At 41.2% G+C, this 279,683-nt stretch overlaps 2 protein-coding genes across 3 annotated transcripts in view; both read right to left on the reverse strand.

Moving 5' to 3' along the window:
• Positions 1 to 38,929: 38,929 nt before the first annotated feature.
• TPH2 (tryptophan hydroxylase 2) lies at positions 38,930 to 242,548 on the reverse strand. The gene is made up of 11 exons (XM_075274369.1): positions 242,384 to 242,548; positions 232,818 to 232,958; positions 215,064 to 215,247; positions 213,396 to 213,496; positions 177,034 to 177,101; positions 174,820 to 175,016; positions 171,884 to 172,019; positions 149,346 to 149,472; positions 53,409 to 53,504; positions 39,228 to 39,361; positions 38,930 to 39,117 (listed from the first exon to the last, which is right to left on the reverse strand). The coding sequence occupies exons 1-11, from the start codon at positions 242,480 to 242,482 to the stop codon at positions 38,943 to 38,945; spliced, it is 1,458 nt and encodes a 485-aa protein (XP_075130470.1). The 5' UTR covers positions 242,483 to 242,548; the 3' UTR covers positions 38,930 to 38,942.
• An 18,564-nt stretch (positions 242,549 to 261,112) lies between these two features.
• Positions 261,113 to 279,683, reverse strand: part of TBC1D15 (TBC1 domain family member 15) — a 58,687-nt gene continuing 40,116 nt past the window's right edge. For both annotated transcript variants that reach the window (XM_075274346.1, XM_075274347.1), the window contains 6 exons: positions 272,322 to 272,422; positions 272,028 to 272,127; positions 267,470 to 267,567; positions 267,025 to 267,141; positions 264,489 to 264,575; positions 261,113 to 261,461 (listed from right to left, as the gene is read on the reverse strand). In XM_075274346.1, coding sequence (XP_075130447.1) covers positions 261,249 to 261,461; positions 264,489 to 264,575; positions 267,025 to 267,141; positions 267,470 to 267,567; positions 272,028 to 272,127; positions 272,322 to 272,422 — 716 coding nt within the window. In that variant the 3' untranslated portion in view covers positions 261,113 to 261,248. The remainder of the gene's footprint in view (positions 261,462 to 264,488; positions 264,576 to 267,024; positions 267,142 to 267,469; positions 267,568 to 272,027; positions 272,128 to 272,321; positions 272,423 to 279,683) is intronic.

Genomic DNA, 279,683 nt, shown 5'->3' on the forward strand with positions numbered 1-279,683 from the left:
GCCTTATGATTGGCATAGCAACAGTAGCTGTCATATTTCCTTACCTTTTATAATATTTAGAAACTAAGTTGCTGGACTTGTTTCTAGAATTTGATCACTTACTTCGCAATACTTTTACATTAACTCAGCTCAACTACTTTGGCTACAGCAACATTTTCCAGGTGACTGACCATTATTTGGTGCATGTATAGCATGAAGGTTCTGAGATCTATGCCAGGTCCTCTAAGATCATATTTGTACCCATAGATGTTATTCATAGCCTGGTACTTTTATGTAGCATAAATGACTGCTAAAGTTTTGTGATGAATCAATAGTACAGGCAGTTGTAAGAAACTTTGTAATATACCCTCTTTCTATAAAACTTCATTCTCCAATCAGGCTGTTTCACTGCTCCCATTCCCTTCTGCTACAAGACTGAACATTCTGCTATATTTGTCTCAGGATGGACTACAGGTCAAAAGACTAAGATTACACATGTCTAATAAAGTCTATGGAGAAGGGAAGGGGAAGGGTGAGCAAAAATAGAGACAGAGAGCCATGGAAAATGCCAACGTGCAATGCCAAAGCTAAATAGGAGCTTTCTATCACAACCAAAGTACTTTACCCTATGCTATATATATCCTGCATGGCCATGAGTGAAGAAATTACGGCGAAGATTCTCCTCTACTTACTGAGAACAGTGTATGGTGATGAGTTTCCAGAGAAAAACACTAATTATAATTCAGTGCATAGAGAAAAACTGATAAAGATTGCAAACCATAATGGCCAGAATTAGTTTTATTCCCAATACATACACTGCACTATTCCTTTACACAAAGCTTGTTTAAGTCCCATTTAATATGTTTTCTCATAATGGTGCTGGTTTGTTATTTCGTGCTTAAATTTGTCTTTCAGACCACAAAACTCTCACTATTTTGTTTTAAAAATCTTAATAGATATTGAATTCTACAGGACACATGTAAAGTATCATATTTTGGTGAATATACAGTATGGTATATGTGATTAAAGACAATTTTTATAAATCTTTAATTTTTTTCTCTATTTTATTCTAGTCTCTATTTTTTTCTATTGTTTTCTTGGCTGGACATATACTATATATCACAAATGAAACAGATTTTCTAAAAACAATATTATTTGTAATAAATTAACACAAAGCGATATGTTGAGTATCCTTTTGCCATTGTGCAGCCAATGGGTATGTGTTTCTGGGGTGGGTGGGATTGCAGACTTTTAAAAGGAGTCTGTCAGCATAAACCTAATAGTTATAAACCTAATCGCATTACCTCAGATATATAATCTAAGGTACATAAACCTAAGGCACATCATCAAAACACTTTTCCAACATTTGCGTATGCATAAAACAGAATTATATTAAAATGGGTCTTTAATAGAGATGAGCGAGTACTGTTCGGATCAGCCGATCCGAACAGCACGCACGCATTGAAATGAATGGACGTAGCCGGCACGCGGGGGGTTAAGCGGCCGGCCGGCGTCAAAGCAGAAGTACCAGGTGCATCCATTCATTTCAATGCGTGCGTGCTGTTCGGATCGGCTGATCCGAACAGTACTCGCTCATCTCTAGTCTTTAACACTGTATAACAGGGGCATATTTGGAAACTGTAGATTTACCTCTACAAGGCGCTGTGATTAAGCTCATAAAAAATCTACTCCCGGCAGACTACCTTTAAGGCTTTTGCAAGCATGACAAGATATTGAGTTGAATAGAATTCATGAGTAATTGAAGCCCTTAATCAACCTGATGATCAAATACATCTGTACTCTTAAGACAAGAGATTGAGCGGTAGCTACAGCTTGATAATTGTGATGGTAAATGCTTACTTTGTGATCGATTCAACTTGCTTAGAAAATGACAGTCTGCTATCAGTCTCAAGAGTATGGCTCTAATTTCTGTTCTCATTTGCAAAAGTGGCAGCTGCAGCAGTTACCTTAAAATAAAGTCATCCAATGGATACCCTTTTCCTTTTAGGCCAGAGCCCCACATTGCAAAAATGCATAGTTTTGGCTGCGGCGGAAATTATGAGGCAAATACCTGCAAAGTGGATTGAATTCTGACTAATCCCATTCACACATTGCAGAAAATAATCCGCAGTGGAAATGCTGCAATTTCAAAAATGCTTGCGTTTTTTGGCTACAGCTTGCTATGTGGGGCTTTAGTGTCCTGATACACATTTTTGGGTGATTAGTCCACAACTACAGTTACTGTGTTATTTTTATTATTATACACATTCACCCAAAAAGTTAGAGAATAGTATTATTATTAGAGATGAGCGAACAGTGTTCTATCGAACTCATGTTCGATCAGATATTAGGCTGTTCGGCATGTTCGAATCGAATCGAACACCGCGTGGTAAAGTGCGCCATTACTCGATTCCCCTCCCACCTTCCCTGGCGCCTTTTTTGCTCCAATAACAGCGCAGGGTAGGTGGGACAGGAACTACGACACCGGTGACGTTGAGAAAAGTAGGCAAAACCCATTGGCTGCCGAAAACATGTGACCTTTAATTTAAAAGAACAGCGCCGCCCAGGTTCGCGTCATTCTGAGCTTGCAATTCACCGAGGACGGAGGTTTCCGTCCAGCTAGCTAGGGCTTAGATTCTGGGTAGGCAGGGACAGGCTAGGATAGGAAGGAGAAGACAACCACAACAGCTCTTGTAAGAGCTAAATTCCAGGGAGAAGCTTGTCAGTGTAACGTGGCACTGACGGGCTCAATCGCCGCAACCCAGCTTTCCCAGGATCCTGAATGGAATACACTGTCAGTGTATTCCCGTATACCCGATATATACCCCGATACCCGTTCCAACGGTGTGCCCCCCCACCTTCACCCCAGAAATACCCTGCAAGTCCCCTAGCAATAGAATTGGGGCTATATACACCCACAATTTTTACTACTGGTATACAGTGCCATTGTCTGACTGGGAATTCAAAGAATATATTGGGAATACAAATACCCTCATTTCTTGCTACTGCCATATAGTGCCAGTGTCTGACTGGGAATTCAAAGAATATATTGGGGTTACGTGCACCCACAATTTTTACTACTGGTATACAGTGCCATTGTCTGACTGGGAATTCAAAGAATATATTGGGGTTATAAATACCCTCATTTCTTGCTACTGCCATATAGTGCCAGTTTCTGACTGGTAATTCAAAGAATATATTGGGGTTACGTGCACCCACAATTTTTACTACTGGTATACAGTGCCATTGTCTGACTGGGAATTCAAAGAATATATTGGGAATACAAATACCCTCATTTCTTGCTACTGCCATATAGTGCCAGTGTCTGACTGGGAATTCAAAGAATATATTGGGGTTACGTGCACCCACAATTTTTACTACTGGTATACAGTGCCATTGTCTGACTGGGAATTCAAAGAATATATTGGGAATACAAATACCTTCATTTCTTGCTACTGCCATATAGTGCCAGTGTCTGACTGGGAATTCAAAGAATATATTGGGGTTACGTGCACCCACAATTTTTACTACTGGTATACAGTGCCATTGTCTGACTGGGAATTCAAAGAATATATTGGGAATACAAATACCCTCATTTCTTGCTACTGCCATATAGTGCCAGTGTCTGACTGGTAATTCAAAGAATATATTGGGGTTACGTGCACCCACAATTTTTACTACTGGTATACAGTGCCATTGTCTGACTGGGAATTCAAAGAATATATTGGGAATACAAATACCCTCATTTCTTGCTACTGCCATATAGTGCCAGTGTCTGACTGGGAATTCAAAGAATATATTGGGGTTACGTGCACCCACAATTTTTACTACTGGTATACAGTGCCATTGTCTGACTGGGAATTCAAAGAATATATTGGGAATACAAATACCCTCATTTCTTGCTACTGCCATATAGTGCCAGTGTCTGACTGGTAATTCAAAGAATATATTGGGGTTACGTGCACCCACAATTTTTACTACTGGTATACAGTGCCATTGTCTGACTGGGAATTCAAAGAATATATTGGGAATACAAATACCCTCATTTCTTGCTACTGCCATATAGTGCCAGTGTCTGACTGGGAATTCAAAGAATATATTGGGGTTACGTGCACCCACAATTTTTACTACTGGTATACAGTGCCATTGTCTGACTGGGAATTCAAAGAATATATTGGGAATACAAATACCCTCATTTCTTGCTACTGCCATATAGTGCCAGTGTCTGACTGGGAATTCAAAGAATATATTGGGGTTACGTGCACCCACAATTTTTACTACTGGTATACAGTGCCATTGTCTGACTGGGAATTCAAAGAATATATTGGGAATACAAATACCCTCATTTCTTGCTACTGCCATATAGTGCCAGTGTCTGACTGGTAATTCAAAGAATATATTGGGGTTACGTGCACCCACAATTTTTACTACTGGTATACAGTGCCATTGTCTGACTGGGAATTCAAAGAGTATATTGGGAATACAAATACCCTCATTTCTTGCTACTGCCATATAGTACCAGTGTCTGACTGGGAATTCAAAGAATATATTGGGGTTACGTGCACCCACAATTTTTACTACTGGTATACAGTGCCATTGTCTGACTGGGAATTCAAAGAATATATTGGGAATACAAATACCCTCATTTCTTGCTACTGCCATATAGTGCCAGTTTCTGACTGGTAATTCAAAGAATATATTGGGGTTACGTGCACCCACAATTTTTACTACTGGTATACAGTGCCATTGTCTGACTGGGAATTCAAAGAATATATTGGGAATACAAATACCCTCATTTCTTGCTACTGCCATATAGTGCCAGTTTCTGACTGGTAATTCAAAGAATATATTGGGGTTACGTGCACCCACAATTTTTACTACTGGTATACAGTGCCATTGTCTGACTGGGAATTCAAAGAATATATTGGGAATACAAATACCCTCATTTCTTGCTACTGCCATATAGTGCCAGTGTCTGACTGGGAATTCAAAGAATATATTGGGGTTACGTGCACCCACAATTTTTACTACTGGTATACAGTGCCATTGTCTGACTGGGAATTCAAAGAATATATTGGGAATACAAATACCCTCATTTCTTGCTACTGCCATATAGTGCCAGTGTCTGACTGGTAATTCAAAGAATATATTGGGGTTACGTGCACCCACAATTTTTACTACTGGTATACAGTGCCATTGTCTGACTGGGAATTCAAAGAGTATATTGGGAATACAAATACCCTCATTTCTTGCTACTGCCATATAGTGCCAGTGTCTGACTGGGAATTCAAAGAATATATTGGGGTTACGTGCACCCACAATTTTTACTACTGGTATACAGTGCCATTGTCTGACTGGGAATTCAAAGAATATATTGGGGTTATAAATACCCTCATTTCTTGCTACTGCCATATAGTACCAGTTTCTGACTGGTAATTCAAAGAATATATTGGGGTTACGTGCACCCACAATTTTTACTACTGGTATACAGTGCCATTGTCTGACTGGGAATTCAAAGAGTATATTGGGAATACAAATACCCTCATTTCTTGCTACTGCCATATAGTGCCAGTGTCTGACTGGGAATTCAAAGAATATATTGGGGTTACGTGCACCCACAATTTTTACTACTGGTATACAGTGCCATTGTCTGACTGGGAATTCAAAGAATATATTGGGAATACAAATACCCTCATTTCTTGCTACTGCCATATAGTGCCAGTGTCTGACTGGGAATTCAAAGAATATATTGGGGTTACGTGCACCCACAATTTTTACTACTGGTATACAGTGCCATTGTCTGACTGGGAATTCAAAGAATATATTGGGAATACAAATACCCTCATTTCTTGCTACTGCCATATAGTGCCAGTGTCTGACTGGGAATTCAAAGAATATATTGGGGTTACGTGCACCCACAATTTTTACTACTGGTATACAGTGCCATTGTCTGACTGGGAATTCAAAGAATATATTGGGAATACAAATACCCTCATTTCTTGCTACTGCCATATAGTGCCAGTTTCTGACTGGTAATTCAAAGAATATATTGGGGTTACGTGCACCCACAATTTTTACTACTGGTATACAGTGCCATTGTCTGACTGGGAATTCAAAGAGTATATTGGGAATACAAATACCCTCATTTCTTGCTACTGCCATATAGTGCCAGTGTCTGACTGGGAATTCAAAGAATATATTGGGGTTACGTGCACCCACAATTTTTACTACTGGTATACAGTGCCATTGTCTGACTGGGAATTCAAAGAATATATTGGGGTTATAAATACCCTCATTTCTTGCTACTGCCATATAGTGCCAGTTTCTGACTGGTAATTCAAAGAATATATTGGGGTTACGTGCACCCACAATTTTTACTACTGGTATACAGTGCCATTGTCTGACTGGGAATTCAAAGAATATATTGGGAATACAAATACTCTCATTTCTTGCTACTGCCATATAGTGCCAGTGTCTGACTGGGAATTCAAAGAATATATTGGGAATACAAATACCCTCATTTCTTGCTACTGCCATATAGTGCCAGTTTCTGACTGGTAATTCAAAGAATATATTGGGGTTACGTGCACCCACAATTTTTACTACTGGTATACAGTGCCAATTTCTAACTAGGAATTCAAAATGCGCAAGGCTCCCGGAAAGGGACGTGGACGAGGCCGTGGGCGAGGTCGGGGGAATGGTTCTGGGGAGCAAGGTAGCAGTGAAGCCACAGGGCGTCCCGTGCCTACTCCTGTGGGGCAGCAAGCATTGCGCCACTCCACAGTGCCAGGGTTGCTTGCCACATTAACTAAACTGCAGGGTACAAACCTTAGTAGGCCCGAGAACCAGGAACAGGTCTTGCAATGGCTGTCAGAGAACGCTTACAGCACATTGTCCAGCAGCCAGTCAGACTCTGCCTCCTCTCCTCCTATTACCCAACAGTCTTGTCTTCCTTCCTCCCAAAATTCCGAAGCTTTACAGAACAATAACCCAAACTGTCCCTGCTCCCCAGAGCTGTTCTCCGCTCCTTTCATTGTCCCTCAACCTGCCTCTCCACGTCACGATTCCACGAACCTAACAGAGGAGCATCTGTGTCCAGATGCTCAAACACTAGAGTCTCCTCCATCTCCGTTCGATTTGGTGGTGGATGACCAGCAACCCACCCTCATCGACGATGATGTGACGCAGTTGCCGTCAGGGCATCCAGTTGACCGGCGCATTGTGCGGGAGGAGGAGATGAGACAGGAGTTGGAAGAGGAAGTGGTGGATGATGAGGACACTGACCCGACCTGGACAGGGGGGATGTCAAGCGGGGAAAGTAGTGTGGATGTTGAGGCAGGTGCAGCACCAAAAAGGGTAGCTAGAGGCAGAGGCAGAGGTCAGCAGCTTAGGCGAAGCCAGGCCACACCCGGAATCTCCCAAGATGTTCCAGTTCGTACCCAGCCCCGAAAAACTCCCACCTCGAGGGCACGTTTCTCGAAGGTGTGGAGTTTTTTCAAGGAATGCGCCGAGGACAGATATAGTGTTGTCTGCACAATTTGCCTCTCGAAATTGATTAGGGGCTCTGAGAAGAGCAACCTGTCCACCACTTCAATGCGCCGTCATTTGGAATCCAAGCACTGGAATCAGTGGAAGGCAGCAACGGCAGGACAAAGGCCGCCTGCCGTTCACGCCACTGCCACTGCCTCTGCCACTGCCTCTGCCTCTGCCACTGCCACTGCTGACTGTGCTGGCGATGCACTCCAGAGGACGAGCCAGGACACCACTTCATCTGCCTCCGCCACTTTGTTGACTTCTACCTCATCCTCCCCTGGTCCTGTCTTATCTCCTTCTCCTGCACCATCAAAGGCACCATCAGGCGTTTCTTTACAACAACCCACCATCTCTCAGACATTGGAGCGGCGGCAGAAATACACTGCTAACCACCCACACGCGCAAGCCTTGAACGCCAACATCGCTAAACTGCTGGCCCAGGAGATGTTGGCGTTCCGGCTTGTTGAAACTCCCGCCTTCCTGGACCTGATGGCAACTGCGGCACCTCGCTATGCCGTCCCTAGCCGTCACTACTTCTCCCGGTGTGCCGTCCCCGCCTTGCACCAGCACGTGTCACTCAACATCAGGCGGGCCCTTAGTTCCGCGCTTTGCACAAAGGTCCACTTGACCACCGACGCGTGGACAAGTGCATGCGGACAGGGACGCTACATTTCACTGACGGCACACTGGGTGAATGTAGTTGAGGCTGGGACTGCTTCCCAAACTGGCCCGGTGTACCTCGTCTCCCCGCCTAACATTCCTGGCAGGGACACGAGAAGAACACCCCCCTCCTCCTCCTCCTCTACCGCCTCCTCCTCCGCCACCGCCTCCTCCTCCGCCACCGCCTCCTCCTCCGCTGTTAGATTGACCCCAGCTACGAGTTGGAAACATTGCAGCACTGGCGTTGGTAGACGTCAGCAGGCTGTGCTGAAGCTGATCAGCTTGGGGGACAGACAGCACACTGCCTCCGAGGTGAGGGATGCCCTCCTCGATGAGACGGCAATATGGTTTGAGCCGCTGCACCTGGGCCCAGGCATGGTCGTTTGTGATAACGGCCGGAACCTGGTAGCAGCTCTGGAGCTTGCCGGACTCCAACATGTTCCATGCCTGGCCCACGTCTTCAACCTAGTGGTGCAACGTTTCCTAAAGAGCTACCCCAATGTTCCAGAGCTACTGGTGAAAGTGCGGCGCATGTGCGCCCACTTTCGCAAGTCGACAGTAGCCGCTGCTAGCTTAAAATCTCTCCAGCAACGCCTGCATGTGCCACAACACCGGCTTTTGTGCGACGTCCCCACACGCTGGAACTCAACGTTTCAGATGTTGAATAGAGTGGTTGAGCAGCAGAGACCTTTGATGGAATACCAGCTACAAAACCCTAGGGTGCCACAAAGTCAGCTGCCTCAGTTTCACATCCATGAGTGGCCATGGATGAGAGACCTTTGTGACATCCTACGGGTCTTTGAGGAGTCCACAAGGAGGGTGAGCTCTGAGGATGCGATGGTGAGCCTTACAATCCCGCTCTTGTGTGTTCTGAGAGAATCCCTGATTGACATCAGGGATAACTCAGATCACACAGAGGAGTTAGGGATAGCATCCGATCCGTCACAGCTGGAGAGTAGGTCCACACATCTGTCCGCTTCACTGCGTTTAATGGAGGAGGAGGAGGAGGAGGAGGAGGAGGAGGAGGAGGAGGAGGAGGAGGAGGAGGAGGAGGAAGAAGAGTTGTCCGATGATGTGATGGTGATACAGGAGGCTTCCGGGCAACTTCGAATCGTCCCATTGTTGCAGCGCGGATGGGTAGACATGGAGGATGAGGAGGAAATGGAGATTGAACTTTCCGGTGGGGCCAGAGGAGTCATGCCAACTAACACTGTGGCAGACATGGCTGAGTTCATGTTGGGGTGCTTTACAACCGACAAGCGTATTGTCAAAATCATGGAGGACAACCAGTACTGGATCTTTGCTATCCTTGACCCCCGGTATAAAAACAACATCTCGTCTTTTATTCCGGTAGAGGGGAGGGCCAATCGCATCAATGCTTGCCACAGGCAATTGGTGCAGAATATGATGGAGATGTTTCCAGCATGTGACGTTGGCGGCAGGGAGGGCAGTTCCTCCAGTAGGCAACCAAGTTCTCACCGGTCCACACAAACGAGGGGCACACTGTCTAAGGTCTGGGACACCTTGATGGCACCCCCTCGCCAAAGTGCCGCCACGGAGGGTCCTAGTGTCACCAGGCGTGAGAAGTATAGGCGCATGTTGCGGGAATACCTTTCCGACCACAGCCCTGTCCTCTCCGACCCCTCTGCGCCCTACACGTATTGGGTGTCGAAGTTGGACCTGTGGCTTGAACTTGCCCTATATGCCTTGGAGGTGCTGTCCTGTCCTGCCGCCAGCGTCCTATCTGAGAGGGTGTTCAGTGCAGCCGGTGGCATCATCACTGACAAGCGCACCCGTCTGTCAGCTGAGAGTGCCGACTGGCTCACTTTGATAAAAATGAACCACCACTGGGTAGAGCCGTCATTTTTGTGCCCACCTGTGTAAAGCAACCCAACATGAAACTCCATGTCTGTACTCAACCTCTCCAATTCCTCCGCATCCTCATACTCATCCACCATAAGCGTTGCACAATTCTGCTAATACTAGGCTCCCTCCACCCTGATTTCCCCCAACTCTGCTGGTTAGAGGCTCCCTCCACCCTGATTTCCACCAACTCTGCTGGTTAGAGGCTCCCTCCACCATGAATTGGTCCAAACTGGGCTGTTTAGCGGCTCCCTCCACCATGAATTGGTCCAAACTGGGGTTTTTAGAGGCTCCCTCCACCATGAATTGGTCCAAACTGGGGTTTTTAGAGGCTCCCTCCACCATGAATTGGTCCAAACTGGGGGTTTTTAGAGGCTCCCTCCACCATGAATTTGCCCAAACTGGGCTGTTTAGAGGCTCCCTCCACCATGAATTGGTCCAAACTGGGCTGGTTAGAGGCTCCCTCCACCATGAATTGGTCCAAACTGGGTTTTTTAGAGGCTCCCTCCACCATGAATTGGTCCAAACTTGGCTGTTTAGAGGCTCCCTCCACCATTAATTGGTCCAAACTGGGCTGGTTAGAGGCTCTCTCCACCATGAATTGGTCCAAACTGGGTTTTTTAGAGGCTCCCTCCACCATGAATTTGCCCAAACTGGGCTGGTTAGAGGCTCCCTCCACCATGAATTGGTCCAAACTGGGGTTTTTAGAGGCTCCCTCCACCATGAATTGGTCCAAACTTGGCTGTTTAGAGGCTCCCTCCACCATTAATTGGTCCAAACTGGGCTGGTTAGAGGCTCCCTCCACCATGAATTGGTCCAAACTGGGTTTTTTAGAGGCTCCCTCCACCATGAATTTGCCCAAACTGGGCTGTTTAGAGGCTCCCTCCACCATGAATTGGTCCAAACTGGGCTGTTTAGAGGCTCCCTCCACCATGAATTTGCCCAAACTGGGCTGTTTAGAGGCTCCCTCCACCATGAATTGGTCCAAACTGGGTTTTTTAGAGGCTCCCTCCACCATGAATTGGTCCAAACTGGGCTGTTTAGAGGCTCCCTCCACCATGAATTTGCCCAAACTGGGCTGTTTAGCGGCTCCCTCCACCATTAATTGGTCCAAACTGGGCTGGTTAGAGGCTCCCTCCACCATGAATTTGCCCAAACTGGGCTGTTTAGAGGCTCCCTCCACCATGAATTTGCCCAAACTGGGCTGGTTAGAGGCTCCCTCCACCATGAATTGGTCCAAACTGGGGTTTTTAGAGGCTCCCTCCACCATGAATTGGTCCAAACTTGGCTGTTTAGAGGCTCCCTCCACCATGAATTGGTCCAAACTGGGGTGGTTAGAGGCTCCCTCCACCATTAATTGGTCCAAACTGGGCTGGTTAGAGGCTCCCTCCACCATTAATTGGTCCAAACTGGGCTGGTTAGAGGCTCCCTCCACCATGAATTGGTCCAAACTGGGTTTTTTAGAGGCTCCCTCCACCATGAATTGGTCCAAACTGGGGTTTTTAGAGGCTCCCTCCACCATGAATTGGTCCAAACTGGGCTGTTTAGCGGCTCCCTCCACCATTAATTGGTCCAAACTGGGCTGGTTAGAGGCTCCCTCCACCATGAATTTGCCCAAACTGGGCTGTTTAGAGGCTCCCTCCACCATGAATTTGCCCAAACTGGGCTGGTTAGAGGCTCCCTCCACCATGAATTGGTCCAAACTGGGGTTTTTAGAGGCTCCCTCCACCATGAATTGGTCCAAACTTGGCTGTTTAGAGGCTCCCTCCACCATTAATTGGTCCAAACTGGGCTGGTTAGAGGCTCCCTCCACCATGAATTGGTCCAAACTGGGTTTTTTAGAGGCTCCCTCCACCATGAATTTGCCCAAACTGGGCTGTTTAGAGGCTCCCTCCACCATGAATTGGTCCAAACTGGGCTGGTTAGAGGCTCCCTCCACCATGAATTTCCCAAAACTTGGCTGTTTAGAGGCTCCCTCCACCATTAATTGGTCCAAACTGGGCTGGTTAGAGGCTCCCTCCACCATGAATTTGCCCAAACTGGGCTGTTTAGAGGCTCCCTCCACCATGAATTGGTCCAAACTGGGTTTTTTAGAGGCTCCCTCCACCATGAATTGGTCCAAACTGGGCTGTTTAGAGGCTCCCTCCACCATGAATTTGCCCAAACTGGGCTGTTTAGCGGCTCCCTCCACCATTAATTGGTCCAAACTGGGCTGGTTAGAGGCTCCCTCCACCATGAATTTGCCCAAACTGGGCTGTTTAGAGGCTCCCTCCACCATGAATTTGCCCAAACTGGGCTGGTTAGAGGCTCCCTCCACCATGAATTGGTCCAAACTGGGGTTTTTAGAGGCTCCCTCCACCATGAATTGGTCCAAACTTGGCTGTTTAGAGGCTCCCTCCACCATGAATTGGTCCAAACTGGGGTGGTTAGAGGCTCCCTCCACCATTAATTGGTCCAAACTGGGCTGGTTAGAGGCTCCCTCCACCATTAATTGGTCCAAACTGGGCTGGTTAGAGGCTCCCTCCACCATTAATTGGTCCAAACTGGGCTGGTTAGAGGCTCCCTCCACCATTAATTGGTCCAAACTGGGCTGGTTAGAGGCTCCCTCCACCATGAATTTGCCCAAACTGGGCTGGTTAGAGGCTCCCTCCACCATGAATTGGTCCAAACTGGGTTTTTTAGAGGCTCCCTCCACCATGAATTTGCCCAAACTGGGCTGGTTAGAGGCTCCCTCCACCATGAATTTGCCCAAACTGGGCTGGTTAGAGGCTCCCTCCACCATGAATTGGTCCAAACTGGGTTTTTTAGAGGCTCCCTCCACCATGAATTTGCCCACACTGGGCTGGTTAGAGGCTCCCTCCACCATGAATTGGTCCAAACTGGGGTTTTTAGAGGCTCCCTCCACCATGAATTTGCCCAAACTGGGGTGTTTAGAGGCTCCCTCCACCATGAATTTGCCCAAACTCTGCTGGTTAGAGGCTCAATCCACCCTGATTTTCAAAACAAATGTTGGTGCCAACCTCAACTTACTACAAGGGCCAAATTCACTGCTGGTGACAAGCTCTCCTCACTGCAAGTGCCAAATACACATGTTTCAAGGTGTTTTCCTACTGTCAGAGATGTGGTATTGAGTGTGTAAAGTGTGTAGTTGTTAGGCTGTGATGTTGGGGTAATAGAGGGTCTTTGGTGTGTTAGATGCCCCCAGACATGCTTCCCCTGCTGTCCCAGTGTCATTCCAGAGGTGTTGGCATCATTTCCTGGGGTGTCATAGTGGACTTGGTGACCCTCCAGACACGGATTTGGGTTTCCCCCTTAACGAGTATCTGTTCCCCATAGACTATAATGGGGTTCGAAACCCATTCGAACACACGAACATTGAGCGGCTGTTCGAATCGAATTTCGAACCTCGAACATTTTAGTGTTCGCTCATCTCTAATTATTATTATTATTATTATTATTATTATTATTATTATTATTATTGGCAATAGTAATATTCATAATAGTATATTTTCAAACACTGCATTTTAATTTATGTTTTATATATTTTTGTACATAGCAGTCCTTGTTATAGTTAATATCTATACTTAGGCTAGATCAGAGTTTCCTAACCTTGTGGGGCACCCTATCAAATAATTTAGACAAAAAAAAACACATTCTGATACAGTTTTCAGCACAGAATTTGAATTTACAGCTAAAACACGTTAAACAAATTTGTTTCCCAGACACTTTATAATGCTCCCTAGTAGCCCACACACACTCTATAATGTTTTCCCTAGTGATCCACATAGTATAATGGTCCCCAGTATCCCCCACTCAGCAGTTATGGCATGTAAAAAATTTTAAAAAAGCTTTACTTGCCCACCCCCGTTCCATGAAATTTGTCTACAGATTCATGTATCAGGCCTGCACAGAGCTGCAGACACCATTAGTAGCAGCCTGCCTCATAAATGCATTCAAATGTATCTGCATCCTAAGAATGCTGATAGAGTTGAATGACTACATGCAGCCATCTTCCCAACGAAATGTCACAGCACCCCTGGTGGATGGGTGCCATGACATTCCATTTGGGATTTACTGACCTTTTATTGATGAATGTATTTCTTGTTATTGTTGAGTTTTTAGCTTCATGTCTATCTTGAACAATGTCTTTTCCTGATGCTGTATTTTGTTACTGTGTTGTTGCTTCTTTGTATTATTGTCCTCTAGACACTTTTGGATCGTTACCATTTTTCTTGTGTTTAGCTATATAATTTGGGGCTTTACCAATTATGTAGTTACTTTATTGGCTGGTATATTATGGGTTTTTTCCGTTTTATTTTTATTTTTGAGTATTACAAAAACAACAAGAAGGGAAACAAAAATATAATAACATTTGTATACTCCTTTTTCAGTCACCACCAGCCAAACAAGTGCTACAAGTATGACTTTTTTTATCTGATTGTGGGGATAACGTCACTCCTTAGGGAGAGACCACCTCTTTTTTTATCTGGCAACTTAAGTTTAAAAGAACGGACACCCGACGGCTTTTCCATCTCAGTCCATTTATTATAAGCTGGGAGAGCTGTCCAAGTCGCTATTTGATGGAAAAGCATAATGTGATGATAGTTGATGTTACCTGCCAGAGCCAGACCTCCCCTCACGGTGTTAGCTATCAAAACTGACTTAGGGATTCTGTGTTGGTTATTTGGTCAAATGAAACTAAAAAAAAAAAAAAATTGGATCGCCTTCAGCAGAGGAAGCGGGAGGGTCTCAAATAGATTTAGCGGTGTTATTCTTATATCCTGAGACAAAACCATATCAATCAAAGGTGGCATGGAGATTAGAGAGAAAATAAAGACATTTTGAAGAGTTTGCCTCTAACTTTTATAACTAGAATATCAGGACTATTCCTAATATTGATCACTAAGGGTTTGATGCTAAATGCACAATTCAGAGATTGCCCTTTTTTAATAGAGTAAAATGGATTGAGCATGTGGATGCTTCACTGAGGCCTGATGGAGAAAGTAGTGGCTGCACACTGAAAAAGGGGTCCTTGAAGGCTTCAGTACCTGAAAACATAAATGACGATTTAAGTCTATAAAAGGTGTTTTCTTCATCTAATCGTAAACCTCCCCCCAAAAAAAATTTATTGGCAACACCATTCAAGTCCATGGCCTGTCTTCTATTATTCCCAACTTGGTAAAAACTAACAAAGCCTTCCTGATCATTAGTTAGTTAGCAATTAGTAATTGGCTACAATTTTAGTTGAAAACTTTAAAATCAGATTACAGTAAGCTAATTGGTCGTTAATTAATAAGTCAGCAATCTGAAGGATCTTTGATTAGTTTGGGAATAACAGTAATAAAGGATCGCAACATACTTCCATAGGAGGTGGGAGTAGCATCACCATGGAGAAATTTGTTAAACAGGGTTTTCATATGAGAGAAGAGAATATCTTTGGCAGTGTTGTAGTAAAAGTAATTCAGTCCACAAGGGCCTGGAGTTTGGAACCAGGAAAGGTAAATGTCACCTTAGTCATTTCTTCGGATGTGATATCCTGATGAACATAGGAGAGGGCTTCAGGACAAATTTGTTTAGCTCAAACTGGAAGTGCTATTATTATACTATGGCAGTGATGGCGAACCTATGGCATGGGTGCCAGAGGTAGCACTCAGAGCCCTCTCTGTGGGCACAGATCATACTGTGTGGAGGCAACTGTGGAGCAAAATGTACTGTGTGGAGGCAACTGTGGAGCAAAATGTACTGTGTGAAGGCCACTGTGGAGCAGATTGTACTGTCTGTGGTCCACTGTGAAGCAGATTGGACCGTGTGGTGGTCACTGTGGGGCAGATTGTACTGAGTGTACTATTTATATCAAACAGTATTGGTTTTATAGCAGACATACAGTGATATTATTATAGGTCATAATAACATTTCATGGTCACTATAAAACAGATCTGTGTGATGTAAATAGTGAATATTAATTGTTCAAAATTATACCAAATGCCATACAAAATTGTTTCTATAATTGAAAGCGATGTAAATCCCCATTCAGAAGACTGTACTTCGCGGGTCTGTAATTGTCTGCACTTTTGGATCCGCACAGTACTAAGGGTAAATTGATGTGTTTGAACTTTGCAATAATTTAGTTGGTTTTGGGTTTCAGTTTGGGTACTCGGTCTCTAAATGGTTTGCCATCACTGTACTATGGGATCACCTCAGACTCTAGAGTATAAGTAGAGGCCCAAGGGAGGTAAGTAAAAATAACAAATGTTTATACTCACCTTGCTTCACCTCTCCTCACCCTTGTTGCATCTAGCAATTTCCTAGCCTCTTCTTCAAGCCTCTTTTGGCCTCTGAATGACATAATGCACCTCTGGGTCACCTCTGAGGCCTGTGATTGGGCTTCAGTGGTCTTGTTGAGAGTGCCGATGTCTGCCATGCCACTATGACCCAGTATCATGACATTGGCTTGCCTCAAGAGGCCTGAAAAGGATACCGAGGGACCACTGGACGCTGCAAGGATGAGGAGAGTTGAGGCAAAGTGAGTATAACTGTATGTTATTTTTACTCACCAAACTGGGCCTCCACTTATTATACTCCAAGGTCTGAGGAGACCCCAAAGTATAATAGTGTTTCATATTTCGTTTGAATCAGATTCGATCTGAATCAGTTTGCTTATCCTTTAGCCAGGACCATGTGACTTAATTGTACTGTCCATAACAGGTTAATATTAAGTGTTGGTAGATATTCTGTAAGAAATTACATTCAACTGTTCACCCACCATGCATTTATGTAGTCATACCATCCTGATTCAATTGCAGCTGTTCCCAGAAAAAGGACAAATTCTAAGCTAGGTTAATTGCCTTGGACAAATTACATTAGCGAAGTAACAAATTTTACATTGATTTCAGGTGCTATATTCTTGTGAATGATCCCTGCTGTCTACAAAATACTTTTTTAATATGTTGCGCATGACTTAAAAATAACCATAATGAGTCTCAGGTGCACAGCCTAATTACTCACATTTAGGATATTATGACCACTTTGTCCAGTAAAGATTTGGCATCCGCCTTGATTTGTTCACCACAGTGCATACATTTCAAGATGTAGAATCCAGAGCACATAATCTTTAGTACTAGAGGTATTATACTCCCAATTTCACAAGTGAAACATAATTTAATACAATAGAATTTTTATAAAGAACAGTAATTTTATTGTTAAAGGTGGTTTAAGACTCTTTAAGAGTCCCCTCTCTAAGATTCATACCCATTGCTGTAATAGAAACAAGTTTTAACCATGTGTAGCATGCAATGTCTGGACCAATTTTATGACTATCTTAAAAGGCCTCCATATAACTAGTAATTGATGAAATATAGCTAGGATATCCCATGTGATTGGTGCAGGTGAGATGGATGTATGCTAAAATACTAAAAACGGTACATAGATTAAATTGGTGCAGTAGCTGATAAAATCTCAAGAAGTTGTAACACTACGATAAGTGCTCAAACCCCTTTGTTCTCACTATTGGCAATAGGCCCAATAATGAAGTTCAAACCAATCACATATTCATGCATATCCTAGCAATATGCCATTTTATGACGTATATAACCACTTCAAAGTGATCTGATAATAGTTGCATATGAGCATATTTAGTGGCATAGCTAAAGTCTTGTGGACCCCGATAGAAACGTTTGTCCAGGCCCCCTATATCCCCTCCCTACAGCAAATTCTTGATAGCAACAGAGGCCCCACACAGTATAATATGCTCCACAGTAGCCCCCCACACACAGTATAATATGCTCCACAGTGGCAGAACATACAGTGTTAGGACTGTGAAGCAGGTGCGGCCAAGGTACCAGGGTCCCAGCCTGTTCTGCTGTAACTGCTCAGTCCGGCATGCATGGGGTTAATTCCCTTGCAGCCAATGGGCATGGTGTCAGCCTATTGGCACCTGGGCTGGCTGATCAGGCCCGCCTTCCCTTCATTTAAGGAGGCAGGTTTGGGCCATCCGGTGCTCTAGTCTCAAATGTCATATGCTGCTGCGGCTCTGTGTGTGGTTCAGCACTGATCTATGTTTTTGTCTTTGCCTTATGTGTTTGTGGAAGTGGGTCTCCCTTCCCCAATTTATCTTTAATCAGTATAGTGGGGAATTCTAGTTTAGTTAGTCTGTTACTTGTGGTGCTGCAACTGCAGGTGGCTGTAGTGGCTGTGGTGGGTGCGGCCCAGAAAGCTACTGGGAGCACACGGTCAGAGCTTTCTCTGAGAAGCTATCAGTGAAATCCTCAACTTTTTGTGTAGCCCGGCAGTGACGTTAACTGTCAGGCCTTGTTCACACCAGGGTGCTCTGCGGTTCAGAACCCAGTTGGGCTCCGCAGGCTTTTGTTTATTCTATTTTTTTTATGTTCCTTTACCCTTCCGGGGCCTCTGATCATTATACTTGGTAGTTACGTCCCTGGCTACAACACACCAACAGAAGAGAAGGAGATTACAGCACTATAGGAACTTCTTAGTGATAAAATAATGTGTTTATAGTGATAAAATAACTGTATTTATTCTAGAAGGTACAGTCATAAAGAGCAATATTTTGGCAAGTATAAAAAAAGGAGATATTTTCTACTGTTCTACTGAAACATTGCATTTTGTGGATATACCTGATTGAATAAATACAGCAATATTTTATCTATAGAAGTAGAAGTCCCTGTGGTGCTGTGATTTTCTCTTCCATTGGGCCTTGGGATTGTCATCCTATTGATCATAAGAATAGAACGACTAGGCACAGCGCTGACTCTCCCCTTGGCTATTGTCCCTAAACATACCAAATCATCATTTATATTAAACAGTTTTGTTCAGCAAAAAAATTCACTAAACACACATATATATATATATATATATATATATATATATATATATATATATATATATATATATTCACAAGTTTATACTGTCACTTGATTTTAAAAAAAAAAATAAAAGAAAAAATATATTTTTTTCACCAAGGTAAGATTGACAATTCTGGAAACATACATTTCCCTGAAGTTCTCATTCATTCTTGACAGCTATCTTCAAAATATAGTGAGTCTGCCTCACTGTATTCATGATGATGAAAACAACTGCTCAAGGCTGGAGAATTGAATAATGTATGTGAGGTTACACTGCATATTGTAGCTGTTGAGTGCATTCGAATCATCATGCAATTTGTCAACTTGTGTCATTGTTTCAAACACTTTTCTCAGATACCGTCAATGAATTTCTATGCAACTGTAGAAGCCATACAACTGTATATGTTACAGTGACTATACAAAGACCGTATTATACACAGGGGAAACTATAAAATTCTAGCAATTTTAAAAATAAATGTGGCAGACAAGTTGGGCCTGGAAGGAACACTGGAAACAAACTTTAATTCAAGAGCATAAAAGACATAGTGAAGTAGTAGAGCCATATGATTTAGGCTGAAGTCCCGTGGAAACAAATTTTTTTGGTTGCAGAATTTGTTGTGGTCTAAGCCAGGAATGTCTACAAGGGAAAAATATAGGAAGCACATTTCCTTCTACCTTCAACTCCATCCACTCCTGGCTCAAAAAACTGCAGCAAAATCTTCAACAGAAAAAGCTGTTTCCGCAACGTGGGGCCTCAGCCTTAAGGTGCCTTTACAGAGGTAGATAAATTGCCCATAGCAATGATATAGTATGCGTACTTGAAGTTAGGCCCGGTTAACATCTGCATTCGGACAACCTATATGCATAGAAAGCGGTTACCTGGGAAAACAAGCGGACCCCATAGACTATAATGGGGACTGTGTGGTTTCCGCTCAATTTCCACATGAATCATGCAGAGAGAGAGAAGTCCTGCAAGTGAACTCCTCATACCCAGATGTGAACTGGGCCTTAGCTGTTCCAATAATTGTTAAATTTTTTCATAATTTTAATCATTCATTTCCCCCTCTATTCTCATACAATTTTCAATACAAACAACTGATCAAAGGCGATTTTTTATTTATTTATTTATTTATTTTTTAAAGGTTAGCCTAAAAGATACAATTAACGACAAACAAGTAAAATGAATCACTCTTTGCTCGCTGGAGAGGCTTACACTGGACAAAGATGTGAACATTCATATGAATAACCTTTTGACAATTGTGTTAAAGGCTCTTTAGTCATGAAGCAAGCTTTATTAGAAGGATTAGCTATTACTGTTCAATTGTGCGCTTGTCAAAAAAACATAAAGTAAAATAAAAAGAGAGGTCTGATTCAGCAATGAAATGAGAAAATTCACTTGAAGGTAGAAAGAACTATAGCTCTATGTTTAGCAAGATATTAAATTCACTATTGAGATGCATCTTGAAACTTGAAAATGGACATGGTGTACTTGTGACAAGTTGTATTGTGGGCCATTGTGTGCTCCCAGATTGAAGCATCAACCACACCATGTTCATCTTCAGATCATTACTAAAAACCTTCATTGCTGCTGACATCAGAGGGTAAAGGAAAGACAAAACAAATATACACATCTTATATAAGTCAGAAAACTTTGCAAGAAATCCTCTATGCTAAGAAAAATTTACTTGCTGTGGGCAAGCACATGAACATGGTACGATTCAGAAACAAGGAGCCTCATGTACCTTATCAGTTCAAGCAACAGACACTAGCCATTTGTCATGCTCTATGATGCTCAATGTGTTTTCAGAATCTGTATTGGGTACTTCAATACAATGTATGTCAGCATGTTAGTGGTTGATTCTCAAACAATATTGCTGAAACAGGTCAACCTTACATGGCTGCATTTGACTAGAATGGAAATACTTTTATTCACACGTCTTGAAAAAGCATTGGCACAAAACGCGCCTTGAGGTGCAGGGACACGCAGTCTATGGATATGTTATATTCTTTTATTTGTGTGTGGTTGAGAAGTAGTATAGTTAGTGATATATGCTGGATAGAGTCAACATTGTTAGTGACGCTGTTGGTGTATTTAACCCATTAGAGTGCTGGTAGAGATGAGCGAGTACTGTTCGGATCAGCCGATCCGAACAGCACGCTCGCATAGAAATGAATGGACGTAGCCGGCACGCGAGGGGTTAAGCGGCCGGCCGCCGTCAAAGCTGAAGTACCAGGTGCATCCATTCATTTCTATGGAGCGTGCTGTTCGGATCGGCTGATCCGAACAGTACTCGCTCATCTCTAAGTGCTGGGCATGTACTATGGGAATTAAGTAACGACTGGATTATGACGAGTTGTATTGTAGGTCCCTACAAAATTTCCTTCTTTTTTGCGTTATTACTTTGTATTATGAATATTATATTATATTTACCATAGACTATAAAAAAATTGCAACAAATTGTGTTATATACCATTTAGTGAAGATGAAAATATGTAGTGGATTAATAAACTATATGTTTATTGGTTTTATGAAATTTGTATAAAATAGAAAACAGAACAAGTATCAAAGTAAATAACACTAAATGGACAGTTGAAGCAAAGAGCATAAAACATTAACATTAATGACGGATGGAAAGGGAGTGGCATCTAACAAGGGAATCAATGGTTGGCTATAGTACAAAATCAATCCTACGCTGTCCATATCTCCAGAAATCTATGAGTGGAATCATGGGAGCGAGCCGTCATAAATTCCATATTGCGTAAATCTTTCATCCAGAAAGATTCAAGTGAGTTGTAGCAGTCCTAATCCAAAATTAGGACAATAAGACATATTGTAGCAGTCAGTTAATAGAGAAATAGCCTGGTAGCCACCCTATACATAGTTTGATGGGAGCGGTTAGGGAGATAATAAATTGGATCCAGTGGGATATACCAAAACCAGACAGTCCCAAGAGACAAAGGCATACAAACCATGTGGGGCAGGTTAGCACCTAGGAGTACACTAGTTATAAATGCACAAGATCTGTTGGTAACCATGGGTAATGTTTGGGGAAGGGTGAAGCTTGGGGAATGGGAGAAAGCATCATGTAAAGATGTCAGCTAAGGGCTCGTTCACATCTGCGCCCGGTCTCCGTTCTGCAGGTTTCTGTTTCCTGCACAAAACAGAGGCAGGAGACGGAAACCTGCAGGAATCTTTCAAACCCATTCATTTGAATGGGTTTGAAAGATGTCCGGCCGTGAGCGGCGGTGAGCGTTTTATGCTCTCCGCAGCGAAACTGTTTTTTTTAAACCGGACACAAAGTCAGACATACAGTACTCTGTGTCCGATTTAAAAAAAAAAAAAAAATGGTTTCAGCGGAGCATAAAATGCTCACAGTCAGACCCGATCTGACAGGTTTCAGTCTTCTGCATGCAGAAGATGGAAACCACAGAACGGAGACCGAACGCTAGTGTGACCCTAGCGTAAGCCTCTCAGGTGAAAGAGTCATGGTTTAGAAATTTCTGCTGTCTTACTGTCCAGAAGATGTGGAGTAAATAGGAAAGGCATAAGGGGGAAGTCAGTTGTGGAGAGATGGAAGCAAACTTTATACTTGTACCATAAGTCTCAGGAGAATGTAATAGGACCTTGTAAAGTCATGCATCCAATTTCTTCTGGAGGGCCCAAATGAAAGAGTCAGGTTTACAGGATGGTCACTGCAAAGTGATGACGTTGAGGGGGAGGGCCTCCATTTAGGAGAGTTGATTTTGTAGCCTGAAAGTTGGCTATAGACCAAGAGGGTGTTCTGCAAATTAGGGAGGGACACCAAAAGGTTTGTTAGTCAACAGGACATTATCCACAAACAAGGAGATTTTAAAAACCTCAATCTCAAATTGCAATTCTAATATCAGGGTTTGCTTGGATATGTGCAACTAAAGGTTCTTTCTAGGAATCTTAGTGTGCAGCACTGCTCGCTGCTGTTGCCTTAAGGCTTTTATGCCAACATAAAAAGCATTCTGCAGCTATCCGGACTCAGTTAAGTGAATGGGTATGAAAGCTGACTGACGGGTTTCTGTGTCCTGTACAGTTTCGTGGAACAGAAGACAGAAACCAGCTGAATTGGCTAAACCAATGTGGCTGCAGATGTGAACCCGCCCTTAGACATATGCAGCTGACCAGACCCAAATTACAGACCCACCATAAAGGGCTATTATACCTTACATCGTATTAGCCAGAGATGGGATCAAAAAGGATGCCTATCAAAGTTTGAATGTTATAGAAGGAAATTAATGTACCGTATATACTCGAGTATAAGCTGAATTTTTCAGCCTAATTTTTTAATTTTTTTTTTTAAGGGGGGGGTCTATGACCAGCCACAATATTAATGTATAGAATCTCCCATAAAATAGTGCAAAAAAAAAAGATTTTTTAAAAAATTAAAAAATAAAAGTTCTAAATCCCTCCTTTTTTCCCTAGAGTATATACAAAAGTAGAAAATGACTGTGAAACACATACACATTAGGTATCTCTGTGTCTGACAGTGCCCGGTCTACTGAATATAGGGGATCTGCAGTGCTCCTGTTCTGTCGGGAAGGGGTTAATAGGAGCACTGCAGATACTCTATATTCGGCCAGACTGAATTCCAAGTGGAGGAAGAAAAAAACAGTCCTCAAGCTCAGGGAAGGGGCAGACAGACAACCAAAACACACACACCCCCCTTTCCTAGCACCCAGCAACTACTGCACCCAAAAACTCCGACCATTTTAATTTTTGAAATTTTCCAGTAGCTGCTGCATTTCCCCCCTAGGCTTATACTCGGGTCAATAAATTTTCCCAGTTTTTGTGGTAAAATTAGGGGCCTCGGCTTATATTCGGGTCGGCTTATACTCGAGTATATACGGTACATTATAATGTAATATACAGCGGGGGCTCCCCATTTCATTATGGAGGACAACTACCCTTTTTCTGTAATGACTATAATTGCAGCTAAATATTATCTCTCTTTTTTTTTTTTTTTAACTAAAAACCTTGTATTTTATTATATTCTAGTGCGACTATGTTCTTTAACCTTCTCAAAATGAACCTATTACAAAAATCTGTTTACAGCCTATAGTGACTATTGCAATATAGAACTGTGATTTTCGACAGTAGCCTATGTTTGCCAAGTTAGATGTTTTTTAACACTAAATTTAAATTAATAAAATGTTACCTTTTACAAATTCCAAATTGAATACAAACTTTCTTTTTATCTACAAAAAAAGCACTTAAAATGTAACACAACTTTATTTCTGGTGAATGTCACATTACACCTTTTTCTATTATACAATATCTATTTTCGATGACAGTAAAGCAAGGTGATAGTAACCTACTTTGTTTCAGATACAACTTTTCCATTACCCATTTCTTGCGGCTTTTAATGTTGCCCTATTCTAGCCTAATAAACAGCACATTAGCTAATACGTATCTGTCAGGATATTGGGATGTACATATGACAGTATTTCAAAAGTGATTTTAATATTTATGTAATTTGTCCTGATCTTCCTCATCTCTCATTGTGGAACCTCTGTGTAATTAAAAATACTAATTTACATAAATATTTAGAGTGTGTGGTGACATTCCTACATGAATATTTGTTGATTCATTACTTCTCGTACCTTTATTTATTCAACCCTATTCTGGAATATATTAATTTGTACATTCATTTGCATAGGTAATCACCAAGCTGCACTGATTACATCTACATCTTAATGGTATGAGAATGGAGACATTATATTTGGGGCATGACAGCACATCTGTAAAGAAACTGAAAGGTGGAAATAATTTTCATGCATCTGCAAAATCTGTGAGCAAAAGAAAGCAAATGCATGCACATAATGTCTAGTTATTGCAAATTCTGGCAAAATTTACATGTATATATGGCAATCAAAAGCTTTAAAGTAATTAATGTCAGCCGGTGATTTATAGCAAAAATATGGATGTTTATGCCCTGTCTTAGGCTTGAACACATAAAAGCTAATGGAATCCCTCAGTCCTTTTCAAATTGTAATTTGAATATTATATTGGATTTTGTATGTCAACACTTTCAAGCTGTCACAATTGCTTGAAAGGCAGGTGTGTCCCGATAGTCAATATACAGATGTAGCAACGTTTAGCTTGACACTCAACGTGTTAACAGCACTGTGACATGTTACCTCTTTGAATGGGTTTTCAAAGATAACATTTTGTCAGAATTCCTATAGATAATCACTGGAAAAGAAGAAAGTAAATACTGACAGCGCTCTCTGGTCAGGGTAAGGGCTCGTTCACATCTGCGCCGGCACTCCGTACTTCAGGTTTCCGTTTCCTGCCTAAAACAGAGGCAGGAGACGGAAACCTGCAGGAGTCTTTCTCACCCATTCATTTGAATGGGTGAGAAAGTTGTCCGGCCGTGAGCGGCGGTGAGCGTTTTGCACTCTCCGCCGCGAAACCGGGTTTTATAATCCGGACACAGAGTCGGACATGCAGTACTCTGTGTCCGGATAAAAAAATCCGGTTTTGCGGCGGAGAACATAAAACGCTCACCGCCGCTCATGGCCGGACCCGGTCTGTGCTTTCCGTCTTCTGGCATGCAGAAGACGGAAAGCACAGAACGGAAACCAGAACGCAGGTGTGAACCTAGCGTAAGGTACTTTTATTGGAGAATAATAGGCACAACGCTAATAAAATCACTGCGTTTCGGGCTCCACTTGGCCCTTCCTCAAGTGCATCAACTGCTCTGGAGGTTCAGTCTGGACAGGTCAGCTCAGTCAGGTGGCACCACACTGACTGAGCTGACCTTTCCAGACTTAACCTCCAGAGCAGTTGATGCACTGTGTGAATGGGTCACTACGGGACATAATACTGTGTGCAAGGGCCACTATGGGGCATAATAATGTGTGCAGGAATGCAGGTGGGGGGGGGGGGGTCGGTTGGGTTCTTTAGGGGGAAATCGGTCAGGGGGAGGGGGGATTGGTCAGTGGGAGAGGGGCCATGTCAAATGTTCACCTTGGGGCCCCACCATTCCTAGTTACACCACTGCAGGGTATATTGTACAGGCATTACATCATATGACATCATATGTGTGAGGACAGTGAGATAATACAGCAAAGTTATAAACACAGCTTTGCTGCAGTGTCTCACAGTCCAAAAATGTGATGCTATAGCCATTAGTAATAGTAACAACACTACAATGTGTACCATATACAGTCCTATGAAAAAGTTTGGGCACCCCTATTAATCTTAATCATTTTTTGTTCTAAATATTTTGGTGTTTGCAACAGCCATTTCAGTTTGATATATCTAATAACTGATGGACACAGTAATATTTCAGGATTGAAATGAGGTTTATTATACTAACAGAAAATGTGCAATATGCATTAAACCAAAATTTGACTGGTGCAAAAGTATGGGCACCCTTATCATTTTATTGATTTGAATTCCCCTAACTACTTTTTACTGACTTACTGAAGCACAAAATTGGTTTTGTAACCTCAGTGAGCTTTGAACTTCATAGCCAGATGTATCCAATCATAAGAAAAGGTATTTAAGGTGGCCAATTGCAAGTTGATCTCCTATTTGAATCTCCTCTGAAGAGTGGCATCATGGGCTACTCAAAACAACTCTCAAATGATCTGAAAACAAAGATTGTTCAACATAGTTGTTCAGGGGAAGGATACAAAAAGTTGTCTCAGAGATTTAACCTGTCAGTTTCCACTGTGAGGAACATAGTAAGGAAATGGAAGACCACAGGGACAGTTCTTGTTAAGCCCAGAAGTGGCAGGCCAAGAAAAATATCAGAAAGGCAGAGAAGAAGAATGGTGAGAACAGTCAAGGACAATCCACAGACCACCTCCAAAGAGCTGCAGCATCATCTTGCTGCAGATGGTGTCACTGTGCATCGGTCAACTATACAGCGCACTTTGCACAAATAGAAGCTGTATGGGAGAGTGATGAGAAAGAAGCCGTTTCTGCACGTACGCCACAAATAGAGTTGCCTGAGGTATGAAAAAGCACATTTGGACAAGGCAGCTTCATTTTGGAAACAAAAATTGAGTTGTTTGGTTATAAAAAAAGGCGTTATGCATGGCGTCCAAAAAGAAACAGCATTCCAAGAAAAACACATGCTACCCACTGTAAAATTTGGTGGAGGTTCCATCATGCTTTGGGGCTGTGTGGCCAATGCCGGCATCGGGAATCTTGTTAAAGTTGAGGGCCGCATGGATTCCACTCAGTATCAGCAGATTCTTGAGAATAATGTTCAAGAATCAGTGACGAAGTTGAAGTTACGCCGGGAATGGATATTTCAGCAAGACAATGATCCAAAACACCACTCCAAATCCTCAGGCATTCATGTAGAGGAACAATTACAATGTTCTGGAATGGCCATCCCAGTCCCCAGACCTGAATATCATTGAACATCTGTGGGATGATTTGAAGCGGGCTGTCCATGCTCGGCGACCATCTAACTTAACTGAACTTGAATTGTTTGTCCAAAATACCTTCATCCAGGATCCAGGAACTGATTAAAAGCTACAGGAAGCGACTAGAGGCTGTTATCTTTGCAAAAGGAGGATCTACTAAATATTAATGTCACTTTTCTGTTGAGGTGCCCATACTTTTGCACCGGTCAAATTTTGGTTTAATGCATATTGCGCATTTTCTGTTAGTACAATAAACCTCATTTCAATCCTGAAATATTACTGTGTCCATCAGTTATTAGATATATCAAACTGAAATGGCTGCTGCGAACACCAAAATATTTAGAACTAAAAATGATTAAGATTAATAGGGGTGCCCAAACTTTTTCATAGGACTGTATGTGCCTTTATACAGGCTGATAATCCAGCAACTGCTAGTACAAATGTATGATGTGGAAACATGAAAACAAATTTCCGTCTTGTACGCTAACTTACAATATCTAATAGTTGCATATCTGATAAATTTTTATTTATAAATTCACATAATATAGACATAACTTGAAAGTTGCATACCATTTTTCGACAATATTTGTGTTCCTGGAAACAACAATGTGATAGATTAGGAAAAGGTCAGATGAAACTATACTTAATGTTGGTTATGAAAATAATGTTTTGAAAATGCACAGTGCATTGCAGTTGCATAGTTACAGGCTAGTGTGCTGAGTCCACATGCTGATCCATCAACAGCCATAAGTGCCAGCTAGGTACATGTGAGAATCAGAAGTAAGCCATGAAGTAATGAAAAGGTGGCTCGGTCTAATAAGTAACATTTTCTTATACATCATGTCAAGTGCAGTTCTGCCACTTAGAAATCTAGTAATATCTTAAAGACGAGGGCTTTCTTCATGATAGAACAGCTGAAGGCTAATGCCTGGTTCACATCTGCGTTTTGTAATCTGTTCTGGGAGTCCACATGGGGACCCCCTTCCCGAACGGAATACCGAATGCATTGGCAAAGTGGAGAGCTTATGAGAGCACACGGACCCCATAGTCTATAATAGGGTCTGTGTGCTTTCTGTGCAGTGTCTGCGTGGAACATGTGGACAGAACAGTACTTCGTGATCTACTTTCATGTCCATGTGACTCGTGCGGGCAGTGCGGGGAAAGCACAAGGACCCCATTATAGTCTATGGGGTCATCTGCTTTCACTGCACACCACTTGTCAATGCATTCAGTATTCCGTTCAGGGGGTCCCCATGTGGACTCCCAGAATGGATTACCAAACGCAGATGTGAACCATAGGTAAGGCACCACCTTGTGGAAACGCAGCTTTTTTTGTTATAGATTTTGCTGCGTTCTTTTGAGCCAAAGTAAGGAATGGATTTCACAGAAAGGAAATATCTAAAAGGTTCCTTTATATTTTCTATTCCTTTTGAAACCACTTCTGAGTTTGGCTAAAAAAAAAAACGCAGCAGAATCTACAACAGATTTCCGCACTGTGGGGCCTTAGCCTAAGTCAAATACAATTGTTAAGGTAGAAAATAGCTATCACTGGCTTGTCATTTTTCTACACCTTTATCATTTTTCAGTTGAGTCCTATATATCTTTCTCATTGCCTTTCTGTGTTACTAAACATATTTGTGAAGTAGTGAATTGCTTTACTTTGTGTTAAAGGCTAAGGACACGCGTTGCAGAAACATTGTGGGAAAAAAAATTGTAGAAACAATAAGGAGGCATAAATCAACAGAAAACACAGGCTTAAATCACACTAAAAGGTAAGAATATACAGAACTGAAAGTGTTTACTCATTTTAGTCTATGAGGTTTTAAAGGGGTTTTGTTTGCATGCTTTTGACTTTCCCTATCCTGGAACCCTGCTGATCAGCTGTTTAAAAAGGTAACTTGTGAGTGCTGTGGCGTCTTTGCTATGTAAAAGAGGTTAGATTCATCAGTCACATGGCACAGCAGCAACTAAGTCCCATTTAAGAGAATTCAGCTGAACTGCATTGCCAAGCACAGCCCTGCAATATGTTCAAATATGTTCAGCACTATGCTTGGTATTCAGGGAAGAGATTCTACCAAATGGTGTGGCTCCTTCAACCGGCTGATCGGCAGAGGTCACAGGAGTTGGACTCCCACTGCTCACATATTGAAGAGCAATCCTAAGATTAGATCATCAATATATAAGTTCTGGAAAATTCCTATAACATGTAGATCAGAAAACAGAAAGCAGATTTTTTGCATACAAGACATGTGGATGAGTATAAATGAAATCTCATTTAAACACACAGTTTTTGGAACTAGGCCTTATGCTCTTCTACAACATTTAGGGTGCATTCACACTATGTAACGCCAGCGTGTATCAGAGCCGTACACGCCGGCGTTACAGCAGGGCTGTCGGACACTTCCCATTCATTTCTATGGGAGCCGGCATGCGAGCGCTCCCCATAGAAATGAATGGAAAAAGCAGTCCATTCATTTCTATGGGGAGCGCTCGCATGCCGGCTCCCATAGAAATGAATGGGAAGTGTCCGACAGCCCTGCTGTAACGCCGGCGTGTACGGCTCTGATACACGCCGGCGTTATGTAGTGTGCACGCACCCTTAGGGTGCATTCACACTACATTTACGGCAGCTTATTCTGAACATAAAACACGTTCAGAATAAGCGGCGTATAAAGCAGCTCCATTCATTTCTATGGGAGCCGGCATACGAGCGCTCCCCATAGAAATGAATGGGCTGCTTCTTTCACTGCGAGCAGTCCCATTGAAGTGAATGGGAAGTGCTGGCGTATACGGCAAGCTCTGCTCATGCCGAGCCGTACACGCCGGCACTTCCCATTCACTTCAATGGGACTGCTTGCAGTGAAAGAAGCAACCCATTCATTTCTATGGGGAGCGCTCGTATGCCGGCTCCCATAGAAATGAATGGAGCTGCTTTATACGCCGCTTATTCTGAACGTGTTTTACGTTCAGAATAAGCTGCCGTAAACGTAGTGTGAATGCACCCTAAGGCTTCGACGGGAAGGTGGTGCATTGGTCGGCTTGGGGCTTCGCCATTCCTAGTTACACCACTGATTGAGGGGCAATGTTTTGCTACAGTATAGTGGAAAACGCAGTAGCCTTACACTGGTTTTCTGTTTGTAATGGTTTCTGCTTGTGGTACATGTGTTTGCCTGGTCTAGTAAAACCTAAGTGTGAATACTTCTTGTTCTTGACTTTTCTCATCATCCTTACTACCTAATACTCTGTTTATTCTGCACTTTCTGGTCTGTGGATGTAACATAACATGTATTCTGATGTGTTTTGCTGCACACAGTATGGACATTTTCTTACAAAAATGAATAACTTAAACTCCTTTGCATTTGTTTTAATCGACCAAGATCCAATAGTACTTTAGAACTGTCCATGCTTGACAATCTTGTCTTCTCGAATTTATAAAACTGTACACCAAACACCTAAGAACTGAAATGAGGAGACAAATAGTCTGGAGGGTGTTTTTTCTTTTAATGAAGAACGTAGAATCCTAAAGTCAGAGGTTCTGCAGCAAGAACACATCATTAACAGACAAATAAGATGAAGTCAACACTTATTACCTTCATTCATACATGGAACTCAGTTTGGGAAAGACATTTAAAAAAACATTTGCTCTATTCAATGTATGAATAATTTATAACATACAGTACACAGAACATGATTTTGGGAATTGGCAACACTACTTAATAATCTTTGGCTTAAGACGGTGAATGTTTCTTTATTTATGATCAATATAGCCGTTCTAACATTACAATACACATTTTCTTCTATAAATGTCAGCATATAAGTGAATGACTTCATTAAAAGGCACATTAAATCCTGAAGGGAGAATCGGCACAAATATGAAGCACTAGCGCTCTAATTATGTTATCATATACTCTAAGACAATACAAAATGATAACAATTACTTTCTACAACTAAAGAGTAAGCTTGCGATGTTGGTCTTAGGGGGTAAATGGTGTATATGTACCAATGCATTAGGGCTGAGTTTGTCACTTGGTGTAATTTATTGTAACCTCACAATATGTTATATACATAGGAATTCAGGCAGTGACATCATTTTAGTTGTTACTAGAGATGAGCGAGTAGTATTCGATTGAGTAGGTATTCGATCAAATACTATGGTATTCGAAATACTCGTACTCGATCGAGTACCACTCGCTATTCGAAGGTAAAAGTTCGATGCAGAGCCAGCATTGATTGGCCGAATGCTATACAGTCGGCCAATCAACGCTGGTTCTTCTCCTACCTTTAGAAGTCTTCTCCGTGCAGCTTCCCCGCGGTGTCTTCCGGCTCTTCATTCACTCTGCCAGGCATCGGGCCTGGGCAGAGCCGACTGCGCATGTCCGCTTGTAGTGTGGGCATGTGCAGTCGGCTCTGCCCAGGTCCGATGCCTGGCAGAGTGAATTAAGAGCCGGAAGATGCCGCAGGGACGCTGCACGGAGAAGACTTCTCGGAGGATCCAGCCCGACCCTCACTTGTGGACTTGGTAAGTATAATTTGATCGAACGTTGCCTACCCCTGAAACGAGCATTTTCCCCCCATAGACTATATTAGGGTTCGATATTCGATTCGAGTAGTCGAATATTGAGGGGCTACTCGAAACGAATATCGAACCTCGAACATTTTACTGTTCGCTCATCTCTAGTTGTTACGCTTGATGTGTTCCCAACCGACCACAACTTTTCAGCTCCATCATTCATTTGGCAAAATACAAAAGTAGTAGGACAATAGGGTAACGTGTAATGACTTCCTTCTATTGATAAAAGCAGATTACAAAGACACATCACAAATTGTAGAACACCTAGTAATCATCTTATCATCCACAGATTTTCTAGTGATGAGGTATGTCTAAAGCAAACAACACCTTTAATAAGATCATCGACAATTACACTTACACGTTAGTCTGTAGGATGTTCCTCTTTAATATCTTAAATCAAGACATTGGTTCTATTGCAGAATAAATAAAGTACATTTTTACATAGTATGCTTAGTGTTGTAAGATTGTACACTGTCAAGACAGGGCAAACAGGTACCCTCACAAAGGGCAGCATTTTTAGGTGACAGACCTGTTATGAGGGACGTTCACCACCTCCAGTTCTTAATATCTGTTAATAGGAGCTTCCCTACAGATTCCAGAATAGTTAGAATGTTTCTCATGCCCCCACACTTCCTGAGCTATCAAAAGAGTTAAAAACTTAGCCTCCAAATTCACTTTCTGTTTTAATCTGAGAATATACCTATGTCATGGGTTAGAAACGAGGCTCTGTGGTTAACATCTTGGTACCAAATACCGCAGGACAGCTTCAGAGGTGATTTACAATGTATGACATGTCTGATCTGCCAGTTATCCCCTATCCTATGGATAAAGAATAATTTGCTCTCCTGGGAAAACCCCAATAAGGCAGATATGTGTATATTGAAGGAAATACGCTAACACAAGTCTGTAGGATGTTTCACTTTAAAGCTAAGGCCTCTGTAGCAGGCCACAGCAAAAAAGTGCTGTCGGAAAAACTACAATGGAAACACATCATGGTTCTTCCCATGACAGAAAGTCCGCAAAGGTTTCCCCTGCATTTTTTTTGCTATCATTATACCTGTAGGGAAACCACCAGCATTTCTGTAGGAATAATTGACATGCTATGATTTCCAAAACAGAAACAGTTTTGGAAATCACAACGTGTCCACTGTGCGTATTTTTCCTGCAATGTATGGAAGGGATTCACTAGACTCCCATCCACTTTGCAGGGATTGTAAAGTACTGTGGTTTTTGCCGTGGTGTTTCCTAACAGGGTTTTCGAGAAGTTGAAAATTGTTGATTAGCTATCCTTAGAGTAGGTCATCAAGAGCTGATGTGTGGGATGTGGCACCTGGAACCCCCACAGATCAGCTGTTTGCAGTAGCAATCTGGTGAGTGCTGTTACCACTTCACGGGCACTTCGCTATAGGTACTTGATCACAGTTTGCAGTTCTATCTCATTCAAGTGAATGAGGTTGAGCTGTAAAACCAACAACTCCTATGCAATTTAATGCACTGTGGTTAATATTCTCAAGAGTCTATATTGCAATGTAATGCAGGCACTGTATCATTTAACATTGTACACCTTTTTTGATGAACTTTTTGTTTTTCTTGTTTCTGAAAACTCAATAAACACTTATATTTTGAGAAAAAAATATTCTGAGGAGTCCACTAAAAAATTTGATCTGTAGGGGTCCTGGGTGTTGGACCCCACAGATCAGTCAGGTCATTAATATTCAACTTCCAGAAAATACTTTAAATGAGACAAGCTGTTCTATTCCAACCTGAATAAAGTAAACTTTCAAACACAACTTAGTGTTGTAAGATCTTACACTGTCAGGACAAAGCTAATCACTTATATCTGTACAGATATCGAACAACTAGATCAGCACTTCACATTGACTTACTTATTTAAGCAATTAGACAACTATATTGCTCTTGTATTTCATGAGGTTTCAAGCTGAAAAACAAGTGTTTTGCTTGGACTCCTGATATTAGCTCCAATGCAGAGACATCTTGGCTAATGTGATGGCAAATAGAAATACGGCTAAGCATTTATTTAAATTGCTTTTCCAGCTGTTTTCACTCACAGTCTGATTGAGAGAGATGGATAAGACTAGAAGTACAGCTTTGATTTTTACTGCCGAACTAAATAATGATATAAAAGAAATGTTACACAGAAGGTAAATGTATTAAACTACTTACACTTTATCATTAGGCTCGCCACACTGCCATGTGAAAGAAAAAAATGGTTCACTCATAGTATGGATATACTGGGCGTATTAACAGGTAATTCAACCCCAAATTGAAATGACAGTTTTCAGTGGATTACATTAGCTAAGAGAGAGATTCATACACTAAGTCTATAAACTATATACACTTTCCAGCACTTTATTAATGCATTTCATGTACTTTAACAAATAGAAGATTTAGACTTTCTTAACAGTTTTCTATTGTTTAGCTTGGAATAAGTACAATGCATGCAGCCCAATTCTGTTCTGTTCAAATCAGTTTGCAGCCTCTCTTTAATCTCTCTTGAAACTAATCTAACCTAAAAAATAAATAAATGTAAATTAAAGGGGTATTCCCATCTCATCTATACTACTAGTTTATGTAAATTCAAGAATTTTCCTAAACAGATTGCTTTAGCAATGCTGCTCTGTTTGCCTGCTATGTGAAATTATTCCTCCTATTGTTTAAACATTGTTTCCATGGAGCTGAACCTGTATTATAAAACTGGACAAATTACATCAGTCACTGTTCTCTTGGGGGCTAAATTGCAGTTTGCTGATAAACACAGACTGAGTCCATTCTCTAGAAGCATTTTAAGTGTTCTATATAAACATGTTTAATGTAATGTTGTTATTATTATTATTTATTTCTATAAGCACCATTAGTTCATGGTGCTGTACATTTGAGGGTTTACATATGATACACAAAATATACAAACAAATATAATACTAACAGTGACCGACTAGCACAGTGGGATAGAGGGCAATGCCCACAAGGGCTTACAATCTATGAATGTTCATATACTAAGCAAATTAATCTACATTTATATTCGATCTCCAGTAATGAAAATAAATGTGGCTGTTTATGTGAAAAGGGCCCACACTGTCGATATGGAGTTCTTGGTATCATTGTAACGGTTATGGTGTAACATTGTCCGAAACAGCAAAAAAAATTTTATTGAAAGCACAATTGACATATTTTTAAATAAAATTTTTGCATAAAACAAAATTGTGATTTATTTACCCAAATATGTTTTGGACTATTTTCTCTATAATTAGTATCGACGATCTGGGCCCTTTTCACGTAAACAGCCACAAATAATCTCTCGTGGTAAAGGCAAAGTCTATATTGTGATACTTTGTAGTGTCATATTCATCAAATAGTCAAAGCCGCCTCCCCCCAGCTTGCTGAATAATACAGGGAGTGAGAAGAAGAGACAACAGGCAAAACTGTTGAGAGACAGAGATGGGAAAACCTTTTCAGGGGCCCCATGTGGAAAAAAAATGCTGCATTTTAAACTACCTGCAAAGTGTATGGGATTCTGGCTAATCTCAACCACACATTGCAAAATAAAATCTGCATCTTGAGAATTTTTGTAAATTGCAGCATGTCAATTATACCTACGGAAACACGGGTGTTTTCCAGATAGGTATAATAGAGGCTGAAAGTCCGGAGAGGAAAACTCCAAGGACTTTCTATGAAAAACAGTGCAAAAAAATGTGATGCGTTTCCTCAAGGATTTTTTGCAGTGATTCGCTGCGTGGGGTCTTAGCCTTAAATAGAGAGGGGCTGCAGACCAAGCCATCAGAAAGCTTGTATGACAGAATAAGGACAGAATTTGGACTAAAGAGCCTGAATAATATTTTATTACATGGTGAACAACACAAGTTCTAAACTAAAAAAATATTAACCTATTTCAATTTTACATGAAATACAAAAGTTATTTTTAAAAGTGTCCATAGCCTTTTGAAATTGTGGGATCGTCCATTCACATGGAGTAAACGCGCGCTCATTTTGGCAAAATACACGTGTAAAAGATACATGTATAAAAATAAGACTCCCATTGACTTCAATGACATTTTTTTACACGTGTAAAAAAAAAAAGTCAAAATACACATGTAAAAAAATGTCATTGAAGTCAATGGGAGTTTTATTTTTATACATGTATTTTTTACACGTGTATCTTGCCAAAATGAGCGCGCGTTTACTCCGTGTGAATGGATCCTCACACTCAAAGATGTCTAGGCTGACAATTTGGTCGTTTGATGTGACTTGGGACAATAATGGGCTCATTTGTGTTTTCTGACCTTTTAAATGACTCTTTGGAAAGAATCGGTTGTCAACATAGATAATCTAGGAATTTACTTGTCATTTTTGAGAACCACTTTCCAAGGCCTGATATGGAACAAGTTTAAAATAACTTGAAAAGTTCTGGGGTTCATATGCACAATAGTGATTTATGTATGGAATGACATAGTTTTATTCATATTATTAATGGGAGTAAGACAGATTTTAGTTCATAGGTGGAAATGGATGCCGTACTCTACCTACTTATGTATAACACTACATGACCACTACATAACTATAATAAATCTTATTTTCTGCCTAATTATTCAGCCTAAACACTATATTTCTATATTCTATTTCTAGTTAAATTTTGTAACATTACAGCACATCCCCAGTCAAACCCAAACCCCATTTCTGCTACAATTCCCTCAAGTCGTCCACAGAACTAGGAAGAAACATGTTGGATATTACATGCCGTTCCTCTCTTTCTAAGCCGCTTATACAGACAGAGAGGTAGTCACTGGTGAATATGTTTTCTGAAAAACAAAAATTGCAGCTTTCCACACTAAATAAAAAAGATAATTTTCACTTGTTGGTCCTTTACAACCATTACATTATATGTCAGCGAAATAACTCAGTGGTGATCACATATGAAGGTATTGAAAGAGATTGTGCTGCAGCAAAAATACTGTTTATTGCTTATAGTAGGAAATATGTATTATATATTATATAAATATAATGTACTATATATTAAATCTGCTTTTTCCATGCTATTTCTGAGCCCTATCCTGGTCCACTTTGTTTATTTTCACATAGTGATGATGGCTGCATGGACCATACACTTTACACCATATGGGCTGTCCCTTTTGATCACACATTGGGCCACCTGACCTGCTTTCTAACCCCATCTATAAAACATGCTTATGATTTATACCTTTTCTTTAGCATCTTCTGTTAATAGTTCTGCTGCAATTTCAGGTTCAGTGAGCCTGACTGGTGAACCAATATGGAGGCCGTTCACTGATGTGGTAGTGTTCTGTCATTCCAACCCCTCTCCACATAAGACATGAGCATCAAGCATCCACCAATGGTAAGCACATTGCTCTCTGACCGATGCTGGACACAAGACATCCATCACTTGTACAGCGATGTTATTCACCCGCTGTTCCCCCTAAGGATCTGGTCTTTGGAGAGAGTTTTGTTGACGTGAAAGGGACGGGGAGTTTGAAGATGTGAAATAAGTTCACTTGCATATGTATAATAATTAGACACCTTATTCTTAAATAATAAGTAGGCTTTTTTATCTACTATACTGCTTGTAAAAATCCCTTTGTGAACTGTGCAGCCCTGCATGTAAACATGTGAATGACCCCTGAGTCTGTAGCGGTGTAGCATAGCATGCTGCACCAAATCTGTAGGATCATATACAGATTTCATTGCCCTGCATTGGTAGGAGGATGCTGATATTTCCCACAAAATGCATTATGGGAAATATTATTTAGTACTTTATCATACATTAAAGAACATTATTTTCTAAGCGTTAAAATAATAGTAATAGTGCTGCATTTACGTATTGCAGTATTATGGGCACAAACTGAGACCACACGGAGGGTTTTCTCTAACAGTCTATTGCTATGGACGAGCACTGTCAGGAGGGGAGGGGACGTTCCTCCCTGCTATCAGAGTACAGCGCTATAGGCACTACTGTGAGGAAGGCCATTCCTGACTGATTGTCAGAAACGCCCTTCTGACAGTGAAGAGCTACGGCCCCGGCACCGATAGCTCTTCACCTGGGCATAGAACATGAAAGCCGATAGTGCACTGAATTCAGCCCACTGTCGGCTTTATAGCAGTATATAAAACCACATGTGCCCCAATTGTTGAAAGGTCCTCTTTAAAGGAGTTGTCCAGGAAATACTGAGGCAGGCAGCTGGGACAGTGAAATGTTAATAAAATATATATTCACTTGTCCAGGCTGGTCACCTGGACCAGGCAGCAGAAGGGGATACTGGAATGCCAAGGGGCTTGTTTTAGCGGAAGTTCTCACTGCACATCATTGCTATGGCTAGTCAGTGGCTTTTCAGGAAAGGATCTGGGACATCACCGGTGATGTACATAAGTGATGTCCCTGGTCCTTTCCTGTGACCACTGAGGCCACTGATTGACTTCAGCGGTCATGTGCAGTAATGGACTTCCACTAGAACAAGCCCATGGGTGCCACTGATCCGGACAGTGATAGGGAACACTGCAGCATCGGGGACAGGGGAGTATTTTTTTTTTCTATTTTTCGCTTACCCCAGACTCTTGCTCCAGTTCTGAGTTTCCTGAACAACCACTTTAACTCCAACTTCAATCTATCAATGCAGGAATACAGCATGGTGGTTACAGTCTCCCACAGTCTTACCATTCATGGTTGAAGACATAAATCCCAAAACACCCTTTACATATGTACTTATATTGGCTTCATCTACTGCTACTTTAACTCACCTATATCATGGGGCCACTTTTTGATTTCTAGGGCCATTATAAGTTCTCAACTTGCCTTGGAGGAGGAAAAAACTCTGTAGCTATGATAGAACAAAAATGGAAGTGCAGCTGTCAGGACCAAGAGAGAGGGTTTGAAAAAGAAGAAACTATGCAGATTTAATAAAGTATATTAGTAAGTTGTTTTTTTTTTAATTCACAAACAATAGGCAGATTTTTTTTTTGCTGCAGGACAATCCCTTTAAACTTAAAGAGGCCAATGCCATTTTTTTCTGTCTAGAGAATATTACATTTCCTTCTCATATTCCCAAATATTTATTCATTTTTGCTAAAGCATCACAGACAGTGTTCAGGTCGCTTCTTAAGTCTTGTACCACATTTTCAATGCTCCGGGTATCCTTAAGGATTTCAATACTCTGGGTGTAAGGATTGAAGTACACCGAGAAGGGACGGTTGATTGACTTTGCAAACTCTCTATAGGATTTAAAGAAAGAGAAAAATGAATTAGAATCCTATCGGTAGTGATGAAATGTTTTCTAAAATGTCTTTTTTTTCTTGTCTTTTTTCCTAATAACTGAATGTACCTCATCTTTTCCTTGGCTTCATCAAAGCTTTCTGACACAAAGTACAAATCCTGAAAGGCAGTGATAATACATTCTTGCAAGCAAGTTGTCTTTGGATCAAACGTTTTCACAATAGCTTTGTCAGACAAGGCATGCTGCAAAAAGAGAAACCAAACACACCTTTTAGAATAGCGCTTAAGGAAATGAGGACAAACAAATCACACGAGTTACCTGCTCTAGAATTAAGAACATTTTACAAGCAGATCAGACTATTTTAGCCATTTTCCAAGATGTTATACTGAATAGTTAAGTGTCTCTTATCATTAATAAACAGTTGTGCATGGTCAATATATAGCTGCTGTACAGTGGCATAACTAGGAATGGCGGGGCCCCGTGGTGAACTTTTGACATAGGCCCCCTCCCAACCGACGGTGACAACCTCGACCGACCCCCTCCTCCGCATTCCTGCGCGCTCTATTATGTCCCTAGTGGCCCCTGCACACAGTATTATGTCCCTTAGTCGCCTCTGTACACAGTATTATTTCCCTTAGTCAGCCCTGCACACACTATTATGCCCCTTAGTGGCCCCTGCACACAGTATTATCCCCCATAGCGGCCCCTGCACACAGTATTATGTCCCTTAGTCGTCCCTGCACACACTATTATGCCCGTTAGTGGCCTCTGCACACACTATTATGCCCCTTATTGGCCCCTGCGCACACTATTATGCCCCTTAGTGGGCCCCTGCACACACTATTATGTCACTTAGTGGCCCCTGCACACAGTACTATGTTCCTTAGTGGCCCCTGTACACAGTATTATGTCCCATAGTGGCCTCTGCACACAGTATTATGTCCCTTAGTGGCCCCTGCACACAGCATTATGTCCCTTAGTGGCCCATGCACACAGTATTATGTCCCTTAGTGGCCCCTGCACACAGTATTACCCCCCATAGTGGCCCCTACACACACTATTATGTCCCACTGTGGACACCCATACACAATTATTATACTCTGGGGTCTTTTCAGACCCCAGAGTATAATAATCGGAGACCCGGGGGAATAAAAACATAAAAAACTACTGTTTCTTACCTGTCCCCTGGCTCCTACGCTGTCGGCCTCCGCTGCCGTCGTTCTTCAATGACGTCGGACGTTACATGACCCAGGACGCAGGCCGGGTTCATGTGACGTCAGAGACGTCAGACAACTAGGAAGGAGGCCTGGCAGGATCGTGGAGAGGTAAGTAACAGTGTTTTTTATATTTCTTACCTCTCCCGGGCCTCCGATCATTATACTCGGGGGTCTTTGCAGACCCCCGAGTATAATGATAGTGTTTGTGGGGCCCGCGGTGTCACTTACCAATCCCGGGCCCAGCCATAATCGGTAAGTAAATAGGGCCCGTAATGGCCTATTAAAAAAAAAACAAAAAACGTAGCGGTAGCGGCTGTCACCGGGCCCCCTAATGTCCCAGGCCCTGTGGCAGCTGCCTCTGCTGCTATGGCGGTAGTTATGCCACTGCTGCTGTAGCTGGGAATAGAGATTTTCTCATATTACATAATATAAGTTTTAAAGATGATCAAAATGTTATATCTTTGTATTTACACTCCTCAATATTGAAATTTACAACCCACAAAGGAAGACATGTTGGTGATCTGCAAATACTAGAAAATGGAAACAAAATATTCAATATATTTTGATTTATTCAGTATTGAGTACAAGCATCATGCGTAGAAATATATGCACTTACTGTAAGGATTGGAGTCAGGGTCAGGCAGTGCAAAGTGACACAGATGGGAAAGTAACACTGTGCAACTAATGACAAAAGGGGGCGTAGGCCCTGCAGCTATAACTATGCTGTAATATCTGAGATGAGGCAGACCCATGCACTTCCTAATTGAAGTGCGCCTACCAAGGCTCCTGAAACTTCTATCCGGCGGCTAGGATAAGGGGAGAGGAGTCCCTGAAAGTCCTAGGGACTGGAGTCACGGGGTCACACCTAAACAGAAAGCACAGTGTAACTGCAATGCAAAACAAAAGACTAAAACAGCATGGAACCAGGGAGGACCACAAGTCCCAGCAAGACACAGAAGAGAAGGCGAGGTCAGACGAGCAAGAGGTCGAGCCAGGAGATATAATAAAGGTACCAAATCAAAAGACAAGGGATAGTCAAAAATACAAGCCGGGCAGATTAACCAAGAAAACAGACCGAATATTAACAGACAGGGAATCAGACTGAGCAGGGGGACCAGGAACCACAAAGTGAATGGCTGGCAAGGATCCATGCCTGGGTGGAGTTTAAATAGCAGCAGAGAACACACCTGATGGCTAACGGCATGGAGACTGAAGGTAAGGAAAAGATTAACCCTTAATGACCTAAGCACACCCAATAGAACTCCTAACACGTCTCCCAGGGAGACGCCGCGCAGCAAGGAGACCGTGGCGACTCCGTATCCTGACACTTACATTCTTTTACATGCTATCAATGAGGTTATTATTGTTATTAATGGTTGTCTGAGGAATTTTACGCCCTGCTGAATTTCAGATGGACATGCAAATCATCAAGTTTAGTCACTAAAAGCTGCCATTGCAATTGCCTACTAATAGCATACCAGATGTGCTCAATGGAAGGCACGTCAATGGGTTGCATGTTTGATCCACGCATGCTATTCACAGTAGCACAAGTTAGCGGCATCTTAGCATTGACCTACTGAACAAAAAGAGGCTCCTGAGACACTTTGGAAAACATTGGCATATCACTGATTCCATGACCAAATCAGTGTAACACAGCTGTTGGTGTACCTGAAATGACAACTAGACAGGTGTGGCTACTAGATATTATGTCACTCTGTACCATAATCCCAGGAGCAGGACTGGTGTGTTATTGTGAAGACAAAAGCAAGATTCAACGCTGAAGAGCACAGACCTCCATTTTAGTCTCCATTACCATGATAACCTTTCAGAGCACCTGTGTGAATCCAGTGGAACACCTATAGCTGGACATCTGTCTTGTAGCCCAATACCTTCTGATGGTTTCTGTCAATGCTGTTTGCTACCCTAGGCTTGGGATGTGACATCCAATTTCACTTGCAGTACAGAATGGATCACTGAACGGCATTCTTCCACTCAGATAAGGCATCTACGTAGAGTTCCACTTCTGCATACCCTTTGTTGTAATTCATGTTCTTCAATGTTCTCCCAAACCCAGGGACACACAACATTGAACAGTGCTGACATCTCAGCCTAGGGGGGTGTATAGATCTCCTCGAGTGATAAAACAAAGCATCTCCATTCAAGTATTCTGTCCTATTCAGTCTGTGACAATAACTGAAATGTTGACTAAGATGAGGCATCGGACAATCATCCCAAACCACTTGATCAAATGTTTGAGGTTTCATGTGACTAAAAATCTTAGCTTTCCATCTGGATTTTATGTCCCTCCCACATACCACAGATCGGAGCTAGGTGCTTGAAAATTTGCATATCTCAAAGAAACCAAATACTTCCTCTATTTAATAACTTGACTTCTTGTACTTCTGATGCAATTTCAAAGTTGAAGAGTGTGTGTACAGATTGATCTTTCTAGCCTAGGCTCACTACAAGAGAACATTTCTACCAAAAAATATATATTTTTCCGCTCAGGGTGGAGCATCCACCTCTATAGCCCTACAACTAGCAAGCTATGGAAATATATGGTTGAGTATCTTGAAGCGCTTTCACTGCCCATTGGGTTCATACTTCCCCTGAGGATTGACCCTCCATTTTTTGGGACATGAAACGCGTTGGAATAAAGGACATAAGGGAAACATCTAATTTGATAGGGACCTACAGGGAGAGCTCTGGGGACTGTTCTCGTTAGGACAGGAGTCATTGTGGGACATAGAGATAGGGTATAATTACACCAGCCCTTAATCTGCAAGTCCCATTGAGTCCCCAACATCTCTCAGTAGGTCCAGGTAAGACTGTTCCTCTTTTTGTCTAGTGCATGGCTTGTTTAGTGCACTTAAATTGGTGATGTTCTTTGACTGTCTTAAATATTTATTAGAATTTATATTAAAAGTTAAGTTTTATAGTTCTTTGAGTCCTTTGCTTGTGAAAAATTACCTTAAAGCACAAACTGCAAGACTCCTGAACCCTAAAACATCACTATTATAACTTTAAAGGAGTTGTAAAAGAATAGAAACATATATCAATATATCTACTTTCTTTCACAAACTGTGCTACACCTGTCACGGGCAGTGACTGGTGTTGCAGCTTGGTGTTACGGTTCTGTGTATATATATAAAAATAATAATGAACACAACCCGAACCGCTAAGCTGCAGAGCGCTGCAGCGAGGTCCACAAGCCCAGATGGGCAGCTGTATGTCTGAATATGAACCACCAGTTAAATTGCACTGGCAGTGATGTTGTGCGGCACCAATGTGAACAGGCTGCAACAGACTCTCTCCAGTTAACTTCACTGGGAGAGCGTACCTATGTATAGCAGTTGAGTGAAGTCAAATGAAGCCTTGTAAGAAGCACCTGCTAATTACAGCAGGGGAACCAGGCCCTAGCATATGCTTCACTCTGCTGCACAAACAAGACTGCCAGGGGTTAACTTTACTCCTGGTCAGTCACACAATAAACTCCTTAACCTGCGAGGAGCTACACAGCAGTTAGACAAGGAATAGGCTTACTGATTCCCAATGGCAGAGCCAAGGAATTCTAACTTGGTCCCTACTCAGCTCCTGCAATTGACTGGAACCTGGCCCTAACCTCCTGTCTCAAAGTATTTCTAGTCAAAGTGTGAGCACCGGGCGGGCGTCGGCTCACACTATATATAAAGGCTAGTCTCCGCCCAACATTGGCGGTGGCATGATGTCACTGATCATGCTCAGTATGGCAAAAATGGGACTTAGCCTCTGAGCGGCCCCAAAATGTCTGAGCATACTCAGTGGGGCGAAAGCTGGACTTAGACTCCAGACACCTCACTGCACAACGCCGAGGGCGAGGTTTGGATTGGCCCGCAGGTGGCGCTATGCGCTGGACTGGAAGCCTGCGGAACCCAATCCTAACACTTGGTTTCAATGATGCAAACAGGATTGTGTTGCAATACTTCATAACCTGTGGATTGGTGCTGTACTGTTATTTAAAGGAGGCAGCCATATTGTTTTTCTCATCCTTACAACCCTTGTAATGTCCACCCTGAATGCATCTAAAGATTATGTAATATACACTGTGGGCTCTTAACCTAGAGATGTCTGCAGGCCAACAAGCAGAAGGAGAGGTGACTGGAGAAATGTAATCTTCCTGCTCTCCCTGCTTAACTCTTAGGAGCTGATGTTGATAAAGATGTTGAGCAAGAAACCCTGCAGGCTATCTCAGACAAAATAGCCTTCCAAAAAAAAGACTGAGATTGACTTCATACAATCCTACACATCTATATGAAGTGACAAGTTCCATTTGTCAGAGAAACGGTTCCTTTCATCCAAAACAGAATTTGTTGCTCCACATATTTCAATGCCACCAACTCTTGGATGATAACTCAAATAAATTTAAGAGTAAAGAAACACAAAATACTTTTTCTTACAAGTATGTCAACTTTCTGTGAAAATGCATTACACCTGTGACACCGGACTCAATTGTCATTAATAGTTCAGGTCAGGAAAGAGTTAAGCTTTTCAAATATGTATAAGGCCTCATTTACACATCCACATCTGCGGAAATGTGAGGTCCATGCTATTCACAGACAGAACCCTCACACTGCTGTCCATGGTTGATCTGCTTTGTACATCTGTGATAAGATCATTTTTTTTTGTTTTATTTTATACTTTGTATGCCTCTGTGTCTGTGAAAAATGTGTCATTCATGTGTCATTCATGTGTCATTCATTTTTTATCATGGACCCATAGTCTTTCATTAATGTGATGCATCACTAGCACATCAGCATCAGCGGAAAAAAAGATGTTTTTGCTGGGTTTTTTTTTTTTTGCAGACCTACAGTCCGCATATAAACACAGACGTCAAATTAAATACATTGAAATAAATTAGTACACATAACGTTCATATAAAAATTGTTGATGTGTGAATATGACCTAAGACCTCCAAACGTTAACCTCTCAAGGACCAAGCCAATTTCTATTTTTGAGTTTCCGTTTTTGCCACCCCACATTCCAAGAGCCAGAGATGTTATCATTTCCATATGAAGGCTTACTTCTGGCGAGCAAATTGTACCAAATTGTGCAAAGAACCATTTAAGATTGTAATATTCTGCAACGGACCACAAAGATGAGGGAAAAAATAAGGATGGGGGAATTTGAAAAAAACAAAGCTCAATTGTGCCATTTTTTTAAATAAGTTTTTATGGCATTCACTGTGCTATAAACATGAGTCATTAACTTTATTCTGCTTGTCAGTACCATTACAATGATTCCAAATTTATATCATTTATTTATTTTTTTGCATTTTTTATACCTTTTAAAGCTCAGGCCTTACATTGCGGAAAAGCTGCATTTTTGTTTCAGATTTTGCTGCAGTCTTTTGACCCAAACTCATGAGTGGCTTAAAAAGAAATGAGAACTATAAGGCTGCATTCACACGGAGTAAACGCTGGCGTTTTTTGTGTGTTTTTTGCACATAGCGCCGCGTTTACGCCGCGTAGCGTCGCGTTAACGCCGCGTATACGCCGCGTTAACGCCGCGCTATTTAGCGGTGGCGTTGCCCGGCGTTAACGCGACGCTACGCGGCGTAAACGCGGCGCTATGTGCAAAAAACACACAAAAAACGCCAGCGTTTACTCCGTGTGAATGCAGCCTAAGAGACACATTTAGACTTTTCCTTTGTGCTAAATCCACTCCTATGAGGTCTAATCACCCTTAGGCCGGGGCCCCATGTGGTGCAAATGCCATGTTTTGCCCGCGGTGGAAAGGTTATGGAAAAAAACACAGCGTTTTATAGTCACTATATAGTGGATGGGATTCACACAATGAATGTGGAATCCAAAGGGTTAACAACCCTTTGAAGATATTAGTGTTGCAGTCTTCTATGTTATGGAATTGTCACCCACTTTATATGGAGAGGAGTCAGCTCCTGAGACCTTTCTATACTCCCCACCCACCATGGGGTAAACCCAAATAAACGTGGATAAGTACTGATAATGTTCGAAAACAATTATAGGGTTCAAGTTAGTTCACCATAACTAAATGTTTATTTCCTTAGTTAGGACTTGTCTATCTCTATATCTAGATCTCTAGATATATTGCAATTCACATCACAGCCACCGAGTGGCTTCACAAAGACGTGTATAAAATAAATAGCATATTACATTGTTATATCATAGACAAAAAGCTGCTCATCTCTTCTAAAACACATACAGTCCTATGAAAAAGTTTGGGCACCCCTATTAATCTTAATCATTTTTAGTTCTAAATATTTTGGTGTTTGCAACAGCCATTTCAGTTTGATATATCTAATAACTGATGGACACAGTAATATTTCAGGATTGAAATTAGGTTTATTGTACTAACAGAAAATGTGCAATATGCATTAAACCAAAATTTGACCGGTGCAAAAGTATGGGCACCTCAACAGAAAAGTGACATTAATATTTAGTAGATCCTCCTTTTGCAAAGATAACAGCCTCTAGTCGCTTCCTGTAGCTTTTAATCAGTTCCTGGATCCTGGATAAAGGTATTTTGGACAAACAATTCAAGTTCAGTTAAGTTAGATGGTCGCCGAGCATGGACAGCCCGCTTCAAATCATCCCACAGATGTTCAATGATATTCAGGTCTGGGGACTGGGATGGCCATTCCAGAACATTGTAATTGTTCCTCTGCATGAATGCCTGAGTTGATTTGGAGCGGTGTTTTGGATCATTGTCTTGCTGAAATATCCATCCCCGGCGTAACTTCAACTTCGTCACTGATTCTTGAACATTATTCTCAAGAATCTGCTGATACTGAGTGGAATCCATGCGACCCTCAACTTTAACAAGATTCCCAGTGCCGGCATTGGCCACACAGACCCAAAGCATGATGGAACCTCCACCAAATTTTACAGTGGGTAGCAAGTGTTTTTCTTGGAATGCTGTTTCTTTTTGGATGCCATGCATAACGCCTTTTTTTATAACCAAACAACTCAATCTTTGTTTCCAAAATGAAGCTGGCTTGTCCAAATGTGCTTTTGCATACCTCAGGCGACTCTGTTTGTGGTGTGCTTGCAGAAACGGCTTCTTTCTCATCACTCTCCCTGACAGCTTCTCCTTGTGCAAAGTGCGCTGTATTGCTGACTGATGCACAGTGACACCATCTGCAGCAAGATGATGCTGCAGCTCTTTGGAGGTGGTCTGTGGATTGTCCTTGACTGTTCTCACCATTCTTCTTCTCTGCCTTTCTGATATTTTTCTTGGCCTGCCACTTCTGGGCTTAACAAGAACTGTCCCTGTGGTCTTCCATTTCCTTACTATGTTCCTCACAGTGGAAACTGATAGGTTAAATCTCTGAGACAATGTTTTGTATCCTTCCCCTGAACAACTATGTTGAACAATCTTTGTTTTCAGATCATTTGAGAGCGGGCTGTCCATGTTCGGCGACCATCTAACTTAACTGAACTTGAATTGTTTTGTAGAAAGAAATGGTCCAAAATACCTTCATCAAGGATCCAGGAACTGATTAAAAGCTACAGGAAGCAACTAGAGGCTGTTATCTTTGCAAAAGGAGGATGTACTAAATATTAATGTCACTTTTCTGTTGAGGTGCCCATATTTTTGCACCGGTCAAATTTTGGTTTAATGCATATTGCGCATTTTCTGTTAGTACAATAAACCTCATTTCAATCCTGAAATATTACTGTGTCCATCAGTTATTAGATAGATCAAACTGAAATGGCTGTTGCAAACACCAAAATATTTAGAACTAAAAATGTTTAAGATTAATAGGGGTGCCCAAACTTTTTCATAGGACTGTATCTGTAGGCAAAGACTAGTCAAAAGGAGTGCAGGTGAGTGGTCCTCAGCACCGTATACTGACTACTTTAACCAGATAGCACAGCTTTACAACGGGTTTATGTATATAAGAAAAATAGTATTGAAATGGTTAACTCACCATGCGGCTTTGGAATGCTTCGGAGTGTGAGACCCTGGCTTTGGGACTTGCAAAGCTCAATAAATCATGAAAAAAGAGAAAGGTAGGTATCTTCTACATCCGATTTCCATAAGACTTAACTTTTATTCCATTTGTCGATTAAAAATTATAAATTACAGTGCAAAAAAGACAGAAAATACATTGTGGGATAGTCAATAAAAATCGCAGCTCAAAACTGACGCGTTTCGGGTTGCATATGAACCCTTAATCATAGCATGGCTACAAGAAAATATGCTCTGAGCATATTTTCTTGTAGCCATGCTATGATTAAGGGTTCATATGCAACCCGAAACGCGTCAGTTTTGAGCTGCGATTTTTATTGATTATCCCACGATATATTTTCTGTCTTTTTTGCAATGTAATTTATAATTTTTAATCGACAAATGGAATAAAAGTTAAGTCTTATGGAAATCGGATGTAGAAGATACCTACCTTTCTCTTTTTTCAGGGTTTATGTACACTCACCGGCCACTTTATTAGGTACACCTGTCCAACTGCTCGTTAACACTTAATTTCTAATCAGCCAATCACATGGTGGCAACTCAGTGCATTTAGGCATGTAGACATGGTCAAGACAATCTCCTGCAGTTCAAACCGAGCATCAGTATGGGGAAGAAAGGTGATTTGAGTGCCTTTGAACGTGTCATGGTTGTTGGTGCCAGAAGGGCTGGTCTGAGTATTTCAGAAACTGCTGATCTACTGGGATTTTCACGCACAACCATCTCTAGGGTTTACAGAGAATGGTCCGAAAAAGAAAAAACATCCAGTGAGCGGCAGTTCTGTGGGCGGAAATGCGTTGTTGATGCCAGAGGTCAGAGGAGAATGGCCAGACTGGTTCGAGCTGATAGAAAGGCAACAGTGACTCAAATAGCCACCCGTTACAACCAAGGCAGCCAGAAGAGCATCTCTGAACGCACAGTACGTCGAACTTTGAGGCAGATGGGCTACAGCAGCAGGAGACCACACCGGGTGCCACTCCTTTCAGCTAAGAACAGGAAACTGAGGCTACAATTTGCACAAGCTCATCGAAATTGGACAATTGAAGATTGGAAAAACGTTGCCTGGTCTGATGAGTCTCGATTTCTGCTGCGACATTCGGATGGTAGGGTCAGAATTTGGCGTCAACAACATGAAAGCATGGATCCATCCTGCCTTGTATCAACGGTTCAGGCTGGTGGTGGTGGTGTCATGGTGTGGGGAATATTTTCTTGGCACTCTTTGGGCCCCTTGGTACCAATTGAGCATCGTTGCAATGCCAAAGCCTACCTGAGTATTGTTGCTGACCATGTCCATCCCTTTATGACCACAATGTACCCAACATCTGATGGCTACTTTCAGCAGGATAATGCGCCATGTCATAAAGCTGGAATCATCTCAGACTGGTTTCTTGAACATGACAATGAGTTCACTGTACTCCAATGGCCTCCACAGTCACCAGATCTCAATCCAATAGAGCATCTTTGGGATGTGGTGGAACGGGAGATTCACATCATGGATGTGCAGCCGACAAATCTGCAGCAACTGTGTGATGCCATCATGTCAATATGGACCAAAATCTCTGAGGAACGCTTCCAGCACCTTGTTGAATCTATGCCACGAAGAATTGAGGCAGTTCTGAAGGCAAAAGGGGGTCCAACCCGTTACTAGCATGGTGTACCTAATAAAGTGGCCGGTGAGTGTATATGTCGAAGGGAAATGATGAAACTAGGGATTTGATCAAATCCTGGAAGATGTTAAAATAACAACTCTGTGGGGTCATTTCCCTAAAGAAAGTCAGTGATTTTATCAAATCCCTGAACTGTTTCAGTAAAATTATGAAATAATATTGTTTTAGATGTGAAAAGTATTTACCGTATATACTCGAGTATAAGCCGACCCGAAAATAAGCCGAGGACCCTAATTTTACCACAAAAAACTGGGAAAACTTATTGACTCGAGTATAAGTCGAGGGGGGAAATTCAGCAGCTACTGGAAAATTTCAAAAATTAAAATGACCAGAATTTTTGGGTGCAGTAGATGCTGGGTGCTGGGAAAGGGAAGGGGTGATTTGGTTGTCTGTCTACCCCTTCCCTGAGCTTGAGGACTGGGGTTTTTCCCCCTACTTGGAACTCAGCCTGGCTGAATATAGGGTATCTGCAGTGCTCCTATTAACCCGTTCCTGACGGAATAGGAGCACTGCAGATACCCTATATTCAGTAGACCAGGCACTTTCAGATACAGGGATACCTAATGTGTATGTTTCACAGTAATTTTCTACTTTGAAGACAGGTTCACACCAGCGCCCGATCTCCGTTATACAGGTTTCCAGGGATTCCAGGATTCATGCGAATCCCATGCCCACTTTGCATTTAAAACCGCAGCACGGACACGCTTCGATTTCCAATACCAGCACGGTTTTGGAAATCACAGAATGTAAATTCTATCTACAGCGGCTTTCCTGTAGATATAATGGTAACAGAAAGTTTGTGGAAGAAAACTCCAAGAACTTTCTGTTCAGTGCTTCGGAAAGAACCACGATGCGTTGCCGCCACAGTTTTTCCTGCAGCACTTTGGCGTTTCATCCCGTGGGGCCTTAGCCTTAGGCTGGCTCCCCACATTGCGAAAGCACAGCATTTTTGCTGCAGCAAAAAAGGTGCATTTTACATTCACTGCAAAGTGGATGGGTTTCTGGCTAATCCCGTTCACACATTGCAGAAACAAAATTTGCTGTGATTTAAAAAAATGCTTGTGTTTTTCATATAGGTACAATAGAGGCAATAAGAAGGCAAAGGAAAACTCTATGGACTTTGTGTTTACTCCACAGTCTTTTCCACAGATTTTTTTTGCAGCGATTTGACACATGGGGCCTTAGTCTCAAGATCACCAGGCATAATGCTAAGGGTAGGTTTTCACACTGGGTTTTTTGGTCCGGAACCTGAGGCGGAGGCCACCTCAGGTTCCGGACCAAAATACGGGTAGCTGCGACTGGATGCTGGTGCAGTGCACTGGCATCCAATTGTGCACTCTGCTCCAGATTAGGCCCAAATGAATGGGCCTAGTCGGGAGGGAGTGCCTTCAGGTGAATCTGCCTGAAAGAATGAGCATGTCACTTTTTTTTTCTGGAAGCCGTTTGTTCCAGCTCCCAGAAAAAAGAACTGACCATCCCCCATTGATTTCAATGGGAGCCGTCTTTTTCATTGTAAAATGCTGATTTTAATGTATAATTTTATATAATGTAGAGTTTTGGCTAAACATCCTTCTTTCCATTAAGGAGTAATGTTTTTGCTACAGTATAATAGGGCACTTTAGAAATTGAATGCTTCCAAATGTGTTGCAACAACTTGAGGAAGACGTGCTCTTATAACTTTGCTCCTGTGTACAAAAAAAAGCTCATAAAGACATGGATCAAAACATCTCCAATGGACTGGAAACCACTTGTGAGCCAGAAATTGACGTTAAACACCAGTTCCTAACTTCACAAACTTCACAGAGAGATCCCCTTTTGACTGAGTAGGCTCAAATACCCACAAGTACATTCCAAAATCTCCCAGAAGACTTTGTTGGTTCTCCAAAATAAGAAAGAAACAATATGAACAAGACTAAGGAGATTTGTATAGAGTTCAAAATGTCTGTAGAAATTCTTTCAAATACAGTAAACTGTTAATTGTCACTTTCGATATTGATACAAAGTCTTAAAGCGTGACTGAGCTGTATCAATTTACATTTCTGACTTATATTTCTGAACCAGCATACAACTCACCGTAAAACATCAATCACAGAAAATATATGCAACTATCTCCCGTCACTGATCGCCTATGCAGATGGTTTCATCTCCTCTCCATTTATACTATTTATGGAATATAAACACAACCCTCACGGCTGGATACAACATTAAAGGATAAAAGTAGAAAGTGCAGGTTTACGTGTCCTGCACATACAAATAAATCACTGCAAATGCTATGACAATAAAGAAAAGGGTAGCAAAGAATAGGATAAAACCTATTTTATAACCAGAATCTTGCTAAACTTAGACTATATCTGCAGACTCCCAAGTTAAGTAATACCTTCAAGGCACCGGGAATTGTTGTTAGAACGATTCTTTAATTCAGTATTATAGAGAACCTGTAGCTAAACCTCTGTCACTAAAAAGTGATATGTGCCATATTGTTCCTTGGATAATGGGCCGTGTTGCCTTGTAAAATGGTGATTATGCTTTATGAACTATATATCTCTAATATTACTGACCACTGGAAAGGTACTGTCTACTTTGTAATGATCAAGTACCACAATCTACAATTTATGAGTGTATTTCCTGGGGTAATGCACCAGGTTTACTATTTTTTCTACAGTGTTTCAAAATGATTTCAGATTGCACTGGCACAAGGTTTTTCAATCCGTACTTCAATTCTGACTATGCCCTTAAGACAGTACCTGCAACATAACAAAAGATTTCAACATAACGGTATATTTATTGTATGCCTTGGGAGAAAGTGCTACAGCTTTGTCGCTCAAAATATCTATATATTGTTAATATTTTTATTTTAGAAATTGTTTTGGACTCAGAAAGGGTTTTTGCTTCTTTGTTTATCTTTGTATTTGTTGCTTTTTACAGGGAACAAGTTTTAATGCAAACATATTTGTAAGAATGTTCTGAGATGTTATACATGTCCCGTGTCAATATCAATTTTTTAATAATAAAAAAAATCCTAAAATCTTGTAGTTTTCACTCTGGCCACTAGGACAGTCTCTGGCTATCACCAAGAGTCCCAAAGAATTGAATATAATAATAGTGCATCTGCAGGATCACCGAACCACTCAGGACCCCCATTTCCTTGTGCAGATACATATTAGCTATATTATGGATAGGCAATACGTTGATAACGTGGAAAAACCCATATAAGACTAAGGCCCCATGCCAGAGCGAAAAATCACTGTAAGAAAAAAAGAGCGTGGAAATGCATAGTGTTATCTCCTGAAGCATTTTTCACAGAAAAGCTGCAGTATTCCACAGAGACTATAAAACGCATCCAAACCACTGCGTTTCCGCAATGTGGGTGCCCCAAAGCAAATATTTTATATGCTGTGTATCCCAGTCTACTGTCTTACCTTTAACTCTCCAATAGATGACAGCAGTCCTGCACCATATGCTCGCAGCTGCCCATCTTGTTTGCAAAGGCCAAATTCAATTGTAAAAAAGTAGCACTGAAAAAATAAATAAGATTAAGTAGTCATTTTTATGTTACACTTTTCTTTAAATCATTGACTAATAATCCTAAATGTAAATATAATAATATATACCAATACTTTAGAGGGTTATCTCATATATGACAAGTCTTTCTCTAAATATGCAATCGGCAAATCGTGATAGGTCCAGTTGCTGAAACTCATTTCATTTGGCCATATAATTCCACAAAAAAAATATAAAAAAACAATGTCTGGACAAGACAGGATAACTTTAAATATTGGATGATTTATTGAAAACAAGATAAAAACAGCGCAGCTGTATATAGTAGTATATAAAATAGTAATACAAAAAGGGAGAATCAATATAACCCATGAATGAAACACACAACCAGGTGGTAGGAGGCACTAGTATAATGATGAGGCAAAGATATCAGTGTGATAAAGCAAGGTATAGTGCAACACTTCAATAATAAAACACAAAAAGTGTTTTAACATGTGACTGATGAATATAGAATCATAGTGAAACAATGTATATAAACAACACATGTGAAAAATGGATACAAAAGTGTAAAAGACCAAGCAATAAAATATAAGTGCAAAGTATATAATAGTAGCCAATGCCTACCTATACCACCTGGAGACCCGACGCGCGTTTCACCTTGCTAAGGCTTCGTCAGGGGATACATTTTGACCCTGCATCTAAGATTTATATAGAGGTCTACTAATTTTTAATGGTCAGCACCCTGTTCTCATAAGTAAACCCTGCGGTAATTGTGTCGCTTGTTCTAACATTGACACTTGTAATACGTTTTGGAACTTTGATAAGACCAAAACGTATTCCATTAGGTTTCCACTTGATTGTCACTCCTCAGGAGTTATCTATTTTCTTCAGTGCCCCTGTAATCTTATTTATATAGGACTTACCTCCAGAGAGCTTAGACGACGTGTCCGGGAACACGTTTTGGGCGTTGAAAATGCTCGATCTTGCAATGATGTTCATACTTTAAAAACGATACCGAGACATTTTAAGTCTCACCATAATTGTGATTCAGCACTACTTCGGGTACGAGCTATTGACCAGATACAGGTCAACACGCGTTCAGGTAACTGGCGCCAAATTTTAGCTCAAAAAGAGTGTAAGTGGATATTCCAACTCGACACTGTACATCCTAGGGGCTTAAATGAGTCAATGAGCTTTGCTTCATTTATTTGATGCTTTTTTTCTATTGTTATATCAACGTATTGGTTCTCTGGTCAGCATATTTATATATACACATTGATATATGTATACGTCATGCATTTTTTACCCTGTGTCTAATCATCCATTTTTTATTTTCCCACAGTGACTTCATTTTCTATATTATTGGATTGTATTCCATATATATTATTTATTATTTTTACTTGTATTATTTTCTTCACTTTATGCACTACGCAGCGGCACTTTGTGTTTTCACTTTATTATTTATTCATCATTCTTCATCATTTTGTGTGTTTTATGTTTCATGTATTATTACAGTCTTGTCTGTTTCTATTTTTTAACATATTTTGGATATTGGCCTTTTGGTCTCTATTCACATTATGTGTCTTTACATGTGCGGTTTTTATGTGGGTTAGTGGTTGTTCATGTATGTGGTCTCTATTTGTCACTGCATAGTAATTTGTATTCAGTGACAATATGTTTTCATTCAAGGGTATTTCCAGACCTTCAGACATGTTGTCACCTTATTTGTATTTTATTGTCATCCCGTTCTCTATGTTGGTCTGCTAGAGGTGGCATTTTGCTGCGGACTGGTGTGTATCGCGTGGTCTCGCGATCTATGTTGTTGCGCATGCGCGTTGGTATCCGTGGTGTTCATTATACGAGCTTTCGGCATTACGGCCGGCTCTAAGGATCTCGTGATGTTTTTCCAAGCATCGCACATGCGCATCTCTTCCGGCTTCCGGTGTACGGCATTCACTGCCACCAATGACTTATGAGAACAGGGTGCTGACCATTAAAAATTAGTAGACCTCTATATAAATCTTAGATGCAGGGTCAAAATGTATCCCCTGATGAAGCCTTAGCAAGGCGAAACGCGCGTCGGGTCTCCAGGTGGTATAGGTAGGCATTGGCTACTATTATATACTTTGCACTTATATTTTATTGCTTGGTCTTTTACACTTTTGTATCCATTTTTCACATGTGTTGTTTATATACATTGTTTCACTATGATTCTATATTCATCAGTCACATGTTAAAACACTTTTTGTGTTTTATTATTGAAGTGTTGCACTATACCTTGCTTTATCACACTGATATCTTTGCCTCATCATTATACTAGTGCCTCCTACCACCTGGTTGTGTGTTTCATTCATGGGTTATATTGATTCTCCCTTTTTGTATTACTATTTTATATACTATTATATACAGCTGCGCTGTTTTTATCTTGTTTTCAATAAGTCATCCAATATTTAAAGTTATCCTGTCTTGTCCAGACATTGTTTTTTTATATTATTTTAGGATTTTACTTTCTAATTTGCCTTTGCATTTGTGTCCATATAATTCCACAGCAATGAATTCTAATATAGTACTTGTCTGGGCCAGGTACACCATAGAGTTAGTTGATCTCAGTAGTTCTTCATTCTAGTTTATAAGGGGCACTGAGCAGTTTCTTTATGGCAGATAACAATGTAGTTACATGTTTTATTTTAGCTGAGAAAATACATTGTAGCTATAAGTAATATTGAAATAATGAAATTCATCAACAATATATGTCAATAGAATAATCATAGTCAAATGGTAGAATTTTCATGCTAATTTTGTTGCACATTCCATGTCTCAAATCCACGTCAAATTACCTTGCAATTGTTTCCAATTTAAAATTTACATTAAGAGCAAAAATTAATTGCTACAGTCCTATGAAAAAGTTTGGGCACCCCTATTAATCTTAATCATTTTTAGTTCTAAATATTTTGGTATTTGCAACAGCCATTTCAGTTTGATATATCTAATAACTGATAGACACAGTAATATTTCAGGATTGAAATGAGGTTTATTGTACTAACAGAAAATGCGCAATATGCATTAAACCAAAATTTGACCGGTGCAAAAGTGTGGGCACCTCAACAGAAAAGTGACATTAATATTTAGTAGATCCTCCTTTTGCAAAGATAACAGCCTCTAGTCGCTTCCTGTAGCTTTTAATCAGTTCCTGGATCCTGGATAAAGGTATTTTGGACAAACAATTCAAGTTCAGTTAAGTTAGATGGTCGCCGAGCATGGACAGCCCGCTTCAAATCATCCCACAGATGTTCAATGATATTCAGGTCTGGGGACTGGGATGGCCATTCCAGAACATTGTAATTGTTCCTCTGCATGAATGCCTGAGTTGATTTGGAGCGGTGTTTTGGATCATTGTCTTGCTGAAATATCCATCCCCGGCGTAACTTCAACTTCGTCACTGATTCTTGAACATTATTCTCAAGAATCTGCTGATACTGAGTGGAATCCATGCGACCCTCAACTTTAACAAGATTCCCGGTGCCGGCATTGGCCACACAGCCCCAAAGCATGATGGAACCTCCATCAAATTTTACAGTGGGTAGCAAGTGTTTTTCTTGGAATGCTGTTTCTTTTTGGACGCCATGCATAACGCCTTTTTTTTATAACCAAACAACTCAATCTTTGTTTCCAAAATGAAGTTGGCTTCTCCAAATGTGCTTTTGCATACCTCAGGCAACTCTATTTGTGGCGTACGTGCAGAAACGGCTTCTTTCTCATCACTCTCCCATACAGCTTCTCCTTGTGCAAAGTGCGCTGTATTGCTGACTGATGCACAGTGACACCATCTGCAGCAAGATGATGCTGCAGCTCTTTGGAGGTGGTCTGTGGATTGCCCTTGACTGTTCTCACCATTCTTCTTCTCTGCCTTTCTGATATTTTTCTTGGCCTGCCACTTCTGGGCTTAACAAGAACTGTCCCTGTGGTCTTCCATTTCCTTACTATGTTCCTCACAGTGGAAACTGACAGGTTAAATCTCTGAGACAACATTTTGTATCCTTCCCCTGAACAACTATGTTGAACAATCTTTGTTTTCAGATCATTTGAGAGCGGGCTGTCCATGTTCGGCGACCATCAAACTTAACGGAACTTGAATTGTTTTGTAGAAAGAAATGGTCCAAAATACCTTCATCCAAGATCCAGGAACTGATTAAAAGCTACAGGAAGCGACTAGAGGCTGTTATCTTTGCAAAAGGAGGATGTACTAAATATTAATGTCACTTTTCTGTTGAGGTGCCCTTATTTTTGCACCGGTCAAATTTTGGTTTAATGCATATTGCGCATTTTCTGTTAGTACAATAAACCTCATTTCAATCCTGAAATATTACTGTGTCCATCAGTTATTAGATATATCAAACTGAAATGGCTGTTGCAAACACCAAAATATTTAGAACTAAAAATGATTAAGATTAATAGGGGTGCCCAAACTTTTTCATAGGACTGTATATGAATTCTGTCCATAGATTTTGGCCAAACACAGAGGATATAGGACTAAATTGGTACACAGAACAGTGGAATATCATACTGCTGAGCCACAGGCCGGGTTCACATGGGGGTTTTTGGTCCGGAACCCGAGGCAGAGTCCGCCTCAGGTCCCAGTCCAAAATACGAGTAGCTGCAACTGAATGCCAGTGCAGTGCACGGCATCCAGTCACGCAATCCGCTCCGGATTAGGCCCAAATGAATGGGCCTAGTCAGAAGGAGGGAGCGTCTTCAGGCGGATTCGAGAGATGACACCGCCTGAAGAATGAGCATGTACGCTCTTTTTTCCGGAAGCCGGAACAAACCGGCTCCCAATAAAAAGAACTTACCGGCTCCCATTGATTTCAATGGAAGCCGTCTTTTTCGTCAGGATTTTGAGGTGGATACAGCCTCAAAATCCTGAACAAAAAAAAGAAAAAACCCTGTGTGAACTCAGCCTAAGGGTCATCCTCAGGTTTCTTCGGCAGATTCCACAATGAATTCTTCCTAATAAAAATCTACCATATGGTCATGCCTTCTACTTGTCAGCTTCCCTATACCACTTAATACTTAGTTCATAAAGCAGTTTCTTTGTTATATCAAAACTTAATGTCAGAACTGAGGCTGGTGATTTAATTATACCAGAAATCTCCAGATGCCTCTGCTTTAGCTAATAACTCATCCATTGCTTGTGAAATGTACAAAGTTAATGATGGAAAAGATCTGTAATACCGCCTGACTAGGGAAAAGTCAGCTATTCATACTGCCCTGTGCATAAAGGGAAAAGAAAACTAGCACAAGCATCTGCTTGGCATGCTAAGGATTTCCTTTATGTAACAGACCTATTTGTTACACTGTGTCATAACTGTGTGATGCTTTCCATCAGATTTTCTCTCTCTCTCTCTCCTGCTTTGGTCATTGTCTACATTGTCTATATTTTTATTATTAGTTTTAGAGTTACTTTGCATCCTTTCTACGTCCTATTGTATTTCCTTTTTTTGTTAACATGCACAATAATTCAGATCAAAACTGGGGGCAAATGTACTAATTCAATCCAAGCTGTCTGACAAAGCGGTTATATAAGTGATTTATCAGTATTGTAATTCTGTAAAAGATGTTCAAAATAACATAACTGTAAAGAAGCTGAAATAAGTCATTTGTAAGTGCGTCTTCACTAAGCAGTGGCAGTAAGAAGGAAGAAAGCTCTTGTATGCTGGATTAAAGACTCCTACTGAATGTAAGAAGTCTGAAAGAAGTGCTTCACAGAAAGGCAACACTGTCCAAAATATATATCAGATATACCAGCATTTGAATATGGTTTACAACTATGTCTATATACTGATAATGATTGGATGCAAACTTTAACCCCTTAACACTGCATGTTTTATCCCTTAAAGGGGCTCTATCAGCAAAATCATGCTGATAGAGCCCCACATATGCGTGCATAGCCTTTAAAAAGGCTATTCAGGCATCGGTAATGTTATATTACACTACCCCCCCCGTTTTAAAAAAAATTACCTAAAAAAGAATGTAATCTACTTACGGATCGTGCACGCTGGGTGGGCATTCAGGGTGTGTCTTCTTCTTCCCTGCCTCTTCTTCCTCCGGTCCCGTCTTCTTCCAGCGCTCGCTCGCGGTCACTGATATGAAAAACCGGCCTGGGCGCATGCGCAGTAGCATGCGGCTTCTACTACGGCTATTGCGCATGCGCCCCGGCTATCACTGGCCGTTCGCGAGCGCTGGAGGAAGACGGGACCGGAGGACATCGGAGGAAGAAGAGGCGGGGATGAAGATGAAGACACACCCTGAATGCCCGCCCAGGGTGCACGTTCGGTAAGTAGAGCGTATTTTTTTTTAGGTTATTATTTTAAAACGGGGGTGGGGGGTAGTTTAATATAACTTTTACGATGCCTGAATAGCCTTTTTAAAGGCTATGCACACATATGTGGGGCTCTAGCAGCATGATTTTGCTGATAGAGCCCCTTTAATGACCAAGCCAATCTGATTTTACCCTTTTACTTATGCTGGTTGAATTTTTGGGGGGGATTAAGAAAATGTGACTTAGGCTAAGACTAAAGTGCTGCGGGAAGGACCGCTGCGTGAATGCATTGCGGTTCTTTCCGCAGCGCTTTTAAGAGAAAGTTCACAGAGTTTTCCTCTGCCGACTTTCTCTTAACATTATATCTATGGGAAAGACGCTGACGTTTCTGTAGATATAATTGACATGCTGTGATTTGCAAAGCTGCAACGGCTTTGCAAATCTCAGCGTGTCCGTGCTGCAATCTTTTTTGCAAAGTGGGATGGGATTTGCATGAATCCCATCCACTTTGCCTGCACTGTACAACGTCGCGATTTTTCCTGCAGTCTCCTCTGAAGGCAAATCGCGGCGTTTCCGGTCCGTGGGGCCCTGGCCTAAAGATAGGAAATGTTTTGGGTTTTTATATGAGTGAACAGACATAACTGAGCATCTTTATGTATGTTTGAACCATTTTTACCATTTTCCTATTTTCAGGCTCATTCAATACTTCCTTGTTGTCAGTGATTTTTCAGGCAGCTCCTCCCATCATGCACCCTTTGCACCTCCTTGCAGTTTTTAATTCAAGTATGTTAGATATTCATACAGCTATAGACACCTTGGAGAACCTAAAGCAGTTTAAGGCCGGGGCCCCACGGCCCGGAAACGCCGTGATTTGCCTGCAGCGGAAACGCTGCGGGAAAAATCGTGGCGTTGTACAGTGCAGGCAAAGTGGATGGGATTCATGCCGTTGCGGCTTTGCAAATTGCAGCATGTCAATTATTTCTACGGAAATACCGGCGGCTTTCACATAGATATAATATTAAGAGAAAGTCCGTAGAGGAAAACTCTGTGAACTTTCTCTTAAAAGTGCTGCGGAAAGAACCACAATGCGTTCACGCAACGGTTCTTCCTGCAGCGCTTTAGTGCTGCGGATACAGCCCGTGGGGCCTTAGCCTAAAACAGTCTAGTTTTACTTTGCCCTGTCTAAAAGTTTGAGGGTATTAGTTTATCTGCCCCACAGTGCTTATTGAGCTCTGACATCCTGAAGTTGCATGATACAGCTATTACACTATAGTACCCCAAAAGAGGACAGAGCTTCTTAACTATTTTTTGATAAAAACATGACCAGTTAATTGTTAATGGGATAAGTTATAAGACAAGACACAGACAAGGAATACAATGGGTCAAACTATTTCCAGATTTCCATGCTCTTTGTATCTGTTAATAAATTCTTCATGTTCTAAATCTAGAAAAAAATGTCAACTGAGCTAAGAAATGGCTATGATTAACATACATGAGTTTTTGAAAATGCAACCTTTCCACAGCTTTTCTCTGCAATGTGTGGGTGAGAGTAACTATAATCTCAATCACGTTGCTGGTACTGGAAAGCAGAGCAGGTTTTTGTTTGCTGCTTTCCTGCATTCGCCAAATATGCAGCGTTTCCACAACTTGGGGCCTTAGCCAAACTCTGTATTTGAAGGTGGAATCTATTTCATTCAGATACTTAAAGATGCCGAAACAAAGACCAAGATTTACTTTTGTGGTTATAAGTAGAGATGAGCGAGTAGTATTCGATCGAATACGACTATTCGATCGAATACTCGTATTGGTCGAATACCTCGCGGGAAACATCCATTGAATTCAATGCAAAAACCTCCTCGTGCTCCTCATCCTGCTACTTCCGAAACTTGGAGGATCCAATGTGTCGAACTTTGGTTTCCATGGAAACCGGAACAACATTCCCGTTTTTTTCCCATAGACTATAATAGGATTCGATATTCGAACGAATACTACTCGCTCATCTCTAGTTATAAGTAGACATTGACATAAACATTGCACATCTTTGGAGAAATGTGACGCATCTAGTTTGAGCTAATTTTTTTTTTGTTTTATTATATTATATATGTCTTCTTATGCCTACTCTTTCTCTGTATACTAACTGTTATCACCCCACCCCTGCCCCACCACTACTTACGTAACTTTGCCCTTGTTCCATGTCTACACTGTCTTTCACTCTACATCTGTTTTTACCCTCCCCCCAGTCCCTAGTTTATACACTCATCCAACCCTCTATCCATCTTCCTCCTCAGGACAGCTGCATCCCCCCCCCCCCCCTACCCGCCGTTCAAGTGCGGTCCATCTCTACCATAGAACCTCTAGCCCAATGCAAAGTCAACTCAGTTCTCCAAGAACCCAAACCCCTCCTTCATACACGTGTGGCCCCAGTTAAAAGTAGTTTTTCTGAAAAAAAAAACCTTAGAGGTCTTTGCCTTCAGCTTTCGTCCTAGATTCCTGAAATAATTTTTAAGGACCTTCCTCCTACTTCTAATTTTGTCATTTGTGCCAATGTGCACCGTGACACCTGGGTCCACACCAGTCCTATCTAGTATTATATCAACCTGATCTGCGATGTGTCAAGCACGAGCTCCAGGAAGACAACACACTGTTCGATAATCCCACTTTTGTGACAGATTGCCCTATCTGTTCCCCTAATAATGCAATCCTTTACTACCAGCACCTTTATGGTCTGCTAAGTATTCCTATCCCCCTTCTTACTTGAGCAGACATTCCTCCGGTTGTCAGATGAAGTGTCTTGCAGCAACAGTGTTACCCCTGTACTAACATCCCCCTAATCTTAGTAAACTTGTTGGGGGGTTCCAGTTCATGACTAACCTCCCTGACAATCTTCCTTCCACCCCGCTGCTTTATAACTGTCACCCAGCTATCTACCTCTTGTTCCCACTCCTTTATGCTACCATCCCCCACTGCACTTAACCCACTGAGTTCCCTGTGAACAACAACCTGCTTTCAAAATAATCAATGGATCTCAGTCTTGTAATTTTTTTTTTTTTTTTTTTTTTTTGATCCAGGATCTGGGCTTCCAAATGTACAATTTGCTTACATCTTGCTCAGCAGTATACCCCCTCAAGCGGCTGCTCAAGCAGAGCAAATCATGGTGTAAAATGTACCCTGATAGCTTAAACACAATTTTCCTCATAATATAAACAATACTGGCTCAGATATATAGCTCAGCATACAACACGGAAAAAGCACAAGCCAATAACAATCACAACATATCTATAAAAAGTATCAAAATATTTTATTGTATCAGGTAAACAAAAATACCATAAAAACAAATAATGCAGCAGGGCAGATGAAAATAGCCAAAAAAGGACGACACAAATAGTGACACAAAAGACTAGAAAATATAAGACATATAGCTAGATGGTCAAAAAAGTCATTCAATAGTATTAACCATTACAGGTAACATATCTTCCTATTATATATCAGGCTCAGTACTCCTAATGATGAGGAAGCCAGTGGTTTGGCGAAACGCGTAGGGGTGGTCCTACCTTGTCAGTAATCTAATTGGGCATCTGGCTGATGGTCTCTTTATTTGCCACTATGACTACAGGTAATTTATGACACTAATGTAATTAGTTGGCTCTGTGTAGTACCATGGTTACCCTATGACCTATGTATTATACTATTTAAATGGGGATTAACTTCCATGGTTACTCTTTATCTTCTATGTCACTCTTTGAGTAGTCCCTGTGTGTTCTTATTATTGCCATTGCAGCATGATTACTAGCTTATATGTACTAGTTCACACTTGTGGGATTTTTTTCATCTAAGGTTATTTAGAAGTGCATGTTATATATTGTAGCATAGCACTCTCTTTCATTCATCATTAGGAGTACTGAGCCTGATATATAATAGGAAGATATGTTACCTGTAATGGTTAATACTATTGAATGACTTTTTTGACCATCTAGCTATATGTCTTATATTTTCTAGTCTTTTGTGTCACTATTTGTGTCGTCCTTTTTTGGCTATTTTCATCTGCCCTGCTGCATTATTTGTTTTTATGGTATTTTTGTTTACCTGATACAATAAAATATTTTGATACTTTTTATAGATATGTTGTGATTGTTATTGGCTTGTGCTTTTTCCGTGTTGCAAAATGTACCCTGGACAGGGGATAAGTTACCATAGTGGCACAACCCCTTTAAGTCACACTTAAAGAGGACCTTTCATCAGATTGGGCACATGCAGTTTTATATACTGCTGGAAAGCTGACAATGCGCTGAATTCAGCGCACTGTCGGCTTTCCCGATCTGTGCCCCGGGTAAAGCGCTATTGGTCCTGATACCGTAGCGCTTTACAGTCAGAAGGGTATTTCTGACACTTAGCCAGGGACGCCCTTCTGCCCAGCAGCGCCTATCACGCTGTTCTGTGGAGTGGGGAGGAACGCCCCCTCCCTCTCCTGATAATACTCATCTATGGACGAGCTGTATGAGCAGAGGGAGGGGGCGTTCCTCCCCGCTCCACAGTACAGCGCGATAGGCGCTGCTGGGCAGAAGGGTAACTGTCAGAAATACCCTTCTGACTGTAAAGCGCTACGGTATCAGGACCGATAGCGCTTTACCCGGGGCACAGATCGGGAAAGCCGACAGTGCGCTGAATCCAGCACACTGTCAGCTTTCCAGCAGTATATAGAACTGCCTGTGCCCAATCTGATGAAAGGTCCTCTTTAAAACACACACACTTGCAAGCTCAGTCACTTGTGTGATCAGTTAGCTTTTAATGCTGCTCTCAGATGCACTGACTGCTGCAAATGATTCCCCTGGTTGCAAAAGTAACCTGTAAAACCATGTGGCGAATATTGATAAAAAGCCGCTTTTGCTTACTGAAGTGAAAGCAATGACAGCCCCAGCATTTTCTGCAACTGTGCTGCAGCCAGAAAAGTGTGTGGCAGCAGTCTGAGCAGTGAGATCTCAATGAAATAAGTCACATTGTATGGTTTATGTCCTGCCACACAATTCCGTAACCAGTTCCAGACTGCAGATCATTTTATTCAGTATATTTGTACACGTATTCAAGGAAGAAATGCAAAGTAATAATGAACATCTGAAAGACAATTGTAGGTAACAGGCCTGCATCCCTGAAGGTTGTCATTTAAGGTTTTGTGAGACAATTAAATGGGAAATTGAGCCAGAACCGCAGGAACAGTAAAACTCCATATGCCTTGGTCTCAGTTGCAATGTATACTTGCCAATAGTACTTTATGGAGCAGTCAAAGACCCCAAGTTGGTTTTTATATAACATTTTACTATGCAGTTTGCATTGTTAAGAGCAGTGACTGGACCAAGTTGACTAGTAAAGCTTTGAAAAGCCAACAGCGCTCTGCAAAAAGGAGAAGTTAAACTGTTGTATGTAACTAACAAGCACATTGTAAGTAATGATCAATTATTGATGCCTAATAAAAGATAATTAAAGTAGATAAACTATATATATAACACAAAATAGCATGAGACCTTCACACACACTGTGTTTTAAGTGTTTTTAGTGCTTGTAAAAAAAAGCCTTAAGAAAGGCTATTTGTCTCCTACCTTTAGATGTGGTCTCTGTTTCTTAGAAATACAGGTACTTACCGGTATGCTAATGAAGTCTCGGCAGCAATGAGGGCGTCCTTCTTCTTCTTCTGCCTCCTCCCCTTGTCTTTCGTCTTATTTCTTCATCATGTCTGATGACTGCACAGTCGGCTCTGACAGCGAGACCCTGTTAGAGCTGACTGCACATACCGGCCGGCGGCCATATTTCCAAGGCTGCAATTGCGCGCATGTGCAGTACGCTCCTCACATCTTTGCCGAACAGAGTGTCCAGGCGTCGGAGGGCTGTACGGACCTTACTGAGCATGTGCAGTACAGTCTGTTCGGCGAAGATGTGAGGAGCGTACTGCGCATGCGCGCAATTGCAGCCTTGGAAATATGGCCGCCGGCCGGCATGCGTAGTCGGCTTTAACAGGGTCTCGCTGTCAGAGCCGACTGTGCAGGCATCAGACACAGGGCCGCCATCAGGAATTTTGGGGCCCCATACAGCCTAAGTGTCTGCCCCCCCCCCCCGGCATTTTAAAACTACCTTATTTTGCGTCATACCAATTATGTATTACATTTCCCTTTATTTAGCAGCATTACAAGGCTTAATCAGATTCTATTTGCAGGTAAAATCTACTACGTGTGACAGCGCCTATAGAGAGCCAACACCATTTATAAGAGCCCTCTTAATGAATCCTCAGGGCTTATTCACATTGCGTTTTTGGCCTCAATTGCCGGGATACGTTGGTAACCAGTCAGAATCAGCTGTCAACTTATCCCTGCATGAAGAACTGGCCATTAAAAAAAAAGGGGGCCTGCAGTTCTCCGTGCAGGGATAAGTGGGGAGCTGATTGTGACTGGTTACCAACGTATCCCGGCAAGGGAGGCCAAAAACGCAATGTGAACACTCCTTTAAAGTCAAAGTCCCACCCCCAAACAGGCTGCTATGCTAGTAATATAGCAGCCTACATCATTATTATTCTCCAGCTAAAAACTTATATATTATTGCCCCAGTTCCCTCTCCGCAGTGCCGCACACCTGATGTCCCAACAATCCCCCCCCCCCCCCCGTCCACCCTCTAACATCTTTCCATTGCCCCCTGTACCCATACCTCCCAACTTTTGAAGAACCAAAAGAGGGACAAAATGTGCGGTGTGCTTTGCGCGCCGCGGGAAATTTGACCCCACCCACTGTTATGTTGACTCCGCCCACTCATTCATTTTTCATGTGCCCGCACACTGTATAATCCTCCTACAGTCATCCGTAAATTATATGTCCCCCCTCCGTCTCTCCTCCAGCTTCATATACACCCTTTATCTGCCCCCAGATTCATGTCCCCTCCATTTCTGCCCACAGATTCATATCCCCACATCTCTGCCCCCAGATTCATATCCCCCCATCTCTGCCCCCAGATTAATGTCCCCTCCATCTCTGCCCCCAGATTAATGTCCCCTCCATCTCTGCCCCCAGATTCATGTCCCCTCCATCTCTGCCCCCAGTGTCATGCTGTACCCCCCATCTCTGCCCCCAGATTCATGTCCCCTCCATCTCTGCCCCCAGATTCATGTCCCCTCCATCTCTGCCCCCAGATTCATGTCCCCCCATCTCTGCCCCCAGATTCATGTCCCCCCATCTCTGCCCCCAGATTAATGTCCCCCCATCTCTGCCCCCAGATTCATGTCCCCCCATCTCTGCCCCCAGATTCATGTCCCCACATCTTTGCCCCTAGATTCATGTCCCCTCCATCTCTGCCCCCAGTGTCATGTCCCTCCATCTCTGCCCCCAGTGTCATGCCATTCTCTCCATCTCTGCCCCCAGATTCATGTCCCTCCATCTCTACCCCCAGTGTCATGCCGTCCTCTCCATCTCTGCCCCCAGATTCATGTCCCTCCATCTCTGCCCCCAGTGTCATGCCGTCCTCTCCTTCATCTGCCCCCAGTTTCACGTTCCACATTACACTTACCTTCTCCTTCGTTCCTCTGGACACAGATCTGAGTTGAAACAAGCAGGACATACAATGACTGCTGCCGGCGCCAGGGGGCCCGGGCCCCCCCCCATTTTTAAATTTGGCTGGGCCCCTGACGCCAGTAGCAGTAGTACTGGCCTATCGGCGGCCCTGGTCAGACATGACGAAGAAAGAAGACGACAGACAGACAAGGGGAGGAGGCAGATGAAGAAGAAGGATGCCCTCATTGCTGCCGAGACCTCATTTGCATACCAGTAAGTACTGGTATTTCTAAGGAACGGCGCAACGGAGACCACATCTAAAGGTAGGAGTTGAATAGCCTTTCTTAAGGCTATTCTGACATGGTAATTAGAAAAAAAGTTGCTTTAATGGTAGAATCCTTTTAAGGCACAGACCAGTGTAGGGAATCATACAGGACCTATGATAGCAGATGGAATACTTTTTTATCTGGATTGCGATTCAGTATATGTGGACTGTAAATCCCCTATGGATGTATGTGGGAGGCCTAAAAGAAACAAACACTGCAAGCACTGAAGATGCCACAAAAAGTCATGCAAACTGTGTATGTATACTTTTATAGAATTTTCTATTAGCCTTTATAAGATATCCAGACATAACATTTCTAAACAAAATAAAACTAAAAATAGACAATAAAAACATTGGGAAATATGTTGGAAAATATTCTTGGGTAAATTTATTATCCCATCTATTATCACACCTTTCTGTGCTTTGTTCATGACTTTCCATGAATGTGGATATGTGAATGTGTGAATAAGGCCTTAAAGGGATGTCCAGGATAACCACTTCATTTAAATGAGGCTGGAGAAGGTGAAAACAATAAAATAAAAGCATACTCACCTGCCCAGTATTGCGGTGTCTCCCAGTGCGGTCCAGTCCTGCTGCTCAGGTGGTTTTTGTCTGGCAGAAGTCCCCGCCACACATGACTGCTGAGGCCTCAGCAAAGAACACCGGGCATCACTTGCAGTGACGGGTAAGGACTAGGGTTGAGCGATCGTGTTCGGAAAAAATCGGATTCCGATCGGCGATAAAGAAAATTTCACGATCGCGATCGGAATTCCGAACACAATCTTTTTAGGTGGGATTGAGATCGGTAGTATTTCTCACAATGCCTTCACACTGAGTATATAGTGTATACTCAGTGTGAAGGCTCCGCTGCGGTTCCATAGGAATGAATGGAAGCAGCCGGCACACAGCCTTAACCCCCTGCGCGCCGGCTGCCTCCATTCATTCTAATGGGAGACTAAAGTAACATCTCTAGTAGCTACTTACCTCCAGAGATGACTGCTCCGCTGCTCTTCGCCTCGCTGCCGCTCCAGCTGCAGTCTTCTTCGCCTCGCTGCCCCCTCCCTGCCAGGTTAGGACAGTGTGGGTGGGTAGGAGAGTGTGGGTGGGTACAGGGCGGGGAGACGTGACGTCTCCCCTCCCAGTACCCTCCCACACTCCCCTAACCCGCCCATACTCTCCTAACCTGGCAGGGAGGGGGCAGCAAAGGGAGACTGCAGCTAAGAAACACATTTGAAGGCTAATAAGGTACCCAATTTTCCCAAGAAGCCATATGATACTTGGTACTTTAGCTGCCACCCGACCTCAGCAAGTAAGGGAGTCGCTATTGCCAATCGCAGATCTACTCCCTTTACTTGTTTACAGCAGTACATAGATGCGGAGGGGAGAGCGATATTCTTAAGAGGTACACTTGCCTCTAGACCGCTGACCATAGCAAACATTTATGCTCCGAATATTGATCAAGGGCAATGGCTGGCTTCAGTACTTCAAGACCTACGGCAGTTTGCCGTAGGAGACATAATCTTAGGAGGCGACTTAAATGCCACCTTGAACCCTTTATTAGATTCCTCATCAGGGAAGTCGTTCCTTTCTCAGAAAACTATAAGCTACATAAACAGATCCTTGCAAGACATGGGTCTAACAGACATTTGGAGATTTCTACATGCAAATACTAAAGATTATTCTCATTTCTCACAACAGTTCAACTCTCATCATAGGTTAGATTACCTTTTTTGTACCTCGTCTCTTTTGCAACATATATCCACAGCTAAGATTTCGTGTGCAACTATCTCTGACCATGCCCCGGTTTCAGCAACACTGGTTATTCCTGAACTCACACCTAGTGTGTGGACATGGAAATTGAACGAAGGCCTACTCAATGACGACAAACTGGTAGAAGAAGTAAGGAAAGACCTAACTGAATTCTTTCAGAATAATACCACAAGCGAGGTGTCGAGAGGTGTCATTTGGGAGGCACACAAATCTTTTGTTCGAGGTGTATTAATCTCAAAAGCTACTAGAGCCAAGAAAAATAAACAGAAAGAAGTAGACATGCTTCTCGCTCAAATCTCAGCTATTGAGAGAGCACATAAATTATCTAGACTTTCTACTCAATTGGAGGAATTGATAATATTGAGAGAGAAGCTTAAGAGAATTTTCCATAAACAGACCTCCAAGCATCGCCTCTTTCATAAGTTGCGCCTTTATGAACACGGCGATAAGGGAGGCAGGGTTATGACAAATTATATAAAAAAGCTGAAGGATAAATCTTTCATTAAATCAATCCGCAGTGAAACAGGAGAAGAGTTGACCGATACAGAGGATATAGCAAATTCTTTCCACTCCTTTTATGAAAAATTGTATAACATTAATGTTGAGGAAACCCCTCCAGAGATTGTAAAGAGAGAACAGGAGATAAAAAAGTTCTTAGGCTCGCTAACATTGCCAACATTACAACCTGATATCTCATCCAAACTGTTAGAACCTGTTTCTCCCCAAGAGGTCAAAACTGTTCTTAATACTTTCTCTCCAGGAAAAAGTCCTGGGCCTGATGGTCTTACTTTAGCGTACTACAAAAAGTTTAGTGACTTACTATTGCCACAGTTAACTCTCTTATGTAATGATCTATTGACTGGAGGAAAGCTTACTAAACAAACACAGGAGGCCTTTGTAACATTGATTGCTAAGGATGGGAAAGACCCCTCTTTGTGCAGGAGCTACCGCCCCATTTCTTTATTAAACTTAGACTTAAAAATTTGGGCCAAACTCCTCTCACTGCGGATTCAACCCCTCCTCCCTTCTCTACTTAACGAAGAGCAGGCAGGATTTGTCAAATCCCGAGAAGGGAAAGACAGTACCCACAAACTTCTCCATGCAATAGCGCTCTCCCGTAGACAAAAGAAATCGTTAGTCCTTCTCGGAGTCGACGCCGAGAAGGCTTTCGATAGAGTCGACTGGAGGTTTATTAGAGCATCCTTGAAAAAGTTTGGCTTCCCTCTCCCATTTATAGAGGCCATTTTCTCCCTATACTCCGAACCAAGTGCTAGACTTAAAGTCAATAATATCCCGTCCCCTTACTTTAATATAAAAAACGGCACAAGGCAAGGTTGCCCCCTATCCCCATCCATATTTATACTGACCTTAGAAACATTGCTCCAGAAAGTGCATCAGGACACCCAAGTCCTAGGTCTCACCTTTGGTACTCATGTCCTACAATCAGTAGCATTCGCTGATGATATCTTGTTCCTTGTAACAAACCCTGAGGTTGGACTTCCAGTTTTGACAGATATCTTGAAGGAATATAGCTATTTATCAAGCTATAAGCCAAATCTGGCTAAATCGGAGGTCCTGGTGATATCCCTCCCGTTACAAACTCAGCAAAGGGTACAGAACAACTCCCCTTATAAATGGAAACGGGACTTTATTAAATATTTAGGAATAAAGCTCACAAGAGACCTAGATGATCTATATAAGGAGAACTTCCTCTCCCTCCTTGACGATATTAAAACCTCTCTACAGTCCTATGATCTGCCCCTTCTCTCTTGGCTAGGCCGAAAAAATTTACTCCAAACTTATATTGTTCCAAAAATTTTGTATAGATTCCAAATGCTACCTATTGCTCTACCCTCCACATTCCTTAAATCAATACGCTCACTCTTCAATAGATTTTTGTGGAGAAACAAACCTCCTAGACTCCCATATGGCCTTCTGGCACGCCGAAAAGAGAAAGGTGGAATCAATTTACCAGATATGCAGGCGTATTATAAAGCCACTATGCTCTCTACATGGTTGTCGTTGAGTGCACCTCCTCCAAACTCGTTGATACATGAATTGGTGTTAGCAGAACATGGAACAAATTTGACACAAATATTGTGGTCTGCCTCTTCCAAATCTCTAAAGTCAAAGGATTTTGACTTCCTCCTAAAAGGACCATGTGAGGTCTGGCTAACCATGAGACATCAACTGGCCCCTCCTCCCTCAAGGGTATATCCAGCTGAAACATTACCTTATCTGTTAAGTAAAGAGATTAGTAGCCCACAGGATTTTTGGAGTAAGATGAGAGGCTTATACTTAGACAACCTTTTTGAAAATGGCAAACCCTTAACTAACGAGAAATTGCAGGCTCTTTTTCCCAATTTCAAGCTCTCGTCCTTGCACTATGAGCATTTTAAATGGTGTGCGTCCCAACTACCCAACATACCTGCCCTTAGGAGACCTCTAACCAACTTCGAAAAATTGATAGTTGCACGAAATCCAGCGTTAAGAAAGATTTCGAAGTGTAAGTCAGTTTTGACGGAAAATGTCAGTAACTACAAACCAGTATACCTTCACTCCTGGGAGAGGGACTTAAATTTAACTTTGACTGATGATGAGGTTAAAACAATTTTAAAGAACTCCCATGGTTTTTCGATCTGTACAAAGTTACAGGAAATGCACTTTAAGGTAATTTCTCGTTGGCACCGCTCCCCCTCTTGGATGCTAGCGAGAGGCCTATCTAACACTGACACATGCTGGAGGTGCGCCTCCCCTGGAGGGTCATTATACCATCTTTGGTGGTCATGTCCCAAAATTAAAGATTACTGGTCTCAGGTTTTTGACACAATCAAGGACATCACATCTAAACGAATTCACCCAACCCCATCTATGGTCCTGCTATCCCTTCCACAGCCTAATTTTACTCCAAAAAGAGGTGATATGACTACCCTATTAATTGAAATGGCGAAAGCCCTTATCCCTAGATACTGGCTTCAACCTGACCCTCCCCCACTCTCTCTATGGCTAGAATCTATGCACCAACTAGCTAGATTCGAAGAACTTCTTTCCTGGTCTAAAGGAAAGCATAGCGACTTCCGAAAGAATTGGAAACAATGGTTTAAATATAGCAACACAAACCTTCCATCTGATGACTAACTTTTATTGAAATAAAGGACAGCCTTCATTTTTTTTTTTTTTTTCTCTGAGCCTACTCCATTTTTGAACTAATCTATCTCATGAATATTCCTTACACGTCCCCCCCTTATCCGCCCTTATACCTCTTATCCTCCCTTCCCTCTCACTCCCTTTTTTGAGATTTGTAATTTATCTCTGTATCAATACTTAGTATCCAAATTGGACTTTAGTATCTGGACTCTCCTACAAATTGTATCTTCTCTTTAATAGATGTTTTTTGTAACATTAGGATGTCTTAACACTTCAACAGTATTTCCTTTGCTTTAATGATTGTTTGTAATATTTGCAAAAAGTTAAATAAAGACTTATAAAAAAAAAAAAAAGAAAGAAGAAGACTGCAGCTGAAGCGGCAGCAAGGCAAAGAACAGCGGAGCAGAGAAGCAGCCATCTCTGGAGGTAAGTGGACACCAGGGGGGACTAAATAGCCAGAGGATTAAAAAAAAATCCTCTGGCTACTTAGTAACTCACTACACAGCGTGGATTCTAACAATTAAAGCGTTCAATTGTTAGATTCCATGCTGTATAGTGAATAGGATTGCTTTTAAAATCCGATCTCCGATTAATAAAAAAATCCCATTGACTTGCATTGGGATCGGAATTGGGATCGAGATCGGGTTCGAATGAAAAATTATCGGAAATCGGATTTTAAAATCGATCCTGAAAAGTCAGGATCAGCTCAACCCTAGTAAGGACTGGTATTGCTCCTTTTTTTTTTCCAATCCACTCTTGGTTTTGGCTTTCAACACTGTATGAAAAAACTGCTGGTACAAATGCACCCTAAAGTCAGGACCCATGTAGCATAAATGCTGAGATTTCAAAAATGCTGGCGCATCATGTCAATCATACCTACAGAAACGCTGACCTTTTCCATATAGGTATAATAGGGACAGTAAGTCCACAAAGGAAAACTCTGTTAATTTTCTGTGAAAAGATCTGTGGAAAAAAACGCAATGCATTTCCATGGCGGCCTTTGCACAGTGCTTTTTCGCTGCAGCTTGCTACATGGACCCTTAGCCTCAAGGCCTTATTCATACATCTACATTTTGCAAATCTTTTAGGTCCATTGTAATCACAGACCTCTTTGTGGACCCCTTTGGTCCGTGTAAAGAGAGCAGATGCATGCTCGATTTTGTTCCATTTTGCAGCCCACGAAGCCCCATTAATGTCTATGGGTCGGTGAAAATCACAGACTGCAGGCTTGTGCTGTTTGCTTTTCAAACATCCAGAGAAAAGTATATGGAAATATTTTTTTAAAAGTTGATCTGTCATCCACAGATGGATCAACCGTGGACAGTATACTACCTCCAAATTAGCAAGGTGGGGTGCTGTCTATGAATATCATGGACCTCAATTGTCCATAGATTGTGGTTATGTGAATGATTTTCAGTGCAGTTGGGTGCAGTTTTGAAGTTGCTATAGCCCAGGGCCCCAGGTTCCGAAAATGCTGCTTTTCAGCCGTCGTGGAAACACCGTGGCACTGCATTTTGTAGTACCTGCAAAGTGGATGGGATTTTGGCTAATCCTTTCCACACATTGCAGAAAAAAATCTGCAGTGGAAAATCTGCGTTTTCAAAAATATTTGCGTTTTTGAAAATCACAGTGTCAGTTATACCTATGGAAACAATGGTATTTTCGATATATGAATAGTAAGGCTCAAAATAAGTAAAACTCTGCGGACTTTCTGTGAAATCGTTGCATAAAAAAAAAGTTATTTCGCTGCGGCTTGCTATGCCTTAGCATAATAATGTCTTATGCTTTAAGACAGGAAAATGACCCCTTTATGGCTAAACCTATAGATAAAATGAAGGCAATGAATCACATAATACACCTTTGTATATTTATATATAGCTATATAGGTATGCACTTGGGTATACTGTAAACTCTAAAATCAACTGCATTGCAAAAATAAACCGGGAAAGGCAAAAAGCTGCTTTATTATACAGAATCTCATAGCTGGGGAGTGGTCAGACACAGGGATGATCCCTTCACTCACCCACCCCATAAAAAATAGCAACCTCTATCCTTTGCATGGCTGATAAACTTCTACTTCTGTTGTAACCCACACAAATTTTCTGATGCTCGAACTTATAGATTTGGAAGTGTACTGTTAGTTTCACCACCACATTACCCAGATCAGGTATGGTTGTTCATGAATTGTCTTCCTTCCCATCCTTTGTAAACAACATGAACACACGAGAATCTGCAGCACAGTGTTACATTCATAACCTAGGTTTACTCCTGCGCCTGGGTTTCCATTCTTCTGGTCCAAATGGGGGACTTTTCTCTCTGCATTTTTTAAGTGGGTTCAGAGGCAGAAACCCTGAACAGAATGCAGGTTCAGTTGTGAACCAAACAAAAGTCACTATGGCATCACCATCAAAACAGCCCTTCAGATTCCTGCCCAGTCGCAACCTATGGCGAGAGGCCGCAAGCAGTGTCCTAACGATCACAGTTGCAGGGGGTGCAATTGTGACTGGGCCCAGTAAATATGGGTTCCACGGCCAGCTGGAAATGGCTCTCGTGAGCATATTATACTGTATGATGGCTCTTGGTAACATATAATACTGTGTGGGAGCCACTTTGGAGCATATTATATTGTATGGGGGCCACTATGGAGCATATAATACTGTGTGAGGCTACTGTGGAGCATATTATACTCTGTGGAATCCACTGTGAAGCATATAATACTGTCCAAGTATTGTTTACCACCTGGGCACTGTGCTGCTCACTCACCATTTTCTTGATAACTGCAGATGTGGGTACTAAAGCTGTATTCCTTTCAAGTATCTGGGATATCGCTACAGTACCCATATCAGTCACTATCAAGAATTTTCTTTATGGAGGGAGTAACCTTAGTTACGCCGCTGGCTGCAAGTAAAAAGCCCATTCATTGGCTGATACATGGGAAGTCACTGTAGGGGCTGCTATCTACCTCTTCTGCTCAGCATTCAGTCTGATGCATAGAAATGCATGAGGCTGATTTTAAAGTATGAAAATGCCGCTACATTTTAGGGATGGGGGCCCAGGGCAATTGCCCAGTTTGCTCCCCTCCACCCCCAATTTTGACCCTTCCTCAGCCTTACGGTGTGCCCGCACATTCTTTCTGCTCATTTTATTCTAAGGCTCTACACTGAAGAAATGCTTCTGCAAAAAAGCAGAGGAAAATCTGCATTTAATATATATATATTTTAGCTGCAGAATAGCGCACATTTTTCTTTTATATTTAACAGGGGGAAAACACTAGAGAGAGATATGCATCAAAAACTTACCCCCGGAGGAGGAGGCGGAGCTGAGGGGGCGGGGATGCCGGACAAAAAGGGGGGGGGGCGAACGGAAAGGGGGCGGGGCCGAGCGGAGCGAGCGGCGTTCGCAGGCAGGGAGAGGACCTGCTCTCTGCCTGAGTGTGAGGTGTGGCCGCTGGAGCAGCGCTGCGTCCAGCAGGGCCGCCCCAATACACCGCTCGCTTCCCATGTCGGGCTGCAGACACGGTGACGCTAAGCCAGTCCAGGACAGCTTGTCCTGGACTGGCTTAGGTCAGCAAAAATGCCGCCCTCCCGAGGCCCTGGCATAGCGCCGCCTGAAGTGGTCGGCGCGGCGCTGGCCTTAGCCATGGTGCAGATACTGGATGATAGAAAAAAAAACCATGCAGTAAACGTTGACATTTTTTTTTGTTAAATCACGGCACAATTTTCTGAATTAAAATTCCACATTGTGCAGTTTTCATGCATACATAGATCAGAATCTGTGGCTAGATGCCGCAAGCTCAATAGTCATGCTGAATGGGGCTAAGCATTGCGAGGATCTGCAGCAGAGTATCTTAAAAATCAAAGCAGAATTTCAAGGGTCATGCTTGGATTTCTACCATGGATTTCCCTGCATTGGATTGCATTGGATTTTCCTGGCATGATAATCTTGTGTACTCTTACTTTTCTAATGCTACAGGTTAAGTTTGTTTTGTGACCCCCACTGTGACACAGATAAGTAAAAAGCCCCATATCACAGCCCAAGTGCTAATGACTATTTTTCAGAAGCCTTTTAATATTTCGGTGTGTAATTTCATTTGTGTAGCCGAGGAATGCTAAACAGTATTCATTAATAACGCATTGCCGGTTCTCATTTAATCATCTATGGCAGGGGTTTGATTGTAGCAATGACGGAAGGCAGAAGTCCCTATTATTGTTAATTAATAGAACGCCAGCGCACATCACTATAGATCCATTTGATTGGTGCAGATCATAGCTCTGATTTATTACAGCCGGCTGAAATGATGTTATACTTATTGATATTTCACGCTGAAGACACCATAGATGAGGCACAAGTAAACTGAAGTGAGGCACGCACGTTAGGGAAACGTAAAAACTGTTATTTGGAGAGAGCAAATATATGTATTCAGAAACAAAATGTTTTCTGGCTAGAATGTTGTTATTATACCGATGCAGCGATTGTCAATACGTGACCTAAATTATTATTTTAACACAAGAGGCGCTCCTTCAGTTCTGTGCAGTCTGTCCATAACATACGCACACAGGTAGTACTTGAAATGTCATGGTGAGGACATACTGGGATAATACCTGGCTATTTACTATATTATATAGTAGTGGAATTAGCACTTGTGGCCAGAGCCTCTTTACATCTTGTTTTGAAAGTCTGACTTTGCAGACGAATTACGTACAGCTCTTTGCTCCTGGGAACAAAAAGGAGAACATTGGCCGGAGAACAGTCAAATTTGCAGGAAAAAAAAAAAAAACGCTTGCAAGTGATTAGCCTATTTTACAGATTGCTGGATTTATAGCATCAAATCAATGTCATTATTTTAGTGTAGCAAAAATGCTTATATAAATAGCAAGATTTTCTAAATATCTGGGAACAGAAAAAACAAAGATCAAGGCAGCCCGACCTGTTTTGCAGATACTGGTTTTACTGAATAATTACCTATTTTACATATTCCCAGCAAATCACTGTGAAATGTCTGACTCTGGGTGTCAGACATTAACTTTTGTTCTAATTCGGTGGGAAGGTTCTGTGAATCCCTCATCACACAAGTACAAATTAGCATAAGTTTATTTTTATGTCTCTTTTATAGATTAAGGTGAGAATTTTTTGCTTATAAACTGAAGTATAATAAAAAACCAATACAGGCCGCTAGCTTGTATTTTTATTGTATACGTAAACCTGATCAGTTCTTGATTCTTGACTATTGGGAAATACAATACTTGAGATATAAAAATCAGTATTGACCTATAGATCTCAATGAGGGGCTATGAGGAAAATGTGGAGGATGCAGCGGTAGACCCAATCCCAACTCCCCAGTTCCATTTTTTATATATGAAATCAAATATATATTATATATTAGCTCACTCACTTAACTGAACTCGAGCCTAAGGCCTCGTTGACATCTATGTTGGTAATCCATTCGGGGGAGTCCGCATGTGGACCCCCCGAATGGAATACCAAACACATTTGCAAGCGGTGTGCAGAGAAAGCACACAGATCCCCATAGGCTATAATGGGGTCCGTGTGCTTGCCACAAGATCTCCGCAGAGAACATGCGGAGAAGAAAGTACTTCACAATCTACTTTCCTGTCCGCATTATTCATGCGGAGATCTCGCAGCAAGCACATGGACCCCATTATAGTCTATGTGTTCCATGTGCTTTCACTGCACACTGCTTGCAAATGCATTCGGTAGTCCATTCAGGGGGTCCCCATGCGGACTCCCTGAACGGATTACCAAACACAGATGTGAACCAAGGGTCAGGCATCTTACACATCGCAGTGCAGTATTTCGTGGACATAATGTTCACGTGGCAGTGAATAATGGCCATTTTTTAAATGCGTGTCACATGACCATTACAGAACCCATAAATATCAATGGGTCTACTCACATGGCACTATCTAGATCTACACATTTAATTCAACGTGGTGTCAAAATGGCTGTTGTTCATGGCTGTGTGAATAAATCCTTACAGTGAAATAAAAACCAGGAGCAATAACACATGGATAATAGACCACTGTCTAAAAATGGAAATAGACTGATGGATATACGGTAGGAATACATAAATTATCTCAACCGGTAGAATCCAATCTCTGAGCATAAGCTCTTAAGATTTATCTCTGGATGTTGAGGGAGGGTTTGGTTACTGCCATACGTAATAAATTGGCATCTGATCTTGCCATTTATCTAATGTATATGGTCTGTTCTACAGTCCAGTCAAGCACTAACTCTTCTTACAGTATGTGCAAGGTGGAAAAAGGTTGAAGTAGGGATGAACATAACATTTCTGTAACCTTCATAGCTGTACTGGGGTCAGGTAAGTAAGGGGCACACTGTCAAGCTCAAGCACCTTTCTTTCTATTAAAACTGCATGGGCCTGGACTAATTAATTTTTACCGGAGCTCACACTTACTGGTAACTTTTAGGAGTACTTTATGATAAGCTATTCGATGGCAGGGAACCTGGGGTACTGGGGTACTCTTCTATACGAGTCCACCCTTGGGTTGAAATATGCCTATCTCTGCTAGGTTTCAGGAGCTTGCACACTGACAAACATGGTTTTTTCTTTATTTTTTTCCTTTTTTAATTTTTTTTATCATGCTCATTATTTTTTAGTGTCCATGAATAGACTATATTGCAGAATTGCAGAAGAATTATATACAGAATACAGATATCGCCTTACTGTACATATTCACTAGCTGTCCGCGCATATACACTAAGTATAAGATGTTACATAAATTGCGGTGGAAGGGGATCTACATGGCTCATAATGTAACACATATAAAACATGTCAGACTTTCCTTAGTAGGCATAACTGGAGAGAAAATGTGCTACTGTGTAAAAGTAAGATTGGTGAAGGAGAGAAGAATTTTAGGGTGCTAAGCGTCAAGGGAGATAGCATTGCAAACCTGTGCTTTATTATACTACTAATCTGTAACACAATGTGGGTTACTTTACTGTGGTATGGATGTATATCTACAATGAAGTTGTGGAAAATTGCCAATTATTTGCTTTGTAATAGAAGACTCAGGTCTAACCTCGTCATGGGTTGCTAGGTGATAAGTTGGTATCTTTAAATCAGTTTTGCTGACACTGTAGCTGCATAGATTCAGGCTGCCGATTATCTATCATCACGAGCTTTTAATTACTGTAATGAAGGTGGAAATTAATGGGCGTCTGTGGATGACAGGCATGTGACGCATCAGATGAAGCCCAATTATAATACCTAGTGCAATAAAACAGGTGTCTTTTCTATAGCACAGTAGGCTTTCTTTTTACTGCCATAGAATAGTGAAACAATGCATTTACATGGAATAAGAATAGGGTAGACCACCTGATCACAAATAGAAAGAGAGAAGCTTTAGTCGATCACTAATTCTTCTGACATACCATATATTATGGCCGTAATAGCATATTATTTATAGCAAATGGGACTCTATATTTATAGCAAACTAGTAGCAAAGAACTACAATAAAACCTTAGATTGGTAACAGAATGCAAAGGAAATGTCTTTTTTTCCCTCTAATCTATGGACCAGTTCTAGGGATAGTAGCGCAGGGATATGCTAGATGTAGGTGTTGAAAGATCCCTCATGCTTACAGGGCTAATAGCTAACCTGCCAAATAAGAGGATATAAGTACTATAAGGGTGAGTTCACATGAAGGATCTTGCACCATGCAAAACCTACCGCAGATTTCTTTCTGGCAGTGACAGAACAATTTTCTATTCCCATTCAGGGATGAACTTACCATTTTTGCTACCTTAAGCGACAAGTAGAATGATGTCCGACACGTTCTCTCAGGGAATATTAATAAATAACTAAAAATCCTTAAAATTGGAGAGAGAAATCAGAGACATCCACAGCATACATCACGTTACACTAAATGAACACGTCAAATCACCACTATATAACACTTCAACAGTTTTACAGTATATATATATATATATATATATATATATATATATATATATATATGTATATGAACATTTTCCTTGACATTTTGAGTTGATTTTAAGGTGAATTCCACCAAATTCTGTCGGAATGCACCTTCCAATGGGATACAACAATGGACCCTTCTTTTTTCAGTAGGTTGATTAAAGAAGCATTCTGTTCAAACTTCCCACAGATTCTGCAGCTACTTCGGCCACTGGCTCAGGCTGATTAGCCCCTGATCAGCTTTAAAACCCATTCATTTGAATGAGTTTTTAAAGCTGACCACAAGTGTCCATATGTAGCCTCTCCACCTGGAAACCTGTCTTTTTTCACTGATACAAAGTTCAAAGTTCAAGCCGTCCCCTGTCCAGTTTCCCTGGGGTTTACGACTGAAAACCGGCGGATTGACATAAGGTGAATAGTGATGGTAGTGTGAACCCAGCTTAACAAAATACCTGAATCATTAAAAATGTGTATTTATCCTATACAGTGAATGCCGTAGTAGAAAAAAAATCTAAATCTGCAAATTGCTGAGTTTTGGTTACTTTTTCTTCCACAAAAAAATGACTAAAAAGTCATATGTACCACATAATAGTGCAAATAAATATGATGACTCATATCTAAAAATAGAAAAAAGCTCTTACACAGCTCTGTAGAAGGATATCTTAAAAAGTTATGGAGGTCAGAATGTGGCGATATTAAAAAAAAATTGTTTAAGGCAAAAAAGTGCTGTAGGAAAAACTGTGGCAGCAACGCATCATGGTTTGTCCTATATAACGTTGTTCATAGAAAGTTTCTCCTTCCAACAACAGCGCAAGGGGCAGCGTGATGGAGAATTTATACCAGAAGAAGCAGTTCTTCTACCTACCGATCAGTGGTGGAGAGCTCAGATAGCAGCTTTTAGCTGCAGCGTTGCCCGCTCAGAGGTGCTACAGAACTTCTTTATTTCTCTGTCTACATAGCCGTCCGATGACTTATTATTTGTATAAGAAGTTGTACCTTTATTTGGCACTACTTTTGTGGCGCCTTAGGCATCAAGCTAAGTTCACCTCATGGTTGTTGGAGTTCTGCTCCAAATCACTTGAAAGTGAGGTTCTGACTAAATCTGCCTGTAGATCGGGTAGGGTGTTTCTTTTTCCACTAGATGATTTTTTCAAGAAAAGAAGCATCTGCTTCCGACTGAAAAGGTGGTGGGATGGAGGTTTTTGCACAGATATATTTAAAGGATTTGTCTAGGATTTATCTTTTTATGGCCTATCCTTATGAGAAACCACAAATTTTTGATTCATGGAGGCGAAGAGTACGGAACTGTAAGCAGTTGGCTGCAGCATACCGTTACTGCAGATCAGCTCCCATTGACTTTAATGGGATAGGCCATAAAAAAAACAAATCCTCCACAACCAACCTCTTTAATACTGTACATTATCTTAGCCGTCATGGGAGAAATTAGTGAAAGACAAGACAGTGAACACATAATAGCTGGCATACTGTATTAGTCAAGCATGACATTATGCTTCTGCAGTGTAAGCTGTCTGCATGTCATATGCATACCTTGGTATAACAATGGATAAATTGTATAATAAATATACTTGTTTTATGAATATGGAGACTTTATAGTCATTTATACTACCGTTCAAAAAGTTTAGGGTCACTTAAAAATTTCCTTATTTTTGAAAGAAAAGCACAGTTTTTTTCAATGAAGATAACATTAAATGAATCAGAAATACACTCTATACATTGTTAATGTGTTAAATTACTATCTGCTAATGCCTGGGTTTTAATGCAATATCTACATAGGTGTAGTAATAATAATAATAATAATAATAATAATAATAATAATACATTTTATTTATATAGCGCCAACATATTCTGCAGCACTGTACAATTTGTAGGGTTCAAATACAGACAGATACATAACAAAGAACGTCATTTCACACAATGGGACTGAGGGCCCTGCTCACAGGAGCTTACAATCTATGAGGTAGAGGGGGTGACACAAGAGGCCCATATAGAGGTGTATAGAGACCCATTTCCAGCAACCATCACTTCAGTGTTCTAATGGTACATTGTGTTTGCTAACTGTGTAAGAAGGCTAATGGATATTTAGAAAACTCTTGAAAACCCTTGTGCAAGTATGTTAGCACAGCTGAAAACAGTTTTGCTGGTTAGAGAAGCGATAAAACTGACCTTCCTTTGAACTAATTGAGAATCCGGAGCATTACATTTGTTGGTTCGATTAAACTCTCAAAATGGCCAAAAAAGAGAACTTTCATATGAAACTCGACAGTCTATTCTTGTTCTTAGAAATGAAGGCTATTCCATGCGAGAAATTGCCAAGAAACTGAAGATTTCCTACAATGGTATGTACTACTCCCTTCAGAGGACAGCACAAACAGGCTCTAACCAGAGTAGAAAGAGAAGTGGGAGGCCCCGCTGCACAACTGAGCAACAAGACAAGTACAATAGAGTCTCTAGTTTCAGAAATCGACGCCTCAACTGGCAGCTTCATTAAATAGTACCCGCAAAACGCCAGTGTCAACGTCTACAGTGAAGAGGCAACTCAGGGATGCTGGCCTTCAGGGCAGAGTGGTAAAGAAAAAGCCATATCTGAGACTGGCTTATAAAAGAAAAAAATGAATATGGCCAAAAGCATGCAGACATTGGACAAAGGAAGATTGGAAAAAAGTGTTACGGACAGACAAATCGAAGTTTGAGGTGTTTGTATCACACAGAAGAACATTTTTGAGACGCAGAACAACTGAAAACATGCAGGAAAAGTGCCTGACGCCATCTGTAAAGCATGGTGGAGGTAATGTGATGGTCTGGGGTTGCTTTGGTACTCGAAAAGTGGAATATTTGTACAAGGTAAAAGGGATTTTGAATAAGGAATGTTATCACTCCATTTTGCAATGCCATGCCATACCCTGTGGACAGCGCTTGATTGGAGCCAATTTCATCCTATAACAGGACAATGACCCAAAGCCCCCTCCAAATTATGTAAGAACTATTTAGGGAAGAAGCAGGCAGCTGGTATTCTATCTGTAATGGAGTGACCAGCGCAGTCACAAGATCTCAACCCCATTGAGCTGTTGTGGGAGCAGCTTGACCGTATGGTACGATAAAGTGCCCATCAAGCCAATCCAACTTGTGGGAGGGGCTTCTGGAAGTATGGGGTGAAATGTCTCCAGATTACCTAAGAAAATTAACAGCTAGAATGCCAAAGGTCTGCAATTCTGTAAGTGCTGCAAATGGAGCATTCTTTGACGAAAGCAAAGTTTGAAGGAGAAAATTATTATTTCAAATAAAAATCATTATTTCTAACCTTGTCGATGTCTTGACTATATTTTCTATTCATTTTGCAACATACAGTCCTATGAAAAAGTTTGGGCACCCCTATTAATCTTAATCATTTTTATTTCTAAATATTTTGGTATTTGCAACAGCCATTTCAGTTTGATATATCTAATAACTGATGGACACAGTAATATTTCAGGATTGAAATGAGGTTTATTGTACTAACAGAAAATGTGCAATATGCATTAAACCAAAATTTGACCGGTGCAAAAGTATGGGCACCTCAACAGAAAAGTGACATTAATATTTAGTAGATCCTCCTTTTGCAAAGATAACAGCCTCTAGTCGCTTCCTGTAGCTTTTAATCAGTTCCTGGATAAAGGTATTTTGGACAAACAATTCAAGTTCAGTTAAGTTAGATGGTCGCCGAGCATGGACAGCCCGCTTCAAATCATCCCACAGATGTTCAATGATATTCAGGTCTGGGGACTGGGATGGCCATTCCAGAACATTGTAATTGTTCCTCTGCATGAATGCCTGAGGATTTGGAGCGGTGTTTTGGATCATTGTCTTGCTGAAATATCCATCCCCGGCGTAACTTCAACTTCGTCACTGATTCTTGAACATTATTCTCAAGAATCTGCTGATACTGAGTGGAATCCATGCGACTCTCAACTTTAACAAGATTCCCGATGCCGGCATTGGCCACACAGCCCCAAAGCATGATGGAACCTCCACCAAATTTTACAGTGGGTAGCATGTGTTTTTCTTGGAATGCTGTTTTTTTTTGGACGCCATGCATAACGCCTTTTTTTTATAACCAAACAACTCAATTTTTGTTTCCAAAATGAAGCTGCCTTGTCCAAATGTGCTTTTTCATACCTCAGGCAACTCTATTTGTGGTGTACGTGCAGAAACGGCTTCTTTCTCATCACTCTTCCATACAGCTTCTATTTGCGCAAAGTGCGCTGTATAGTTGACCGATGCACAGTGACACCATCTGCAGCAAGATGATGCTGCAGCTCTTTGGAGGTGGTCTGTGGATTGTCCTTGACTGTTCTCACCATTCTTCTTCTCTGCCTTTCTGATATTTTTCTTGGCCTGCCACTTCTGGGCTTAACAAGAACTGTCCCTGTGGTCTTCCATTTCCTTACTATGTTCCTCACAGTGGAAACTGACAGGTTAAATCTCTGAGACAACTTTTTGTATCCTTCCCCTGAACAACTATGTTGAACAATCTTTGTTTTCAGATCATTTGAGAGCGGGCTGTCCATGTTCGGCGACCATCAAACTTAACTGAACTTGAATTGTTTTGTAGAAAGAAATGGTCCAAAATACCTTTATCCAGGATCCAGGAACTGATTAAAAGCTACAGGAAGCGACTAGAGGCTGTTATCTTTGCAAAAGGAGGATGTACTAAATGTTAATGTCACTTTTCTGTTGAGGTGCCCATATTTTTGCACCGGTCAAATTTTGGTTTAAAGCATATTGCGCATTTTCTGTTAGTACAATAAACCTCATTTCAATCCTGAAATATTACTGTGTCCATCAGTTATTAGATATATCAAACTGAAATGGCTGTTGCAAACACCAAAATATTTAGAACTAAAAATGATTAAGATTAATAGGGGTGCCCAAACTTTTTCATAGGACTGTATTTGATAACTAAAAGTGTGAGTTTTCATGGAAAACACAAAATTGTCTGGGTGACCCCACACTTTTGAACGGTAGTGTACACATCCATATCCAAGCCCAACTTTTCTGGCATGTGGACTTTTATTTTATTTTTCCTCCATGGGAAAGTAAGAAAGCTCATGACTAGAGATGAGCGAACAGTGAAATATTTGAGATTCGTTTCAAGTAGAGCCTCAATATTCAACTACTCGATTGAATTTCGGATCCCATTATAGTCTATGGGAAAAAATGCTGGTTTCAGGGGAAACCACTATTCGACTAAAGGAGAGTCAACCAGTACACGAGTAGCAGGAGGAGAGTGTTTAGGAAGAGCGCTGTGCAGTTAAAGCACACGGACCCCATTATAGTCTATGGGGTCCGTGCGCTTTAACTGCACAGCGCTTGCAGCTGTGCTGATAAAAAGGAAACTCCCTCGTAACCGCAAGCTACAAGCTCTCCCAACTAGTAAAGACGAGCCTGCGGCAAATCAACGCTGGTTCTGCAGCAGGCTCGTCCTTGCTAGTCGGAAGAGAGCTTGCTGTTACGAGCGAGCTTACTTTTTCTCATAGGAATGTATTGACCAGCGTTGATTGGCCAGTGTACAGCATTCGGCCAATCAACGCTGGTTCTGCCGGAGGCTCGTCTGTGAGGAGGCAGAGTCTAAGATTGGACCACAATGGAGACTGCTGTGGTCCGATCTTAGACTCTGCCTCCTCACAGTCAAGCCTCCGGCAGAACCAGCATTGATTGGCCGAATGCTGTACACTGGCCAATCAATGCTGGTCAATGTATTCCTGTGAGAAAAAGTCAGCTCCCTCATAACAGCAAGCTCTCTTCTGACTAGCAAGGACGAGCCTGCTGCAGAACCAGCGTTGATTTTCCAAATGCTATACACTGTAGAGCATTCCGCCAATCAACGCTGGTTCTGAATCGAATATTTACTCCGATTAGCGAGTAGTATTCGATCGAGTATGAATATTTAGAATACCGTAGCATTCGATTGAATACCTACTCGATCGAATACTACTCGCTCATCTCTACATATGACTGTAAATAACAACCTTTCACAATAATTTTGGCACATTATTTTTTGCTAATCAATTTTTTAGATTAAATTAATAGGGCTTAGTTTTTCTGAAAATGCAAATAAATAATAACATATAAATAATATAATAATAAATAATAATATAATAAATAAATAATAAATAATAAAATTTTAGCTTTCTCACTACTAGGGAGAGCCTGGTTATGTTTTTACTGTCCCACACAGTACATGGGATAAGGCCTGGTTGACATCTGTGTTCGGTATTCCATTCGGGGAGTCCGCTTGGGGAAGCATTGACAAGTGGTGAGCTTATGAAAGCACATGGACCCCATAGACTATAATGGGGTCCATGTGTTTTCCACGTGGTGTCCGCATGAGTCATGCAGAGAGAAAAGTAGTTCATGAAGTCTATGGGGTCTGTGTGCTTTCATAAGCTCACCGCTTGTCAATGTGTTCGGTATTCTGTTCGCGGGGTCCCCAAGCAGACTCCCCGAATGGAATACCGAACACAGATGTGAACCAAGTCTTACATATACTGCAGTACATTATATATTTGGCTATGTGTAAGCTAACACCTAAAACACATCTATACATACCAGCAAGGAAGCTGTTAATTAACCCCCTGGCAATCATGAAACCCCTCAGAACCCCCCGGTATCTCACCAGGGGAGGGGGAAGATGTGTTCATTGCTATTGATCATGGCATCTCAAGGTTTAATCTGACAGACCCTGAGTATTTTCCAACTCCTGGATCCTAGAACCTGGACATTCTGAAATTTTCCCATGGTGGGACTATTAAAGGATTATCTTATCTTATCATGTAGCATGCACAGATCTGTACTATTACGGTGCTATGTATTAACTAAACACTGTAACTGTACATGACAGAGGGGGAAGGGGATAACATGCTGAGTATAGTATGCATTTAATAAAAGATTGTAAATTAAAAATGTGCCAGTTGTACAAAAGATGGAAACCAAACTAACTGACCCTATTATAGAGAATTAGGTCTTTGCTTTCTATAAAATGACGGATCTGACACTGCTGTTATTTTCATTATTCTACTTCTATAATAGAGCAGAAAAATGGAATGGTGTGAACCTAGATTTAGGTCCATTTAGAGGGTGGTTAGAGGACCTCCTTCTTCACCCAGAAATGACTTGCTTTTATGTTTGTTCTTCTATGGCCAATTCCTTACATCCTTTCTTGCCAACAATGTCCAACTGTTTTTATTTACCGCTATGTAGCAAAACTAAAGGAACAACCAAGATGAGGCCCTTCCTTCCAAAGGTTCAAGAGCCCTTCACGATCAGCCTGCATTGTATACACAAACTTGACAAACAACCTATATACTAGAAGTAGCTTTTGGACTCACATTTCAGTAAGAATACAGAAATATTCGCTGCTACATTGCTGCATCTACCTCTTACTTACGTTTTGTATGACTCTCTAGCTTAGCATTTTCCCATTAATTAAACTTCATAATAAAACACCATTTATCTCTCTGCAGTTCAATCCTTCATTCTCAATACCTTTCATCGCCCTCCTGTTCCCCTTTTTCTCTCCTACACGCCACTTAATTTCACAGTGAACAAAAACAGCTGAATCACTAGCCTTGTCTATTGTTACACCATTCTTTTACTATGAAAAATGTAATAAATGGATAACATGAGGACCTATAGTACGGCCCTTTAAATTGACAGTGGAAAATTGAAAAATTAATACTGAACCTAAGAGCATACATTTAGAAAAAAAGAAAAAAACACGCTTTCATGTACGGTGCTTGTAGAAAACATTTTGTTCACAGTGTTTAAATGAAACCAATTTAAATAAATTACAATACAAATGATGATCCAGTATTAAAGCATAATGCTTATTATATAACTAAATGAACGATTCCCTTCTGCACTAATTTATGGCTGCGCTGTGCATAACAAACCCCTTGAAATGAAAACTTGATGATGGAATACATTTATTCTTCATTGTGGTTTTGTCAGTTTGTTTGCTATGTTTCTTGCACATGGGCACAATAATCACCCAATACTGCCACCTGCAGGGCATTCGACTCAACAGAAATTTTAGAGATTGGAACCTCGTCGTACAGATATTACAGAGCTTTTATTATATGGTATAATTTGATAATAAATTATGTGTCAATGTTTCTTCTACGAGACTGTAGATAAACTCAACTATTATAGGTCAATAAGGTATTAAAATTACAGTACAATATTATAACTCAAAAATTCTTAAAGGGAATGCACCATTGTTTTATGTATTAAAACTATATATATCAATATTTTTTTTTATTCTATTTTCTATAGATGATTATAGGGGCAGCTATTTTTCCTGGGGTTCAGCTCTTTTAAGAGCAATTTAGTGATATGCCTTACGACAGTTTCTTTGCCATAGGCAGGAATATCATTGATGTCTGCTGAGAGGGTTATCTAGGCATGCTTTGTGTAGGGAGGTGCATGCATCATCAGTAAAGGATGCTTTAATGAGACAGTAATGTGATCTGTAGAGGTGTTGTCTTCTACTGTAATCAGAGGTGTAACTTGAGGATTTGGGAATTTTGCAAAATTTGTAATGGGACCCCTATGTACCTTGTGCTGTTTATAATAATGTAATATTTTATGCGACAGACCCTTTGTGTTCCCTTTAGGGTTCAGGGTCTGGTAGCGACTGCTACCACTGCACTCCCTCTCATTGTAATCCATAGTAGTTTGTGATGTAAATGAGGTGATTTCTATAAAGTAAACTTCTATAGAATTGAAAAGTGTCAGTCTAACATTAGGCTGAGTAGTCATAGTGAAAAATTGCAATCCAGAATGGGATTTTATATGCACCTTGAACTGCTGCATATTAACATCAAATTCCCAACTATTTGTTAAAGCAACGGCTTTGCCAATCGCAGCATGTCAATTATATCTATGGAAATGCCAGTGGCTTTCCCGTAGATATAATGGGAAGAGAAAGTCCGCAGAGGAAAACTCTGTGAACTTTATTTTCAAAGTGCTGTGGAAAGAACCGCAATGCGATCACGCAGCGGTTCTTTCCGCAGCGTTCTAGCGCTGCGATTACGGCCCTTGGGGACTTAGCCCCCTTAACTGTTTTTTTATACAGTTTAATAAATTTGCTCCAATATTTTTTTCTTGTTTGTTACCATGGAGACACATACATTTGTATAGCAGCTGCAAACATAAAAAGTTTAGAAATCTTTAATGATGTTTACTCCCTTTTTTATTTCAAAACTGTTGAAAAATAAATAAAAACAGTTGCAATGGTGGACATAGCCTTTAACGCTAAGGCCCCTCTCAGCAAATTTCTTCAGAAAAACACTTCAGAAAAGGCAGCAGTGCAAATCCATTGAGTTTTTTACGCAGCATTTTCACATAAAGTCCACAGAGTTTTCCTCTGCGGACTTTCTGCCCCTTCTGCCATCATTTCCATTGGTATAATTGACGTGTTACAGCTTTTCCACTGTAGTTTTTTTTTCTGCAATGGGTGGATAGGATTAGCCAAATTCCCATCCACTTTGCAGGTACCGTAAAACACTGGAGCCTTAGGCTAAGGCTCCATGTGGCTTCCTGCAGCAAAAAAAAGTGATACGGGAAAAACTGCGGCGGCAATGCATCGCGGTTCTTCCCCCAGCGCTTTAGACAGAAAATTCGCAGAGGTTTCCTCTGGGGACTTTGTTTCAATTATACCTATGGGGAAACCGCTGGCATTTCCGTAGGTATCATTATTTCTAAAACCGAGTCGGTTTTGGAAATCGTGGTATGTCCACAGTGCGGCTTTTTCCTGCCAAGTGGGCATGGAATTTGCTAGAATCCCATCCACTTTGTACTGACTGCGGGAAAATCATGGTGATTATGCCATGTGGGGCCCCAGCCTTAAATGGTTTCCCATGCAAAACTCAAAGTTAGGGTGCATTCACACTACGGAACGCCAGCGTGTATCACAGCCGTACACGCCGGTGCTACAGCAGGGCTGCCGAAGTCTTCCCATTCATTTCTATGGGAGCCGCCATGCGAGCGCTCCCCATAGAAATGAATGGGCTGCTTCTTTCACTGCAAGCAGACCCATTGAAGTGAATGGGAAGTGCCGGCGTGTACGGCTCGGCATGAGCAGAGCTTGCCGTATACGCCGGCACTTCCCATTCACTTCAATGGGACTGCTCACAGTGAAAGAAGCAGCCCATTCATTTCTATGGGGAGCGCTCGCATGCCGGCTCCCATAGAAATGAATGGGAAGTGTTCGGCAGCCCTGCTGTAGCACCGGCGTGTACGGCTGTGATACACGCTCGCGTTCCGTAGTGTGAATGCACCCTTAAACATTTTTTCAAAAGTGAGTAAATTTGTTCAAGAGTAGTGTAGCCATGACAGTCTTTTGTTGTGATCAGTTGCCAATGGATACAATCATGCTGGAGCATTTTATGGTTGTATCCACTGGCAACCAATCAAGACAAAAGATTGTCACTAAAGTGGCCATATATATATATATATATATATATATATATATATATATATATATATATATATATATATATATATATATATATAAATTTAGAGAGACCAAGCCAAAAACCCTGATAAATCCAACCCTGATAAAACGACTTCCTCATGAAATTCTATTTTCTATTCTTTTGGAGTCTCCATCATCAGAGACTCTTGTAGTACCACAAGAAGTCATTTTTTTCTATCAAATATGAGAAAATAAAATCATCACATTAAGATGGATGAGGGTCTCTTTGATTCCTCTTCCAGTGTTTTTCCCTTAGCCTACCCCTTATGGGATGACTATCTATGACGGCCTCCTGTTAGGATAATTCAGTCTAAAATGATGACATGATTCACCATACATTGGCATCGTCCAGGCAGGACCCATACAGTCATATTATTATGAATATTAATCATCTAGAAAATTGTGGCCAAGAACTTGCAGACATGGCTCAACATGCCGTATGTCTCAATGGTAATTTTAAGTGAATATGAATGAAGTGAACTTATTTTAGTTCCATGAAATTAAAACAGAATTTTATGTAAGAGTAAATTATTTCCAAGGGGGAATGCTGAACAGATTCCAGATGGTATCGCAGTGCAGAAGACCCAAGAGCTGGAAAACAAATAAAATCACGCAATGTGTGCTAATTTTGTAAATTATAATGCTAAAAAATATAGTCCTATATGAATTGATGCAGGAACAATATGGGATAGTTGATTTAAAATAAAACCCAGATAACCTCATCCAGCAACTAGAGAGAAAATATTGGCTTGTTTACTTGCAATGTAGATTCTTGTTTTATACATAATGATACAGTGAAGAAGACCTGTCGTGTAACTTGTGGAAAAGAACTACATGGCAATGAACCCTGAGCAGACACTGTATGATTTATACATAACCTGATGAATGATATAAACCAACAATGAAAATGGTTATAGAATGGAAAATGGTCTCTTATACATATTAGTAAACAACAGAGTACTAACCTCTTAAGGACACAGGGAAGTTTGGGTATTAATGCACATTGCTTTTTAGTATTTTCCATCTCCACTTTCCAAAACTGATGACATAATTTTTCCATCAGCATAGCCCTGGGAGGGTTTATTCTTCGCATGATGCCTTGTTCTTTCAGTTGTTACCATTTTGGAGTACATCTAATGTTTCCATTAGCTTGTATTAATGTAATTGGGGAGGGGTCACCCTATTATAATGTCTGTAACAGAGCTATGTGAGTACAATGTTTTTTGCAAGGCAAGTTGTAGTTTTTAATTGCTAGTAGTATGTACAACTTTTTGATCACTTTTTACTGCTATTTTTAAGGGAAACAAAGTGAGCAAAAATTAATTTGCATATTGTGGCATTTTTTTATATTTATTTTTTCAGTTTTCACTGTACCCGATAAATAATGTTATTTTTGGATAGTGAGAACTTATTTGACCATGGGGATACCTAGTATGGTTGTTTACTTTATATTTTTTACATTCAGTATTTTTAAATTCTAAAGGGTTTTTAAATATGCATTTAAGTATTTTTAATGTTATTTTAAAAGTTTTATACTTTTTGATATTTATATTTTTTACCGTTGATCAAGGGGACTTGACCCCAGGATGTCTTAATCCGCATTCCAAAACACAAAAGTATTATAGTACTTTACAGAAAGAATATCCACCTACAGATGGGGCAACATGGTGGCTAAGTGGTTAGCACTACTGCCTTGCAGTGCTGGAGTCCTGGGTTCGAATCCGGCCAAGGACAACTTCTACAAGGAGTTTGTATGTTCTCCCTGTGTTTATGTGGATTTCCTCCCATACTCCAAAGACATACTGATAGGGAAAATATATACATTGTACAATCTACAGTTGAAGAAAAAAAAAGCCCTACCTGTTAATTGGTTAATCCCTACACGCAATCTAACCTGAAAAGGGGGCAATCTCATCCCCTAACTTCCCAGATGCCATGATCACTATTGACTGTGGAATCTGTGGGGTTAAGCCTCTGGAGTCCCAGGTCCCAGCTGTAGCACCATAGTATTACAGTGCTGAGCATTATTTATGGGCTTAGTGCAGCATAATATTACTGACATCAGCAAACTTAAATCTAATTCATGAAACTAAAAGCAAATAAATGAGGGGATTCTCTCCTTGGTCATGGCCGGCCTATTCATACTCTGCACTAGGCATAGCACAGTTTTGTCTGGAATGATTCCTTCCACTGGACCTTGTTATCTTAAATAGATACATTATACTCTTTACAGATCCATATATTTACATCAGTGTTAAAAATCACAATTTATACCTTTTTCATATTCCATTAGCAAATAAATAGAAAAGACATTTATAAAAGCCAGGCTCTTGCTTTACCTTATTCAGTTCAAGGCAAAGTTTTGGGTAATTATACCACCAAAGCGATGACAGACAAAGTGATGCATCTATCTAAATGAAAGTAAACTTAGTAATTATAGTGCATCTATGTAACAGAACTGCCAGGAATACAAGCTGTCAAGGCAAGTACAGCTAAACAGTACAAGAGGAGCCAACCACATATAATAAGTAGGCTAGAATAAAACCGTCTGAGCCGTGTAGTGAAAAATGCTTACGTTTGTTAAGTATAGGCTGTTTCCCATAGACATTGCAGAATTGAAAATATTTTATTATGTGCTGCATTGTTTGTACTTCATAACTCTCTATTAATGAAAATATAATAGATTCATTGGCAGGCCAATGCAAAAGTCCGGACGTCACAAATTTAAAGAGTGTTGTATTTCTACTGGATATTTTCTAAGTCATAAAAATATAGTTTAAATAAGTTTGGTGGAAATATTTCTATTTTTTAAAAGAGTATTCCCATGTCAGCATTTATGGCTGATAGTAATGGGGAAAGTAATGGGGGAATGGAGACAGCAAATTAATAAATTCAAGCCATGTACTCATAAACTGCATACAACAAATATGTTCCACTATCAGATTGTGGTGGTCAAAACCCAATTCTCAGAATGATCAGTTCTGTGTTGTGGCTGCAGTACACAAGTTTATTAAAGGGATTCTACCATTAAAAACTTTGACATGTCAGAATAGTCTTAAGAAAGGCTAAGCTCCTGTAGTTCAACGAAGTACAGAGCGTACTGCGCATGCTCACATAAGCGGCCACAAAAACATGGCCGCCGGCATGTACATTAGGCTCTGCCTGTGGCCCAATGGCAGAGCCGACTGCGCAGGCGTACAAGTGTGACCCCAGCGCCGGAAGAAGACGAATGATGAGGACGTTCCAGAAGAAGATGGAGGCGGTGCTGGAAAGTTCTCTCGCAGCATTGGGGATGCCCCCAGTGCTGTTGGAGCGCTGAGGACCGCCCCCAGTGCTGTGAGAGAACTCATTTGCATGCCGACAAAAAACGGAATTTTAACTGAACGGTGGGGTGAAGAAGACATCTAAAGGAAGGAGAAGAAAAGCCTTTCTTAAGGCTATTCCGATCTGTAAACAAGGAAAAAAAGTTTTTAATGGTAGAATCCCTTTAACAGGCTAGTGGCATCACATCCATTGGTCACATGGCCCTGTTCAATCCATTCAAAGGAATTGGTGCAGTAATAAGCATAAGCACTTTAATATGTGCTTTGTATGCAGTAAAGAGGCTGCAGTGCTTGTCCAAAACCTGTAGTCTTTTCAAACAGCTGTGCATGGGAGTGCCAGGGGTCAGATGCCCAGAAATATGATATGGATGACCTATTCTAAGGCTAAGTTACTAATACCATAGTCCGGTAAAACCCCATTTTATAAGCATAAAATCACATAACCAAATGTTATAATGCTAATTTCTAGACACACAGTAAATGCCACTGAGCTGATAAATGACCTGAGGTCACCTCTGAAGTCAGTCATTGGCTAATTGGTCATTTTTTGTGCGTCCAGAGAAACCAGTAAGTAGAAACCAGTGGGAGAGCATTAGACTAGGAGCAGTAGAGGACTGATAAGGTAAGTATTGCTTCTTTTTTTTGTAAATAACATTTTGCTGAATTTTCAAAATGACACCAATGAACATATATCATTGAAAACAATAAGTGTGGCAATGCAAATGCACTCACAAATAAAACATCCAATAGTGCTAGTAAATAACCACAAAAAGAGCAATGAAAGACACAATGGGAGTTGTAACGTGGTGGGGAGAAGACAATGAATACTGGGAATAAAACTCCAAGGGTCTCAAACAGTATCATAATTAACCAGGGGGTTCCCAGAGGTGAACACAGGTAGGATCATTAGAGAAAGTATACCATGGCACTCACATAGAACTGAACTTCTGGTGAGTGTAAAGTCCAAAGTAGAAGAGTTCCTCCATATGGGCTACTTGAGAGACTTTCCGTAGAAAGTGAGAGGAGGGGATTCGGATGCTGGGTATAAGGGGATCAAAGTCTTAGCCATAGACCAAAGTTGAAGGCAGAGTTGTTGTGAGACCTAGGGGGCAGGGTGGGCTACAAATTCAAAAATATGCCTTCAGCGGTCAGAGGTTCAGAAAGTCCACAAACCTGGTTCAGAACCTGCTGAATGAGCGACCAGAAAGATATATTTTCACATTCCCTCCAAACATGCAGATAGGAGCCAGGGGTCACCAACACAAAGGGGAAGCCTCAGGGTAGAACTTATGAATTACAATGGACGTTTTATACCATGTGGTGAGCAATTGAAAGCTTAACATTTGCAAGTGTACACATCTAGAAGGGCCCATGAAGAGCTTGAGGATAGAGGATATTTCTCCGGGGGTGAGGGAAATTTGAAGTTCTGCCTCCGATATTTTTTTTTAATAGGAGAAAAGCTCTGTGCCCTGTTTGCACAGAAGGTTGGAGTAAAGAGTAGGGAGAGGTCTTGGCATACTTTGCTTCCGGAGTAAGCATAAGTCATAGACCGCTGATGTTAATAAATAAGGAGTGAGGACTTGCTTAGCCGTTTGGCGAGGGAGACATAATATTGCTGTAAGGTGGAAGTCTATAGCGGCTTCCTCCACTGGCACCTGCAGCTTCAGATTCTCCCTCTGGAACCAGTCTAGGGTCCTCACAAGCTGTGCTGCATGGTAATATGTTTTAATATCTGGTAGTCCCATACCACCCAACTTCCTAAGTCTGGTAAGAGTTTGTAACACCACTCTTGGGTGTGAGTTACGGCAGACATACTTCCCAAAATAGTCTGCGTAAGGAGAAGAAGAAAGCTAGGGGAAGGGAGAGGGATAGGGAGAGCATGAAATAGGTACAACATCTTAGGCAGGACCATCATTTTCAGTAAATCATTTCTAAGTATTGATTCTATTTTATATTGGACGCACAACTCTTTTAAGCACTTTGGCTTCTTCACTGATTTTCTGCTGTCTATCAACAATTCAGAGACATTCAGCAAACCTCCATTTAAGTGCTCTCCATTCAAGGGCTTCCATTGTTACACAGAAATAGCTTTAGAAGTGGCCAAAAACTAGTTTAGTAGTGGGTTCACAATTTGCTGCCAATTGCCTGCAATGTTCGATTCCTACTATTTTCTTGAGATACGTTTCTGAGAAACTGGTTACTTGGTCCTTTAAAAAAACATTTAGGAATAAGCTTATTACATAGCTATTTCTAAATAAAATTGAGAAAATATAATGTAAACTCCTTAGAACTAGATCCTATTATGGCAGATGTGGGGCATTTAAATATGGCTGACTGAGGCTCTATTTTCCTGGCGGCGCATGGGCATCACCATTTTGGGAAGGATTGCTGGTCTCTGGAATGAGATCTGACGGAGATCCTCTGCCATGACATCTTCAAAATGCTCCCGGGCTTTTCTGGCATTCCTTTGTACTACTGGCTACTCTATACAGCCTGTAATAGAAACACACTCAATTTGCAATGCATTAGGACTGTAATGCGTTGCAATATTGGTCAGACCCTCTGGAGTTCAGGACCCTTGGGTACTCTAATAATTACAGTAAAGAAAAAAAAATCAAATTAGCCTCCCATCATACGGATTGTCTAAAAGAATAGACTTTAGACCTAAGATGAACAATTTGTTAATAAACTGTAATTCTGTACAGGGGGTTTTACTGTTAGTAAAAATGTTAATGGTGGTAAAACATTTTGAATGCTAATTTTATACCATCAATAAGTCTATGTTACTGAGCTGTGCGAATTATACCATTACTATGGTTGAACAAATCTCAGCTCACCACCTTGTTTTCAATATCATGACTTTAGGATGATCCATAACTTGAGAGCTCTAAATGAAAGTAAAATGGATGAAATCCAGTCAAATGTTTCCAGTCATTTTCTATTCTCCCTTTGATCTGCTTATTTCCTGAAGTGTATTAAATGTTCTTTTAGGTGATTGTATTGGAAAAAAAAATCACAAAATAGCGTGCATGAATAGCACATATCACATAGAACATAAAAGAGAGAATAAAACGAAAAATTAACATCATTTTTTCACAGCACATTAATTCATTACTAAAATAAGGAGAATATTTATGATAATGAACAATTAATCAGTAGATTGTATATATCCAATTTGATTAGATGTTAGCTATGTGCCCTTGATTCTTTTTTTGATTCATAATAATTATAAGAACAAGTTCACATATTGTGGATTCTGTATACCTTTAAGTAAGTAACGACTCTGAACATATTTCAGATTTAAAAATTTTGGCATAAATTAAAATGTGTTTTTGAAACAACAACATTTCATCTACTGAACAAGCTTTGAGATATGTAAAGATAGATGAATATTTGACTGAAGCTTACTGTAAAAAATGAAGACATATGGAAATATAATCATACTTAATCATTTATTTATAGAAATATTTTAAAAATATGTATTTTTGAAGGTCGGGCTTCTACTCCTTTATTAGTCTCTTTGTCTGTTTCTTATTTTATCATTTAATAAGGATTTCTTCTTTACAAAATTACATAATACTGCTGCCTTTGTTACAATCTCCTGTCACTATTGCTTATATTTCGATGTCTGATAAATGATTGGAAGATGTTTTCTTTTTCCATTCTTAATAATTTTGCTGTCAGTTCTGGTTCTTGAAAATAATACATTGTTACAACCTTTAGGATGTCGTACTTTCCATTATAAAGTGCTGCAGCGAGGTCTGCTTGACAGCATTGTGATTTCTTTAACTTTCTATTGAATTATATGATCTTCTACATACACTAAAGTACAAATTCATTGTTATTGCATATTTTGTTATCCATGCAAATAGTCAAGCGTTATAAAATATTACGGATATATCGCCGTGTAATTTCTATGTTTTTCTATGCAAAGTGAATCTTTGAAAATTACATTCACAAAATACAAATTTAAAATGACATTGTATTCTTCACTTGTCATATTCTTTGCCACTTAACTGCATATAACTACAATGAGGCTGATCTGCTATCTTACAAAAATGTGAAGTACAAGTTATTTTTTATTTAATTATCATCTGCCACCTTGAAAACCAGAAAAATCGGTGCTGCCAAGGCTATATTCAACCACATTCATGTGTTCAAATGTTAGCAGGCGAATTGTACTGTATAATGCCAAACATGTCCATAGCCTTTAATGTGCCTTTGTGCCTACCCTCAGGTGGTATATGTCAGTATATTATTTTTCCAATGTCATTAAAAAGGTAGTTAGCAATTGTCAGGGTCTGGGGTTGCTAGGTGGGGTGGCATAGACACAAAAGTCCAGTTTCTTTTAGTCCAAAACAAAGGTAGAGTTTATTTTCACTCAAAAAGGTAGTGCAGCAACAAAAGGAAACAATACAAAAATAAATACCTGCCCGGCTAGGCTCTAACTGAACATAGAATAGGTTACCTCACCTAGGAAAACAGAAATCAAAAGCCAGTAGAGTCACTCTGGACACAGCTCCAAAAATAGGACCTCTTTCTTTGGCTCACCAGCCAAGCTCTGCCAAAGTCTGCTGCTGGAGCTGGCTTCTTAAGCCTCCTTGATGAGGAGACTCTCAACAGCTGAGTCGCTGCTGGATCACCAAAGTGTGAACTGGAGGGGGGTGGAATGACATTTCCCACTACCAACCTACCTGCCCTTCCGAAAATTCCAGCCCAACCGGAACTTTGAAATAACACTCAGCAGACAGAATTATCTGCTGAGAAACATTCTTTCTGGAGTTTTCTCATCTCACCCACCTTAGTAGTCTGGGTGAGATGTTCACCCCCTCCATTACCTGGACAGCCATCGGCTTACATATCCCCCTCTTCTCCAGACCGGAGGGCTGGGCATTTGTGGCCATCATACAATGGACCCTTGACAGGGCATCAGCATTTCCCAATAATTTCCCAGGTCTATGCCCCACACTGAAAGAAAATTTTTGCAAGGATAGGAACCATCTGGTAACCCTAGCATTTCTGTCCTTATTCATTTTCATCCATGTAAAGGGAGCATGGTCAGTTATTAACTTAAATTTTCTGCCCAGGAGGTAGTACGTCAGAGCATCCAGTGCCCACTTAATGGCCAGAATTTGCTGCCAGAACATCCCCAAAGTGTGGAAGGAGGGGGGTGGAATGACAGGTCCCACTACCAACCTACCTGCCATTCCTAAAAATCCAGCCTAGTAACCGGAACTTTGAAATAACACTCAGCAGACAGAATTATCTGCTGAGAAATATTCTTTCTGGAGTTTTCTCATCTCACCCACCTTAGTAGTCTGGGTGAGATGTACACCCCCTCCATTACCTGGCCGGTCATCAGCTTACACAATGTTTTCTAATTCAAAAAGTATACAGTCAGTGGTGTAACCCCGCGCCCCCTCACTAGTTAATATGCCAAAAAAAGAAATAATCAATAAATTTAACTTTTTGAGGCCCGAGGCCACCTAAGGTGTGGGGTTCCGGGCAGTGGAGAGCCTGACTTTGGGGGAGGGGCGGAGACATCTTGCAGGAAGAAGATAATGCCAGGTGATAGAGTGAGCAGCTGAGTGAGTGCAGACTGGTGAGTTTAACCCATTTGTGCAGGGCAGGCTGTTAGCACACAGTACTGTGCTGGCAGCTGCCTGGGGATGAAGGGGTGATTACAGTACATAATACTGTGCTACAGGTGCCACTATAGGGCATAATACTGTGTGACGGGGCCACTATGGGGCATAATACTGTGTGAAGGGGCCACTATGGGGTATAATACTATGTGCAGGGGCCACTATGGGGCATAATACTGTGTGTAGGGCCACTACGGGACATAACACTGTGTGCAGGGACCACTATGGGGCATAATACTGTGTACAGGGGCTACTATAGGGTATAATACTGTATACAGGAGCCACTATAGGGTATAATACTGTATACAGGAGCCACTATAGGGTACACTACTGTATACAGGAGCCACTATAGGGTATAATACTGTGTACAGGGGCCACTATGGGGCATAATAGTGCTTGCAGACTCACGTCTCCCCGCCCACACTCTCCAGCCACACCAAGCCCTGCCTACTCCCTGCATCTCTGCAATACTAGTCTAGGGAGGCGGGGGGGCGCAGGGTGCTCTGAAGACTTGTGAAGGACATAGGACCAGACCGGACCAAGAAGAACTGGGAGTTGCAGCTGTGCAGGTAAGCGGACACCGGGGAGGGGGTTAATCACTACACAGCGTGGGGTCCAAAAATTGAAGCAATTTTTGGACTCCATGCTGTGTAGTGAATAGGATCGTTTTTAAAATCCGATCTCCGATTATTTAAAAAATCCCATTGACTTGCATTGGGATCAGGATCGGGTTCGAATGGAAAATGATCGGAAATCAGATTTTAAAAACGATCCTGAAATTTCAAGATCGGCTCAACCCTACTTTCTATATTACTCACTGTATGTTGTATTTGACTACCATAAGTGCCTACTACATGTGCTGGACCTTCATGTGCATTAATGCACTTGGCTTTCTGGTGACTTTTGGATAGAATTTTATGTGGTTTATATAGGTACCTTTTATTATTATATTTAGTAAAAGTTACGTTTTCTCCACTTTGCTGTAGCATTGACTTCTATATATTACAAATCTACATGTATTGAGATGCAGATTGAAGAGATTTTTTTTTTTTTTTTTTTTTAACAATTGCTTTTATTGGTTAGTTTTCCAATATGTTTGGAACCTCCCTGACAAGTTCCTTAATAAAAATGTGTACAAGTGTATCTAGAAGAATTGATGCTGTTTTAAAGGCAAAGAATGATCACACCAAATATTAATTTCAATTAGATTTATCTTTCCTTTATTCTCTTAATATTGCTATTTGACTAAAATAAACTATTAACACTTTTATTTTTAAAGCATTCTCACTTCGCTGCAAAAACATAAAAGGAAAAAATAAAAGGGAAAAGTCAAGGGAAGTTTTAAGAAAAGACTTTAGAAATATGGAAAATATGTAAAGTTCAAGAAGAAATTATATCTGAAAATAGACGTCTAGAACAACGGATAACTGGAAGAAATAGTGTAAAAAAATATCATTTCTAGCAATGATGATAGAAGCCAAACATGCGAATAAGAGTGAGTAATAGATGTATAATAATAGTAACATATACTGTTATTGCCCTTGTTTGATTAATTTTCATAGAATTCATATTAATTAACATTGATTTTCAAAGAACAACTAGTTATAATTGGTAACAATTCACCCTCACGACTGCAGTATAGCAGAGAGAGCTTGGTTTAAAAATGCAATAATAACTAAATTTTTTCCAAATCTCAGCTATGCAAATATTCTAAATTCCTGAAATAAAGCTGATTCAACAAATCTAAGCCTCAGTTCTGAAGCCAACACACTGGCTTACTGTGCATTCTGAAAGAATGCTTCAGGATGTTTCATTCTGTATCTTTCTCTCCCATGTAACATTTCCAACCGCTAAATTTGGGGAGAATAATAGTAGTAATTTAATATACCACTGTATACACATACACACGTCTGTAAAATACTGATTCAAAGGTCTATTTAGGAATTTACAAGCATGCAAAAGGTGATGTATAATAGAGTAGTGACAGTACCACCAAACTTGCAGAGGGCATTGATTTCCTATGTCACCAGAGCCCTGGAAAGACAAAAGCAAAGGTTGCCTTGTCTGAGGGAATAGAGGGCGGAGCCACAGAAGCCTTAAACATCAAGAGACCAGGGGTGTAACTACCAGGGTAGCAGCGGTAGCGGCTGCCACAGGGCCCGGGACATTAGGGGGCTTTGGTTTTTTTAATAGGCCGTTACTCCAGCTGGTAACGGGCCCCACTTACTTACCGACCCAGTGACGCCGCGGGCCCCTCAAGCATTATTATACTCGGGGAGGGGGGGGTTCAGACCACCGAGTATAATGATCAGAGGCCCAGGAGAGGTAAGCGACCATAAAGAACGGTGTCACTTACCTCTCCGGGCAGGCTTCGGGCCTACTTACATGACGTCTCTGATGTCACATGACTGGGACCTGCATCCATATGAAGATGGCTGACAGTGGCGGAGTGTGCAGTGGAACCAGGGATAGGTAAGTAACAGGGTTTTTTTATGTTTTTATCCCCCCTGGGTATCCACAGTGGAGAATATTACTTTGTGCAGTGCAGCCACTATGGGGCATAATAGTGTGCGTAGAAATACAGGGGGAAGGGGTCAGTTGGTTGAGGTCTTTGGTGTCGATCAGGAGGGCCCCATGTCAAAAGTTCGCCACGGGGCCCTGCCATTCCTAGTTACGCCACTGCAAGAGACTATAAGCAAAGAGTCTCAAGCTATACCTGGAGCATTAGCAAAAATAATACTACCAGACAGAGTATTTTAGGTGTAGATAACAGAGCCCCAGTGCAACATGGCACAATGCTACAGCTAGAAAAATAACTGGAGAGGGAAGGAGGCAATGAAACAGAGAGACAGAGGGAGAGAGAGAGAGAGAGAGAGCTACCTGGACATGCTAAATGAGCACCACTACGACATTCCTCTTCCAAGCCTACTGCTTCAATAGCATTAAACCAGGAAATCAGTAAAGACATTATCACTGGAACCGGGTCCTCTAAGATCCTAAGACTCCAGACAGTGAACACCAAGTAGTTTGCATCAGTATTTAAGACCTGAACCCATTACATCAGTACTTTTCTCTGTGATCACACACATTAAATATAATTAAGATCTTGTTGCAGTTGTTGCAAAAGACTTAGTATAGTCTTATAACGCTTTGGGGCACTGCAGGGCCCTGAATGTATCAACAGGACAACTACGGCAGCTGGCACATGGGAGGTGAAGGAGTTCTCCTTACAACAGATGTGCCTTCAAACAGTTTTGGAATTTGTTGCATGTATGTGTAGTTGTCTGAGCTGTTTGTCATAATAATCTGTTTTCAGATTTGCACATCATTACAATAGCACTTAATTTCCTACAGTCATTTGGATTCTCAGGTATTATAGTTTGTGCTACTAAAAGACTATGTTGTGCTTCTTATTGGTTTTTATTGCTTGGTTCTTTAATAGCGTCTTCATATTTTGCCATAATGTATCTACATGTGCCTGCTTATGCCATTGAAATTGATGAGATAAAAACATGTTATGTTTAGAGATGAGCGAACAGTAAAATATTCGATATTCGTTACTCGTTCCAAATAGCCGCTCAATATTCAACTATTCGATCGAATGTCAAACCCCATTATAGTCTATGGGGAAAAATGTTTCTTTTCAGGGGAATCCACCATTCGACTCAGGAGGGTCACTAAGTCCACTATGACACCTCAGCAAATGATGACAACACCTCTGGAATGCAACTGGAACAGCAGGGAAAGCATGCCTGGGGGCATCTAACATGCCCAAGTCACAGTTTTACCCCACCATCACAGCCTATCAACTACACACTTTCTACACTCAAAAAAAACTCTATCAAAGTGGGAAAATACCTGGAAACCTTCTTTCTTCCCCAAATGAATGGACACAAACCCCAATTTAAGCTAAAGAAACATTAACAAGCACCTCTTTAAATCACGTTATTCATGACAACCACAGATGGAATAGGCAATGGGAAATCCAAAATCCCCCACCCTTAACTGTCATTGTGGATGTGTGTGTGTGTGTGTGTGTGTGTGTGTGTGTGTGAGATGTGGTAAGACCTTCCAAAATTAACTTTTCTGGCCCTTAACGTGAGCACTTCCAAATTACATTAGAGGCCCTTAAGCTGAGCTACCAACAGAGATTAAGGCCCTTTAGGTGACTTCAGCCTCTTACCAGCAGAGTTTTAGGCCCTTTAACTTAGTTCAGCCTTGCACCAGCAGAGTTTTTTGCCCTTTGGGTGAGTTGAGCCTTGCACCAGCAGAGTGTTAGCCCCTTTATAATTCTTAGCCCCTAAAACAGTGGTTCCAGAACCATCACTCTCATTGTGTTGGATTGATGCAATGGATTGGACTGAGGACCCAGACATTGACCTTGATTGGGAAATTGATAACATTTTGGCATCAAGTCCTGGGGGTAACTTTTATTTAGAGGACCGCAAAGGTAGAGAATTGGCTGCAACTACTACTACCAGTAATGGTCCTCTAATATTGGACTCTACATTACCTCTACAGGGTTCTGATCAGGTGTTAATAGTCCAAACAACATGCTCCAGTACTTTAGATGTAGATCAGAAACCACTTTCCCTTCTGACACCAGATTTAACCAAGCTTCAACATCATCATCCTGCTGAGATGGAGCCACTAAAGGAAACCTGCGGAGACGTCAGCAGGCTGTGCTGAAGTTCATCAGCTTGGGGGAGAGACAGCACAGTGCCTCTGAGGTCAGGGATGCCATCCTGGATGAGATGGCAATGTTTTTTGCCCCGCTGCACCTGGGACGGCACCTGGTAGCAGATTTGGAGCTTACCAGACTCAAACGCGGTCCACACATAGCCTACGTTTTCAAATTATTGGTGAAATGGTTTCTAACAACTTACCCCAATTTACACAAGCTACTGGTTAAAGTGCGGCGCTTGTGCTCCCACTTTGGCAAGTCTACAGTACCTGGTGCTAGCCTCAATACACTCCAGCAATGCCTACATCTGCCTGAAACACCGGCTTTTGTGCAAGGTCACCACACGCTGAAACCCTAGATGCCGTATGTTGAGCAGGGTGTGTGAGCAGCTGAGACCTTTGATGTAGTTCCATCTACAAAACCCAAGGGTTCATCAAAGTAAGCTCCCTCAGTTTCTGCACCATGAGTTTCCATAGGTGGCAGACTTATGTGAAATCCTATCCCATCCTTTCCACTGGACAAGAAACATTAGCATGCGCTCATCACAATTCCTGATATGACAGCTGCATTAAGCAGGGTACAATGCAGATCAGGCTTGAGCACCAGAAACAGGTGTTACAATGGCTAGCAGATAATGCTTTTCCAGCAGCCAGTCAGACACTACCTGCAGTCGTGTTCATACCCAAGAGTCTGCCCCTCCTTCCTCCCAACATGTCCAATCTTCCCAACAGTCATCCCACCCTTGCCCCCTCCCAGGATCTCTTTTAGGGTCCTTTTAATGTCTCTCCCTCTGTTGAACCACTTCCTGAATCCCAGGAGCTACCAGATGACTTTGTGTGTACTGATGCTCAAACACTGGAGCATCCGCCATCACCTGGCAATTTTGTAGTTGTGGACCCGCAACCAGCATTTTCCGTCCTTAGTAATGATGATGAGACACAGTTGCCATCAGGGCATGCTGTTGTCATGTGCAGTTTGCAGTAAGAGGAGAGTGAGCAATTGGAAGAGGAGCTGGTGGATGACGAGACCACTGACTCTAAATGGACAGGGGTGATGTATAGCGGGGAAAGCAGTGTAGATGTGGAGACAAGCTAAGCAGGAAAAAGGTGGCTACAGGGAGAAGCATGGACTGGGGTGATGTCTAGGGGTGAAAGCAGTGTAGATGTGGATACAAGTGCAGCAGCAAAAAAAGGTGGCTAGAGGCAGAGGCATGTCCAGAGGCAGCCAACGGCTGTCTTCCACTTAGCTTCAGGGGGTAGACCCTTAAAAATTGGATTGACCATACATGGCCTGACTGTATGAATGGCTGTCTTCCACTTAGCTTTGGGGGTAGACCCTTAAAAATTGGATTGAGCTGATATAGCCTGATTGAATTGCTGTGTTTCCCACTTAGTTTTGGGGGGTAGGCCCTTAAAAATTGGATTCAGCGTGCATAGCCTGACTAAATTTCTGTGTCTCCCAGGTAGGTTTTGGGTTACACACCGTGAAAAACTGGATTGAGCATACATAGCCTGACAGAATTTCGGTGTCTCCCACCTAGGTTTTGGGGGTACACACCCTGGATATCTGGATTGAGCGTACATAGCCTGACTGAATTTCGGTGTCTCCCACCTAGGTTTTGGGGGTACACACCCTGGATATCTGGATTGAGCGTACATGGCCGGACCTAATTGCTCTGTATCCCTGTTTTGGGGTTACACACTGCCTGAAAAGCCAGTTTGCACGTGTATATAGCAAAAAGCAACTGCTGTGGATTCCTGCTATTTTGTGGGGGACACCCCTAATAAAAGCTGGTTTGCATGTATATAGCAGGAGGTAATTGCTCTTTATTCCTGCAAATTTGTGGGGGGGGGGGTGAGACAACCCCAAGGAAAAGCTTGTTTGCATGTATATAGCAATAAGTAACTGATGTGGATTCCTGCTATTTTGTGGGGGGGGGGACACCCTAAAGAAAAGCTTGTTTGCATGTATATAGCAAGAAGTAACTGCTGTGGATTCCTGCTATTTTGTGGGAGACACCACTAATAAAATCTGGTTTGCACGTATATAGCAAGAAGTAACTGCTGTGGATTCCTGCTATTTTGTGGGGGATACTCCTAATAAAAGCTGGTTTGCACGTATATAGCAGGAAGTAACTGCTCTGTATTCCTGCAATTTGTGGGGGGGGGACACCCCAAAGAAAAGCTGGTTTGCACGTATATAGCAAGAAGTAACTGCTGTGGATTCCTGCTATTTTGTGGGGGGGACACCCTAAAGAAAAGCTGGTTTTCACGTATATAGCAGGAGGTAACTGCTCTGTATTCCTGCAAATTTTTGGGGAGGGGGGACACCCCAAAGAAAAGCTGGTTTGCACGTATGTAGCAAGAAGTAATTGCTGTGGATTCCTGCTATTTTGTGGGGGACACCCCTAATAAAAGCTGCTTTGCACGTATATAGCATTAGGTAACTGTTCTGTATCCCTGTTTTCCACCGTCCATGGAAAGCTGGACTCCTGTCCCTGCAGTGTATAGCTCTGAGAAGAGCTGTTGTTGTTCTTCGGTTTTTCCCTGCCTATCTCAAGCTAATGCCTATCTAGCCCTCAGAAGATATGTCTCTCTCCGCGAAATGACACAAATATGACGGTGGCCGTTCATATGAATGGGAGGTCACATGTTTTCGGCAGCCAAAGGGTTTTTTCAATTTTTTTCACTGTCTTCATTGTTGTAGTTCCTGTCCCACCTCCCCTGCACAGTTATTGGTGCAAAAAATGCGCCAGGGAAGGTGGGAGGGGATACGAATTTTTACTGCGTATGCCGCGTGGTATTCTATTGGGAACTAATACATCGAACGGCCTGATATTCGATCGAACGGTGTTCGCTCATCTCTAGTTATGTTCTATTGCATGCTCTAAAAGACTGGAATCTCTCATAGGTTTTTTTTTTTTTTCATTTTTATTGTGAAATTATGTGCTCTCTTCTGAAGCACTCTCTGCCTCTCTGCTCTTCAAGAGCACAGCATTTCTTGTATGAGCAAGAGGTCAAGTCTTTTAGACTATTAGAGATTCGACCTAACTCCCTTAAATCTGCCTTGAGTTTGACCTTCTACTCAAACTATGTCAGAAGAGCAAAAAGGAAGTTAATCCACTGAGGTAGGAAATAACTTTACAATAAAGATGTCTGACGGTTATTCAATAAATTTAAGCTACACAAAGTTTTTTGTTTTTTGTTTTTTTTTAAAAAGGGAATTTTTTTCTTATTTTTTACTGGAGTGTTTTTTTAGGCATGCGTATCTAGGCCGACCACAGAAATTTAAAATTTTACAAATTATTCTTGATCCCAGTGACAAACATAAAGATGTTGATTCCTGATTTACAATGATTCTTTGTCTCTAAAGTAGTTCAGCACCCACATTTACAAATAGTTACACTGTGTACACTCACCAGGCAGTCTGTATAGGCATCAGTCTCTGATGCTGCATGATATAGGGTTTGTGAGCCCTATATGGGACAGTAACTGTCAATGTCTGTAAAGCGCTGCGGAATATGATGGCGCTATAATAATACTATAATAATAACACTTCTAAAAAATACAATCTTTATTATCATAAATCGAAAACATAATGATCCTAACCAACCACGTATTACTAAAAGCTATCTATAGCTAAACCACACGACTTTTCTTATTTAGCCATGATCATATGTCCATTAAATTTAAAAAAAAAATATTAAAATCTATATTACTGCTTTACTTTAAAAAAAATTTGGATGTTTCTCCTAGTGGTAGATCTGTAAGGAAAATCTTATTAAACTTGAATGTTGTATTGATTATCATTCTTTAGAAGCTAAAGAGAATAAAAAGCATGGAAATATGCAAAGATAACAACCGCAGTAATTGAATATGTTTGGAACCCATTTGCAGATATTGTAATAGGAGAACATTACAAGCTTCTGTAACAGGTCAACACCTCATACCCAGCCCTTTCCTTGTGCTCACAACATTGTATCGACACATGCATTTCTAATAAACAGTGAAATTAATCGAAAAGGCCTTGATATGTGTCTGTCATCGTAATGACACATTAAGTACCAATGTTGCATCATGGCAAAACAAGCGAGAAAAATGAACTGGAAACAATCAAAATGTTGAACAAGCACATTTAATGCAGAGACTACTCAGCCTCAGAGGATGAAAGTCAATAAGCTTTCCTGAACACTTGAGCATGAAAAGAATAAATGACTCCTCCATGTAACAACATTTAATGAGAAATGAACTTATAGCAAAGCGCATCGCAAAATACACACTTCAGTACAAAATGAATATAAGAAACTATCCCATGTAACACACTTATTGGAATAAGGGCTAGTCACTTAAGCCGCAAAAGGGATACGGTGTGCTAAGACTGTGGTTATAAAAATATCTTAATGACAAAGAAAAATGGAACTGTGCTAAAAATGTCTGGAGTCTTCTTCAAGAACTATCGCTCCATGAAACTCCCATTAGTAGACTGTTTAAAGAAAAGGCAATGATAAATACATATGTGCAGCCATCGAGTGTCTTACACCTTACAGGAAACATAGCTTATTCTTATCACCTGGTATAGCAGATGGAATAAGAACTATGACACACTTAGCCATATTTTCTGTAGTACTCATGCCAGGAATTACTTGTCTAACCCTTAACCTTCCCAGCAATGTAATAATGTCTGGACATTTAGCTTATGAGCTTCAATATTTGGATGAAAGTGAATACTCCATTAAGGCATTTTGGTTCATGCTGTCAAGTAGGTATCATTTCATTTCAGGACTATGGAGCGCCACAACACAGTGTTCCAAAGAAACATATTGCCATCTACTCTCTCTTAGCAGGTGGCAATGTGTTAATACAACATAATGCCAACGTATAATACATTGTTGGAGTGCTACCAGCATAAAAAGCAGTTACCAGCTGACAACCTCATACTTGCTGCATCTGCTTAAGTTTACCCTCACTGTTGGATATGGAGTCAAAACCTGCAAGTTTTGAACCTAACACGACTATACTTCAGCATCTGCTAAAAAGATATTGATCAGTATCTCTGAACTTATTTCTATATGTCCCATCCTTTTATCTTTCTTGTTTTTGTTCTGTATCTTTCTTGTAATGAAGGTACATTGACTAGATATTGTTTGTGGTGTGTTTAGGTCACTGCTGTGTTTTACTACAATGGCCAGATGTTACTTTAAATTGAATGGGATTTTCAAAAGTAGTGTTCAAATAATACAGCTGCAAACTCTGGAGTTTTTAGAACATGCCCCAATCCTGCTGTTTGGTCTCAATTTTATGACATGACTTTAATGAAATGCACTTTTCAATGTAAGTAGGTCACAAATATGCAACCGCACCAGTATTGTTAAAAGTTCTCAGCAACCTCAAGACTCACAATTTATTAGACAAACTAAAAGTAAGGGCCTGTACATCTTGTAATAAAGCTAGTAACAGGGCAATAATACATACAATAAGCACATTTCATAAAAGGAATTATTACACACACAATGCCGTCCAGCCTTGGGAGTCTAAATACTTTATCATTTTCCTTAAAGTGATCCAGTGCTTGATAAATATGGTTAATGAATTAAAACCATACAAGTTTGTATTATATTTAGAGGGTTTTTTTCTTGATGCTTCTAAAAGGAGTATATTAGGGGAGAATAGTAGAGGAAAAGTACAATGTAGTTGTCCATATCAACAGTCTGGTTGCAGTTCTTTTGGACAACTACAATACTATGGTTCATTAGTAGAGATGAGCGAGTAGTGTTCGATCGAGTAGGTGTTCGATCGAATACTACGGTATTCGAAATACTCGAACACTACTAGCTGTTCGAAGTTTAAGGTTCGATGCAGAACCAGCGTTGATGGGCAGAATGCTATACATTTTGCCAATCAACGTTGGTTCTTCTCTTACCTTTCCGAAGTCTTCTCCGCGCTGCGTCCCCGTGTCTTCTTCCGGGTGGAATTCACTCTGCCTAGGCATACAGCCTAGGCAGAGCCGACTGCGCATGCGCAGGCATACACGCGCATGCGCAGTCAGCTCTGCTCAGGCGTCGGGCCTGGGTAGAGCTGACTGCGCATGTGCGTGCATGCCCGCGCATGCGCAGTCGGCTCTGCCTAGGCCGGATGCCTAGGCAGAGTGAATTCCACCCGGAAGAAGATGCGAGGACACTGCGCCGGGAGAAGACTTCAAACAGAATCCAGCCCGAACGTCACTCGTGGACTTGGTAAGTATGATTTTATCGAATTTTGCGTACCCCTGAAACGAGCATTTCCCCCCATACACTATAATGGGGTTCGAAATCCGTTCGAACAGTCGAACAGTGTGCGGCTGTTCGAATCGGATTTCGAACCTCGGACATTTTAGTGTTCGCTCATCTCTATTCATTAGCTATACTTTATATTTTAAAGGAAATGGCCAAATCAGAGGAAACAATGGCCAAATCAAATGGCCAAATCAAAGAAACCCTTAACAGTTTCAGAATCTATAAAATATAACTTTTAATACATATATCTGAAATGCAAAATGCACAGTCAACAAAATGATACGAAATTTAAAAACAGAACCCTCTAACCATATGATAGGTCAAAGTGGTATGGTGAGTCTCAACTAGGAATCTCGGGGTCCAACAAAGAGGGAAGACTGTGTATAACCCTATTATTGTCCTTAACTCCCCGATCCAAGACTCCCTCCATGACAACGGCAGTCCCACAACTCCCACTGAACAAATCTTATTAATTATCCATCCCTATGCACTTCAACCCTATAAGAGGGTACGCATTGGGGATCTATAAAAGAATCAATAGGGGGAGGGTTATTTATCTCATTATAGCACACTAAAACCACCAATGTATGCAAATGTGGGGTGCAATACAAAATAAACATCCACTGCACCCCAAACAATAATCCACCTAGACTGAGTTATAAATTTCATTCATTGTAGTATATATGAAAAACCTGTGAATGAGTAGCAATGTTCAATGGTAAAACCAATATGCTACAAGGGTAATCAAATATATTATAAGGAAACCCAAATTACTGCCAAGGTAAACCCAATATAATGCCAATGTTAGACTAAAAAAGTTACAATGCACAGGTTAAAACTCACCTATTTATGGAGTGTAAAGCAGACAAACCAAAACCGCTTGACTCCAAGGCTCTACCCCGACATGCAATGGAGCCAAAGGAGGTCTAGCAGTGCCAAGACCCAACATTTAACATTTTAAATATATTTATTAAAAGTTATATTTTAGAGATATATTTTAGATAGGATTCTCATCAGTATTTCTATTTTTAGTGTACTGAACTTTAAGCCTTATGTGTAGTTGTAGCAAAGTTCAACATTACATTTACTGAGTGAAATAAACAGTTGCAGCAGACTTTAACTTGTTCCTTGTGAATAGCTTTTGTTGGGAGATATCATGTGCAGTTTAAAGATGGTTACACCTTCCTATAGGTCCTAATTATGCTACATATGGGACACAAAGCAAAAATATAAGTATGTAGAGATGCAGAAAACATTAACATGAAATTTTTATGTCAGCTACTGACTTTTATTGTAAAAAGCATGCCTTAATGTATAATTCATTTACAGCATTAAAAAGCATGGCGGACTATACTTTTCAATACTGTCAAGAAACAGTATCCAGATGATATACTGTCAAACTTGTATCAAAATAGTGTCCTCTTGGTATAAGTTTGACAGGGTAACATCTGGATATGTTACAGTATATGCTAGAATACACTTTTCCCACTCAACCATAATATTCAGACATATGAACATATGAATATAGTTTAAGTTACTTATATTTAGTTCCATTTGAGCTGCGGTATGTCTGTATATAACTTTTTCTAAATGTTTCACAGAATCTAATAAATATCAGCACTTAACAGTAACCACTGTCAAGAAGCTGCTGCAAAGGTGTAGGGTATAGAAAAAGAGAAATAATAACCAGGGATGCCAATATAATAATATCCCCCTATATATCTTTTGCAAGATCATAGGATTCACATCTGTGTCAAATTTTCTCAAAAGGGCATTGGAGAACCTAAGATGTGGCAATAAGATTATTATTCAGGATGGAAGATAATTGTTCAGCTTGGAAAAGAAAGACACCTTAGCAGTGATCTGGTTTACTGTACATGTGTAGACAGAGGTGCTGTCATAGAAAGAACTTGTACATCATGTATTCCTTCACAGAAGCAGAAGGACCAGGGGGCATTATCAACAAGCAAAGGAAAGGCTTCAATACAGAAAAGGGTTCTTTACCTCTAGAGAACTCAAACTATAGGATGCCCTACCCTATAAGGAAGGATGCTCACACGTTTTCAGCATGTGAGCTACTTTATAAACTGACCAAAGGATAAGATCTACTACCCACTTCTTGTGGGCAGGCCAGGGCAGGGCCTGTGGGCAGGCCAGGGCAGGGCCTGTGGGCGGGCGGAGCGTGAGAGCAGGAGACAGCTCTCCGGTGTCTGCTTGTTCACAGCGCAGGCTGAGAATCATTTCTGGACACTGGCAGGCCGGGGTCTTGCACTCGTTTGCAGTAAGGGCTGCGGCAGCCCCACCTGCCAGTGTCCAGAGATGACTCTCAGCCTGCGCTGTGAACAAGCAGCATCCCGGCTCCCTTTATCCCTAAGAGTGGGGAGCGCGTCATCCCCCGGAGCTGTTGCTGCCCGGCCTGCAAGTGTCTGGAGTGCTTGTTCACAGCGCAGGCTGAGAGTCATCTCCGGACACTTGCAGGCGGGGCCTGCAGACATCGGGGATCTCTGGATGCATCCTGCGATTGACCCATACGTCCTTCACGAACGACCGGTAGATCGCGATCGACATATTGGGCACCCCTGCTATAAGGTATCAATGGCAGATACCATTTTAAAAAGGAGTACATGGTTATCTATATCTAATGACAAATGGGGTTATAGTTAATCTATTGTAACTTCAAATTATAGGACTTAGATTTTTGGAAATGAGAGGCATGTATTCTGACACTCAGATTTGGAGTCCAGAAGAAATCTTTCCCCTAATATGGGGTAATTGGCATCCACCTAATAGGGGGTTTTGTCTTCAATGTTAAATTGGTTAAGTTATATAAGTTGGATGTGATGGACCTGCATCTAGTTTTGTCCTTAATGACTAAGTAATTTCCAACAAATTGTAAATTGGGAGAAATTCCCTATTACAGGATATCATTATAAGTAACATATTTTACATTTCAATGAAACAAATTATTTAAAAAAAATAGTAAATCCACTACTAATAATTTAGCTGCCTCCGTTTAGAAAAAAGGCACATTTTTTTCCATAAAAAGTACTACTATTATTTATGCTTTATGGGTCAAAATGTTTCTCTTGTATATGTTGTAGGAAAAAAATTTTTTTGGGGGGGATATCATAAAACCAGAAATGATGCTGTCATTTCCTTTACTTTTTGCTAATTTCATGTCTATTTTGGATTCATGGATAGTGTAACTCTGCACCTCTTCTATATAAGGAACAAGGTACAAGTGAGTGTGTGCTGACCTTTGCTTCTCTTGAACTATTCTTTTCCATTGACTGTACGAGTATTTTGTAATGTAGAGTACCTCAACTGCTACTTTTACAGTTTCTGGAAACGATCTAGAACAGGGGTGCCCAATACGTCAATCGCGATCTACCGGTCGATCGCAAAGGACGTATGGGTCGATCGCGGGATGCAGCCAGGGATCCCTGGTGTCTGCTTGTTCACAGTGCAGGCTGAGAGTTGACTCTCAGCCTGCGCTGTGAACAAGCACTCCGGACACTTGCAGGCCGGGCAGCAGCAGCAGCTCCGGGGATGACACGCTCCCCACTCTTAGGGATGGAGGGAGCCGGGGTGCTGCTTGTTCACAGCACAGGCTGAGAGTCATCTCCAGACACTGGCAGGCGGGGCTGCCACAGCCCCAGCCTGCCAGTGTCCAGAGATAACTCTCAGCCTGCGCTGTGAACAAGCAGACACCGGGGATCACCGGGCGGCCACAGAACGCTGCTGTCTCCTGCTCTCATGCTCCGCCCGACCCCACCCACATGCTCGGCCTCGACCACAGACACGCTGCGGCCCCACCTACAGGCCCACCCCGGCCCCACCCACAGGCCCGGCCAGGCCCCACCCACAAGAAGTGGGTAGTAGATCTTTTGCCTTGCTCAGTTTATAAAGTAGCTCACATGCTGAAAAAGTTTGAGCACCCCTGATCTAGAACTTTTTTTTACTAATCCTGTACAGCATCTCTAAATTCCCACCAGTTTACCCCAAGATTGATTTATGGAAGTCCTAAACCTGTGCCCATAGTTCAAAGCTATGATGGTAACCATATTGATTAAGAAAATATATTGTCGTATATATGATGTTGTTATAAGTATTCTGTATGTTCTTTGCTGCTTACTCATTTAGCTTTGTCTGCTTAGCAACAATGAGATAGTCAGGGAGGAGGAGCTGAGGTAGGAGGAGGAGATGTTGGACAAGGAGCCTTGGAGGAAGCATGGAATAAAGAGTTCTGATCCATAAAAGTCATTATCACATAGCAGACTTATTCCAGGTGACCTGCATCCTCACTACAACACTACAGTATATAGAAATTTATTATTTTGAAACATAATGATATATGTATATTTTTTAAATAAAAAGGCAATTTAGGGTCTTACACTTAATGGTTATTTTATTTGTATATGGTTGATAGTGAAAAGATGTAGGAATGTAATCCAGAGGTATCTAATAGCCAGCACACAATTTCTATACATCAAAAGTAATTTTCCATAAAAAAGAAAGTGAAGATTTCTCAAGTCTAATAGGCTGTAAGGACAGAACAGATGGTATTACAAAACACATCACCAACTAGTTTAAAAGTCACAAATCTGACAAGAACTGTATAGCTTAAAATATGTATTTCAATTAACTAGTAACTCAATGAATGCAATAAAATTAATGAATTCAACTGGTAATTAAATGTTTAGCTAAATGCCAGAAATTGGTAGAAATTATGAATGTAATTTTGTGCTGTGCAATCCTGAAAGGACACTTAAACTGAAATGAAATCACATGAAATTCAACGAACAATAAAAAAGTCACCAAAAAATAAAAAGGAATCAAATAGTCTCATACACTTGTAATTTTCAAATTTTTGCTTGTTAATTTCTTTATATCGCATTACCATTCTGTAATTGCAAACTGTAAATGAATTTTAAAAAAAAGTTGATATACAGTGCGAGAGAAGGAAAAGAAACCAATTAATAAGTAGTAAAAATGTACAATAATACACAGATGTGTACTGTATTTGGACTTTCTTTATTCAACTATATAGATGATTTTACATGTGTTTATTAATTTTTAAGCATTCAGTATTAAGATAAAAAAAAATGTCATGCAAGTCGTAAAAAAGTCACCAGGAAAAACTTAATCTAAGCACCAAGTTCCCTTAGAAATGGTGATAGCAGTGCAATACCTCTCTTGTTCACCGATTCATGTCTCAACTTAAAGGGGTTCTATCATTGGGAAAAGTCATTTTTAACTAAACATATACTTGCATAGCCTTTAGAAAGGCTATTCCACACCTAACTTTTGTATGTAAATTGCCTCAGTAGTTTTTGAATGAGACTGATTTTATTCATATGCTAATTAGCTTCCAGCCAGCACAGGAAGTTGTCAGCCAGCTCTCCTCTCCTGTGTGCTGTGTGAGAGCAGGGAGGAGGAGTCAGCAGCAGCAACTGCTTGTGCTGTATATACAGAGACTTCCGGGGTGCACGCTAGAGACAAATTAGAATATGAATAAAAACGGGCATCCCTAAAATGGTGATTTTTTATTTAATTTTTTTTTTTTTTTTAAATTGAATAATAAAGTGATGAAACCATCAGACCTTCCCCCAAAGGGTATCAATAAAAATGTCATTTTGTCTCGCATAAAAAGACACCTTACCCGGTTCCATACATGTAAGTGTGAAAAAGTTATAGGTGTCAGAACATGGCCACACAAATTTTTTTTTTTTGCAAAGTTTTACATCTTTAGAAGGTATAAAAACTAATACTATATAAATTTAGCATTGCTGAGATCATACTGACCCACAGAATACAGGTAACATGTCACTTTTATCATACACTATAAAAATGAAACCCATATGAAATTGGCGTTTTTTTCCAATTCCACCTCATTCTGAATTTTTTTTCCAGCTTCCCAGAACATTGTACAGAATATTGAATGTAGCCATTACAAATATAATTTGTCCGGCAAACAATAAGCCATCATTTGACCACCAATGTGGACTGGAAAAAAATGGCTCTTGGAAGGTGGGGAGGAAAAAAAAATACAAAAAAATGAAAATTGTTTCACTCTTTAAGGGGTTAATACATTTCCCACCACCACTACCATTATATTTCGAAAAATCTATTTTTACTTTGTCTCCATAAACAAAGAAAGCAATGCTATGTAATAAAATAAAAAATGATGGAACCTGAACCTGCCTACTAGGTTTCCTTAATGGCCTCTATTTCTTACACAGTACTAGATTTTATTAACTTATGTAGAGTACACTTCAGGTCTGATAAGTTATTGCACATATGCAGAAGCTATTAATCACATACTTTAATCTCCGCAGACATTATATTCATTTATCTGCCATGACTGCTGAGATTCTGGGTGCCCTATAAAAATGTAACCATGCTTACTTTATTCTACGTATCTAGGTGCCTGAAGGGAACGTGTTATCTATCTTCAAACACCACTTCAAATTCACATGAAATCTACTTCACACTAAATCAGCAACAAAGAGGTAAAGTATAGTACTAATTCTTCTATTAGGAATCTACCATATCTCTCTACATTACACTACATTAGGAACACTTTGATATAATCACTCCAGTACAGCACATTTATGGGAAAACCAACCTTGATTCCAGCTTCTTCTAGTGTAATTCTCAGATTATATTGCCCTGTCACTTATAATATAGCTAGACATTTTTGATTACCCTCCTAAAAATATTTGGAAGTGACAAAGGAACTGGTATAAAGTAATGTAATATACTCCATTAGTTTTGTGCCTGATCACTGCACTTAGGGGGCAGTTGACAGATCACGTAACATTCATTATTTTGTTATACTGCACTTGTCAGGTGGTGAGATTAGAGTATTAGGTAGCAAGTTCACTAGTAAGTAAGCAGGAAAATAGGATAATAAAAAAAAATTAAATTAGGCTGTGGAAGATGAAATTCTATACATTTACCTGTCCCTGGATTCTCCGGTGTTCCCTAGATTTGTCTTAGAAAAACAAACCCAATCCATGCAGGGCCCCAACACACAACTTATAGGTACGTTGTTATCATCTTTGTAGCAGACACTGCAGGGCACTTTCATAGATCTTATGCAGTCCACGTCTTGACAGACAAGATTTTGGCAAGACAATGGGGATCTCCACAATATTATAGTTTAATTGGTTATAATGTTATGACTTATGACTACCAATATACCTCCATGTTTTTGAGATGCATGTCTATTATATACTAGGCAAAAGCATGCTTTGTTGTCAACGTGTAAAAAAAAAAAAGCTGAAATATAAAGTTTGCCATAAATAAAAACTAAATATACAGACATACAGTATCTACAGGCTCTACCTGCTCAGGAGGCTGAGGGCCTTCAGAGTCCAGGGGCCACTTCTTAGGGCCTTTTTTAACTTTGTGGTTGCTTCAGCCATCTTTTTCGGTGTGGCCTGCTGGGGGAGCAGTATATCAACCAGGGACAGAAATAGACTTGACAGGCTGATCAGGAGGGCCAGCTCTGTTCTGGGGAGTCCCCTGGACTCAGTACAGGTGGTGGGTGACAGAAGGATACTGTTTGTGGTGACCTCCACAAACAAATCCCACCCCATGTATGGGACCTTCATGGAACTTGGCAGCACTGTAAGTGACCGTCTGCTTCACCCCAAGTGTGAGAAGGAGCGCTATCACAAGTCCTTCCTTCCAACCGCGACCAGGCTGTATAATCTACATCAGACCAAGCGAAGATCACGCCGCACAGACAACTAATGATTATGACTATGAAGTCTTACTTCTTTCTCTTCTGTTCCTTTGCTGCTATGGACTCCTAGTATAGCTTCTCTTCTCAGCATATGTGTGTCTACGTCTGTAATATATTACTGTGCATTATCCTGTATCTGTATTACTATGCTGCTGTAACATACTGAAATTTCCCCACTGTGGGACTATTAAAGGATTATTTTATCTTATCTTATACAGTACCTACACATATATAATGTTCCTGTATATAAAAAAAAAAAAAAAAAAAAAAAGGTTTTGTTGATTGAATGAAGGGACCACAGGACCCCAAAGTGCTCTACCCTCTGGCAATGATTAGGATAGTGCTTACATTAATTTATAGATTTCTGCATACACCATAGTCATCATGGGTCATATAGAACTGATATAGGCTTTGTATCTAGCACACTATTTGCATTAATTTTGAACACCTAAGACTAAAGTTAAAGATGTCAATATTACTGCAGGGCCTGGTAAAAATCTTATCTTGATGTGTAAGGCTAATTACACGTACAATATAATGAATGAATATTAAATTGCAAAGATGAAATGAAAAGTTCATGTTTGACTGGAAATCTGGCAGAGCTGAGACATGTATAACAATCCCATATGACAGAATGTACGTACTATAATGACCGAGTGCAGTCAAGCTCAAAGTACTCGGAGCAGGCATTTTTCAAAGCCTCTGGTACAGCATAAAATCAGTCCAATCATCAGAACAATGTTATTTAAGCAAAGGGCAGGGTATTACAAGAAAAAATCTAAGAATAGTACTTAGTAATTCTCTAGGTTTGATTTTCCACTTCACAGCAGAGGAAATGACCTATTAATTCCAGTCATGTTGCAAGAGCGTGTTCATGATCGGGATTAATTAGAAAACAATATAACTGCTAGTTGTTTGCAAAGCAATATATTTAAGAATATCAAGAGCAATATTCAATAAACATTTCACCTAGCTCTGAGCTCCAATGACTTCTTACACTGCATTAAATCAATATCACTTTCCACATTTATTTCTATGCATTTAACAGTTTAACCTAACGTTTTGTTCATTTTTGTTAGAACTTATTTGGGTTATCGGAGACTAAAAAAGGAGCTTTTTTTATTTTCATAAACAGCACCAGTCTTGTCTATGAGTTGTGTCCGGTATTGGAGCTCAGCCTTAGAGAAATGAGTAGGGAAATGGTATTGACAGCAAATAAATAAATAACTAAATGAAAAATACTGCAGGTTTCTGTCAACATTGGACCTAGATATATATTTTAGATAGGCTGAGATTTCTTAGACTTACTCTACAGGGGGACAGAGTAGAAGAGGGGCTCTCCAGGACATGCTAATTCTGGAGCACCAATTTTTGTCATGTTTTCGTAGTCCTCCAGGAAATAGAAGAATACAATATATTGGCAAGTACCATCCATACCATACCAATGGCAATAGGGTATATCTAAAAACCTGATACTATCATTACCAACTGGATAGTGTCTGACTGTATAAGGACACACTACATTGAACAGAATAAGCTGAAAGAAGAGCTTTTAGGTTCACTTTAGATATAGACACTGGCCAAATGTATGTAGACGCTCCTAAGTGTAAGCTTTAGCCACCTTCATTACATGTAGGTTCATACAACCACATACACAACCATGCAGTCTCCAGAGACAAACACTGGTAGTAGTATTATTGGTTGTGCTGAGAACATCTCACTGACTTTAAACAAGGCATTAACATAGACTTTCACCTACAGTACGTCACAAGTCAGTTCATGAATTTCAGTTCTGCTAAATCTACCTTGGTAAATACAGAGTAAGGTTAGTGAGGTGTATTTATAAAGTTGCTTTAGCTTTTTTTTTTTAGCATAAATTGCACCTTTTTGTGGACTTTTTCTGCCCTGTGGTTTATTTATTAAGTATTTGTACCTTGTTTTTTCCATGTTATGCTGTTGCCCACAAGTCTAAGCTCACCAAGTGCAATACCAAGTTTCAAATACAGTGATGCATGATGCCAATGATCTCTGGTGCAGCGGAAATATGCTGTGTGCCGGCTGCTTTCATTCATTCCTATGGAACTGCAGCGGAGCCTTCATACTGAGTATACAGCGTATACTCAGTGTGAAGACTAAGCAAAGCATTGTGGGAAAAGATCACCGATCTCGATTCCACATAAAAAGATTGTGTTCGGAATTCCGATTGCTATCGTGAAATTTTCTCGATCGCCGATCGGAATCCGATCTTTTCTGAACACGATTGCTCAACCCTAATGCCCAGAGAACGTACCTACTATACAATTAGGTATACCAGCAATGTTTTATGGCTGCCTTTATGCTTTGTACCTAGGCTAATTCTTTCCAGTGAAGGGTAATGTTACTACAGGACACAAGAGATCTTACATACACTGCTTCCCAAATGTTTTACTTCATTGCCCAAAACAGCTTATTATAAAGTCCTATTTAGCCAATGCAAGTAAAATAAACTGCTTTTGATCATGTTATTTATGATATCAGAAAAAAAAAACATTATATTTTAGCACACATGGAAATATTTGAGTCAATTTAAATGTCCTTGTTGTGACTGGATAATAATTGTTTGATGTGTTGTTAAATAAAGAGAAAGCACTTTGAGGCCCACGTTGCAAACCCCCCCCCCCCCAAAAAAAAATAAAAAAAAAAAATGCTGCATTTTACATTACCTGGCTAATCCTATTCACCCATCATGATTCTGCAACCGGATATGTAACATGCTGCTACTAAGGCTGTGATGATCAGGTGTCCACATACTTTGGCCATATTATTTAGCGGACCCTGGCACTACCTCTTCAGCTAGCTTATTTCATTGAATGTTGAGACAACTGTAACTTACCATGGCTTTAGAATTCTTGAAACCCATTCCTTATATAGTTATTGCACACAATGACCCATAATCTTAACGTGGAACGATCGTCTACAAAAGGTATTCTCATTCTGCACTGATCTCATTACACAGGCCGATGCAGAGGACATAGAGAGAAGGATCGCTAAAGTTCTGCGGCATATACTTTCATCCATTGGCAACAGAGCCTTCATTAGACAGGGTGATGTGCTGCCAACAATTATTTTTTTGTCTTGCTGAAGTCAGCAGGTCACCTGATGAACGAGCGTTTGCAATTGTCGGCTGTACCAGACATGCCAAATAATGGGAACGAATACCTGTACGAGTGTTTGTTCCTGACATTTGCCATGTTCAATAGGGCCTGTAGGCAACTTAAAAATGTGTCAGATTTATCACAGTGTCTATGCTGGATGATAAATCTGGTGCACTTATTAGTTGGCTTATTTAGTGCCAGATTTTACAGAAATATATTGGCTCAATGGTGGCGCATATTGTCACCTCTTAAGCTATGCCCCCTTTTCATCTAAACCACACCCACCTATATATCGCAGGTCTAAAACTAGATGTGACATCGTGCATGTAAAATGTGTCTGGCATATGTCTATTTTCATGTGCCACGTACTGTATATACATACATGAGATATATATATATATATATATATATATATATACATACAGTCCTATGAAAAAGTTTGGGCACCCCTATTAATCTTAATCATTTTTAGTTCTAAATATTTTGGTGTTTGCAGCAGCCATTTCAGTTTGATATATCTAATAACTGATGGACACAGTAATATTTCAGGATTGAAATGAGGTTTATTGTACTAACAGAAAATGTGCAATATGCATTAAACCAAAATTTCACCGATGCAAAAGTATGGGCACCTCAACAGAAAAGTGACATTAATATTTAGTAGATCCTCCTTTTGCAAAGATAACAGCCTCTAGTCACTTCCTGTAGCTTTTCATCAGTTCCTGGATCCTGGATGAAGGTATTTTGGACCATTCCGCTTTACAAAACAATTCAAGTTCAGTTAAGTTTGATGGTCGCCGAGCATGGACAGCCTGCTCTCAAATGATCTGAAAACAAAGATTGTTCAACATAGTTGTTCAGGGAAAGGATACAAAAAGTTGTCTCAGAGATTTAACCTGTCAGTTTCCACTGTGAGGAACATAGTAAGGAAATGGAAGACCACAGGGACAGTTCTTGTTAAGCCCAGAAGTGGCAGGCCAAGAAAAATATCAGAAAGGCAGAGAAGAAGAATGGTGAGAACAGTCAAGGGCAATCCACAGACCACCTCCAAAGAGCTGCAGCATCATCTTGCTGCAGATGGTGTCACTGTGCATCGGTCAACAATACAGCGTACTTTGCACAGGGAGAAACTGTATGGGAGAGTGATGATAAAGAAGCCGTTTGTGCACGTACGCCACAAACAGAGTCGCCTGAGGTATGCAAAAGCACATTTGGACAAGCCAGCTTCATTTTGGAAGAAGGTCCTGTGGACTGATGAAACAAAGATTGAGTTGTTTGGTCATACAAAAAGGCGTTATGCATGGCGTCCAAAAAAAAACAGCATTCCAAGAAAAACACTTGCTACCCACTGTAAAATTTGGTGGAGGTTCCATCATGCTTTGGGGCTGTGTGGCCAATGCCGGCACCGGGAATCTTGTTAAAGTTGAGGGTCGCATGGATTCCACTCAGTATCAGCAGATTCTTGAGAATAATGTTCAAGAATCAGTGACGAAGTTGAAGTTACGCCGTGGATGGATATTTCAGCAAGACAAGGATCCAAAACACCGCTCCAAATCGACTCAGGCATTCATGCAGAGGAACAATTACAATGTTCTGGAATGGCCATCCCAGTCCCCAGACCTGAATATTATTGAACATCTGTGGGATGATTTGAGAGCAGGCTGTCCAAGTTCGGCGACCATCAAACTGAACTGAACGTGAATTGTTTTTTAAAGAGGAATGGTCCAAAATACCTTCATCCAGGATCCAGGAACTGATGAAAAGCTACAGGAAGCGACTAGAGGCTGTTATCTTTGCAAAAGGAGGATCTACTAAATATTAATGTCACTTTTCTGTTGAGGTGCCCATACTTTTGCACCGGTCAAATTTTGGTTTAATGCATATTGCACATTTTCTGTTAGTACAATAAACCTCATTTCAATCCTGAAATATTACTGTGTCCATCAGTTATTAGATATATCAAACTGAAATGGCTGCTGCAAACACCAAAATATTTAGAACTAAAAATGATTAAAATTAATAGGGGTGCCCAAACTTTTTCATAGGACTGTATATATAGTGATTACATGTTTTGTACAGTAGTAGCGCATTGATAGAGTTTATGACATATGATTTTATTTCTTATATTTCTTTATATTTCTTATATTTCTTGCCCATTTACTATAATTACCACATATTTTACCCAGATTTTTTGGGGGGTTGAACCATTACGAACAGATTTTTTATATTTATTAAAGAAAAACAAAACAACACAGACAAGTCTAATCTATAATCCATAACAGCTAGAATTTAATATGAACCACATTTACAATTATATAGTGCATTCCTATATAAATGAACTTCAGACAGCAAGAATATCTTTCAGCCGGTGCCAATGAGCATTGTCTCTATTGATTTGGAATGATTAGTGATGTAGCTAAGCAAAAAGCTATTTCCACAGTTTGTTGCAAATAAATAGGATTATCTATTATGTGTCATAAATTTGCAATACAAAGGAAGATCATCAACAGGGAAAACTGAGCAACATCAACAATATAATATGTTAGTGCACTACAAAATGTATAGAGCTTATTATATGGCAATAACAATATTTAGCATTAAGACTCTGTCCATACATTCGGTGTGTAACTATGATTGCCATTGCACCAGCCAAATGCAACTTTTCACCACAGTTTGGGGTACCGGAATGAAGAAGGTCATTGACGTAATTGAGGACCATGGCACCACTGCCTGCCCTTATCATCATTGATTTTAATATGAATAGATAGATAAAAGATAGATAGATAGATAGATAGATAGATAGATAGATAGATAGATAGATAGATAATACACAGAAGAGGGCAGCAGTCATAGCGCTATTGGCCCAGACTGGGAAAGTAGGGAAAGTTGAGCAGAGTTAATTAAGGCTATATTCACATGACAGTAAAAACTGACTGTATGACATCCTTTTTTTCAATGGACGTTACATGGCAGCATTAATTTCACTGTCAGTGAATGAGGGCTATTCTCATGAATGTTATTTGGACAGTCCATTGTCACGGACTGTCAAAATATAGGTCATATCCTATTTACAGACAATTTCATGGATCCACCTATACACTGAAATGTATGGGGGATCCATAAAAACAGGTGCTGCTCAGGTGCAAGATGGCTATGAAAAATGAATATATTTCATAGCCATTTTTTTCTCAATCAAAAGGGCGCTTGAAATCCAACTGTCCGTCCCCATCTCCCCCAATATCTGCCATGGGGAGAGAGTCAAGAAGACCCCATACAAGTTAGATAGTCATCCAAACCTAGCAATTTCCAATGTGTATGGGCTGCTTTAATAGTACAGATTGCAACCAGTGTTTTGTTGCCTGTCAACCTGCACCTGATAGGTAGGTAGAGAGATGGATGGATGAACAGATGGATGGATGGATGGATGGATGGATGGATAGAAAGATAGATAGATAGATAGATAGATAGATAGATAGATAGATAGATAGATAGATAGATAGATAGATAGATAGATAATGTTTCCCACAAGTAATGCATAAAACAGCTAGGTCATTTGTACAGTCTATTCAAAATTTACAGGTTAAATAAAAAAAACTTCTGAAATGAAGAGTTCCATAATAGTTATACTTTGCTATGTATAAAAATAAAACCCCATCAAGCCACATTGCTAAAACTCCTGTGTAACAGGGATCTCATTTCTCCAACACAGGCACTATGTAAACTGCATGCGTGGTTAATCTGCAGGTCCAGGCACAGGACATCAATAATGACTCTGACCTTTTAAGTGCCAGTGCAATCCAAACTTAATAATTTGCTCTACAATTTGAGGGCTAGGAATGAAAATATCACACAATAAAGGTCGAAAAGTTCAAGCTAAGATATGAACCATATAAAATTGATAACAGGCTGCAAAGTACCCAGCAAACCTCTAATGGCACTATTTTGTCATTGTGAATTAATCACTAACGCTTCAAACCACTTGGGGAAAAAGTGAACAGCTTTGTGATTGAACGCGAGCTGTGGTTATAGGTGAACTAATTCAATAGGCTGAGAAGTTTCCTGTACTAGTACCTACTTAGGGATGCAGCATTTCATCTATCGTAAAATTCAGCGATGTTAAAGAGCTCCCTCATTCCTGAGCACAGAAACATACCTTTCATTACCTGGCTGACAGCCCACTACCATCTGTCAGCTATTTCAGCCTTTGCATCTTTCTTCATTGTACCGCCAGTAAGTCAAGAAATGCAACGTCTATGTCATCCATTTATCAGAATTCCACCTATAAATCATTTTTCTTTACCCAGTATCAGGGCCAAAAAAAAAAGATGTCAGGAGAAGGCAGAAAATAAGTAGAGAATTTGGCAATTTATTCCAAAAGACAGACATTAAAGCTTCTCTAAGTACTAGCTTACCCGTGCCAATGAAATATTCATTATTTGCAATAATTACTGTGGACCTTTAAAGTACAAGCTTTGCAGCTTCATAGAAGAAGGAAAGGAGCTGTAAACAGCTAAACATAGAATCCATATTACATTAGAGTGAAGTCATCTATGAATCTAACAGGAACACATGTATAAATAGATAGTTCTCTGTTTTTTGTAGGCCTAAAGAAGTTTCTCAATACCTGTAAACCTAGGTTAAAACATATTCTATAAAGTTATGGAATATGTTTATTAGAATTCTATTATAATATAGATCTATTATAATACAAAGTAGCGAAGGCCGTATAATAACTGCCATTTGTGACAATTTTGTCGATTATGTCATTGAAAAAGATGCAACCCCCTGGTTCCCTCTCTTTAGCATGAGAATACTGACGTAACTTGTTAATAAGTTACCTTGCCCTTTATGGTAAATCTCTTCATTCTAAGGGGCTGTTCACATGGCAGAAAATGAAAAAGAAATGAGGCGAACATTGGATGGGAGAAAGATCTGTGCTCCATCCATACATAGCTAAATTTATTGCTAAGCCTGGTACTGTGTAACATCCTGCAACTTTCTGAAAGCAGTGTTAGATCATAAGAAGATATTAGTCTGAAACATATCTTATATTAGATACATGTGATGTCTTGTTTTAAAGTGCTAAAGTTTTATGTACAATGATTGACCAATCACTTTGAAGGGATTGATCCATCTCAAGGATCCTATCTATACTGGTAGCTTATATATATATATTGAAGACTTTTCCTAAATATATTGCTTAAGAAATGCTGCTTTGTTTGCCTGCTATGTGAACTTATTCCTTCCATTGTTTACACAGCGTTACCATAACCACGGACCTATGGACAAGTGATGTCACTTGTCTGCCAGCAGGACAATTAGCTCAGCTAATTGCACTTTGCTGATAAAGCTGAGTCTGTTATTTCCCCTTCTCTACAAGAATCTGCATTTTATCTGATCTGCTTAAGTATTATGATACTTCTCAGGCCCATTCAGCAGGAGGAGGTGGGTAAGAAATCCAGGAAGTGAGAAAAAGGACCTGCATCAGATTGCTGAAACACTGAGATGGGAAAACCTCTTTAAACATCAGCATCACTGTGATGTCTGTAAGGGCCCGTTTGTGCTATGGAAAATGAAGTGGAATTTGAGGAAGATATCCATTTACTCTTCATTTCCTACCTGCAACAGAATACTGAAGCTGAGCATTAGCATTTTGCTGCAGATTTCCACTGCTGATAAGTCCCAGATGATCAGGTGAAGTCTCAAACCGCGGGCACTGTAGCTAAATCAGCCTGAGAATCTATGGCAATATCAAGGATACTTATTTTTTGTGGTGTCCTGCTGAGATCTCTTCCTACCATTGAATACAATAGGAGGCAGAAACAGATAGGAATCTGCCACTAGTTTTAAGGCAGAATCTGCCTAGTAATCAGTGGCATATTCCGCTGTGTGAATGGGCCCTTAGAGTATTTCACAAACTGCAGATTTGAAACAGATAGTCTTGGAAATTTCCAATTCATCAGTATGAGAATTTCAATAAACTATGTATGATACTAAAACAACCCCATAAAAGAGTCTTCCAAATTCTCTTCCGACAAACCATGATGAGAGAGATAAGTATTCACCTGCCCAACCTTTTGTTCTCTGGGAGGTAAGTCACTGCTGAGTTAAATGGCACATAGCAGATTTCTCACCTCTCCCGTTTAGAACATGTGAACACTTGAGTGATTCAAGTGTACATGTATATGGTTAAATTGGTCGAAACTGAACTTATGGCTGGCAGCTATCTAATGTGCAAGGCCAGCTTACTGTGTTCAAGCACTGGGTGGGAAAGAGTAGTGTATACAATAGTTTGACTGCATATATGGCCAGGACCTCAGGTAAAAATGACATTTGGGATTAGCATTCTAGAAGCAATAGGAAATACATATTAGTAGAACTGCATGACCTGGCTATTAGAGTACAAGACATACCCAACTGCCAATATATCGAATTCTTTCTTTCTCCTTTATTACATTAGTACACATAATGTACTTGGTTTCATCTGTGACTTAGTGTGGATAAAGCTTCGATGAAATTCTAAGCGAATATACAGTAAGTAGAATCAAAAGAAAGATGAAATTAAAAATATGCAAATATCTCTTCTAAAAAATAGTAAGCTTCCCTTTTGCTAAATCTTAATATCTAATGTTAGCTTGAGTCAAAATATTTCATTTAGCATTTGAATAATTACTTAATGGTCACTAACTTTTCATCAAACTTTATATAAATCAATAATACAACTACCTAAATATATCTGGGAGAAAAATTATTCTTTCTGCTCTTATAAGGCTGTTTGCTTATTCTTTCTCACCTCTGCTAAACTGACTTTCACTCTGGTAATTCTGCTATATCTATCTCAAGATGACTGAAGGTTCCAGGTTACACAAGTCTATTAGAACTTTATGGAGAAGAAATGGGGAGGATTAACCCGATAGGAATAGAGATAGCTGATCAACAACTGGTTTACTGTGATGCTGGAGCTAAGCAGGAGCATTCAGTAACAACCCAAGTACTTTATTCACATCATTATATGTCAGTAGTTCTCTTTATATGACCTACATGGCTATTTCTGATTGAGAGAAAGACCATTATGGAGCAGATTCTCCACTATAGGCTGCTCAACTCCACCGAAACTGCAAACTACAGAGTCCTAGAGGGGAAAACTGCTACAAATTACAGAATTCAGTCATGCCCAGTGCCTATCAGGGCTTTATTAAGAGTATCGTATGAAATACCAGTCTTTACAAATAAGTCCCACTGAGCTACTGATTTATGCAAAGGTTGCATATAGGTTAAATATGCTTTAAGATGTATTGGGCCACGTTTTAAAGGGGTTGTCTCATGAAAAGCATACTATCTATACTGATAGTTTATGTGAATTTAAGACTTTTCCTAAATACATTGCTTTATCAGAACTGCTTTGTTTGGCCGCTATCTTAATTTATTCACTTCATTGTTGACACTGCGTTTCTGTGGCCACTGGGCTTATCTGCTCATTTTCCAAGTGACGTAGCTGCCTGCTCTCAGGATGGGGGGAGGGAGGGGCTGACAAGCAACGGAGCTCCTCAGATAGGGGAGGGGAGAGGTGAGAGATCCGGGATTACTGTGCTGTCTATCTTCAGCTTTTCCACTTGTCAGCTGGTTTAATTGAATTTGGCTGATAAGGGCTGAGATAAGGAGTCCGTTACCTCTGTATGTAATGCAAGCTGACTCAAATCCAGCTCCGCTACATCATTTTCCACATCAGCTTTATACTGTGGTAATGAATTTACAACCAATCCCTCATTACTGACTGCAAACATAGCAGATAGCAGAGCAAGTGAAACCCCACCCACCAATGTGCTGAGAAATCCAGGAAGTGAAGAGAGCACAGAGCCTGGAGGCTGCAGAACAAGAGTTATGGGAATACTCCTTTAAGGTGCATGTGCCATAGTTCTGACATAAGGTGCACCTTCTTTTTTTCCCAAATCAATTTTTGACATATTTACAACTGATTTATGGCAAAAGAATTGATGCTTGCATCTTGCTAGACACGTTTTGAAGTGTCTAGACAAGAGGCTTAGTTTTGTAGAGACTCATGGTACAATGTAATAGTTGCAATGACTCTGAAATGGCTTAAAGGGAATGTGTCGCCAGAAAGTGACCTATTTTTTAAATCAAGTTTATGTAAAATTTAACATTTTTAATTTTTTTTTTTTTTTTTTTTTTAAATGTCCATGTTATTATTATTATTTTTATTTTTTTTTAATTCTAAAAATCCTGAAGTTCCAAGTCTGGCCACCTTGCCAAATAATATGTTGACACTTTATTTTTTCTGTAGGAGATATATTTGCAGCAACTGCCTTACTTATCAGCGCATCTTAGCTTTTATGTATAGGCAGAGGTAAGACACAGAATACACCTATCACAACAGGTAATTCCACTGTTTATCTATTCCAATCTCTGTCAAATGACCACTGTATAGATCACAGCGTATGCCTAGAAAAGTCCCCTATAGATGACAATAGGGTCTGCTCCAGACCATTAAGGGGCCATGGTCCATCTCCAGGAGACAAGAAGTGACATTTAATGGTAAGAGTTGGAATCACAAGATTTTCCAGATTTATTTTTTTTTTTTAAGGAAAATGGAAAAACAACACCAAAAATTCTTTAAAAATATGCATAACAGAAAAAGTATTATGTAAACACAATAGGTAATTTTCTACCAACACATTCATCAATGCTCAATGCATAGGTACCAATCCATTTCTTGTGACTGCCTGGCCTAGGTTTATGATATCTAACTATTGGGCATGTGGTCAAAATGGAAAATGGCTACTGTCCACTATTTTATGTATCCTAATATTCCATTATACCTGCAGTTACCATTCTCCATAGACTCTGCATTGCTCAGTTTAATCATTTATTTTAATTAAGTTATGGGTTTTCTCAATGTGGAAAAATACGTGCAGCATTTCAATTATACCTAAGGAAATGCCAGTGGTCTCCCTATAGGTATAATTGAAGCAGAAAGTCCAGAGAGGAAACCTCTGCTGACTTTCTGTCAATAGTGCGGCTGTAAAAACCATGATGCGTTGCCACCGCAGTTTTTCCCACAGTGCTTTTTTTTGCCTTAGTCTAAAAACAGATTGTCATATAATAATTTGGAATGTACTTGTTAACTTGGTGATTATAGAACTTTATACTGTGAGAAGTTAACAAGCAGAGTGCTGGAGTCCAGATATATCAGCCCCAGGTTTCTGACATATGTGTGGTCCAGGGAAGATCTGGAGTAGGCCTCAGCCCAGGTGTAGATCCTGGGCTCATTACTGGGCCAGTAAAAAGCTGCAGCCCCTGCATTGTGTGAAGTTCTATGAGGTGAAAGGAGGTGTGTGGTTCTGTCCTGTAACCCCATGAGACTAGGTTAGGTTATCCGTTCTGTTTAGCTAGTGGCTCAGACGAGCAGGATTTTATTTTCTTTTTGCCTGAAGTTAAGACTGTATTTTGTTTTTTTTATTTTGTGCCTGAAGTCAAGGTTTATTTATTTTCCTGTTTTGTTTTTTTTTAAACTAAACCAGTTTACTGCATATTTAGTGTCTTGACTGTTTGGGTCTGCACCACTGCTTCTACTGAGCTAACTTCCCACTAATACTCAGATATATATCTCAAGCAAGTCACATGATCAATAGAAATATTATTTTACTGAAAAAAAGAAGTCCAAGAACAATAGGAACTTCTGGCTGAAAAATGTTCAGGCTCAATGCAACCAGCAGATTTGGTTCTGATGAAGAATAGCCCTGCTCGATAGGCTGTTACAACGAGTCGCAAACAGCTTTGTTATATATATCCAATATATCTCTTCACAAATAGATATGACCTTTATTGAAGCAAAACCAGTTAAAATTTATTTCACAACACTAAAATATTATAGGAAAAATGTACAAATTAAGCTTCATGAAAGTAAAGTTTTAAGTACCTGACATCCAACCCTCTTTTATCATTTATACAAAGCCGCAGAAAATATTTCACCCATGTGTTTATTTATCATATGCAGCCCACAGCATTCTCTGCTTTACATTTTGTGCCGCTGACTGATTTAGCGATAAAGTTATATAAATTATTTAGACAAGGCCACATTTTTTATCTATTATTTTTCGCATTTTCCAAGGGCACCGGAGCACTGGCCCTGGTTCGCTAATAAATATTAACTGGATTTTGGACAAGCACATTATCAGTATGGACATAGTGTTACTTTGAAATGCTACTGCTGTCCTTGTATCTACAGCCTTTTACCATACTCATCATTTATATTTAGATTTGAACTGCCAGATGGGACTTTAAAGCTGTGCAACACTTCTAAGATCTTTATCAACCCTGAATATGTATTCACATTAATGTGAGTGTCAAATCCATAATATTAAGTCATATTTCTGGTGCACTATTCATTGGCTGTTCTTCTGCAGTGCAGCCATGTAGCTATCTTAGCAAGCCAGCAGAGAGAAGGCAGTAAAAGTTACACGCACATTCTTCATATATTTGTCTAATAACTGTCCGGTAGAATCCGAAAGAGTAACTACAGCATCAGCAATATTAAGGAAATACAATCTCCTAGATATTACCCTTATAGTATGTAATCTGTTATTTAACGCAAATGTAAGATCATAAACATCCCACAATGCAACAGCAGGTTTATACAGTATGAGGTTTGAATCGGCACTGTTTTATGTCACTTTTGAAATCTACTTTGAAATTTGAAGTTGCTATAACTTCTTTTGACACATTGAAATGTACTGGAATAAGATGTTAATTTCATATTGTTACATTTCAAAATATAAGGTTCTGTTCACACCACCATTAGAAGCTTTGAACCACAGCAAAATCTGAAATAAAAGAAGCTGCTTTTCCGCAACATGGGGCCTTAAGCCTAATACTGCATCGTACAGAATATTAAATGATACCAGTGCAAAGTAAAATTTGCCCTACAAAAATGAAGCCCTCATACGGCAATGAATGAAATAATAAAAAAAAGTTATGGCTTGGGAGCCAGAGAGTTAAAAACAAAAATTGAAAAATGCCTGTGATAGGAAGGAGTTGAGACACCTGAGTTATTGGCCAAACATCTACTTGTTCCATGAATTAAAAGTCTACAATAAAAAAGTGACATTTTCAGGAGTGTTTTTACTATTTAATGTGACTGTTAGAGCGTTAATCTTTTAGACTAACATATTTTACTACATGAGATTACAGTATGTTATCAAACCTCTCTATACTGCCATCAATAAAAGGACATGTAACCAGGGATATGCTGTATAGAACAAGTATTGTGTTTTTTGTCACAGGTATTGAAAACAATACAGATGGTCATGAAGTATATCATCATCCTAATATAGATCACATTAACTGTACAGTAATTGTACTGTACAAAACACTCCAGTACATGTGGCCCAGAAATAACTATTGTCACTCCAGATCTGAGAATGCTAGTGTTACAAATGTCCTTGAACATCATAGAATACCACATATTTTCTATATTTTCAGAAAAACTGAATGGTGATACAGCATTCACATTCATATTGTATAAGTAACGTATAATAACTGTAGAATGGAAAGTCATTTAACTAAATGTCCTGTTTTCAGTCCTCATTTGAGTCTGAGGTCTAGGCTAGTAATTTTTTCCTACTGGACAACCCTTTTAAATAAGGGCAGGTTCACACCTCTGCCCGGGCTCCACTTTAGCCAATCCATCTTCAGCCATTTCTATCTGCTGCTCCGAGAAACTGGACAGAGGACGAAAACCCGCCAGTCAGTTTTCAAACCCATTTACTTGAATGGGTTTGTAAAATGAGCACCCGTGTGCTTCTTCTGCCTCTCTGCGGAGAAACCATTTCTTTCAACTGGACACCAAGTCCTGCAGGTCCAACTTTGTGTCCGACTAAAAAAAGGTTTCGCCGCGGAGAGGCAGACGATGCTCACGGGCGGTCACTTTGCAAACCCATTCAAGTGAATGGGTTTGAAAACTGACTCCCGGGTTTCCGTCCTCTGTCCAGTTTCTCGGGCAGAAGAAGGAAACCTGTCGGATTGGCTAAAGCGGAGACCGGGTGCAAGTGTGAACCTGCCCTTAGACTCTGTTCACATTTGCACTGGAGTCTCTTCTGCTCAAAATTCTATCAGATTTGATGGGAGGAATAGCACTGTATTTGGTGCATATAGTAACACGACAAATCCAAAGTAACACCATTGCAAGTCAATGGGGTTTGCTTCATGCTCTTGATATCTATCATACAGCAGGGTATTGAGGTTATAAATGGAAGTCATAAGAATATGTAAACAGTACTTCTAAAAGTGAAGTCAAATGTAGTAATTGTGTATCAAAAAATCTTCATACCTACTGTATAATAGCTCGAATAACACCAGATACACTTGCAGTGTGAAATCTATTCATTGGTAGAGGTGTATACAGTAGATAGGTTCATTGCAATATAAATCAATCAATATGGAGATAGTTTTTATATTAGTCAGGCGACACAAGACATAATGAATGTGAATCTGATTCTCCAGCAACAGATCCATATAATCTATCACAATGAATGTATAATCAGGCTGGCAAACCTTACTAACAATAATTATATTCCTTAATTATGATTTGTGACTATTGATTCCACATATGTTCTACATACATACTTCATAGCCCATCTATGAAAGTAAGCTTCCTCTAATAGCAAAATAAAAAAAGCAAAGAAGACGACATGCTGGGAGGAATTCATCAATGTATATACAACAGTTTTATGGCATAGATGTGTGATAAAGAGCTGCATCTTAGGTGATAGGCTCTTTTTTGCGCCAAAGATGCCCCACATTCCCCATTCTGTGCCTCAATCGCCACTTTACACAAATGTGGGAAGAGCAGGTTGGTCCTGTGTAGGTTGCCTTGGTCTATCATATTTATTAGAACTCAAAACAGTTTTCTGGCATGAGCTATACTGGAATTTTACGCTAGTTCCTGCTTTGCACAGACTTTGACTCTGATGCTTGGGCATGTGCCTAATTTATTAAATGGATTCTATCATTAGAATCCCTTTTTTAGCTAATGCCATATAGGAATAGCCTTAAGAAAGGTTATTCTTCCCCTACCTTTAGAATTCTCCGCACCACCATTCTGTAGATATCCCATATTTTCTCAGTATGCTAATGAGTTCCCCTGTGCTCAAAAAGCACTGAAGGTGTCCCCTGTTCTGCTTGAAAACTCTCCAGAGTCACCTCCATCTTCCACAACTGCACCTCTTCACCACGTCCTCTGCCGTGTCCTCATCCAGTGCATGTGAAGTCAGTTCTGTCTTCAGGCTCTGTCATTTTATTGTGGCTGCTTACAGGAACAGTACTTTCAAATAGCCAGAGACTCTTCACAATTTAGGCACTCCTTGCACCAGACAGTGGTGATATTTAGAGATGAGCGAGTAGTATTAGATCAAGTAGGTATTAGATTGAATACTACGGTATTCGAAATATTCATACTTGATTGAACATTACTAGCTATTCGCAGTAAATATTCGATTCAGAACCAGCATTGAGTGGCCGAATGCTGTACGCTGGCCAATTCATTCCTATGAGAAAAAGTCAGATCCCTCATAACAGCAAGCTGACAGCTCTCCTGACTAGCAAGGACGAGCCTGCAGCAAATCAATGCTGGTTCTGCAGCAGGTTCGTCCTTGCTAGTCAGGAGAGCTGGCAGCTTGCTATTACGAGGGAGCTGACTTTTTCTCATAGGAATGAATTGACCAGCATTGATTGGCCAGCGTACAGCATTCGGCCAATCAACGCTGGTTCTGCCGGAGCCTCGTCTGTGAGGAGGCGGAGTCTAAGATCGAACCACAGCAGTCTCCATTGTGGTCCGATCGTAGACTCCGCCTCCTCATTGACGAGCCTCCAGCAGAACCAGCGTTGATTGGCCGAATGCTGTACACTGGTCAATCAACGCTGGTCAATTCATTCCTATGAGAAAAAGTAAGCTCTAGTAAGAACTGTTTGTACAACTAGCAACTTCAGCACACTAATAGTTGTACAAGCAAAAGATTGTACAAATGGATTCCCTTTCTATAAAAAAAAAAAAAAAAAAGAAACAGCTTTCAGTTTTTGCCTTTACTGTCACATTTCCTAACTAGTGTTCTATTACAAAGTTTCCCTTTTATTACTATTCTGTATGAATGAATATTAGAGAAAGGCTACATCTTGACTCCCCATACATGGAGAGACAGGGGGTCAGTGCCCTCTCTACCTACATAGTTTATAGACAGGAGGATGTACTATAGCTTCCCCTTGCAAAATCCAATTTTGCTAAATTTTGAACTAGTAACTGAAAATACATTTCATTTCATGGAATCATAATCCTCTGATACTGCAACCATAAAGAACCACAGAAATTGCACAACAAAATAATTTTTTAAAGTATCTATTGTCTCCAAACATGAAATGTGAAAAATGAATAAAACAAATAGAAAATTGTGTGGTGATAAAATGCAATTGATTTACATTGCTTCTGAAAGCCTTCATCCAGTGCCACCATATAATGTATAATATCGTAGTGGCAGAAAATCATTTTGTTATGCTGCATATGACAAACCACCAAATAGCAAAATCTGTAAAATGTATATATGCAGCATGTTTACAGTTCTGCTGTGAAATCAAATACCGTTTATAGATTGTGAAGGTGACACGGGCAGGATTTATGAAGACTGGTACGTTTTCATGAACTATTATATGTAATCAATAAAGTACATTTAACTCCTTAAGGGCAAAACTTATTCCGGTCTGCAGGATACAGTATATGTTTTTATTTTTTTATCTGCATTCCAAAAGCCATAACTTTTTAATTTATATATTGACATTACTGTGTAAGGGCTTATATTTCTGCACTTAGCGTATTTCTTCATTTAGAATTTTCCCATACATATAACAGTATTTTTTTGCATGATATTTTTTAAACGAATGCAAAAAAAAAATCTATTCAATCATTCTATCATTTAACCTCTTGAACTTGTTCCTCCTTAAATCAAGCTCAGTTTTAATGTGTCACAGAAAATATTCTCTATAGCCCATCACTAACACCATCATCCTGATCTGCTGACACAAGGCAGAATGTATCAGTAATGATTTATCATACTGAGCAGGGTTTGTTCAATAATTATAATCAGCTCTCTGTGATGGCGAGCCTGTGCTCATACTCGTAGTTTGTCAGGAGCAGAACCATATGGTGTATCTGTAGCTTAAAGGGAGTCTATTCACACTAGCACCCATGTGTGCCCTGTGCAGTCCGTGGACATGGGCAGACATGGGTGCAAGTGTGAATACCCCCTATGACTGTCCCTAGTTACTTTAAACTGCTCCTATAGTGCTATAAATGCTATTAGCAGAATAAAACCATACCTTTCTCATGTTTCAGAGCTCCATAGATGGGGAGAACAAGCACTTTTATTTTTTATTCACATGAGGATCTTGGCGCACAGGGGGAGTTTTCTTCTATTTCTGAGCACGGCTGCATCATCACTTATCACCCCAAGCTCCTCCCCCTAAACAGTGTGATTTGATCCTCCCAGTGTTAGTTGAACCTCACACTGCCCAGGGAGAGGAGTTGAATGCAGGAGGGGCGTTTTTAGTGATGATGTAGCAGTGCTCAGTAACAGAAGAAAACTCCCCTGTGCTCCAAGGACCTAATTTGAATAATGAATAAAAGTGCTTTTTTCACACACCCCTGAGGCCCTGAAACTTAAGAAAGGTATGGTTTTTATTCTGCTAATGGCATCTAAAGCAATATAGGAGCCGTTTAAAGTAGCTGGGCACAGTGAGAGACTCTCTTTAATAGAGTAGCATCTTTATGTACACTACAATAGTAGCATATGTTTATATTTATTTAAGATACATAGAAAAGGGTGTGGAGCAGAGTAAAAGCATATTCAGTTTGCCAAAGCATCATGATTCATGTCACAGAGTTCACAATATCTTCTATTCTTCTAAGTACAATGTGTTCAACTTTTTCTTATCATTTATTTTGCAATACCATCTAATGGTGGAAAACACTAGTACCATATATAGATTTTTGAATCTCAATTAAATGTCCTCCATTTCAGGGAACATTGTCTCTGTAGACATTTTCCGAAAAAAAGAAGTCGTAGTTTATTATGTGTGGAGCATATGTCTCTTGAGATGATGATGCATGCCGCGACCATGATAGCTGAGTGAACCTTCTAAAGTCTTTTCTATTGTTCAGCAGCAACTACAGGCGCCTGAAGGAATGACCACAAACCATTAACTTTATCACAGTCCAAGCAAACAGGAAAATTTAGGAAATCTACCAGATAACCATTACCAGAATAGTCACCGATGCTTAGACTTTTCACGAGCACATTAGAACAATATTTACATTTGCATGTTACTCAAGTGAATTGCAAAGCACAGGTGGCATCACTTGATAATAACCATGGCCGTGAAAGATTTGCCGTTGCCGAAGAAAGTATCAGAGCACCCATGCTTGTAGAAAAGAAATCCTCAATTTTGTGTTTATGAAGTCTTCCGATAAAGCAAATGTGCTTTCAACACCTTTTACAATGCACATCCCGCTTCCTAAGGGAATCATTTCTATTCTGAAACCATTTGTATTTCTTTCCATTTAACATGTGAGCTTTCAAAGACTTCTAATAATGAATTCGTGCTTAGAGAAAAATCTTTCAGGCTCATTAATATGCATGTTATCTGTCAGTTCATTTGTCCCAGTATTTACTCTGAAGTTGCCTATTCGGCATCTTTATCTTTCTTTTGTCTAACACCGTTGCCTTTTTTATTTCATCATCTGGCCTGTTTTTATATGTTTTACCAAAAGGAGGTAGCACAAAAGGGTGTTACATTAAAGCTAATCTAATTCTAGGTAGGACTACAGCAATGAAACAATGCTTCATATGCCTTTTATGTGATAAGACTGCATATCAGCTTTGTATTGGATTTGTACATAATTTGTCTTTTTCTGGTGGAACCAAAAAAAAAAATTAACAGCATCTGTCATTCTTATGCCAAAAGGAAAAAAGGTAAAGCAAATTGGACATTATAAATAACTGAATTGTGGAAAACACAACACATTATGTTGTATATTTAAAGGGGTTGTTGCATCTCAAGGATCCTATCTATACGGTAGCTTACGTAAATTGAAGACTTTTCCTAAATAGATTGCTTTACGAATGCTGCTTTGTTTGCCATACATCGGTGCCAAGGGGCAGTGGCAGGGTCTGCACCAGCGGGTCTCAGAATTTCACTTTAGAGTGTCAGGCTTTTTCCCCAGAATAATTGCCTCTGATGAGACTACTGTCATTAGGGTCAGACAGTTGTTGAAATGCGTCAGGAGTTCAGTACTCAGCTATGTTCCCCTGTACTCAGGGCTTTGTGCTCACTTGTGTAAGGACTCAGTGAGTGGTAATGCAGGCAGGTTCAGCAATTACCCACTGCCCTCTGAGTAACATCCTATGATAATTATAGGGAGGTTCAGTCATTATGCCTTGCCCTCTGAGTGCCATCCTATACAAATTTTAGGGGTGGTTAGAACCCCCTGTGTTTGTGTCCATGAGGGTCTAACATGTTACTGGCAAGTTGTGTACTCTATAGTGATTTTGAACTAGTCACTTAGGTTATAGTTATACTTTCCAGGACCCATTCTAGTCTGTTACCTAGTGTGGCCATGTCCCAAATTTTATACTCTACTTTTTAATGATAACAATAAAGTTCTGATGTTTATACATCCTTTTGATTAGGAGTAACTCACTGAACCCTTGTTTATTGTTTGCTAGCATTTAGAGATGAGCGAGTACTGTTTGGATCAGCCGATCTGAACAGCACGCTCCATAGAAATGAATGGATGCACCTGGTACTTCCGCTTTGACGGCGGCCGGCCGCTTAACCCCTCGCGTGCCAGCTACGTCCATTCATTTCTATGCGAGCGTGCTGCTCGGATCGGCTGATCCGAACAGTACTCGCTCATCTCTACTAGCATTACCTGTGACTTCATCCGCGGCGCCCTCACTCCCTGCACGACTCACCTCCTAAACGGCCCCACCCTCCCCCGCGCACCCATCCTCCTTCGCCCCACATGCGCGGCAACACCAAGCCTGTTTCACCACCGTGCCACACCCAAGGCTGCCACTCCTGTCCATGCACAGCAGCTGGACCCGTCCACGGCACGTAACAACATCCCTCCCGCCAGTGCTATACATACAAACTCCCCTGGGGAGCCCCATTACCTATTCCCTCCCTATGTTTCCTTCCTGGCCAATATGTAGGTCTGTGTGAAATTTCCCAAGAATCCATTCAGCCGTTTGGCTGTGATTGAGGAACAAACATCCAAACACACAAACTTTCATTAGTAAGGATTCTATTAGGTACATACTATTTTTCATCTTTAGAATTTCTGTTGTTGCCTAGTTTCCTACCCCAATCCACCCTAGCCCATTTTTAAAAGTGTCAGCATGTGTCCTCTGCATCCCAGCATATGAAGAACTAGACTTAGACCAAGTAAGTTTACACGTGCATTCTTAGGAGTAGGGCCGGAGCTTCCACAATGCTGTGCGGAGGATGCCGGCCCTCTCCTCTCTACGCTCCTGAGTCCCTTGCCTCCGGATCTTGGGAGGCAGACCGGAACCTCTGCAGTGATGTGCGGTAGGTTGCTGATCTCCTCCTGAGCTGGAAGAGGGACTTTTTTTTTGGCCTAGCAGTGGGCCAGAGCTTATTTAAGGATGGCTCTGGCTCCAGATCACTGCTGGTTATTCAGTGTTTCCTCCATCTTCCTGATAGTAAGCATTTCTCTTGTTCTGATTGCCTGTGTTCTGACCTCTGCTTCCTGAACCCGTTTTTTACTGCTCTGCCACTCGTGTTACCGACTCAGCCTGTCTGACCTTCCCTTTGGATTACCCACTGTACTACACTGCCCTCTTGTTGACGACTTGGATTGAACGACTACGCTTTGGCTTTCTGCTGCCATCTGATGATCTCCACCTGCCTTCTGGTTTCTAGGCCCTACATTGCCCCACAGTGTGTCTAGTACTGGTTCTCACTATTGGCTCAGAACTGCATCTGCTATCCTAACCTGCATTACGGCTAAGGCTCCATGTAGCAAAATGCATTAAAAAAAAAAACACTGAGGAAAAAAATATGGAAGCAACACATCACTTTTTTTTTGGCAGCATTATTCATTGCATTTTCGCAGAGTTTTCCTATATAGACTTTCTGCTTTAGTATACTGATACGAAAAACGCCAGTGTTTCCATAGGTATAATTAACATGCGGCGATCTTCAAAAACATTGGAGTTTTTGAAAATGAAGCTTCTCCACTGCAGATTTTTTTTCTTTTTTAAATGTAGATTGTGAGCCCCACATAGAGCTCACAATGTACATTTTTTTCCCTATCAGTATGTCTTTGGAATATGGGATGGAAATCCATGCAAACACGGGGAGAACATACAAACTCCTTGCAGATGGTTTTTTTGCCCTTGGTGGGATTTGAACACCAGGACTCCAGCGCTGCAAGGCAGCAGTGCTAACCACTGAGCCACCGTGTGGCCCCCACTGCAGATTTTTTTCTGTAATGTGTGAATGGAAATGGCTACAATCCCATTCCCTTTGCAGGTACTGTAGTTTTTTTAAACGGCGTTTCCATCAAAATCTCTTGGAGAAACTTCTTTAGACCGTGACCCCACGATTTGCGGCGTTTACAGTACTTACAAAGTGGATGGGATTCATGCGAATCCCATCTCCACTTTGCAGAAAAAATCGCAGTGCAGACACATTGTGATTTCCAAAACCATTGCGGTTTTGAAAATTGCAGCATGTGAATTATTTCTACGAAAACGCTGGCGGGTTCCCCATAGATATAACTGTAACAGAAAGTCGCGGAGGAAAACTCTCTGAACTTTCTGTTCAAAGTGCTGCAGAAAGAACCAAAATGTGCTCACGCCGCAGTTGTTCCCACAGAACTTTAGTGCTGTGTTTCCGGCCTGTGGGGCCTTAGCCTCAGACTGAGACCCCACATTGGGGAAATAGCTATTTTTGTTGCAGTTTTTTTGAGCCAAAGCCATTAATGTCTACAAAAGGAACGGGGAAATATGTAGGAAGTTCTTATACTTCTCCCTTTTGCTCAATGGACTCCTGGCTTCGGCTCAAAAAAACCGCAACAAAATCTGCAACAAAAAAAGTTGTGTTTCTGTGGGGCTTTAGTCTTAATTGTCACAATTGGACTCTATTAGTTTCTGTGCATGCTATATAAAGTCCGAGTAAAACACAGAATTTATAATGCAGTAAAAAAAAAAAAAACTTTTACCTCTAGAAGTTTATTTGATGGATCTAAACAAAAATAAAATGGCAGGAAGAATATAACTTTATATTAAATAAAGATTATAAAAGATTAGATAAAGTTTCTAAAAAGATTACATCAGCTCAATGATAAACACATTCAATTCACTAGCTATTACCTTGCTGTTATTGACAGTATTTTATGGCAAAAACAATGAAACCCTAAGGGAAATGCACAAATACAGAAACTAAATTATTTTTACAAAACATATTAAAAATCAATACATAAAAATAATAAAATAGTAACTATGTTACAGCCTTAAAAGAGAATTTCAAATTAGGAGCGATTCACAGGGAAAGGATGTAAGTTTCATGTTGCATAGCTTTCCATAGAAATATTGATTTCACACAAATAATGTATTATCTGAAAACTGCAGTAGCAGAAGCATAGGCAGAAAAAGCAATCAGTCTGGGAGCCGCTGAAATCTAGGGTTAAATATCTGCAAGCAAGATTATAAATAAGCTCCGCTTGAGACCTTGGGGCATCGGTTGCATTACCAGAGAAATGTCATGGAAACAGCAAAAAATGGCCATTTTTATAAGAGAAGAATAAGCAATCAGGCTCAGGCTAGGGAAAGCAGGTGCTGTTCTCATGGAGGTCATGCCGCTGGAAGAAATTATGGAAGAATTAATAAATCAATTTGCTTGAAACCATTGTCCTTTCCAGGAGTGTCCTAATCCTTCAAAGATGTGTATTACAATTACATGATACAAAGCAGCACCACTTTACCGGAAGGTGCCCTTACTGTGGATTCAATTATGACAAGATTGTTTCTTGAAATTTTACCCACTCCTGTCTTATCTGGAAGCAGAAGAAGGATAACGCTGTCCAGGTGAATGCAGATAGAGTGTTACTGAAATGTTTATTTAAAGGTCGAGTAGTTACATTTGTATATTTTATACATGATAGAACTGCAAATTCTAAGCAAGCTGCAATAAACTATAGGAAACATATAGTCATCTATATCACTGCTGAAGTAGTAATTTCCTAACATTTCAGGTCTGCAATTTACAAAAGGCCGAGGCCACAGACAAGACATTTGTTTTTCGGTGCAGGCGGGTGAGATGACATCACAGTATCACGCCGCCCGTACTGAGACACAGACATCCTATACATGGTCATGTCACCCTGTAGAGGCGCCGGTGGCTCCATTAATCACGGGAACACAGACAGGTGAGTATACCTTTTATTTTCTCCCTTTTGTAGGGAAGTTGTGGGCCTTTTAACAGTATAAGGGGCATTACAAACACAAGGAGGATCATTTATATAAGGGTTCATTAGGAGGCATTAAGAATATGCGATAGAATTGGACATCATTTATAAAACATTCATCAGGAGCAGTATTTATGTAAGGGGTATAATATAAGGGGGCAATTATTTACAGCGCTGAGGAATATGTTGGCGCTATATAAATAAAATGTATTATTAATTTATTATTTAATTAAGATGGCACTTAGGCTTTATTAAAGGGGTTTTCCAGCTCATGTTTATTGATGATGCATCCTCAGGATACATTCCTTGGTGATACATTCCCTTTAAGTTTAATATTACATGATCTAACTCAAAACATGTTTGCTTTTGTATTTTACATTAAGGAATAATGTTTGGAATAATTTAACAATATCTTCAGATATGGAGTTTCAACAATGTGGAATGAACCCCTATATGAGGCTCAGAATCTACATTAAAAAAAAGGGAAACAGCATTGGCATTAGTGTTTTTGCATTAGTTGCATGCAAGATGCCATGAAGTGCAGAGTTGTCCAAATTTCGAGAAAGTTGTAATTGTGGGGTACCGAAGAAATTGTCGATCCTTAAGGGACATAGCAAGCAAACTGAATTACCCAAAATCAACAGTGACCTATGTGATTACGAAGTGGAAGGTGAACAGTGATTGTTGGAATGTGCCCCGAGTCGGCAGACCTCCGAAACTGGGAGATAGGGACTAGAGATGAGCGAGTACTGTTCGGATCAGCCAATCCGAACAGCACGCTCGCATAGAAATGAATGGACGTAGCCGGCACGCGGGGGGTTAAGCGGCCGGCCGCCGTCAAAGCGGAAGTACCAGGTGCATCCATTCATTTCTATGGAGCGTGCTGTTCAGATCGGCTGATCCGAACAGTACTCGCTCATCTCTAATAGAGACTGATGAGTGCTGGCCAGAGAAACCGCACCAAATCGATGGCTCACATACACCAGGAGTTTCAACAGGTATCCGGGAGTATTGTGTCGATCAATACCATCCGTAAGGAAGTATCTGCTGGGGTCTACCAACTATTGAATATGAAGAAATGTTGTTTTTCTATTCTACCACAGGCGTCCAAATACTTATTGGTAGACAGTGTATAAATAAACACTCTGAGAGAAGATATGACTGAAGTTTTGAAGGAGCCTAATAAATGGAAAAAGAAACAGATTTCTTTAATTTTACAAAGTTTCGCATTCACACCTGCTATTCATTCAAGTTGTTTTATAATTGAAGGTAATCTGTAAAGGCTGTCCAGCTGAGCACTAATCCTAAACTTACATTAGTCTAATGCTCCTCCAGGTATATCTTACTTTGTGATAGAAATAATGAACATTCTCTTGACATCTTTTTTTTCCTCTAACCTATTTGTACCTCATATATCTTCTATAAAAGTATTCTTGAAAAATATGCAAAGTATCAACATTATTTAAGGCCCCATGCACATGACTAAGTGCGTAGGATAAGGCTTTTCCAAAGGGGGCTCTGTTCCTATGATTATAGGTCAGGTCCTATTCTGGTCCATGACATCAGAATGGAATGGAAGCCTCCATTTACTTCAGAGTGTCACCCAAATACATTCCACTATAAAGTGACTCTCCCTTGGTCTGTACACAAATGCATGTAGCCAGGGGCGTAACTTGAGAGGGTGCAGTCCCACCAGGGCCCAGTAGCCTTAGGGGGCCCATAAGCACTGGTATCAGTATTGAGATTGCAGCTTCCATCTGGTCCATAAGCCAAGGAGACCCACAGATTACCCTAGCCACACTAAGGATGATTAAACCCCTTATCACCAGTAACCATCACTATCAAGAATTCACTGTAAGGATGAAGTAGGGGGCCCTGGACAAAGGATTGCACCAGGTCACACAAGTCTTTAGTCATGCCACTACGTGTAGCCTTACAGAATACCTTGACATCAACCATTTCAGGAACAATAATATAACTCCTACGTACCATACATATGCATCATGTACTAACAGGTTACATTTTGTCCATTTCACAACAATAAAATATGCATTTTTAGTATGGTAGATGTATCCAGTTCTTGGTTATAATAGTCAGAGCAATTCTGGACACCTGTAATCTCATAGAGCCAAGCTGTATTATCAGAATAGTTTCTACACCCACAGCTGCTGCTATATCACAGTCACTTCTTGCCAATAACCTATAATTTGCTGACTTCTGATATTTCAATGATATTTGAGTACTATACTACAAAGACATCATTAATATACGTGTACATACATATGTTATTCTGTTGGCAAACATATGTAAAAAGTGATATTTCGAAAGACCAAGGTGGATCTTGTATCTCCAATTACTTCCATTCTGGAAAAGCTTTTCAGCCACAGGACAATATGCACAGGGACAGAGCTGACAGCAGATCTACTATCATAGAGTCTATTTCCTATTATGGATAAATATGAAATGCCATATAAACAAATCTGTCATGTCCTAGAAAGACCAAACATTCACATTATAAAGAGTGAATCAACCATTACAAAATCATACAATCCTGTGCAATGGGAATTGGAAATAGTCAGATTATACAGCACAACATTCCAGCAGTGCTGTTCCATTGGCCGTGGGCCTGGCAAGTGCAGATTGATAAAAGGTTTTATTACCGCTTTAGCATAAAAAAAACCTGTTGCTCGTATACATGCTTATGCTTTTCCAATCTGTTGTTGTGTGACATTCATTTAGATTTTTCTCAACTTAATTATTCTAAAAGAGTTTTCAAGGGTTCCAAACAGGTTAGAGGCTGAGCGGCTTCCTAAATGTGCGCCATTAACTGTGCTCCCATCATAATATATTTTCTCCATTATACCAGAGAACAAAATCATAAACTGCAAACACAATGAGGAAAATGCATTTCCCAATTTTTAAACTGTAAGAAATCCAGATAAATAAATAGTCAGTAGGCAAGTTCATGTCTGCTATCGGCTTATCTAATAACACAGGGATTGCTGCCGCTAGAATGCTAATATTGTGATGCAACGAAAGTTATGTCCTAGAAACTACCTGAAATTCAACATGCCGTGCCCTTTCTACAATTGCCACAAATTGCTAAATCCATGTGTGACATAGCTCAATGTTTCCATAAGTAAACAGCAATTCTCTATAATGCTCGCTGCAAAATTGGTTGTATTCTCTCTAGAAAGAGTCCAATTTCCATAAGTTATTTCCCTCCAGCAGGAAAACACTATGAGGGGACTAAAAGTCATGGGTTTGTTTTTTCTCTTAGTAATAGAGGGTCGAGGGACCAGCTCATCAATCTCTCCAAAAGGTGAAAAACGTGTTGTTTCACACACACAAAATATATCACATAATCAGAAAACTCAATCTGAACCTAATGGAAACAGATGGTAATATACATTTCTATTTAGAGACAGAACACTGTAGCGCTCGGGCTCAGACAGACATCTACGCTATAACATGCCAGTCATTTTTCAAGATCTGAGTATATACTGAAATAGATCTGGGGGATTTTATACAATACTCTGCCCTCTGGGCTTACATATACCCTTGATAGGCTCCGAAAAATAATATATCATAACTATTTCATGCACAGTCGAATGTGGTTATTTATCAAGAAATTAGTTATTCAATTTTTTATGCTTACTGTCAATAAGGAGCCAAGAATCGTCTAGTAAATATCTCATGTCAGTCTCCTTGTTTCTTTATACGATCATTAACTTTTTAACAAACTTTGAATAAATTGTTTCTATTATTTCAGAAAAATACCATTTTTCCCCCCAACTGAACTAAACTTACTAAATTAAAGACCATTATGAAATCACTTTTCAATACATCTTGATCTCCCAAGATGAACTACCGGCTCACTGAAGACTGAAATTTCATGTGAAATTCCATAAGGTCGTTGGAGTTCATGTTAAAATCTATATGGTCTTTGGAGCAGAGACGCAAAGGAGAGAGGAATAGCCAAGTGAGACAAAAGTAGAGGCATAAACACAGGCTGCTGAAGATAACAACACATTTTCTATCTCATCTCAAGTTCTTTATTTGCATAAATACTGTTCAGCACTTCTCTGTAATGTCCTATATGGTGATTTTGAGACAGTGAGTGAGAAAGACTAAAGGAGAATCTACAGTTTTCTCCATGTTGTGGGAAATATCATAGCAGCTAGTCTCCACCTACCTCCTAAGAGAAAACAGTATAATATGCTGCACAGTGACCCCCAAAACAGTATAATATGCTTCCCCATAGCCCCCACATAGTATAATATGCTCTACAATTGTGCTACACAGTATAATCTGCTGTGGTCCCACAGTGGCCCCACAGATTATAATATACTGCATAGTGGCCCTAACACAGTATAATAATATTCCACAATGACCCCACACAGTATAATATGCTCCACAGTGGCCCCCATGCCATACAATATATCCTACAGTGGACCTCACAAAGTATAATGTGAGCCACAGTGGCCCCCACAGAGTATAAAGTGTTCCAGAGTGGGCCCCACATAATATAGTGTGCTCCACATTGACCCCATACAGTATAATATGATCTCCACATATCAAACAGTATAAAATGCTCCCAATAGTCCTTCTTAAGCCACTTCAGGTGAACATCATGAAATTTGATGAATATTCATGAGGATCGGCACACTGGTTAGTTTTAGTGCTATTATTATACACTGGAGTCACCTCAGACCCCAGTGGCGTCTGGGGCGCAAGGCCTTATTCACAGGCTGGAAGAGACCTAAATAAGATCCTTGGAGCTGTTGGAGTCTCAGGAGAGGTGTGTATAAGTATTTGTTACATTTAATCACCTCCCCTGGTTGGTTACTTTTAGAAAGAGGCCCAGCATGTACAGACATCACAAAATGCCAGGACCCTTTCCATTAACAATATATATAGCAGTCGGGGAACCAGACTTTCCTCGATCGCTATCATGGTGCTGTGGGATCCCGGCTATCTCCAGACAGCCCCATACCACTCCAATCGCGGTCACACCACCTGAAACTGTGACCATTACACCACCCATTACCAGACCTCTACTGCCTATTAAAAAAAGCAGTAAGAGTCCAGTAGGGTCCACTAAAGGCACAGGGGCCCACCAAGCCTGGATATGTATGTGGTTTTAATTTTATTTTTTTTCTGTTATTTTCTTTTTTCATTTTTTTTACACATCGTTCTAATTATAGACATTGGGGGGTATTCATCATTCCCTCTATGCCAGTTTTTGGTGTAGAAGGATGATATTAAGGCTCACATTTGGCACAAGGCGCTTTCTTGTGCACTACAAGCTCCAATCTGTGCCTTGCCCATCACATTGTGTGTCATAGATTTATTATAACTCAGGTCAGTTTTCTGGCATGAGCTAGAATGGAAATCTACACCAGTTCCTAGCTGGCATAGATTTTCATTCCATGCAGTGACATCCAACAAATTTATTAAGAGGTCAGTCACTTACAGCACCTCCCAGTGCATGATCACATGCGACTGCCAACTCTGCAAGGACATATCAGTAGCCCATGCAGAGTTAACTTCCATCCACCAAGCTGTATATAGTCAATGAGAAGTCAGAAAGCAGATAATGGAGTTTATTTCTTTGGAATTGGCAGAGATATCCAAGTACAGACCAACAAAACTGAGTAAAAAAGTGGCCACACAGTCAACAAAACACTCTCTTCTCTCAGACTTCAGCGATCAGACACAGCAGGTATCCAATGGATTGGGGATAAGTTTTGTTAATGGGAAGCCTCCTTTAGCAAACACATAGATTACAAACACAAAGTTTTGAGATGCACAGTTTGGGAACTCTACATAGCTGAATATGCCAAAAATAAAAACTTACCCTGTACATTCTATGTCCAAACAATTATCATTGAAAGACAAGTTCTTGTCAACTTACAGTTGCTAGTTTTTGGACATCGTCATCAGATGCTCCTAGTGAGGCAAGACCAATTTCTTGGGAAAACTCTGCAAATTTTGGATCTGCAAGTAATGGAACATGTCCGAGCAGCTCATGACAGGTATCCCTGGTAAAGATGAATAAACAGACAAATAGTTGGTAAGCAATATTACAAACATTGCATACTGTTTGTAGGTAAAATGTGTTGTGTCACTGTAAAATGTATAATTTAAAACAACACAACTATTAAAAATGCAGGTAGTATAAATTTGTACCTTACACTAAATTGTTGTCGCTCTAAACCCCATGGACAAATTGTAGCATATCATAAATGCTTAAATTCAGGAATATTCTAGTGCAATATGGCATACTGGTATCCAAGCAATTATTGTAACAGATTCAACTAACCATCTCGTGTATGGGAGGGGAAAAAAGGTTCGGAAAGATGGACTTCAACTCCCAGATCCTTCTGTTCTCAGGCAGATAAGTCTCTGTTAGATGAGTCTGGCTCTGGTTTTCTCCTCTCTAATTGCTTAGCACACATGGACTAAGCTGAGCTGAGCAGGCATGTGTGTGGGGATGTCAGACAAAATAGCTGTTGGCTGAACAGCAAGTTGTATGTAACTCTTATGCTGGAGAAGATATTGAATGAAAATCCATTCTTTGTAAACAAGGGCTCATTAGAGCCTTAGAGGATACCAGGCTGGAGCCTACCACCACCTTAAGACACAGTAGTCTGCAGATCACAGCAGATACCAGAACCATTTTTAGATGAAACTGTCCAAAAAAATCAGACAATGTCATTAAAGAGGTGGTCTAAGACTAATGGTGTATCCTTAGGACAGGTCACCAATATGAGATCAGTGGGGATGTGACATTGATCCCATTAGACAACAGCACATTGTGACTCAGCAGGCTATATAGACGTTATCCATATTTATGGGAATCAAGCTTATTCACTGTATAAAGAAAAGTTACGCACACTGGCAGCAAGCAGAACTCTCGAAAATGGTGACGGATTAAAACACAAAGTCTATAAGAAGGACACAAAATTACTCATTAAATAATGGTTAAACCTAATTTGCACAGAGCTTTATACCTTTTAGCAAGCCACAGACAGTAGCTTTTTATCAGTAGATCCTAACAATTTTATTGAGATAACATTATATTGAAATGTCTACACATTCAGGCAAAGCTCGCAGTAGTGGAATATATCATGTATCAGAAGGTAAAAATATTACTCTCACTCTGCCGGAGATAAAAAGATCAGAGATCTCTAGCAGTAACACAATAACACACTCCCCCAATCTTCTGAACTAAAATAAAGATTTTGTGACTGCTACACAGAATTTTCATACTATAGAACTCCAAAGCAAGGGCTCATGCATACTGCTGTATTAGGCTGGAGCACCATGTTGCGCAAATGCCATGATTTGTCTTCAGTATCTGCACAGTGGACGGGATTGCAGAAACATTTCCGCAGCGGACAGGTTACAATTTCAAAAGCCTCAGCGTTTTTGTATATTGCAACAGGACATTTTCTCAATAGGTATAATAGAGGCAGAAAGTCTACAGAGGAAAACTCTGCAGACTTTTTTCTTTCCCCTATCACTATGTCTTTGTAGTATGGGAGGAAATCCATGCAAATACGGGGAAAAAATACAAACTCCTTGCAGATGTTGTTCTTGGTGGGATTCGAACCCAGGACTCTAGTGCTAAAAGGCTACAGTGCTATCCACTGAGCCACCACATTGCCCAAAAAACTCTACAAAAGACTTTCTGTGTTTTCTGCAGCAATTTTTGGCTGGGACCTTAGTCTTAAATGGTTATTCCCATCTCAGCAAACCACTTTCTATACAGGAAGAACCACTCCTAAGTCCCGACCATAGAGTGTGACTACAGAAACAGCAGAGAAGTGACGCTCTAAGATATTCCCGTAACTCCCATAGAGATAAATAGGATTTGGGGAAACAGTATAGCACATTTAGTTATGCTGTTTCCATAGCTTTCATTAACCTCTAGGGTTCAAAGCAGTTATTACTATCTCAGCAAGGAACTTACCAAGATGGGACTCCCTTTACAAGTCTTAAATAAATTTCAAGAGATGTAAGACCTTTGTTTTATCGTCGTATGACTCTTATGCTAGGTTCACACCTGCATTTGGGTTTATGTTCATGGGGTCTGCTTGGGGACCCCACAAACGGAAACCTAATCCACTTAAAAAAGCAGTTACCTGTGGAAACCTACGGACTCATAAACTATAATGGGGTCTGTCAGGTTTCCACCTGATTTGCGTCCAAAAAATGCTGAAAAAAAGCGGAGAAAAAATTCCTGCTTGCAGAATGGGGAACGGAATCCCCAGGCAGAGATCAGGCACAGGTATGAAGTTAGCCTTACCACACAATAAGGTTACAGAGCTTTTTCCTGTTGGATTCTATACAAAATCCAAAAGGAAAAAAATTGTCATACTCCACTAGACTCCATATACCCAGAATAATTCTCTCCTTGATGCATTGAAGAATATATTTGGACATATGGAATCCAATGGAACTTGTATGGCAGAGTCTACCAAACTAAAATAAGCAGTCGTGCAGCCTATGTGTACTGTCATCCAGGATCCTTGCTTGGGCTCGGCTGAATCTACAGAATACCTTTCAGTTCTCATCACATGTCTAATGCTGAGACTTAAAACTCAACAAAAATTCTACCAATACATCTTATTATTTTAAACAAAAACAAAAATAAGGACAAAAATGAAAAAGGGGAGACATCAGGATAAACCACAAGTAAGAGACATCCAAAATGGCATAAGAGGTAAGTAAAGCATGGTATATAACTCAGAACTACAACCCTACAATAAATACTTGAATAATATTACTAGCCTGCTTGTTAGTAGTTTCTTGACTCCTCACTTGTCTGTTTCACGAAATAATTATATTCATAAAATATAACAATTTCTCTGTATTATGTTGTTCTTCATCTATTCATACTAGAAATCTATGAATAAAATGACAACTAAGGGGATATTCACGCGAAAGAATTGTGCCTTGGATTTGGGGGCAGATTTCGCCACCAATCCATGACAGATTCCCTCCGAAAATCTGTCTCCCATTGTTTTCAATGGGAAGCAGAGACTGCAGCAGGATGCGTAAAAAAGAAGCATCTTGCTCAATCTTGCTGCGGATTCCATGGTTGAATCAACCATGGAGTCGGCGGATTGAGACAGGTTGCCGGTACACTGCTTCAGCATCCTGTTGTGGCTAGACCATGGGCAAAAATAAAGGAAAGAATTCCTCTTCATTTTCCTCCATGTGAATGGACGCTAAGCAGGTAGGGGTGTGTTCCAGTACACACTCAAACTGATCAACCATCCCTGACATTGTCAGACTATCAGAGGAATGTCAATGTCTACTTGTCAATTCATTTATACATTTCTAGGGAAATAACTGGGGAAATTTTCAATAAAAGACACTCCAAGAATGTTTTGGGTTTTTCCATCGGGAATGCAATTATTTACTAAAGCAGATATGTTAGGAGTGGTCACAGGTCATCTTTAAGCTGATCATAGGGGTCCTCACTACCAGCTTCCCTGAACTACCACTGTGCAGGCAGATTCTCTCATCTATGGCAAACAGATAAAAGGAATCTTTCCTCTAAATCCTTAACATGATCTTGGAGCATTCACAAGATACTAGCCATTTCCCAACTTCCCCTTTAAATTCTGTTTCTACATAGGTCTAACTCAAGGATGATGCAGTTGCTTATTAAAGGCAAGCACGCATAATAGAGATGTTTTATTTTGCACAAAGCTATGTTCCTCTTATTTTTGTCACTAAAGTTATTGAAAAATACCAGCTGCTTATCAGATTTGTGATCAAATGAAGCAGATACATTATGAGATACCTGCCTTGTACTTGGAACATTAAACTGCAGCTGTCTGGGATTCCAAATGAGGATATTATCGTCTCTTAGAAAAGTGCTTCCACACACTAGACACTGGCTATATTTAGATGCCAGAAATATCCTATATGCTTATTTAGTTACTATGTTCGGCATGTCGGTATCGTTTGTTATATAGAACCCAATGCTCTGGGGAAATCACATATACAGTATAATATATAGAGATATGTCATATCACTTAACCACAAATATATAGGCTCTTTGGATTTCACTTTCAGCCATCCAATTAAATTTAGAAACGCAATTTAGGCATAAAAGGCTTTTGTTAATCAAAGACTCTGAACAGATATACGAACGGCGACATAAAGGCAGCAAATAGCAATATATGCACAGCAAAAACGAAGCTGCAATTATTCTGAGATATTCTACAGCAATTCACTGGATGTTCCTATACAATGTTGATTAACTAATTGCATCCCTGGCTGTAAAATTTGCATTCTGTAATTTAAAGCCAAAAATAAACAACAGTGGTTAGAATGCTAGTTAGCCCTGGAATTTACATTAGGACCTTAAATTGAGTTTCATTAGAACTTGTTATTCATCTTTTTATTGTTGGGGCACAAATATATTTCTGAGCAAATATAATTGCATCCCTTACTACCTAGGAAGTAAATTACATTTCAGAAACAGTGTTGTAAAGCTTGTCTTGCTTTCACAAAAGCTACTGTGTATGCGTAACCACCCAAGGTGCTGATTATGTAGATTATACATACACATGCAGAAAACGTCTAGGCCCCCACAAGTTCCCTGCTCAGAAAAAGAATCACACTAATTCCGGGTGTTATGAGCAAATAATAAGATTATTTAATACAATTATTTGCCTTGCACACAACCCATAGCAACCAATGGTTTCTGTCTTTCCATAGTTCTCTTCAGAACAGAGTTCAGAATATAGGTATATATAAGTACTGTGTAATGGATTTCTACAGCTGGGTATACTTACCTGTGAACTTCTTAGGGTAAGTTCACATGAAGTTTTCTGGTCAGGATTTTGAGGCCGAATTTGCCTCAAAATCCTGACCAAAAAGACGGCTCCCATTGAAATCAATGAGAGCCGGTCAGGTCTTTTTTCTGGAAGCAGTTTGTTCCGGCTCCCGGAAAAAAGAACGGACATGCTCATTCTTCAGGCCAAGTCACCTCGCGATTCGGCCTGAAGACATTCCCTCCTCCTGACTAAGCCCATTCATTTGGCCTAATCCGGAGCAGAATGAGCAGCTGGATGCTGGTGTAGTGCACCAGCATTCAGTCACGGCTACCCATTTTTTGGTCCGGAACCTGTGGTGGCCTCTGCCTCAGGTTCCAGACCAAAAAACCCTGTGTGAACTTACCCTTATATATTCCCCTTTCCATTTGTAGCTATTCTTGACTTTGGCTCAAAAAATGCAAACAAATCTGCTCCAAAAAAAAGCTGCATTTCTTCAATGTGGAGCCTTAGGGAGCCTTCATAAAGAGTAAATACTCCGCTCATTCTAAACGTAAACTCGTTCAGAGTGAGCGGCGTTAAAACAGATTCCATTGATTTCTATGGGTGCCGGCATACGCGCTCCCCATTGAAATCAATGGGAGACTTTTTTACCTATTGCTTTCAATGTGATACACGCGTATCACATTGAAAGCAATAGGTAAAAAAGCCTCCCACTGATTTCAATGGGGAGCGCGCGTATGCCGGCACCCATTCAAGTCAATGGGATCTGTTTTAATGAAGCTCACTCTGAACAAGTTTTGAGCGAGCGTTTACTCCGTGTGAAGGTTCCCTAAGGCTGAAGACCTCGCGTTGCAAAAACGCAGCATTTTTGCTGCTGTGGAAACGCTGCAGCAAAAAAGCACTGCATCTTACTGTATCTGCAAAGTGAATGGGGTTCTGGCTAATCCCATCCACACACTGTAGAATAAAAATTGGCTGCATTTTTTTTTTAAATTGCAGCATGTCAACTATACCTACAGAAACTCTGAAGTTTTCTGTATAGGTATAATAAGGGCAGACAATCCGCAGAGGAAAACACTGAAAAAAATGCAATGAAATATGCAGCAGAAAAAAATTGCAAAGCGTTTCTGTTGCCATTTTTTTCTGAGAATTTTTTTTAAGCATTTACTTGGGACTTAGCCTTAGACCACATGTTGGCTGCTATAAAATTATATTGTAGTGCCATGTTAGCCAGAAACAAATATGCAATATTAAATACTTTTGTTTTAAGCAAACAAAAGTATTTGCCATTACCTGTAAAAACATAAAACATTTACCTCCATTGTTTAGACTAGTCACTGTTTACAGGCCTGGTGGGAGCCCTAAAGTAACAAGATAGGCCTCAAAAAATTGTCTATTCCCTATTTATTAAATCTCTCATACATTAAAGGGCAAGTTCACCTGCAATACAAAGGATAAAGCCGAATGAGCCACGAGAGAATCACGGCTGAGTGTCACAATGAAATTCAGCCAATTTCAGCTGGTTTTTGCCACAGGCAGGTTGGCTGCAGGATCTCCTTTGTGGCCTTAGTCCACTAAGTCCTTATGGGAAAAATTGTTCAGAAGCACCACATAAAAGATGAAGTACTACTATTAAATGTCAGTGTAGCAATTTGTCCCCATTTTCAGGATATAGGTTTACTTTTAGTGAATAGTAACATTCTTGTTTACATCCAGAGACATAAAATCTGCACAGACCTATTCATGCTCTCAGTTTAGCGGTGTATAGAATGATCCCATCGAGACAAGGCTGCATAAATCTTCTCTATTTTGATAGTTTGCACTATTGCATCTGTATAGGTAAAATGTATCGGACTAAGTAAAAAATGTATGTATTACCTAGAATAAGTACTATGGTAGCAAACCCTTAATTGGGGGGGTTTAGACCATTTTAGCTTCTAGATGTTAACCATTATGTCTCACGTGAAGCCATAGACAACTTGTGGTATTGTATTCCTGGAATGGAGATGTTTAGTAGAGAAAACCTAATGTTGCTTTTAGCCATTTGCTAACATTGTGGTTGATCTATAGTGGTCCAGTATGTTCAGCCTGTTGGGAGCCATTACATCAGAGGAATGCTTCTAAGCTGGCTTTGTAGAGAATAGGAGAGACCTAACAAGACTATTGTGTTGTAAGAAAATTCTCATCTTTTATATCATTTCATTAAAATCTGATCTTATAGCAATTTTTATCAGGCGTTGCAAACATGTCCAAACTGAAGATATTTCTAGGAAATCTGTAACCTATCCAACAGTCATAATAATAATAAAAAAATTTATTTATGTAGCGCCAACCTATTCCGCAGTGCTGTACAATTTGTAGGGTTCAAGTACAGAAAGAAAGATACATTACAAAGAAATAGTCACTTTACACAATGGGACTGAAGGAGCTTACAATCTATGAGGTAGAGGGGGTGACACAAGAGGTAGCAGGGGCGGCATCAGAGGTAGCATGGCTCATACAATGGTCAGACGTAAGTCTGTAAAATATGTAACTCTCTTGTAATCTCTGATTTAAATAGATGGATACATATTACATATATAGACATGTACACATTAGATGTAGGTTATGTCCACTAAAATGCAGGGCTCCTAATGGAAACCAATACACCCAGTTATAGACTGGTTATGTCTGTTATGAAACAGACCCCATTATAGTCCACTTGTCTCTGCTATTATATGGATTCTGATATTTGTTTTGTTCTGCTCCAATAAGAGGCCTCTTATTGGAGCAGAACAACAGAACAATGGAAATTCTAGTATATATGGGAACCCATTCTGGGATAGCCAGTTAAGGAAATAGATGACAGATAGATAGATAGATAGATAGATAGATAGATAGATAGATAGATAGATAGATAGATAGATAGATTTGACTTTCTGATAGAATGCATTTTCTTGTGCTGTTACAAGCATATTTTTGGCCGATATGCAGTTATTAAAACCCTCCGCCATCACCATCCCATTCATATGAATTTGATTTTCACAGAAGAGAGACTTTAGCACCCTCGCCATCAATCTAAATAAGACTCAGTGAAGCAGGAGAGAAAATATGTCAAATGTAACAGTAACGCCATTTTCATACCAGTATTATTTTGTGATATACTGGATCTGAATTAAGATGTAAATAGAGATGAGCGAACAGTGTTCTATCGAACTCATGTTCGATCGGATATTAGGCTGTTCGGCATGTTCGAATCGAATCGAACACCGCGTGGTAAAGTGCGCCATTACTCGATTCCCCTCCCACCTTCCCTGGCGCCTTTTTTGCTCCAATAACAGCGCAGGGTAGGTGGGACAGGAACTACGACACCGGTGACGTTGAAAAAAGTAGGCAAAACCCATTGGCTGCCGAAAACATGTGACCTCTAATTTAAAAGAACAGCGCCGCCCAGCTTCGCGTCATTCTGAGCTTGCAATTCACCGAGGACGGAGGTTTCCGTCCAGCTAGCTAGGGCTTAGATTCTGGGTAGGCAGGGACAGGCTAGGATAGGAAGGAGAAGACAACCAACAGCTCTTATAAGAGCTAAATTCCAGGGAGAAGCTTGTCAGTGTAACGTGGCACTGACGGGCTCAATCGCCGCAACCCAGCTTTCCCAGGATCCTGAATGGAATACACTGTCAGTGTATTCCCGTATACCCGATATATACCCCCGATACCCGTTCCAACGGTGTGCCCCCCCACCTTCACCCCAGAAATACCCTGCAAGTCCCCTAGCAATAGAATTGGGGCTATATACACCCACTATTTTTGCTACTGCCATATAGTGCCATTGTCTCACTGGGAATTCAAAGAATATATTGGGCTTACATATAACTTCAATTCCAGGGAGAAGCTTGTCAGTGTAACGTGGCACTGACGGGCTCAATCGCCGCAACCCAGCTTTCCCAGGATCCTGAATGGAACACACTGACAGTGTATTCCCGTATACCCCATATATACACCCCGAATCCCCGTTCCAACGGTGTGCCCCCCCACCTTCACCTCAAAAATACCCTGCAAGTCCCCTAGCAATAGAATTGGGGCTATATACACCCACAATTTTTGCTACTGGTATACAGTGCCATTGTCTCACTGGGAATTCAAAGAATATATGGGGGTTATGTGCACCCACAATTTTTAATACTGCTATACAGTGCCATTGTCTGACTGGGAATTCAAAGAATATATGGGGGTTATGTGCACCCACAATTTTTAATACTGGTATATAGTGCCATTGTCTGACTGGGAATTCAAAGAATATATGGGGGTTACGTGCACCCACAATTTTTAATACTGGTATACAGTGCCATTGTCTGACTGGGAATTCAAAGAATATATGGGGGTGACGTGCACCCACAATTTTTAATACTGCTATACAGTTCCTTTGTCTCACTGGGAATTCAAAGAATATATGGGGGTTATGTGCACCCACAATTTTTAATACTGGTATACAGTGCCATTGTCTGACTGGGAATTCAAAGAATATATGGGGGTTACGTGCACCCACAATTTTTAATACTGCTATACAGTTCCTTTGTCTCACTGGGAATTCAAAGAATATATGGGGGTTATGTGCACCCACAATTTTTAATACTGGTATACAGTGCCATTGTCTGACTGGGAATTCAAAGAATATATGGGGGTTATGTGCACCCACAATTTTTAATACTGGTATACAGTGCCATTGTCTGACTGGGAATTCAAAGAATATATGGGGGTTATGTGCACCCACAATTTTTACTACTGGTATACAGTGCCATTGTCTGACTGGGAATTCAAAGAATATATGGGGGTTACGTGCACCCACAATTTTTAATACTGGTATACAGTGCCATTGTCTGACTGGGAATTCAAAGAATATATGGGGGTTATGTGCACCCACAATTTTTAATACTGGTATATAGTGCCATTGTCTGACTGGGAATTCAAAGAATATATGGGGGTTACGTGCACCCACAATTTTTAATACTGCTATACAGTGCCATTGTCTGACTGGGAATTCAAAGAATATATGGGGGTTATGTGCACCCACAATTTTTAATACTGGTATACAGTGCCATTGTCTGACTGGGAATTCAAAGAATATATGGGGGTTATGTGCACCCACAATTTTTACTACTGGTATACAGTGCCATTGTCTGACTGGGAATTCAAAGAATATATGGGGGTTACGTGCACCCACAATTTTTAATACTGGTATACAGTGCCATTGTCTGACTGGGAATTCAAAGAATATATGGGGGTTATGTGCACCCACAATTTTTAATACTGGTATACAGTGCCATTGTCTGACTGGGAATTCAAAGAATATATGGGGTTATGTGCACCCACAATTTTTACTACTGGTATACAGTGCCATTGTCTGACTGGGAATTCAAAGAATATATGGGGGTTACGTGCACCCACAATTTTTAATACTGGTATACAGTGCCATTGTCTGACTGGGAATTCAAAGAATATATGGGGGTTATGTGCACCCACAATTTTTAATACTGGTATATAGTGCCATTGTCTGACTGGGAATTCAAAGAATATATGGGGGTTACATGCACCCACAATTTTTAATACTGCTATACAGTGCCATTGTCTGACTGGGAATTCAAAGAATATATGGGGGTTATGTGCACCCACAATTTTTAATACTGGTATACAGTGCCATTGTCTGACTGGGAATTCAAAGAATATATGGGGGTTACGTGCACCCACAATTTTTAACACTGCTATACAGTTCCTTTGTCTCACTGGGAATTCAAAGAATATATGGGGGTTATGTGCACCCACAATTTTTAATACTGGTATACAGTGCCATTGTCTGACTGGGAATTCAAAGAATATATGGGGGTTACGTGCACCCACAATTTTTAATACTGCTATACAGTTCCTTTGTCTCACTGGGAATTCAAAGAATATATGGGGGTTATGTGCACCCACAATTTTTAATACTGCTATACAGTTCCTTTGTCTCACTGGGAATTCAAAGAATATATGGGGGTTATGTGCACCCACAATTTTTAATACTGGTATACAGTGCCATTGTCTGACTGGGAATTCAAAGAATATATGGGGGTTATGTGCACCCACAATTTTTAATACTGGTATACAGTGCCATTGTCTGACTGGGAATTCAAAGAATATATGGGGGTTATGTGCACCCACAATTTTTACTACTGGTATACAGTGCCATTGTCTGACTGGGAATTCAAAGAATATATGGGGGTTATGTGCACCCACAATTTTTAATACTGGTATATAGTGCCATTGTCTGACTGGGAATTCAAAGAATATATGGGGGTTACGTGCACCCACAATTTTTAATACTGCTATACAGTGCCATTGTCTGACTGGGAATTCAAAGAATATATGGGGGTTATGTGCACCCACAATTTTTAATACTGGTATACAGTGCCATTGTCTGACTGGGAATTCAAAGAATATATGGGGGTTACGTGCACCCACAATTTTTAATACTGCTATACAGTTCCTTTGTCTCACTGGGAATTCAAAGAATATATGGGGGTTATGTGCACCCACAATTTTTAATACTGGTATACAGTGCCATTGTCTGACTGGGAATTCAAAGAATATATGGGGGTTACGTGCACCCACAATTTTTAATACTGCTATACAGTTCCTTTGTCTCACTGGGAATTCAAAGAATATATGGGGGTTATGTGCACCCACAATTTTTAATACTGCTATACAGTTCCTTTGTCTCACTGGGAATTCAAAGAATATATGGGGGTTATGTGCACCCACAATTTTTAATACTGCTATACAGTGCCATTGTCTGACTGGGAATTCAAAGAATATATGGGGGTTATGTGCACCCACAATTTTTAATACTGGTATACAGTGCCATTGTCTGACTGGGAATTCAAAGAATATATGGGGGTTACGTGCACCCACAATTTTTAATACTGGTATACAGTGCCATTGTCTGACTGGGAATTCAAAGAATATATGGGGGTTACGTGCACCCACAATTTTTAATACTGCTATAAAGTGCCATTGTCTGACTGGGAATTCAAAGAATATATGGGGGTTATGTGCACCCACAATTTTTAATACTGGTATACAGTGCCATTGTCTCACTGGGAATTCCACAAATAATTTGGGGATTCATTCACCCTACATCTCAGGCTCTTGCCATATTCACCCAGGTTGTCAGTGCTGCACCAGCTCGTTCCCAGACAGCTCGGCCCGAAAAACGCGTTACCTATATAGAGGATTTGGACAATGAAGACAACATGTTCTAAATCTAATGTCTGCACCTTCTCCAGAATTAAAATAAAGGCAGCGTTTAACTTTCAAATAGCACTGCACAAAGGAAGAGCTTATCAGCTTGTCTCATGACATGCTACTGAAAAGTTTCATTTGTGTATCTTAATGTAAATATAGTTGTATAAGCTTTTTGGGTTTTAGGCACTGCCAAGTTATTTATTACCACCCACTCCCTTATAATGATGATGACGCCAAAGTCACTGTGGGTGTTCAGAGCTCACAGCTTTGGGTGACATTTGTCTTGCTCTCTGTCGGTACCAGCTGTCTTTTTGGATACCGTAAAGTTATGTTGACTTTATTAACAGCTATAGAAGCTTTAGCCAGGTTGTGACGGTGTGTAACCCTAACAACACTAAGTGGGATACACATTAATAGTCAGTCTATGTACGCTAAACGTATCACTGAAGTAATTTTTTTTCCCTCTCCCCTAATATAAGAAAGGAACAGACATTAGACCTAGACCGGGGTTCGAGGCTTGAAAAAATCCAGTATTATTTGTTCTTCATGATGTGAAATATGTGTTGAAAAGCAACCCAAGATGAAGTCAGCCATGTGTGCCAGTGTGTTACTTGGCATGCCTTTGCTGGCCCCAACTGTAAGGGTCACTCTCCATTTCCTCCATTTTCCACTCCCCTTCACACCATTTGTGGTGAAGCAATGGGATGCACTGAAGTGCACCCTCTAGCCTCGTGTGGGATAGGGACATCAGATGCCACTCCAACCCCCTCGTCTTCCTCCGCCAGCCAACGGTGCGAAGATGAGAGGAGTGTGCTCTGAATGTTTTCTGCCTAGCAGAGGCTAGTTCTCACTTACGAAAATGGCCCCACTTTGACCTGTATATCAGGCACAATGGTGTAGGTTTCAAAGAAACATGGCACCAACAAGTTGGAAAACGTGGGCCATGCGTGGACCGTGTTTGAGTCTGGCAAGCTCCAGATCTGCTACCAGGTTCCAGCCATTATCACAGGCGCAAAAATGCCAGGCCCCAGGTGTAGCAGGGAAAAAAAAATGCCATCTCAGCCAGGATGGCATCCCTGACCTCGGAGGCACTGTGCTGTCTGTCCCCCAAGCTGATCAGTTTCAGCACGGCCTACTGACATCTCCCCATGCCAGTGTTACAGTGTTTTCCGCTAGTAGCTGGGGTGGAGGTTGCAGCTTCGTAGGGTTTCAGTCTACTCCTGCCATGGCCTGGGAGAGGAGATAGGCCACCCCAGTTTGCACCTGGGGAACAGACTCCACCACATTCACCCTGCCTGTCATTAAAGATAAGCACTGCAGCATCCCTGACCACAGGCGCTTGTCCATGTGTCGGTGGTCAAGTGGACCTTGCAGCAAAGCGCAGAGCTCTGGGCCCGACTGATGTTATGGGACACATGCAGGCGCAAGGCAGAGACAGCACACCAAGAGAAGTAGTAACGGCTAGGCCCAGCATAGGGAGGTGCCCCAGCTGCCATCTGCTGACGGAAGGCCTGGGTCTCCAGAAGCATAAACAAACACCAACATCTCCAGGGCCAGCAGTTTATCGATGAGGCTGTTACAGGCTTGGGCATGGGGGTGGGTTGTATTGTACTTCTGCCTGCAATGAAAAGCTTGGGAAATGTGGAGTGGCTGGGAAGAGGCGCATGATGGTGCAGGCCAAAAGGGCGCATGAGGGTGAACTCCCCAATGTGTCAGAGATAGGTGTGTAGGTGTCCTTGCATCATATACTTGCACCATATTTGGCTTTGGAAGTTAATTTTGTGCCAAAAAGTGGTTAAGACAGCGATCCCTCAGCTACTCCCGTTACACTGTCTATTGAAGTTACCATCTGTGGAAGTGGACCACCATTTCTAAGATCCCAAAGGAAGCAGGCAAGAGATGTGCAGTTCAGAAAAAAAGATGAGAAAATAAGTTTAGGCTGTAGAGCACAGAGGGATCGGAGAGGACAGAGCTGGTGTCGGCCAGGTATTCCCACAACATGCGCCTATACTTGTCCCTCCTGGTGACACTAGGCCCCTGAGTGGCAGTAATTTGTCCAGGGGGGCCATTAACGTGTTCCAGACCTAGGAATAAGTCTTCCAACAGGGTAGAGTTTTGCATGCCTTTGCTTCTACCCACTGTTTTTGCTGCTTAGCTTCCCTCCACATCTACTCTGCTTTCACCCCTAAACATCACCCCAGTTTATGCCTTTGCTTCTACCCAGGTTTTTTGTTGATTTAGCTTCCCTCTACATCTACACTGCTTTAGCCCCTAGACATCACCCCTGTCCATGTGGGGTCGGTGGCCTCGTCATCCACCAACTCCTCTTCCAATTGCGCACTGCCCCCTTACTGCAAACCGCACATGACCACAGCTTGCCTTGATGGCAACTGTGTCTCATGATCCCCACTTAGGTCCAGACAAGTCGGTGGCGGGTCCAAAACCCCAAAATTGGAAGGAAATGGCAGATGCTGCAGTATTTCTAACACCTGTTCCTGGTGCTCGGGCCTGGTCTGTGTTGTACCCTGCACCCTGCTTAACGCATCTGCCATATCCGAAGTTGTGCTGAGCGCATGCTAATGTTTCGTGTCCAGTGCAATGGATGGGATGGGATTTCACATAAGTCTGCCACCCATGGCCACTCATGGTTGAGCAACTGAGGGAGTTGACTTTGACGAACCCGAGGGTTTTGGAGTTGGAACTACATCAAAGGTCTGTGCTGCTCACACACTCTGCTCAACACATGATATGTTTAGTGCCAGCAGTGTGGAGACGTCGCACAACAGCCGTTGTTCCAGCAGGTACAGGCGTTGTAGGAGTGCATAGAGGCTAGCAGCGGCAACTATACACTTTAAAAACTATCCGCACAAGCGCCACACTTTCACCAGTAGCTCAGGAACATTGGGGTACCTTTTTCAAAAGATTAGCAGCAATGAGTTAAAAACGTGGCCCAGGCATGGAATATGTTGCAGGCTGCCAAGCTACAGAGCCAATCCCAGGTTACGGCCATTATCACACATGACAACATGCCTGGGCCCAGGTGCAGTGGCAAAAACCACATTGCCGTCTCATCGAGGATGGCATGACTCACTTTGTAGGCAGTGTGCTGTCTGGCCCCCAAGCTGATGAGCTTCAGCACGGCCCGCTGACGTCTCCCCACACCAGTGTTGCAGCGTTTCCAGCTCGTAGCTGGGGTCAATTTAACAGCGGAGGAGGGTGGTGTTTCAGCCCTCCTCCCAGGAATGTTGTGTGGGGAGACAAGTCAGGCCACCACATTTTGCGACCCGGTCCACGCCTCAACTACATTCAACCACTGTGCCCAAATTGAAAGGTAGCGTCCCTGTCCGCATGCACTTGTCCATTCGTAACTGGTCACATGGAACTTTAGGGCTAAGCGCTGAATTTAGGGACCGCCTCATGTTTGGGGGAAAGTGCTGGTGTGGACGGCACAGTGCGGTGGCGCAGTAGACACTCTGCCCAAAAAGGGCAGAGTGTCCCCCAGCCGGGATTCCAACATCTCCTGGGCCAGATTTCTTGAGATGAGGCCGTTGAAGCCTTGGGCATGTGGGTGGGTTGCGCTGTACTTTAGCATGAAATGAAAGGCTTGGGAGATGGGGAGTTGCTGGGAAGAGGCGCATGATGGCGCGGGCAAAAGGAGAAATGGCAGGAAAAGGTGAGGATAAGGGTGAACTCCCCAAAGTGTCAGAGGCAGATGTGGAGGTGTCCTGGCTCCTGGTCTGGACTGCAGCGCCAGCCCTGTCAACAGTGGAAGAGGCAGTGGCCGCCAGGCCAAACGACGATTATCCTGCGCTTGCTCTCACCCCAGCCCAGGGCTTGCCTTCCAAATGATGGCACCCGCAAGAGGTGGTGAGATTCCTCTCCGCAGATCTCCAAACCATCTTGGACTTGCAAATTGCACTAAATTTGTCATGTAACTGACATGTATATGATGAGTCTATCCATTGTCTGTTCATTTTGGTGAAAGTCAGCCTGTCAGCTGACAGACAGCTGTGCTTGTCAGTGATGATGTCACCGGCTGCTTGTACCCCCAGTTTTTGCTGCTTAGCTTGCCTCCACATCCACACTGCTTTTGCCCCTACACATCACCCCTATCCATGCCTGTGCCTCTAGCCATAAGTCTGCCACCCATGGAAACTCATGGTGCAGAAAGTGAGGGAGCTGACTCTGAGGAACCCTTGGGTTTTGTAGCTGGTACTCCATCAAAGGTCTCTGCTGCTCACACACCCTGCTGAACATACGGTATCTAGGGTTAGAGCGTGTGGTGACCTCGCACAACAGTAGGTGCTTCAGGCAGATGTAGGCCTTGCTGGAGTGTATTGCGGCTAGCTCCAGGTACTGTAGACTTGGGAAAGTGGGTGTCCAAGTGCCGCACTTTCACCCTTAGCTCAGCTAATTTGGGGTATGTTTTTAAAAATCATTGCACCACTACATTGAACATGTGGGCCAGGCATGGAACGTGTTGGAGGCTGGCAAGCTCCAGAGCCCTCCAACAAGCTAAAAAACCTGGCCCCAGGGGCAGCGGGGATAAACAAATTGCCATCTCATCCAGGATGGCATCCCTGACCTCAGAGGCAGTGTGCTGTCCGTCTCCCAAGCTGATGAGCTTCAGCCCAGCCTGCTGACGTCTCCCCACACCAGTGTTGCAGCGTTTTCAGCTCGTAGCTGGGGTAAATCTAACAGCGGAGGAGGAGGAGGGTGGTGTTTCAGCCCTCCTCCCAGGAATGTTTTGTGGGGAAACAAGTCAGGAAAATTCTTGAAACGGGAGAGTTTTGCATCTTTGCCCTTGCTGCCTATGGACATCCCTTTGCCTCTAGCCACCATTTTCCCTGCTTTGCTTGCCTCCACATCCACACTGCTTTTGCCCCTAGACATCACCCCAGTCCATGCCTTAGCTTGTACCCCCAGTTTTTCCTGCTTAGCTTGCCTCCACATCCACACTGCTTTTGCCCCTAGACATCACCCCAGTCCATGCCTTAGCTTGTACCCCCAGTTTTTCCTGCTTAGCTTGCCTCCACATCCACACTGCTTTTGCCCCTAGACATCACCCCAGTCCATGCCTTAGCTTGTACCCCCAGTTTTTCCTGCTTAGCTTGCCTCCACATCCACACTGCTTTTGCCCCTAGACATCACCCCAGTCCATGCCTTAGCTTGTATCCCCAGTTTTTCCTGCTTAGCTTGCCTCCACATCCACACTGCTTTTGCCCCTAGACATCACCCCAGTCCATGCCTTAGCTTGTACCCCCAGTTTTTCCTGCTTAGCTTGCCTCCACATCCACACTGCTTTTGCCCCTAGACATCATCCCTATCCATGCCTCTTCCCCTAGCCATAACTCTGCCACCCCTGGAAACTCATGGTGCAGAAACTTTGGTTGCTGACTTTGAGGAACCCTTGGGTTTTGTAGATGGAACTCCATCAAAGGTCTGTGCAGCTCACACACCCTGCTCAAGATATGGTATTGTAGGGTTTCAGCGTGTGTGAATGACGGACAACAGCCTGTGTTTGGACAGATGTAGGCCTTGCTAGAGTGTTTTTAGGCTAGCAGCGACTCCTGTGCACTTGCAAAAGTGGGCGCACAAGCGCCGCATTTTCAACAGTAGCTTCGGTACATTTGGGTATGTTTTTAAAAAACTTTGCACCACTAGGTTAGACGTGGGCCAAACATGGAACGTGTTGGAGGCTGGCAAGCTCCAGAGCCGCTACCAGGTTCCAGCCATTATCACAGGCGTAAAAATGCCAGGCCCCAGGTGTAGCAGGGAAAAAAAAATGCCATCTCAGCCAGGATGGCATCCCTGACCTCGGAGGCACTGTGCTGTCTGTCCCCCAAGCTGATGAGCTTCAGCACCGCCTGCTGACGTCTCCCCACACCAGTGTTTTAGCGTTTGCCGCTAGTAGCTGTGGTGGAGGTTGCAGCGTCGTAGGGTTTCAGTCTACTCCTGCCATGAATTTTGGCCTGGGAGAGGAGATAGGCCACCCCAGTTTGCACCCGAGGAACAGACTCCACCACATTCACCCTGCCTGTCATTAAAGATAAGCACTGCAGCATCCCTGACCACAGGCGCTTGTCCAAGTGTCGGTGGTCAAGTGGACCTTGCAGCAAAGCGCGGAACTAAGGGCCCACCTGATGTTGAGTGACACGTGCTGGTGCAAGGCGGGGACGCCACACCGGGAGAAGTTGAGACGGCTAGGGACGGCATAGTGAGGTGCCACAGTTGCCATCAGGTCCGGGAAGGCGGGAGTTTCAACAAGCCGGAACGCCAACCTCTCCTGGGCCAGCAGTTTAGCGATGTTGGCGTTCTAGGCTTGCGTGGGTGGGTGGTTAGCGGTGTATTTCTGCCGGCGCTCCAATGTCTGAGAGATGGTGGGTTGTTGTAAAGAAGCGCCTGATGGTGCCTTTGATGGTGCAGGAGAAGGAGATAAGACAGAAACAGGGGAGGATGAGGGAGAAGTCAACAAAGTGGCGGAGGCAGATGAAGTGATGTCCTGGCTCGTCCTCTGGAGTGCATCGCCAGCACTGTGAGCAGAGGCAGTGGCATGAACGGCGGGCGACGTTTGTCCTGCCGTTGCTGCCTGCCACTGATTCCATTGCTTGGATTCCAAATGACGGTGCATTGAAGTGGTGGACAGGTTGCTCTTCTCAGGGCCCCTACTCGATTTCGAGAGGCAAATTGTGTAGACGACACTATATCTGTCCTCGGCGCATTCCTTGAAAAAACTCTACACCTTCAAGAAACGTGCCCTCGATGGGGGAGTTTTTCTGGGCTGGGTACAAAAGGGAACATCTTCGGACATTCCGGGTCTGGCCTGGCTTCGGCAAAGCAGCTGACCTCTGCCTCTGGACATGTCTCTGCCTCTAGCTACCCTTTTTGGTGCTGCACCTGCCTCAACATCCACACTACTTTCCCAGCTTGACATCTGCCTTGTCCAGGTGGGGTCGGTGTCCTCGTCGTCCACCACCTCCTCTTCCAACTCCTGTCTCGCCTCCTCCTCCTGCACAATGCGCATGTCAACTGGCTGCCCTGACAGCAACTGCGTCTCATCGTCGTCGATGAGGGTGGGTTGCTGGTCATCCGCCACCAAATCGACCGGAGATGGAATGGAGGAGACTCTAGTGTTTGAGCATCTGGACACAGATACTCGTCTGTTAGGTCCGTGGAATCGCGAAATGGAGGGGCAGGTTGCGGTACAGTCAAAGGAAGGGAGAACAGCTCTGGGGAGCAGGGACAGTTGGGGTTATTGTTCTGAGAAGATTGGGAATTTTGGGTGGAAGGAGGACAAGACTGTTGGGTAAGAGGAGGTAGAGGCTGACTGGCTGGTGGACAATGTGCTTTAAGCGTTATCCGACAGCCATTGCAAGACCTGTTCCTGGTTCTCGGGCCTACTAATCTTTGTACCATTCAGCCTAGTTAATGTGGAACTTTTGTGCAAAGCGCAGAACTTAGGGCCCGCCTGATGTTAAGGGACACACGCTGGTACAAGGCTCAACTCACCCTAAGTGCCAAAAACACTGCTGGTGCAAGGCTCTACTCATGCCAAGGGCCTCAATCTCTGCTGGTAGCTCAGCTTAAGGTCATGTAACTTTGTTTGGAAGGGCTCATGTTAAGGGCTAGAAAAGTGAATTTTGGAAGGTCTTACCACATCACACACACACACACACACACACACACACACACTCAAAATGACAGTTAAGGGTGAGGGCTTTTGGAATTCCCATTGCCTATTCCATTTGTGGTTGTCATGGGGAACGTGATTTAAAGGGGTGGTTGTTACTGTTTGTTGAGCTTAAATTGGGGTTTGTGTCCATCCATTTGGGGAGTAAAGAAGGTTTCCAGGTATTTTCCCACTTTGATAGAGGTTTTTTTGAATGTGGAAAGTGTGTAGTTGTTAGGCAGTGATGTTGGGGTAATAGAGGGTCTTTGGTGTGTTAGATGCCCCCAGGCATGCTTCCCCTGCTGTCCCAGTGTCATTCCAGAGGTGTTGGCATCATTTCCTGGGGTGTCATAGTGGACTTGGTGACCCTCCAGACACGGATTTGGGTTTCCCCCTTAACGAGTATCTGTTCCCCATAGACTATAATGGGGTTCGAAACCCGTTCGAACACACGAACATTGAGCGGCTGTTCGAATCGAATTTCGAACCTCGAACATTTTAGTGTTCGCTCATCTCTAGATGTAAACTATTATTACTGCAGTCTAGGTGGTGTCAGCAGGTATAGTAGAAGACATAAGCACTGGATGTATGCAGTTCACACTTGCTGACATAAAGCTAAAGACTGAATTCAACTGCAGAGTTAGCAGTTAGTGAATAAGTTTTACAGAGTCTCTTTAGAACAGTATTAAACTAAATTATTAAACTAAATTATTGCAAGATGGTTCATCATATCGATGCCCTAAATCTCCACCAACTATTATCTCAACAACTTCTACTGACTAATGTGTGGATGTCATCATGAAATGAAAGGCTTCACAGAGCTCTCAGCAATGTTTGCAACTCAATAATATCATGTCCTGGGACCACAAGCTTAGAAGGTGACTATCCAGCATGACTGTGGAGTTCCGTATACCCAGGAGAGAGGTTAGCGTGGCTTCTCATCCAGAGATGTTGTGTACTGGCATAGTCTTGAATGTGGCTCTAGCTACAAGATTGAGAGGAATCTGCTCCAAAATGTCTTTGCTTGGTTATCAGCCTTGGTGTTGTGTTTCCTGGCAGGTTAAAATATCCGTAGGACAACTTAAGGCTAAGGTCTCACCAAAAAAAACACAGCAGAAAAAAAACCTCAGCAGTCTCCTGTTCTCTTGATCACTGGTGGACCCCTGTGATGGAACATTTATCCCCTGTCCCCTGACTGCAAAACCCCTTTAACTCCCAAAGAAACAAATCAGTTCAAGTAGCAAATGGTAGGGAGTGACAAGAACAGTGCACCAGGGAGCTGAAGGCCTGCCCTCCATGCACCAACTACCTCAATTGCATAAAACCTCAAAGTAATACAGTGGTGGCAGCTAGGTTATGTGCTTGGGTGAGGAGGTAGACTCCCTTTAATAATATTGTCTAGGAATTCCTGTTGTCAGGCTATTCCTGCATTGGAGTGGAGCTCTAGCTCTGTCAAGATTGATCCAAGTCTGATATAGCAATGTTTCCTCGTGTTTTACAAGTACAAATCTATGTACCGACTGTTGTCTAGCTTGGTCAAAAGTCTAGTAGAAAGCATTACAATCAGCTTACTCCTGTAACAAATGGGTCATAGAGCTTACAGGGGGATATTTCATTGATTTACTGGTCTACTTTATTATTTTACATGGCTTGTTACAGTCACAGCACAGTAATCAGACATCTACCTGGTAACAAGCTGTGACCTGCGTGTCCATCACATGACCATGGACCGTATATCATATCAAAATGGACTGTATATCACATGACAATGGACTGATTTTTATTTACTAGGACTACACAACAAATCCCAGCAACCAGAGATATAGAAAACCCCGAGGAATTGGTATCAGGAGTATTTTGGAAAATTGTATAACTTTTTATTCTACGTACAATAACATTGATTTGCTGAAATTGGACAATCCCTTTAAGTGTTATAGCATCGTTTAAATTTGCTTCTATTATCTGTGTATTCTCTTTTACAGAAAAGCAAACACCTTCACCAAAGAAAATACAGACAACTATCATACAACATCACTTAACATAAAAATGTTAAAGTTACTGCTAGGTGTCCCATGAACATGGTATATATCACAGTACACCGTCCATGCATAGGTTCTTCTATCTCACTTTCATGGTGTATGACCCATTACTACATCAGCACTGTTAATACCCCACTGTAACATTCCCATCATTTCAGTGTATGCGGTATATCCTATCTTCTTGCACTTTTGTTTTAATATAATACTTTTTTTGGCTTTCATCCAAAATGTATATAAATATTACAGCTGACTGCACAAAACATAGCTAATCCAAATCATTATCTTTGTGGAAGTCAATGAGATTTCAGACTAAAATTGGAATCGTACCTATGTGAAATCCCAAAGGTTCACTCCAGACTGGAGTGTTCTCTTATAATTGCTTTTAGGTATAATTTAGCAAGAAGAGTCAAGTCTAACTAAAGATGTGCGGGCACTGCCTTCAGTGCAATGAAATAAGTGCATCCAGAAAAGGTTGTGAAACATGTATTTTCCTATAATCAAGTGAACCCAACCTTTATTGATTTTCTTGGATAGAAAATGACAGATGTTGTTCATTAGTTGTATTGTGCACAGAGGAACCCTTGCATAATTGGATGTGCTATCATCTAAATGCTGCATCCTCTGCTGCATATTAATCTCTAGTCTGAATTCTTCCCACTACAAATTACAAGCAGAAAATACTTACGGCTCAGGTGTATAGAGAGGATCTGATCCATGTCTGATATACTGGGTGCAGTGAAACACTCTATAGGCTAGCCCAGCTAAGAAGTCTCTGGGGGAGAGATATCCAGCCACAGGTCGCACTGTGAATCCAGATCTTTCTACATAAGAGACAAGAATACTTAGTTAAGCATCTGTCAAGGGAAATGTTGTGGAAAAGATATGCTAGACATGTTTAATACTAAAACAGGGAATTTAATATACTATAATTATCCTATTAGGACTAAAATATGGTTCTCCTACAACACGTGCATCTGCATATAAAAGTCTAATACATTTGTATCCAGTGGTGCTGAAATGGCCTCCGGTCTTTTATGCTTTTCTATTAGCATCAAGTCCTTTAGTTTGTCTACCACCTAAAGTTGTGGTGAATAATAATGTATATATCAAAACCTTTCCCCTGGGCTGGAAATCATAGGCGACTACATGCATTTCTATAGACTGGTTAGAATAATCTTAGGAAGAGAAGAAAGGAAGGGCTGAGGGCATTCTGAGCATAAATATGAGAGCCTTGCATCCTGCCATAGTAAGGGATATACAGAGAATTAAATGACAATTAAAACGATTTTGGATACTATATGCCCCATTTTAGCTTAAAGCTAAACTGACTAATCCATTTGTCATAAAAGACATGATGCATATTGTTTTGTCACACAGCATGTGTACTTGCTAGAACTATACTACATGACTATTAATGAAATCCACTATAGGACATAAATGGTACATAATGCACCGATTCATCAATACACTTATCAGCTCATTTCTTGCTGACTTTTCTGTAAGTCAGTAAGACTTGCAGACTCTACATTTATGCATAGTAATGAAATATACTAGAGATTAAACATTTCTTTTAGATTACAACATATCCATGCAATGCATGGACCCGACATTTCATTCACTACAAGGTGCCTTGCAATACCACGGTTTGCCAGAGTGCTGTGTGCCCATCCTCTACATTCATATCAATGCAACAGTGCCACCTGCTGTGAGACCGAATTTAGTCAGCAATGCAATCTCTTCGTAATGAAGGCTTCATTAGAAATTACATATCTGAGTGTACCATTGGACATTTAGCATTAATTTTATTGATTAGGTAATAATTCACACAACATGACATCTGCATTTCTATAAAATTACACAAATGACATAAATTCTACAAATGACATAAATTCTACATCAGCTGTGAATGACCCGAAGAGATGGCATCACAAACTGAACAGATCATGAGCAGATTCAGCTATCAAGCAAAGCTCTCAGCTGTAACAAGTGAACCATCAGATAGAGATTCGGCTAAACTGTGGCAAGACAATGTTTTTATAGTCTGACACTTTATGAAGACGTTTTTGGGGGGAAATCATAACTTTAGAAGATTGTTGATCTATTGTGAAACAAACGGTATAATGTCCATGAGCGTGGAGCAGATGAATCACAACCTGGAAAAGGGCATCTAAATTTAGTACCTTTTCCATCCCTATGTATCAAAGGTGGACACAGACAGCCAAGGGCCCCGATGCATGAAAAAATATGGGCCCCCAGTTTTCTAAAACCTCATATAGAACAGTCTTATCTTTCTAACAATTCTCTACTACTTGTGAGCTATAAAGTTCATTAGCTTCTCCCCTACATGGAAACTATTAAGGCAGTACGATGCTGCTATAAAGTGTCAGTAGGCTTCTCGCCTCCTAGTCAACTGTCCAGCTGTACTACAGAGGACCTTTCATGTCCTCCTGCACATGCGGCTTTATATACTGCTAGAAAGCCGACAGTATGTTGAATTCAGTGTAGTGTCGGCTTTCCCATTATGTGCTCCGGGGCTAGAGATATTGGTGCAGTTAATGTTGGCACCAATCTCTCCCCACTCTCAGAAGGGCGTTCCTGACAGTATAGCATCATTTTTGGGCTGTGAGGAACGCCCTTCCCTGACAGTACTGATCCATAGCTCTGTACTGTCAGAGGGGGCGATGACACTGAGCTCTGAGGAACGCCCTTTACCTCAATACAAGTCTATGAACGAGTACTGTCAGGGTGGGAGTTCCTCATAGCCCAGCTGTATCGTCAGGAACTCCTAACAGCCCCGGGGGAACATAACAGGAAAGACGACATGCTGTTGGTGCTCAAGTGGTATATAAAACTGTATATGCATGAGGACATGAAAGGTCCTCTTTATAGAGTAAATGACACACATTACTGACATATACAGTACTTTCTATATTGGTTCACAGGACTATGGACATGTCATGGGTAAGTAAAACATACTTTAATAATTTTCTATGCATGGAGATAAGAACATCTAAGTATTGCTTTAGTATAAAAGACAAAAACAGATATATGATGGGGACAAGAAGACTGGAGTGTCCTGGGGAGGGGGCTCTGACCTCTAACATGACACCTTCAGGACACAGACATGAACAGAGACAGATGATGCAACCATTCTGATTTTTTCCTCTATCTACCTTCATGAAGACTTCATTACATTTCCAGAGAAACCATGAGCCTTCCTGATATAACCCAGATGTTACATTTCAGCAATTATTACAAAAAACATTTTTTTTTCTACACATAGAGAAGGCGCCTTCTACCCATACCTTTCCTTTCTTCATGCCCACTCGAGTGTGTGTGTGGTATGACGCCGATGCCATGTTTAGTACTCATACAAAGTCTTTCCACCTCACTTCAGAATACCATCTCCTATCAACTCTTTAAGGACACAGGATAGTTCAGGCATTAAGGTTTGGCAACTGTTTTCATATTTTCCATCTCTACTTCCAAAATTTATGCTTTTTTTCCCTTTGTCTACATAACTATATTAGGGCTTTTTCTTTGTTTGACAAGTTTTATTTTAAGTTAGCACCATTTCGGGGTACATTTTGGGGTATAAAGATTTTCATCTTTATAGCTCACCTTTCAAAAAGATGGCAACGTCCTCCAGCTGTGGTACGTTGTCTTCTCTGTAGCCACAGTATTTTGTTAGCAAAGGCAGGTTCTTTAAGTATTCTCTACAGGCATGAGTCGGATAGAGCTTTGTAAGTTCTTTGAACACTGTGCCCCATGTCTTTATTTCTTCTGCTGTGTACTCCACCCTTGGAATTGGATTTCCACTAAATATACATAATAACACATGGATTACAGCAAAAGTACAAATCATATGTCCATTTTTACACTGGACACCCAGAGATAATGTTGCTGGGTACCTCATTCACAGCAAGTTATCCATGTACAGTACATTTTCACCACTATGTGTGGATGGGATTTGTTAAATTCTCATCCACTTTGCTGTTACTGTAATTCACAGCGGGTAAGTAAACTTGCAAAGTGCGGTTATTTCATTGGCTTTTCTGGTAGAGTCATGGGGCTCAAATTGACATTGCAATTACAAAATGCTGTAAGGGGTTGATATAATAAATATGTGTATGCTTGTTAATTTTTGTTTCTAGAGGTAGTGCAACCAGATATAAGAATTTTGCGAAGTTGGTAGCTTTAACTAAAGTGTACCAAAAGCGTAATATAAACCTATGTGCTATAAACCTATGTGCCGATTCATTTTATAGGTATATCTACTTCAGTCACCATTAGGAGATTCACAGGAATCATTAAACTCAGATACAATAGTTCCTATCTATTATGGGGGAGATTGTGCTTGGCTTTTATGAAGTTCACTATCTTGGCTATCATGGAGTGTTGTGCGTAACTATTATGGGGGCCATGTCTAGCTGATATGGGGACATAGCGACATAAGGGAACTTTGTCTATTATTTTTGGGGATGTTACTATCTATTGAAGGACATGGCTGACTATTATGAGGGTCATAGGTGCTGCAAAAAAGGATGCATTTTGGGTACATCCAAAAACAGTCTATCTGCGATGTATAGTCAGGGCTTAGTCTGAAGAGATCTCTCTTTAGTACAACAGAGATGTCATCTGTCATTGTAAGACTTCCCTGCAGTAGTAAAAAGGTGATTCTGATAACAAACACAACCTGCACAGTACTGGTGAAAGCTAACCAGGTAGCTGAACTGCCTAAGGCTAAAGTGGCAGCAGCTAAAAAGCTCAGCGGGAAACACTGCGGCGGCAATGCATCACGGTTTTTCCCGCGGCACTTTCCATAGAAAGTACACAGAGGCTACCTAGCGGACATTCTGCTTTCATTAAATGTAATTTCCAGACACATATTCTTTAACTAAAGCATTAATAAATAAAACATGATTTGTGTTACTAAAGTTGTATAATATGTATAATATGCAGAAACTTTGCAGCACAATATTTGGGTCCTTAAAGGGGCTCTATCATTGGGAAAAGTCATTTTTAGCTAAGCACATACTTGCATAGCCTTTAGAAAGGCTATTCCACACCTACCTTTTGTATGTAAACTGCCTCAGGGCTTGTTCATATCTGCGCCCGTACTCCGGGCAGGAGACGGAAACCTGCCAGCATGCTTCAATCCTGTTCATTTGAATGGGCTTGAAAATTCTCCTGCCGTGTGCGACGGTGAACATTTTATGCGCTCCGCGGCGAAACCATTTTTATTTTAACCAGACACCACAGAGTTGGATATGCAGTAATCTGTGTCCGTTTTTAAAAAAACCGGTTTCATCGTGGAGCGCATAAAACGCTCATCGGCGCTCACGGCCGGACTTGGCATGACAGATTTCCGTCTTCTACCATGCAGAAGATGGAAACCTGAAAATGGAGTTCAGGCGCTGGTGTGAACCCAAGCGTCAGTGGTTTTTAAATAAGTCAGTTTTTATTCATATGCTAATTAGACTCTTGGTGCACCATTGTGCACTTCTCTTTGCTATTTTTTCCTATGGGTATATACAGCACCGGCTACTGATGATTATGATGATGACTGACTGCTTGCACAGGTAGGAGAGAACAGCAGAGACAAGTGCTGCTGGGAACTTCCTGTGCTGGCTGGAAGCGAATTAGCATATGAATAAAAACAGACTTATTCAAAAACCACTGAGTCAATTTACATATTAAAGGTAGGTGTGGAATAGCATTTCTAAAGGCTCTGCAAGGATGTGATTAGTTAAAAATTACTTTTCCCAATGATAGAGCCCCTTTAAACCTAAATTTAAATAGCAATGATAAAGTTATAATAAAACAAACACTTACATTTTATAGTTCATGGCCACATCCACAAAGTATTTCCTTCTTTGGCGATATACATTGTCCTTAAAGCCCTTTAAAGAAAAGCAACCAAACTAAGTGCAGGATCACAGACAATTCTTATTAAAGAGTTTAACCAAATGTCTTCTTAACTACTTATATGATGCCGTAGGGGCTACTAGTGAAAAGTTACCTTTTGTCACAGCGTAATCCTGTTATTGAAAAACTGTACTTTTTATTCCGTATGTAAGCTATGTGCTTGGTGCATCCAGGGCATGGCCACCCCGTCCAGAACACTCATTTTCGCCTGTTTTCACCACTGCTACCTCCTATTACAAAAGTTGTCAGCTGCTGATGTGTAACGGCCACAGACAAAAACAGCTTCAGCCATGTCCCGGTTGTACCAAGGAACTCATTTACATACAGATTAAAAGTTGATTTTTGTCAGCAATAAGACTGCACTTTGATACAAGGACGGTATGTTCTCCTTTTAAGTAAGAAAACAAGGAAATCTGTCTACACATTAAATGCATAAATTGTAAAGATTGTAATGCTGGCCATAATGTATAACAATAAGAAATACAGCTGGCCCTGGTCTGCAAGTGTTAAACAGCATTAGCATTAGAAATCTTCTTAGGATATAACACCAACCATATACCGTATATACTCGAGTATAAGCCGACCCGAATATAAGTCGAGGCCCCTAATTTTACCACAAAAAATGAGAAAATTTATTGACTCGAGTATAAACCTAGGGGGGGGGGGAATGCAGCAGCTACTGGAAAATTTCAAAAATTAAAATGGTCGGAGTTTTTGGGTGCAGTAGATGCTGAGTGCTGGGAAAGGGGTGTTTTGGTTGTCTGTCTGCCCCTTCCCTGAGCTTGAGGACTGGGTTTTTTCTTCCCCCACTTGGAATTCAGTCTGGCTGAATATAGGGTATCTGCAGTGTTCCTATTAACCCTTCCTGACGGAACAGGAGCACTGCAGATACCCTATATTCAGTAGACCGGGCACTTTTAGACACAGGGATACCTAATGTGTATGCGTTTCACAGTAATTTTCTACTTTTATATGTATTCTAGGGAAAGGAGGGATTTAGAACTTTTATTTACTTTATTTTTTATTATATTTTTTTAAAGCCTCTTTTTTTTCACTATTTTATGGGAGATTCTATACATTACTATTGCGGCTAGTTTTTTTTTTTGTTTTTTTTTTTGCTTGACTCGAGTATAAGCCGAGGGGGGCTTTTTCAGCACAAAAACTGTGCTGAAAAACTCGGTTTATACTCAAGTATATACAGTATATTAGATAGCCGTCGGTCAAATGTTCACAGGTACTTGAGACATCCTTCAGTACTGGTATCTGTTTATTTCTTTATATATATATTTTTCCCTTGGAATAAGGGGTAATCCACTTAAGTGCACTTGATAGTAGCTGAACTGCATTGTTACTTGACTTTCATATGCTCATTTGGCCTTCAGTTATCCTACTTGATATTCCTGTACATCATACGTGTGTGCATGTGTTCTCTATAGGGAAAAGGGGCGTTAGCTACTATCAGATACCTTAAGGGACTGCTTATCTCCTCTCAGAACAAAAGCATTCGGGATGTTGAAATCCAAGAAATCCTACTCTCATGACATCTGCTATTGGAATAGAATTGGGAGGCCCCTTAGACAATTGTCTGGTCCCACTAAAATTGGTGGAGCTGGGAGACATTATTCTAATGTGTATGGGCAGCTTAACTAAACTTAGGCCTTTAGACTGATAACACTCTTGGTCCATGTCCAATAAAGCTTAATGTGTGGGATATTAGTGATGTGTACATCGGGAATCTCTCTCAATGTATACACTAATGTGTCTATTGAGTAGTAGGCATATATATGCTGTGAATGTGCTTTTACCATATGTCAGGATCCTGCAGCCTAAACATTATAGAAAAAAGCGTTCAAATGTGCATTGTCATACTGCTATATACAAAGACATTTATACACCTCAGTACATGTATTCATGATTGCAGTCAATGGCATATATTTGCTGTTATATACATCTGTCTTTACATTTGGTGGGATGGTCCAAAAGAATTTAGTGTGAACTTAGCTTTTTGTTTACAGACTTCCATAACCACATCCAAGGCTGAGTATTGGGTCTAGTAATATGTAATTTTGACATTAATGTGTATTGAACCACACATTTATTCATCATTTCATTCTTCAATTTCTATTTTAATAAAATCATAGCAACTTTGTAATGTATGATCGACGTCTGAGAGGGGAATATCATGTATAAAAGATATTTATGTTTGAAGATCTATGAGTATATGAAGGGTAATACTTCATGTGATGTTTATTGCTCATGGGGAAATGCAGCATGGTAATCTATAATAGCTATGTCTATAACTGTGTTTTAATATTAAATATTCATGATGGCAGCAGCCATTACTATTTTAACTGTAAATTCTAGGTAATACACAACAGACAACGTTAACCTATGCTTGTACATAAAAACCTATATATATAGCAATCTATTCACATACTTCTAATCACAATCGCCTAGGAGAGCCATAGTCATAGCAGAAAAGGATTACATGGGGAAATGAATGGAACGACATACAAAAGTGACACTATAACCTATCCCTGTGCGGGACACTATGATGTCACAGTCCAGGGATAGTAAAAATAACATTGGTGGCAAATAACCAAAGCGCCCATTCAAAGCGGGGCTCCTGCAAGCAATAGCAGCTGTACCTCTGATATTTTGTATTTCTTTATTTTATTTTTATTAACCACTGGCATCAATGTTTTAATTATCCTTGTACTACATCATAGTTCACACAAGGATATATCATAGTGGGGCCACAGTGACTTATAGCAGTTTCTTACACTACTGCAGTACTTTCTACCAATTCACTTGAATTGAGGGGCACTCCATTCACTTCTATGAGGCTGCCGGTACTCTAATCTCTGGCAGCACCCGCAGCCCTATAGAGGTAAAAAGAGCGCTGGTCATGCAAGACCATTCACAAGACGGTCTTAAGGGGACTTGCATTCCCCCATCCTCTTCATCACTGGGGGACCTGGTAATCTGGCCCCAAGAGATTGACACTTATCCATTGTCCTGAGAATAGCAGATAAGTGTCCACAACAAGACAATCCCTTTAAGTATTATGTTTTTTTCTGTGGCCAACACTGTTCTTGAGAAGTTAAATTTGTTTTGGTGTCTGATACACTAGGTAGGCTCTCTACTTACAGATGGATGGTCTCGACCAAGCACAGACAAGGGGGAATGATTGACACTGCCCAATCAGAGATGGACAGTACCAGATCTCCTCCTTGTTTGCTCTGCCTGAAGGCCACCGACCTGACAGGACATGGATTAATTAGCGTATCAGACACCATAACTAACAGACCTGATTGCATGGAAATATTAGGCGTTAGTAAAAAAAAATTGTAACTGCACAGAATCAGGTAAGTGGGTCTATTATAGAATGCAAAGAACTAGAGCTGGCAGAGGTGGTGAAAGTTGTTCTGTAAAGGGGTTTCTGTAAGTTTGTTTTGTTTTTTTAAATAAATATCTGATTAGTGGAGGGCCAACAGTCAGCCCCATCATGGATCAGCTGTTGGAGGTGCCTTTGTACTATCCAGTGCACAGAACCACTAGTGCCCTGTATAGTAGCATGGCACTAGTACTGCAGCTCAGGCTTTTCAGACTCCCAAGTATAATGATCGGTGGTCCAGGGGAGATAAGGTAACATAAAAAACAGTGTTATTTACCTCTCCGGTCAGGTTCTGGCCTACTTCTGTGACGCTCTCTGATGTCACATGACCAGGGCCTGCGTCCTCAGTCATGTGACGTCCCGGACGTCATTGAAGATGGCCAACACCACCGAGGACTACAGCAGAACCAGGGATAGGTAAGTAACATTATTTTTTATGATGTTACCCCCCCTTCGGTTTCCAATTATTATACTCTGGGACATAATACTGTGTGTAGAGGCCACTATGGGGTATAATACTGTGTGCAAGGGCCACTATGGGGCATAATAGTGTGTGCAGGGGCCACTATGGGGTATAATACTGTGTGCAGGGGCCACTATGGGGTATAATACTGTGTGTATGGGCCACTATGGGACATAATACTGTGTGCAGGGGCCACTAAGGGACATAATACTGTGTGCAGGGGACACTATGGGACATAATACTGTGTGCAGGGGCCACTATGGGGTATAATACAGTGTGTATGGGCCACTATGGGGCATAATACTGTGTTTAGGGGCCACTATGGGGCATAATAGTGTATGGAGGGGCCACTATGGGGCATAATAGAGAGCGCAGGAATGCGGGGGGGGGGGGTCGGTCGGGGTCTTTGGCAGGCGTTGGTCGGGGGGGAGGGGCCACGTCAAAAGTTCCTCTGCTCCTAGTCACGCCACTGCATGTGTTATATTTAGTTCCCTAACAGAAGCAACTTTAAATAGTTGATCCATGCAAGAGGCTGGTTGTTATAAGCCTCACCTCCCTTTCCTGCACGATCAGATATTTATAGCCTATCCTTAAACTAAAAAAAGATGGATGACCCACTTAAACCTTAAGTCTCCCATGCTCATGCTCGACATCCTTGTGTCTCAGATATTGATATTCCTCTCTTTAGTCAGTCTGAGTCAGTTAAAATCTACTTTTGACACAGCTAACTTAGAAGGTCCTTTAGATGTACTTGAGGAAAGGGTTGATAATCCCTGCGTTAAATCACACGAAAGCAAACTTACCAGCACGGAGTACTGTGAGAAATTGTTGTAAATGGGTTATAAAACATCAACGGTATTATTATAATACAAGCTTTATTTCTACATGGCATGGAAATTTCTCTGTAAGTAGAACTTTAAGTAAAAACACTTCCAGTGAATCCTTTCCATTTTTATGTCTCCTCAGATTAGGATGTCAAGTGATTTAACTGCATTATAAACTATGAAATATCACAGCAAATTTGAGAAAAGTCTGTTTTTGTTATTTAAGGGTATTGCACATATACTGTGCAGTTTTTCAGCGCTGTAAAAGAAACACATACAGGGGCTTAAAATATGCCATAAAACACGCGCACAATAAGTAGAGACGTTGTAAATGTCAGCGCTCTGCATACATTTCTTGTTATTCGCCGAATACAAATGAGCTTTTCATTATTCGACAAAAGATGGAAGATATCAATCTTAATTTGAACCCCTTTTATTTTCCAGATGTTGCAGGCAGCAGAAAATATCAGCTGAAAAGGAAATTGCCACTTTGAGGCTGAAATTAAATTCTGATAAGTCCGTCCACTTCAAAGGCCTGACATCTTAGGAGCTCAACGTCACTAACTCATCTCTCCGTTTAGTATATGCAGGAAGAAAACCATTCCGCTCTTCTAAGTATCCTTGTAAAGTGGCCTAATGGAAGTGGACGGTAAATATACAGTTTTTCTGCATCTCCCACCCAGAGAGGAAGGTAATGGATGTTGCTTGAGATGATTGGTGGGCTATTCCCCAGGGGTCTAACCAGTCTGAAGTCATTCTTGATTAAACAGCGTCCGCGCTGACAGGGTGGACTGTTTATCTGGACTTTCATTAATCCACCATGATCTATAAAGATGGCAGGCAGCTAAATAGCGGAGTTTATCATAGAAATCCCAATACTAATTACGGCCGGCTATAAAGTAATATTTAGGAGACGCTTTGATGAATCTACTCTTTACAATCCAATTGACACGCAATAATTCATCAAAAAGACAATCTTAATAGTGGGGAAAGAAATTTCGGATTCCTTCTTTTCAGCTGAGCTAGAAAAATCCGTTGCGTGTTTATGGTGGTTTATGAGCTAAAGACCCAGCTGTGCACATTTACAGCTATAACTTATAAAACGCCTTTTCTTTTTTTGCTCCAGCATTTTACGGGTGAATTACAAACTTCCACATTTATTGTCTGTACACCTATGTCATGCCCTAACTCATGCTAATCCCGTCACAGAGAAGCTCAATGAAATCACAGCTGGCATTTTCTTTAGAGTTCATTGTTTGCACTGTTACAAAGCCATGAGTTATAAGCCATGTTTAGAGACCGGAGGATCAGGTGTAAATGGGATGGAAGTAAAGCTGGTGTGTAGGATATTTATGGAAAATACAACTAGAACTTAGACTTGTAAAGTACTTCTCTAAAGGCTCAGTGCTTTCTGCTCATTTCTTTCGAAGCAGCCGACAAATGCCAGACAGCCCTAAACACTTAACGCTTCGTTCTTTTCCTCTATGAAATACCCTGCAAATCTGACATACATATACTCCTTGTCTGAATCTGGCAAAGTCTATAAGACATACATACACAATACAGAAGGCTATTACATAGCTTACTGGTAGGACGATCCCCCAATTATTCTATTGTTATCCTAATGGCCACTAAAAACTAGAGACATCATTCTCATTTCTCACTATGTGACTTGGAGCTTGGCATGAATAACTTGTTTCGTAGACTCAATAACTATAGGAATTAATAAGGGACAGACTAGGGGCACATGCAATCTGCAATGCCATTATATGGCACCCCAACCGCTAGGAATAAAGATATATTTGTCTGTGTGAATAGTCCAGAAAGGCATGGCTCTCTAAGGAAAACTCCATCCTTTTGATGCAGAGAGTAGATAACTAGTTGTTCTGCACTGGTCATAGACATCAGAGAATAACATAGACAGTAGAGATGAGCGAACACTAAAATGTTCGAGGTTCGAAATTCGATTCGAACAGCCGATCAATGTTCGTGTGTTCGAACGGGTTTCGAACCCCATTATAGTCTATGGGGAACAGATACTCGTTAAGGGGGAAACCCAAATCCGTGTCTGGAGGGTCACCAAGTCCACTATGACACCCCAGGAAATGATGCCAACACCTCTGGAATGACACTGGGACAGCAGGGGAAGCATGTCTGGGGGCATCTAACACACCAAAGACCCTCTATTACCCCAACATCACTGCCTAACAACTACACACTTTCCACATTCAAAAAAACCTCTATCAAAGTGGGAAAATACCTGGAAACCTTCTTTACTCCCCAAATGGATGGACACAAACCCCAATTTAAGCTCAACAAACAGTAACAACCACCCCTTTAAATCACGTTCCCCATGACAACCACAAATGGAATAGGCAATGGGAATTCCAAAAGCCCTCACCCTTAACTGTCATTTTGAGTGTGTGTGTGTGTGTGTGTGTGTGTGTGTGTGTGTGTGTGATGTGGTAAGACCTTCCAAAATTCACTTTTCTAGCCCTTAACATGAGCCCTTCCAAACAAAGTTACATGACCTTAAGCTGAGCTACCAGCAGAGACTGAGGCCCTTGGCATGAGTAGAGCCTTGCACCAGCAGTGTTTTTGGCACTTAGGGTGAGTTGAGCCTTGTACCAGCGTGTGTCCCTTAACATCAGGCGGGCCCTAAGTTCTGCGCTTTGCACAAAAGTTCCACATTAACTAGGCTGAATGGTACAAAGATTAGTAGGCCCGAGAACCAGGAACAGGTCTTGCAATGGCTGTCGGATAACGCTTAAAGCACATTGTCCACCAGCCAGTCAGCCTCTACCTCCTCTTACCCAACAGTCTTGTCCTCCTTCCACCCAAAATTCCCAATCTTCCCAGAACAATAACCCCAACTGTCCCTGCTCCCCAGAGCTGTTCTCCCTTCCTTTGACTGTACCGCAACCTGCCCCTCCATTTCGCGATTCCACGGACCTAACAGACGAGTATCTGTGTCCAGATGCTCAAACACTAGAGTCTCCTCCATTCCATCTCCGGTCGATTTGGTGGCGGATGACCAGCAACCCACCCTCATCGACGACGATGAGACGCAGTTGCTGTCAGGGCAGCCAGTTGACATGCGCATTGTGCAGGAGGAGGAGGCGAGACAGGAGTTGGAAGAGGAGGTGGTGGACGACGAGGACACCGACCCCACCTGGACAAGGCAGATGTCAAGCTGGGAAAGTAGTGTGGATGTTGAGGCAGGTGCAGCACCAAAAAGGGTAGCTAGAGGCAGAGACATGTCCAGAGGCAGAGGTCAGCTGCTTTGCCGAAGCCAGGCCAGACCCGGAATGTCCGAAGATGTTCCCTTTTGTACCCAGCCCAGAAAAACTCCCCCATCGAGGGCACGTTTCTTGAAGGTGTAGAGTTTTTTCAAGGAATGCGCCGAGGACAGATATAGTGTCGTCTACACAATTTGCCTCTCGAAATCGAGTAGGGGCCCTGAGAAGAGCAACCTGTCCACCACTTCAATGCACCGTCATTTGGAATCCAAGCAATGGAATCAGTGGCAGGCAGCAACGGCAGGACAAACGTCGCCCGCCGTTCATGCCACTGCCTCTGCTCACAGTGCTGGCGATGCACTCCAGAGGACGAGCCAGGACATCACTTCATCTGCCTCCGCCACTTTGTTGACTTCTCCCTCATCCTCCCCTGTTTCTGTCTTATCTCCTTCTCCTGCACCATCAAAGGCACCATCAGGCGCTTCTTTACAACAACCCACCATCTCTCAGACATTGGAGCGCCGGCAGAAATACACCGCTAACCACCCACCCACGCAAGCCTAGAACGCCAACATCGCTAAACTGCTGGCCCAGGAGAGGTTGGCGTTCCGGCTTGTTGAAACTCCCGCCTTCCCGGACCTGATGGCAACTGTGGCACCTCACTATGCCGTCCCTAGCCGTCTCAACTTCTCCCGGTGTGGCGTCCCCGCCTTGCACCAGCACGTGTCACTCAACATCAGGTGGGCCCTTAGTTCCGCGCTTTGCTGCAAGGTCCACTTGACCACCGACACTTGGACAAGCGCCTGTGGTCAGGGATGCTGCAGTGCTTATCTTTAATGACAGGCAGGGTGAATGTGGTGGAGTCTGTTCCCCGGGTGCAAACTGGGGTGGCCTATCTCCTCTCCCAGGCCAAAATTCATGGCAGGAGTAGACTGAAACCCTACGACGCTGCAACCTCCACCACAGCTACTAGCGGCAAACGCTAAAACACTGGTGTGGGGAGACGTCAGCAGGCGGTGCTGAAGCTCATCAGCTTGGGGGACAGACAGCACAGTGCCTCCGAGGTCAGGGATGCCATCCTGGCTGAGATGGCATTTTTTTTTCCCTGCTACACCTGGGGCCTGGCATTTTTACGCCTGTGATAATGGCTGGAACCTGGTAGCGGCTCTGGAGCTTGCCAGCCTCCAACACGTTCCATGTTTGGCCCACGTCTAACCTAGTGGTGCAAAGTTTTTTAAAAACATACTCAAATGTACCGAAGCTACTGTTGAAAATGCGGCGCTTGTGCGCCCACTTTTACAAGTGCACAGGAGTCGCTGCTAGCCTAAAAACACTCTAGCAAGGCCTACATCTGTCCAAACACAGGCTGTTGTCCGTCATTCACACACGCTGAAACCCTACAATACCATATCTTGAGCAGGGTGTGTGAGCTGCACAGACCTTTGATGGAGTTCCATCTACAAAACCCAAGGGTTCCTCAAAGTCAGCAACCAAAGTTTCTGCACCATGAGTTTCCAGGGGTGGCAGAGTTATGGCTAGGGGAAGAGGCATGGATAGGGATGATGTCTAGGGGCAAAAGCAGTGTGGATGTGGAGGCAAGCTAAGCAGGAAAAACTGGGGGTACAAGCTAAGGCATGGACTGGGGTGATGTCTAGGGGCAAAAGCAGTGTGGATGTGGAGGCAAGCTAAGCAGGAAAAACTGGGGGTACAAGCTAAGGCATGGACTGGGGTGATGTCTAGGGGCAAAAGCAGTGTGGATGTGGAGGCAAGCTAAGCAGGAAAAACTGGGGGTACAAGCTAAGGCATGGACTGGGGTGATGTCTAGGGGCAAAAGCAGTGTGGATGTGGAGGCAAGCTAAGCAGGAAAAACTGGGGGTACAAGCTAAGGCATGGACTGGGGTGATGTCTAGGGGCAAAAGCAGTGTGGATGTGGAGGCAAGCAAAGCAGGGAAAATGGTGGCTAGAGGCAAAGGGATGTCCATAGGCAGCAAGGGCAAAGATGCAAAACTCTCCCGTTTCAAGAATTTTCCTGACTTGTTTCCCCACAAAACATTCCTGGGAGGAGGGCTGAAACACCACCCTCCTCCTCCTCCGCTGTTAGATTTACCCCAGCTACGAGCTGAAAACGCTGCAACACTGGTGTGGGGAGACGTCAGCAGGCTGGGCTGAAGCTCATCAGCTTGGGAGACGGACAGCACACTGCCTCTGAGGTCAGGGATGCCATCCTGGATGAGATGGCAATTTGTTTATCCCCGCTGCCCCTGGGGCCAGGTTTTTTAGCTTGTTGGAGGGCTCTGGAGCTTGCCAGCCTCCAACACGTTCCATGCCTGGCCCACATGTTCAATGTAGTGGTGCAATGATTTTTAAAAACATACCCCAAATTAGCTGAGCTAAGGGTGAAAGTGCGGCACTTGGACACCCACTTTCCCAAGTCTACAGTACCTGGAGCTAGCCGCAATACACTCCAGCAAGGCCTACATCTGCCTGAAGCACCTACTGTTGTGCGAGGTCACCACACGCTCTAACCCTAGATACCGTATGTTCAGCAGGGTGTGTGAGCAGCAGAGACCTTTGATGGAGTACCAGCTACAAAACCCAAGGGTTCCTCAGAGTCAGCTCCCTCACTTTCTGCACCATGAGTTTCCATGGGTGGCAGACTTATGGCTAGAGGCACAGGCATGGATAGGGGTGATGTGTAGGGGCAAAAGCAGTGTGGATGTGGAGGCAAGCTAAGCAGCAAAAACTGGGGGTACAAGCAGCCGGTGACATCATCACTGACAAGCACAGCTGTCTGTCAGCTGACAGGCTGACTTTCACCAAAATGAACAGACAATGGATAGACTCATCATATACATGTCAGTTACATGACAAATTTAGTGCAATTTGCAAGTCCAAGATGGTTTGGAGATCTGCGGAGAGGAATCTCACCACCTCTTGCGGGTGCCATCATTTGGAAGGCAAGCCCTGGGCTCAGTGGGTGAGAGCAAGCGCAGGATAATCGTCGTTTGGCCTGGCGGCCACTGCCTCTTCCACTGTTGACAGGGCTGGCGCTGCAGTCCAGACCAGGAGCCAGGACACCTCCACATCTGCCTCTGACACTTTGGGGAGTTCACCCTTATCCTCACCTTTTCCTGCCATTTCTCCTTTTGCCCGCGCCATCATGCGCCTCTTCCCAGCAACTCCCCATCTCCCAAGCCTTTCATTTCATGCTAAAGTACAGCGCAACCCACCCACATGCCCAAGGCTTCAACGGCCTCATCTCAAGAAATCTGGCCCAGGAGATGTTGGAATCCCGGCTGGGGGACACTCTGCCCTTTTTGGGCAGAGTGTCTACTGCGCCACCGCACTGTGCCGTCCACACCAGCACTTTCCCCCAAACATGAGGCGGTCCCTAAATTCAGCGCTTAGCCCTAAAGTTCCATGTGACCAGTTACGAATGGACAAGTGCATGCGGACAGGGACGCTACCTTTCAATTTGGGCACAGTGGTTGAATGTAGTTGAGGCGTGGACCGGGTCGCAAAATGTGGTGGCCTGACTTGTCTCCCCACACAACATTCCTGGGAGGAGGGCTGAAACACCACCCTCCTCCGCTGTTAAATTGACCCCAGCTACGAGCTGGAAACGCTGCAACACTGGTGTGGGGAGACGTCAGCGGGCCGTGCTGAAGCTCATCAGCTTGGGGGCCAGACAGCACACTGCCTACAAAGTGAGTCATGCCATGCTCGATGAGACGGCAATGTGGTTTTTGCCACTGCACCTGGGCCCAGGCATGTTGTCATGTGTGATAATGGCCGTAACCTGGGATTGGCTCTGTAGCTTGGCAGCCTGCAACATATTCCATGCCTGGGCCACGTTTTTAACTCATTGCTGCTAATCTTTTGAAAAAGGTACCCCAATGTTCCTGAGCTACTGGTGAAAGTGTGGCGCTTGTGCGGATAGTTTTTAAAGTGTATAGTTGCCGCTGCTAGCCTCTATGCACTCCTACAACGCCTGTACCTGCTGGAACAACGGCTGTTGTGCGACGTCTCCACACTGCTGGCACTAAACATATCATGTGTTGAGCAGAGTGTGTGAGCAGCACAGACCTTTGATGTAGTTCCAACTCCAAAACCCTCGGGTTCGTCAAAGTCAACTCCCTCAGTTGCTCAACCATGAGTGGCCATGGGTGGCAGACTTATGTGAAATCCCATCCCATCCATTGCACTGGACACGAAACATTAGCATGCGCTCAGCACAACTTCGGATATGGAAGATGCGTTAAGCAGGGTGCAGGGTACAACACAGACCAGGCCCGAGCACCAGGAACAGGTGTTAGAAATACTGCAGCATCTGCCATTTCCTTCCAATTTTGGGGTTTTGGACCCGCCACCGACTTGTCTGGACCTAAGTGGGGATCATGAGACACAGTTGCCATCAAGGCAAGCTGTGGTCATGTGCGGTTTGCAGTAAGGGGGCAGTGCGCAATTGGAAGAGGAGTTGGTGGATGACGAGGCCACCGACCCCACATGGACAGGGGTGATGTCTAGGGGCTAAAGCAGTGTAGATGTAGAGGGAAGCTAAATCAACAAAAAACCTGGGTAGAAGCAAAGGCATAAACTGGGGTGATGTTTAGGGGTGAAAGCAGAGTAGATGTGGAGGGAAGCTAAGCAGCAAAAACAGTGGGTAGAAGCAAAGGCATGCAAAACTCTACCCTGTTGGAAGACTTATTCCTAGGTCTGGAACACGTTAATGGCCCCCCTGGACAAATTACTGCCACTCAGGGGCCTAGTGTCACCAGGAGGGACAAGTATAGGCGCATGTTGTGGGAATACCTGGCCGACACCAGCTCTGTCCTCTCCGATCCCTCTGTGCTCTACAGCCTAAACTTATTTTCTCATCTTTTTTTCTGAACTGCACATCTCTTGCCTGCTTCCTTTGGGATCTTAGAAATGGTGGTCCACTTCCACAGATGGTAACTTCAATAGACAGTGTAACGGGAGTAGCTGAGGGATCGCTGTCTTAACCACTTTTTGGCACAAAATTAACTTCCAAAGCCAAATATGGTGCAAGTATATGATGCAAGGACACCTACACACCTATCTCTGACACATTGGGGAGTTCACCCTCATGCGCCCTTTTGGCCTGCACCATCATGCGCCTCTTCCCAGCCACTCCACATTTCCCAAGCTTTTCATTGCAGGCAGAAGTACAATACAACCCACCCCCATGCCCAAGCCTGTAACAGCCTCATCGATAAACTGCTGGCCCTGGAGATGTTGGTGTTTGTTTATGCTTCTGGAGACCCAGGCCTTCCGTCAGCAGATGGCAGCTGGGGCACCTCCCTATGCTGGGCCTAGCCGTTACTACTTCTCTTGGTGTGCTGTCTCTGCCTTGCGCCTGCATGTGTCCCATAACATCAGTCGGGCCCAGAGCTCTGCGCTTTGCTGCAAGGTCCACTTGACCACCGACACATGGACAAGCGCCTGTGGTCAGGGATGCTGCAGTGCTTATCTTTAATGACAGGCAGGGTGAATGTGGTGGAGTCTGTTCCCCGGGTGCAAACTGGGGTGGCCTATCTCCTCTCCCAGGCCAAAATTCATGGCAGGAGTAGACTGAAACCCTACGAAGCTGCAACCTCCACCCCAGCTACTAGCGGAAAACACTGTAACACTGGCATGGGGAGATGTCAGCAGGCCGTGCTGAAACTGATCAGCTTGGGGGACAGACAGCACAGTGCCTCCGAGGTCAGGGATGCCATCCTGGCTGAGATGGCATTTTTTTTTCCCTGCTACACCTGGGGCCTGGCATTTTTGCGCCTGTGATAATGGCTGGAACCTGGTAGCAGATCTGGAGCTTGCCAGACTCAAACACGGTCCACGCATGGCCCACGTTTTCCAACTTGTTGGTGCCATGTTTCTTTGAAACCTACACCATTGTGCCTGATATACAGGTCAAAGTGGGGCCATTTTCGTAAGTGAGAACTAGCCTCTGCTAGGCAGAAAACATTCAGAGCACACTCCTCTCATCTTCGCACCGTTGGCTGGTGGAGGAAGACGAGGGGGTTGGAGTGGCATCTGATGTCCCTATCCCACACGAGGCTAGAGGGTGCACTTCAGTGCATCCCATTGCTTCACCACAAATGGTGTGAAGGGGAGTGGAAAATGGAGGAAATGGAGAGTGACCCTTACAGTTGGGGCCAGCAAAGGCATGCCAAGTAACACACTGGCACACATGGCTGACTTCATCTTGGGTTGCTTTTCAACACATATTTCACATCATGAAGAACAAATAATACTGGATTTTTTCAAGCCTCGAACCCCGGTCTAGGTCTAATGTCTGTTCCTTTCTTATATTAGGGGAGAGGGAAAAAAAATTACTTCAGTGATACGTTTAGCGTACATAGACTGACTATTAATGTGTATCCCACTTAGTGTTGTTAGGGTTACACACCGTCACAACCTGGCTAAAGCTTCTATAGCTGTTAATAAAGTCAACATAACTTTACGGTATCCAAAAAGACAGCTGGTACCGACAGAGAGCAAGACAAATGTCACCCAAAGCTGTGAGCTCTGAACACCCACAGTGACTTTGGCGTCATCATCATTATAAGGGAGCGGGTGGTAATAAATAACTTGGCAGTGCCTAAAACCCAAAAAGCTTATACAACTATATTTACATTAAGATACACAAATGAAACTTTTCAGTAGCATGTCATGAGACAAGCTGATAAGCTCTTCCTTTGTGCAGTGCTATTTGAAAGTTAAACGCTGCCTTTATTTTAATTCTGGAGAAGGTGCAGACATTAGATTTAGAACATGTTGTCTTCATTGTCCAAATCCTCTATATAGGTAACGTGTTTTTCGGGCCGAGCTGTCTGGGAACGAGCTGGTGCAGCACTGACAACCTGGGTGAATATGGCAAGAGCCTGAGATGTAGGGTGAATGAATCCCCAAATTATTTGTGGAATTCCCAGTGAGACAATGGCACTGTATACCAGTATTAAAAATTGTGGGTGCACATAACCCCCATATATTCTTTGAATTCCCAGTGAGACAATGGAACTGTATAGCAGTAGCAAAAATTGTGGGTGCACGTAACCCCCATATATTCTTTGAATTCCCAGTCAGACAATGGCACTATATACCAGTATTAAAAATTGTGGGTGCACATAACCCCCATATATTCTTTGAATTCCCAGTGAGACAATGGAACTGTATAGCAGTAGCAAAAATTGTGGGTGCACGTAACCCCCATATATTCTTTGAATTCCCAGTCAGACAATGGCACTATATACCAGTATTAAAAATTGTGGGTGCACATAACCCCCATATATTCTTTGAATTCCCAGTGAGACAATGGAACTGTATAGCAGTAGCAAAAATTGTGGGTGCACGTAACCCCCATATATTCTTTGAATTCCCAGTCAGACAATGGCACTATATACCAGTAGTAAAAATTGTGGGTGCACATAACCCCAATATATTCTTTGAATTCCCAGTGAGACAATGGCACTGTATACCAGTAGTAAAAATTGTGGGTGCACATAACCCCAATATATTCTTTGAATTCCCAGTCAGACAATGGCACTGTATACCAGTATTAAAAATTGTGGGTGCACATAACCCCCATATATTCTTTGAATTCCCAGTCAGACAATGGCACTATATACCAGTATTAAAAATTGTGGGTGCACATAACCCCCATATATTCTTTGAATTCCCAGTCAGACAATGGCACTGTATACCAGTATTAAAAATTGTGGGTGCACATAACCCCCATATATTCTTTGAATTCCCAGTGAGACAATGGCACTGTATAGCAGTAGCAAAAATTGTGGGTGCACGTCACCCCAATATATTCTTTGAATTCCCAGTCAGACAATGGCACTGTATACCAGTAGTAAAAATTGTGGGTGCACATAACCCCCATATATTCTTTGAATTCCCAGTCAGACAATGGCACTGTATACCAGTATTAAAAATTGTGGGTGCACATAACCCCAATATATTCTTTGAATTCCCAGTCAGACAATGGCACTGTATACCAGTATTAAAAATTGTGGGTGCACATAACCCCCATATATTCTTTGAATTCCCAGTGAGACAATGGCACTGTATAGCAGTAGCAAAAATTGTGGGTGCACGTAACTGTCACGGAGCAAAGGTATACGTCTTCCTCCGGATGGTCTTTTGAATCAACACGGACGCAAGAGGTCGGGAGACAACAGCAATTTATTGTAATCCACAAAGTTAGTAGCCGGCGGCGGTCACATCAACCGTAATAACAATAAGTCCACAGAAGTCACAATCCAATGATAGCTTTGGTTCCTTGGTCCTGTAACTAAATTCTGGCTCTCTGCAGAGCTGTGCACAGGCCGGCTAACACATACTAACTGCAAGCTACAACTATATACTAAACTGTTACTTCCTCTATCTGTGGGTGGGAAGGGCTGAGTCACAGATCCTTCCCCCCTCACCTATACCAAGGAGAGCAGACTCCCTGTCTACTATGGACAATGCACCATCCAACATCTTCTTGGAGACACTGATCAGATTATCTCCACCCATTGTCCTCACTGGTTAGAGGTATTTGCATACAATGTGCTAACACACTAGACCCGAATCAGCCAACTACACACTGATGTTTACAACTGGTTAGAGAATACATTCCACATGAAATATATATTACACATTGCCTATAGTATAGACTCTAACCATCCCGTGACAACCCCTCCCCCTCTCAAAACATGTGCATGACACAATTGGCCTACACAGGTAAATTGGGGAATGCACATCAGTCTCTATAGCTCATATGTCCTCCTGCCGGGATAACCCATCTGCGTTCTGGTGTTGGTTCCCTCGGCGGTACTGAATGGTAAAGTTGTAGAGTTGAAGGGCTGGCATCTGGCAAAAAATCCGGTCGATCCATGTTGGCGTCTCTCTGAGCTTGGCTTCGGGTCACTGCTCCCACAAAGTGGCACTGTAGATTTCCAACATCGTTGCCTAACAGAACATCGGCCGGCAGCCCGCTCATCACACCAATTGTGCATCGTTTTGGTCCATAACCATAGTCGAGTTCCACGGTAGCTTTAGGAATACGTTTCCGAGTACCTCCTGCCAACTCGATAGAAAGGCCAGGGCCCTCCTCTAGGGCCTCGGGTCGAACCACTCGGGGGTCCGCTACCGTTAGGAAAGCTCCCGAGTCCCGGAATCCAACAACTGTTCGGCCATCCAGTAGGACCTCCTGCAAGTGCTTCCGCTGAAGGTTTGCGGGATGTGTGGCGGAAGGCTGAATCCCATAGACCCCTGGAGGTGGAACAGATGGGTCATTCATGGAGTCATCTGGAAATGGGGCCAAACTTTCAGTCCTAGGGGTGGTTCCCAGGTAGTGAATAGGCCGGGATGCCACGGTGGCCCGTGCCCCCATGTTAACAGGGCAACTAGCTTGCAAATGTCCAGGCCGCCCGCACCCAAAACATCTGCGCTCTAGCATTCTTCCAGTAGGTCGTTGTCTAGGGACAGGGTTGTTCATAGCTGGAGGCCGATGGGCTGGGGCAGGGGTAGAGGGGGAATTGTAATCCTGAGGCCGGGCACGAAAGGTGGGTGGCTGGCTGAAGGGTGTCTGGCGGACTGTGGTAGTTTTCCGCTCCTCTGCAAACAACCTCTTCCACTGCGGCTTGATGGTCAGGCCCTCATCTGCAAGGGAAGCAGCTTGCTCCACTGTGGCTGGGTTCCGTTCCAGCACCCACTCACGGATCTCAGCGGGGCACTGGGAAAAGAACTGTTCCTTAAGTATGACTTGGAGGATCTTATCGACTGTGACAGCCTCCTCTCCTTCTAGCCAGCGCTTGCATGCTTGCTTCAACTTGTGGGCGAACATGTGGAAGGAGCTTCCCCCATTGTAAGACAAAGAGCGGAATTGAACTCGGTAGGTCTCTGGAGTGACGGCATAATACTTCTGCACCGCTCTTTTAATGGCCTCATAGTCCCGCTGATCACTAGGGTCCATGGCTCTGAGAGCTTCCGCAGCCCCATCTCGTAGGTGCCCCACCAGATACCGGACCCAATCCTTCTCTGGGACTTCCATCAGGTGGCACTGGTGTTCGAAGTCCTGAAAATATCCATCAACATCCCCAGCCGCTTCATCAAAGGTCTTGAAGTGTTTATGGGAGACATATGGTGGTTCTCTCACTGTTGGGCTGGGGGCCGACGTTTGATTATAATTCCGCGTAGTTATCTCAGCCATTCGCATTTCATGCGCCATTCTTTCCTTTTCATGCGCCATTCTCTGTTCCTCCTTCTCCGTTTCCTGAGCCCTCTGTAATGCTCTACTCCTTTGCTCTGCAGTTGCTCCTAGCCCCAGCACTGCCAACTCCTCCTCATACAAAACAACCCATCTGCTCTTTTGGGTCTGTACCTGCCACTCCCGTATCTCTCCAGTCTCCTGGGGGCAGCCCTCCTCATGGTCGCTTTGCAGGGTCATCTCCTCCAGTGCCTCGATCAGTTGATCTTTCGTTCTTCCCTGGTAACTCAGGTTTAGTTCCCGGGCCCTTACTTGTAGACGTGCCATAGTCCAGTTCCTGTATTCTGAGGTTGTGGCTCCATTAATCGCTGGGCTGCTGTAGTCCATCTCGCTGTCCGCTGTTGATCCCACCGCTGCCAACCAGTTGTCACGGAGCAAAGGTATACGTCTTCCTCCGGATGGTCTTTTGAATCAACACGGACGCAAGAGGTCGGGAGACAACAGCAATTTATTGTAATCCACAAAGTTAGTAGCCGGCGGCGGTCACATCAACCGTAATAACAATAAGTCCACAGAAGTCACAATCCAATGATAGCTTTGGTTCCTTGGTCCTGTAACTAAATTCTGGCTCTCTGCAGAGCTGTGCACAGGCCGGCTAACACATACTAACTGCAAGCTACAACTATATACTAAACTGTTACTTCCTCTATCTGTGGGTGGGAAGGGCTGAGTCACAGATCCTTCCCCCCTCACCTATACCAAGGAGAGCAGACTCCCTGTCTACTATGGACAATGCACCATCCAACATCTTCTTGGAGACACTGATCAGATTATCTCCACCCATTGTCCTCACTGGTTAGAGGTATTTGCATACAATGTGCTAACACACTAGACCCGAATCAGCCAACTACACACTGATGTTTACAACTGGTTAGAGAATACATTCCACATGAAATATATATTACACATTGCCTATAGTATAGACTCTAACCATCCCGTGACAGTAACCCCCATATATTCTTTGAATTCCCAGTCAGACAATGGCACTATATACCAGTATTAAAAATTGTGGGTGCACATAACCCCCATATATTCTTTGAATTCCCAGTCAGACAATGGCACTATATACCAGTATTAAAAATTGTGGGTGCACATAACCCCAATATATTCTTTGAATTCCCAGTCAGACAATGGCACTGTATACCAGTATTAAAAATTGTGGGTGCACATAACCCCCATATATTCTTTGAATTCCCAGTGAGACAATGGCACTGTATAGCAGTAGCAAAAATTGTGGGTGCACGTCACCCCAATATATTCTTTGAATTCCCAGTCAGACAATGGCACTGTATACCAGTAGTAAAAATTGTGGGTGCACATAACCCCCATATATTCTTTGAATTCCCAGTCAGACAATGGCACTGTATACCAGTATTAAAAATTGTGGGTGCACATAACCCCCATATATTCTTTGAATTCCCAGTCAGACAATGGCACTATATACCAGTATTAAAAATTGTGGGTGCACATAACCCCAATATATTCTTTGAATTCCCAGTCAGACAATGGCACTGTATACCAGTATTAAAAATTGTGGGTGCACATAACCCCCATATATTCTTTGAATTCCCAGTGAGACAATGGCACTGTATAGCAGTAGCAAAAATTGTGGGTGCACGTCACCCCAATATATTCTTTGAATTCCCAGTCAGACAATGGCACTGTATACCAGTAGTAAAAAATTGTGGGTGCACATAACCCCCATATATTCTTTGAATTCCCAGTCAGACAATGGCACTGTATACCAGTATTAAAAATTGTGGGTGCACATAACCCCCATATATTCTTTGAATTCCCAGTGAGACAATGGAACTGTATAGCAGTAGCAAAAATTGTGGGTGCACGTAACCCCCATATATTCTTTGAATTCCCAGTCAGACAATGGCACTATATACCAGTATTAAAAATTGTGGGTGCACATAACCCCCATATATTCTTTGAATTCCCAGTGAGACAATGGAACTGTATAGCAGTAGCAAAAATTGTGGGTGCACGTAACCCCCATATATTCTTTGAATTCCCAGTCAGACAATGGCACTATATACCAGTAGTAAAAATTGTGGGTGCACATAACCCCAATATATTCTTTGAATTCCCAGTGAGACAATGGCACTGTATACCAGTAGTAAAAATTGTGGGTGCACATAACCCCAATATATTCTTTGAATTCCCAGTCAGACAATGGCACTGTATACCAGTATTAAAAATTGTGGGTGCACATAACCCCCATATATTCTTTGAATTCCCAGTCAGACAATGGCACTATATACCAGTATTAAAAATTGTGGGTGCACATAACCCCAATATATTCTTTGAATTCCCAGTCAGACAATGGCACTGTATACCAGTAGTAAAAATTGTGGGTGCACATAACCCCAATATATTCTTTGAATTCCCAGTGAGACAATGGCACTGTATACCAGTAGTAAAAATTGTGGGTGCACATAACCCCAATATATTCTTTGAATTCCCAGTCAGACAATGGCACTGTATACCAGTAGTAAAAATTGTGGGTGCACATAACCCCAATATATTCTTTGAATTCCCAGTGAGACAATGGCACTGTATACCAGTAGTAAAAATTGTGGGTGCACATAACCCCAATATATTCTTTGAATTCCCAGTCAGACAATGGCACTGTATACCAGTATTAAAAATTGTGGGTGCACATAACCCCCATATATTCTTTGAATTCCCAGTCAGACAATGGCACTATATACCAGTATTAAAAATTGTGGGTGCACATAACCCCAATATATTCTTTGAATTCCCAGTCAGACAATGGCACTGTATACCAGTATTAAAAATTGTGGGTGCACATAACCCCCATATATTCTTTGAATTCCCAGTGAGACAATGGCACTGTATAGCAGTAGCAAAAATTGTGGGTGCACGTCACCCCAATATATTCTTTGAATTCCCAGTCAGACAATGGCACTGTATACCAGTAGTAAAAATTGTGGGTGCACATAACCCCCATATATTCTTTGAATTCCCAGTCAGACAATGGCACTGTATACCAGTATTAAAAATTGTGGGTGCACATAACCCCCATATATTCTTTGAATTCCCAGTGAGACAATGGAACTGTATAGCAGTAGCAAAAATTGTGGGTGCACGTAACCCCCATATATTCTTTGAATTCCCAGTCAGACAATGGCACTATATACCAGTATTAAAAATTGTGGGTGCACATAACCCCCATATATTCTTTGAATTCCCAGTGAGACAATGGAACTGTATAGCAGTAGCAAAAATTGTGGGTGCACGTAACCCCCATATATTCTTTGAATTCCCAGTCAGACAATGGCACTATATACCAGTAGTAAAAATTGTGGGTGCACATAACCCCAATATATTCTTTGAATTCCCAGTGAGACAATGGCACTGTATACCAGTAGTAAAAATTGTGGGTGCACATAACCCCAATATATTCTTTGAATTCCCAGTCAGACAATGGCACTGTATACCAGTATTAAAAATTGTGGGTGCACATAACCCCCATATATTCTTTGAATTCCCAGTCAGACAATGGCACTATATACCAGTATTAAAAATTGTGGGTGCACATAACCCCAATATATTCTTTGAATTCCCAGTCAGACAATGGCACTGTATACCAGTATTAAAAATTGTGGGTGCACATAACCCCCATATATTCTTTGAATTCCCAGTGAGACAATGGAACTGTATAGCAGTAGCAAAAATTGTGGGTGCACGTAACCCCCATATATTCTTTGAATTCCCAGTCAGACAATGGCACTATATACCAGTATTAAAAATTGTGGGTGCACATAACCCCCATATATTCTTTGAATTCCCAGTCAGACAATGGCACTGTATACCAGTAGTAAAAATTGTGGGTGCACATAACCCCAATATATTCTTTGAATTCCCAGTCAGACAATGGCACTGTATACCAGTATTAAAAATTGTGGGTGCACATAACCCCCATATATTCTTTGAATTCCCAGTCAGACAATGGCACTGTATACCAGTATTAAAAATTGTGGGTGCACATAACCCCCATATATTCTTTGAATTCCCAGTCAGACAATGGCACTGTATACCAGTATTAAAAATTGTGGGTGCACATAACCCCCATATATTCTTTGAATTCCCAGTGAGACAATGGAACTGTATAGCAGTAGCAAAAATTGTGGGTGCACGTAACCCCCATATATTCTTTGAATTCCCAGTCAGACAATGGCACTATATACCAGTATTAAAAATTGTGGGTGCACATAACCCCCATATATTCTTTGAATTCCCAGTGAGACAATGGAACTGTATAGCAGTAGCAAAAATTGTGGTTGCACGTAACCCCAATATATTCTTTGAATTCCCAGTCAGACAATGGCACTATATACCAGTATTAAAAATTGTGGGTGCACATAACCCCCATATATTCTTTGAATTCCCAGTGAGACAATGGAACTGTATAGCAGTAGCAAAAATTGTGGGTGCACGTAACCCCCATATATTCTTTGAATTCCCAGTCAGACAATGGCACTATATACCAGTAGTAAAAATTGTGGGTGCACATAACCCCAATATATTCTTTGAATTCCCAGTGAGACAATGGCACTGTATACCAGTAGTAAAAATTGTGGGTGCACATAACCCCAATATATTCTTTGAATTCCCAGTCAGACAATGGCACTGTATACCAGTATTAAAAATTGTGGGTGCACATAACCCCCATATATTCTTTGAATTCCCAGTCAGACAATGGCACTATATACCAGTATTAAAAATTGTGGGTGCACATAACCCCAATATATTCTTTGAATTCCCAGTCAGACAATGGCACTGTATACCAGTATTAAAAATTGTGGGTGCACGTCACCCCAATATATTCTTTGAATTCCCAGTCAGACAATGGCACTGTATACCAGTAGTAAAAATTGTGGGTGCACATAACCCCCATATATTCTTTGAATTCCCAGTCAGACAATGGCACTGTATACCAGTATTAAAAATTGTGGGTGCACATAACCCCCATATATTCTTTGAATTCCCAGTCAGACAATGGCACTATATACCAGTATTAAAAATTGTGGGTGCACATAACCCCAATATATTCTTTGAATTCCCAGTCAGACAATGGCACTCTATACCAGTATTAAAAATTGTGGGTTCACATAACCCCCATATATTCTTTGAATTCCCAGTGAGACAATGGCACTGTATAGCAGTAGCAAAAATTGTGGGTGCACGTCACCCCAATATATTCTTTGAATTCCCAGTCAGACAATGGCACTGTATACCAGTAGTAAAAATTGTGGGTGCACATAACCCCCATATATTCTTTGAATTCCCAGTCAGACAATGGCACTGTATACCAGTATTAAAAATTGTGGGTGCACATAACCCCCATATATTCTTTGAATTCCCAGTGAGACAATGGAACTGTATAGCAGTAGCAAAAATTGTGGGTGCACGTAACCCCCATATATTCTTTGAATTCCCAGTCAGACAATGGCACTATATACCAGTATTAAAAATTGTGGGTGCACATAACCCCCATATATTCTTTGAATTCCCAGTCAGACAATGGCACTATATACCAGTATTAAAAATTGTGGGTGCACATAACCCCAATATATTCTTTGAATTCCCAGTCAGACAATGGCACTGTATACCAGTATTAAAAATTGTGGGTGCACATAACCCCCATATATTCTTTGAATTCCCAGTGAGACAATGGCACTGTATAGCAGTAGCAAAAATTGTGGGTGCACGTCACCCCAATATATTCTTTGAATTCCCAGTCAGACAATGGCACTGTATACCAGTAGTAAAAATTGTGGGTGCACATAACCCCCATATATTCTTTGAATTCCCAGTCAGACAATGGCACTGTATACCAGTATTAAAAATTGTGGGTGCACATAACCCCCATATATTCTTTGAATTCCCAGTGAGACAATGGAACTGTATAGCAGTAGCAAAAATTGTGGGTGCACGTAACCCCCATATATTCTTTGAATTCCCAGTCAGACAATGGCACTATATACCAGTATTAAAAATTGTGGGTGCACATAACCCCCATATATTCTTTGAATTCCCAGTCAGACAATGGCACTGTATACCAGTAGTAAAAATTGTGGGTGCACATAACCCCCATATATTCTTTGAATTCCCAGTCAGACAATGGCACTGTATACCAGTATTAAAAATTGTGGGTGCACATAACCCCCATATATTCTTTGAATTCCCAGTGAGACAATGGAACTGTATAGCAGTAGCAAAAATTGTGGGTGCACGTAACCCCCATATATTCTTTGAATTCCCAGTCAGACAATGGCACTATATACCAGTATTAAAAATTGTGGGTGCACATAACCCCCATATATTCTTTGAATTCCCAGTGAGACAATGGAACTGTATAGCAGTAGCAAAAATTGTGGGTGCACGTAACCCCCATATATTCTTTGAATTCCCAGTCAGACAATGGCACTATATACCAGTAGTAAAAATTGTGGGTGCACATAACCCCAATATATTCTTTGAATTCCCAGTGAGACAATGGCACTGTATACCAGTAGTAAAAATTGTGGGTGCACATAACCCCAATATATTCTTTGAATTCCCAGTCAGACAATGGCACTGTATACCAGTATTAAAAATTGTGGGTGCACATAACCCCCATATATTCTTTGAATTCCCAGTCAGACAATGGCACTATATACCAGTATTAAAAATTGTGGGTGCACATAACCCCAATATATTCTTTGAATTCCCAGTGAGACAATGGCACTGTATACCAGTAGTAAAAATTGTGGGTGCACATAACCCCAATATATTCTTTGAATTCCCAGTCAGACAATGGCACTGTATACCAGTAGTAAAAATTGTGGGTGCACATAACCCCAATATATTCTTTGAATTCCCAGTGAGACAATGGCACTGTATACCAGTAGTAAAAATTGTGGGTGCACATAACCCCAATATATTCTTTGAATTCCCAGTCAGACAATGGCACTGTATACCAGTATTAAAAATTGTGGGTGCACATAACCCCCATATATTCTTTGAATTCCCAGTCAGACAATGGCACTATATACCAGTATTAAAAATTGTGGGTGCACATAACCCCAATATATTCTTTGAATTCCCAGTCAGACAATGGCACTGTATACCAGTATTAAAAATTGTGGGTGCACATAACCCCCATATATTCTTTGAATTCCCAGTGAGACAATGGCACTGTATAGCAGTAGCAAAAATTGTGGGTGCACGTCACCCCAATATATTCTTTGAATTCCCAGTCAGACAATGGCACTGTATACCAGTAGTAAAAATTGTGGGTGCACATAACCCCCATATATTCTTTGAATTCCCAGTGAGACAATGGAACTGTATAGCAGTAGCAAAAATTGTGGGTGCACGTAACCCCCATATATTCTTTGAATTCCCAGTCAGACAATGGCACTATATACCAGTAGTAAAAATTGTGGGTGCACATAACCCCAATATATTCTTTGAATTCCCAGTGAGACAATGGCACTGTATACCAGTAGTAAAAATTGTGGGTGCACATAACCCCAATATATTCTTTGAATTCCCAGTCAGACAATGGCACTGTATACCAGTATTAAAAATTGTGGGTGCACATAACCCCCATATATTCTTTGAATTCCCAGTCAGACAATGGCACTATATACCAGTATTAAAAATTGTGGGTGCACATAACCCCAATATATTCTTTGAATTCCCAGTGAGACAATGGCACTGTATACCAGTAGTAAAAATTGTGGGTGCACATAACCCCAATATATTCTTTGAATTCCCAGTCAGACAATGGCACTGTATACCAGTAGTAAAAATTGTGGGTGCACATAACCCCAATATATTCTTTGAATTCCCAGTCAGACAATGGCACTGTATACCAGTATTAAAAATTGTGGGTGCACATAACCCCCATATATTCTTTGAATTCCCAGTCAGACAATGGCACTATATACCAGTATTAAAAATTGTGGGTGCACATAACCCCAATATATTCTTTGAATTCCCAGTCAGACAATGGCACTGTATACCAGTATTAAAAATTGTGGGTGCACATAACCCCCATATATTCTTTGAATTCCCAGTGAGACAATGGAACTGTATAGCAGTAGCAAAAATTGTGGGTGCACGTAACCCCCATATATTCTTTGAATTCCCAGTCAGACAATGGCACTATATACCAGTATTAAAAATTGTGGGTGCACATAACCCCCATATATTCTTTGAATTCCCAGTCAGACAATGGCACTGTATACCAGTAGTAAAAATTGTGGGTGCACATAACCCCAATATATTCTTTGAATTCCCAGTCAGACAATGGCACTGTATACCAGTATTAAAAATTGTGGGTGCACATAACCCCCATATATTCTTTGAATTCCCAGTCAGACAATGGCACTGTATACCAGTATTAAAAATTGTGGGTGCACATAACCCCCATATATTCTTTGAATTCCCAGTCAGACAATGGCACTGTATACCAGTATTAAAAATTGTGGGTGCACATAACCCCCATATATTCTTTGAATTCCCAGTGAGACAATGGAACTGTATAGCAGTAGCAAAAATTGTGGGTGCACGTAACCCCCATATATTCTTTGAATTCCCAGTCAGACAATGGCACTATATACCAGTATTAAAAATTGTGGGTGCACATAACCCCCATATATTCTTTGAATTCCCAGTGAGACAATGGAACTGTATAGCAGTAGCAAAAATTGTGGTTGCACGTAACCCCAATATATTCTTTGAATTCCCAGTCAGACAATGGCACTATATACCAGTATTAAAAATTGTGGGTGCACATAACCCCCATATATTCTTTGAATTCCCAGTGAGACAATGGAACTGTATAGCAGTAGCAAAAATTGTGGGTGCACGTAACCCCCATATATTCTTTGAATTCCCAGTCAGACAATGGCACTATATACCAGTAGTAAAAATTGTGGGTGCACATAACCCCAATATATTCTTTGAATTCCCAGTGAGACAATGGCACTGTATACCAGTAGTAAAAATTGTGGGTGCACATAACCCCAATATATTCTTTGAATTCCCAGTCAGACAATGGCACTGTATACCAGTATTAAAAATTGTGGGTGCACATAACCCCCATATATTCTTTGAATTCCCAGTCAGACAATGGCACTATATACCAGTATTAAAAATTGTGGGTGCACATAACCCCAATATATTCTTTGAATTCCCAGTCAGACAATGGCACTGTATACCAGTATTAAAAATTGTGGGTGCACGTCACCCCAATATATTCTTTGAATTCCCAGTCAGACAATGGCACTGTATACCAGTAGTAAAAATTGTGGGTGCACATAACCCCCATATATTCTTTGAATTCCCAGTCAGACAATGGCACTGTATACCAGTATTAAAAATTGTGGGTGCACATAACCCCCATATATTCTTTGAATTCCCAGTCAGACAATGGCACTATATACCAGTATTAAAAATTGTGGGTGCACATAACCCCAATATATTCTTTGAATTCCCAGTCAGACAATGGCACTCTATACCAGTATTAAAAATTGTGGGTTCACATAACCCCCATATATTCTTTGAATTCCCAGTGAGACAATGGCACTGTATAGCAGTAGCAAAAATTGTGGGTGCACGTCACCCCAATATATTCTTTGAATTCCCAGTCAGACAATGGCACTGTATACCAGTAGTAAAAATTGTGGGTGCACATAACCCCCATATATTCTTTGAATTCCCAGTCAGACAATGGCACTGTATACCAGTATTAAAAATTGTGGGTGCACATAACCCCCATATATTCTTTGAATTCCCAGTGAGACAATGGAACTGTATAGCAGTAGCAAAAATTGTGGGTGCACGTAACCCCCATATATTCTTTGAATTCCCAGTCAGACAATGGCACTATATACCAGTATTAAAAATTGTGGGTGCACATAACCCCCATATATTCTTTGAATTCCCAGTCAGACAATGGCACTATATACCAGTATTAAAAATTGTGGGTGCACATAACCCCAATATATTCTTTGAATTCCCAGTCAGACAATGGCACTGTATACCAGTATTAAAAATTGTGGGTGCACATAACCCCCATATATTCTTTGAATTCCCAGTGAGACAATGGCACTGTATAGCAGTAGCAAAAATTGTGGGTGCACGTCACCCCAATATATTCTTTGAATTCCCAGTCAGACAATGGCACTGTATACCAGTAGTAAAAATTGTGGGTGCACATAACCCCCATATATTCTTTGAATTCCCAGTCAGACAATGGCACTGTATACCAGTATTAAAAATTGTGGGTGCACATAACCCCCATATATTCTTTGAATTCCCAGTGAGACAATGGAACTGTATAGCAGTAGCAAAAATTGTGGGTGCACGTAACCCCCATATATTCTTTGAATTCCCAGTCAGACAATGGCACTATATACCAGTATTAAAAATTGTGGGTGCACATAACCCCCATATATTCTTTGAATTCCCAGTCAGACAATGGCACTGTATACCAGTAGTAAAAATTGTGGGTGCACATAACCCCCATATATTCTTTGAATTCCCAGTCAGACAATGGCACTGTATACCAGTATTAAAAATTGTGGGTGCACATAACCCCCATATATTCTTTGAATTCCCAGTGAGACAATGGAACTGTATAGCAGTAGCAAAAATTGTGGGTGCACGTAACCCCCATATATTCTTTGAATTCCCAGTCAGACAATGGCACTATATACCAGTATTAAAAATTGTGGGTGCACATAACCCCCATATATTCTTTGAATTCCCAGTGAGACAATGGAACTGTATAGCAGTAGCAAAAATTGTGGGTGCACGTAACCCCCATATATTCTTTGAATTCCCAGTCAGACAATGGCACTATATACCAGTAGTAAAAATTGTGGGTGCACATAACCCCAATATATTCTTTGAATTCCCAGTGAGACAATGGCACTGTATACCAGTAGTAAAAATTGTGGGTGCACATAACCCCAATATATTCTTTGAATTCCCAGTCAGACAATGGCACTGTATACCAGTATTAAAAATTGTGGGTGCACATAACCCCCATATATTCTTTGAATTCCCAGTCAGACAATGGCACTATATACCAGTATTAAAAATTGTGGGTGCACATAACCCCAATATATTCTTTGAATTCCCAGTGAGACAATGGCACTGTATACCAGTAGTAAAAATTGTGGGTGCACATAACCCCAATATATTCTTTGAATTCCCAGTCAGACAATGGCACTGTATACCAGTAGTAAAAATTGTGGGTGCACATAACCCCAATATATTCTTTGAATTCCCAGTGAGACAATGGCACTGTATACCAGTAGTAAAAATTGTGGGTGCACATAACCCCAATATATTCTTTGAATTCCCAGTCAGACAATGGCACTGTATACCAGTATTAAAAATTGTGGGTGCACATAACCCCCATATATTCTTTGAATTCCCAGTCAGACAATGGCACTATATACCAGTATTAAAAATTGTGGGTGCACATAACCCCAATATATTCTTTGAATTCCCAGTCAGACAATGGCACTGTATACCAGTATTAAAAATTGTGGGTGCACATAACCCCCATATATTCTTTGAATTCCCAGTGAGACAATGGCACTGTATAGCAGTAGCAAAAATTGTGGGTGCACGTCACCCCAATATATTCTTTGAATTCCCAGTCAGACAATGGCACTGTATACCAGTAGTAAAAATTGTGGGTGCACATAACCCCCATATATTCTTTGAATTCCCAGTGAGACAATGGAACTGTATAGCAGTAGCAAAAATTGTGGGTGCACGTAACCCCCATATATTCTTTGAATTCCCAGTCAGACAATGGCACTATATACCAGTAGTAAAAATTGTGGGTGCACATAACCCCAATATATTCTTTGAATTCCCAGTGAGACAATGTCACTGTATACCAGTAGTAAAAATTGTGGGTGCACATAACCCCAATATATTCTTTGAATTCCCAGTCAGACAATGGCACTGTATACCAGTATTAAAAATTGTGGGTGCACATAACCCCCATATATTCTTTGAATTCCCAGTCAGACAATGGCACTATATACCAGTATTAAAAATTGTGGGTGCACATAACCCCAATATATTCTTTGAATTCCCAGTGAGACAATGGCACTGTATACCAGTAGTAAAAATTGTGGGTGCACATAACCCCAATATATTCTTTGAATTCCCAGTCAGACAATGGCACTGTATACCAGTAGTAAAAATTGTGGGTGCACATAACCCCAATATATTCTTTGAATTCCCAGTGAGACAATGGCACTGTATACCAGTAGTAAAAATTGTGGGTGCACATAACCCCAATATATTCTTTGAATTCCCAGTCAGACAATGGCACTGTATACCAGTATTAAAAATTGTGGGTGCACATAACCCCCATATATTCTTTGAATTCCCAGTCAGACAATGGCACTATATACCAGTATTAAAAATTGTGGGTGCACATAACCCCAATATATTCTTTGAATTCCCAGTCAGACAATGGCACTGTATACCAGTATTAAAAATTGTGGGTGCACATAACCCCCATATATTCTTTGAATTCCCAGTGAGACAATGGCACTGTATAGCAGTAGCAAAAATTGTGGGTGCACGTCACCCCAATATATTCTTTGAATTCCCAGTCAGACAATGGCACTGTATACCAGTAGTAAAAATTGTGGGTGCACATAACCCCCATATATTCTTTGAATTCCCAGTGAGACAATGGCACTGTATACCAGTATTAAAAATTGTGGGTGCACATAACCCCCATATATTCTTTGAATTCCCAGTGAGACAATGGAACTGTATAGCAGTAGCAAAAATTGTGGGTGCACGTAACCCCCATATATTCTTTGAATTCCCAGTCAGACAATGGCACTGTATACCAGTATTAAAAATTGTGGGTGCACATAACCCCCATATATTCTTTGAATTCCCAGTGAGACAATGGAACTGTATAGCAGTAGCAAAAATTGTGGGTGCACGTAACCCCCATATATTCTTTGAATTCCCAGTCAGACAATGGCACTATATACCAGTAGTAAAAATTGTGGGTGCACATAACCCCAATATATTCTTTGAATTCCCAGTGAGACAATGGCACTGTATACCAGTAGTAAAAATTGTGGGTGCACATAACCCCAATATATTCTTTGAATTCCCAGTCAGACAATGGCACTGTATACCAGTATTAAAAATTGTGGGTGCACATAACCCCCATATATTCTTTGAATTCCCAGTCAGACAATGGCACTATATACCAGTATTAAAAATTGTGGGTGCACATAACCCCAATATATTCTTTGAATTCCCAGTGAGACAATGGCACTGTATACCAGTAGTAAAAATTGTGGGTGCACATAACCCCAATATATTCTTTGAATTCCCAGTCAGACAATGGCACTGTATACCAGTAGTAAAAATTGTGGGTGCACATAACCCCAATATATTCTTTGAATTCCCAGTGAGACAATGGCACTGTATACCAGTAGTAAAAATTGTGGGTGCACATAACCCCAATATATTCTTTGAATTCCCAGTCAGACAATGGCACTGTATACCAGTATTAAAAATTGTGGGTGCACATAACCCCCATATATTCTTTGAATTCCCAGTCAGACAATGGCACTATATACCAGTATTAAAAATTGTGGGTGCACATAACCCCAATATATTCTTTGAATTCCCAGTCAGACAATGGCACTGTATACCAGTATTAAAAATTGTGGGTGCACATAACCCCCATATATTCTTTGAATTCCCAGTGAGACAATGGCACTGTATAGCAGTAGCAAAAATTGTGGGTGCACGTCACCCCAATATATTCTTTGAATTCCCAGTCAGACAATGGCACTGTATACCAGTAGTAAAAATTGTGGGTGCACATAACCCCCATATATTCTTTGAATTCCCAGTGAGACAATGGCACTGTATACCAGTATTAAAAATTGTGGGTGCACATAACCCCCATATATTCTTTGAATTCCCAGTGAGACAATGGAACTGTATAGCAGTAGCAAAAATTGTGGGTGCACGTAACCCCCATATATTCTTTGAATTCCCAGTCAGACAATGGCACTATATACCAGTATTAAAAATTGTGGGTGCACATAACCCCCATATATTCTTTGAATTCCCAGTCAGACAATGGCACTATATACCAGTAGTAAAAATTGTGGGTGCACATAACCCCAATATATTCTTTGAATTCCCAGTCAGACAATGGCACTGTATACCAGTATTAAAAATTGTGGGTGCACATAACCCCCATATATTCTTTGAATTCCCAGTCAGACAATGGCACTGTATACCAGTATTAAAAATTGTGGGTGCACATAACCCCCATATATTCTTTGAATTCCCAGTCAGACAATGGCACTATATACCAGTAGTAAAAATTGTGGGTGCACATAACCCCAATATATTCTTTGAATTCCCAGTGAGACAATGGCACTGTATACCAGTATTAAAAATTGTGGGTGCACATAACCCCCATATATTCTTTGAATTCCCAGTCAGACAATGGCACTGTATACCAGTATTAAAAATTGTGGGTGCACATAACCCCCATATATTCTTTGAATTCCCAGTGAGACAATGGAACTGTATAGCAGTATTAAAAATTGTGGGTGCACGTAACCCCCATATATTCTTTGAATTCCCAGTCAGACAATGGCACTGTATACCAGTATTAAAAATTGTGGGTGCACATAACCCCCATATATTCTTTGAATTCCCAGTGAGACAATGGAACTGTATAGCAGTATTAAAAATTGTGGGTGCACGTAACCCCCATATATTCTTTGAATTCCCAGTCAGACAATGGCACTGTATACCAGTATTAAAAATTATGGGTGCACATAACCCCCATATATTCTTTGAATTCCCAGTGAGACAATGGAACTGTATAGCAGTAGCAAAAATTGTGGGTGCACGTAACCCCCATATATTCTTTGAATTCCCAGTCAGACAATGGCACTGTATACCAGTATTAAAAATTGTGGGTGCACATAACCCCCATATATTCTTTGAATTCCCAGTGAGACAATGGCACTGTATAGCAGTAGCAAAAATTGTGGGTGCACGTCACCCCAATATATTCTTTGAATTCCCAGTCAGACAATGGCACTATATACCAGTAGCAAAAATTGTGGGTGTATATAGCCCCAATTCTATTGCTAGGGGACTTGCAGGGTATTTCTGAGGTGAAGGTGGGGGGGCACACCGTTGGAACGGGGATTTGGGGTGTATATATGGGGTATACGGGAATACACTGTCAGTGTGTTCCATTCAGGATCCTGGGAAAGCTGGGTTGCGGCGATTGAGCCCGTCAGTGCCACGTTACACTGACAAGCTTCTCCCTGGAATTGAAGTTATATGTAAGCCCAATATATTCTTTGAATTCCCAGTGAGACAATGGCACTATATGGCAGTAGTAAAAATAGTGGGTGTATATAGCCCCAATCCTATTGCTAGGGGACTTGCAGGGTATTTCTGGGGTGAAGGTGGGGGGGCACACCGTTGGAACGGGTATCGGGGGTATATATCGGGTATACGGGAATACACTGACAGTGTATTCCATTCAGGATCCTGGGAAAGCTGGGTTGCGGCGATTGAGCCCGTCAGTGCCACGTTACACTGACAAGCTTCTCCCTGGAATTTAGCTCTTATAAGAGCTGTTGTGGTTGTCTTCTCCTTCCTATCTAGCCTGTCCCTGCCTACCCAGAATCTAACCCCTAGCTAACTGGACGGAAACCTCCGTCCTCGGTGAATTGCAAGCTCAGAATGACGCGAAGCTGGGCGGCGCTGTTCTTTTAAATTAGAGGTCACATGTTTTCGGCAGCCAATGGGTTTTGCCTACTTTTTTCAACGTCACCGGTGTCGTAGTTCCTGTCCCACCTACCCTGCGCTGTTATTGGAGCAAAAAAGGCGCCAGGGAAGGTGGGAGGGGAATCGAGTAATGGCGCACTTTACCACGCGGTGTTCGATTCGATTCGAACATGCCGAACAGCCTAATATCCGATCGAACATGAGTTCGATAGAACACTGTTCGCTCATCTCTAATAGACAGTAGATGGGAGTGTCCTCTATTGCTGTGATCCACAACCTTTTTGCACCAAGGACTGGCTTCAAGCAAGACCAGCTTTCCATGGCCTGGCGGGGTGGGGGCAAGGCTTTGGTCATATGGGGATGGGGTTATAGGTGGGCTCCACCTTGTCGACAGGAAGGGGGTGTGATACGAGAATCTGAGCAAACATAATAGTAATAATAATAATACATTTTATTTATATAGCGCCAACTTATTCCGCAACACTGTACAATTTGTAGGGTTCAAGTACAGACAAAAAGATATAGTACAAAGAAATAGTCACTTCACACAATGGGACTGAGGGCCCTGCTTGCTAGAGCTTACAATCTATGAGGTAGAGGGGGTGACACAAGAGGTAGTAGGGGCAGCATTGCTTATACAGTGGTTAGACAATTTTCTAATAGAGGTTACTGTCATTACAGAAACACAACACTGTATGAGCAAACACCAGTCGTGTCCTTTAATGTGCAGATGGTGCCTGGACATATAAAATTGGAAGGATTTACATTAGGAATTGTGATGTGTCTTTAGTTTGCGCTTGAAGCTGTAGAAATTGGGAGTTATTCTGATTGTCTGGGATAAAGCATTCCAGAGAAGTGGTGCAGCTCGGGAGAAGTCTTGTATATGAATGTGGGAGGTTCTGATAATGGAAAATGTAAGTGTTAGGTCATTGAGTGAGCGGAGAGCACGGGTTGGGTGGTAGACAGAGATGAGGGAGGAAATGTAGGGAGGTGGGACATTATGGAAAGCCTTGTAGATGAGGGTGATAACTTTATATTGTATTCTGTAATGAATAGGCAGCCAATGTAGTGACTGGCACAGACCCGAGGCATCGCTGTAGCATCTAGACTGATAGATGAGCCTGGCCGCTGCATTCAGAATAGATTGTAGAAGGGAGAGTTTAGTGAGGGGAAGACCGATTAGTAAGGAGTTACAGTAGTCAAGGCGAGAATGAATCAGAGACAATAAGTGTCTTTAATGTATCTCTGGTAAGGAAAGGGCGTATTCTGGAGATGTTTTTGAGGTGGAGATGACATGAGTATATGAGTGATTGGATATAGGGGATGAAAGAAAATTTGAGTCAAACACAACCCCGAACATGGAGAATCACTAGATCCCAAGGCTGGATACTTTGCACTAGGCCACATTGCTATGGTAATGTGTAAATTATCGGGTAGTGTGGCATCCTTAGCAGCTACAGGATGCTGTGCTACCTGATAGTTTACATGTTACCAAATCAACATGTTTTAACGTGAAGTATCTAGCTAAGATTGAGGCCAGTCCGCCTCCCCGCATCGCAGACTGCCAAAAAAAATCTCCAACGACCCAGTCCTGGTCCGCGGACCGGTGGTTGGGGACTCCTGCTCTAGGGGAGCAAATTCATGAGTACTAATGGTGCACCATTTTGTCAGGACAGTTACCCTACATTAATACATAGCAGGTGTCCACAGGGAAGAATAGAGTTGAATATAATTTTCTTTTTTATATTTTCTGTTACTTTGTGTAATTCTGAAAATATAATTTTTAAATATAATTTTTTTGGGGGGTAAAACTTGTCAAAGGCCGGGTAACCAGCAAAAAACATGGTGGGTAACAAGTTAACTAGTACTGATCAATGAATGTAGGTTGAGGAACAGACCCTTAAATGTTATATTTGCAGCTTAGTTTCAGACATACTGCAAGTCCTAGTGAATGCACCCTAAATCAATAGGAGATCGTATATCCAAACAAAAATCTGCAGCTGTGTTTGTCCTATGAAAAAAAATGTATCTTCTTAAATTCAGATAAAATGTTGCTAATAACTTTCATTTTGCTCTCAATGTTCTACAGCCAGTAAAATACATACTCTTCAAGCAATAAAAAGTAAGTTGTGGACGAGTTTGTTCATTATATGCATTTATGGTATCATTTATCATCATGTACCACATATATCATACTTACTGGGTGGTCAGCATCCAATTCAGAACCATACATGAGCACCCGGTGGGAACATTTATCAAGTTCTGAAATCTTTCTTGGAAACCAAGGGACTCCATCAAGTTCTACTGTAAAGAAAGAATAGAATATCAAGCTTAAAGGGATTCTACCACTAAAACACTTTTTTTTCTAGTTACCACGTCGGAATAGCCTTTAAAAAGGCTATTCGTCTCTTACCTGTGGAAGTGCTCTCCGCCGCGCCGTTCGTTCAAAATACCGGTTTGTACCAGTATGCTAATGAGTTCTCTCGCAGCGATGGGGGCGTCCCCATCGCAGGAGCAGCGATGGGGGCGTCCCCATTGCAGCTCGAAAACTCACCGCAGCGCCGCCTCTCCGGTCTTCGGTGTCCTCCCCTTGCTTCTTCAGCGTACTGTCGGACGCCTGCGCAGTACGCTCTGTTCGACGAAGATTGCCGAACGTACTGCGCATGCGTGAAATAGCGGTCCCAGCCATAGTGCGGGCACCGAACTTCCGCGCATGCGCAGTACGTTCGGCAATCTTCGTCGAACAGAGAGCATACTGCGCAGGCGTCCGACAGACGCTGAAGAGGCAAGGGGAGGACACCGAAGTCCGGAGAGGCGGCGCTGCGGTGAGTTTTCGAGCTGCAATGGGGACGCCCCCATCGCTGCTCCTGCGATGGGGACGACCCCATCGCTGCGAGAGAACTCATTAGCATACCGGTACAAACCAGTATTTTGAACGAACGGCACGGCGGAAAGCACTTCCACAGGTAAGAGACGAATAGCCTTTTTAAAGGCTATTCCGACGTGGTAACTAGAAAAAAAAGTGTTTTAGTGGTAGAATCCCTTTAATAATAAAACAGGGACATTTGATCACAAAAAATGATGCCCCAAACCCCTGGACTGGGGACCAATAATCCTCTTTTATATACAGGAGGTAAACGTGCTGTTATTGAATGTCAATATGTGACGGTAGCCTTGTATTGCTATAATGATTGACACCACCATCTCCTCAAAAGTGTGAAAGCCTAGCTCTGTGCAAAGGAAACCAATGGCAAAGAAAACACTCTCAGCATAGTGAGGCCATAGTAAAGAGGTTGTCTGCTTTCTGCTGCAATATCTCAGAGTCCATACATAGCTTTATATTGGCATATTTTCATATGTTATTATAAATCTGTGTATGGATTTTGATATATGCTCGATGCTTTTTGCAGCATGTATGTAAAGACCTTCCCCCCATGACCACATATACAGTATGTAGCAAGAGTATCACATCTATAGCAAGAATGCAGCAGTCACATGATATAACTAAATTAACTCCTTCTTGGCTGCATCCTTCATTGCACAGGTGATGAATAGGAGTCTACCACCACATTTTAACCGCTTATATGCTGTTATAGAGTTGGTTAGTGACATAGTGAATTTACCTTTAATTGAGAAATTTCAATCTTGTTCATAAAAAAAAAAAAATTAATTTGTATGCAAAAGCGTGCTGAACGACTCATTTGCATATGGATTAAAAGTTGATTTTTTTCCGTAGCAAGATAGCACTATGTCACTTACAGCCCCTACAACAGCATATAAGTGGTTTAGAAGTGGTTTTGGTGTTGGTAGACTCTCTTTAAAAACCTTCTAATCCTCAAACATGTTGTTACAGAAAGACAGGTCTTGCCTTCATCTTCTTGCCAATTTTTTTCTGCAGGATTCAAGGAGATGACATTTGGATTAAGCTTTAAGAGATGGATTAATTCCTGGGCTTTTTTCTTAGTGCATTCAAATTCTGCATAAACTTCTGCTTCAGAGCTGCCATTTTTGGGCTTTCTTGATTCAATGTGAGTAATGTTCACATATTTTTCCTGAGGAAACCAAAAAAATAAAAGACAGAATATGAGAGAACAAATGAGGACCCCTATTGCTATATTATAAATTACATTTCCTTTACACTGCAAATAATAGTAATGATGGACGTTGGAAGCAGAAAACTACAGCTATGCTTTTATAATGGAGCTTGTATTGTTTTACCTGGCTTGCATATGTCCTGACGTAAGTATACTGAATGCCAAGATGTAGGGGTCTGGCTACATAATATAATTAAAGCAATATATTCATTTTCTAAGATGCAAAGCCATATTATTGTCAAAAGACTTAAGATGAATAAAGGATTATATCAGGAAATAAAGCATTGAACTGTGTAAACACTTTAAAAAAATCACAGAATTATGACCCTTTATTCTTTTCATAGAGGCAGACATGCCATTGTTGCAGCTTCGATATCTGGCCAAGGTGGAGGAATTCAGGGCTCTGTCATTTTACAGCAACTTTCTACAGTGTGCTAGATTGTGTGCATATGCCTAAGCCAATAAACTTCATGGCTATCTGGTGGATTGTTCAATAGACATAAGAGAGGTTTGGAAAAGAAAATGTTGGAAATCTCAATATGTGTAATCTCACTTGTAACTTTCATACTTTTCAGTTGTTTTAAGATTGCTTCAAGCAAACAGAGGTTTGAGACAATGAGCCAACTAGGGTGTTGTGTCATTGTCCAAAGCTGAGCTGAGGCGGGGTATTAAAACTCAGACTACTACCTGCTATTGGTTGTAGAAAGGTTTGTGTTCTCAGAACTTAGCTGGTACTCTGCTGATTCCCTGGTTACTGATTTTGACTTGCTTTCCTAGTTACTTGTTTTCTTACTGTTTTGGTTTTACCCGTGAACGCCTGGATTTGACACTGGCTTGGTTACTATTATTCTTCTGCTATTGATTTGGATACTCCTGTGCTCTCTTGGTTTTACCCGACTTGTAGTCTGCAAATGCGCCTATGTTCTGACACCAGATTCAGTGAGTAAACTGGATTTCTAATCCACAAAGTTCATTATGCCTTTCGACGGGCTTTGATGAAAACCTTAAATGTACTTTGGATTCTACACTATAGAAATGAGTTGGTTTATAGTCAGCTTGTTTTGCTTCCTGTCTTTATCTGCCAGTTTCCTAGAGTGTATTTGGAAATTGCTTAACTGTTCTTGCACACTGGTCCACAGCTGTCTATGCCCATCTCTGTTGGTATAAATAGGGAATAACAAGATAGGTATACTAAAGTTGGAAACTTAAAGAGAACGTTTGACCACCTCCACCAGCTCTAACTCTTTGCATTATTCAATAAGTGCTGCTTCCCTAATTCCAATGCCATTGAAGTTTGTTCTCTAGCCCCCTCCATTCCTAATAAATCAGTGCTGTGAGTTTCAGTAGCTAATATACTCATTAGGCTCTCTACTGGCAAGAGGGAAGCCCTGATATAGAGAAACAGCATGACACTGCCCATCTGACAATAGACAGCCCGATTAGCAGGGCCCCGTGGCGAACTTTTGACATGCCCCCCCCCCTCCTGACTGACACTGAAGACCTGAACCGACTGACACCCTCCCCCCCCTTTCACTCCTGGGTGCTCTATTATGCCCCTGCACACAGTAGTGGCCCCTGCACACAGTATTATGCCCCACAGTGGCCCCTGTACACAGCATTATGCCCCATAGTGGCGCCACTGCTGATTAGTATATTGGGTGTTGAACTAACTATATTCTCAGGAACAGTAGAAACTAGAGAAAAAAATCCAACTATGCAAGAATTAGTGGAGGACCACTTGGGATGACTGAACAGGTTTGTAACAATCAGAGCTGATTGTAAATTTTCCAAAAATTTCAGGTTCAACCAAATCAAATTTTTAAAGTTTGTCACCCACAAACTATTACTGTAGTCTAAGGTCTCTTTAAAATCCAGAATATAAGTGGAGGCCTCAGGGAAGGTATGTAAACATAACAAACAGCAGCTTTTTGGGTTGCAGATTTTATAGCGGTATTTTGAGTCAAGCAAAGAATGGCTACCAAAGGAATGGGAAATATATAGGAAGTACTTATACTTCTACCTTCCGCAAAATTCACCTGGCTCTGGCTCAGAAGACCACAATAAAATCTGCAACAAAAAATGCTGCATTACTGTAATGTGCATTACTCACCTCTCCTGGGCCCCATCAAGGCATCCGCCAGTCCAGCACACTCTCTGGGCCCATTTCATCCTCCTGAATTACATCAGCAGACTCAAGAGTATAATAATAGCAGTTCCATTTTAGACTGAACAAGTGTGCACTAAAACAAAACTGCCAGGTAAACCTTACTAGACAAATCTCAGGAGGTTCGCCCCAACACTAAGCAGTGATAGTTGAATGATGCAAGGCAAGAGTTGGTGGAGGCAGTGAAAGGCACTCTTTAAAGAAACGGGCTTAGACTAGGGGACAAGTTTTCCATAAAATAGCTGCAAACTTAGGGGGCCACATGGTGGCTCAGTGGTTAGCACTGCAGCCTTGCAGCACTGGAGTCTTGGTGTTCAAATCCCACCAAGGGCAAAAAACCTTCTGCAAGGAGTTTGTATGTTCTCCCCATGTTTGCATGGATTTCCATCCCATATTCCAAAAAAGACATACTGATAGGGAAAAATGTACATTGTGAGCTCTATGTGGGGCTCACAATCTACATTTAAAAAAAAAAAATAGCTGCAAACTTAAAATATTAATGCTAGATGCGACAAAAATTGCTGCCAATGCTTTTTTTACACCATCCCCACCACTTTCCAAAAAGGAGACAAGGCCATTGGCTTCCGTAACATTTATAGTCATTTACACCAGAAAACGGATGTAAATGATGCCTAAAATCTGCACCAGTTATGGATTGATGTAGAATTCAGTGGCGGCAGATGGCCCAGCAGAGGTTCTACTTGATTTATAAGAAGTTGTGAGCCTCCTCATAAATCGGCAGGAGATATGAAGACCAGCATTGAAAACACCATTCTCAATAAATCTCCCCCCGTGTTTTTTCACTGTAAAGATGAACTTCATAAAGAAGTTTTATTACTTTTTTTAATGAACCCCTGTACAGAATGTAAATGTATAACTACTATCCTCTTCATCATCAAGAGCATGCATGCATGCTGTTCACTGAAGTAGAAAATTTTCTAAGTCTATTAATAAGTAAACCACAGCAGGCATTTAAGGGAACCTGATACATTGAAAATGCAGTTCAACCTGTAGGCAAAATGTTATAGAGCAGGAGAGGTTGAGCACATTGTAATACAATTTCATGGGAAAAGAGTCAGTATAATATTATAATACTATAATAGGATTTTAAGGATTGGGTTTAGATTTGTAGTGGACAGTCCTTCTTAGTAATTAACTTCACTATATCAATGTGCATACATCTGCCTTCTCTCCCACTCAACAGGGGAGTGATTGGTGTAAAAATTAAAAATTTTGCTAAATTTTAATTGTGAGAGCCCATTTTACTTGAATATGATCACATGCAGGAAGAACATATTTTTCGGACTATAAGACGCACTTTTTTTCCCCAAAATTTGGGGGGAAAAGAAGGGTGCGTCTTATAGGCCGAATGTGGCGCCTGGCATCCGCTGTAATAGAGAGGCGGAAGCCGGCAAGTGATAGACGCCATTACAGGTGCCGGGGCCTGCGACATCGCTGCGCTCCTCTGCCCTGCATGAAGCCAGCAGCGGGAGGAGTGATGCTATTCCGCTCCTCCGTCCCCCCGCCGCTGGCTTCATGCAGGGCAGGGCAGCGATGTCTCAGGCCCCGGCGTCTATCCCTCCCCGGCATCCGCCTCTCTAGTACAGCAGATGCCGGGTCAGTATCAGCGGCCCCTTCTCCCCCGGGGCCAGTCCCCACCGGCCCCGTACCTGTGAAGTTGCAGGCCGGCTCCTGTGCGGCGATATCGCAGGAGCCGACCTGTTCGGGTGACAGCCGGGAGCCTAATGAGGCTCCCAGGCCTGTCACTGCTATATACAGTCCTATGAAAAAGTTTGGGCACCCCTATTAATCTTAATCATTTTTAGTTCTAAATATTTTGGTATTTGCAACAGCCATTTCAGTTTGATATATCTAATAACTGATGGACACAGTAATATTTCAGGATTGAAATGAGGTTTATTGTACTAACAGAAAATGCGCAATATGCATTAAACCAAAATTTGACCGGTGCAAAAGTATGGGCACCTCAACAGAAAAGTGACATTAATATTTAGTAGATCCTCCTTTTGCAAAGATAACAGCCTCTAGTCGCTTCCTGTAGCTTTTAATCAGTTCCTGGATCCTGGATAAAGGTATTTTGGACAAACAATTCAAGTTCAGTTAAGTTTGATGGTCGCCGAGCATGGACAGCCCGCTTCAAATCATCCCACAGATGTTCAATGATATTCAGGTCTGGGGACTGGGATGGCCATTCCAGAACATTGTAATTGTTCCTCTGCATGAATGCCTGAGGATTTGGAGTGGTGTTTTGGATCATTGTCTTGCTGAAATATCCATCCCCGGCGTAACTTCAACTTCGTCACTGATTCTTGAACATTATTCTCATGAATCTGCTGATACTGAGTGGAATCCATGCGACCCTCAACTTTAACAAGATTCCCGATGCCGGCATTGGCCACACAGCCCCAAAGCATGATGGAACCTCCACCAAATTTTACAGTGGGTAGCATGTGTTTTTCTTGGAATGCTGTTTCTTTTTGGACGCCATGCATAACGCCTTTTTTTATAACCAAACAACTCAATTTTTGTTTCCAAAATGAAGCTGCCTTGTCCAAATGTGCTTTTTCATACCTCAGGCAACTCTATTTGTGGCGTACGTGCAGAAACGGCTTCTTTCTCATCACTCTCCCATACAGCTTCTATTTGTGAAAAGTGCGCTGTATAGTTGACCGATGCACAGTGACACCATCTGCAGCAAGATGATGCTGCAGCTCTTTGGAGGTGGTCTGTGGATTGTCCTTGACTGTTCTCACCATTCTTCTTCTCTGCCTTTCTGATATTTTTCTTGGCCTGCCACTTCTGGGCTTAACAAGAACTGTCCCTGTGGTCTTCCATTTCCTTACTATGTTCCTCACAGTGGAAACTGACAGGTTAAATCTCTGAGACAGCTTTTTGTATCCTTCCCCTGAACAACTATGTTGAACAATCTTTGTTTTCAGATCATTTGAGAGCGGGCTGTCCATGTTCGGCAACCATCAAACTTAACTGAACTTGAATTGTTTTGTAGAAATAAATGGTCCAAAATACCTTCATCCAGGAACTGATTAAAAGCTACAGGAAGCGACTAGAGGCTGTTATCTTTGCAAAAGGAGGATGTACTAAATATTAATGTCACTTTTCTGTTGAGGTGCCCATATTTTTGCACCGGTCAAATTTTGGTTTAATGCATATTGCGCATTTTCTGTTAGTACAATAAACCTCATTTCAATCCTGAAATATTACTGTGTCCATCAGTTATTAGATATATCAAACTGAAATGGCTGTTGCAAACACCAAAATATTTAGAACTAAAAATGATTAAGATTAATAGGGGTGCCCAAACTTTTTCATAGGACTGTATTAGTATTGCGGCTGGGTCTATGACCAGCCGTAATACTAATACACAGAATGTCCCATAGACGGCAATACAGTTGTATAAAATAGTAAAAAAAAAAAAGCTTTAAAAATATATAATAAAAATATTAAATAAATAAAAGTTCTAAATCACCTCCTGTCCATAGAATATATATATAAAAGTAGAAAATCATATATCATAAACCACCGGGTTTTTTTTTCAATAAAAGGTGATCTAAGAAATAGATATTCCCCAAAATGGTATAACTAAAAAGTACTTCTGGCCCCGCAAAAAAAAACACTCTATGCATCCCCGTACAGCTGCAGGGTCACCTGTCAATGTGGCCTTGCAGCTGTTGCAAAACTACAACTCCCATATATTAAATATTTTACGAGTTTTTGCTTCAAAATTTTTTTTCCCTATTTTCCTCCTCTAAAACCTAGAGGTGCGTCTTATAGTCCAGTGCGTCTTATAGTCCGAAAAATACGGTATGTTCTACACAAAAATATACCATATAATGTAAGCTGGTTCACCAAGATATCACATTAAGCACCAGTACTACAAGAATATGTACAATCCAATGTCTTGAGTCATACATCTTTTTAAATATCTACTGATATTGAGAATTGTTTTATCAAGTAGGATTATGATACATCCATTTCATCCTTCTACATTGGAGTACAATGGACTATAAGTGACACTAAACTCCTGGGTGGTAACTTGTAATATTTATGAACAGTTGTAACTTTGACACCTTTTTCTAAAAATCCTCATTGAGGACTCTTTCTTGAGGACAGTCTAACCAGCTTTTAAGAAGACCTTTTAAAGGAATTGTCTCATCAGAGATCACCCCTTACACATAAGAGGTGAAGTAAACCCCATGACTTCTCTATTCTGAAACAACACATGGGTCATATTTATTAGATAACCCATGTTGCATTACAGCCCATGGGCATGTCCTTTCACAGATTCTGTATGTCTATCAGTGTCTGTATATCCTGTGGGTACAGTCACTCTCAGAAACAGGTAGTGCTTCCCTGGTGCTCCAGATATACTAATGATAATGCACCAGAATTTAAGTGCAATTTTATTGACTTGTCTGACATAGAAAGTGTAACTTCCAAAAAAGGGTCATGGTGAATTGGGAAAGAGGGCTTGGCTGAAGACAAACCATTTTTGCTCTTTTTACTAACGTAAATGAAGTCAGATTCAGCAACTGTGATAAATCTGGCACAGCTTACGAATGCTTAGTTTACATTTAAACTGTGTTTAAGGCTAAGGCCGCACATGATGGAAAAGCTGCTATTTTAATACCGATTTGTTGTATTTTTTTTTTTTTTTTTTTTTTGAGCCAAGGCCCAGAACGGATTGAACAGAAGGGAGAAGTATAAGAGCTTCTTTAATATTTCCCATTTATTCTGTAGCCAATCCTGGGTTTGGCTCAAAAAACCGTGGCAAAATGTGCAACAAAAAAAAGCAGCTTTTCTTCAACATGGGACCTTATGGCAGTATTAGTAAAGTTGACACACCCAAATGGGTCTACAGCTCCTTTGTTACAACATCTCTGTTGGAGACAATAGCGGGCTGATACATATACACTTAAAGTGGATCGTGAGAGGTTAAACTTATGGGAACATTTACTGCTCACTATTAAGCTCCAAAGAACTGAGATTCAGGGCTGAATAGTGTGCTGGATCAGAAATGCAAGATTCTGACAGAGCAAGGATCTGCACACACAGTCAAGAAAGCCTCATGCAGTTCGGGAGATCAGAAAAGCTTTTTGTTAAAGCCTTCTCTAGGAAAGACTTTCCCAAATCTCATAGGCTGGCATCCAATTCTGTCTTTTTTTCCTATATATATATATATATATATATATATATATATATATATATATATATATATATATATAGTTTGTACATATAACTGTAATACAGTCATGAGCCCATACTGCAGGCTCAAGAATTAGTCTTACAGAAATGTGGCAGAGAAAACAGATGTTTATTTCCTCCAAAGTCCTTCCTTTTTAGCTGACTTTGGTATGGGGTTTAAAGGCATATTTTTAGATATGTTTTTGTTGACCTAAGTATCAGGCTGCAAACTTTAATTCTTCATTTTCTGCATCCTGATATGCAGTTTACAACATATTCCTACTTTCCATTGCTTACTATCGGTAATACATGCTTGGTGTGAGATCTGTGTGTCCAGGATGCCTCTTCCATCACTAGCTAATGTATCAACACTGCTTCACTTTTGTACTACTTTCTCCTTCGATGACTCCATACACACAGTGTGCTAGCCATGTTTATAATCCATTATACTCTTAGGGCTCCATACACATTGTATTATCACAGGTCCCGTGAACCCTGGAGACAAAAGTCAGGACAGGTCCTATTCCTAGCCATTCTACAACCCAGGCTCATTAATGAAACCTGTAGGTCCATGGATATCATCCAAGTACCGTCCATGCCATTTTCTCACAAGTCTGGACTCCTTTGAGGCTGAAAGTAGTTACACCTGTGAGTTGCACTTTTGCAGAAATTGTTTGTTGCTGAACCATGGTGCAACTCATCAGGCGTTACCCAGGCTGCCCAGGGTGGGAATGGCACCCTTCTGAAGAGCACATTCCTGCACTTGGGAAAAATGGGATGACTTGGAAGTTGGTTTGGAGATATGCTTGAGGAAGCAGAGGATAGCTTGAAATGTCACCATCTTGGACAGCTCGAAGAGCAATGCCTCCTCTTAATTGAAAGATGTCTTCTTAGTTCTATGAACAGAACATTGAAGGTAACTTGGGTAACTTGTAAGTAGGCAGACAGGATTTCTGGTGACTAGTAGTGCATCCCCTGCTACAGGAGAAGCATGCTGTTCTTCGCTGTGGTCTGCGATCTTGCACACCAAGCCTAAATTTGCAACTTTTGTTCATTACTTTTCATTGTCAGCTGTTTGTCACTGAATAATTGCACTCCTTTGTAAACTCATCTACCTCAGTAAAGTGGACTTGAGTGAGAGGCAGAGTGTCTGTGTCCTTAATCCCCAGGGTCAGCTTCAGGTGAATTGTGGGGTTTGGTGTCTGAGCAGCAGCTCAGGGGGAGACAACCTGGGCAGAATAGTATTGAATGGCAACAGTATGGATTGTCTGTGACCCCACTAAACCCTCCTCGCACTCTGCTGTTACTGTACATCCAGATGTCATGGTTGTTGAAGCATCAAAATATACAGGTACATAATATAAGGAAGGACTCCCAGTGTTTCCCCATTCTCCATCAGCCTCCCCATCACTGCGATCGCAGGGTTCCAATGGTTGTCATAGCAGTTAGGGGCCTCACAAATACACCCAGCCCTGCCATGTTTAAAATACCTATTAGGTTGTACCAGAGCCCGATAGATTGCTTGTGCAACAATCAAATGATCACATTGTGACAAACTACGGGATTGAAAAAATACATTACATAAAGTAAAATAAAGTTTAAAAGAAAATGAACAACCATTGTTCCATACAAAGTGGTTTTATTGTTTTAAAATGTTAAACAAATAAAATCAGACAAATGGTATCACTGGGATCATTACAGCCCACATCAGAAAACACATTTTTTATTCCCAAAATGATCAATGAAAGGTAATCAATAATCCCATGTCCCACAGAAAGGGATAACAAAAGTTATTCAGTAAGTTTTATGTGCTGTAAATGATACAACTGAAAATCATACATTGTACTGCAACAAAAAAATCAACCTTCATATAGAAACCAATAGAAAAAAAAGTTATGGATCTTAGAAAGCAATGATTAAAAAAATGTTTAGTCCTAAAGGTCAGATATAGACTTGTTCTACAGGGGTTAACTTATTGCTGACCGCCTGCTGACTATGCATATCCAGGCAGTGGCTGATTAACTTTACAAGGACATACCTATACCCATCAGTGACAGACAGCTCATTACTATGCTACTTTCTCGATTGCTGTATACACAGTGCTTAACGAGAGCTGTGAAAGTTGCCATTAGGCCGGGGTCCCACATGGTGTAAACGCAGCAGTTTGGCCACAGCGGAAACGCTGCGGAACATTAAGATTACTGTAACAGAGAAGGAATACTATTGTGCAATTTAAAGAAAATAAAAAATCAGGAAAAATGTGAAAACCAGACATGTTTCCACTCCCCTTATTTTTATATTCTTCCAGATACTGAAAAAAAGAAAAACACGCAAAAATAAAATAGTAATTAAAGTCTTATATATCACAAAAAATGCTAAAATGTGTCCAGTGGGAAAAGTGGTCTGGTCATGAAGTGGTTAAAGTATGAGAATGGTCAGACTCAAAGCATCAATTTTCTGATTCTACTGTTTGATATTTGATATATATATTGGGGGTTTTTATGGCAATCATTGTTAACATCCCTGAACTTCATAGTCATCTGCTAATATGCAAATCTGCTGATTAATGAAATCACTTCTTGTAAAACAGTTCCATCAGCTATTCACACCTTACATGAGTACAGCACATTATAGATCGTATAATACATATGTCAGTGGAGCTAGTATGTCTCATATAGAGATCGCTGGCATACCCCTAAAATGATGTGATTGGTACATAATATACATTCCTTTAGAACTTAGCCCTATCTACATGAGAATGTAGCTCAAGATGTTCACAAAATTCAGCACTGACTTTAATGAATTAATCCAAATGTTAGTTACAACCATAACATCCACATTAAGATGTAATTGGGCTTTGAGAATCAGAGACATGGAGGAGAAGGGTCATCCTGAGGGGATTTGTTTAATTAGACAGGTACAAATGCAGCACATATAACATTTGGGGCATTACTCCTCCATACACCTGCTCTACTGGAAAGTGCAGGGCGATCAATCTTCTAAATGACAAGCCTTAGGCAACAGGACTACTGAAACCTATTAGAAAATCAGGCTATATCCTGAACACGTTACAACTTCTTTTTTTGTGTAATTCTGTGCAGTTAAATAGAAATACAGACATGGATTATTCATTTATAATCCTCCGAAAGTTATGTTACTGTCAAATAAATAAAAAGGCTGTGGGCATTCTTAAATGCAGTGTCCATTTCACTAGTACAGAATGACTTTACATTAGTGAATAAGAAAAATGTCCTTATAACATTAAACTATTAGCACAACTGCATCCCCCATAGTGCCCATGTGGGAGGACAAAAGTAATGGGTTTCCATAAAGAAACACCATAACAATACAATACATGTATACCAATTGAAGAATAAAGTGTGTGTATAAACAAAGGAACATTCGAGGTGGCGAGTAGGAGTAAGTTCCATACAACTAATCTATAAAAACTGGAAAACATCAGACAAGCTATGAAAACATTGTTCAAGTATCTTGGAAGTAATATATAGAAATATACACACTATAATACTGTGCAACTCAATTGCTATACATCTAATTGATCTGTCCTAACACACAGCAAAACAGATAAATATAACTTCTTCCATCTAAGGTCTCCTTCACACGACCATTGTGTTTTCCCCAAATTTCATATTCGTCATATTTAAAGAGGATGTTTCATGTCCTCGGGCACATGCGGTTTTATATTCCATTAGAAAGCCAACAGTGTGCTGAGTTCTTCGCACTGTTGGCTTTCCCGTTATGTGTCCCTGACTGGGGGTGCTGGAGGTCTTTGTATCAAGAATGGACACAAGGGAGCTCCACCACTTCACTGAGCAGCAACAGTCCATCACTACTTCACCTACAGTGGCTGCCTCATATCCCCACTCTCAGCAGCCCATTTATAGTCCTTAGCCAATGCCATACACATCATCCTTTGGGTCATTCTATGTTGGGCAGCAATATGGTCCCTACATGCATCAGGTGTGTGGACAGCAACCAGAACAGGAGGAGATTTATAGAGAGCCATTTTATGGTCCCAGCTCTTTCAGTCACAATTTATTTGGCTTGTTTGTATTATTGCATGTATCTGTTTTATATCTTTTGTTTTTACTGTTTCATATGATATATCATATTTCTATTTACTATGGGTGAAACAAGTATTGAACACATTTATTTAGGTAAACAGATTTCTAAAGTTGTTATTGACGTGAAATTCTCCCCAGATGTCGGTAACAAGTAGAGATGAGCGAAAACTGTTCAATCAAATAAATATTCGATCGAATATCAGGCCGTTCGAGGTATTTGATTCCAATCGAATACCACGAGGCAAACACACTAAAAATTTGTATCCCCTCTCACCTTCCCTGGCGTATTTTTTGCACCAATAACTGTACAGGGGAGGTGGAACAGGAACTACGACAACGGAGGCATTAAAAAAAAATTGGAAAAATTGGCGGCCGAAATCAGGGGACCTCCAATTTATACGAACAGTGGATTTAACATTCGGTTAATTTGAGACTGTGAACTATGTGACTGTGAGACAGAGACAGATGTACAGGCAGGGATAGCTAGGGATTACCTCTATTTAGGTGGGAATGTCACTCACCCAGCTCTTTGGGACCAACATTGATTGGTCGAATGCCATACAGAGTACAGCATTAGGCCAATCAACCCAGCTCTTGGAGCTCTACCTGGTTGGGATCCCTGTCAGCTTGCGATATGCGCGAGCTGACTTTTTCCCATAGGAATGCATTGACCAACATTGATTGGTCGAATGCCATACAGAGTAGAGCAGTAGGCTAATCAACGCTGGTTCTGTCAGAGGAGGCCGAGTCTAAGATCAGTCCACAGCAGTCTCCATTCGGGTCCGATCTTAGACTCCGCCTCCTCACAGACGAGCCTCCGGCAGAACCAGCGTTGATTGGCCGAATGCTGTACTCTTTATGGCATTCGGCCAATCAATACTGGTCAATGCATTCCTATGGGAAAAAGTCAGCTCCCGTATATCGCAAGCTGACAGGGATCCCAACGTAATACAGGTACTTGGGCTTGTTAGATTCCCCCAGGCATGCTTCCCCTGCTGTCCCAGTTGCATTCCAGGGTGTTGGCTTCATTTCCTGGGGTGTCATAGTGGACTTGGTGACTCTCCTGAGTCGAATGGTGGGTTCCCCTGAAACGAAGCATTTTTCCCCATAGACTATAATGGGGTTCGATATTCGTTCGAATAGTCGAATATTGAGCGGCTATTTGAAATGAATATCGAATATTTTACTGTTCGCTCATCTCTAGTAACAAGCCATCCAATTAACACAGACAAAGAAATCAAACCATAGATGTCTATAAATAAAGTTATGTGTAATAATGAGAAATGACAAAGGGAAAAACTATTGAACACACTTACTGAAATGCATTTAATACTTTGTACAAAAGCCTTTGTTGGTGATGATGACAGCTTCAAGACACATCCTGTATGGAAAAACTAGTTATATGCATTGCTCCGGTGTGATTTTGGCCCATTCTTAAAAACACATACTTCAAATGCTGAAGGTTCTGTAGGCTCCTTCATTGAACTCTGAGCTTTAGTTCCTTCCTTAGATTTTCCATTGGATTCAGGTCTGATGGTTGGCCCAGCCATTCTAGAAGCTTTATTTTCTTTCTCTGAAACCAATTGAGAGTTTCCTTGGCTATGAGTTGGGGATCAGTGTCTTGCTGAAATGTCAACCCATGTTTTATCTTCATCATCCTGGTAGTTGGCAGTAGATTTTTATTAAGAATGTCTCTGTACATTTGTCCATTCATCCTTCCTTCAATTATATGAAGTTTGCCAATGCTGTATGCTGAAACTTCACTGTTGGTATGGTGTTTTGGGGTGATATGCATCGCCTTTTGGTCTCATCTGACCAGACTATATTCTCCTGATATTTCATAGGCTTGTCTAAATGTTGTTGAGTAGAGATGAGCGAACACTGTTCGGAACAGCCGTTCCAAACAGCACGCTCACAGCATGCTCCCATAGAAATGAATGGAAGCGGCCAGTAAGCGGGGGGTTAAGCGGCCGGCCGCCGGCAAAGTCTGCGTGCCAGGTGCTCCCATTCATTTCTATGTGAGCGTGCTGTTCGGATCGGCTGATCCGAACAGTGTTCGCTCATCTCTATTGTTGAGCAAACTTTAAACACGCTTAAGCATGCTTTTTGTTCAGCAATGGAGCCTAGCATGGTGAACATTCATACAGGTCATGAAGGTTGAGGGCATTACTTATTGTTTTCTTACTTATTGTACAAAAATTGCACTTGTTGATTCCAGGTCTTTCCATAGTTCTTCACGGATGGTCCTTGGCTCTAGAACAACTCTTCTGATAATTCTTTTCACTCCTCTGTCTGAAATCTTGTGGGGAGCAACAATAAGGTTACCCCACCATGCCAGTCGGTCACTGTTATTATATCTACTTGTATACTTTGTGTATTGTATGTAAACCCCCAAATGTAAAGCACCATGGAATTAATGGTACTATATAAATAAACAATAATAATAATAATAAGGTTGTGAAGGTCTTGAGACAGCTCACTGGCTTTACCCATCATGAGATGTTTCTTGTGCGGCACCTTAGTAATGAGAGACCTTTTTATAGGCCATCAGTTGAACCAGCTGATATTATATGTCACTATGTGAAAGGATTGCTTTCTAATTCCTGATACATTTCAGCCAATGTCTGTGTCATTTTTCATTATTACACTTAATTTATGGATGTCTATGGTTTGATTTCTTTGCCTTTGTGGATTGGATGAGATTTTAATGACATCTGGTGAAAATTTAATGTCAATAGCAATTCTAGAAATATATTAACGTAGAAAATTAGTGACGTGTTCAATACTTATTTCACTTGCTATATATATATCAAACACGATATGAGGTATTTGTTTGTATTTCTGCATGCTACACCTTTTATAATTATTAAAATAATAAAATGATAAAAATGAGAAAATTACAGTACAATCACGGTTTAAAAAAAAAAAAAAAAAAGGAAACATGCAGAAACACTTAAGCTCGCAACCCGCGTCAAGGGTCCTCATTCTCTTGCGAGTCCCTAACAAAATCTAAGCAGGAAAAACGACATTATAAAAAATTAATGAACACCATGAATAGCATCCATCTGCTAAATAGATCCACAAGGTGAAATAAAGTAGTCTGCATAGAGATCTCAAACGGACAGACAGTCCAGCTGCTCCAGGACATCCATGAATGGTGTGATCCAAAGGGATGTCATACATAGGTCCCAAATGCTCGAGCTCACAGAATCCTCATGTCATGAATCCTCACAAAGTTATGTAGAATGACACTGGCTTGGATAACCAGAGTCATGTTGAGGACACATTGGAAGAAAGTTTTGAAACACCAACCACTTTGCTGCTTAAAATACCAAAGTTGCATTCAACATATCTACGTAAAGACGTGCCTCTGGTGATCTAAACCATACCGAGGGAATGTCCACAATACATGAAGAAAAAGTCCAATGTTGAAAAATGGTGTCGGAGGGCCAAAGGAACCAAGCAGTTTTCTAGGTTCAGGAAGGGCAAAATGATTGGTCCAAAGCCTTTCACCCATCCTGGAAGCCCTGAAGATTCCAAGATCAGCTGAACTTCCAAAGACATATATATTTACAGTTATAAATTGGTAGTTGCTGTCAACCACAGTTAACAACACCACTGAGGAAAAGAGTTTATAATTGAAATACATGGACCCTGAGAGAGGTGGCTTCTTTACACGAATGTTTCCCAGCAAGCGTACTCACAAAGTTGGTAAACTGTGCAAAATTGTAGAAACTCTCAGAAATCTGAAGCCAGTCTTGTGCCTTGGGCTCAGGCATCACCACTGCTCTCAAAAGTTGCCGAGTCAGTTCATAGGTCAGGCTGATGATACATGAAATCGTTGAGCAGCCCAGCAGGAACCGAAAGTGCAGTGAGGCAAAAAAAAAAATTCCCATTAGCCAGGAATCTATGATAGTAAAAGCAAACACAATAAAAACATTAGCAAGGATGAAAGGGCAAAAACAAATAACAAGAGACAAAAGCGGACAGTAGTGTACTTACCTGAGGGTGGCAAGAAGCCATTCCTTAGGAGACATGCACCATCGCATCTTGGTATCCTAGACAGTGAGCCCAGGATGCAGGTTTGACAGCAGACAATCAAAAGTCAGGATGGTCATGCGACAGTAGCTGTCGAACTTGTCCAATGGCTTCTAGAAACCATTGAGAACAGTGTGGAAATGACTCTTCCTGAGCCATTGAGACACAAGGGGGTGAACCCAAATAACTCCATTCAATTTCCAGCATAACAGACTGCTGTCCAAATCGCCAAGACACAAGACAGTCCAGAAGAGAATGACCCACACAAGAGAAAAACCATGTTTGCAGATAAAAAAAAGCCAGAAATCTATGTGTAGTCAGCAAAGAACTGCCCAAATAAATAGAAACGGGACTATCATGTGATCAATTTTAGAGGTTTGGGACTATCAAGTGACATAAGTGCTAGCTTTCCTTGTTTTTTGCAAATCTGCAAATACAAAAGACTACAGATACATTACAGACTGTTTATGCGGACTGCAGATGAGTTTATCTTCAAGTTTCAGACAGTATTTTTAATAAAAGAAAGCATCGCGACTGCAAGTGTCACCGATTCTGGTGGGAAAAGCTATGGAATGTGCATTAGACTCCCCCAATAGTAAATGTTGGGATAGATAAGGTTTTAGCTACTGAATTTCAATATGCCCAAACATTTTGCCTTCAGGGAGATAAGCTATATACATTGGTTTCAGGTAGCATCTTATTTCCACTACCACATTCAAAATATATGCATGCTCGGTGTAGGTGAGTATGTACATGTATGAGGATGTCAGGACAGATAGTTATCTAATGTGTATGACCAGCCACATTTGGGCAAATGGGTCCAGATGGCACAATAGCTGTCTCCAGTTCAGCTTTAATATGGTTTCTTGCCTTCCCTCTTGTTAACAGACACAGTTACTTTATAAAGATTGAGATAAATCTATAGAGTGGCAAGATGTTCACTGTGTTAAAAATAGAAGGATTTTTCTACTATTTCTATAAAATAGAATATGCAGCACAAGTAGTAAAAATCTCACAAAAATCAAAAATAACCAATGGTTGTTAAGCTGCAGTTATCGGCACTTCTGGCCCTTGTTGTGTATAGTACGTGTGTCGGAAGCAGCTCCATACAGAGACTGTATGTATGAATTTTCTTAAGTATAAGCCATAAATTTCTCCTTCCTGGTCAACCCCTTTAAAGCCTCTAAAATACATAATCTATATCAATTTTCCACAAGCCACAGCATGTATTGCTCCAAAATGTAAAAGCTATACACACCTTTACACCTATACACACCTGTTATTGTTCTAATACATCCAATATGAAAAATACACAATTTTGCAAACAGCCTTCAATAAAAATATTCTACAACTTTGCGCCTGTAGCTTCTACAATAACACACAAGATATATGTTAAAGTAAGGAACACATAGAAGGAAGGATGACTGCAGCATCAGACTACACATGTTCATAGTCTGTTACCATGAAGATTTATAGAATTCACAGAAACCACAGACATAAATCAGTGGGATATTTCTTCTTAAGGGGGCATTCACATGGAGTAATGCCGGGCGTGTATCACAGCTGTACACGCCGGCGTTACAGCAGACTGCCAAACACTTCCCATTCACTTCAATGGGAGAGCTCGTAACAGCGGCGTTTACGAGCGCTCCCATTGAAGTGAATGGGAAGTGTTCGGCAGTCTGCTGTAACGCCGGCGTGTACGGCTGTGATACACGCCCAGCGTTACTCCGTGTGAATGCCCCCTAAGACTACTAGAACAGTCGCCCTATTTCTTCATTTTAGATGCACTAGAAAAATACAGAAATGCAAAGGACACTGCTTTGTAGTTATTAATTAAAATACCTATAACATAAGACTAAAATAAAATTACAAGATAACATTTTTTCTGAGCCATGTACTAAAGTAGGAGAATCCATCTATCATTTCCCTCTGGTAATAAATGCTTATCGTGATCAATGAGCTGGAAATTGTTTTGTTTCCTTCCATTTTTTAACATACAATAAATGAAAACTTACCTGAAAGATCTTTAAAGTTTGTAATAAACCTCCAACTTCATTTTTCAAAGTGAGGACAACTGCTGTTTTTTCTATTTCAGCAGCTGGTTCGGTTTTGCTACATTTGTTCTCATCAATTTTCACAGCATTCAATTTGTCACGCTGAAAAAAAAAAATAATAACAATAATAATAAGCTGATTGAACAATGACAAGCTCATATTTAATAACAAGTAGACAGATCCATAATCATCATAATACTCCAGTGTTCTTCATGGTGACCTGCCAGTCAATACACTGGCACCAGAAATAGGGAGTGTGAACCTACTTCTCTTATATATGTCAATAGAATCAGGGGAGTATTGATCTTGGTCGCAGGGAGTTTGATCGAGACCGGGCCTGGAGGGGTATGGCGCCCATAGCCAGTTGGAAATGGCCAGAGCCTGGGCCACAGTGGCCGGAGAAAGCTTTTTTCCCCAACCACTATACATATTGTTAATGGAAAGGGGCCTGACTGGGCACCTTTTTATTAAATGCCAGCCTAGGGAAGATGTAGAAAAATAGAAAAAAAAAAAAAAAACTTATACTCACCTGTCCTGGGCTGAGAATTCGCTCCAGGGTTCCTCCTGCGGTAGATGCTAAATCTTAGTGTGCTAAAGGTCCTTTAACCCACTAGGATATGATTACACTCTTGTGTGGGTGGACTCGCAGAGCTATTCTGAATTGTACAGGACAGGAGGAGAGTTGAGAACATGTGTGAGCAAGAAGGGGACATGGGGGTATAGGCTCTGTGTGAGCAAGAGGGATATATGTAGGTGTAGGCTTATGTGAGTAAGAGGGGGGAAAGCGGGGTTCAGGTTTTGGTAGGGAGTGTGCACTGTTAGCTCATAATACTATGTGGGACCACTATCAGCATATAATACTGTGAGGGGGCGACTGTAGAGCATATAATATTGTGTGGGGGCCACTTTCAGTATATAATACTGTGTGGGGAAATTGTGAGCATATAACACTGTGTGGGGGCCACTGGTGAACACATAGTACTGTGTGAGGGCCACTGTAGAGCATATAATACTGTGTGGGGCGACAGTGGAGCACATAATACTGTTTGGGGCCACTGTTTTGCACAAAATACTGTTTTGGGGCCACTGTGGAGCGTGTAATAGTGTGTGGGGTCCACTGCAGAACATGTAATCTGTCCCAGTATAGTTTACATGCCAGGTGCTGCACTGCTCACTCACCATATTCTTGATAACTGCAATTGTGGGTACTAAAGCTGTATCCCTTTCAAGGATCTGAAATATCGCTTCAGCGCCCATAACCACCACTATCAAGAATTCACTCTAGGAAGTGGGTTGGCAGTCCCGGACAAAAGTTTACACCCGGGCCCACAGGACTTTAGTTATGTCACTAAATAGAATATTACCATATATTATGTTTACCAATTGGATACATGTCAATATTAAAAGGGATTGTTTCACATTTTGTTTTTAGGAGGTATTTCCATTTTGTGATCTTATCTCGTATCTCGAGGATATAATGTTACTGTAACGTCTGTAATGGTTCAGAGTTCTTCGCTATCCTCTGTCCATAGGGTACAGTGCAGGTGGTGAGTCCAGCTATGATTTTAAGTTTTTCAGTTTTGTTGTTGTACTCTATCTGAACACAGCTCTATCCCCTCTGCTATTCATTCTTCCCCACATCCATTTCTTCTACTGTTTGTTTCCCTCTGCTCCTCAAACTGTTAACTTTAGCTTTACTTATGTGATTGATATCCTTCCTGACCAATCAAGCCTGGGGCAGATTCCTGACATCATATATATAGCTTTCTTACCCTCACCTAAGTGCTTGATATTAGTCTATGTGGAGCATGACAGCGTTTTTCTCCTGTACCTCTTTTTTTTTTCAGACCTGTCTATCCTTCTAGTCCTTGTTTTGTTCCTACTGCCTGACTGTTCAGGCCGTTGACTATTTCGCTACCTGTTCTCCTTTGTTTGTGTTTACATTTGTGACATAGGAAGGGACCATAGCACAGTTATCCTCTACCGCTTAGGGTAGCTGAGGTAAGCATGTAGGGACTTCAGGGTGGGTCTAGTATTAAGGCTCACTGTCCTTGTCTTACATTGTTCTTCTGGCTAGTTGGTGGATGAAGACTAGCTGCCATACACTGCATACAGTACGTACAGAATAATCTGCTCTATAACTATCTTTCTATCACTTAGAGACAGCCCCTTTTGAGGAGGTTATCTTGCTAGATAAGCTATACTCTACTTGCCAGTGATATCCCCATGTAAAGCCCCGCCCACCCCCTAGCCATTCAACTAATCAGAGTGAAGGAGCCCAACCAGGGACACTCACTCCACACCTTTTTGCCGTGTCCTACATACTGGTCAACTGTAAGGACTCTTTAGAGCCACTCAGGAAGGTGATCTATGTCCTGTCCATCTACCCCTCAGAGTCGGACCAATCAGATCGGGGGGGTGGAGCAGTAGCCATGGCCAAGGAGTCACGGACCAGTCAGGGGGTGGAGCAGTAACCACATCCACTGGCTTAAACAGCCATCCTATTCATTCAAGCTGTTGAGCCTTGTCAGATCGGAGTAATACACCACATTATATACATGTGGGCAATAAATCGAACATTAGCAATGATAGACTAAATAGATATTGAACAGACCTTGATATTGCATTGATAAGATACATTGCAAAGTTTCATAAAATCCCTTGTACTATTCCTTTATGCAAAGTTTGTTGAAACAAAAGTGCCCATGTTACCATTACGGTTTAGTTAAAAACACACCTGACCTGTCACGGCTTATCTTTCTGAAGCAGAAAGCCACTATAAACACTCTTAGCTATATTTCTCACTCTATAAAATCCACAGTTTCTCGTTATCTGTTAAACAAAGTAAAACACGGTATAGGAAGTCATTGCTCTAATCTTTTAAGTCAAGCAGAAACTGTGTAACCATCAGCTATGCAATATGCACTTTTTAGATCAACCAGAAGCCAAGCACTATAAATAAACATATACTCATACATTTCTTGTCCTTGCTCAAAATCAAGGCTTAAAACAAATATCCATCTTTCAATAAAATCAGGGCCAGCGTCAGCACCGGCAAGAGGCAGGTGCCAGATGTCACTGAGCTCAAGGGGGCCCATTGCTTAGGTGACAACTCAAAACATCAGTTTTATTAACTAAACTTGCCATTGTCTGTCTGCAACCCCATGTCCTAAAGTCTCCCTTCTCTCACCTGCTGTTTATTCCAAGTGATGTATAGTGCTTCTGTAACAGCTGATAGGTAAGGGGCCACAGATAACTGATCGATGAGCAGTGAAAGTGTTAATCCTGTTAATTTGCTAACATTTATTAATCCGCTCACTGTATATCTGTAGTTTTAGTGAGGAATCATTAAAATGAATGTTTAGTATAAAAGAATGAAATGATAAAACTCAACAGACTACATTGTATGTCAATGGGATCTATTGGATAAAGATGGTGTTTGCCATGAAACACTGTGTTGTGATTTGCATTTATAACAGAATCCATGATGCAGATCCGATCAGAGCCTTGATTCGTTTGTTTCTGGGTACATAGTTTATTGGGACTACAATTATTACAGTACTGTACGAGTAAGGCTAGGGTCACACTTTTTCATTTTTTTGACAGAATTATACAGGCTGCACCCTCAGTTTGCATTCACCAAAATTCAATGCAATGTTGAAAAGCCCGAAACTTTCTTTGTTCACTCCGAAAGGGCAGATATGATGTTCATTATGAATTGTAGCTGTCACTGGCTGTAACTTATTGGGCCTCTTACCATGATTACCAGAGGCCCGCTGAGAATCTTGAGCCAGCCCTGTTTTATCATTACTATTTTTTAGGATAGGTTCACATTACTGTTATTAATGCTCATTGCTGTCATCCATCATATGAGGAGAGAAATACACATTACAGGGGTTATCCAGGATAAAACAATACTTTTACCCTAAGCTAAACACCCTCCCTTGCCAAACTTCTAACTTACTTACTTTACTAAAAATGTATATTTACTCTGATCTCTGGGTTGGTCATGTGACTGCCCCAGGCACATTTTCTGAGAACGTTTCATTTCCCTTTTTCCGGAAACAGAATGTCACCAATACTACTCACCCCCCAGCCCAACATACTTACCTGTCTTCCTGTCCGGATCTTCTGGCCAAGTAACATCACTTAATCTGCGGGGGTGGTTCCTCCTTTTCTTTGATGTCTGCCGGCCTACCATGCCTGCACAATGGAGCTGGAGTGCTGTCTGCAAAAGGAGAAGGAGCTAGCTGCACAAAAGGAAGGGTTTCCCCATGCCCAGAAGATCTGGACAGGAAGACAGGTAAGTATAATGGGGTGGGGCGTGGGCTGAATTACTTAGTTATGAAGACCTAGTAGTGGATAGGCTAGCTAGGGAAACATGGAGGAGATATGAGGGAGATGTAGTGTGAGTCAGCTCTGAGTGAAGAGCAAGGGATCATGGAAGTTGTAAGATAAATGAAGAGGAAGCTACACTATGCAAACAAATGCAGAAGATGCCAGGAGCTCCTAGAGAAACCTAAAAATCACTCAAAACACAACCAAATGTATTTAAGTGAACTTATTAACCCATTAATAGCACTAAATGACCTTTTAATTTTTTATTTTTTTTAACCAGAAAACCCCTGCTCCAGAAGAAGACGCGCAGAGAGGCCGTTCCTGAAGATGATAGAGGCGTCACTGGAGAGTTCTCTCTCAGCATTGGGGACACCCCCAGTGCTGTTTGAGTGCTGGTGACCGCCCCCAGTGCTGTGAGAGAACTCATTTGCATACCGAAGAAAACAGGAATTTCTACCAAACGGCAGTGTGGAGAAGACATCTAAAGGTAGGAGAAGAATAGCCTTTCTTAAAGGGGCTCTATCTCTCTATCTACAAAATTATGCTGTATGAGCCCCACATATGCGTGAATAGCCTTTAAAAAGGCTATTCAGGCACCGCTAATGTTATTTTAAACCTCCCCCTAACCCCCCTGTTTTAAAATAAAACCATATATGTAAATTATACTTATCGTGCACGCTGAGGGGTGATGCACGGTCCGACGTCATCTTCTGGCACGCCTTTCTCTTCTTTCTTAATTCGGCGACGCCCTCCGGTCCTGGCTCTTCCACGCCTTCATCTTCTTTTCTTCCGGAATCAAGAAGTTCACGAGCATACTGCGCATGCGCAGTACGCTCGCGAAGTTCTAAGTGTTACTTAGAACTACAACAAAAATGGCACCAGCGAGTTTGCAGTAGCACTCTGGGGGGAGCGTTACTGCGCACGCGCGCAATTTGAACACAACTCACCGGAAGAACAGTAGATCAAGGCGGGGAAGAGCCAGGACCGGAGGACGTCGGTGGAAGAAGAAAGAAGAGGAAGCAAGATGACGTCGGATAGTGCAGGACTTCCCAGCGTGCACGGGTAAGTATCATTTGAATAATCGTTTTTAGGATATTATTTTAAAACGGAGGGAGGGGTAAAATAACATTAGCGGTGCCTGAATAGACTTTTTAAAGGCTATTCAGGCATATGCGGGGCTCATACAGCATAATTTTTGCTGATAGAGCCCCTTTAAGGCTATTCCTACGTGTTATCGAGAAAACAAAGCATTTTAATGGTAGAATCCCTTTAAGTGCAATGTTGTATGTAATTGTACGCAACTAGCGGTAGCTCCAGAAAGTCATAATCCTAATTCTAATGGACACCATGTTTATAAATATCAGCCAAATCCAGTGATTTCAGAAAGTAGTTGAAGGTGCTCCTTGCAGATACTATTTGGGACTGCCAAGTGATCTCAAGTCCCCCTCTCTTACAGTCAGATCCCCATACCCCAATAACTTTTCCTAGGGTCATCAGCAGCATTGGTGAAGCTTCCAGGACATATGGTAACATCATTTTCACAATGTAAGGTCCTAGAAGGTATTTAGTATTATGAGCTCTGCAGTGTTTTGCAGAAATAGTAAAGAAACATGGTTACTCTAGGTTCACACCAAGGCAGAAATCATATTTTGTTATTTTATTCCATTCATCCTACCACACAAAACAATTGTATTTCTCCTTTTATATGAAGCAGAACTAAGTCAATACCACCTGTGTCCCAGTTTACTTTAGGAAGATTAATAGGGATTCCTGTAATTTCTTATTGATTAACCAGGAGACATCCTAGGGATCATGCTCCTATAAGCAGTAAACTAGGTCAGACCGCTTGTTTCTTAGCTATTCATCACCCTAATTCAGCCCCTCCTATATTAACTGTACACCCTGTATAAAGCCATTCACATTACACCACTCATATACATGCTCTATGCCAAACAATCAATGTCATTTCTATGCAATTTGCCAATAACTACGTGATATGTACCTGAAACTCCTTCCTCTATTACCATTATGTTCTATATACAATCATACCCTAGCCAATTCCAATTATATAGGCTGGATATACTCAAATATTATCTGTATAGCACATGATATTTCAACCACATTTAGGCCTGGGCCCTATATCGCATAAACAACGTGCGCTTTTTTTAAAATGAGGATTGCTACATGGGGCCTTAGCATTAAAAGGATTTCCAGTATTATAAAAATATGGCTGTTTTCCTCCAAGAAGAGCGCCACACCTGTTCTCAGGCTGTGTGTAGTATTGCAGCCCAGTCCCATTCAGTTAATGAAGCTCGACTGCAATAAAAAGACAAAACCCATGGACAAGTGTAGCACCATTTATAGAAGAAAATAACCATACCCTGGACTTCTCCTTTAAAGTAAGGCCAAATATTTGTGTAAAACTCCCTCTTGTAAAATGCCACAACAATATAACAAAGGTTGGTTCTCATGCAAAGGCAGCCCCATAAGGATTTAATAGCAATGATAAGAAAAATCATTCCCTTAAATGCTCATTAGGAATCTCTTCCAATGATTTATTGACTCCAGAGATGATCATTGAACTTTCAACCAAATGTCAGTGCACAGTTATTAATACAGCCCATCCTCCCCTACGCCATAAATCCTGGCACATATCATCTAGTTGTTCATGCTTCCACAATACAAACATTTGCAGGATGAAGATGTTTTAACTCTTTGGCTGACTTCTAGTGTCAAGTTTCCACATGCATTTATCAAGTTAAAGCAGTTTTCCATAAACAACATTGATGACTTATTCTTAAAGGGGTTTTCTGGGAAAAAAAACCCAAAACAAAACCTTTTTTTTAAAAAAAAAAAAAAAAAAAAAAAAAAAAAAAAAAAGGTATTTTGGTGCTATTAGCTTCCTGCTGTCCTACCACAACTCCCATGATCCCCCCTGTCTCACACCCCCTCCCTGTTTCCCTAGCTACCCCGTGGACTACTAGTCCTATCTATCTACCTACCTCACTCAGCCTCAATCCCCAGGTGACCGCACCAGGTATAAGGGTAAATATAGATTTTTTTCTAAATAAAATCAATTAGAAGATTGGTGGGGGTCCAACACCCAGGACCCGCCAATCATCAGACCTCAGCAGCCTCTATATGAAGAAAAGATCCAGAAGCAGATAGACAGATGTTCTGTTCTTTTTGTAGTGGCTGTAGAGTTACTGCTGCCAAGCCATTTACTTGTATAGGAGTTGCGGTAACTCAGTATGGTCAATACCCAGAGAATAGAGCTATCTGCTTCCAGCATTGTTATCTGTATAAGGACCGCAGAAAGTAGCTAATTGGGGGGAAGGGTTTCCACTGTGTCAGAAATCCCCAATGGGTTTGAAAACTGGCTGTCGGGTTTCTAGTTTCTCTCGGCAGAAGATGAAAACCCGAAAGCGGAGACCGGAAAAGGTGTGAACCCACCCTTAGCAATATTGACCTGCAGTATTTGTGTAATACTAGGTTCATGTCTCCGTTGGAGTCAGCAATTGGAGACTCCGCCGCAAAAACTGCAGAAAATCGTCACTGAGAAAATTCCTGTATGGAGCACTTTTTTCTCTGCCAGTTTCAGTTTACAAACAGCAGCCATCTGACAGACACCTGGTGGACCTCATTATGGTCTAAGGGGTCCGCAGGTTTCTGCGCATAACCACTGTTTTATCTGTCCAGGTCTTCATCATTCAGTCTCCTAATGGAGAACAGATGTGAGTTTGTATGTTTTGTCTTTGTCTGGATTTCATGTGAATATTTCAGTTTCCCTCCACAAATGAAAAACATGACACCATGGTGAAACCTGATGGAGCATGTAACATGTCAGTGGCGTTGTCTTGGGAGCCGCCATTTTCTGTCATATGAAAGACTTAGTACGGTAAGCAGTGAGTGTGTGACTTTGTATTTGAATTCTAAGTGTGCATTTTGACTCTCCACCTATATCACACAGTGATATGTGTACAACTATGGGAACCGCCATGAAGCAGCTTCGCCCCAGCTCGGCAGGAACTAAAAGAACTGCTGAGTCCTTGAGAACCCAGATCATCTCTGCAGTACCAAGAGAAACTAATGTCTATTATGATTTTATGGGGAGACACAATGTGTAAATAAAAATACCCCCAAAAAAATGGAGAGGTGATAAAAAGAAAATATTTTTTTTTTGTTAGCAATTTTTTTAGTACTATTAAAAAAAGACAAAAAAAACCCCAAATGAAACGTGTAAAAAAACAGACATGTTATTGTTTAGATTTATGCAGATATTAAAAAAGAAAATAGAAATTATATTTTTTAAAAAACCCTATACATCACCAAAAAAGGCACACAAATGATTACACACAATAACATGAACAATAACAAAATTTCAAGTCCTCAAAACTACATGTATACAAAAAAAAGCCAGTATGTATGTGCAGAAACCCCCAGAGGCGTCACCTCCGTGTGCGAGCTGCAATCAATTGCTCATATCCTAATATATGCAGACATCTGAATGTTCCCATATTCACATATTTTCCGACTGACTCTAAAAATGAATCGTGTAGACAGACAGATCGATAGATAACGGATAACTAATGCAAATGATGGAAGCAGGAAGGAGATTCCACATGAATCACATCGACTGTCAATAACAGTAAGCAAAGTCATGGGCTTTCACATTAAGGCAGAATTTGATATTTTCAGACTAATGGTAAATCTCCTGTCCTAATGCAAACTGTTTGGAGAGAAATATTGTTTTATTGGCTGGAATAACAGCAGGCGTCACTCATGGAAGGGCATGTTGTGCTGGTGTATTCATTATCAAGATGGATGTGTAGATTCAGCACCTAGCAGACCCAAGTGAACACAGTAATACATCTCTGAAACTACAAGTGGTGGCAAAGGAAAAAGCCATTCATCAAAGTTTTGCAGTACTTTGTTCCACTGCAAAATGACTCCAGCTCTGCGCTCCTATTAGACCTAATGGGATATTGCCATTGATAAATACCTTGGTGAATGGACAGGACATTTTCTGGGTTAAACAAGAGAAATAAAGAGCCATATAAGACTGAACACAGTTCTTAGCCATGTTTTATAAGCAACTTTGTAGAACTTTAGCTATACAATCCAATGCCATCACTTCAAATAAAGGAAAAAAATAAGTAAAACATTGAAATGAATTTGCTTGTACTTACTGCTGAGCTGCTAAAGAAATCAGGGGGCATTGCAGAATCCAAAGACATTCCCCTCCTAGCCATGTATTTGGAGGAGAACATCATCATTGCAGGCTGCATTTTGACTTGTAGTTAGTCCAGTGGGCAGCAGAGGGCGCTGTGGTCAGACTTAGCTTCTTCTATTTGTGTTGTACAGACTTCTTGAGTTTCTCCTGTAAACCTGCTTTTTATATGGAAACCTCACAAGTCAGCTGATTGATGAAGGCACATGATTGCAGCTATTGTTGGCCTGTCATCCCCAAGCATTTCAGGAATACCTCCTTCTCATTATATTAATAAAGAGCTCAGGACAACAGGCTGTACATGCTGGGAGCAGAAGTAAAGAAGCCAGCGCTTTCTTCAGAGACTGTGAAGGGCCTTGGCCTGGAAAAGTCTAGGTCAGAGAATGCAGGAGAAAGGCTCCTCTATGGATTAACCCCTTCCACCGCATAGGTTTCATTGTGCCGCATTTATTGGACATACAAGACAAAATAAAGATTGCTGCTGAGATAAAGTGTGTAACCGGCTCCATTAAATGTAATAATAGCAAAAACACTGCACATTACATACATGAATATTACATATCTTTTATAATATTTCTATACACCTATACAAAATGCTGTCAGGATGTCCGGATTCGCAAGTGTAATGCTGCAAAAACATTTTTATTTTATTAAGATTAACCCCTTCCCGCTACAGGCATTTTTTGATTTTCGTTGTTTGTTTTTGACTCCCCTCCTCTTCCAAACCCCACAACTCATTTATTTTTCCGCCCTCAGAGCTATATGAGATCTTAATGTTTGTGGGACAAATTGTTCTCCATGATGCCGCCATTAATTATTCTGTACAATGTACTGGGAAATGGGAAAATCTTCAGAATGGGGTGGATTTGAAGAAAAGATGCATTTGTGCTTTCTTACAGGCTTCGTTTTTGCAGCGTTCACTGTGCAGCCAAAATGACATGTCATATTATTCTATGTTTCACTATGATTCCAGGGATACCAAATTTATATGGTTTTATTTACATTTTAACCCCTTAACAAAAGTCCAAAACTGTGCCAAATTTTTTTCCCCTAAAAGTCATCATATTCTCACACCCGTAACTTTTTTTATACTTCAGTTTATGGGGGGCATATATTTGTCTTATACTTGTATACTATGTTTTGTTCAATAACAGTATATAGGTAATATTTAACAACTTTATGATGGTAACATTGGTTTTTATTCATAGTATGGTGGAATTGTTCAGTCACTGTAAAGTGGTCATGGTTTGGTAGAAGTATTTGTAATATTTGTTAGGTAACAGTATTAAGGTCATATTTAATTACTGCATGGTGATGATATTTGGCAATAATGAAGCAGCCTAATGTTATCAAATAATTCTATATATTTATGAATTTTTTTTCTATAGTTCGGAGCATGTACTTTTGGGCTTGTACCCCTGGCAGGCCTTTTCCTTGAGCCATTGATGGGAAGTGAATTTAAGTAATGAATTTCTTTCTCATGCTGTTAGGGAGAACTTATTAAATATACAATTTAAAGGAAGTCTATCACCTCCCCAAAGCATATTCACCTGCCACCATTGTGTTACAGGCCACGTTACACGGTTTTGCGCCATTCATGTGTTGGAGTTGTTCTATTCTATCACCGATCCCACTTCAACAGCGACATCATTGCTCCAGGAACTGAAAGTCCATCCGCAGTGCTCCAATTTCTGCAGTTGCATGTTTTTCTCCAAATCTTCAAAAGTGACATTCATAACAAAGGCGTGATGTTTATCACTGTAATAGTCTCGGCAATGCATTTATAGTATCTGAATAAGCTTGGGGGAAGGTGATAGACTATAATATCTATCTTTTATAGCTATAAGTAAGCCAAGCATTTATTATTAGAGATGAGCGAACAGTAAAATGTTCGAGATTCGATATTCGTTTCGAGTAGTCCCTCAATACTCGACTACTCGAATCGAATATCGAACCCTATTATAGTCTATGGGGGGAAAATGCTCGTTTAAGGGGTAGGCAAAGTTCGATCAAATTATACTTACCAAGTCCACGAGTGAGGGTCGGGCTGGATCCTCCGTGCCATGAAGTCTTCTCCTTGAAGCGTCCCCGCGGTGTCTTCCAGCTCTTCATTCACTCTGCCAGGCATCGGGCCTGAGCAGAGCCGACTACGCATGCCCACACTACAAGCGGACATGCGCAGTCGGCTCTGCCCAGGCCCGATGCCTGGCAGAGTGAATGATGAGCCGGAAGAAGCCGTGGGGAAGCTGCACGGAGAAGACTTCTAAAGGTAGGAGAAGAACCAGCATTGATTGGCCGACTGTATAGCATTCGGCCAATCAATGCTGGTTCTGCATCGAACTTTTCCATTCGAATAGCGAGTGGTACTCGATCGAGTACGAGTATTTTGAATACCGTAGTATTCAATTTAATACCTACTCGATCGAGTACTACTCGCTCATCTCTATTTATTATGTAACTATTATTGCCGTGAAATTGTGGACTTCAAATTGTATATATATAAAATAATTTCTCGTCTGTTCTTTAGCCATGGCCAAACTATTGGACCAGCCTGCACCAAATTTGGCACATAGGGAATAGTTGAGAACTGCTGGTACAATAGAGCTGACACCTGTTCTGAAATCTTTGGACGCGCTTGATTTATCAAAATCAAGCGCTTCTGAAGATTTTAGGCTGGGTTTCATAGGACCAATTATTCTCAGCATATTCACAAAAACATATATAAAAGCACTGGTTTTGACATTGAGTTTCTTCCATATCATATCACATGACCCAGGTTAGGTAATAGAAGTTTGCAGGTCCTTCATTCTTAATTGCTTCACTGACATACGCAATTAATAGAGAAGTGCAGCATTCACTGTTGGTCAAAAAAAACTGTGTGGGTAAAATAAGGTGCTGCCTCGTATTCCAGGGATCCAGAAGTTGGCGTTGCCTCCTGTGTATATTAGTGTGAGGCATCACCTGCTGTGTCAATTCACATAAAACCAGATGGATTAGGGTCTGGTTGCATATAGGAGAAGCATAGATAGTCTCTCCTTGGACCATGCAGCATCTGAAAATGCCAAGACTTCCGATTGTCAAAGTCTGCAAACTTAATACCTTCATGACTGTAAACACAGAGAGTAGATGCCAGATGCAAACCACTGGTAACACTCAAGAACAGAAGGGCTCAAATACGTAAATATATATCCAGTGGACGTTTCCAAAATCTGTTGGCTGGTTAGGTTTTAGTCTGAACCAGAATTATACTTACAGATTGTATGCAGACCACAGTGGATTGTCAAGGGTAAGAAATTAGTTTTCATTCAATCCCAACGAGCTATATGAAATGGAGAGATGGAGATGTTATTAGCTCTTTTTTATATGCAACGTATACGCTAAGGCAGCCACACATGTCACCACGATGGTGGTAATATAATGCTCAAAACATAGGCCTGAGCTATAACCTTACTCCAGTGTGCTGAAGGCTATCAGCTTGTTCTAAACTAATATCCTGAAGTACCGGAAATGAGATGTGTAAGAGAGGACAGGCCTTTATCTATTCTTGGTGACGAAATATCCCAAGATATTAAAAGATGAATGATAACATTGACACTGGGGAGGATTCATGGCTCTTTTATTAAGATTTGCTCTGCCTGCCTCCCTGACTAGATATTAGACACTGGTATATCAGAGCTTGGTACAATCAGCAATGTGAATGTTACATCAGTCTTGCTGGTAATCGGAGAAGATAATACATTTTTATTAAATCAAATAATCTCGCAGAACTGATTTTACTTTGTCATATTTCAGCTTGTGTCTTTTTCTTCAACTTTATATTTATTTTAGTTCATACATTTATAAGGGGTAGAAAAAAGGAAGGGAATAGTGAAATATAGGCAAGCAAGTATATATGTGAACCATACATTTTACTGCTGCAGAAAATGGGATTTATAAATAGTAATATAGTAACAAAAAGAAGAACTAAGAAGAACTATACATCTTGCACAGCACTTCAAGCAATATTACACAGCAAGACCATGAGTCAAAATTGTGGATGGAGTTTATGCTTCACCTATATTCATGACTTCATCTATTTAAAAAGCAACCAGGAAGTTCAGCAGAAATTAGATTTATCTGCTGCAGGTTTTTGGTTAAAAACTGTAAAAGGGCCTGAGTTGTTGAATTGGGGAAAAGAATGGTGTCATAATCAACAGGTGTGGGCACTTGATAAAGTCTAAGTCTTAGGAACAGAGCAAGTGCAATAAGACTGTGCGAACACTGAACAACTGCAAAATAGGTTCTACAAATTGGTGGAGAATGCGGGCACAAAATCTGGCACCCAAAGATAAACTTTAAGTTTAAAGTCCCTTATATTATGTTCCTGTGAGACAATAACTTGGCATCTTAAGATGGATGATGTAATGAAATCCATACTAAAAGTTGTTGCTTCTCAACAGGAAGCCACCAGAATGCAACAGGGGGCTATCAGAGTACAGCAGATGACTCTAGAGGAGATAAGTCACAGAGTGAATTCCCAATTGGATGGTTATGTAACAACTTGCTAGTGTGCCTGCAAGGGTCTCAGGGGCAGCAGATACCAGTCCTACCTCCATTAAGGCTAGTCATTTTCTGCAAAACATGATAGCAGCAGATCATGTGGAACTATTGAGCATTCTACTGAGAGAGAAATTTGGCCAAACTATGAGGGGGCAGGACTTCTGGCGCGTCTCCTCTGTGGAAAACCCCAAAAGGCGTACTTTGATATGAATAACCAGGATTCTATGGATTATGATAAACTAAAAACCCGACTGGAAGTAACTATTGCTACCTATGGTCAGCATGTACATAACTGGATCTACCAAATGGATAAGCGTTCCTGCTCTCAAATGCATGACCCCATCCACCTTACTAAGAAGTGGTTGAACCTGGAAATCCTGACAGGCTCGCAGATGGTGTAGCGGATCATAATAGATCGATACTCAAGATCTCTGCCAGGAACGTATGCCACACTATTTTAGTTCTTTGAGGATCCAAAAATTGCTGACCAGCTAGTGGCAACGGTGGAGAGGTAACAGCTCAGGGACTGATGAGTCTGCCGCTGTGCACCCTAGCCCCACCGCAGAAATATCCAGGATCATCTGGTAATACTGTTCTAAGGAAAAGGGGATTGACAGAACTGATAATCTTATCCAGTGGAGATACTGAAGGTCAAGAGCCTAGAGACTGGCAAAGGTCTATGCCTATGAGAAGTACAGTAAAAACCTACAGTAAAATCACATTTTTTCTCAATCACACGTAGGAATAGCCTTAAGAAAGGCTATTCGTCTCCTACCTTTAGATGTCTTCTCCGCACCGCCGTTCAATAGAAATCCTGATTTCCGTCTGTATGCAAATGAGTTCTCTCTCAGTACTGGGGGCGGTCCCCATCGCTCAAACAGCACTGGGGGCGTCCTCAATGCTGCGAGAGAAATCTCCAGTGCCGCCTCCATCTTCTTCAGGAACGGCTTCTCTGTGTGTCTTCTTCCGGAGCTGGGTTATTGATAAGCGATTGCTTGAGTCTCACAGGACTTTCTTTTCCCTACACGGCTATAAAAAGAGTTGCCTGAACGCTATACATCTTAGGCATGGGTCAGACTCATCTCTGCTGACTGTGGACAGCGCCATAAAAGGAAAGAGCCCCAGTGTCATGTGATGTATGTACTTGCCACCAGGCCCCTTTCAAATAGAATCCTGTCCAGGGGAGGTGAGTACAAGTAACAAATACTTATACTCACTACTCCTGGGCTTCCGACATTCCTCAGTACCCTCTTTGGGGCTCCTCCAACCTGTGACTGACATCAGCACACCCCATGCTACTGCTGAGGCCCAATCACAGTCCCCAGCGGTGACCTCCAGGGAGCTTGACATCTTCTAAACTGGCAGTTTGTACATATCATCGGGTTCACTGAAAGTTAATAAATGCAAAGGTTAATAAATGCTCAGCAGCCAGGTCTAGCCAAATAATACATTCCACAGCCAGATACACTATATGAGACTTTTACATAGACAGCCCCATATAGAATATTTGATGCTGTATATCAGGGGTCTCAAACTCGCAGCCCCCCGAACAATTTTGTGCGGCCCGCACAAGCCTAGGGACGCCGGATCCAAGTTGAATCCGGACGTTTCACCATTTTGCCCACAGGCAGTTTTATATACTGCCGGAAAACTGACAGTGCGCTGAGTTCAGCACACTGTCGGCTTTCCCGATGTGGGCCCAGTGTGAAGAGCTTACGGTCCGGTACCGTAGCTCTTCTATGGTCAGAAGAGCGTCTCTGACACTCAGAGAAGTCCTTCTTCACAGCACAGCCAATCGCGCTGTGCTGTGAGAGCCGGTAGGAACGCCCCCTCCCTCTGCTCGCAGTACTCGTCCATAGACGAGCATTATCAGGGAGGGAGGGGGCGTTCCTCCCAGCTCTCACAGCACAGCGCGATTGGCTGTGCTGTGAAGAAGGACGTCTCTGACTGAGTGTCAGAGACGCCCTTCTGACCATAGAAGAGCTACGGTACCGGGCCGTAAGCTCTTCACACTGGGCCCACATCGGGAAAGCCGACAGTGTGCTGAACTCAGCGCACTGTCAGCTTTCCGGCAGTATATAGAACTGCCTGTGGGCAAAATGGTGGAAGGTCCTCTTTAAACATTGAGGTGGAATGAAGGGGCTCATGACACTGGGGGCAGACGAAGGGAGGGGGGAGAACGGCATGACACTGGGGCAGAAATGGAGGGACATGAATCTGGGGGCAGAGATGGGGGGACATGAAACTGGGGGCAGAAATGGGGGGACATGAATCTGGGGGCAGAGATGGGGGGACATGAATCTGGGGGCAGAGATGGGGGGACATGAATCTGGGGGCAGAGATGGGGGGGACATGAATCTGGGGGCAGAGATGGGGGGGACATGAATCTGGGGGCAGAGATGGGGGGACATGAATCTGGGGGCAGAGATGGGGGGACATGAATCTGGGGGCAGAGATGGGGGGACATGAATCTGGGAGAAGAGATGGGGGGACATGAATCTGGGAGAAGAGATGGGGGGACATGAATCTGGGGGAAGAGATGGGGGGACATGAATCTGGGGGCAGAGATGGGGGGACATGAATCTGAGGGCAGAGATGGGGGACATGAATCTGGGGGCAGATGAAGGGTGTATATGTAACTGGGGGAAAGATGGAGGGGGGACATATAGTTTACGGGTGACTGTAGGAGGATTATACAGTGTGGGGGCACATGAAAAATGAATGGGCGGAGTCAACATAAAAGTGGGTGGAGCTAAATTTGCCGCGGTGCGGCCCGCTGACTGGCTGGGATCTTGCTCTGCGGCCCACATGCTGAGTTGAGTTTGAGACCCCTGCTGTATATCATCACTATACCTTCCTTTTGTGCGTTCACCTCAGCCAGGCACTCAGACTAACATATGTTCACCTCAAGAATCAGGAGGAGGCATTGTCCTAGGTTAAGAGTTAAACATTAAGTTCCCTTTTATGTTCAAGTCAAACAAAAAGTTGTAAGTTTTTTTCACTTACATGCATTGAAAGGATATCACCCATAAAAACATAGTAATAATCTCTATGAAAATTATGAAACTAAGAAATATGTATATTTAACAAATATTACATTATTTATTCAGATATGAAATCTATGGACCATGTGGTATCCACAATGTGCATATAAACATAACAGGAAACCAGAGTTGGTACAAACCACTGCCTATAGCATCCCTATGTAGGGAAAAAACAAGGCTACCTTGAGCCAGACACACTCATTTTAAGCACATGACTCATTTACCGCCATTGTTTTCGGTCCTTTGAAAATGGCTTCATATTTACATTAAACCTCACTCTCTTAAAGTATATTGAATTTTCTATAAACCCTCTTGAACCAAGTTCCCAAGTAGCGAAATGCAGTGAAAAATGCTGCAAAAGAGTGTTGGTTTTTTCACTAATGTTTTTCTTAGCATTTTTTCTTCTTCTAGTAAATGTATAGGGAACACACTCACAATAACACAACAAAATTTACATACAGTTTTCCTTCTGCATTGTGTAGCTGAAATTAAAGGGGCTCTATCATTAGATTTTGGCAATTTTAGATAACCATATGCCTGAATAGGCTATTCAGGTGCTGCTAATCGTTTTAGAAAAGACCTTCCCCCCCCTACTGGTAAAATGGATATGCTAATGAGTTCCTCTATGCACCCTGGGCATTCCGTGCACCCCTCAGCATCATACCTTCCTCATACCCACCTCTGTTGCTTGTGCTCTGTAAGTCCTTCTCCTTGCGAGTAACCGCCTCCAGCATCTGTATTTTTGGTGATATGGAATTGAAATCTCAGACATGTGCAGTAAGCATGCCCAAGCGCCATTTTCTCGTGGAACTGTGAATTCTCCACAAGAAAATGGCACTCGAGCATGCTTTACTGCGCATGCCCAAGATTTCAATTCCCTACTGCCGAGAATACAGGTGCTGGAGGCGGTTACTTGCAGGGAGGAGGAGGAGGACTTAGAGCACAAAACTATTACCATGTTTCCACGAAAATAAGTCATCCCCTGAAAGTAAGACATAGCAGAGGTATTGTTGACTTGCCTAATATAAGGCACCCCCTGAAAGTAAGACATCCCCCAATAATAATCTTTCTTCACAAAGATCGTATGAAGAAAAACAATGCAGCCGGCTGAACACTTTGCACGATGTTGCGTGTACACAGGTATTCCGGCTGCTGACACCGCTGCGATACCTCGTATCTAGAGATGAGCGAACAGTAAAATGTTCAAGATTCGATATTCGTTTCGAATAGCCGCTCAATATTCGACTATTCGATCGAATATCGAACCCCATTATAGTCTATGGGAGAAAATGCTTTACTACAGGGGATCCTACCATTCGACTCAGGAGGGTCACCAAGACCACTATCACACCCTAGGAAATGATGCCAACACCCTGGAAAGCAACTGGGACAGCAGGGGAAGCATGTCTGGGGGCATCAATACCTTTATTATGTCGGGATCCCCTGTCAGCATGGCATCAGCGACAGGGAGCTGACTTTTTTGCATAGGAATGCATTGACCAGCGTTGATTGGCCAGTCTACAGGATTCGGCCAATCAACGCTGGTCCTGCCTAAGGAGGCGGAGTCTAAAATCAGTCCACAGCAGTTTCCATTCTGGTCCATTTTTAGACTCCGCCTACTCTGGCAGAACCAGCGTTGATTGGCCGAATCCCGCAGACTGGCCAATCAACGCTGGTCAATGCATTTCTATAGCGAGATATAGCAGAGCTGGCCGTGCGGTTAGCCCGGCTACTCCGGACAGTTGAAAGAGCTCTGCACTACACCCAACCATCCCTCCAGCTACTCCTCCTGTACTAACACAACTAGCTCAGCTTGGCTATTCCTTAGTACTACTGACACACTCGGCTCGGCTATTCCTTAGTGTAATAGCCGATCTGAGCGTGTTAGTAGTACTAAGGAATAGCCAAGCTGAGCGTGTTAGTCTGCTGCATATCTGCCAGCTCTCCTACATCTCCTGCACACTCAGCTGGCTATTCCTTAGTAGTACTGACACGCTCGGCTCAGCTATTCCTTAATGTAATAGCCCAGCTGAGCGTGTTAGTACTACAAACCCCAAACCCCCCCGGTGTCCGCTTACCTGCAGCTCCCTGTTCTTGGTCCACGGTTCGGGTTTCAGAGCGCCCTGCCCCACTCTCCCGACTAGTATTATAGAGAAGGTGGGGCTTAGGAGAGTGCGGGCGGGGAATAAGATACTATCTTATTTTCGGGGAAACACGGTAGCAGCACCTGAATAGCCTTTTAAAAGGCTATTTAGGCATATGATCTAAAATTGCCAAAATCTAATGATAGAGCCCCTTTAATGAAAATCTTAATCACTTTTAATCTTAATCACTACTACTGGTAAAAATACAGCTTTTGTTTTTCCACCACATTTCAGCAGTAGACAAAAACTGTGTTACCGCAACATGGGGCCTTAGTGTGTGTTCAAATTATCTTAAGACTAAGGTCCCATGTTGCAGAAAAGTTGCTTCTTTTGTTGCAAATTTTGCTGTGTTTATTTGGAGCCAACGCTAGATGGATTAAGGAGAAGTATAAGGGCTAGTTCACATGGAGTAAAATGGTCAGGATTTTGACGCAGAATCCGCCTCACAATAGAGTCTTATGTAATGTTAGGGTTTTTTTCTCTGCTAGCGGGAAAAAGAAGCAACATGACTAGAGATGAGCGAGTACTATTGTTATTAATTATATTACTATATTATTATTATAGTACTATTCGAAACTCCAGTTTCGAATAGCACGCACCCATGGTAATGAATGGACATAGCCGGCACGCATGGGGTTAAGCGGCCGGCCACCGGCAAAGTCTGTGTGCCGGCAGCTTCCATTCATTCCTATGGGTGCGTGCTACATGAAACGGCCGTTTCGAATAGTACTCGCTCATCTCTAAACATGGTTTTTTCAGGCGGAATCCGCCTGAAGAAAGGTCAACAAGAGTCAATCGGAGGTGGTAAAACGCTAGCGGATTTTGATGCGGTTTTTTCAAGGTCCATATACTGTACTGGAGGAAAAAAACAAAAGTAAAACTGCCTCAAAAAACGCTCCAAAAAATGCCTCATGTCAAAAAACACTTCAAAAAACCATCTCCTAGTTCCTGAAGTGGATTTTTTCCTGACCAAATTCCTCAACACTATGTGTGAACTAACCCTAAACTTCCTAGATATTTCCCATTACTTCTGTAGCCATTACTAGGTTTGGCTAACAAAAAAGCAGCAAAATCTGCAACAATAAAAAACTGTCTGCAACGTTGGGCCTCAGCCTACATATGGCTGCAAGCCTTCAATAAGCTAATTTGACCAGTAGTTATTTTATCCAGCTTCCCCATAAACATACATGCGTAGCAGAGTATACAGTATGTGTATGGAATGAGGATTTCTGAATACTAATAGTTTGTGGGGCCGAGTCCATTATCACGTACATGTTATATGATAACCACATAGAATTCTGCTCCATGCCAGGGGAACTGTTCTCCAGTATTACAGAGCTCCCCTGTAAGTGATAGAATACAGACTGACATGTTGTTTGGCAAATACCGCTGTTGAATAGAACAATCGTATCCTGATTTTTTTAAAAAAAAAATTTTAATATTGTTTACAAAAATTAATGAAGCGTTCAAGTCTAACTGTTCTACTGGAAATATATGGCAAGAACTTGCTCATAAGTTTCTGGGGAAAAAAGTCTAAACCACACAGGAAGACTAATGAGTGTTTAGTGAAGTCATTTTTAGCGTGAATTTTTATTCACCCGTTCTGCATATTTCATTTGTTATGATTAACAATACATTCTAATGTACCAGATGCAAGTGGGAATGTGAAATTTGCATAGAATGCAATTACACAAAGGTAAAAATGCCAAGCAAGTCTAGAACGTTAACTATGTAATTAGGCCACGTTCACACTACCGTTATTAATTTCTATGGTCGTCGTTCATCATAGGATGACAGTGATGGACGTTAACTGTAGAGCCCCCTCATCTGTGTTTGTTCCAATTAACTCTAATGTAAACAACATAACGGATGTTATCTTCTGTCATGTTTGCTTATTGTTATAATGGAAGAAAAAGTCATGCATATACAAATTTTTCTTCCATTAGAAACCATAAAACATAATGGAAGAAAGCTTTAGTCATGCTTTTTTCTACATTGGCGTGAATGCAGGCGGACATCCAACAGAGTGGGCCCATCTGCATCTGTCATTGAGGCTGAAGCCCCACATGGCACAAATTCTGCGGTTTGGACATAATGGAAAGCCATGGCAAAAACTGCAGCGTTTTACAGTCCCCGCAAAGCGACTCCCATTCACACATTGCAGAAAAATATCCGCAGTGGGAATGCAGTCGCTTTTTGTTAATCGCAGCATGTTAACTATACTTAACCCCATCCTGACATCCGCCATACTAGTATGGCAGCCGCCCGGGAGTCTGGTCGCCGCCATAGCTGCCTGGTGTCTGCTGTTTCATAAAGCAGACACCATGCGCTAATGCCCACGGTCGGTGTCCACACCGATTGTGGGCATTAACTCTTTTGACGCCTCAGTCAGAGCTGACTGAGGCACCATTTTCCCAGTGATCGTGACGTCACACTGGCATGACAGCCGGGAGTTTTGTAAAGGCTCCCCGGCCTGTCTGCAGTGATTTTTTTTGCAATGAATTAGCATTGCAATGCATTACATTAGTGATCAGACCCCCTTGAGTTCAAGACCCCCCAAAAAGTATTAAAAATTCAAATCACTCCCCTTTCCCTAGAACACAGATAAAAGTACTTAAATACTGTGAAACATACACATCAGGTATCCCTGTAACCAAACACGCCCGCTCAACAAATCTATATAAATATTTTCCTATACAGTAAACGCCGTAGCAGGAGAAAAAGTCAAAAGTGCCAAACCGTCTTTTTTTTTTCCACTGTTTTGCCTCTGCTAAAAATTTTAATAAAAATTGATCAAAGCAAAAGTAATTCCTCAAAATGGTATAACTAAAAAGTACGCTCGACCCGCATAAAAAGACGCCCTATACATCCCCATACACAGAAGTATAGAAAAAAGCCACGGGTGTCAGAATATGGTGACATTATATATATATATATATATATATATATATATATATATATATATATATATATATATATATATATAGGCACAGTTTTGGATTATTGTTTAAAATGTGAATATAACATAAATTTGGTATCCCTGGAATCGTACCAAAATATAGAATATAGGTGTCAAAAAGCTAAACAAAAAGTATATAAGGCTGGGGCCCCACGTGGCATAAATACCATGGAAAAAAAAATGAAAGCGAATCCCATCCCTACTTTGTGGCAGAAAACCTGTCGATTTCCAAAACCATCATGGTTTTGGAAATTGTAGCATGTCAATTATACCTACGGAAACCATGGTGATTCCCTATAGGTATAACTGAAGCAGAAAGTCCACAGAGGAAACCTGTAGGAAAGAACAGATATTTTGCCGCTGCGCTTTTTTGCTGCAGAACACCATGTGGGGCCTTAGCCTAAAAGATATAATAAATGTGGTGCAGAGCACGTAGGACAGTTCTATGGCACAAAGTAAGCCAGAAATCTGGCGCATTTAGCTTAGGAAATCTGCCCCACTGTTGGGGATGTGTTCAAATTAATATAGTTTGCCAAATGTGTTCTGAGAGAGACAAAACCGCAGTGTGTGAATTCAACTTAGTTCAAGAAAGCAGAATTCCAGTGTCTCATTGAGGTTTCTAAACACGATGGGACACATTTATGAGAACTAGCGTTATTAACACCAGCTTTCATAACCCTGGAGTTGGCTTTAAAGGGGCTCTATCAGCAAAATCATGCTGATAGAGCCCCACATTGTGTGAATAGGCTATTCAGGCACTGTAAATGTTAAACTCCTTCTCCTCCCCCCCCCCCCCCCCGTTTTAGAATAATACCCTAAAAAAGAAAGTTATCCACTTACGGATCTTGCACGCTGGGCGGGCATTCAGGGTGCACCGTCTTCTTCATCCATGCCGCCTCTTCTTCTGACGTCCTCCGGTCCCGTCCTCTTCCGATGCTCGCGAGCAGACACCGATATAAAAAAATGGCCTGGGCGCCTGCACAGTAGAAGCCGCATGCTACTGCGCAGGCGCCCAGGCCATGTTTTTTTATATCAGTGTCCGATCGCGAGCGCCGGAAGAGGACGGGACCCGAGGACATCGGAGAAAGAAGAGGCATGGAGGAAGAAGAAGACACACCCTGAATGCCAGCGTGCAAGATGCGTAAGATAACATTCTTTTTTAGGGTATTTTAAAAAGGGGGGGGTAGTTTAACATTTACGGTGCCTGAATAGCCTTTTTAAAGGCTATTCACGCATATATGGGGCTCTAGCAGATTGATTTTGCTGTTAGAGCCCCTTTAAGTGGCTAAAGTCAACAGAAAGTTACCTATTCTTTAAACCAACTTATTAACACCCCTATAGATAACTCCCATCAGTGCATTCACTCCAAGAACACAGCAAGCAAAGACTGGGTCCTAAAGCAAATGTTTGACTTTATATATTTCACTCTCTTAACTCTTTCAGGTCTCTGTCAATTTTTGTTTTTGCATTTCCATTTTTCACTCTCCCCATTCCAAGAGCCATATTTTTTTATTTTTTTTTTCATTTTTCAGTTCAGAGTCACATGATGGCTTATTGTTAGCGGGACAAATTGTACTTTGTAATGACAACATTCAATATCCTGTATAATGTACTTGGAAGCTGGAAAAATAAAAATCTGAATGGGAAATTTTGAAAAAAAACCAAAACTATTTCTTATGGGGTTAATTTTATGGCGTTCACCAAAATTGGTAAAATTGACACGATACATGTATTCTGTGGGTCAGTACTATCAAAGCGATAGCAAATTTATAGAGTATTTGTAATGTTTTGATACAATTTTAAAAAAAATTTGAACTTTGCAAAAATAATTTTGGTGATGCCATGTTGTGACACCTGTAACTTTTTTATATTTAGGTTATGGACCTGAGTAAGGAGTCTATGTGGGACAAGATGGTGTTTTTATTAAAGGGGTTGGCCACTTTCAGACTAATATTGAGAGAAATGTTATTGTTTGTACAATAAAAAGTTTTCCAAAATACCGTATTTTCCCAGACTATAAGGCGCACATAAAATCCTACGATTTCCTCAGAAATGGAAAGTGCGCCTTATAGTCCGGTGCGCCTTCTCATTTGTTCTGACATGCAATGTGAGGTCTTAGGGGGCGTTCACACTGCCGTCAGTGTCCGACAGGTGGTGTCCGTTCAAAATCTCTCACGGACATTAGGAGCGGACACTGACTGTAGTGTCAACGCTCCCTTACTGTATACAGACAGGTGTGCGCTTTTCCTAATCAAGTCCAATCAGTTTAATTAAACACAGCTGGACTCCAATGAAGGAGTAGAACCATCTCAAGAAGCATCAGAAGGAAATGGACAGCATGCGAGTTAAATATGAGGATCAAAGCAAAGGGTCTAAATACCTTTGACTCTTATTAAAAAAAACAAAAACATTTGCAAAATATCTACATTTGTTTTTTTCTGTGAAGATGGGGTGCCGAGTGTACATTAATGAGAAATAAAATGAACTTCACATTTTTCACTCTTTCATTGCAGCCATTTGGTAAAATCTAAAGGAGCCTGAATATTTTCTGTACCCACTGTATGTACAGGATCTCTGTAGGTAACCAAGTGCATCAAATTTGTGAATTTCAACAGATGGTTGAAACTACTAATATACCAGATACTGGAAATGCAGAAATAGCAGCATGATGCAGGAATTGGGATACCATCTACTAACATTAGTCAGTACACTTTGCCTTCTATACCCTGAAGAATACCACAAAATAGACATACCAGTACTGGAAAGAAGATACCGTTTCCCGAAAAATAAGAAATACCCCCCTTCACCTCCTGGACCACCTACAAGCGGCAGTCATGCCGGCGCTCCGCTAAGGAAGCGCCGGCATGACTGATTGTTCCACCGCTCCAGTCGCTGCATAAGACATCCCCCGAAAATAAAATAAGTCATATTTCGGAAGAGAATTTAATATTAGACTGTCTTATTTTCGGGGAAACCGGGTATTCATATATTCAGTGGGCTTCCCAAGAGACTACAGATCTTTCATAAGAAAGAATTCAGTACCAATAGTCCAGTAGATTTCATATAGTCCACTTTATAGGCAGAAAATTAAAAATCACCATTTAGTATAGGAGAATAAAAATCCTCAAATCCTTGCTGTAAACACTTTCAAGAAAACTTTATTGCAAAGTACCAAACGGTTTGTAAAAGTTACAGTTGAAATAATTACACTTGAGATTTGATATTTACAATTTTCACTATACAATTAATACATAGATTTAGTTATGTATATCACATAACTATTAACCATGCAGCATGACATATGCATCTGGAGGCCGACCATGACAAAAGGCATGTTTACTGAAATGACTGTACAGATCAGTTTAAGTCACCACATTGGAAGACCTCCAAACAAGCTGGATCACCTTTATGGGAGCCTTCACACGGAGTTACGCTGTGCTCATTTTGAACGTAAAAACACGTTCAGAATGAGCGTGTAAAAAAAGCAGCTCCCATTGACTTGAATGGGAGCCGGCATACGTGCGCTCCCCATTGAAATCAATGGGAGGCTATTTCCCTATTGCCTTCAATGTGATACGCGCGTAATCCACTGAAAGTAATAGAGGGGGGAGCTCCCATTGATTTCAATGGGGAGCGCATGTATGCCGGCTCCCATTCAAGTCAATGGGAGCTGCTTTTTACGCGCTCATTCTGATCGCGTTTTTACGTTCAGAATGAGCGCAGCGTAACTCCGTATGAAGGCTCCCTTAGTGAAAAATTGTATTTGGAATGGATAAGCAATAGTAAACTGGTATCAACTTTCACAAAATTAGCTTAGTACAGAATGCACCATGGTCATCTGAGAAGTAGCGTTAATCATAGGTTTAAAATCAAGATTTAGTGTTCTCTTAAAAGAAGCCCCTATCTGCAACAATTTCATAAATAATATATACACACGTAGTAATATATGGGGTTATGTCAATAATTCAATAATTTGTCTTTACTGTAGACTAGATTATAAAAACAGAGATTAAATCAGACATGACACTTTATGCCGTCACATAGATCATTCATCCAATGCCCTGTTAATAAAATAGAGCCTTCATTCCTGTTGCTGTAGTGTCAAAGATCTTTGCTTAATGGCACCTTAAGGGAGTCTGTCAATGGTTCTGACTATACAAAATTACTGCTATAGCTATAGTTGCGCTGCAGAGAGCTTATTAGACATTGGTAAGGTGTTAGATGAAAGGATTCCTGTGAAAAAAGGTTTATGCTGGTGGGCACAGCACTTGAAAGTACTCCAGAGGATGTCAATCACCCTAAAGTACACACAGGTCTCTACAATGAACTATTACACAGTCCTTCTCCTCTGGTCTGAGTGACGGCTATAGGAGTCAAGTCACTGGATGCTACAGCTTTCACTTAGCAAAAAAAGTGTCAAGCCATGCCTTGACACTTATACTGATCCTGCTACCACACTAGATCGCGTCTGATGAAGGTCTAAGGACCGAAACGTCATATCCAATTGATCTAGCCTGTCTTTCTATGCCAATATTTTGCATTGTGTCAAAAGGCGTTAACTATATTGTAAAATAAATCTCTATATTCCTTTGATCATAAAACAGTGTGTGCAGCAAAATCTATTTTCACAGCTTTCACTTAGGACAGAGGGAAGTAGCTATGGAGCAGTTCAAATACCCCCCTGAAGCACAAATGTTACATTGATGGCCGCCGGAGCAATTTTTCACAGTAATACATTCACTAAAAGCATGAATAAAAGTATATCTAGCAAGCTCTTTACGGCCTCTGTCATCAGTGTTGACCATGAAGCTAGACTCCTTTTTAGGTTTCTTAAGGTAGAGACCATCCTTGTCACTGGAATGGCACACAAAGGGTGAATGAAGTTTGTCAGACTTTATAATTATTGCTGTAAATGCTGCTTGAAGGCTCAGGGTTTTTTTTTGTCATGAACAATCTAGGCAGAACATATACATGGTTAGGTCTACTGAAGCATCCGAGATTGTGGTACATGAACCAAGAATCCTGTTCATGACCTACACTAGACATAATGTACAACATCTCCAGAAGACCACCACAGATCTAGACCATATATTCTCCAGTGAATATTCAACTGCCTTATGTCCCAAGTACCCTGGCCCTATTCTTTCAGAGTATTCTAGAAGATCATTTTCACTCTAATGGTTTAGAAGTTGTCTTGAAGAAGTTTAAACTTTATATGTTTGTCTTAAAGTATTCCTTTAAAATCACACAGCCAGGTTATCATACTTGCTAGGTGTAATAGTCAGCCCTATACTGTACAAGGGCTCTGGCTATCATTTTCCACTAGATTTATCAACCTGAACATGTTCATTTTATTTCATAGCTGGATCTATCCAGTAACACTTCACAATGGATCCCCTATTCTATGCATAAGTGAGGACTCTGGAAATCACAAAGAGAGGGATACCCAAGTCCCCTGTGTAAAAGTAGTAAGGGTGTGCATGCATGACCCCAGTTCTATTCACCTTTATGGTACTAGAAAACAAAATTGAAAGCAGCACTCCATTAGTTCCATCAAAGTGAACATTGTGATCATGTAGGAATAGTACTACTCCCTTCACACAGGGGACTCCGGAATCCACATTCTTGTGATTAAAGGGGGTCCCAGCTTAGTGATAGGCACCGTTCCTCTAACACGTGGATAGGAGGAAAATTTCATTAGTGGGAATACCCCTTTAAATAAAATAGGCCCCTTTGTGGCACATAAATGATCCAGCTACACAGTAAATACTTGCAGTCCTCCGTTCTGCCTGTTTACAGAATGAAGCTTGGGTACGTGTGCAGAAATGTATAGAATTGTAATAATTGCTAATCCACATAGAATTTGTATAGTCAATGCGACTCAATCCTCTAGCTGACATCTCAGTCATTGAAAAGGATTTCCTTACTAAAATATTGTGGAATGATAAATGACAGGCTATTTTGGTTTGAGTTAACTACAAAAATAATTACAAATAATTACGTTCGATCTTTTCTTAAAAGCTTTAATGCAAAGACAAAATATCTGAGTTTTCCAAAATCTCCAAGATTAACAGCTGAATTAACATCACATATTAAAATCAAGTGTCTTTGTCTGAGAGCCTCTCCACAAGAGCAGCTTCACCAGGCAGAGGTTTGTGTGTGAACACTGTTTGGCAGAACTTTCGGGCTTGAGTTGCTTCTGGACCCGTTGTGAGGTTGTGCAGGCACTGAGCTATTTGGAGAGGAGTGCTGGTAAGGTTTACTGACTACACAATCTTCAGCCAGGTCAAAAGCTGGCATCAAGGAATTGTCTTTAAGTCCTAGAACCTCACAAACTGCTGAAGGCAAATCCTACATGAGACAAAATTTACATTATGTACAGAGTGTGAGCAAAACATTTCACAATATATATTTATACAAATATTATAGAGTCTCATAACATTAGGGGACAGAGTGCTAGCATAAGTGAGGCTTGAAAAAGTGTTTCCTGCGCAGAACAGACGTTGCCTAGCCACTTGTGTACAATCTCTCCCATGAATTCCTCATCAATGTTTTTATTAAGAATGGACTAAGAATGATTTTATGAAAAAAATAAAATAATGCTCTGGCGAGTGCTCCCTTATATTAACCCCTTCCCGCCGATGGCATTTTTTGATTTTCGTTTTTCGCTTTGGACTCCCCTCCTTCTAAACCCCATAACTTTTTTTATTTCTCCGCTCCCAGAGCCATATGAGGTCTTAATTTTTGCGGGACAATTTTTTCTTCATGATGCCACCATTAATTATTCTATATAATGTACTGGGAAGCAGGAAAAAAATTCAGAATGGGGTGGATTTGAAGAAAAAATGCATTTCTGCGACTTTCTTACGGGCTTTGGTTTTACGGCGTTCACTGTGCAGCCAAAATGACATGTCCCCTATATTCTGTGTTTCGGTACGGTTCCAGAGATATCAAATTTATATGGTTTTATTTACAATTTGACCCCTAAAAAAAATTCCAAACCGGTGTTAAAAAATTTTTTTTCTAAAAGTCGCCATATTCCGACGGCCGTATCTTTTTTATACATAGGTGTACGGGGATTCTGAGGGCGTTTTTTTTTGCGGGGCCGGGTGTACTTTTTAGTTCTACCATTTTCGGGAAATGTTATTGCTTTGATCACTTTTTATTCAAATTTTTATCAGAATTAAAAAAGTGAAAAAACGGCGGTTTGGCACTTTTGACTATTTTTCCTGCTACGGCGTTTGGCAAACAGGAAAAATATTTTTATAGATTTGTAGAGCGGGCGATTTCGGACACGGGGATACCTAACATGTATATGTTTCACAGTTTTTAACTACTTTTATATTTGTTCTAGGGAAAGGGGGGTGATTTGAACTTTTAATACTTTTTATATTTTTTTATATTTTTTTTTTTATTTTTTTTGCATTTATTAGACCCCCTAGGGGTGTTGAACCCCAGGGGGTCTGATTACTAATGCAATGCATTACAATGCTAATGCATTGCAATGCATTGCAAAAAAATCATCATCTCTTTTGCAGGCTGTATACACCAGCCTGCAAAAGAGACTTTGCAGACTGGCTGGGAGCCTTTAACAAGGCTCCCGGCTGTCATGGCAACGTGACGTCGGCCCTGGAGCATGCTCCAGGAGCCGGCGATCCCTGCCAAAATGGCGGCGCCCATGCGCCACCGGGAAAATGGCGCCTCCGGCGCCTTTGACAGCAGCGCCGGAGGGGTTAATGCCTCCGATCGGTCCGGAGACTGATCGGAGGCATGAGAGCCAGTTGTCTACTGCTTAAAGCAGTAGACACCCGGCGGCTATGGCGGCCGCCCGGCTCCCGGGCGGTCGCCATAGTTACAGACCCGACACGCGCCGTACTATTACGGCGCATGTCGGGAAGGGGTTAAAAGGCCTATCAAAAAAAAAAAATTGAAAAAAACAAAACAAACACTAAACCTAAGGCGTGAGCAGAACAACATTGAGCATTTTCATTACTCTCTGCACTCCTGTTCAGTATATTACAATACAAGGAGATATATATATATATATATATATATATTTTTTTTTAAATTTAAATTTATTTATTTATTTATTTTAAGGTCATAGCAGTTGCACAGTTAGACTATAGTTTATAGATCGATTTGCATTTAGGAACATCCAGTGCTGACTGGGAAACAGCTACATATAAATGGTAAAAGTTCAGTACCACTATAGTCTGTTGTCAATACTACACACTCCCCTTTTCTGATAGTTACTGGTTAACTGCAGAAGGAAGTACTTCTCTCATAAGGCCAGATTGTTTGGGGTAGCTCCCCCCCTTACACTTCATTTATGAAATCCTGATTTAAAGTTTTTTTTTTGTATTTATTTAGTCAGGTTATCTTTGAAATGTTTCAATTATCAAATAAGTTTGAATATCAGGTAGTGTCAAAAAAGTGCATAAAATCTGGGGGGGGGAAGCAAATGCTCTTTCACAGCACTATATGTATTTTAGAGAACAGTCTGGGTACACAAATATAACAAATACTTTGCCTTTTCAGTTTTACACAGCTACCTGTATAGGCTTCTGTACTCAATCATATGTTCTTTGAAGAACTTATCTCCTGATGTGACTAATTTAAGCGTACCTCTAGTTATAAACCTCTCAGATTAATACTACAGAAGAATATAAGAAACTTTGTAATATAAACTTAAAGAAATTTTATCCCACCCCCTCCACTTTTCAGTCGGTTACTTTCTCCTTTTTTCAAAGATTCTCAGATAATTGCTGCTGTCATTCTTTGCTGTTCCTTGCATTTTTAAATACTGTTATGTTGTAGATAAGAGGCTGATAATACCCAGAATGAGGCAATAAATCTAAACCACCCGTAGGAGAATTAGTCTCAGTTCCACCTACTCCTTAGAGTTGCATGTATGAAGCTGAATACAGAGATGGATTTAATTTAAACAAAGAAGTCAGATTGAAGATTAAGAAATTCCAGCACTTAAGCTTGTCTCCTTTTCTTATATTTAAATGCACTATTCATTTATAAGAAGTTGATTATAAGCAGAGGTACGCTTTAAGTATTACAGTTTCGGCTCAAGATACATCAACCAGCTATCTTTATTCATAAGGATCAATGAAAACAAGTGGACAATGTCCACCATTTATAAAAGTCACCATGATAAATGGACAAGAATCCACATATTTATATTTAATTATGCCAAGGCCACTTCCAGCCATTCCTGAAATCAGACACTCGCATAACCATAATATTAACCTTTACTGAACAACTAACAGATTTGCCCTGCAGCTCCACATAGTTAAAATTCCCTTGTTCCTGCAAAATGAGATTGTAATACAGGTAAAACTATAAAGGTCACAAAGTACGTTGTAATACCTTGCACTTCATCATCTGCAAGGAGATTGCTTCCGCTTTACAGAGAACATCATTTACATCGAGCTTCATGGAAAGTTCATTGATGTGCTAAAAAACAAAATGAGAGTTAATGGTGGTTTTCAGATGAAACCCTTGTATGTGGCTTGTGTATCAAGTATCTGAAATCTCTCAACTAGGGCAAAAGGAATTACCTACAGTCTTATTTATGGTGCAAGGGAAAAGAGGGAAGACAAATCTTTGGAGGGAGTGTCTGCAACAGTAAGGAGCAAGATGGATTTGTGAAATGGAATTTGAGAAAAAAAAAAAAAAAAAAAAAAAAAAAAGCCGCCACGTGCAAGATCTCCAGTATAGACAGTAAAGGATTCATCATTAAAACTGCATTTTTTTTCCTCGCTAACACGTAGGAATAACCTTAAAGGCTATTCTCCTACTTTTAAATATCTTCTCCACGCCGCTGTTCCATAGATATCCTGGTTTTCATCGGTATGCAAGTGAATTCTTGCAACACTGGGTGTGGTCTCCAGTCCTGCGAGAGAACTCTACAGAGACTACCTCTTTTTCCTCTGGAACACCCTCTCCACGACATATTCTTTGGATAGCTTCTTCTGGCTTTAAAGAGGGGGCACATGCGCAGACAGCTCTGCCATCATGCCTGTGTACTGTGTAAGCAGCCACAAGAAAACTGCCGCAGGCATGCCAGAGCCAACTGCGCATGCGTCCCATTTAAAGCCATCTGAAGAACACCTCCCGGAGAGGGCATTCCAGAAGAAGAAGAAGAGGCAGTCGCTGGAGAGTTCTCTCACAGCACTGGGGTCTCTCAGAAGAGAACAGTGAGAGAACAGTCCTCAGAAATCAAAGAGCACCTTTATGGATTTCGGGCAGCAATTTCATTAGGATAGTTTTTAGACACCATGTTGTATTTACAGAGCCCTAGAAGTACCACAACAGTGGAAAACCCCCACAAGTCACCCCATTTTGGAAACTGCACCTCTCAAAGAATTAGTGAGTATTAGTATCCCAGACGTGACTGTACAGCAGATTATGAAGAGGGAATATTTTTTTTTTTTTTATTTTTTTTTTTTTTTTGGGGGGGGGGGATCTGATGCTTTTGTAATGACACCATTTTCGGATGCCTATAACGTAATTTTTTTTGGTGGATAAAAAAAAAGTCTAATAAAACAAATAGTCAATTCTGGCATTGCATTTTACCTTTTAAATGTTTTTCCACACGGCGTACAGCATAAGTATCATGTGACCTTTATTCTGCGGGTCGGTACGATTACGGTGATACCTCATCTATATTATTTTTATGTGTTAGTAATTTTGCAGAGCAAAAACCCATTTTGGGACATAAATCAATGTTTTTCGCATCGCCATATTCTGAGATGCGTAACATTTTTATTTTCGGTTGACAGTTGGTTGAGGGCTTATTTTTTGCGGGACAACCTGTGCTTTTTATTGGTACTGTTTTGGTGTACATACGATTTTTTATCACTTTTTAATAGCATAATTTTCTAAGGTGAGATGGCAAAAAATTATTTCCGGTAGTTTTTTTCCCGTTCTTTTGCTCGACATTTACCATATAGGTGAAAATGTTTTAGTTTTATTGTACAGGTTGTTATGGACATGGCTATACCAAATATGCATTATTTTTTTTATTTAACTCATTTGATATAGGAAAAGGGAATTTTGGTAGTTCATTCATTTCACACACTTTTACATTTTTAATTTGTTCTATAAGTACACTTGGACCAGCAATACTCTGATTGCTGGTCCAGTACTATAGCCTGCAATACACGTGTATTGCAGACTATAGAGGAAGTGAGTCTATGCAGACGCATTGATCCAGCCATGCTGCAGGAAGTGAATCTATCAGGTACAAAGGTGGTGGTGGTGGGGGGGTCTTAGCAGCCCGGGGTCAATAGCCAGACCCAGGGCTGCATAAAGTTTATCAGGGCACACCCCCCCCCCCCCCCCCATCTCACCCCAGGGTGGGGGCCCACACACAAAAACTCTTTCGATGTCGCGGAGCAATTTAGCTGGGCGACTCGCCTTGGCTCTCTGCTGTGTAACACAGCTAGGAGTAATGGCGCACGCACATTTCTGTGCCCACGCCATTACAGGTCAGTAATAGTACTGAGGTGAGCGTTAACGTGTTACTTGCAGCGATGTACTATTACTGAGCTGAGCGTTAAGGGGTTAAAGCTATTCCTACGTGTTAGCGAGAGAAAAAAATTAAAATTTATGCAGTTTTAATGATAGAATCCCTTTAAAACAGAATGAAAAAAGGCAGAAGTGTGCAATGGGTGCCACAAAATAGAGGAGGAACATTAGGTTGAATTGTGAGAAGTCTCTGTACTGTATGAGGCTGCAAGGTGAGGTATATCTGTATAACAGTGTCTCGTCTATGGGAATTCAAATCAGAAGAGTGTAAAGATATTACTAATAAGACTTTATAGCTGTTTAACCTTAATATGCATCATAAATTGTAATGTGATTTAATACCATAAGCTGTGTTATTCTAACACTGACATACCTTTAGAATCTCATTGAAGCCAAAACCCCCATCCATTATTTTCTTTTTCTCCGACTCTAGTATAGCACAGCAAATGAGCAGATGGAAATTTTGACACGGCAAGTCTGTCCACATTACCTATAAAATTGTTGAAAACAGTTTACAACCTTTCACTGGTTGATGAGAAACCTCTAGTAATTTCCATTCAAAATCTATGAATACAAATGAGCAGCTCAGACAGAGAGCACATCATTGGTCCTCTTCACCTCTCATCTGGTGCATTCTCACAAAATGAAGAGGCTTATGATTAGTTCCACATCACTTAACCATTTTGGACGCCTGAGTTCGCCATAGCCAGATTCAATACAGGGTTGTATTTTAGAGAAGAAAAAAAAAAAAAAAAAAAAAAAAAAAAGTTTGTTTTCTGATGCACACTATGCAATGCAAATCCTTGCAAAAAGCTCACCTCCCACACTCGAAGAATATCATGAAAGCTGAATTCCCTTTTAAATCGTATCAGAAGCCATCGGAAACAGAAATACAGATAGCCAGAGTCCTGAGATTCTAAGAAAGAAAATAGTGAGAATCACTAATGTGACAAGTGACAATATCAGAGATAAAATGATGACCAAACTCAAACAGTGTGGAATGGACAGAGTCTGTAAATTATGACTGAAGATATACAGATAGGGTACCGTACCTACAAATGCAGGAGGCCATATATTTATCAAAACACTTCTGACAAAGGGCAGCAATATATAGAACATTAGAAATAGGTTGTTGAGTTTAGATTTTCTTGTCACAAGAGAAATAACAGGAGGGCCATTTTCAGACATCCTGTCAATGGTTTATGGGCCATTTCATTAGAATTACATAAAGAACCATTAGGAATTCAGACTACTTAAGTGCCTTTTACATTAAACAAATGCGGCATAGAACCTTCTTTAGCTATACCCTCTGGTCTTCGTTGTGGCACTACTACCACCATCTTGTGCTTGATAGATGATAGCTATTGCTTTACACGCAGTCTAAAAATGAAGGCCAAGTGCGCCCACTTCTCCCATACAGCCAATGCTTGGATAGAGAAGGGAATTCAGAAGCACAGAAGTACAGAGACTGGATGGAATATCTGAAGATGGGGCACCATTGTTAAATATGTTTAGTAAGTTCTATAACTTGCTTTTTAGAACATTTAAAAGGGGTATTCTCATCTCCAACGCAAACCTTTATTGATATTCTTTAATGCATGTCACCATTGTAGTTGATATGTTTTAACTCTTGTGCATCTTGGCCAATTTTCCTGTACATTAGTCTCCCCTTCTTGTGCCATTTTCTCTTGCTAATTCCTCTTAGTGTACGCTTGGCCAATTTTTGTGTGTGGTACTTACCCTCCTTGTTGATACATCCGCGATTACTCTGCCTGGGGTTACTAGGGACGCTTTGCATTGTTATGCGTAAGGGTACAGCCTTCTCCTTTGGTATGTATCCTGGCCCTGTGTTAGTCTGTCACAGGGTGGGCGGTATTCAGTAGTATAGCTGTGTCCCCTACATCAGATGGGCGGTACCATGTTATCGGGCACGCCCATCGTTACGTCGTCTTGAGGGATGGGGCTCGCTGGTCGTTTAAAGTGGGCAGTGACAGGCCGCCAGCGTGGCTACACATTATAGCCGGCTATTGGTTATACGCTGCCATTATACTTTGATGCCATGCATTACTGCAGGCATACTAGACTTGCTCGTATTGCCTCTGATCAACTGGCTTGTCCAGCGAGACAGAGTCAGGCTGAGCAGTCACTTAAACATTGATGTGCTGACATTGTATGTATATGTGGAGTAGTGTTCTCTGAAAGTGGTTGTAACTGTTTGTCCCTATTAGTAAGTGTATGCCTCAGACCAGCTCTGACCGGGTGTATAGATCAGATTTTACTGGGTGTGCGCGCTTGTCTTTCATATGGGGGTTGGAGGGTTGTAGTATACTGCTAAACCAGTTACAGTGTTGGACAAAAGTATTGGCACCCCTGCAATTCTGTCAGATAATACTCATGTTCTTCCAGAAAATGATTGCAAGCACAAACTCTTTGGTATTAATATCTTCATTTATTTTGCTTGCAATGAAAAAACACAAAAGAATGAAAAAAAAAAAAAAAAAAGTCAAATCATTGATCATTTTACACAAAACTCCAAAAATGGGCCAGACAAAAGTATTGGCACCCTCAGCCTAATACTTGGTAGCACAACCTTTAGACAAAATAACTGCGAACAACCGCTTCCGGTAACCATCAATGAGTTTCTTACAATGCTCTGCTGGAATTTTAGACCATTCTTCTTTAGCAAACTGCTCCAGGTCCCTGAGATTTGAAGGGTGCCTTCTCCAAACTGCCATTTTGAGATCTCTCCACAGGTGTTCTATGGGATTCAGGTCTGGACTCATTGCTGCCACTTTAGAAGTCTCCAGTGCTTTCTCTCAAACCATTTTCTAGTGCTTTTTGAAGTGTGTTTTGGGTCATTGTCATGCTGGAAGACCCATGACCTCTGAGGGAGACCCAGCTTTCTCACACTGGGCCCTACATTATGCTGCAAAATTTGTTGGTAGTCTTCAGACTTCATAATGCCATGCACACGGTCAAGCAGTCCAGTGCCAGAGGCAGCAAAGCAACCCCAAAACATCAGGGAACCTCCGCCATGTTTGACTGTAGGGACCGTGTTCTTTTCTTTGAAGGTCTCTTTTTCCTGTAAACTCTATGTTGATGCCTTTTCCCAAAAAGCTCTACTTTTGTCTCATCTGACCAGAGAACATTCTTCCAAAACGTTTTTTGGCTTTCTCAGGTAAGTTTTGGCAAACTCCAGCCTGGCTTTTTTATGTCTCTGGGTAAGAAGTGGGGTCTTCCTGGCTATCCTACCATACAGTCCCTTTTCATTCAGATGCAGACGGATAGTACAGGTTGACACTGTTGTACCCTCAGACTGCAGGGCAGCTTGAACTTGTTTGGATGTTAGTCGAGGTTCTTTATCCACCATCCACACAATCTTGTGTTGAAAGCTCTCGTCAATTTTTCTTTTCCGTCCACATCTAGGGATGTTAGCCACAGTGCCATGGGTTTTAAACTTCTTGATGACACTGCGCACGGTAGACTCAGGAACATTCAGGTCTTTGGAGATGGACTTGTAGCCTTGAGATTACTCATGCTTCCTCACAATTTTGCTTCTCAAGTCTTCTTTCTTTTCTCCATGCTCAGTGTGGTACACACAAGGACACAGGTTGAGTCAACTTTAATCCAGTTGTTATTAGTAATTTAGTTATTGCCACCACCTGTTAGGTGCCTCAGGTAAGTAACAGGTGCTGTTAATTACAAAAATTAGAGACGCATCACATGATTTTTCAAACAGTGCCAATACTTTTGTCCACCCCCTTTATGTTTGGTGTTGAATTATATCCAATTTGGCTTTTTGACAATTCTTTTTGTGGTTTTCCATTGAAGACAAATTAAATGAAGATAATACCAGAGAATTTGTGATTGCAATCATTTGCTGGAAGAAAATGAGTATTATCTGACAGAATTGCAGGGGTGCAAATACTTTTGGCCAACACTGTAGTTAGACCAGCTATCCTTTCAACTTTAGCCCAATGTTAGTCAGTCTGTCAGCTAAACCAGATGGGGCTGCTATAGGGGCTTTGAATATTAGGTGAACACACTGAGGGGCAACAATGCAACACCACTCCATCTTTTAATATATCCCCCCTACACTTTGATGGTAGTTACTGATGCCACCACTTTAGGCTTTTAAAGAATATCAATAAAGGTTCGAGTTTTAGTGCATTTATTTTTTGGTTTATTAATTAGTTCAATTTATGCACCTACCTCTTTATTTTGTTTAAATAGGATACTGGAGATGAAAATACCAAAATAAACAAACATGTAGCCTAAACTATTTTACCCAAGACATTGCTTTATCTTTTTCAGATTGTAAGATGCATTTGAATATCTGAAACCTATACAACACAGTGAACACTCAGGGCAGACCAGTATCTAGCTGCAGTGGTTGGGCGACTCAATTTATTCTCTTCTTTTCACTATAAGTGACGGCTAGTAGGTCTGGAAAGTGCATTTAGCTGCTGAGTCCTGATAAGGGTTAAAAAAAAAAAAAAAAAAAAAAAAAAAATCAGTTCTTGATCATCTTATCTGTAGGTAAATCTGAAGCACACTGTGGCCTGCACTCCATCACACAGGCTAAGCCTGTCCATCAACTTGTCACTGAAATCAGGACGTGGCGAGGATAGGAGACTAAACTTTTTTTCTTTAAAATTCAGCAACATTTTCTTTTATATTTAAAGATTTTCTCTAATCCTCTTAATGGTAGCACTCTTTGGTCTTGATTGCCACTTGTCTTGATTGATGTAGGGCTTATCAGGAACCCAGCCATGAATTCCTTTATTGTGGCTGGATTACCATAAAGTAATCCCAGCCACAATAACAAAAAAAAAAATAAAAAAAAAAAAAAAAAAAAAAAATCATGGTTTCCATCAAGAACCAAACCATTTCTGCATCCGTGGTTGTATCCATTGGCAACCTATTCACACAAAGGACGGTCACCTCTAAGATGTCTAGACAGAACTCTTGAAATCGAATTCAGATTATCAAAAACCTTCAACTTTTAATGGTCTACAAAAATTAAATATGTTAATGTTTGCTTTAAAATTTGGTCACAAACATTGCACCCTGCAAGGTAGCTTTAGGAAAAGTATTACATTCACAACAAACAGACAAACACAAACACACACCTATAAGGCTCTAAGTGTACATGTTATTAGGTCTTGCTACAGACACTCAAACATGTCCATGTAAAGACACCTGGTGGAAAACTGTATTCTCCTAAAAGCACATTAACTGTGTCTTGTTTGTAACTTGGTACTTAAAGACTAAATGAACAATGAAACTCAATTTCCCTTGTTGCTAAATACACTAAAATAATCTTCATAAATCATTCAAGTGTAAAACTAAAAGTAAACTATGATGTATACATACCAAGGTAACTACAAAAGCCACTGTCCAGAAGCCGCAGTAAAGTACTTAACTGGACCAACTGTGTTTTCATTCCCTGCATTTGTTCTTCAAAGTTCTGATGCTGGAAAAGTGGAGGGAGAGAAAAGAAAAAAAAAAAAAAAAAAAAAAAAAAATATAGAATGAAAAGCTGAATGAAAGTCGTACATAATACACAGCTTCTCTCTCACTAAGGTTACTCAGTCTTTTAGAACAGATTTCACATATGTTTGTGCATGTATATGTTATATATGAACATATCATTAGTAAATTACTTACCAGTTGATCCATGTAGGATACAAAGCACCAAAATGCATCAACTTCGTTCTCCATAACGTACAAAACTGGTGAAAGTAAGTCACTCATCCCTTGAACATACCCTATAGTGGTAGAAATGGGGGGGGGGGGGGAGGAGAAATGATAAAACATACAGAAAATAGACTTAAATGCTTCCCCTCCCCCCAATTGGACTCCATTAGAGCTCACAGCTGCATCCACGGTTCTGTCCAGACCCTCTGCTATACATATACTTGCAGCACACAGCTGATAAGTCAATGGTTGTATCAGGCGAAATTGGTATCAGTCATGGGTGATCAGGCAATTTATCTTAGTTCTCAGCTTTCTTATTTCTTTCTACATAATAGCAAAGAACAGCAATGCAGATGACCTAGCCTATTTCCACAGAAGATTTTCTAATTCAATTATACCTATAGTGACAGCACCAGTGCTTCTATACAGTGGGGCAAAAAAAAAGTAGTCTGTCACCAATAGCGCAAGTTCCACCACTTAAAAAGATGAGGCGTCTGTAATTTACATCATAGGTAGACCTCAACTATGAGAGACAAAATGAGAAAACAAATCCAGAAAATCACATTGTCTGATTTTGTAAGAATTTTTTTGCAAATTATGGTGGAAAATAAGTATTTGGTCACCTACAAACAATCAAGATTTCTGGCTCTCAGACCTGTAACTTCTTCTTTAAGAGTCTCCTCTTTCCTCCACTCATTACCTGTAGTAATGGCACCTGTTTAAACTTGTTATCAGTATAAAAAGACACCTGTGCACACCCTCAAACAGTCAGACTCCAAACTCCACTATGGTGAAGACCAAAGAGCTGTCAAAGGACACCAGAAACAAAATTGTAGCCCTGCACCAGGCTGGGAAGACTGAATCTGCAATAGGCAACCAGCTTGGATTGAAGAAATCAACTGTGGGAGCAATAATTAGAAAATGGAAGACATACAAGACCACTGATAATCTCCCTCGATCTGGGGCTCCACGCAAAATCTCACCCCGTGGGGTCAAAATGATCACAAGAACAGTGAGCAAAAATCCCAGAACCACGCGGGGGGACCTAGTGAATGAACTGCAGAAAGCTGGGACCAATGTAACAAAGCCTACCATCAGTAACACACTATGCCGCCAGGGACTCAGATCCTGCAGTGCCAGACGTGTCCCACTGCTTAAGCCAGTACATGTCCGGGCCCGTCTGAAGTTTGCTAGAGAGCATTTGGATGATCCAGAAGAGTATTGGGAGAATGTCCTATGGTCTGATGAAACCAAACTGGAACTGTTTGGTAGAAACACCACTTTACGTGTTTGATGGATGCAACTCAGTATTCTTTTTCCTCCAAACACCATACCTACTGTAAAGCATGGGGGTGGAAACATCATGCTTTGGGGCTGTTTCTCTGCAAAGGGGCCAGGACGACTGATCCGGGTACATGAAAGAATGAATGGGGCCATGTATCGTGAGATTTTGAGTGCAAACCTCCTTCCATCAGCAAGGGCATTGAAGATGAAACGTGGCTGGGTCTTTCAACATGACAATGATCCAAAGCACACCGCCAGGGCAACGAAGGAGTGGCTTTGTAAGAAGCATTTCAAGGTCCTGGAGTGGCCTAGCCAGTCTCCAGATCTCAACCCTGTAGAAAACCTTTGGAGGGAGTTGAAAGTCCGTGTTGCCAAGCGACAGCCCCAAAACATCACTGCTCTAGAGGAGATCTGCATGGAGGAATGGGCCAACATACCAACAACAGTGTGTGCCAACCTTGTGAAGACTTACAGAAAACGTTTGACCTCTGTCATTGCCAACAAAGGATATATAACAAAGTATTGAGATGAAATTTTGTTACTGACCAAATGTGGCTGTTTACGTGAAAAGGGCCCAGATCGTCGATACTAATTATAGAGAAAATAGTCCAAAACATATTTGGGTTAAAAAAAAAAAAAAAAAAAAAAAATCACAATTTTGTTTTATGCAAAAATTTTATTTAAAAATATGTCAATTGTGCCTTCAATAAAAAATTTTTTTGCTGTTTCGGACAATGTTACACCATAACCATTACAATGATACCAAGAACTCCATATCGACAATGTGGGCCCTTTTCACATAAACAGCCACAAATACTTATTTTCCACCATAATTTGAAAATAAATTCTTACAAAATCAGACAATGTGATTTTCTGGATTTGTTTTCTCATTTTGTCTCTCATAGTTGAGGTCTACCTATGATGTAAATTACAGACGCCTCTCATCTTTTTAAGTGGTGGAACTTGCACTATTGGTGACTGACTAAATACTTTTTTGCCCCACTGTAGGTATATGCTGTGATTTCCAAAATTGCAACGGTTTAGGGGAAGAAAAAAAACAAAACAAAACAAAAAAAAAACAGCATTTTCATTGCGGGTATTTTTCTGCAATGTGTGAATATAATTTGCCAAGTCAAGAATATTATAATACCTGATCTAGCATGTAAAGGTTGGTATATAGCGCAACATCTGATGATCATGTGACCCAAGATCCAATAGAAATTTCCATCAATATGATCCCCAAAAGGTGAGGCAAGTCACTATTGCCTAGCAGGAGCTCTCTGCACACTAGTGTAAAAGTTGGAAAGAGTAGTATTTCCATATACTGGCTGAGAGTCCATAGTCTGCCATGACGAGGATTTGGACAATCACAAACAACCAAAATCAGTTTCATTTCTTCCTCTACACTGGTTAATTGTCATTAGAAATTACTCGAAAGAGGGAATCATGGAGGATAATAAGACCGTTATAATATACAGAACACTAGGGCTGGGCCATTACGACCTAAACCATTACAATTGTTTGAACATTTTTCCTTCATTGCAATCTATGAGCGAGAGCCAGCAGAGCATGGGCGTCAGAAATAGTTTATGTCAGGAAGGGGCCACACGGTGGCACAGTGGTTAGCACTGGTGTTCAAATCCCACCAAGGGGGGGGGGGGGGGGGAAGAAAAAAAAAAAAACCACACATCTGCAAGGAGTTTGTATGTTCTCCCCATCTTTGCATGGATTTCCATCCCATATTCCAAAAAGACACATAGGGGAAAGAATATATATGAATGAATATATATTATATATATATATATATATATATATATATATATATATATATATATATATTTTTTTTTAAAACACACCACCTCAATACAATGACAGCATTGTTAGTTTATGTTCATTTTTATGAATTGTATACAAGTATTTTACTTGGCTGAAGACCATGTTTTCTGCCACAGAAGAGTCAACTCCAGGAAGGGAAACAGAAGACACTACCGTTACAGCTGAACACTTTGTTACAAAGAAGAGGATTTGAATGTCATCCTGATAATATCTCAACAATCAATTTCTCATTACAGCACCAGCGATCTGGATAAATCACCCCAGCATGACGTTTAACACTTCCCCTGCTGGAAGGCCTACAGGCACACCAGGGCACTCTAACTTAATTAGCCAATAAGCCCCCTCCAGCACTGAAAGGATTAACAGACGAAAATTTGGATCAAAGGAAACATGCATAACATTTACGCTACTCCATCTTCTAAGGCTCCATGCCAGCACTAATTAAGTGTAACAACCAAGTACAGCATACCATGCACCGCCACAAGACTAAGCTGGCTCACATAACACTTGGGCAGATCTTACACTGGGCACGTCCTGGACTGCCTTTAAAGAAGATTGTACAGAATTAGAAAAGGTTGTGTTTCCAGAAGGATTATATAAATAAATTCTCTTATTTTAATTTAAGTGGTAGACATGAAACCTCTCCCAAAGCTCATCTCTTTATAGACCATTTCTTTACCTAGACCACATTATTTTGTGATGGTCTTTTAGTTTTCCATACAAGCCATTTTCTTTGAGAAGACCACTATTTCATGGTGGTAGTCTCAAAAAAGGTTTTCCTGTATACATCATTAATCCTGCCTGCTTTTGATCCTCAAACAAGGGTCAAAACATTGTTAAACCTTCTGTGCAGAAAGAAGCGTTCTACATATATTAAAGAGGACCTTTCACCACTTTTGGCACAGGCAGTTCTATATACTGCCAGAAAGCAGTCCATAGACGAGCATTATCAGGAGGGGAGGGGGCGTTCCTCCCCGCTCCACAGCACAGCGCGATAGGCGCCGCGAGGCAGAAGGACGTCTCTGACTGACTGTCAGAAACGCCCTTCTGACCATAGAGCACTACGGTACCGGCACCGTAAGCTCTTTACACCGGGCACAGATCGGGAAAGCCGACAGTGCGCTGGACTCAGCGCACTGTCAGCTTTCCGGCAGTATATAACACTGCATGTGCCCAAAAGTGGTGAAAGGTCCTCTTTAAGGCTAAGGACCCATGTTGCAGAATGTTTTTTTTTTGTTGCAAATTTTCTCTCTTTTTTCCTTTTTTTAGCCAAAGCCAGGAGCTGCTTAAAAAAAGAATGGAAAATATAATAAAAGAACTTAGACATTTCCCATTTCCAGACTTGACAGGCTGATCAGAAGGGCCAACTCTATCCTGGGGAGCCCCCTGGGCCCAGTACAGGTGGTGAGCTCCATGTGAGAGATCAAATCTCACCCCATGTATGAGACCTTGACAGCACTTTGCAACACTAAGTGACCGTCTGCTTCACCCAAAGTGTGAGAAGAAGTGCTATCGGAGATCCTTCCTTCCAACCACGAACAGGCTGTATAATCTACATCAGACCCAGCAAAGATCACTCCGCACAGAGAACTAAATGATCCTGAAGTCTTCCTTAGCTGCTACAAACTCCTATCTTCTCAGCTTATGTGTCTCCTTCTGTAATATATTACTATGTATTATCCTGTATCTGTATTACTATGCTGCTGTAACATGCTGAAATTTCCCCACTGTGGGACTATTAAAGGATTAATGGTATCTTAAATCCAATCCTGACCGACAAAAAACCACAGCAAAATCTGCAAAAAAACAACCAACAGTGTTTCAGAAACAGGGGCCTTAGCCTAAAGTTTTTTTGTTTTTTTTTTAAATTAAAGTTGAACAGCCATGTAGATGATCCATCTGCACAGTATGTGCACACTCTTCCAAGATCTGTCCCATCCCATTGCTCCTTCATAGTTCCAGCTTACAATGACCAGAGAGGGCAGTCCCTACTGTGGTGCATGTGACAGTCTGCAGGTCGTATCCAGGGGCAGAGCACAAACAATGGTAGGCAAATTTCACTAATTCATTTCAATAGGCAACAGGTATATTTTACAAAGTATTTCTATAGGAAATAAGATTGTTGCTGTGGGAATAACCCTTTAACCCCTTTCCCATTGCAGGCAATTTTTTATTTTTTCCCCTTCAATTTTGACATACTGCCTTCCAAAGGCCATCATTTTTTTTTAATTTTTCCTCTTCACAGAGCTGTAATACAACTTAATGTCTTCAGGACAAATTACAGTTCGTGTGGTACGGTTTAATATTCCATACAATGTACTAGGAAGCTGTAAAATAAATCAGAAGAAGAAAAAGAAAAAAAAAAATATTGGAGAATTTTGGATATGTGCAAATTTCATATTGTCTTAGAAAACAGGCAACTTCCAGTTTTTGGCTTCAATGGGTCAGTACAATCACAGAAATACCAGAGTCAGGGGTGTTTCCACATGAAATAAGTTTCTGTGATCTGTCTAAAGATCATAAAAACTCAGTTGGAATGTGTAGGGGCAACGTGGTGGCTATGTGGTTAGCACTGCAGTGCTGGAGTCCTGGGCTCGAATCCCACAGGAACAACCTCTGCAAGGAGTTTGTTATCACCGTATTTGTGTGTATTTTCTTCCATTCTACAAACACCGATTTGGAATGGGTTGTTGAAAAACCACTGATTTTGTTGTTGTTTTTTTTAACCACTTCGGTACCGGGCCAATTTGTGGTCCAGGACCAGACACATTTTCAGGTTTTTTTGTATGTGCGGTTTTGAGGGCTGTAACATTTTTCTCATATGTCTCATTCAACTAATTTTTGCGTCTTTTTTCGGGGACACATCGGGCTTTATTTTTATGTTTTTATTTTCGAATGAGTTAATTTTTTTTTTATATCTGGGAAAATAAACATAATAGGAGGGAAATGGTGTCTGGTTTTCACTTTAAATTTAATAAAGTACAACTGAAAAACTTTATAAAATAGTTTTTCCTCTCAGTTATGGTAATTTTTATTTTGTGTGGAGTTGTCAGGGGTGGGGCTATAACCTTTAATAACAGCATTTTATTAGCGTATTTTATTTATTATTTTAGTTTCTTTTTTTTTTTTTTTTTTTTTTTAAGTTTATTATATATTTTTTCAGATTGTGTCCCCATAAGGTCATAAGAGACCTTTGGGGACATCTGATCACTTTTTTTTGTTAGGGAGGCTGATTTCCCCTATAACTGGGGCTGGTCCGGAAGTGGTTAAACAATCCACAGGTGTGTGTTTTGTGCATGCCCACCATGTATCACTGTTGGACACAGACAAAAGTTGGACTTGCAGTACTTTTGATTAATAATAAAAAAAAAAAAAAAAAAAAAACATGATTTACAATTTTTATTTTTTTTTTCTTCATAACATTGATTTGTTTGTGTCCATCTTCTAGAGACCTCAAACTGATAGTAATCTGTTGGTGTCAATTTTGTAGTCTGTTTTTTCCTCTGCATTCTTCTCTGCGGGTGCTCAGAATTAAGGGGGAGGGGGTGGATTTGTCAAAAACAGACATCCATCGGTTAAGGCTGGAAATTTCTCTCTGCATTTTTTGGGTGTCTGGTGTCCCCAGGTAACTACTTTTTAAGTGGATTAGGAGGTTTTGTTTTTGTTTTTTTAGATACGGATTGGCAGTGGGTGGATAAAAGGCGCTAGTGTGAACATAGCTTTACCCAGCTGGGTAAAGCTATGTTCACACTATGTTCATGGGGTGTACTCAGTTTTTCAATTCTACCCTTTCCATTTTAGCTTCATTTTTTTTTTTTTAAATCACATGTTCATCTTTTGAGGTTGTATTTATCCAAATTTACTAAGGACCAGATGTTTTATTTAATGTCCCAATGCATAAAACAGTATTCAAAAGCTGCACTTTGTTTTTTCTTATGAGCATATTTTAATATGTCAATTCCCCTTAAATAAGTGCTTGGAATTATGTCTGCAAGGCAGTGTTTAGGTCATTCGCATCATAAACTAACGCTTGATACATTTACCAAAGTGAACAACTATACTGTGTTATCTGTAAACAACTCCTAAGAGTGACACTTCATAAAGTAAGATTACATCTAGGCTGAATAAAAATTGTCAATCCACACACAACTACACAAACATTTCAGGGGATAGAAAAAAAGCGCCTTCCATTGGTTATTCAATGCAATTGGG

Source organism: Leptodactylus fuscus, chromosome 5, assembly GCF_031893055.1.
Source record: "Leptodactylus fuscus isolate aLepFus1 chromosome 5, aLepFus1.hap2, whole genome shotgun sequence".
In the NCBI taxonomy this organism is placed as follows: Eukaryota; Metazoa; Chordata; class Amphibia; order Anura; family Leptodactylidae; genus Leptodactylus; species Leptodactylus fuscus.

What these genes read in the sequence shown, in the direction of transcription:
- TPH2 (XM_075274369.1), bottom strand. Translation starts at nt 242,482, where the DNA reads ATGCAGCCTGCAATGATGATGTTCTCCTCCAAATACATGGCTAGGAGG. An exon ending in CATCTATTGGAGAGTTAAAG is followed by an intron (nt 39,362 to 53,408) that starts GTAAGACAGTAG and finishes CTCTTTTTGCAG; the next exon opens with CATGCCTTGTCTGACAAAGC. An exon ending in GAAGCCAAGGAAAAGATGAG is followed by an intron (nt 39,118 to 39,227) that starts GTACATTCAGTT and finishes TAAATCCTATAG; the next exon opens with AGAGTTTGCAAAGTCAATCA.